Here is a 283,860-nt window from a genome sequence, read left to right on the forward strand (position 1 = left end):
AGATGAAGAAATATAAAAGAATCATTAAAAAGATTAGTTTTGCATATTTAAATGTTATAGCTTGCCTTTAAAATGTGCCTAAACCATCATCAGGTATTTGCTCTGCATTTGTTCCCTCTTTTCTAATTATTTTAACAGTAATTCCTCCAGTGCGTCATATCATCCAGCAGCCACATTAATTATCAGCCTTCATCTTGTGACTTTTATAAAAATGGTAGTATAATCGGACTTTAGTGAGCTAATGTTACTTTTATTTAGGGTTCCTTATTATGGAGCAGTCTTACATCTTTAATGGATTATTTTTTGAAATGTATTTTTGATATTTGAAAGTTTGCTTGTGATGTGCTATTATTTAAAAAAAAAAGCAGGCCTCTTTTCCTATTCAGAACATAGGTACCTTCTTAAGAAGATAGAAATTACAAAATAGAGCATATACGCAGAAGGGTATAAAAAATTATAGCTGTGTATGTTTTAATTAGCAAGTGGACATGTACCAACTGCCATCCTGATTTAAGAAATCAGGCCTTGGAATGTCCTCTGTTTTAAAACCACATCCCTCTTCTGGCCATGGAGAGTTTACAGCTGTGTAGTTACCCTTAAATGACAGCATTTCATTTTGCAAGTGTTAGGTGTGTGTCACACTCTACTTGTTTGTTTTCATCAATGACATCATCTCGGGATTTAACCACGTTGCCGCCTGTACCTGTGGTTCATTCGTTGTCATTGGTCAGGGTTGTGTCCTGCTGATGGACATCTGAACTGTTTCCAGCCTTTGACTCTTACCACAAAGGCTGTCAAGGACATTCATATATATATATATATACACCCTACTTATTGTTGTTTAGTCCCTGACTTGTGTCCAACTCTTTGTGACCCAATGGACTGTAGCCTGCCAGGCTCCTCTGTCCTTGGGATATTGGAGTGGGTTGCCATTTCCTAGTACAGTTGTGCAAAAGTTTTTCTGGGATGCATGTGGTGTGGGCGGTGGATTTGTTGGGTTTCAGGGTATTTGTGTTTTTAATTGTATTTAAATGTATTTGATATTTTTTAACTTCACTGTAATTCTAACCTGTGTTCCCAAGTGTTTGGTTCAGTTTGTTCTCCTTCTCACAGTGAATGGGGCTCTTACTGCGCCACACACTCCCCAGAAACCAAGTTCTGATACCAAGTTGTCAGACTTCGTCATGTCTGCCAGTCTGGCAAATATGAAACGGTGCATTATTCTGGTTTTGTTTTCCCCTGATTCATAATAAGGCTTATATTGGCCATTTTGATACCCTTTTCCTTAAGTATTTTCCCATTTTTCTATGGGCTGTCTTTTTCTTCCTAATCTGTAGACTTCCTTTATATTTTCTGTTTAGTATATAGACTTTCTTTATATATTCTATTCACATAGAATGAGTCTGTATTCGATTATAGGTGTTGCAAATAACTTCTCCTGCTTTGACTTGTCTTTTTACTTCCTCCTTTGGCTGCTCACAAACTCTTAATTAAAAAAAGAAATGATTTGTTTTGGGTTGCTCTGGGTCTTCGTTGTTGCAGGGACTGCCCTCCAGTTGCGATGCGCAGGCTTTTCATTGTGGCGGCTTCTCTTTTGCACACGGGCTTAGTCACTCCGCGGCATGTGGGCCCTTCCCAGACCAGGGATCAAACCTGTGTCTCCTGCATTCACAGGCAGGTTCTTTACCACTGAGCCACCAAGGAAGCCCACAAACTCTTACTTTCAGTATTATTTGATTTCTCCCTCTTTTCCCTTATGATCAATACTTTTGTATCTTGTTTAAAAAATTCTTCCCTATCCCAGGTTTATGAAGCTATTCTCCTGTATTCTTTAGAGTTATGCCTTTTCCATGTGATTCTGTTGTAATTTAATCATCTGCGAGTCTGCACGTGAGTTTTGTGAACACGCCATTTTTTGTCTTACGGGATCTCTGGCTGTGCCGTTGCGGTTCGTGTGTCTGTGTGTGCACATAGCCAGGGACAGCGCCCGCCACTGCTCTCAGCCTCATGTCCGCTCCATCCACAGGTCTGTTGTCGCCCCCGCTTAGGAATCACAGCCTCCCACTGAGTCCTGGTGCCTGGAAGGCCATGGGCTCCCATGAAGCATGTCTTGGTGTTCGTGGCTTTTTGCCCTTCCATATAAATTTTAGAAACAGAACAGGTTCCCTCGCAGAATCTGGTGGAGTTATTATTAGGACTGCACTGAATCTGTGGGCCTGACATGTTTACAATAGCGAGTCCACCACATCAAAAGGCGGCCTGTAGTCTTTAAAGAAGGGTGCCCAAAATAACAGAAAATAAAAATAAATCAAGAATGACATTCAGCTTCCTGGGTTCAGACCCTGACCCCACTTTTCACTGGCCCCAAGGCCCTGAAGAACTTAGTTTCCTTATTTGTAAATTAGGGACCCTAACAGTACCTGCCTACAGGGTGATCGAGAGGACTGAATGATTAAATGTGTTGCATATAATATGTGGAAGGTGCTTAGAATACTGTCTGGCATGTAGTAAGTACATGTTACATAAGTACGTGAGCACTGATTTCCAAACATGCTTATTTATATCATTTTCAATGTCTCAAGAAAGTTTTAGAATATTCTGTATAAAACCATATATAGGACTTCCCTGGTAGTCCAGTGGTTTAAACTCTGCTCTTCCAATGCAGGAGGCATAGGTTACATCCCTGGTTAAGAAACTAAGAATCCACATGTCAAGTGGTGTGGCCAAAAAACCAAACAAAAAAGTATATAAAACACACACAATACAAATGCAGAAGGTGTGGGTTCCATCCCTAGTTAAGAAACTAAGAATCCACATGTCAAGTGGTGTGGCCAAAAAACCAAAAAAAATAGTATATAAAACACACACAATACAAATGCAGAAGGTGTGGGTTCCATCCCTAGTTAAGAAACTAAGAATCCACATGTCAAGTGGTGTCACAAAAAAAAACAGTATAAAAAAACATAAAATATGTTACTTACACACATGATGTGTAGAAATATGTGTAATAATATTCCTAGGAAACTTAAGCATTTTGATGCTGTTGTAAATGGCATTTTAAAAGTGTTTTCTGGGGTGTACAATATTGTTGTGTTTTTTAGTGTGTTTGTGAGCTGATTATGGTTATCTCTGATGAAGAATTATGAAGTGCTCACGCTGCATAAGATACTGCTTGGAGCAGAGAGGAAATGTGGACTCTTCTGTCTGGGTGACTGCCCATCACCCTTGTTTTCATAGGACTGAACATTTTCCCATTTTGCATAATTTTAAAGCATTGTATCCCACTGACATCTGTTTTTGAAACCTCTGTGAAAATTCTGGAAATCTGGTTCATTCTGTTTTACACGTCAGGCTGCTTTCAGTTTTGTTACTTCTTTTCAGTTTTTGAAATCATTCTAGTTCCATCTTGATCATGTGCCTGAGACCCTTGTGGGTTTTATTTCCAGTGCTCTTCCTTTCCCCTAATTTCTGTCCTAAAGATGCCACACCCTTTGGGATTGGAGTCACAGCTTCACAACTCAACTCACATCCTGCAAAGGACCAGTTCTCTGGATGAAAACTCGCGTTGTTCTCTTGCCGTTTGTCACGTGTCACACACGCCTCCGAGGAGTTGTAATTTTTTTAAAAGAGAAAGAAAAGAGAAAATATATATACATCCATATGTATATTTACTCAGTGGTAAAGGATCTGCCTGCCAATACAGAAGACGTGGGTTCCATCCTTGGGTGGGGAAGATCCCTGGAGAAGGGAATGGCAGCCCACTCCAGCATCCTTGCCTGGGGAGTCCCATGGACGGAGGAGCCTGGCGGGCTATGGTCCAGGGGGCCACACAGAGTCAGATGCTACTTAGTGACTAAACAACAGCAAAACATATATATGCGTGTGTATGCGTGTGTGCATGTGTCTACATACGTATGTATGTAAATGTGTTTATGTATATTCACACAGGTTCCCTTCAACTTGCCGCCTCTGGTTTCAGTTCTCAGCCTGCTGGTCACGTGGCAGATCTGCCCCACGTGGGAGGTGAAGCCCCAAACTCTGTATGATTTCACTTTGCGTCACAGGAGGCAGAAACTCAAAGTGAAACCAGTGAGAAAACCAGTGTGTTCTTAATGGTTTTTACCCAAACCATAAATCCGTCTCTTGGAGGGAGAGGGGAATCACCCAACATCTGATCCGGTTTCTCTAGCGTGTTCCAGGCAGTGTCTGCTGGCTCAGTGATTGTCTTCTGGGACTCACTCACTCGGGGTGTTTACTGAAGATGCAGATTCCTGTGCCTGACCTACACCAAAGGAGCAAGATAACGGGGAGGAGGAGGAGGCAGGGATTTGCATATTTTAAATGACTCTCTGGTGGTGCTAACGGGCAGATGGTACGGGGCCTGGTAATAGCGCTGATGGCGTGGTGGCTGCAGATTTTCATTGATCACCTACTGTTTAATGGACAGTTTCAGAAAGACTTAATATAGAGTAGTAAAACCTCTTAGGTTCCATGTGTCAGGCACTTGATGTTTAAGCCTATGAGTAAATTACTATTATTAGCCCCATTTTACAGAAGAGGAAATGGAGGCGTGGAGAGGTTAAATAAATTGCTCAAACATCTGAAGTGTTTCCCAAGTGGCACAGTGGTTAAAGAATCTACCAGCCAATGCAGGTAGATGCAAGAGACATGAGTTCGATCCCTGGTTCAGGAAGATCCCCTGGAGAAGGAAACGGCAACCCACCTCAGTATTCTTGCCTGGGAAATTCCACGGACAGAGGAGCCTGGCAGGCTACAGTCCATGGGGTCGCAAAGAGTCAGACACGACTAAGCATAGCACACAGCAAATGTCTGATGGGGAATTGTCACTGTGGACCCTCAAAGTAAAACCCTGCCCTTTCTTTATTATAAAATAAGCTGGACTCTAACAGAAATGGTTGGATCAGAATTGTGCCTTTGTATTGTGTCCTGTGCCTTATGAATTATTCATTTGATTAGCAAGCGCTTGCAGAGCACTTAGAGTCGCAGCAGCTTGAGGAAGGGACTGGGAAAAGGAAGGCACATGCTGGGAAGTACAGCGTGTCGGATGGACTCGTGACTTCTTAGCAGATGCCCGAGGACAGAGGAGAGGGTGGTGCGGTGGAATAGAGGGGCCTCTGTCCATTAAGCTGTTACCTGTGCTAAGTGTTTACAGGTAACTTTTCACGTATCCCTTAGAAGAATCCTCTTCATCGGCTTCAGTTGATCACTGATTGAGCAGGCTTAGAGACGTAAAGAAACTCACCCGTGGTCACACAGCTCCTAGGCTGTGATAGGAAGACAGTGCCTATGCCTCTCCAGAACCCAGCCTTGAGTCACTGTGTGCTCTGCTTTTGACTCTACCCTCAAACAGGATTTTCTGTTTTCTAGAGGACGATTACTATCCATCTGATAGTGACCCACTCAGCCCAGTCACTAAGATCACTCTGAGTTTGAGAGAGATCTTCTCAATGGCTTAGAATGTCATTCATCGTTCCCCTGGCCTCCCCACTGTGTCCCCTGGTTCTGTTGTCCCTGCCTGGCCCTTGGGCCAGGTAAGAATCCTTCAGAGCTCATATGATGATGGCCAGGTTTGTAACAAGACTGAAGGATGTCTAGGGGCTGGAGGAGGCCCGGAACTGGTTTTGTTTTGTTGGATATTTTTTATTTATGTATTGGCTGCATCGGGTCTTAGTTGCGACTTGTGGGATCGTTTGTTGCAGTGCATGAACTCTCTAGCTGTGGTGTGCAGGCTCAGTGGCTCCGAAGTAGGTGGGATCTTAGTTCCCGGACCAGGGACTGAACTCACGTTCCCTGCATTACAAGGCAGATTCTTAACCACTGGACCACCAGGGAAGTCCCCCAGAACTGGTCTTTGAATGATCAGCCTAGCTTTGCCCACAAGTACACCATGTGTTCACCACTGTGCAGAGATGGGGCGGCTGTGTGTGTCCTGAGAGGGCTCCTTAATTTTCCTGAGGGATGTTCAGTGTCTGGTACTGTGCCGTATGTGCGTGGGAGCTCAGTATGATTATTTTTGAACCTCTTTAGGATCGTAGAGCATTTGGTCATGAAAACATCCAGCTCGATTTCTCCCTCTTGCTGAAAAGGGAAGGAAAAACCTTATGCATTGGGAGACTCGCTCCAGGTAACTCGCTGGTGGCAAATCTAGAACCTGGTTCCCTGCACCCGGCACAGTACCTTCCTTCTGCCTCTTTGATCCCATTTTATGCCAGCACTGCTCTCATCAAGCTGAATCATGTTATGAATAAGCCCTAAGAATGTCAGCTTCAAAATGATTCATATGGCAGGGCTTTCTTTTGAAAGGCAGGCTTACCTTCCTTATTATGTATTATCTAGGCTACCGATAAAAGTATTTTGTTTCTAATCATATGATGGCTTTCCTGGGTGGCTCAGCGATAGTCTGCCTGCAATGCCGGAGATTCGGGTTCAATCCCTGAGTTGGGAACATCCCCTGGAGAAGGAAATGGCAACCCACTCCAGTCTTCTTGCCTGGAGAATCCCATGGACAGAGAAGGCTAGTGGGTGGATGATGGGAGAGACTCTTCTGAAATATCACCAGGTCTGCTGAAGAGGTCCACACCCAGCAAAGTGGAAAATCTCCTTATGGATATTCCATTTGCTTATACAGGTTTTCAGTGGAAAAGAAGAAAAGCTAACAAAAAGATACTATAGCGTTGTGAACGTCTTTAGTACTTTTTAAACTTCTAGGCCCCTGACCTTATGATCGAGGCCTCAGACATACAAGTGTGGGCTGTAACTTACGCCTCCCTCTGACCCGGTGTCCTTGGAGAACGGGCCTGTGAGTGGGGGAGACCTAAGAAAGAACCCGTTCATTAAGTTCACTGTTTCATTCATTAAAAATGACCCCACCAGTGGGGACCAGTGAAGGCTGTAACATCAGGCCCAGGCCTGTGACTCCAGGCTTTGTGCTCTGCTCCACTCCATGCAAATTCTGCCGCATTGTCGTCGTCACCCTGACTTCACACTGAGATAGAGGAGAGCCCAGGGCCTTTGTCTTTACTCTTCAACATTTCTTTTTCTTTACTCCTTCAGCATCTTGTTGAAGAGTAACATGCCCACAGAATGGTGCACACAGATAAGCAAGGTCCTGCTGCATAGCCCAGGGAACTATATTCAATATCCGTTGATAAACCATAAAGGAAAAGAACATGAAAAAGAACAGATATATGTGTAACTGACTCACTTTACTATACAGCAGAAATTAACACATTATAAATCAACTATACTTCAAGGAACTTTTTAAAATAAAAAACATTTCTAAAAATAAAATTTTCTTTAAAAAAGGCGAGTAAACGCAGCATCAAGGGACAGCTCCCTGGATTTTCACCGGATGAACCTACCCCCAAGAGCCTTTGGGTACCACAGGCCTGGCTTCTGAATCTGGTGTCATCTTTACCCTCTCTGTCATCTTGGACAAATTATGGGACCTTTTTGCACCTTAGTTTTCTCACCTGGCAGTAGCTTTTCATAGGTGTTTGTGGGGAGTAAAGATAACATGTTGCTCACCCAGAGTTCTTCCTTTATTCTAATCCCAGGAGAGCCTCTGCAAACCAGCACCCTCAAAGTGGGTAGCTGGAAGCATGTAATGTTATGTAACTGCTCGCATGTGTTTGGAAATGTAGTAGACAACATAGACCATTGACAGCAAATGACTGCGGCTGATTTTGGCTCAGTGTCTTCAAGGAGAAACTTGGTTTGAAGTAGGTTAAAGTTCCACCCAGTTTATCGGTACTTATTCATATATGTTGGAGAAGACTCTTGAGAGTCCCTTGCACTGCAAGTAGGTCAAGCCAGTCAGTCCTAAAAGAAATAAAGTCCCTTGGACTGCAAATAGATCAAGCCAGTCAGTCCTAAAAGAAAGAAATCCTGAATATTCATTGGAAGGGTTGATGCTGAAACTGAAGCTCTAATACTTTGGCCACCTGATGCAAAGAGCTGACTCATTAGAAAAGACCCTGATGCCAGGAAAGATTGAAGGCAGGAGAAGGGGATGACAGAGGACGAGATGGTTGGATGGCATCACTGACTCAATGGACATGAGTTTGAGCAAGCTCTGGGAGATGGTGAAGGACAAGGAAGCCTGGAGTGCTGCCGTCCATGGGGTCGCAAAGAGTCGGACACAACTGAGTAACTGAACAAGAGCAAACTCATATATACTTTGCTTCATTCCAAGAAAGCTCAGTCACTGAGCTGTGTCTCACTCTTTGCAACCCCGTGGACTGTAGCCCTCCAGGCTCCTCTGTCCATGGGACGCTCCAGGCAAGAATACTGGAGTGGGTAGCCGTTCTCTTCTCCAGGGGATCTTCCCAAGCCAGGGATCAAACCCGGGTCTCCAGCATTGCAGGCAGATTCTTTACCATCTGAGCCACCAGGGAAGCCCTTCATTCTGAAAAGGGAGTCATGACAATATGCGTAGTGCAACAGTGTTTAAAAATCAGGAAGGCGATAAAAATAAAGAAGGAAGGAAAAAATTAAAACATATTTTAAAGAAAAGAATATAAGAAAACTACGGAGGTGAACTGGGGTTCAAGGAGAGATGTGAACTGAAGCTTGGGATGAGGTCGATTCCCAAGATGATGTCGTGAAATCCAGGCCATTTGCTAGATGTGGGCCCCAGAGCTGGCTTTGGGCTTCTGAGCCCTCAAAGCTGATTGGTGACATGATTGACAGTAAGACTCAGAGGGTCCTTGTGATGCGAAAGCAACCCAGTTGTGCAGGAGAAACTCGATTTTTCCGTGGGTACCAAGACCTTCCTTCTGTGGGTCTTCACAAGGAGAATGTGATGTAACATGGTGCGATGCCCTGTAACTGATCAGAAGATCTGCTCTATAATGCTATCTTAGCCTCTGCCTCTCCGTACACATGTGGCCCAAAGCCAGCATCTAATTTAGTAAAAGCAGTTTTATAAATGACCGTAAACTAATGAAATTCTATTCTCCAGTTTATTGCGATGATGCGATGAAAATCATACAGGCTGGTTATGCATAACAGCTCAGTTCACTTGTGAAGTTTCCAAAGCTGCCAAGCAGCAGCCTGGTACATGGGAATTCGATGTTTGTGCTGGACAGGGCAAGAAGAATTTTTGATCTCTCTTCTAAAGAAGACTCTGAAGAATCTTTAGGATGTTCCCGGGAAGAGAGGGTTAGGAGAAACTGAAGTGAAATGGGCTTTCTTGGTGTGAGCTGTAATCTGAGAGACCGTCAGGCTGGGCCTGTGGGACTCGACTTTGGGGGGAGATGAAATGTGCTTCACAGGAAAAGTTGTAGTTCCTCACCACCGAGGAGCAGGCTTGGGGGTCAATCCAAGAGATCAGTTTGGGATAGGTTGAGTTTGCATTTCCCCCCATTGGGAAATTACATTTTCCACACACATACACACACTGTAAATACGAACCCTTGTCATTACATTACACAGAGTATCTGACAGATTCTGTCAGCCAAGTGAGGGCATATACACAGAGGCAAATGATGAGAACTGGGTTTTAGTTTCGAAATTTGAAATTCAGATGTTTTTCGAATAAAACCAGCCTTAATAGTAGCGGCAAATACGGTGTTTCCTCGTCATCACTAGTAAAGCGGTGGGTCTCGCAGTCTTTTCTTTGTAATAATTTTGCTTGCTTATTTAGGCTGTGCTGAGTCTCCATTGCTGCTGGGCTTTTCTCTAGTTGCAGTGAGCAGGGGCCACTCTCCAGTTGCCGTGCGCAGGCTTCTCATGGCGGTGGCGTCTCTCGTTGCAGCGCAGACTCTAGAGCACGCGGGCTTCAGTAGTTGCAGCCGGTGGGCTCAGTACTTGTGCGTCCCGGGCTCTCGAGCACGGGCTCAGCAGCCGTGGTGCATGGGCTTAGTTGCCCTGCAGCACGTGGGATCTTCCTGAACCAGGGATCAAACTCATGTCTTCTGCATTGGCAGGAGGATTCTTTCACCCTGAATCACCAGGGAAGCCCAGGCCTCGCAGTCTTATATGTTGCATGTCATCGTATGTCTTTATAAGTTCAGACAGTGAAACTCAGAGGGTTTAGATCCTTTGCCTACACTGTCAGTTGATAAGAGATAGAAGCAGAGTTTGTGCCTTTTTGTAGCACCTTCGCTTTAGGTAGTCTTTCTCTTTTAAGGAAAGAGTGTCTCTTACCTTTCTCTCTGCCCCCATCCACACTGGAGGTAGGGCCTGGCCTTGCTGCTCCCTTGCAGGGCATCTGTGGACCATGTTCTCATACGGATGCAGACGGCAATGGTGAGGAAGGCTTCACATCCAGGCTGGGAATCTTCTACTGCAGAGGCAGCCAGGCGCAGGGGACTGACATCATCTACAGTGGGAGTTTGGACAGTGTGGAACCTGGTCAACCAGCTGAGCCCACCCAGAGGGTACTGGACACCACTGAAATAACCATGGCAAGGCCACTTTCCTTGTACCATCTTTCTGCACAGCCAGTTACAATTTCAAATCACTTCTCTCTTTGCGGGCACAGATTTTAGCTGGAGGGGACCTCCTGGGACCTGTAAATGGCTTGACTGGGACCCTGAGAGGTGTGCTGAGCCTAATCTAGGGGCCCGGCACACTTTCGGATTCACAGCCATTTCGGTTTTCATGGCAGGTGCCATGTAGGTCCCGGAGACCCTGAGTTATGTGATGTATCCCCTCACCTCCCCCAGAGAACTCTCTCCACCAACAGCCAGGAAGCCTTGTGACCTGTGGTCAGAGCCCAGTGTTGGGACTGCCTCGTGTATCAACCCCTCCAGCACGCTTAGTCGCTCGGTCGTGTCCGACTCTCTGCAGCCACATGGACTATAGCCCGCCAGGCTTCTCAGTCCATGGGATTTCCCAGAACACTGGAGCAGGTTGCCATTTCCACAGTCTAAAAACCTGTGCCCGATTCTGGACTCTCTCAGAGGCCTTGGGAGCTGGAAATACGTCTCTTCTAAAAGGGGAGCACCTTGGCATCCCCACCCACAAAGAGTCTTCAATTCCGAATGGAATCGGGGCCCTGGCTGGCCAGATTTTTGAGTTGCATTTTCACCACGTTCACATCGCCCTGTTGTTTGAAACAGCCACTATCTGCGCAGCCCACGAAGCCTGCAGGGGTGGCCGGCCACAGTAGGCCGTGCGTGGGGAACACGCTGATCACCTGTCTAAAGTCAAAGCGTGCATCTCGACCCGTTTCCTGGGTGGTTTCCTCTCTTGGAAAATGACTTGCTTCCCTCAGCTGGCTGGCGGAGCCCCCTTGCTGTGCAAGTGATGTCTGGACCTCTCCCGTTCCTCTCCCTTCCTGGGGCTGCTCCTCCTGGCTTTGCAGATTCGTAGCCTCTCAGCCTCCACCTCTGGCTCAGCTTATCAGCCGTCCTTAACCTTTGTCCTGTTATCTTGGCGGAGCTCCACGCACTCATGGTGCAGCAGGAAAAGAGGACCTGTGTGTTCAGAGCAGCGGTCCTCCAGCCTGCTGGTAACTCTTTCCACCCTGTTGGTTTTTTTTTTTTCCCTTTTGGCCGCGCCATGCACCATGTGGGATCTTCCTCTGCTCTGGGAGCAGAGAGGCCACCGGACACCCCAGGGAGGGCCCTCCACCGTGGTCTACATCAGGGAGGGCCTTCCCCAGCTTTCCTGATGTCTTGGTTTGCCTTTGGGGAAAGCAGGGAGAGCCATTCCAGTAGGGTCTTTACAGCTGCGGGTGTTTTCAGCCGGCTTCTCCCTGGCAACACCTGGCATTTCGTGGTCCTCTCACTTCCCATCCTTACGGCAAGGCACGCGGGCAGGGCAGGCCTTCAGCAGACCAGGGCAGCTCAGAGGTGTCTGAACAAAGCAGACGAAGTTCAGTTTGTCGGTCGGCTTTAACTTCAGCCTCTTTGAAGAGAGTCTGAATCCGTCTTTCAAGTAGAGGCCAGACCAGTCAGAGGGACCCCACTGGGATGATTTTGGGAAAGTGTTATGTCCGACTCTTTGTGACCTCCATGCTAGGCTCCTCTGTTCATGGAATTCTCCAGGGAAGAACACTGGGGTGGGTTGCCATTCCCTTCTCCAGGGGATCTTCCTGACCCAGGGGTTGAACCTGGGTCTCTAGCTTTTCAGGCAGATTCTTTACCGTCTGAGCCGCCTTCAGGAACAGGTGATAAAGCAGGACTTTGGAGCCAGACAGGCTCACTCTGATCCTGGGAGGTCCAATCCCACTAACCCTCCCTTCTGTAAGATGGGGGCAGATATTTGCCTCGGGGAGTGTGGCGAAGGTTAAGTGCGATCCTGTAGGCAGACCACACGGCTCAAGATGGAGTCAGCGCTCAGGACACGGTAATTTCCTTTCGTATCCAGCTTCACAATCCAGACCTGTTTCCAGGGCAAGCTGCTGTGGCTCGGGACAGCTCACTACAGTCAGCCTTGCAGCCGCCAAGCTGAGGCGAGCCTGTCTGGGGGCTTATCGTCAGCAGCTGGGCAAATGGAAGACAGCAGGGGCAACGCTCAGGGAGGCTCGAGGCAGGGGGCACCAGGAGGAGCGTCTGTGGGTGTCTGCACCCCAGCCTGCAGGCCGCTGAGCTGCCTTCTCCTCTCTGCCTGACCTTCCCCTGCCTCTGCCCTCAGACCCCCGGGGAATCTGCATCCGGGCCCCACCTCCTGGTGACGCACGGCTGCTGGGGGCGCTGCATGGCCATGTGGGCCTGTCTAGTGCCTTCCGGAGGCTCTGAGTCCCCGGGAGGGCTTTCAGATTTCAAGAAGTGAGAACACTCAGCCCTGGGAGCTGGGGTGGGCGGCCTGAAGGCAAGCCCCAGCTTCCTGTAGCTTTGGACCTCCAGCCAGTCGCTCTCTGACCCAGTCTCCTCCTGTGTGCACGGGGGCTGTGAGTGCTGGGCGTACATGTGTGAACCAGAGCTGCCAGGCCCCTGGTCCTCCCCACGGGGCTGAATGTGTCTGAAACCAGCTCTCCAGGCCGCCTCCTCCTCCTGCACCCCCCCGCCAAGCGGTACCACCTGCCAGGATGAGCACCGGGCGGAGGGGGAAACGGTCTCCAACGACCAGCACCTCCCCAGCTCCGATGTGGCTTTGAGAAGTTGTCATTTGGGGACTCTGTTCTGCACAACTGTGACCACGCTGGCTGAAACAGCTCAGCAGTTCCCAGCACAGCCTGGCGACCCCACTGCTTCCCACGCGGCCCAGCCTTTCTCAGCCTCCACCGTGAACCTCCTTCTCCTCTGCGACACGGTCTGAGAGCTAGAAACTCATGAATGAATCTTTCACTTTCGGTGTGTTCTTCCTGAATGAGTCGTCACTTCGATTTTTTTTTTTCTCCTAACTCTGCTCTCTGATCTCAAGGACCACATCTGACAGAATCCTCCTGTTTAAAAAACGAAGTGGGGGTGGGGAGGGTGTTTTTTTTCAACATCTCTTTATTAATCAAGATGACCTTGGGTTACGCTAAACGTCTTATGCAGGACTCATTTAGAAGACTAAAGCTGTTTGTGAGAAAGTGAAAGTAGCTGATAATCGTGTTTTATATGTGTAAAAACTGACAAACCATTTAAACCTCCTTCCTCCTGGTAACTTAGGGAAAAAAAAGCAGCCAAGGGACTTGACTTTTTGTCACTTTTCTTTTCGCCTCCTGGTGCCCAGGATAAAGATGTCACAAGAGCTCTCAGGTGCCACACTCCTGCTCAACTCTTGAGGTAGGAGGAATAATTGGCTTTTTCCTTGAGAGGAGGGCATAGGGCTGTGTCTGAGCTATTCTCTTGCAAATCCCCCTGGGTACTTGATGGTGAAGTCTCACCAGCCTCTAGTCTGCATCTCTTCTTGCTTTCCTTTGAACAAGGGCAACGAGCTGCTCTTTTTCTGCCCAGCCCTCGTGCTGAAAAAATCCAGTAGGTGGCCAGAGAGTCTTTAGAAGACTGAAGACAGCCTCAGAGAGCCACTGGACTGGGTTTTAGAAAGAAAAATGTGCTTAGATCTTTGTCCAGCCAACAATGCAGGAGGAGCTGAATGGGACCCCGGCTTGGGGACAGGTGACTTAAATTAGGCAAGTTACAAATTGCCCTGTTTGACTCTGGCTAAATGAAATTCTCAAAATATTCCCTGAACCTGGGCAGTTGAAGCAAGTCCCCAGACCAGACCTCTTGACCGGCCTCATTTCAGCCCCTCATGTATGGTGCGGTGGCATCGTCTGCTGCCCCACTCAGGGGCCCTCCTCCTCCCAGCCTCCAGAAAGCTCTGCGGGACATGGAAGGACTCTGCCAGCAGCGGGGGAGCCCAGCCCTGGGAGTTCCGTGGGCTGAGAACTTTGGCCCTTGGTAAATGACTTTAGTGAAAAGCATTCTGAGTCGCGGAGATGGCGATGGGGAAACTGCTCTGCAGTTTTATGGTGCGGTGCCCTGCTTCCCGTGCTGTCCCCTCGTGGGGCCTCAGACGCGAGTGTGAGCCTGCCCTCGGTCACCTGGCCTGCCCGCGTCTGTCTCGTGTCCACAGGTGTGTGCTGTTTCACGGGGCTGTCCCCAGGAGCCATCTGCATCTTCGAGTAAAAGATCCGCTGTATGGACTGGTGCCTTTAGCATTCATGCGGCAGTGGCCTGTTATAGATAAAACAGACGTTACATACAATTTACTACTTTAGCATTTTTTAAGTGTGCGGTTTACTGGAATTAATTATTTTCACACTGTTGTGCAACCATCATCACCATCCATTTCCAGAACTTTCTCGTCTCCCCCACTTTAAAGTCTGTCTCCATCAAACACTCACTCCTCATCTGTCTCCATCACCCCCTGGTAGCCCCCATTCTTCTTTCCGTCTCTGTAGATTTGACACTCCAGGGATGTACTTCGAATCGAATCATTCAGGATTTGTCCTTTTGCGTCTGACTTATTTCACTCAGCATAATATTCTCAAGATTCATCCAAGCTGTAGCCTGTGTCAGTTCTTCATTCCTTTTTAAGACTGAGTGACATTCCGCTGTGTAGACCCCACTCGGTTTCTCCATTCATCATCTGCGAACACTTTTTTAGCTGTTGTGAATAATGGGTCCAGATATGTTTGAGATTCTGCTTTCAATTCTTTGGGGTGTAGATGCAGAAGTGGAATTGCTGGATCATAGGGTACTTCTATTTTTAATGTTTTGAGGAACTGCCATGCTGTTTTCCATAGAGGTGGTTCTATTTTACATGCCCACCAGCAGTGCACAAGGGTTTCATTTTCTCCACGTGCTTACTGACTGTTGTTGTCTTCTGGTGTTTGGGTCCCAGGCCTCCTGATGGGAGTGGGCTGGTGTCTCATGGTAGTTTGGGAGAATGGTAGGTAATGTGGGTGTTTGATGGTGTGCAGGGCTGCACCCCGCTTCTGTGTTTCTGTGTGATGGAACAGGCAGGAGAAGGCTCCTTACCCTTCCATTGCCTGGGGTAAAGCTCTGAGCCCCCACTCCCCTCCACTCTAGCTAAGCCCTGTGTCTCTTTGGGCAACTGCCCGTGAGAGGCCTGTGAAGAGGGCTGCTGTTAGCTCCGTCCCAGAGGAGGCAGCTTGGAGTGGGCTGGGATTCCTTGAAGATCTTTCTTCCAAGCCTGTGGGCAGGAGCAGAGGCACTTTCTTTGATCAGTTTGCTAGGGGGTGTGCTTTCATCAGAAGGCTAACTCACTGCTGACACAGTTTTGAGTTTTACAAAGATATCCCGCTCCTCCTGCTGCTTTTTATTATTTTTATTATTGTTGTTGCTTTTTATTTGGCTTTGCCGGGTCTTAGTTGTGGGATGCGGGATTTTAGTTGCGGCATGTGGGATCTAGTTCCCGGACCAGGAATCAAACCCAGGCCCCCTGCTTGGGGAGAGTGGAGTCTTTGCCGATGGACCACCAGGGAAGTCCTTGCTTTTGAAAAAGATGCTCACCTACCACAAAAGCACTAGTTTTCTAGGGTAAACGGGGAAAACGCAAGACCTGTCTATGGCCAAGTTTATATTTTAAATGGAATGATTGTTTTTTGATTATTTTGAAAATCGTGGCTTCAACACCAGATTTCTGTTGTTATAAAATTCTTTGAGATTCTGTAATATAAAGAGATAATACGTAAAGTTCAGATGGGTAAGAATAAGTCTAATTAAATTAGTAAACTAATGAAGTAATGCAATTGCATAAAATTTGGGAAACAGAAAAAAATATAACACATTCCCATCACTCTGACACTATTTCTGTATCATTTTGGTACATTTCTGTTTTGTTTTGCTTACTTAAAAAAGATGTTTGTAATAATATGTACATAGAGTGTGTCAATAAAGCTTTCCAAAAGGTTTTATCCATTTACAATGCCAGTAGCAGTTCAATATGTGAAAGCTTCCACTTACTTCATTTCATCCTAGTGGACGCTGAGAATTTCTTTTCCTAATTTAATAGATAAAATTTTTTTAACTATTTGGCTTAATTTATATTTCTTCTGTAAAAAAAAATTATGTTTTCCCTTTTGATTTAATTTTTATTTTTAATGGGTTTTTATTTCTATGATTTATTTATTTGGCTGCGCATGTTGTGGCGTGTGGGATCTAGTTCCCTGACCAGAGATTGAACCCAGGGCCTCCTGCATTGATGGCAGAGAGCCTTAGCTCTTGGACCACCAGAGAAATCCCTTTGCTTTTTAATTTTGACATAGAGACGGTTCATATTTCTATATGGTCAAGTTTTCTATGGTCTTTTTTAAATGTCCCTTTTATTTCTAATTTTATATTTGTCTATTCTATTCTTTGTCTATTCTTTATTTCCAAGTTTTAAAACTTCCCCATCCAGAGATATGATACAGTTTTTTGGTCTCTGGAAGTATGACAAATTTTGTTTTTAATCTTCTTTTTCAGTTTTAAAAATACATCCCTATTTAACTAGTTAATCCACAAGGAATTTATTTGGTTGTATGGTTTGAGGTAAGAACTTAGCTTGACACTTTCCCTCATATTGCTAACCAAATATTCTAACAATGATTAGTTACTGAATAATTCTGTCCTTCTCTGATGGTTGCCGGTGCATCCTAGATCATATACTGACTTCTAGTAAGTGTAACAGACGGATCTCTTCCTAGTTTATTATTCTGTTCTGCTATTAAGTTTTTTCCCGCACAGTCCCCATGCCCTTTTAATTATAAACTTAAGGACTTCCCTGGTGGCCCAGTGGGTAAGAACCCACCCACCAATGCAGGGGACACGGGTTTGACCCCTGGTCCGGGAAGATCCCACGTGTCGCCGGGCAGCTGAGCCGGTGCGCCACAAATACCGCGCTCATGGGCTGCAACGACTGCAGCCCATACACCTCGAGCCCGTGCTCTGCAACCAGAGAAGCAGCGCCAGGAGACGTCCGTGCCCCCCAGTGAAGAGGAGCCCCTGCTCGCCACACCTAGAGAAAAGCCCACACAAGGCAATGAAGAGCCAGCACAGCCAAAAATAAATAAATCCTAAAAAAAAAAAGAAAGAAAACCTAACTCTTCGGCTTGTAAGACCCAGTGGGGCAAGGATCCTTGTGCTTTATGTGTTGTATTCAGAGCCTGGAACACTGTCAGTGCACCCAACTGCTGGTTGAATGAATGAGTAACGAATGTCAAGTTTCTTTAGTAACTCGAAGAAGTAACATCAAGTCAGTCCATAGACTCTAAAATACCTTATTTTTTGAGTGCGGATTCCACTACTTAGCTGAGGTGTGCATATGAAAACGTATACCTGAAATGGGTAAGTGTATTGCCTCCTAAGAATCAGAGGCACTGCGTAGGGTCATTCCCACGCCCTGTTCACTGTGGAATGATACCTGTGTACTAGACATGACTTTATTTCTTCCTGAGGGAAAGAGTTTTCGTCCATTAGGATAGACATGTTGTTTTCAGTGTTTCTGATCATCAGCATCTCTTGTGCTATTTAGTTGTGTAATTTACTGCAGCTTCTGGAGCACTTTCAAAAAATTTTTTTTGGTTTTGGTTTTGACATTTATTTTTGGCTGCATCGGGTCTTAGTTGCGGCACGCAGGATCTACGTTGGAGAACGTGGGCTCTGTAGTTTGCCATCTGCGGGCTTAGTTGCCCAGTAACATGTGGGCTCTTAGTTCCCCAGCCAAGGATGGAGCCCAAGTTTCAGGCTTTGGAAGGCAGATCCTTAACCACTGGACCACCAGAGAAGTCCATTCCTGAGCGCTTTTGACAGTTAAAAACTGTCTTTACAGTTAGAAGCTCCTTTGGCCTGGGCCCACCGGGACCTGACCTGTGAGCAGGAGGACCAGTGGCTAGAGTTATTAGAGGTACTGGTGCACTGTCCGTGGGCCCCGCTGACAAGTACCATGTGGGGGCAACTTAACTGAAACTGCAGAAATTTTACTTTGCTTCTGCCCACCCTCAACTGAACCCACAAAGGTATACATACTTACTACTTATTGAAGGAGTATTTATTTCACTTATTTGTACTCTGGTTTGTGATGAAAGAGTGCTATCTGACAGCAAAATAAATGTTGAACTTGGAGTACATCTTTTAGGGGAAGAATCTGCATCTAGTGAAAATAGAGCCGGTTTTTTTTTTTTTTTCCTTCTAATATCTGTTAGGTTGTCTGAAAGCAGAAGGAGAGATGACTGGCCCTTGCTGTGGAGGGGTGAAATTCAATCATTTAAAAATTCCGTAAGCAATAAACTTACATCTCGGAGGAAGCTAAGTCTAACTTATGACTTAGAAGAGTTATTTGACCTTCCCTGCTATTCTGATATCTCGGAAAAAACTTTAATGGTTTAGAAGTATGCTAGCAATGCATCAGCCTAAAACCCAGCTGAGAATCAGGACGTCAGCAGCTTTTGGCTTCTGGGCAGCAAAAGGAGATGCTGTCCTTATGCTTACTTCTCACACATTTCAAGCAATCTTGGTTATCCAGTTTCCTAACCATGTAGAGAGTGAGTGAGTGAAAGTTGCTCAGTCATGTCTGACTCTTTGTGACCCCATGGGCTGTTGCCCACCAGGCTCCTCTGTCCATGGAGATTCTCCAGGTAAGAATGAATACTGGAGTGTGTAGCTGTTCCCTTCTCCAGGGGATCTTCCCAACCCAGGATCAAACCCAGGTCCCACATTGCAGGTGGATTCTTTACCATCTAAGTCACAGGGAAGCTCAAGAATACTGGAGTGGGTAACCTATCCCTCCTCCAGGGGATCTTCCCGACCCAGGGATTGAACCCATGTCTCCTGCATTACAGGCAGACTCTTTACCATCTGAACTACCAGGGAAGCCTAATCACGTGGATAAGAAACGATCAATTAGAAGGGGAAGAGGAGGTTGCTGTTGGCAGGCACACTCAGTTCAGAAAGAAGTGACAGGACACAGCCGGATAGTGAGGCAGGACAAATAACTATAAGCAGACAAAAACACCCTCAAACTGGGATTTACTGTGAAGGCCTTGGGGATGCTAGCAAATAGCTAGGAACTACCTATTTAGATGAGTGGCTTCTTGAAGATGCAAGTCTTGTGGCCTAGTATGTCTTGTTTATAAACAGTTATCTTTATTTGACAATCCAATAAAATATTTGAAGTTTATGATAGTATCAGTTTGTGCAGATATTAACTTTCTGAGTTTTCAGAAAAGGGAGAAAAAGAGAGGCAGTGCATAATACATTTTAGGAAAACTTTTGGCTCCAAATGGTTAACCTTTAAAGGGAAAACTGTCAAACCAGAAATAATGCATCCCTCAAGGTATCTGGGTAGCTGAAGTAATAACGCTTTGAGTATGACAGAAGTTGTAAAGGTGGCCCATTCCCAGGACGCTACTCAGCTTATCTTGGAGGATTTCATCGACTGCTGTACTAAAGGGGATTTGGACATTTGAAATGACATCTCACCACTGCCTCTTGGCTTTCTGTTCTATTTGCCAATCCCAAGAAGACCTTCCTCCCGCAATTTCCTGTGTTCCCCACCGTTTCCAGCCCATCCCCACCATTCCTTCATATCTGTCCCACCTCTTCATATTTTGCAAATCATGTTCATTAAGAACCTGCATGGTGAGACTGCCCTAGTGGTCCAGTGGTTAAGACTCCATGCTACCAAAGCAGGGGGTTCAATCCCTGATGGGGGAACTAGGATCCCTCAAGCCGCATGGCACGGCCTGAAAAAAAAAAAAGGAAGCTGCACTGTGCCAGCCCTCCGCTGAGTGTAAAGGGGGCATTAGCCATGATAGACCCCGACTTCAAGCCTCCCCGGCCCCACTGAGGCTATGCACCCCGTCCTGAGAATTCCTGGGCTTCTCCACACACTTGCCCTACTTCTACACCCTGATGGAAACTTCATTTGTCCTTAGAGCTGTCACTTCCTGCAAAAGCCTTTCCTCAATAAGACAGGTTCTCCCGGTTCACGGGGAGGCCGTGGAGCTGATGGCGTCTTTCCCACTCTCCTTCTTCGCCAGGCCCCTGTTGTCCTTGGGTCCCTCCTCCCTGCATCTGTCACTTGGGCTGCCGAAAGGAAGCACATCAGGCTGGGGACCGACACAGCAGAAACGTGCTTTCTCCCCGTTCAGGAGCCTGGGACTCCAGATCCAGTGCCGGCTGGTTCCTTTGGAGGCCTCTCTCCTTGGCTGGCAGACGCCACCTTCTCCTGTGGCCTCACACGGCTGTCCTGTGTGTCTGATCTCTTCTCTTTTTAAAATTATTATTTATTTTGGCCTCGCCTCATGGCATGTGCTGGAGAAGGGCATGGCCACCCACTCCAGTATTCTTGCCTGGAGAACTCCATGGACAGGGGAGTCTGATGGGCTACAGTCCATGGGGTCACAGAGAGTCGGACACGACTGAAGTCACACACACACACAGACACACACACACACAGACACACACGCAGACAGACAGACACACACACACACAGACACACACAGAGACACACACACACAGACACACACACACAGAGACACACAGACACACAAATACATACACACACACACACAGACAGACACACACACACAGAGACACACACACACACAGACACACACACAGAGACACACACAGACACACACACACACAGACACACACACACACACAGACACACACAGAGACACAGACACACATAGACACACACACACACAGACACACACACACAGACACACACACAGACACACATAGACACAACACACACAGACAGACAGACAGACAGACAGACACACACACACACACACACACACACACACACACACACGGCACGTGGGCTCTTAGTTCCCCAGCCAGTGATGGAACCCGCGCCCTCTGAGCTGGAAGCGCAGGCTCTGAACACTTGGACCACGACTCCCTGATCCCCTCTTCTGGTGAGGACACCAGTCCTACTGGATTAGGGGCCGCCCCGATGACCTCGTTTCACGGGAGGACGGCTGGGAAGGCCGCACCCCGACACCGCCACACGCGGGGCCGTGGCGGCCGGGACTTGAGCCGATGACTCTGGGGCGCCCGGGTTAGCCTCTGCGTTCTCCTGAATCGTGGGGCTCACCCGTCCGCGCGCCGCCATCCGCAGACGCTCCGGCACGAGGGCCTAAGAGACCAGCCTCACGTTTCTCCTCTCAGCCTGCTCCCCGTCCTCCCCCCCCTCAGCGACAAGGCCTCGTCCCGCCTCCACTGTCCCCCGTCTCCTGAAGCCCACCGTCAGGATTCCTCTCACAGGAGTCATCCGCTTCCCGCTTCCCGTCTGTCTCCCCCGGAGGGCCGCCCGCCGCGCCGCCCGCCCTCAGGCCGCGGTCTGCCCCTCACCCAGCGCCTCACCCTCACCGCGCGGGTCGCCGCAGCTGCTTGCCCGGTGTCCGCTCGCCTCTGATGGATCTGACTGCTGTCCGCTTCCCTCCCGTATGTCAGGGATCCCTCCCACATGTCTGGTCCCCTCCGTGGCTCCGAGGCGTCGAAGCTGAAGGCGATTCCGGACCTCTTCTCACCCCGGGCCTCGGCCCCCGCCGTCCGACCGCCTTCTGTAGTCAAAGCCGTGGGGCGCCAACGCCCACGACCTAACCCGGGACTTAGGCTTCTAGCATCTTTCCCCCTTCCCACCTGCCGTGGAGTGTGAATTACCCCTCTTTTTCCCCCACGGCTGATCTGTCTGCCGTTTCTTCTCTGCCATAGACAGACAGACAGACACCTTCCCAAGCTGTGTTCTGTAATATATCTCTTCTGTCTCTCTCTGGATCTACATTCCTTTCCTGTTGACATAAATGTCTATGGAGAACAGAAAGGAGTTTGTACCTGAGGTTTTTGCGAAGGAGGGGTGGTTATAAACCAAATGAGCAACACTGAAGGCTGGCCATTCCCTTCTTTTCCCAATTAAATCCTTGTTAAGCGACAGCACAGACAATAGGGGCCCTTCTGCCAGACTCCGGTCAAGGGCATTCTAGCCAGATTAGTCAAGACACTCAGGTAGGCATTTCTTATTAGCAAACGATTTAATTCTCGATTGACTAACAACAACAGGGGTGATGACAGCAAGAGGAGAGTGGGTCCTGGGGGTCCAGCTCAGCTCTGCCAGGTCCCGGCCGGGCCAGCCCAGGAACCTCAGGATTCCACTTGGCTTCCTTCAGCCGTAGGACGTGGGTGGCGACTGCACCTGCCAGGTTGGAGTATGGAGCGGACTCAGCAAGATGATCCACACAGGGCCCCTAGAGCAGCGCCTGGCGCATAGTAGGGGATCAGTCCCTATTAACTGCTATTCTGTTGCTATGGTTACATGGCAACTACTCAGAGCTTCAGGCCTTCACTTCCTTTTTTTTCCAGTGACTCCTTAACCCCATGCTTTCTGGCCTCTGCCTTACCCTCTCAAGTCAATTTACTGTCTCAAATCTCACCCCCTTTTCAGCTACTTGCCTTGATGTGTCTGTGACTTAACACCACTGACCACTTTTTATTGGCAGCATGCCTCCTCCCCCACCCCGCCCCCCAACCCCTAGCACCCCAACCACCACCACCAGCCTCTGCTCCTTCAGTTTCCCTGGGATTGGTCAGCCTCTAGCCTTTTCCTGCCCATCCTCTCTGCCCCTCAGATGTCTCTCCAGGCCTTTTTCCTGGGCCCAGTCTCCTCTCGTCTTCCACACACCATCCCCGCAGATGTGTGGACCCACCACCCATCCAGGGTCCCAAACTGAGACCAGGGAGGCAACTTCCTCAAGACTATTCACTCTCCACAGCCACTTGAGACCAAGCCCAGTGGATTCAATTTTCTTTACCATCTCCCACCTCTAGTCTCCCCTGCTCCCCCCACCCCACCCCTGGCCCTTTTATAAAAAATCACACTGACAAGTGCCGATGTGTTATTAAGAAAGCCCACAAGGGGCTGAAATAGAGCATGGTGTGTTTGGGAGAAGAGACTATTTCTTTACATTTTATTTTTTTTTAACAAAGGTAAACAAATTATGTTTATCTATTTACTTTTGTTTACTTTTGTTTTTGGCTGTTTCTGGCCAAACGTTTCTGGCTGGGTTTCTGTTGCTGCACAGGCTTTCTCTAGTTGTGGTGGGCAGGAAGCTACTCCTGAGTTGTGCGCGGCTTCTCATTACAGTGGCTTCTCTTGCGGATCTCAGGCTCTTGGGTGCTCAGACTTCAGCAGTTGTGATGCGTGGGCTTAGCTGACCCATAACATGTGGAATCTTTCGAGACCAGGGATTGAACTTGTGTCGCCTGCATTGACAGGCTGATTCTTTTATCACTGGGCCACCAGCGAAATACCCCTCCTGCTTTTTTTTTTATTATTTATTTATTGGGCCGCAGCAGGTTGCAGCCCATGGGATCTTCGAACTTCATTGTGGCATGCAGGATCTTTAGTTTTGAGAAGTGCAATCTAGTTCCCCGACCAGGGATCGAACCCAGGTCCCCTGCATTGGGAACATGGAGTCGTAGCCACTGGCGCACCAGGAAGCCCCTGTCCCCCTCTTTTCACCTTAACCCCATGCTGTCATGTGTTACTCCACAGATGCTTGAGTGGTCTCCCTTCATTTGATGTCCCGCCCCATGGTCAGTGCTGCAGGGGGACTTTTTTCTTCTCTCCCATATCAGACTGGACAGATTCTATTGCATCTGTGTCCTAATTATGTTTCAAACCAATCTATTCTTCTCTACCTATACAGCCAGCGACTGATGGAGTCCCTATTATTTCTTAGGTGGGCTCTTCTATTAATTCCCAGCTAGTCTTCCCATCCCAAGTGTTCCAGACCTTTCTCCACGGTCCCACGAGGGAGGCTCTGTCTACCTCCTCAAGCTCTTTCAGGGCCTCAACTCGGGACAGAGTGCAGGTCCACCACAAGGGGTACACGGAGCTCTCGGTCATCCAGCGCATAAGCGATTTCTCCAGCTCCATCTCTGGCCGCCTCGCCCCCGTCCACTCTGCTCCAGCCAGGGTCAGGGGTTTGCAGTTCAGGAAACTGACTTCGTTTTAGGCCTTTGTGCCCTTGTGCAGGGGCTTCCCAGGTGGCGCTAGTGGTAAAGAACCCACCGGCTCATTCAGGAGACCTAAGAGATGCAGGTTTGACCCCTGGGTGGGGAAGATCCCTTGGAGGAGGGCATGGCAACCCACTCCGGTATTCTTGCCTGGAGAGTCCCATGGACAGAGGAGCCTGGCAGACTACAGTCCATGGGGTTGCAAAGAGTCAGACACGACCCAGCAACTTAGGACACACACACGCCGTTGTGCCTGCTGCTCACCGCTCCCTCTGCCTGGAGCACCTGCATGCTCCTTTCTCTTGGCAGTAGGGACACCTCCATGTCTCCTGAGATTCAGTGGATTGCATCACCTCATTCCAGGGGCCTTCTCCAATGTCCACATCCTTTTCCTCCTTGGTTTTCTTCCATGGCATAGCTCTGTGGGTTCCATTATTTCCACTTCCAGCTCATTGTCAGTTGCTCTGTCACCGTCCATCTCCAGTGAGCTTCCACTTCTGACCTTCTCATCAGACATTCATTCTCTCCATTGCCCGGCTGGGACCCAGGCATCCTCTCAGTCCTCACTTCTTCACCCCTGATTCCCACACCAGCTGCTTCTTTGTCGGTCCTTCCTCTGAAGTGACTCCTAACCATCTGTTCTCCATTCCTTCCCCCACTTCCTGCCCTAGTTCAGGCCCACATCCCTGAGGTTTGCTGTGGATAGTGTTCAAAGCTCTTTGTGGGCTAGCCTCGGCCTGTTGACTTTATAAATATATATATATTTATTTATTTGACTGCCCCAGGTCTTAGTTGTGGCACTTGGACTCTTAGTTGTGGCACTTGGACTCTTAGTTGTGGCAGATGGGATCTAGTTCCCCAACCAAGGATCAAACCTGGACCTGCTGCACTGGGAGTGTGGACTGGAGTTAGCCACTGGACTACCAGGGAAGTCCCCTAGCCTCAGCCCATTGACTTTTGCTCTCATCACCTGCTGCTTCTTAAGTGTTATGATCCAGCCACACTGGAATCCTTCCTGGTCTCTGAAGAGGGCCCATAAATTGCTGCCACCACACCTTTCATCTGCTGTTTCTAATCCCCCTCTCCATCTATGAAATTTCTAACCATTCTCCATGGCCCAACCTCCATTACTTTCTTTTCTGTGACGCCTTCACCGATGATTTATTTGACCTGATCTCTTTTCTCAGAACCTCTGAATTTTGTACCTGTTTAATGGTTCTTATTATATGTTGGCTTGCATTTCATCATTATTTCTTATGGATGCCGAGATTAGCTTGTAAACTATTCTAAGCCATGGCTTATAAATTATCCATTTTTGTATCACGTCACTACAGAATATAGTGCAATTTCATGTATGTGTGTGTATATCTACATATCTACAAATAGATATATATCAGCTTTGTTGAGGTATAACTTACATAGTATGCAATTCACCCATTTAAAGTGTACAGTTCAGTGCTTTTACTGTATTCAGAGTTGGTCAACCATCACTGCAATCAATGTTAGAACATTTTTATCACCCCAAAAATAAATGCTGTACACATTACAGTCAGTTCCTATTCCCTCCAAACCCTCAGCCCTAGGAACTGTTAATCTACTTTCTGTCTCCCTAGATTTGCTTATTCTGGATATACCATATAAACAGAATTAGAACAGTGTTTGTCCTTTTGGGTCTGCCTCATTTCATTGTTGGGCTTCCCTGGTTGCTCAGCTGGTAAAGAATCCACCTGCAATGTGGGAGACCTGGTTCGATCCCTGGGTTGGAAAGATACCCTGGAGAAGGGAATGACTACCCACTTCAGTATTCTGGCCTGGAGAATTCCATGGACTGTATAGTCTATGGGATCGCAAAGAGTCAGACACGACTGAGCGACTTTCCCTTTCTTATTTCATTTAGTGTGTTTTCAAAATTGATCCCTGTTGTAGTGTGTACTTCATTCCCTTTCATGGCTGAATAATATTCCACACAACACATTTTGTTTATCCACTCATCAGTTGGTGGGTATTTGGGTTGTTTCTATTTTTTAGCTGCTGTGGATAATGCTGCCATGAACAAGTTCTTGTGTGGATGTATATGTTCATTTCTTACGTTATGTACCTAGGAGTGGAGTGGGTGAGTCAGATGTAACTCTATGCTTAACGTTTTGAGGAACCATCAAGTTGTTTGTTCGCTTTATTTATTTTAAAACAATGTATTTTTATTTGGCTGCATCAGATCTTAGTGGCAGCACACAGGACCTTGGCTGCATCTTGGGGGATCCTTTGTTGGGGTGCACCCTAACATGTGGCACCCAGGCTACAGAGCGTGTGGAGTCGGTAGTTGGGGCCTTTCAGGCCTAGTTGTTCCTTGGCATCCAACCCGGGATCAAACCTGTATTCCTGGCATCACAAGGTGGATTCCTAACCACTGGACCACCAGGGGAACTCCCCATTAAAAAGCTGCTTTTCAAAGTGACTATAGCATTTTACATTTCCACCAGCAATGTGTAAGGAGAGTTCTATCTTCCCACTGGCAGCACTTGTTATTATCTGCCTTATTTATTACAGCCATCCTAGTGGTTGTGAAGTGGCGTCTCATCATGGGTTTTTTAAAAAAATTTATTTATTTTTTATTGGAAGGATGATGGCTTTATAGAATTTTGTTGTTTTCTGTCAAACATCAGCATGAATCAGCCATAGGTATACATTATGTCCCCTCCCGCCCATCTGCCTCCCCATCCCAGCCCTCTGGGTTGATAAGAGTCCCTGTTTGAGTTCCCTGAGGCATACCACAAATTCTCATTGGCTGTCTATTTTACATGTGATAATGCAAGTTTCCACTGTTCCTCCCTCCATAAATCTCACCCTCTCCTCTCCTCTCTCGAGGCCATAAGGCTGTTCTCTATGTCTGTTTCTCCACTTCTGCATTGCAAATAAATTCATTAGTGCCATCTTTCTAGATTCCATACATATGCAATATTTATCTTTCTCTTTCTGACTTTCTTCACTCTGTTTAATAGGCTCTAGGTTCATCCATCTCATCAGAACTGACTCAAATTCGTTCCTTTTTATGGCTGAGTAACATTCCATTGTGTATGTGTCCCACAACTTCTTTATCCATTCATCTGTCAATGGACATCTAGGTTGCTTCCATACTCTAGCTATTGTAAATAGAGCTGCAAAAACATTGGGGTACATGTGTCTTTTTCAGTTTTGGTTTCCTCAGGGTCATCGTGGTTTCGATAGCATGACTCTTTCTCCCTATTAGATGTTCAAAAAATATGTGTTGGATCAAGGATATTTATATGTAATATGAACAAACAGACCTTTGGACAGCTCATTTGACTTCCAAGTTTATGAATTAGCTAGAAAAGATGAATGCAGAGCTCAGTATCATTTCTGAAAACTTTTAGGCTGTTTTCTCAACTTAATAGGTTGCCAGTATTACCTTGGTGATGCTATCAAGGTGATTTGTCCTAAAAATTCATGTAGCTTTGCAGGTATGAATGTATTTTACAGAATAAGGAAAATTCCAATTTTGATATGATTCCTACTCAAAAATGTACCACTGAGTGGGGAGACCAGGAAAGGTGACTCCTAACTGGGGGCATGTGGTAGGGCTGGAGAGGAGGCTTAGAGAAATGCCATTTCTAAGTTTCTCTGGTTTGAGTTTTCCTCTGTCAACAGCAGACCCTGGGAAATGTAACAGGTTCTGAAAACTTAATTTTGATGACTCTGGACATCAGAGAAACAGCCAGCTGAATCAGTTCCCTCTTGGGCAGCTGATTATCTCAAGTCAGAGGTAATGGTCCAACTGCTTTTGCTTGGTTCGAGAGAGTTCTGTCTTGACCAGAACCCATCCATTTAATCCATCCCTGGGTCGACACTTCTGTCTGCTGTCCTGAAAACCAGAGATCCACTGAAGGCCACCAATTAAAGGCCTGGGACTGGGCTTACAGCTCCGGATGGTGTGCAAGTGTATTCAGAGGAACTGGCGTGGAACAGGGTCGAAGGCCATAGTAAGTAGATAGTAGCCAGCTTTCTGTCTGTATAACATCATCTTGCTTAACAAGCCTCACACAGGAGACGCTGCAGTAGCGTTCTCTGCGCCTAGTTGAGAAGCCCCTCATCATCTTTAGAATTTAGGGGGTGTGCAGTGGTTGTTTTCTACAACCACAATCACTCTTATCTGTCTGAAGATGTTTCCAAAGGCTGACAACAGGCCCCTTTCAGAAGCTCGGTAGGAAAAGTATTAACAGTTGGAAACATGTCAGCCGCTTTATGGAGGAAGCGCAGCCCAGGCCTGGTTCCTCTGGGCTTGGGTGATAACTTGGGCCGCCGCAGCCAGGGCAAAGCTGGTGGCTGGAGCCCTGGAGATGGCGAGCGCCTCAGAGGAGGGCCCCAGCTTTTCAGAGCTGAAACAGGAGCCCTCTGAGAGAAAGAGATATTGCATGTGGCTTCCCTGATGCCTAGGAGGGCGACGAGGATGACACAGCATCAGCCGTGCCATCGCGGGGTGGGGACGCAGGGGGCGGCCGCTTGGGGGCAAGGCAGCCCCCGCCGCCGAAGCATCAGTTGTGGAGCGCGGGGAAGGGAAGGTGACAGAGGTCGAGTCAGCTCTGAAAGAGTTGGATGGAGAACGCGCTGCCCGGGCGGCAGTCCCAGAGCAAGAAGTACTGGGCCCTGGGAGAGAAACGGCCCGGAGTTGGGGGCGGGGTGAAGCGCCAGTTCCTTCATCTCCCGCCCCGTAGTCTGCCTGTCCCACCTGGATGCACAGCGAGGACCGCGTGGGGAGGGAACCGCGCGTTTGGGGCTCGCCCCCCCCATCTGCCTCTGAGACCAAGAGGGGCGGCGTCGGGTCAGGGGACCCCCCCTCCCGGCCTCCGCAGTGCCCCTGTCGCGCCTCCCAGGCGTCTTTGCCTCGTCCCCTCCTCCGTTAAAATAGTGAAACAAACCTCCGAGTGAAGTGATGGAGAGCCAGGGGCGGGGAGTCGGTCGCAGTGAGGGGCTGGAGTGGGGAGCGGGGGGCGCGCGGTGGTCCATGAAGGTGGCCGGCCGGCAAAGAGCGCCGCGCAGGTCGCATCGCGCTCGGCCACCGCCGCCGAGACCCTTCCCCCGGGGACTGGGGGGGGGGGGGGGGGGTAGTGGGGGCGGCCTAAGCCCCCCTCCCGCTGAGACCCCGGGGGCGCCTGCGGAGGGCGTGGGGGCCAACCTGAGGCTGGGGTGGGGGATTGCAGTGTCCTGCCACCCTGGGATGGAGACTGCAGTCAGCCCGCAAATATCGGGGCGAGGGGCTGCGGCGGGGCCCGCGGTTCCCCCTGCCCCCGGCCCGAGCGCGGCCGCCGCCGCCGAGCCCCTTCCCCAGGGTGGGGGGGAGGGCGACCCAAGCCCTCCTACCCCTGGGCCCCCGGTGGCGCCCGCGGAGGGTGTGGGGGCCAATCTGGGGCTGCGGTGGGGGTGGGGTAGGGGACTGAAGCGTCCCTCCATCCCTGGGATGGAGGCTGCAGTCACCCCTCTAAGATCGGGGCGGGGGGCTGCGGCGGGGCCCGCGGTCCCCCCCACCCCGGCCCCCCCGCCCCGGCCCGAGCGCTGCCGCCGCCGCCGCCGCCGCTCAGTAACACGTCCCCAGGAGACGCGCAGGAGCAACACGTGATGTGTCTACTTATCAGGGTGAGAGGGGGAGAGCGGGGCTCCGAGCGTGCGGGCGGGCAAGCGGGGCGGGGGGCCGGGGCGGGGGCCGGGACGGCGGCCGGGGCGCCGGGGTCGCCAGCTCCTCGCCCACCTCCCTCCCCGCGGGGCGAAGCGGAGGTTGGGGGGGGGGAAGCGACTGCGGAGTTGATGAACTTTGCACATCCAGAAACGCCATTTTGATTCCTTTTCCGGAACAAGTTTGCATCTCTGCTCGATCCCTCCCTACAGCCCACCGGTCCCCTCGGCGTCCTCGCCCGGGAGCCCCCAGCGCCCTGGCCCGGCCGTGAGTACGCGCCCCTTGGCGTTCCGGCTCGCGGTCCCTCGGGCGGCCGCGAGATGTCCGGGACTGAGCCGGGAGCGGCGACCTTTCCGAAGAACTTTTGGGGATGTGGGGAGGGTGAGGTCTGCGCAGGGCGCGCCGTACTTTTCGAACTCCGCGTCTCCCCCGGGAGCCGCGAGGACCCGGGAGCCACCCCCCACCGCACCCCAGGGCCGTGGCGCTGCGTGCGCTCGGGGGGCCGGCGTGGGATGAGCCGGGCAGCCCTCGCCCCTCGGGCTGCTGCGCGCCGGGCCGCTCCTCCTCCCCGCGTCCTCCCCCCTCCTCCCTCCTCCTCCTCCCTCCTCCTCCCCTTCCTCCGCTCCCTTTCCCCTTCCCGAGCCGCCGGCTCTGCCAACCAGCTCCCAGCGCGAGCCGCCGGCCGCAGCGCCCCGCCGCCGGGGACCTGATGCGCATCCATATTAGCCGTCCGAGCGCAGGAATCCGGCCCGACCCGCGCCGCCGCTCCCGCCGCCGCATTTATTTTTAACCGAGCCCCGCCGGGGGGACTCGGAGGGTGCGCGCCCGGCCGGCCAGAGACATCTTCCCAGCGCACAGTTCTCCATCTTCCGCCCTCTCTCTCTCTCTCTCCCCCGACATCCCTCCTCCCCCCCCCCCCCCCCATGTGGGAGGGGAAACTCTTCTCCTACATACTTTCGAGTCCCTCTCGGGCCGAGAGGAGCGCGGAGATGACGGCGCCCGCCCGCCCGCCGCCGCCGCCAGGTATCCGGGGGTGCCACGCTCGGGGGGTGCCACGACCGGGGGTAGGGGGGTGCTCGCCGGGGGTGGGGGGGTACCGCGCGGTGGGAAGCATCCGCCGCGCCCTGCACTGCGGACTTTGATCGTCTCCGGCGGACGGCGCCGGCCCCGAAGGGGGCCCTGCGCCTTCGCCGCTCCCGGCTCGTGGCTGCTGGTCACGCCGACCATCGCGCCCCCCCCCAACCACCGCGCCCCGGGTGACCGCACGAGGGGCGGGGGGGCGCGTCCGCGCGTATTGTTCTCTGGCCTTTCCGCTGGCGGTGTACGTGTTTTCGTGGGAGCCATCGGTGTGGAGCGGAGCCTGCATCGCGGGGGGGGGGGGGGGGGGTTTGGGGGGGGAGACCTCGGCGCCCGGCGCCGTCACGAGCACAGGAAGGAGGCCGGGAGCATCCGAGGCGGGGCCGGCCGCCGGGGCCCGCTTCGCCGCCCAGCTGTGGAGCGCGCTCGGAAACTTTTGTCCGCCGCCCGCTGGACCAATTTTTTTTTTTTTTGCCGAGTTGTGGGGCTTCCTTGCCTCCTCCCATCCCAGCCCCGCAGCGTCCAGCAAGGCCGGGATGGCGGGGAGGGGGGCGGGGGTAGGGCTGGCGTCCAGGGGCTGGGGGACCCAGTGCGCCCCCCGCGCGCCCCCCTCCTCCTCGGCCCTGCTCCCCGCGCCCACCAGCCCCCCACCTCCCCGCTCGCGGTCTCTTAGGAAACTGCGACCTTAATGGTTGCTAAGGAGCAGGGGAGGTCCTTCCCGTCGCCGGCCCCCTCCCTGGGAGCGGCGCGTTCTCTGGACCGGGCCGAGGGTCGCGTCGAGGATGGGAGGGCTCGCTCCCCGCCGCCCGCCGGGCCCGGGGAGGCGCGTGAGTGCGGGGCGCGCCGCTCCAGCCCACTCCTCGGCGGGGCCACTTTGCTTTTCGGGCGGGCCGGGGGTCGGGGGGGGGGCGATGTGTGGGTGGGGGGCGGCAGAGGACCCCCTCCCCGGGCGCGGGGATTGGCCGGCGGGCGAGCCGGTTGACAGGCGCCTCGTGTAACTCGCGTCCCGCGTCCGCGGTGTATCCGTGATGGGTTATAAAAGAGGAGAAAAGTATTTCTCCTTGCTCAGCACATTTGCCCTGCCTGGCTCCTTACTGGTTAGAAGATAGAACGTGAGCCCAGATCCGGACGAGCAGTTCACATTCCATTACGAAATTCTACACGGCTTCAGAGCCAGCAGCAGCACACATTCGGGCCACTTTGGAGATTTTTCGGCTTCTTTTTTGGGGATGGTGGTGGTGGAGAGAGATGGAAAGGCGAATAAAAAAAAACACATCTTTGGGGTATGCTGAAAAACCTGTCTGAGGATTTTCAGCAGCAGAAACATTCACCCCGAGCTTGTTTTAGAGTTTAGATTTAAAAGCCAGTGGAAATGAAGTTTGCCTGTTGGGTAGAGATGCTGGAAATAGCGAGGTGTTTCTGTCTTGAAGACGAGACTGGAGGTGATTTCTGCAAAGGCTGCCGAGTCGTTAATGTGCATCCCATGTTTTCCAGATAGTTTTCTTCTAGATATGCAGTGCTGTGTGCGTGCGCGCAAGTGTATTCGAATTTAATTGATGTGGAAAGCGGAGAAAAGGGAACTGCAAAGAAAAGGATGGTTTTTGTTTTGTTTTTCCCCAGGGCCCTTAAAAGCATCCTCTAGGGCTGTTGTCTTCTCCAGCAGGCAGGTATGGCTCTAAGTCCTAACCTAACCCGGAAGTCTTGTTAGAGGCTGAAGCCTTGGCTGAAACTTCTTTTTTTTCTCTCGCTTTCTTTTTTTAAACGTGTAGTTCTTTTCTTCCTTCAAGAGTCACACAATCACACAAATTATTCTTCAAGTAATTTATGCAAAGGTGAGTCACTAATTTTAGTTGTTATTTTTTTCCCCCTCTATCTTTTACCTTTGCCCTTTGGAGGAAACTTCTGGGTATCCTCTCATGGATCTTGCTTTGATGTGTTTTGGGCTTTGGTTACACTGATGAATTAAACATTTGAATGGCTTTTATCAAGTTTTAAATGTGTGAAAAAACACCTTCCTTCCCACCCCAGCCCCCTTTACAAAAGAAAGGGAGAGCCCTTTGATTTGTTGTTTGTTTACCTTGAGCTTCATTTTAGGTAGTTAATGAACTTGCACTGTTTTATTATTAAAAATACTGCCAAACAGGTTGCATTTTAGGATGTTTTGTTTTTAAAGAGGATTTGCTGGTTACACGATACTCTTAAGAAAATGCTGCTGACCTTTTCTGTTATATGGCATATCATTCTCTGGGTTTTCCTGGATATCATTTTGTTTCTCATCAGAAATTCAGAGCCGGGGCCCTTATGGCAGACAAGCGTTTCTTTTGTGATGGGAAGATGGGTCTGACTCAGCTGGCACAGGTGGGGCATCCATTCCTAACTGCTTGCATCATCTTACAAATGACCTTTTGATGGAAGGGTCTTTTATTTTAGACTTCTTCAGGCAGGCTCCTGAGGTCTCACTTGTAGGACACATTCTGTATCCAACATAGGTGCAGAATGTTGAAGGAGGGAAGTAAGCCTACTGAGCCAGTCTGCATCACCCCGTCAGCAGTTGTTGATGGATTCCTTGCTGTGTGCCCGGCCCTATGCAGTTGCCATTATGTGGTTTGCATTTTTACCCAATTTTGAACTGCTGTGCTAGTCCACTTCCTAAAATCAGTTTGGAAATCTTTGCTGGTTGTGTTATGCTCAGTTGTTGCCATCATTTATTACCTTCAGTGAAGGACATTTCCTGGTTAATGAAATTAAGAAAAAAGCCTAGCTTTTGGGGGGGTTTGTATGGCATAATTAATATAAATTTAACTCCTGCAGAAAATTGATTAAAAGTGCTCACTCGAAGTAGTCAGAAGTGAATCCTTTTGATGTTTCTATTCATTATCCTTCTGAAAAGTAGGTGGTGCTTAAAAGGTCATAGGATAAGGGTTGCTAAGCAGCTAAACAGAAGGATGCTAAAATTAACCGAAGCATTTTTGAAAGGGAGTCCTCCCCTGTTTTACATTATTTAACTAGATTTAATTAATTTCTGAATCCTTCATGTCCTTTGGCCTAGGAAAGTAGGATGTTGAGTTTGTTTTGTTTTTGTTATCATCTTTAAATAATCTCTCTCTTGTAAGTGTCTTTTTATTGAAGTTCATGCTCTGACCAGACCTGGTGTCAGATGGCAGCTTCTCTGGGTGAGCGTCTTGTCTGTTAACCTGTGTGTTCAGATTAAATCCTCGCTTCCCTGGGAAAGGTGTGTGTAACATCACCTTATTTCATTTATTAATAACAGATGGCTTAGTTTGGAAAACCTACCTAATCCGTGAAGTGATGTCTTAGTTTGCTCTTTACTAAACAGGTTTGTGTTTGGAAGCTAGAAATGCAGTAGACGATCAGCAGGATGAAGGCAGTCGGGCCTCTCCTGATCCCAGGACAGTGGTCTTGGTCCCCCTTTCTGCTATTAGATCAAGTTGTGATACAGCACCTCCTTTTCACTCCACATCCCCATCTCAGTTTATTTCAGCCCCCTTTTGCAAATAATTCCATTAGATGTAGAGTATCTTTGGGACCAAGTGTTCAAAAGCAACACTTGAAGGATTTTGGAGTTTTTCAGTGAGAAAAAAAAAAGGGTTGCAGTCTAACTGAAGCCATGGTTGGTAGCCATCTCTTGGCTGAAAAGCATGCTCACTGCAGCTCAGAAATTTCCCAGTCTCAAGGTTACTTGTATGCATCTGACCTGCCAAACAGGCAAAGTTGAGTAATGTTTTTTATACCCAAATACAGTGAAGAAATTAGATGGGTTTTCTTGGGAGGGGCAAGGTTAGTGAGTTTTCTTTCTCTCTTTTAGCCTTCGAAAGTGGATGCTGAGTAGAAATAGCCATGTCTGTCTTCAAAAAGCAGGGGTCAGCCTGTGATCTCTACACCCTGGGGGGCCTACCTATAAACCAGAGGGAAAAGGTGTACCATCTGAAACAAGAGGGAGGCATGCACTGTGCCTTCTGAAATGCATCACTTATTTTTAATTTCCCCCACACCCAAAGGGAGGCAGAATACAGAGAGGAAAACCATCTGCAAGGTTGTCTCGATGACCGAAGTGGAAGAGTGAGGAGGATGGGGCGGGAGGGTGATGGGTTTCTTACTTTTCTGTTAGCTGTCCTCTGAGATGGGGCCACCTGCTGTGCTGGTCTCTGTTTCCCTCGTCACCTTCCCTGGGTGTTGTAGGAAGGGCAGCTGAGAGTAGCTGGCAATGGTTGGTGGAGACTGGGGGCGGGGTGGGGAGGGGAGGGCCACCCCAGAGGAGGGCGCAGGGAGCTGTCCCTGCAGCGACTGGTGCATCTTGTTTCGGATGGTACCCTGGGTACAGGTGAGCCAGTCTGCCCATCAGTAAAGGTGGCTGCCAGTGAATAGGTGCTTAGACAAAAGAAGTGGGAGAGGGTGGAGACTGTTTGTTCAGTGTGATTCAAGCAAGCAGTGCTAATAGAATTTGAAAGCCTCTGTGAAGTCCCAAGTCTGGGTAGGGAGGTCCAGGGAGATCCACCTGAGGCCTTTCAGACTCGCGAGGGCGGGTGGTCCCGATGGGGGTGAGAAAGCCCAGGCAAAAGCCCCACATTCTTTGCCGGCCGGCCAGACGGGCAGAGAAAAAGGCTCAGTGGGGGTAATTAGATAAAGCTTTTAAATGGCTCTGTTTGTTTTTTCCCCTGGCTGGCTTGGTATCTCTTCTCCCCGCCTCTTTCAGAAGCTGCGGGGTAAGACGGTTCTAAGACTGTTGGAGGCTCTTAGTGGTTTCATTACCTGGGACATTTCATTTTTCGTTAGGGCGGACCCTGGACAAAGTGAACTTCACCCTGCTTTTGTGGAGGCCTTGAACAAAGATTTGAATTTTATCCTCAGAGCGGGAGCGGCACAGTGAGGGCTGGGTGGGTGTATTAACCCATTTTCCAGCTGTGCCAACCTCCACCCTGTGGCTGGTAATAAATCAAGCCCAGGACCCAGAACTCCCAGCTCCAGCCTCACTCCAAACAACACCTGCTTTTTCAAGTCAGCTTGGCCTCAGAAGACAGAGCATCAAATATACAGGGCCTGTTTATCTGTGTGTGTGTGCTTTTAAAATGAGACCAGATCCTTTGACAACAATTCTGTGGTTGAAGGCAAAGATGTAAGGCAATTAAAAAAGAAACTTTTTTAGCCTTTGGCAGCGTTTTTCTTGATGAACATGATTATAGACTTTTTTTTCAGTAGGTTTTCTACCTCCTGAGATCATTGTAAGGATAAAATAAATGTTTCAGAAAGTCAGAACCTATATATGGAAGAAAGTGGTGTATTTTGAGCGCAGGAAGCTTTGTGGGTATCCACTCTGGATTTCCTTTCCAGAATTGTGCACAACTCCAGGACTCAGGCAGAGTTTATGTTTGCTTCGAGTGCCCAGAGACAAACAGGCCAGCACATTATTCTTCGCGAAGTTTACTTGTATGCTTAGTCGCTCAGTCGTGTCTGACTCTTTGTGACCCCATGGACTGTAGCCCGCCAGGTTCCTCTGTCCATGGGCTCTTCCAGGCAAGAATATTGGAGTGGTTGCCGTTTGCTTCTTTCGGGCATCTTCCTGACCCGGGAATCGAACCCATGTCTGCTGCAGTGCAGGTGGCTTCTGTACCTGCTGAGCCGTCGCTTAGGGACGAATTTTAAGGGACAGGCAGCTGGTAAGCTTTGGGTGCACTCTTGAGAGCAGTGGCTCTCAGCTTGGTGGTTCCCCCCCCAGGGGGTGCCTGGCAGCGTCTGGAGACTCTGATTGCCTCGCTGGGGGAGGGAATGCACCGGCCTTCAGTGGGTCCAGGCCAAGGATACTGCTGCTCTTCCCACAATGCACTGGGAAGCCCCTCAACAAAGGCTCATCCAGCCCCAGACGTCAGTAGGTGGAGGGTGAGAAAGCCTGCTTTAGAGGTCCAGGCCCGCGTCACGTGTGCAGACCCCCTGGTGGTCTCGCTGTGCTGCGCGTGGCATATTTGGGGATCTGGAATTTCATGGAGTGAGTAAGGTCTCCTTCCAGGACTATAAGGTGCTGTGTTGGCAGGTCCAAGATGTCACAGGAGACTGGGGGGTGGGCAGAACATTTCAGTGGCGTTCCGTGTGTTTAAAAACCCCTGTAGTCAATAAAAGTTCCAGAACTTTTCTGCTTCTAAAACAAACCAGATTCATGGGTGCTGGGAAGCTGCTCTGGTAGGTGGTACTTCTTTGCTTATTTAGGAAACTGACTCCGGTGTTATCATCCGCCCCTTCTCCCTCATGTTCTAAGTTATGTGGAGGGTACCACACCGCGCCCCACTTCCACCACTGTTTTTTCCCTCAGTGTTTGAACAAGCCCCTACTTGCTTGACAGTTCATGTTTTCGCCCTTGTAGGCTTGCTTATTTAAGTTTTCTTAAGTTTTCACAAAATTCTTACATAACTTTCCACCCTTGTTAAAGGGCGGTGTTGGGGGGAACCTGGGCTCTGTCCACACGTCTCCCCTCGAGCAGACACCTGGCTGACCCCAGGGAGGGCAGGGGACAGATCGAGGGGGAAGAGACGGTGGTGAGTTTTATGTTTTGGGGACTCCCGGACCTCAAAGACCCCAAGAGGAGGTTGATTTGAAGGAAGAGGAAATGTGGTACACAAACATTAAACTGCGTTTTCCCAGACCAGACATGACCAAGGAGCGTGGCAGGAGCCATCTTTAGCCACAGGTGCCACTTACCTGACCTGTGTCCTGGTCCACCCCCCACCTCCCAGCTCACAGGCAGGGGGGCGGGAGTGAGGGGGAAGCTTTGGAACAAGAAGGCAGGAATAGAGGGGGGGACGACTCCCAAAAGGGTGGGGTGGCCTGTGGTGGGAAGTGACAGTTGCCCCCAGAACCATCTGGGTGCGCACTTAGCTAAGAGACGCGTTGCACACTCTGCAGGCAGCTTTCTTTATGTCCTTGTCCTGCTGACGGACTGTCGGGGTCCCTCAGTTCACGTCCCTCTGGGCTGATGGTGGCCGTGACCTGCCCGGAAGCCACCTTTTCCACGCGGCTCCTGGGGTGGCAAGAGCCTTGCGTCTGGTGCCCCGCCGCCCCCTCCCGCACCCTATAAACTGGCTGCTGCTGCTCCTGTCTCCACTGACAGCTTTTGCCAGACTGAGGGTCGCCTGCAGGTGCATCAGAGGGAACTTGCAGAGAGAAGTCCCTCCCCCAACTTCTGGAAGGTGAACTGAAACTCACCATCCGCCCAGCCTTCCAGGCCAGTCCCTGACTCCGCTCTCTCCCACCCGAGCCAGACCTCCCTGGACACCCCTGTGCCGTCCGACTCCGGGGTCAGCTGCCCCGCTGTCCTGACCAAAGCTCTCCTCGGGTCGCAGACACCTCCCAAGTCAATTTCCTGGCACCTTTGTCCACCCTCCGCTCGATGGACACTAGCCACGCGTGGGGTTTGCCGGCCGAAAAATATGTCTTGGCTCCCTGCTGTCTGCAGGAAGAAATCCAAACTCGTCGACTTGGCACACGAGGACCTCGTCGGCGGTTTCCAGACGGTCTTCCTAGCTCCAGCTCTTCCCACTCCCACTCTGCGCGGCGGCCACGGTGCAGGAGCTTCTGCTTCTGCGTGGATTGCTCACTGGGCTCTGTCCCCACCCCCAGTCTCCTTGCAAACAACATTTCTTCACTCTTCTTTCAAGACCCATCTTAAACACCACCTTTTGCACGGAGAATCAGGTCCTCCATCAGAATAACCCTTACCCCATCTGGCCGGCCTGTCTGTTGTAATTTACCTGTTGGCATGTTTTCCCCATCTGGAGAATAGGGAGTGACTTCAAACCATATTTTTCCATCTTCTGTACCTGGCTCAGGGGTTGCATTTGTTGTCATTTAGTTACTCAGTCGTCCCCGACTCTTTTTCAACCCCATGAACTGTAGCCCACCAGGGCTCCTCTGTCCATGGGATTTCCCAGGCAAGAAGACTGGAGTAGGTTGCCGTTTCCTTTTCCAGGGGACCTTGCCGACCCAGGGATCGAACCCGCATCTCCTGCACTGGCAGGCCGATTCTTTACCACTGAGCCACCTGGGAAGCCTCAAGGGTTGCGTAGTTGATGCTTATTCAGTAATTACTGTTGAATCCATTTTCAAATACAAAAAACACAGTTTTCTGAAGAGGTGCAGGTTATTTTTGGAAAAGAGCACTGTAATTTGAGAAGCTAAGTCCTAAATATCGGTACAAATTAAGAGAAGGAAACAGAAGTAAACTAACGTTTTTCAGCAAAACCCGTCTCCCAGAAATTGAGTGCTAAGTGCACACTGGTGGGAAAGTGTTTTGAATTACAGAAATTTTAAAATAAAAGTTTGCTCAGCTTAATTTACTCAGAATTAAAGAGGAAAAAAAAAACGTTGTTAATGCCTGATTGCTCTAAAAGCTGTCACACTGGGGCCCTTACTAATTATAACCACTTTTCATGGCTCTTGGTTTGAAGTTTATATTAAATAGGAGAGATGGGCACACAGATCAAAGACCAGAATCATTTCAGAGCTCCAATGTGTGGGCCCATTTTCTCTGCTTAGTTAGATTTTTGTTTCATTAGTGGTATGAGTTAATAGGAGTGTTGGTCTGTGTATAATTTAACTTTTCTTTTTTGCCATTACTGCTTGGATTTAAAACGAAATGCCAAACCAGAAACCTACAGGGTGCAGATCTCGCTTTATTTGTGTCTTTGTGCACACAATATACATGCATACTTATGTGGCAGAAGTTGATTATAGATCATATTTATAGAAAGAATCATTTTCACTGTTCTGTGGGAAATTCCTTTATGCTGAGACTTTATTGTTTAAAAAAAAAAACAAATACTGCAAATACACAAAATCATCTCAAAATCTTTTCTTAACTTTCTTCTAAAAGAGGTACATATGTCTTCAGAAATAGGGGAATATGGAAGACACTGTAAAGATGGGGTGAGAAAGGCATTTTATGGATCCTTTTATACCTTTATGTTTGTAACTATGTGGATAGGTTTCCTTTTCAAATAAGGAATTAAGTTTTGTTTTGTTTTTTACATTAGAAGATCTTAGTATCCTTTATACAAGATAAAAGCCTAGTCGATTAAAAGTACATTATTGCTACCCTTAAATATTCCTTAACGTCCTCACCTGATAACTAGAGTTATTTAGGCTCAGATCTGGCACATACATTCAGATATATTAGTCCAACTTCATCTTATTTCTAAGAAGACTTGTATATTTTCCTCTCTGATGTGAAAAAAGGTTTTTTTGTGTGTTTTTTTAAAAGCCATTTTCTCTTCCACTTTAGGGCTTTTAATTGTTTGGAGGGGTAATTACATAAAACTGGCTAGTGAGCATCTCAAACAGGTTTTCACAACTTGGTCAGTTAAAACTACATTGGATCAAAGTGTTCTACTTAAAATTTTGAACCAAGTATGATTTAAAGGAGGCTCAACTCCCATACCTTAGTCTAAGTTAAACTTGTTTTTAAAATCATGAAAATAAAATTTCTGAAAACCATTTGTTGTTTGAGAGCTTACCTCTGTCCATGGAATTCCCCAGGCAAGAGGACTGGAGTGAGTAGCCGTTCCCTTCTTTAGGGGGTCTTCCTGACCCTGGTTCTCCTGCATTGCTTAGTGAGAGTTGCTCACTTATGTCTGACTCTTCCCGACCCCATGGACTGTACAGTCCATGGAACCCTCCAGGCAAGAATACTGGAGTGGGTAGCTGTTCCCTTCTCCAGGGGAATCTTCTCAACTCAGGGATCAAATCCAGGTCCCCTGCATTGCAGGTGGATTCTTTAACCGACTGAACCACCAGGGAAGCCCAAGAATGCTGGAGTGGGTAGCCGTTCCCTTCTCCAGCGGATCTTCCCAATCCAGGAATCGAACCGGGGTCTCCTCATTGCAGGCAGATTCTTTATCAACTGAGCTCTCAGGCAGGCGAAGTCTTTCACCATTGGAGCCACCAGGGAAGCCCCTAGTGAAGCTTTACAACCCCACTTTCCTGAAATACTGCATCGAGCTGGATTCAGTATCCCATTCAGCCTCCTTTTGGAAAACAGGCACTTTGTACCCCCTGATTTGCAAACCTCCTAGGGCTACTTTTTTTTTTTAACTCATAGATCTTTATTTATGCAGCAAATTTGAACTTCAGCGATGCGACAACTGTGATAAGCACCAAAGGTATTACTAGTGTGAGAAAGAGGCAGTGGCTAGCTTCGTAGACATGAAAAGACGCTGGACCACTGAGTGATCTGCGTCTGGGCGGCGTGTTCGGTGCGGCAGGAGCGTGCGATGTGCTGGCGGGGCGGAGGATGCCAGGAGGAAAGGGCGCAGGGCACGGCCGGTGGTGCTGCCGCCCCGAGGTTGGCGAGGAGGCCAGAGTGCCCAGAGGAGCCCACCAGGCCTGAGGACCGCGTGGTGCGGTGGGCGGGGCCGGAGCCGCAGCGCCTCCCTCGCAGGTATTTGGAGTTTATCCTGAAGAACTCTGGGAATCCTTGCAGGATGTCAGGCCAAGGACTGGCATGATGAGATTTGCATTTTTAAAGACCACTCCTGGCCAGAGTGGAAGATAATCTAGAGCAGAAGACAGCAGCTCTGTCGCCGTCTATTTGCGAGACCGTCGAGAAGGTTAGTGGTTCACGGCTTTGAGAAGCAGCGGCGGAGCCGACTGGCTGGTGAGGTGGAGCCTGGGTGGCTTCGGTGGAGCTGGAGGCCGGCGGAAGGGCCGGAGGCTGGGCGGGATGATTTCCAGGCCTCTGGCTTCCCTGGCGGGCAGCTGGTGCTGCTGCCTGTCTCTGGGATCAGGTTGCGGGATAAAGCCAGGTTTATGAACCAGGTACCTTCCCTGCCCTTTAAAGAAGTGATGTGTTTGAACTTTATCACCATTTTCTCTACTTGGACTGTTTCCATGGGTTAAAACGTTAATGTACCTGGCGTGGATGACGCCCGGAAAGGACGTCTATAAAAATGAGAGACAGAAGTGAGGTTCTTACCTATGGCTTCCTCCTCTCCTCCCCTCCCTCTTCCTCTTTCCTTTTTCTCCTTTTTAATTTCCTGAGGCCAAAAGGAAGCTGGAAGAGTTCTTGCCTGTAGCCCAAGCTTCCAAATGGTTTTCAGATGAGACATAGGACTAAAATCTTAGCACATTTAAGTTTCTCTTTGCTTTAGTGATGCTTTATCTCTGACTTGGGAGCCTGGGGCTCGAGGCAGAGGCTCAAGTTAAGAACCGAGGCAGGACTCTCAAAATTGCCCCAGTTTTCCACTGAAGAGGGTCAGAACTCTTCTGCTGACCTGACTGTCCCACTTTCTTAAGTTTTTCAGTCCCTGCTGATGCTCTGAGTGTCTTAGAACGACATCAGTATTTTGCTTGACCAGTAATGTGTGTGGAAACAAAGTCACGTCAGGAAACCAAACCTGCCGCGTGTCTCCCAAGTGTGCCAAAGGAAGACAGTCCATCCTTGCCCCGGGCTGGGCCCCACCGAGCCGCGGTCCAGCCTGTGTCCGAACATCTCTGGTGATGGCACATTTGCTGTCTGCTTTGAGGCAGACCGTGGGGTTTTACTGTGTTAGCTAGCTTTTTTTACATTCTTCTGAAGGCAAACAGAATCTTTTTGGAATGGAGCTAGAACGTGGTATGTTTTCTGCTGAGCTGGTGAAAGCTAGGAGCTGGAGGACAGGCCGCTGGCTTGTGCAATCTGACCCCCAGAGAGCCCCTGGGGGCTGACTGCCACCCTCCTACTTCCTCCTGCACTGGGATTCCTGCTTCATGGCGGGTGGGAGGGGGGCCTGCCTCACTTGGCCTGCACGGCCATCCTCTTGGGTGTGAGCTAGGACACCTTCCTTCAACCAGACCCCAAGAAAGCATGAACAGTGCCGCTGCTGGATTTGAGTAGAGCTTCTCTCCGAAGTCATGGAAATGACTCATCCAAACCACCCATGAGCCCCAGTCTGCTGCCGCCCCCCGCTACTTCTCTTTTCTATGGGATCCATCCTGACCCAGGTCACCCCACTGCTGGTCCCCAGAGAGCACTGCCCCGCTCGGGGAGAACATGACTGTTCATCTTTTGCTTAAAGAGCACAGATGTTCCCGCATCAGCAGCCTCACTCTCAATTGTACGGATGGCACTTTATTCCCGCCGCACATTTGATAAGATGAGCAGATGAGGGGAAACGCTCCACAGGGACCTTGCCCCTCCCACTCTTTCCAGCGGAAACAGCTTGGTGAGGGCGTGCTGGGCAGGGAACTTGAGAAACTGAGTTTATGGCATCTTTTGGAAAAGTTAAATCTTAAGGTCCAGTTGCACGCAGCTCAGCCCCCCACCTCATCATGACCCAAGCTGAAGCGTGGGTTTGGAGGTCTAATACGTCTGTCACAAAAATAGCTAACGGGGATTGCCTTGTAATGTGTCCAGAATTGGGGTGGGTGGGACATCCAGTAGCAGTTCATGGTGACGAAGGTATAAGCTCGCTTGCAGATAACCCACCCACAACTGCTGGATAACGGTGACAACTCTTGCTATCTGCTGGGCGGTTTCTTTCTTTACATGGCTGTGTTTAATCCCTGGTGTTGGTTCTTGAAGGGCTTGGGATGGTCAAATTATTTTTCACTTAGAGATCGTAACCAAAATGGCTCAGCGGGTTTATATCACTGCCGCCTTTATAGTGGATGGAATCTGGGGAGGTTCCTTTGGCTGGCTGGGGAGTCTAGTGATTGCTCCTGCTGTGTTCTATATCTGTAGACAGCAGAAGCCATAGAAATCCAGCAGAAACTGTGACCTGGTTATTCATATTATAAACAAATCACTGAGAGTGCATTTAAATACAGTCAGCAGGCCGCCCTTGGTGAAAAGCATCAGTAGTCAAAGCCCACCTGTATTTGCTTTAAATCAGATAAACCAGATGTTGTAGTTTAGGCTGTCTCCTGCCTGTGCTAGACTTAATCCATATATGACTCCAATCTTAAGTCAAAAATCTCAAGTTCCCACACTTTTTCACCACTCTATGGTTGTTGAGTTGGAGGAAGCGGTCGTGTGAACTAAGGTTTCAGGCACACACCAGTTATGTCGTTGTCCTGAACTCTTGACGTGGGTCATCCCATTCCACCTTCACACCCCCTCATGGCCCCCGTGATGTAGGTGTGATCATGATCCCCTTTATTTAGAGGGCGAAACAGACCCAGTGAGACGGCCAGCTCAGTGTTGTCGAACAGCCTGAGCCCAGAGCCCGTGCTGGTAGCCAGCGCTCCACGTCTCCCACAACGCCGTGACGTGGTCCCCAAGTGAATATGCCCCAAAGCCTGCTGGCTCTTGGAAATAGCAGCTTAAAACCCAGCCCGTGAAACGAGTCCTTCTATCTGGTTTTTAGACAAAGTGAGTTAGGCCATCGCTTCTGTAGACGATCAAGGGGGAGGGGAGGGTTGCTAGAGAGAGGCCTGCAAAGGTGCTTTGTTGTTGTTGAATTGCTAAGTCTGGCTCTTTTGCGGCCCCATGGACTGCAGCCCACCAGGCTCCTCTGTCCATGGAATTCTCTAGGCAAGAACCCTGGAGTGGGTTGCTGTTTCCATGTCCAGGGGATCTTCCCGATCCAGGGATCGAACCCGGGTCTTCCTGCATTGCAGGCGGGTTCTTTACCACTGAGCACCAGGTATGGGTTGCAGAGATGCTGCTGGTTGACAAATCAGCTGGTGGGGAGTGGCTGTCCCAGAGCACTTGGAGCCCGGGAGACCCTGTGGAGAGTGGGGAGAGACCCTGATCATCCTGCTGGAGGCCTCACTGTCCCCAACCCGTCAGACGCTCCAGGGGGTGGGGAGGGTGGGCCTGCACTCGGGGCTTCTGCTGGTCCTGTGTGAGGTGGGGAGCGGGGTACATGCCTGCCCCTCAGCTTCTTTCTTGTGGACACCCACGTTTAACCTCACTGAAAGTGCTTGATCACCGATTCCAAGTAAGCATGGTGTGTCGGCCACTTTGGGAGAGCCAGGACACTGTTGGCTCTGTGAGTGTCTGGGGACGAGGGTTCCTAGAGAGCCCGGTTCCTCCAAACAGGTCCCTTGTTGTTTGCTGTCATAACAGGGCATTGCCGTTTCATTTAATTTATAAAATCAACATTTTGCTTCAGAGTCGGTACTGGGGGTCAGGATCAGTGATCTAAGGGCCACTGGGCTGTGGTTCCAGGGAGGTCGGCGCAGTTGATCTGAGTACTGACCTGGGGCTAACCTGGTGGCCCAGTGGTAAAGAAGCCACCTGCAGTGCAGGAGACATGGCTTCGATCCCCGGGTCCGGAGGATCCCCTGGAGAAGGAAATGGCAACCCACTCCAGGATTCTTGCCTGGAGAGTCCCACGGACAGAGGGGCCTGGTGTGCTGCAGTCCATGGGGACGCAAAGAGCCAGATAAGACTGAGCGACTCAACGATTGCTAACCTGATGTTTTGAATTTGTCCTTATTTAAGGGAGATAGCCTCAAGGAGGGCTTCCCACCCTTGCTTCTTAAGCAGTAGGAGCTACAGGGACTGTAGGACAGCAATGGAGGACACCTTGTCTCCCTTTGGATGTTACTGGGGTGGGGAGTGTCCTACCCTTTTATGGGGGCCCACTCAAGCAAGTTGTGGAACCAGCAAGTCTTAAATTGCGATGAGGGCTTCATGGCCTGTTTCCTGTTTCCGGTGGGTCTGTTGGAGAAGGGTTGTTTTGAAATTTAGTAACAAATAGAGAATTTCAGCCTCCTGTGCTGCCAGCTTGACTATAACCGACCTAGCTTCCCCTTACTCCCACCATGATTCTTACCGTTGCTATTTTGCTGGTGGCAGTTTGACAGTTCCCGTGAAAGAGCAGGGCAAGAAGTCTGGGTTGAAGATCAGCAAGCATCCCATGCTGTCTCTTCCTTGGGGTTGGAATCAGCGTCCTGCATCGGAATGCTGCTCAACACGTCCCCCGGGCAGTAGGCTCCTGGGAGGCGAAGATGCGTAAGACGTGGTCCAGCCCTGAAACACAGCAGTGGGTCACAGCCGGCAGAGATACCAGAACAGGCAGTGGGGAGCGGTCGGGAAAAGAGGAAGTGATGGCGTCCTCAGAGGTGAATGGCTGGCCACGTGGGGAAGCACGTAGGGAAAGGAAGACGAACGTCTAGGCTGAGAGGAGTGTGAGTGGAAGCCCTGGGGAACGACAGCACAGGGCTTCCTGGGGGGTGGGATGGACAGGCGCTGGGACGAGACCAGAGAGCAGGGTCGGGGTGCTGTGTCGAGACTGGGTGGAAGGGGTGTCGAGAGGTGTCTCTGGCAGAATAGACGGCCGGTTGTGGAAGCAGTCGTGTTCCAGGGAGTGCTTTGAAGCCGGGTTGTGATGTGAGAAGTTCTGTCCTGGACAGAAACTCTGCTAACCCTTTAGAAAAACCAGGGTGCAGAGGAGGCATGTCTGGCAGAACGAACTTGACATTGGTGCTGTACTGAACAGAATTATTCTTTCTCCTTTTTTTCAAAGAGATTTTTTTCAGTCCAGGATGTGGGGGCTGCCATCTGAGGTGGTATTAAACGATCATTCAAAGGTGAGAGCTTGACTTTCAGCAAATAGAATTCAGTTCACCAAGGTTTAAACTTCCCAGACTGTGTTTACTGCTTGGTACTTAAGCTCATCAGGGAGAGCAATAGACTCATCCAGGCAATTAGACTCATTTCTGTTCCCTCGAGAATCCTCAGGCTGGATGCTGGGAGTCCCGGGGAGCTACTTACTCGTTAGGATCACTGGTTTGTCAGCTGGGAGTGAAGGTGGGCTTGGAGGGCGAGCTGATGAGCCTGTGGATGAAGATTTCTGGAAGTTGCCGTGGATGTAGGATCTGCTCACAAAGACGAAGCTGCCTTGAGCAGGGGTGTCTCACCTGGGTAGCCTCTGGCCTTGCCCTGTGGCCCCCCCCCCCCCCCCACGGTGTTACCGGTCTTCTGCAGAGATTTCACCTCCTCCCACCGGTGAGGTCGGCCAGGAAAGACCCACAGGGATGCAGGGCATGAAGGCAGCTAGCGGGCCCCAGAGACGCTAGTGGTTGATTAATTACGGTGGAGGCACTCTCTGCCTTTCCCTCTGGGGAGAACAGGTCCCCTTTTTACTATGCGTGACTTCGTAGGTTTCAAGGCCTGAACTCAGGGACCGAGGGACCTGGCTGAGAGGGCTGTGGAAAATGTGGGGAGGCCCCTGCAGTTTGGACGGGATGCATACCTTAAGGTTAATAATTTCATCACCTAAAACTGATTTTTATATGGTAAGGTTTTATGAACTGCTGGCGGCCTCTCTCATTCTGTTTTGTTCCTTAACCGTGCTCTCTCGCTGGTGCTGGGATTGTGCGGAAGGAGGTGGGATGCTGTGAGCTGGGGTGGGCTCTGGGGGGCCAGGCGGGGAGCTGCGGCAGAGATGGGGGGCTCTGAGTGCTGAGTGGATTCCCCTTTCCCGTGACCAGCCAGGGCAGGTCACTGAGGAAGGAGAACCCCACTCGGGGCCAGGACCCAGGGGTGCTTGCCGATGTGACCCCATGGGCAGGGCGGAGGTGTCGTCCTCCTCTTCTTAAAGACGGGAAACTGAGGCTTAGGGGAGTTACCTTTTTCTGAGATCACACAGGCAGTGTCAGGCCGCCGGAAAGCATTAGGCCACAGCCGCAGACTGAAAGATGTTCTCCAGTCCCATGGGCCCTTGGGACAGCTGGGTGCCTGGAGAGAGTTCCCAGCCCAGCAACTGCGAACCTTGATGTGGACTCTTTAATAGTTCGCTGGAATTGGAGCTCAACACATTTGAGTGCCTCTACGTGTAGGACACCGGGTTGAGACGTGATGAAGCCCCGTAGTTCTTGACTTGGGGGAGTTCCTATCATGAAAAGGTGCAGGGCAGGGTCGCCCCCGAGCCTTGCTCCCATGGGCAGGGGCAGGCTGGGTGTCATTTGGGGTGGAGGACCATGGCCTGGAAGGTGGTGGAGTTGGAGGGCTCCTTGGGGTGGGGGGTGCGGCAGAATTGGAGCTTTCCTTCTGTCCGTGGGACGCAGTCCTAAGGTTTTGAACAGAGGAGTGACCGGTCACCTGATAAGGCTTGGGAGACATCCTCAAAGAGGGAGTTAGTGGCCACGGCTGTCCCTGGGGCGGCTGCTGGGGGCCCCGTCACTGCTGATTGCTGGCCTGAGGCAGAGAGCCCAGCCCTGTCAGCTGGTTCGGAACAAGCCCAGCAGCAGGCAGATCTCTGCATTGCTCCGCCAGACTGATGTCCATGAACGGGGGGCTTGCTTTCTTCACAGCCGCAGACTTGTTTCAAAGCTGACTCACACACTCTGGCTTAATAATTTGACTTCTTGGTTAACCAGCTCCAGAGGAGCCACCGTGAGAGGATGAAGGACCCAGGGCAGCAGGAGACCTGGTCCCAGTTTAGGCCCCGATGGAGACGGTTCTGGTTCATATCTCTGTTCTGGTTTGCCTCTTTGCGGGACTTGTCTGCTGAAATGCCGGATCACGTTTATAGTGTTGGCATGTTGGTGTAGAGGTTAACCCTGGTTTACTGAAACCAGGGCAGAGAGCCTTTCCTGATGGGTCCTGAGACTTCTAGGAGGATCTGCCCCAGCCCAGGTGTCGCAGCCCGGGTGGGGCCTGAGCCCAGGCTCCTGATCCTTCCCCCGCATCCAGTTTCCAAGTTTTTTACTTCCCTGGTGGCTCAGATGGTAAGGAATCTGCCTGCAATGCAGGAGACCCGGCTTTGATCCCTGGGTCTGGAAGATTCCCCTGGAGAAGGGCATGGCAACCCACTCCAGTACTCTTGCCTGGATGGAGAATCCCATGAACAGAGGAGCCTGGCGGACTACAGTCCATGGAGTCGCAGAGTCAGACGCAACTGAGTGACTCACACTTCTGCGTTATCTGTTGTTCAGTCGCTAAGTTGTGCCTTAGTGGTCTTAGTTTTCTTAGTTGTGTCTCAGCTGCTGGCGACCCCCGTGGACTGCAGCACACCAGGCTCCTCTGTCCTCCACTGACTCCCGTTTGCTCAGGCTCCTGTCCATTGAGTCTGTGATGCCATCCAACCATCTCGTCCTCTGGCGCCTCTTTCTCCTCTGGTATCTGCCGCCGTCCCAAAGGTGCCCTCCCCACCTGTGCTCGAAGCAAAGTGCTCTTACGAGGCTCTTAAGGCCCCTGGTGTGACCTCCCCAGCTTTTTGTCCTGAGCTCTGTCCTGGGGGTGCGATGGTGGGCAGCTCCCCATTCATCAGTGTCACTGGCATTTTGAAGAAGCAGACACGGACGTCGCATGCAGTCCTATAAGTGGTTTCTATGCTTTATTTCCATGCTGCTTACAACAAGCCCGCCAGGCTGGTGGTGGTAGCCAGGTGCTGCTGGCACCCAGTCGTGCATTACCCTGAAGGTCCAGGGGGCACTGGGCCCTCCCCCACTCCCTTTCTCTGTTTTGTCTGATTTAACCTCTGCTTCCACTTCTGAGGTCACTGCTATCTCCATCCTACAGGTGAGGAAGCTGAGGCTTAGGGAGTTTAAAGAACTTGCCCGAGGCCACTCCAGGGTAAATGACATTGAGGCCGAGCTGCGGTACTCCTTAATCTTTGCTCTTCTGTATTTGTTTATGAAATAAAACTTGCTGGCTTAGAGCTGATAGCTTCTCCTGGATTTGTTTTCCAAGGCTTTTCCCTTTCCCGGAGGAGGAGGGAGAGCTGTTTGTCAAGCACCCACTCCCGTGTTCAGTTTAGTTCGGTCACTCAGTCGTGTCTGACTCTTGGCGACCCCATGGACTGCAGCACGCCAGGCCTCCCTGTCCGTCACTGAGTCCCGGAGTGCGCCCCACTCCGTTCTAGGCTTGGTTATCTGTTTTCCTTGTACCAGAGTGTAAGCTCCCCGAGAGCTTCTTGCTGCATTTTCCCTGTTAGTTCACCCATGACCACAGGCACCCACCCTAGTGCCTGGCACAGCCTGGGTGCTCAGACAGCACTGAATGAATGAATGAGGTCGTTTTAAACCCCTGTCCGAGGCAGAGGCATTCAGACAGAGCAGTTTGGTGCCTTGCCTACAGGCACAAATAACTCTTGCTGGTCACACCTCAGATCTCTTGTTTTCTCAGCAGACCTTTTTAACACATGTAAAATTTCGGGAGTAATCGGATCTATGTCATGGGATTGGAGGGCATGATATAAAACACTATAAATACTTAGAGTGCCTGGCACCTCGCCAGCCATCGAAGAGTGGCGTTGGGAGGGTTTGTCTCCGTTCCCTTGTCTGTGTTTGTCTTCCTTTGGGGCAGGGTTGCCGTACTGATTAGCCAGGCTCAAATGTTCCTGCCACCGAGCTTCTAAAAAGTGCTTTTCATTCATCTGAAAAAGTACTTTTTATTCATCTAAGGTTGCTGTCTTGGCTGTACTATCTAGCAAGTGATGAAAGTGGTAACACTGATGGAATTCGTTTAAAGCTACCCTGGGCCAGTGGTCACCACTCGCAAGGTGTTGGTTAGGCTGATTTTCACCTTTTTGGTTTGCAGTCAGAATATTGTTCTGGGAGGGGCCTCCAGGATCCTGGTCCAGATTGTCTCCTTCCACCCCCGCTAGTTCACAGGTGAGGAGCATCAGGCCTGGAGAGCTGCAGGGGCAGGGCTGGGGGTACCATGTAAGATGGTCCATTCTCTTCAACGGCAGCAGCACTGCCAAGTCCAGATGCTTGGAGTTTTATATTCGTGGCAGGAGGCTGTCTGAACATTTGTGTGGTGGAACCACCATTATTCTCATCAGGGATGTTAGTGAGCAGATTATATCCATAAACCTAAGTATTAAGTAGGGTTTTTCCCATTAGGTTTTTTATTTTTTGCACACTTACCTCCTAGTCACCATAGAAAAGTTCTAAATAAACAAACAAAATTGAGTAAAGCATCTAAGAAAGTAACATTACTTTCATGACTCACAAGTCTCCTTCTTGTATATCTCCTTCCTCTTAATACATACTTACTACAAAAATGGGATTTATTACAGTTGTGAACAATAAAAAGCCCATTTTTGTATATGCCTTTAAATTATACCATATCTACTAAAAACTTAATGTGATAAGTATTTTCTGATGTATCCAAATGTTCTTTGCCAGGAAAATCACTTTATTTTGATGTGGCACAATTTGAGGAGGGGAGAGTCGTAGGTTAATATTTTGATTATTTTGCACTTCTGGCACTCACTGGTCCTAGGCTAGTTTTGGGGTTTTCTTTATTCAGTTTTTTTTTTTCCCTTGCATTGTGTGGCATGTGGGATCTTAGTTCCCTGAACAGGGATTGAATTTGTGTCCCCTGAAGTGAAAGTGCAGAGTCTTAACCATTGTTCCTAGGTTAAATAAAGCCAATTTAGGGTTAAAATTTTGAAAATTTTGAATAGGTAAATTATGAATAGGTAAGTGGAAATTGATTTATTCTAAAGAGGAAAATGCTGAACTGACAAAATGCATTTATTTATTTTTTGATTAGCCTGTGATGTGTCATCCTATTGCTCCAAACAAACACCAGTGAAAAGCAAATCGAGCAGTTCAAAAAGTCCCTCCAAAGGGTCAAGTTCTCTTGATAAGGAGGTGTTTTCCATCTTATTAGATCACAGGGGTGAGTGTCAGGGCTGATGGTATGTTATGTTACTTTGGTTGTATTTTTAATCAGATGTTTTGCTTTAATCAATGTCATTTGACATTTTAGTGCAGCTGTTCCCAGTCTTTTCTAACATAAGGACTTCTCTTAATGTATTAATAAAAAAATCTTTCCAGGATAAGCATAATTTTAGTTGTATTTTTAGGCTCTGTTGAGAAGCTCTGACAAATGTTTTTTGAAAAATAATACTTTTAGTGAAACTTCTCTTTACTAAATTACAACATCATCTTCATACATCTTGCCTAACGATAGCACATACCTGTGTACAGTTTGCAGGGTCCGTAGATGCTTGATGGGCCTATGAGGACGTTTACCCTCTGAAATAGCTCCTAGGAGGCCCTTGCCCTCGAGGAAGATGGAGCCTGAATGTGAATCACTCTGAGGCCTGATGTTAGGTAGATAATAATCAGATCCGTTCTGAAGGGCAAGTGGAATTCTCTAACTCCAAGAACTACCTGGGGGCCACTAAATGACAAGTCAGGAAGATGCATTTTGTTCCCACCTGCTCACTGCTGAAGTTTCCAGAGGAGCCCAGCCCACCTGGCTCTCCCCATCATTTCAGAGGAAGGAATGATGTTGGAGAAGGGAATTGAATCAGGAAAACTTGAACAAACCTGATGAACTATCTCCCTTGGCCCTTTTCACACATTTTGCATGATCTGCTAGAGGGAGGGCTGGATTTGTCAGCTCAGAGACTAAGGTCCTAAACCCAAACAAACATGTCACTCAGTCGTGTCCAACTCTTTGCAACCCCATGCCTATGAGGCTCCTCCGTCCATGGGATTTTCCAGGCAAGAGTACTGGAGTGGGTTGCCATTTCCTTCTCCAGGGGATCTTCCCTACCCAGGGATCAGACCCTGGTCTCCTGCATTGCAAGCAGACACTTTACCCTCTAAGCCACCAGGGACCCAAGCCCAACCCTAATTACAGTTAATGGAAAGATGTTACACCTTCAGTTCAGTTCAATCGCTGAGTCGTATCCAACTCTTTGCGACCCCAAGGACTGCAGCATGCCAGGCTTCCCTGTCCATCACCAACTCCCAGAGTTTTCTCAAACTCATGTCCATTGAGTCAATGATGCCATCCAACCATCTGATCCTCTGTCCCCTTCTCCTGCCGTCAGTCTTCCCCAGCATCAGGATCTTTTCCAATGAGTCAGTTACACCTTGGGGCTCAGTTTTTCCATCTGTAAAATGCGCAGAATCTTTCTTTCATCGTGTTCTTAGGAGGTGACACCCTGATGCCCCCAGCAGCGTTTTTCTCCCTTTTTAATCAGTGAAAACAAACAAGAAAATCCTTTGTGAGGCTAGATGCTATTGTCCCAGGAAAAGTACCATAACATTAGAGACTTCTAAGCATCTCAGAAACTTATTTAGGGCAGGGCAACAGAGCAAGGCCTGAGACCCTCCTCACAAATCTTATCTCCATTCTCCTAGAGTTCTGTTTTTCTCTTAGTGATTGTTACAGTGCTGCCTCATATGGCACTAGTCTTGAGCTCTGAGAACAAAGTTCTTGCACTGTTTAGCCCCGCCAGGTTTCTGGTGGAAGAAGCTGCCTCATTTGTGGTGTCTCTGTATCATCAGATGAAGAAGAATCATCCCAGCGTTCCCATTTTTAGGAGTCAGGGCTGGGAGCATGTATTATGCTTAAATTTTATGTGATGTCTGTGTATTTTCAAAAAATGTTGACCATCATCTTTCTTGGAAGCTTCTATAGCCTTTCCAAGTTGCTCTGGAAAATCTTCGAGTTTCTTGGCAAAACAAGGTACACAGTAAGCCCATATCAGCTAGGCCCAATGTGGAAGAATTACTTTCATGAAGTGGGCCTGGTGAGCTGACCTCAGTTACAGAGCTGTGGCCATCTGTACAGGGGGGCAGCACTCACCATGATGGGGCAGTGGTCACTTTTGGATGGATGATGACCTCACAAAGGTTTCCAAGGGCAAAACCCCTCCAGGCATCATCTCCAGAATTCCAAAGCAGTTTCACAATTCTGATTCTAAGAAAGGTTTGATTTCTGACAGGGAACTCCATCTGTGCCCTCTCATGCCTTTGTGTTGTAGATGTTAGTAATTGTCTTTTTGAAAAAAATAGAAGCTATAAATTCTATCTGAAGAATTTGTTGTTGTTTAGTTGTTTAGTCGTGTCCGACTCTTTGCGACCCCATGGACTGTAGCCCGCCAGGCTCCTCTGTCCACGGGATTCTCCAGGCAGGAATACTGGAGTGGGTTGCCATTTTCTTCTCCAATCTGAAGAATTTAGCCTAGTTTATTTTGAAGAATTTTTAATCAGTTGGAGTTTTTTACCCACTTCAAGGGTAGCTGGTTTCACGTCCCAATGCTTAGGCAATATGGAGTAATAGTAAATAACCAAGCTTTTTGTAAGCGATGTTATTTGAAGAGGGGGGTTAATAGACAATAAACTTAGGGATACATAAGTAAGGTTTTCTCTGAACTTACCTTCCTTTCTGAACAGGAGAAAAGATGAGTTTTAGGTGTAAGGGTGCACGAAGTAATGGGTAGCACCCTCTAAAGACATTTAAATCTATTAAAGCATATATATCTTTATTCAAAAATAGGTTGAGTTCTGATGCTTTCCAGACTGCTTTATGATCTGGTGGCTTGTAAGAGCATGCTGTTAATCAGACCTGTTGGTTTCCCACAGAATTTCACTAAAAGATGCGCATCACTTTACATAGTCCTTAGGAGAGGGGACAGTGAAACAGAAACTTAAACTTACTGTAACAGAAATACTGAGGGGACAGGAGAGGATCAAGCTGCCCTGGTACCTGGGCCTCCTTTTCCTTTCTTTCCCAGCTCTGCCTTTTTGAGATGTTCTTTGGGAAGATGAGCAAGCTGGGGTCATGGCCCTGGGTGTCCCTGTGTCTCTGGCTCAGCACTGGGAGTCCTTCCCTAAAGTCCAATGCTGGTTCTTCCTGTCCCCAGCTTTCCAGAGAAGGCCTGGGAGGCGGCAGGGCCCGCGGGGAAGCTGAGGTTGTGCCTCCTGGGCCCCCGGGGAAGGAGCTGCCTTCTGGAATGGGGCACGGGTGGGGTGGATAGGCAGATGGCACTCACTGCCATTGATTGGGTACAGACCAGGCTGTGGTTTGGAAGGTGGCATTTGTGCAATCCGTTTATGGTTTGCTAACCTGAGTGTGACACGCATGTGCATTGCTGGAGTTTGAACAGAACCATCTAAATACTCAGATGGTGGTTTTCCTGATAAATTGAAGCTGGCCTAAACTGTAGGACTCATTTGCCCCAGCTGCTCTAGGTAGTCATTTTTGTTCGGTCTACTAAAAAAAAAAAAAAAAAAAAAAAATTAAAAAACCATTCCTGGGAAAAGTGCAGGGTCAGAGAAGGGAGAGCAGCTCTGCCTTCTGTGATGCTGGAAGGAAGGATTGGGGAGACGCCTCCTCTTCCTCTCGCGGCCCTGGAACCACAGCTTCAGTTTCTAGAGGATCAGCCTGCTGCTACGCCCAGCGCTGGTATTTTAAAGTATTTCTCAGTCGTTTTTTTAGGATTATCGGTCATCGCTTGCAGGGTTCCTTTTCATTTTCAAGGGCATCCAGTCTAACCGTTTAGCTCCCTTTCAAAAGCCTCCCTCCCTCCCTTCCTCGGGCCCAGTCAGCAAGATTAATAATGTTAACTGATTTACTGTCGCTGCAAAAAAAGCATTAGTTAATTAGACTTTTACACCTCAGTCAGATGGCATTAGACCCTCTTTGTGCGCTTTAACTCAAGGATGTTAAAGACCTAAATCGTGGAGAAAAAAAGAAAAGAAAGGAAAAGGACAGGCACTTTTCCAGTTTAAGCTGCATGTTGGTCCATGTTAATTAGGCATTTGTCCCTCAAGTCTGGAGGTGATAGAAAATGCCAGTTACTGTGGTATTTAACTGACATCAAACTCCTGTCCAAATAATTCAGTTGGGCCCAGCCTTCTCTTTTAATTGGTGGGAAGGAAAGCTAGGCACACACCCAGAATAAGGAGGAAACTGTTGCATTTAACATTTAAAAATTTCGTTCTGAAGGATCTGAAGTACACTCGTGTGTGTGTTTTAATTAACTATCCAGTTGAGCTTTTTTAAAAGAGTAACAACAGAATCTCCTCTCACACTTGAGCTACCCCAAATGATTAGCCCTTGTAAGGCTTTAAGAAATGAAAGTTTAATACTTGTTGTTATCCAAGGTCAAAAAGTGGCATGTTACTATTTAGAGTCCTTACAGATTCATATATGTTTGGCACTGTCTAACACGGCTTAGGTGCCAAGCAATAGACACATTTTAGAAACCAATATTTAGTGGCATATTTTTTTTAAAATGCCATGATGGTTTTATAGAAGTAATTAGATAAAACATGCTTTAAAAAAAAATTTAAGCAATTTCTTACCAGTTGCCAGAGAAGGTAATTCTCAGTGACAAGAGTGTTGTTTACCTCATTCATGACATGTGTAAAAACAATTCCAAAAATAATGAAAGGATTTTCTTCTAACTAAGGGTAGCCTTGTCGGCCTCCCAGCCTTCCTGGCTTTGTCTGTGGTTTCTAGCCAAAGGCTCACACGTTTGTGAGCGCTTCATTTTCAGCACTGAACTACTTTTTGGTGCATTGAATGAATGCAATATGTTGAAACTCCTGTACGGCCCAGAATTGCTTGGCTGTCCCTTGGCCTGCCTGCTTGGTACTGGCTGAAAAGGTACCATTGTTTGTTCTGCAAACACTGGGTGATGTTTGTTTCCAAGGTGACTGGTTCTATTGCTGCCATTTAAGCAAGGGGGGGATGGGGAGAGAGAAAGTTGGCTTTAAACACCTGAGAGCATCCTGTTGAGGATACAGTCTGTGTGTGTGTATGTGTGTAAGTTGAATTATTATTTTAACTGAGGTAATGGGAGGAAGAGGGATAGTGTGGAAACGGGAGGAAGAAATAGATATCAGTAGGTTTAAAATATCACTAAGTTCTGATACACAATATACTTAGAAGGTAATGGTGTGAGAAATGATAGAATTAAATATCTGATTATCCTGCAGTTAACTGTTTTCACATTTGATAAACTAAAAAACTCAAGGGAAGAAAAATATTTTAGATGAAATCCACTGAAAGGTTATATTTATTTTTGCATGAAATATAGTTGTTTATCTGTGACTTGTAAGCAGCTATTCAAATGAATAAATCTTTGAGAATAGTATCATTAAAATTGGTTATGCATCAGGTCGCTGGACCTTCCAAAAAAAGTCAGAACAAGAGATACCAAGAGATTGGTTTAAGTCATAAAATCTATAAAGAAAAATTTGGAAAAATATGAAACAGTTGAAGTGTACTTGGGTTGAAAATATTCCAGAGATAACAAAAAAGATGAAAAGCATCTTTTGGTGATGAATAACTGACATATTCATCAGTGACAGATTTTAAGTTCAAATTAGAAAGAGAAAAATGTTTCCCTTCCTGGAATTGCACCCCCTCTTTTTTTTAATTTTTTATTGTGCATGGATGCTGTTAACAGAACTTTGCCTTTTCCCTCCTATCAGGTTTAGTACAGTTCATGCCCAGGTTTCAGTAAACATTAACTACTTTTATCAGGGCTTGCAGTGTGCTGAATGGCTAGCAAAGAGAGTGTACTGCAAGAGACAGATGAAAATGTAGAGTCCAAGGTCACATGGATGTTGAATTTTAAAAAATTATGGAGAATTTAGGGGGAAAGACATCAAGTTTCACGCTTTCAATATCCTCTCTTCAGTTATGTGGGCCTAAGACAGGGCCGCTTGGTCTGCCCTTTCTATGTCCTGGGGTTAAAACCATTTCTTCAGATGCTCCTTCTGAATGGCAAGAAAAGTGATTTTAAAATTAAGTTTTTCTTTTTCTTCATTTAAAAAAAAAAAAATTTGAAGACCCACCTTCTAGGATGAAAAGTTCTCCAGGTCCCAGCAAAGTACTATAACATATGTTGTGACAATTCTGACGATATCTGATTTTACAGGGATTTCCTTTTTTTTTTTTTCCTTTCTGAAAGATTAATTGGGATGGCCCTCTGAGCACTATAATTTCATTTCCGGAGTTAGCACAGTCAAGCCTGCTAGATGAAATATGGCCAGATAGAGAGTCAATGTGCTGGCCTCGGAAATCGTGTAATATTTAAAACTTTCGCCCATGTCTCTTTTCCGAAAATAGGAATGTGATTTGTGCTTCTTTTTTAGTGAAGAGTATCTGCACATTTTAAAAACTGCAGGGACAGTAGGAACTGCCCTCTTCCCGTCCTTCACCGCAGGCTGCCCCTGCGCACCGGTGGCCGACACGGAGGGTGAGGCTGCGAGCTGCGGCCCGAGGGTCGTGTCCCCTCCCCGGTGGCCCCGCATCGAGGCCGTCGGGATGGATTTCGGTCCTGGGGCTCCCGGCGGCCGGGCCTGGGAGGACGCGGAGGAAGGCAGCCAGGCAGCCGGCCCTCCTGGGGCCGCGGAGCCTTCGAGCACACGGGGGACCGTCTTTGAGAGAAGCGCGTTTGCACTGGAAAGCGCGCGGCGGCCGTCGTCCCGGGACTCGCCCGTGCCCATCTCGCCGCAGCGGCCGGCGGGAAGCGGGGCGGACGACAGCCTGGGCGGCGGGGTCGCGGGGCGCCGCTGGTCCAGCCCGGGCCTCGGCGCCGCCCGCCTACTTCGGCGCCCCGCGCGGGGCGTCCCGGTGAGCGGGCGGCGGGGCCGTCAGTCAGGGCGGCGGGCGCCAATTGGCCGAGAGGGCGGCGGGGGGCGGGGCTCGGCCGCCTTCCCGTGGGCCGCGCCGGCGTCGCCTCCACGAAGACCTTGAGGCGCTTTCTCCTCAGCCCGCCGTGGCCGGGGCGGCAATCCAGTGGACAGCCGGAGGCCTTCAAAGAGCCCGTCTAGTAATTGAGTTGGTTCTTTAGAAAGGGATTCCTCACAGGGAGAGTTTAGAAAATTGTGCGCCCTGAGAGAAGTCTTCCCACTTTTTTTTTTCTGGTGTGTGTTTGAGGCCATTTTTAGCCTGTGACCAGGTGAAGTTCCAGAAGTTTTGCATAGGCGTGAGCGCGCCCACTCGCACTTTGAATTACTGCCCAGAATGAGTACGCCTTAAAGGGCTTGGGCTTACCTGATGGCTGTTCTCGTGAGAACAGCGCGGGGCTGATAAAAGATGTCGCCGAGCCTTTTGGAGGCTGAGGACAGGGAAGGAACGGGACGAGGAAGGCAGCGTCTCTGCTGACCGACGGGAAGCCTGCGGCGTCGGGTCCTCTACCCTGAGTGTTGGGCGGCTGTTTGTCTCGTTTCCGATGTGACCTGCCTTCAGCACAGAACCGAACAAGCCCCCGTGGCCTCAGGTTTTAAATCCCCTCTCACAGGGAGGCAGACCACCCCCCCCACCCCAGGCACCTGTTCCCCAGGCCTCCTCCGGGGTCCACGTGGCCCTCGGAGTGACCAGCCCATTGAGCCGGGCGCCGGGCCCTTGTTCTGTGCTTGAGGCCCCACCGTCCAGAGGGGACAGCAGGGCCTGTGGGAGCGCTGGGGCTCGCTCCCCCCCGGGGCTCAAGGCCGTCCTGCCCGCAGGCGTCCTGCCAGTGTGCCCTGTGTCCCCGCGGGCCCTGCCCCCAGCGGGCACGGTGGGCGTTCACATCTGTGCGAGCATGAGGCGGGTTCACCCACCGAGGGCCCTGCTGCCTCCTGCACCCAGGAGCCCCGGCCCCCCTTCCGTGAGCAGCTTGGTACCCAGAGCACTTCCGGTGAGCCCCCCTCAGATCTGTGACTGACTTGTCTGGTGTTTGGTGTGCTTTCTTGGGTGGTCACGCCTCGCTGGGCTGCAGCATCCAGTGATTCTTAAGAGCAGGGGATTCAGATTCAGTAGATCTGTTTGTGAGGCTGGGGCTTGTCCACTTGAAAAAACTTCTGGGGGTGATTAGTGAACACCCCTAATAATCAGCTTTCAAAGAATGTGTTTATAAACAGGCTACTGCTTGTACATTTATGTCTGAGAGACCAATGAATACATTTCAGCCGCTGGGTTTTTTTTTTTTTCCAGAGTTAGGACATGATACATAGACCTTGTAATTCTCCTGTCTGATGCTTGCTTGTTGCAACCGTGAGTTTCCTGTTAAGCGAGGTATTGTGGTACCTGGGCTAGACCCCTGATAGGCTGTCTGCACTGGCAGGTGTAAATGCCACTAATTAATTTTTTAAGAAGTTGGCTGTCTGACAGAATTATCAGGGATGCTGAGTACCTGGTACTGGATGTTTCTTTTGTTAAGGCCGTAGAGAGGTAACATCACGTACAGGTCATAAAGTTGCGGACGTTTAATCCTTTCGTCTGAGGTTGTGGATTTAGGGGTGCTGCATGTTTTCTTAAAAAAAAAAAGGGGGGGTAGGGGAGGCTGTCCTGGTTTCCACTAGGCCTTCCCCGCCATCCCCCACAGCTCTTGCGGCATTATCTTCTGGTGAGGTGTTTACTCAATTATCATCAGGCCCAGCTCTTGTTAGAAGAGGATAAATGGTACTTGGGCCTCTTTATCTGGACCCTCTTGCTCACCATTTTGCCACAGCTGAAGAGACAGCCTGTGCCTCTAACTGAGTCCAGTCTTTTTTTCACTCCTTGACTGTGAAACAACAGGAAAGTCAGCCGCTCATCAGTTCGTGTGCAGATTCACAGCCTCTGCTCTCGCGGCTTATGAATGCACCATTTGTTGTTTGGCGCACAACTGTTAGATACAACTGGCCTTGCAGCCCACTCTGCCTGCGACCAGAGTACATCACTGTGGTCTTTTTTTTTCCTTTTCTTTCCTTTTTTTTTTTTTTTGCCTCTGCATAGACCAGATTTTTGCTTTAAATACCACCATTTTTTTCCACACTAGTTTCTTTGACCCAGCTTACATTTTTTAAATGTAAATTTCAGAAATAAGGCTTAAATTGCTCTCACTGTTAGTATAGGGGTTCTGAATCAGTGCAAGTATTTTACTTTATTAAAGGAGGAGATTACTTTGGTGGCTTGGTTTTTGCATATGTGCTTTCTCTTTTTTTTTTGCAATATCAAAGAAGCATGTGACTTTAAAATTTTATTTTAAACTGTGTTGAAGTCAGAAAGTTTGGTTTTTTCCCTAGATCATAGTCTCTCCTACACTTTACACAAAATCTCTTTGTCATCAAGTACGGTCTTCAGTTTAGACTTTAAGGAAAGCTGGTAAAAGTGCAATGTGGTTTTCCAGAGTAATTGAATATATCATTATAAATGACTGTTTATCATTGCTTTCTCTTGTTGAAACCAGGTTCCATCCCCAAATAATACCAGTAATGTTAAAATTTTCACTTCTGTTTTGTTTCTCTCTTTTTGCATACATTCTTTGCAATTATGTATGTGTTATATATGCATACATTGGTATTATTCCTCCTTTGCATTTTATTTAATTGTATTTTGGGTGAAAGAAGGTGTTAGTGTATTTTTCTGCTGTACTTTACATATTCAACAACTGAACCAGATTGTTAGTTCTCATTACTTTTAGGCCTTGCTCTGGCTAAGGAGACATGTTTCTGTTAAAATAGCAGTAAACATCCTACAGCAACCAACTTTACAAACCTTGGCATCCTGGAGCTTCCAAAAATGAAACAGCCATTTGCCGAAAACGCAGCAGCTTTCTGTGGTTGAATTTTACAGTAGATATTTAGGTTTCAAGGACTGTGTTCACTCATTGTCTTTCAAAGGGGATATGGATGCCCCGGGTTGCCCTTACCTTTTTGTTAAAATTGAGACATAAAGGTATGTATAAGGAAGAAAGTGTGATCGCTTGTAAGATTCATGCTTTCTCACCATTCAGTTGGGGGAAAATCTGTCATTTTGTAAAGATTATCCCACTGCCTGAAGAATCCTTAAGGCTGCCAAAAGACTAAGCAACAAGTTAGGAGGACAGTGAGCCCAGGTTCCAGGGCTTCCGGGAGCAGTTCTCACCTGGGAGTCTGCTCTTAGCTTCCAGAACACCTTTCCTTGCCTAGCCCAGCGTTTTTATGCTTGGTTCATGCTTGGTTTTGATCTGCCTGTTTAAGCTGGGTAACTTCTCTGTGGGCTTTTTTCCCTACACCGTCCGTGCTTTCTTGACTGCCCTTCTCGTGTGATTAATATGTGTGTTGCTCAAAATGGCAACTGAAACATCATCAGGTATTTTCACCAGGTAGAAACTGCTTTTCCTGTGTCAAAACAACCAGTGTGGCTTAGTTGATGCTTCTGTTGCTAAGCAGGTAAATTTCTGGTCTGCAGGCTGTCTGTTAACCCCGTAAGTGCCTAATGTCAGGCAGAAAACAAGAAGAAAAAACCAACTTTTGCTTCTTCCTGACACAGTGCAGTGTTCCAGCTGGTGAAAGCCGGGCCTCGCTCAGCCTCACCTGTACTTAGCTGTATTCGAGGACCCAACCTCGAATTCCTCCCAACCTTGAATTCCTCGTTTCCAAGGGGAGGAGAGGAGTCAGGCGATGGAGAGGGCTGGGAAGCTGGTGGAGAAGACGCCGGGGAGCTGGCAGGGAAGGTCTCCCGCTGCAGGATGCAAATTACGGGCTTGAGTCCAGTCGGGAATGGGTTTAGCCTTTCTCTCTGGGACTTTTCTCTGCGAGTCTGCCTTCCATTGCAGCCCGGCTGTGGGGAGAGAAGGAGAAAGGGCTGCTCTGTCCATCCCTCTGCCAGAAAGGAGTTAACAGAGCACACCGCAGAACAGGTTGGGTGAGACTCTGAACCGGTGATGGAGCCTCCCCCTCTCTCCCTCTCCTTCCTCCTCTGCTCCCCGCTCCTCTCCCAGGACTTGGAGGCGTCTTCACCCCATGCCCTGGCCCCCCCCCCCCGCCCCCTCCCCACTGCACTGTCTGGCTTTCCCTCTCCCGGGCAGGACATTTGATGTGATGAAAATCCTCTGTGGCAACGAGGAGCCTGTGCGAGAGGCCTCGGCCTTGCCAGCTGTTTCTGGAGAAATCGCCGTCTGTGCTGGTCGTCATGTAACATAGGCCCCATTCACCAGAGACATTCTTGAGTGTGCATTTATGCCTCTGTGGGACCACGGGGTGCGCAGCCTGTGATGGGGGGGTGGGCGGAAGGCAGAGGTGGCAGCGAGGGTCGTCCCCGCGCCCCCATCAGTGCCCGTGGGTCAGGAGGTGTTGCTTCCTGAAGCTCCCGCAGCTCATCAGCCTCAGGGATGCCCTGTGGCCGTCAGCTCGGGGGAGCCGAGCTCTTGAGAAGGCAGCTCTGGTCTGACATGGGTTCTGAGTGGTGTTTGTGTCGAACCCCTCCGTAAACATACCATATATAGTCACGCGGAGCCACTGTAACACACGCTGCAGGGGAGCCTCTCCTGACGCACCGCCCGGCGCCCAGAAGCAGGCTTGGGCTATTTCTGGCTTGTCGCCGTTTTCCTTTTTCTCCTTTGGAGGGAGGAGGCAGGAGGCGTCTCTCTTCTTTCTGATCCTCACCCTGTTTGAAGCATGTTTTTGATGCTAGTGTGTCTGGCACGGTGAAAACTCAAGAAACTGTATCGCCACATGAGGAGAGACGGGATTCTCTTTGTACATCTGTTTTAGAACAAAACCCTTGTTTTTCTTGGTATCCCTCACACGACACACGGTTTATGTTTCATGGTCCCTGGTCCTCCAGTGCTTGTTTCTGGAGCATCCTTTAACGCTGTGAGGGTGTCTACCGCTCCCCCCCTGCCACCCCGAGCACGTTACTGTCGTGGCCGGAGGAGAAGTTGCTCTCGTGTTTCCTCTGCATCCTCGCTGGGCCGTCCCCACGCGTTTACAACACCTCACCTTCACTCGGCGAGGCCCGAGCATCAGCTCTCTGCCAAGCTGACTGTAATAAGAAAGAAATGCTGACGGTGGGAGGCTTTTGTGGTTCAGATCAGAGACTTCTTCCTCTTCCTTCTCTTCTTTTTTCTTCCTTCCTTCCCCCCTCCAAAGGCTGCTGCGTGTCTTCCCAGGCTGCGTGTATGGATATCCCTGGAAGAACAGGCGGTCTGCCACACGGGGACGTTTGGGTGTTCCGTAGAGACGAGACGGGTGCCCTCTGTGCCTTGTTTTCTTCCATGGGCCTCATCAGAGTGAACTGTATGTGACTGTGTGACAGTTAATTGTACCATCCTTCCCCTTTCTTAAGCTGATAAGCCCCTTTCTGTCTGCCTACATCAAGCCTCTTTGTTTGAGAACTTCCTAACATAGTAGAAGAACAAAGTGACAGTTTTCTTATTTACTGAAGTCTCTAAGGCACATTTATTATGCTCTTTATTGTATCTTTTTTTATAACCTCATTCCTTTAACTTATATAATTGAAGTGTTCCAAGTAGTACGAAGTTAAAGCTTCCCTAAAAAATATCAATGTGTCCAGGATAGAAAGAAAAAAAAAGAAATATTTTTTAGACTGTGTCTTTTCATGTCAAGCTCTTAACAGTGTTTGGTAGATAATGTTCAGAGTAAGACACTGGGTACTGCCAGAGTACCAATTACCAGTTATGGAAGCAGCAGTTGCTTAGCTAGTATTCGGTTGACTCAAAAGTAATATATCACTTATGTGCAGGTCACTTATTTGGCATTCTGAGGTCCAGAATCTTTAGCCTGTGCGGGGGGCGGGGTTGGGGGGGGATATGCAAAATAAAGCTTTGGAGAAGCCAGGCAGGTTTAGGAAGTTTTAGTACTAAGACTCCTCCCCTTGATTCCTGGTGGTCCTCTTAGACCCACACTTTATTTAGCACTGTCTATTCTCACTGTAGGTACAACCCTGACCACCTTGTCTCCCGTTTTTCCAGTCAACAAGAAATCAGAGGCCAAATTGGTGGTTGGGGGTGGAAAATACCCATCAGAAGGAGAGGTTCCTAGAGCCACGAGAGAAAGGCTCTCAGGAGATAAGATGGGCGCACTCACGCGGCACAGCTGGTCCCCACTGGGGGAGCTCAGGCAAAGTGAACAGAGGCACCTTCTGTGTTGTTTCTTACAGCTGCCTGTGTACCCACACACTCTCAGCAAGTTTCAGTCAAAAAGACAGAGCGCGTGGCCGACGGAGGCCCCGGATGGTGTAGGAGCAGGCCTGAAGGAGGAAGGCCGTGGCGTGGTTTCCACAGGCGCCTTGTAATGGTTGTTCATTGTAGTGATCCTGAGTCATCACCCAAAAAGGCTGGATTAATCATACATTGATTCACCGCGCTGTGCTTAAGGGGATGAGGAAGTTTGAAAGATACTTTAGAGAGATTTACACCCAGGACTTCTATGTGGAAAATGAACTTCTCGATACTTTTCCCCGCTTAACCTCCACAATTCTCCTCAGTGATACGCAGCTGCTTTATGAGCTAACGTGCAGTGTTCGAACCCAGTGGGTTCACGTATATACTAAAATATTACTTGTTTTGACCAAATTTGCAGGGAGAAAAAAAGTGATGCTTTAACAGATTCAAATGATGTTCAGATACTTTTATGAAGGTTGCTTTTCTGTATTCCTAATGTGAATTGTTCTTTCCGATTTTTAATTGAAATATTAATACACAGAATGTCATGGAGTTTTTAACGCAGGGACTAGAGAAGGCCCTCCATCTGCTGGCCAGCATAGATGTCATAGTTACCCTGGGAGGTGGAGTCTCTGTGGAGAAGGAGTTCCGAGTGTAAAGGAAGCCTCAGAAAACTTAAATAGTGTAAAAAAAAAAAAATTAAGTGTAAGTCATCAAAGGACAAACGGAAGGAAGGAGTGTTTTTCCCCCCTCATCCCAACTCTAGGCTCTTTCCAAGAACCATAGGACTTAAGAGTTGGAAGGTCACTTTAGAGGTCACTTGGCCTGTTTTTAGAAGTTTGCCTTTATTTCTCGCAGTATTCTTCCACAATTCACGTCTGTGCCCATGTCATTGGGGGTAGCGTCTGCGTGGTTTCTTCGGCGGGAGGACTAATTCTAACTTGAAAAATTAGATGTGCTCACTGGGCGGAAATGACTGTAATATTTTTTAGGTTTTTTGTTAATTTTATTCTCAGCAGCTCCATTTTACAGATGGAGACCCCTGTGGCACTCTGTGGTGATACACCAAAAATCTCTTGGCATCATTAAGTATTTGCAGATATTTTCATGGAAATCCCAGAGTAGAAAACTCCCCAAGGTAACTCATACCTCCTAGTAGTTCCTAGCATTTTGATTTTATCTGCTTAAGTATAGAGCATTGCTGAGCCTGAACTTTAATAATCATACTCATAGATGTATTTTAAATACATATTAGCTTCTAACAGTATTAAATTTATGTCTTTTGTGCACTTGGTTTTGCTTTTTTTTTTTTAAACCAAGAGAAATTGTTGCTTTTAGAAATGTGATTAGTTTTGAAATTTGGTCTGGGTATCCATGGGAACTGTACTTCCTGGTTGCCATGCCAAAGGTAGAAAGCATTCTCTTAGAGTTGGATGTTTGTGACTCTGTCAGGGAAGGAAAATGTATATGAATTGCATGTAAGAAATAAGAATTAGGTCTCTGGATGTTAGACACTCGCAGCAGATGGAAAAGCAGTAAAACCCAATACTTGTCCGGGAGCGAGGAGCGGCTCTCAGGCTGGCCTTTGGGGTGTAGACTGCGCAGAGAGGGCTGGGGGAGGCAGGGGCGTGGCGGGCGTGGGAGGGCTTGGTCTCCTTCTCTGCGGTGGCCTGTGCAGGCCTGCAGCTCCTCGCGCTGGCTCAGTTGAGATGGTGTCTGCACGGCATCCAGTGCAGGCAGGCAGCTCCGGGATACCTGTCGAGAGATTGGGATGATGGGGCTGGAGGAGCAGAGAGGCAGCATCCAGACGTGGGTTCGAGCAGCTGCTGGCTACCCGGAGCTCAGCCTGTGTGCGTCACAGAGGCCTCACCTGTGGGCCTGCAGGCTGCTGTGGGGTGGAAGAGCGCCATCCATTTATACTCTGATGTCCCCAGAGCACTCTAGAGACATGACAGAAATTGTGGGTCCGTTCTCAGCAGCTCAGTCCATCATGTTCAGTGTTTCCACGCTTCCCCTCTTCATGTAATCCTAATGTTTTATTGAAAGTGAGTGCTGTGGGTCTGCCTTAAAAACCACCTGAAATGGCTTTTCCTGGACATCACGTTGTTTATAAAGGGGTACTTGAGACCCAAAGAGAAGAGTTGGGTCAGTGGAGTTAAGGTTGTTGGAGGATTGAAGCGTTACTGATGGCTGGTCTTATCCAGGATTTTGAGATTTCAAGGAAAAGTGGACAATGCCTGCTTGTGTCCGAGGGATTCGGGCTGTCATATGATCTGCAGACCAGCCCCCAAGTCGCCTTGTGGGCAGCCGGGGCGTCCACGGAGACAGCAAGCTGTGGAGCGTGTGGGATGGGCTGGCTTGGGAGTCGCAGAGTCCAGAACTGGTTTTGGTCGTAGCCTCAGGTCTGCGTAAAAGTTGCACCTCACAGGGACGTGGTGTCTGTATGGCCTGAGATTTCCTACTCGGGCGCAAGTTGGAGGAGGCAGCTGCAGTGACCCTGAGGGCAGCAGCCCCAGCGGGGAGCACACCACTAGTCCAGCGCGGGGCTGCCAGGGGAGAGCCGTCCTGTGAAGGACCAGGACGTGTGGACAGTGGGGAGGAAGGACTAGGCCACGCAGATCTCTTCGGGTATAAGAAGTGGGAAGGGGCTTTGGGCTGTATACAGCTTCATGTTTATAAGCCCCTGGCCCTTGACTTACAGACTGGTTCTCAATAGGAATAGGATTATGGAAGAAATAAACTGAACAAATTAGACTGCAAAATCACATGAGATTGCTTTTCTCTGGCTTTCATTTTCTGAACGTGAATGTTCCTAGTATGCGTCTCTTGCAGTTGTACACACAGTGATTCTGACATGCAGATGCATCATGAACCAGCCACGATGCGCACTGTCAGCTCACTTGCTGAATAAGAGGAGCTTTCAGGGGCCTTGCGGGAGGGTCCTGGCAGGATGGATGCGCTGCTGAATGTCTTTAGTTCCGTGATTACTGATAGATCCACCGATTGTCTGATTGCACAGTATTCCTATTATCCTGTACCCTAAGAGAAGGATCCCCAGGGTTCTTAGCTCCTTGATGAAAAGCGGAGGAGTAAACCCTGTTTTCAGGGTCACATGAAGACTTTATTGTTCTGCCTGGTGTCTTCAAGGTAGATGTGAGATTTTTAAAGAAAAAAGAAATGTTTCCATTTCCAGATTTTCTTCTTTTTTTTATTTTTTCTTTTGTTTTTTTTTAAAGGTGACTTTTTCATGTCTCTTGTAAGAAGTGAAAAAAAAAAAATCTACTCACCAGTAAAATCCAGCAGTTGCTGAATAGCTGTAAAACATATTAGAGAAATTAGTGTTGGGCCTTCTTATTATTTTTAGCTCTGATTTTACAGCTGAGTTATAATAGGTGAGCAAATGCATTGTATAAGTGTTTACCTTTTTTTTTCCTTTTTGGCCACGTGGAAGTACCTCAAGAGGTGGAATGTGACACACCCAGAGCATGAGGCGCTCAAGGGCCTCGGGACTTGAAAAGGCCAGAGCAGCGGGTCTCTTCATCTCCGCTCAGCTCTGCTGGTGCTCGTGGGGGAGCATAGCCCCCCCCCCCGCCCCAGGAGCTGAGTTTTAAAATGTGTGTGTGTGTGTGTTCAAGGGGCTTGTTCTCCTGCTAGGGAGAATTCCAGCAAGAAAGCCCCCCACCTCCAAGGTACATCATAGATCCCACTCAGCTGAAGTCCTTCTCAGAGAGCCCTCCAGAGAAGTGCTATTTGCTTCACAGACCAGAAGGACCTGTATGTGGTTCTAGCACATATTTTAAAATTCTCTCTCCCCAATTTATTCAATTTTGTGTATTTCATAAATTTTCTAGTTTAAGTTGCTGAGTTGTTGTAGATTACATTTTGTTTTGGCCGTGCGGTTCTTGGAGGTGGGGGATTTATTGTTTTGTTCCACATAAAATGGAAGGTAGTATACTGTGGACAGCTCAACCTGGATGTCAAGTTGCAGATTTTTCTAGGTTAACTGGAAATTATTATTATTTTAAAGAGCAGTTTTGTGGCTCAATGGTGATGCTTTTACCTTAAAGAGATTACTTTTTCCTGTTTCGGCAAAATATGATATCAGTTTGCTCATGGTTTAATATATTAAAACCCTTTCCTTCTGGCCTGCCTTATAGAGTCCAGGGATTCTGGTTGGTGTGTGTGTGTATGCGCACACACGTGCACACTTACACACACCATTTCATGACCTGAGTCCTTCAGTGTATTTGTTTTTCACAATGTTTCTTAGTGTATTTAGATTGTTCTAAATTGTTGGTAACTGTTACATAATCATGCCGCAGCGAAGAAGTTTTATATCTGGTGAAAAAACAGACCCCAAAATGGGACGTTGGAAAAAAAAAAAAACAAAACTCATTTGATGAAGTGAATGACAGTAGAAATCCTAGCTAACCAGTTTATTTACAAGATACATCACATCTGTGTTTGATAGAATGGACTTAAGGCTGGTGTAAAGGTCCTTTTTATAACGGTGATAGGAATTGTTTCAGTGGGCTTAAGCTGAAGCTAGCAAACAAACTTTAAAATCTCAGTGGCTCAGTGCATAAGATGTCATTGCTTTTCATGTGAAGTCTGTTGCAGGCCAGCATCTCTCTCGAGTAGCTCCCTTCCAGGCAGTGACCCAGGGTCCTGCAGCCCCCACCCCCCGCCTCTGTGTGTGCTCCCAGGCCGCCACTAAGGAGAGAGCCAGCAGGCCACGCAGGTGCTTTTAAAAGCTTCAGCCTGGAAGTGATGTGTATCATCTTTGCTCGCAGCCCGTTGGCCAGAACTTGTCATCTGCCGCATGTGAAGGTGCAGAGGTGCTGGGCAGTGTGGAAGAACCTTTGGGCCTTCTCCACACAGTAAACCGCTTTGCCACTCTCCTTAACGTTATCTCATCCAGGCTCACTGCGCAGATAAATAAACCAGGTTAAGGCTTAGGCCTCAAGCATAAAACACAGGGAGTCAAGTGGTCCACAGAGCCATGGTCCTCAAAGTGTGAAGCTCAGAGCGGCAGCATCACCTGGGAGCTTGTTGGATACACACACAGATTGTTAGGCCCCACCCCAGACCTTCCAGTGAGAAACTGTAGGTGGGGCCCAGATCTGTTCCAGTGTGTACTCTGGAAGCATGTTAAAGTTTGTGAAGCACGGCCCTGGGTGAACGGAATGTCTTTGGGGCCTGTTGGACTGCTACTTAGCAAATCAGCGCTGAAGTCCTGGTGCTCACGTGGGAATTGGTGCTCTCCTCCCCAGATTGTGTGTGTGTGTGTGTTGTTTTTTTTTTTTGGCCACACCGTGCAGCATGCAGGATCTTAGTTCCATGACCAGGGATTGAACCCATGCCCCCATGCATTGGGAGCACAGAGTCTTTTAACCACTGAACCACTAGGGAAGACTTCAGACTCTGTTTAAGCATTTTCCCGCGGTAACTCCTCTGTCTCATAGCCGCACGAAATAGGTGTTACCATCGTCTTGAGAAAACGGAGGCTGATCGAGGTTCTGCAGTTGAGGGTGGTTCCGCCACAGCAGGCAAGTGGAAGAGGCCGGATTTGAACAAGGGCAGTGTGGTTCCCAAGTCCGCTCCTTAGCCAGCACCCGTGCCATTCTGCTTGCTGGCCACCCTGCGGTCGTTCTGTCACTGTCTCTTGAATGGAGACGGGCTGGTGGCACGAGCAGGAAATGTGGTGTGTTGGTGACAGTTCACACTGCTCCAAGCCCCTCGCCCCAGCTTCATTCGTTGGTGGTTTGTGTTGCCGACAGGCTGGCCGGGGCTGGGGGTGCACAGCCAGGAGCAGCGGCCCCTGGACATTTAAGTCTGGATGGCCTGCAGCCTGGGGCTCTTAGGGGCAGAGCCAAGTGGCTGGGGGAAGACGTTTGCCCAAACTGAGGCAGCGCCATCTCACCAGGGAACGCGCTCTTCAGTCCGCCTGTGTGTCAGCTCCGGGCTGGGGTGAAGCCCTGTCCCCAGCGCCTTCCGTCCTCATTGGGCTCATTTTCCATCATCATCTTGCCCTCTCTGAGATGCTCACCTAGGGCCTGACTCGATGAGGTGGTCTGAAGACGCTGTCTGAGTTTACATAGGGAAGTGTGTTTTTTTTCTTCCAAGAAAATGGATAAAAGGGTTCTCTTTCCACTTGGAAAATTCAGGTCAAGTTAGATGCAATCCAGTCTTTTGAATTTTGACCCAATCGAAACAGATTTTCCAAATGGCGTTTAGAAACAGCTTTTCAGGCGGTTCCGTTTCCTTGCATCCTTTTCAAATTTTTAATGATTAACTGCATTTTCTTTCTTCCTGGTGGGTCTGTTGTGTGTTGTTGCTGAGGTGTGCCCTGCCAGCCCCTGCTTTCCTTTCCCTTCTTGTCTCTGGGGCTCAGCAGCCTAAAACTGAGCTGACTCCTGCCCGGGATGGGATCAGCTTTGGCCGTAGGTAGAGGATAAAGATAGCATCACCCCTTTCGGTTTCCATGTTGGCTGAGAACAGCTGCAGCGCTTCGTATAGCTCTGAACTTAACATCTCATTCCAGAGTCACTGAAGTTTTTAGTTTTCTGCAAGCCAGGGCTTAACCACGGGGTTTTCACATTCAGACTCAGAGTCTCGAGTTTTCCTGTGAGAAACAGTTGCTTGTTTAGTTGAGTAATTTAAGAGAACAGAGATGATGGCGGGGTAAGGAGGAGACCATTTGTGTGTTTCTCCAGAGACCCAGGTCCTTCCTCTCCTTCTTTACTTTCAGCAGTTTTAATTTGTTGAGGTGCTCTAGCAGAGGTGTAGATAATTGAAGTTAATCTTGAGTCAGGTCTAAACAAAAGGAGAGAGAACTGACCTGAAAAGGAGCAACTGAAGTCACTGATTGAGTCACCGGGCCCTGCATGCAGATCTGCTGGGACCGGCTGACCTCGGGATGCTGTGCCCATGCTCAGGCTGGGCCGCGTTCCTCTCTGAATGGCTGACTCCTGGGTCCCCAGTGGTTCCTGGCTGCATTTCACACCGAGGTGCATCTGGGTGAGAGTTGCAGAGTTCAGCCCTGGTGAAAAAAAAAATCGTGACACCCATTTGGAGTGGGCTGGGCATCTGGGGGTTTTTCTCTCCCCTCACAGACCTGGTGCCCTTGTTGTTTGTAGATAGCATACACTTGTTTACTGGTGAGGGGAGCAGCTACTTGTGCGAATTGGGCACCTGCTGGAAGAAACGTAACAGGCTTGATGCAAATAGCAGGAATAAAAGATGCAGCCACTTGAAATTTTCTCTCTTCCCCTTAGCCAGCTATCCAGAGTCGGAAACAGAATGCTGGACTCACCCTGAGTAGGAGGAGCGGGCTCCAGAGGGCACCCAGCCCCTCTCCTGGGCCCATTCTTGTGGTCACGTGGTTGTAAAGACCTAAGCTAAGCACCCCCAGCCTCCCCAGCCCCGTTCAGCCACTGTACTCCCTCTTGCCACCTCTCTGGGGTCCTTGCTCCTAAAGCTACCAGTTCCCCTTTTCTCTTCCTCCTCCTTGCAAGCATATGGCCTGCTGCCTGTTTTCTTGAGGTTACTAATCCGCAGAGTGTCTGAATGCCGCTTCGTGCTCAAGGTTAGGACCCTTCACCTCTGTGCCTCCTTCAGCTCCCCTGATCTCTCTCCCCAGTGGGGGCAGGGTGGGGGGCAGGGGGGATTCCACGCCCTGTGGTTGCCGACTCTTCCACACTCGTTCTCCCTCCTGGGGACTTCATTCCTCCCAACCCTGGTTCTGTTCCGTGTCTGTAGCTCAGAATGGCTGTTCTTCATGCCCCATCCTGTACCTTCTCGTCCCTGAATCTCAGCTCAGCCGGCTCAGGCCTCCCTCCTCTGTGGAGGGGAGATCACACCTGCACTCCAGAGCCCTGATTTCTCACCCTGGTACCAAGACCCTCCCTTCTCACCAACTCCATTTCTTCACTTGCCAAGTGTCTAAAAAATAGTTGAGCCCAACCCCCTTAACAGTTGAGAACTTCTTCCAGGAAGTTTGAGCCTGTGGCCAGACTGACTTCCTGCTCAGCTCCCTCTGCGGGCAGCCTGATCCAGGCGGCCTCCAGGTCTCTGCAGTTCTTTGAAAGGCATTCAGGTTTATCTTTCCCTCTCTGTTCCCTTTGTTCCCATTTCCAGTCTGGTCTCCCTCCCCTGCGGTCCCATACCGTGTTCAAACAGGTTTCTTTAAAACTCTGAGCTCATCATCTCGTGCACGCCCGCGCCCCGAGCCCACACCCGCCCCGGCCTGGCGCCCCCAGCCCCCTGTGCAGGCGGGACCCGGCTCGCCGCCTCCTCGTGGTCCTTTCTGGGTATCAGCTCCCCCATCTCTCTGCCACCTTGGACACTCCTCCGCTTAGACGAGCCAGTGGTTTTTCTGGACTTAGAATGAGTGTTGCACAGGAGGCAGCTCTGGGTTCTCTTACCTTCTCAGAGCCCCTTCTTTGTTCTGCTCATCCAGGTGCTAAGCTCCGGAGCGCCTCTTCTCCCCTCCCCCTGCTGTCCCCCCACCTGCCCTCCCCAGTCTCATAGCAGATGGATGGTTACTAATTGAGGGAACAATCATCAGGAAATATTTATGGGCCTTAGGTGGAGTATTTTTTCCCCACCACCTTTTGAAGGGAGATTGCAGGTCTCATTTGTTTATTTTTACAGACAGGTTTTTTTTTTTAACCTATGACAGCTTGAAGGTCAGGAAAAAATTGGTTAGTTTTCACCTTCAGAGGAGACATAAGAAAACAAGGACCAAGCCAACACCGCCCCCCCCCCCCCCCCTTCTAATCACACTCACCATGGTCACTTTCCCCTGGCTGTGACTCTCAAAGTTTACAGTGGATATAATCCTCCCTTTTATAGCCAATTTATTTTACTTATGCATTGCAATTGACGCAAGGACTACATAGAGGGAATCAGTTTTAATTCTTGGTTCCTATTTAAAAGGCTCACTAACGCCCCCATTACCTTTTGTTAATTGCAAAACAAACATCCTCCAGAAGACCATTCTCTATTCTGGGACTCAACTTTTGAGATTCCCAGGAATTGTTAGTACTTGGGTCACACTTACACCTATACATGGATCTTAGAATAAACCTCCTCAGTGCCTTCGATGGCCTAGAGTTGGTGATAATAGGCACTGTTTTAACCTAATGGCATCAGGAAACTAACTTGGTTCCATCGGTTATTTCTGGAATTGCAGAAACAGAACAAAAGCATGTAAACACAGTGATACAGACAGGGCTCATAAAGACCTCTCTCCCGCCTAAAATTTAACTGTTCATAGCAACCATTAGGAGCATGTTGGGGGAATTGATGTCACTAACTTTTACTGAGTTGTTGTCATGTATCAGACACTATTTGAAATGAATTGCATGGTTAATCTCATCTTCAGAGGAAAAAGGAAGGTTTGAAAATCTGGTCAAATTTATGGACTCTTCCCCGTGCTGGCCCCAAATGATACCACATCAGTTTTACATAGTTTCAAGGGTATGAGTCTTGCACTTGCCTGTAGAGCGCGGCTCATCCACCTGAGCACATCACCCCTACTAGGTGGCCCATAATAGGCCTAGATTTTGAGGATGAACTAAACAAAAGCCTACTGTGTGCTGGGCCCTGGGCTTCAACTAAAGGTATGTCGGAAGGGAGAAAGAGAGAGAACAGTTTCACATCTTAAAAAGAATGCAGTTGGATTTTTTTCTTTCTTGTATCTTAAAAAAACAACTTTATAAAAATCAAATTTACTGTGACATTAAATTATACTTTTATTTATTTTACTTTTATTTTTAAAGAATCACTCTAGTCCCATGATACCGTCTCATTTCAGGTTGCCTCTTCCAGGCTTTATCTGTGAATGTAACATAGAATGCCTGAATGTCCTAGGTTGCTTTTTAACCTTGCTCTAACTTAGAAACATTTCCCCGTGTTTTCACACGTTGACCTTCACATGTGAGGTGGGACCAGGCCTGAGCAGGTTTTGGGTAGATGGGGCAGGGAGCTGGTGACTCACCTAGAAGAAGTCCGCCTGGCTTAGGAGATGTCCTCTTGTTGGTTTCATGGGTTATTTCCCTTAGTACATTGAAGCTCTGATAAACCCTGGGGAGAATGAAGAATCATAGTAAAAAAAGTTACTTCTGGGGTCAGCTCACTGCCGTTCCGTCGTGCCTGACAGTTAAAACCATACATGATGGTCTTTATTCTATTTTAGGGCTTGAGAGGGCTTCCCTCGTGGCTCAGATGGTAAGGAATCCACCTGTGATCCAATGCAAGAGACCCAGGAAGATCCCCTGGAGAAGGGAATGGCAACCCACTCCACTGTTGCCTGGAGAATCCCATGGACAGAGGAACCTGGCAGGCTATAGTCCATGGGGTTGCAAAGAGTCAGACATGACTGAGTGATTTCACTTAGGGCTTGAAAACTCTGAGAAGCAGATGAATTAAGGACTCCAATCTAGTAGCTCAAGCTTACTGGAGAAAAAGAGTACCATAGATCTACACTGTCCAGTACAACAGCCCTCCAACCACACGTGGCCCTTTAAATTTAACTGAAGTGAAAATTTACAGTTTAGCCCCTTAGTCACATTAGCCTCATGTCATGTGCTCATGGGCCTTGCATGGCTCAAGGCTATGAGACTAGACAGCAAAAAAGGTTCTTTTCTTCTTGGGACAGCACTGCTCTAGACCATATCGATTCAATAGAATGTTCTACCCAGCACCTAATCTTACAGGCTTGGCTCTTGGAAAGAGAAAGAAGGATGGGTCTTGTTGGTTTCTTGTTTTATATTTGGTAGAGTTTTGTGTAGACTTGTAATGTGTAAGGCAAGGCTTTTGAGGCGCTCCTTCCCACACCAGAGGCCGATTTGACAATGAATGCCTCATGTGTATAGCTGCATATGTTAACGTATTCCACTCCCCACAAGTGTTTCATCTTCCTGTGCCCGGCAGCGCCCCCTTCCTCCCTGCCTCCCCTCCTTGCTCACCTCCTCCAGAACCTTCTCCTTTTTTCCGTCTGCTCCTTTCTGGCTAGGGACAGTCTTGGTTTTCTTTTAAACAGAGTCTCTTGCTTAATCCTGCTACCCAGTAACCGGTCCCTTCCTGCTGTATTCTCTTTGTTCTCTCCTGCGCTAGGAATTTCTCCTGCGTGAAGTTAACTGCCGCGTGGCTCCCTGACCTTCACCCTCACTCCCCACAGCCAGGTTGGTCCCTTGGGGATGGTTTCCTGGCACGCACCACCCCCAACCACCCCCATTCCTCAGGTCTGTCCCTAGACTGCATTGCAGTAGCTTCCTGACTGGGTTATATGCTCTGATCATCAATTTTTAAAACTGCTGGCACGAGTTTTTGAAAATATGGTTATGATTATTTCATCCCACAGGTTTCTCTTTGGGTTTTTTAAGAAGAAGGGTGGGGTCTTCAGTGGGTTCCCACAGCCACAGGGCAAAGTTCATCGCTGTGAGCTGGAGCCGTGACCCCAGCATGGTTGTGCTCGCCCTCCGTGCTTCCTCTTTTGCACAGTGGGCTGGTGCAGCCCCAGGACTCCCAAGGGTTTTGTTTGCCGGGGCAGAGACTGAAGGCAGAGCTTTGGCAGTTACACAGGGGATTGCCATTTTTTTCTTATGCCAAGTAAGGGCATTAAAAAAAATGTCTGAACCATCTACTGTCTTTATCATTTCCTCTTAAACGAGGGCATTTTAACCTTAAAAAAAAAAAAAGGAATACATTCAAGCATTGTGAGAATCTCAGTGAATTGTCTGACTTTCCTCATTTCGCTGGGGAAGCGTGAAAATGTAGGCCTGTAAGGGCTGGTGCCCTTCAAGTTCCTCTAGGGTCTCCATGCTCTTCCCTCGTGCGTGTCCTTCTGACTGGGACGCCCTGTCTTCTGGAGCTGCTCAGGGCTGCTTTTGCTCCACTTCCCTCACGCTTGATGACCTACCCCTGGAGAGTCCTGCAGCCTTTACAGCCTTCAGCTCATCATCCATTTTCCCTGGGATGCAAATAGGTCTCTCTGTCTTGTCTCTCCTGTCTCCCAGCTCTCAGGGCTTCTCACACCTGGAACCTGAGTAGAATAATGTGAGACTAATGTGTGAGAGCGCGCTTCCTTCCATGTCAGGGTTTCACAATGAGACCCAGTCTTGCCCTACATCTCGGGCACAAAAATAGTATAGCGCATCTAACTCATTTTAACTCCCGCAAGGACACGCATTTTCTGTGCACTTGGCCAGGCCTCTCTTTTTTTTTTTAAAAAAAATGAAAACTGTTTGGTGACTGAGGACATAGAAATGATAAGTGCGAGAGTTTTAAGGCCTGGCAACTCTGATGGATTTTTGTTTTCTCTTTCTTCAAGCTTTAGAAAAGTTAAAACAACATTTGCCTGATGTTGTCAGTGAGAATGATATTTGACTGTACATGTGGGTTGTACGGGATGTGTGACTAGCACCAATTGCACGGTACTTTGAAAATCTTGGTGTAAGGTCGGCGGGACTAGAATTACCTTGCATATCTGTCTTCCAAACTCTGGGCCCATTACAGGGTTCTTGGCTGATAGAGTGAAAAAAGCCGTCGCCACAATTAGTAGGTGCTTGTGGGTGAAACCTTTGAAAGGGTTACACTCTGGCTGCAGCACAGCATTAGGGGTTAACTGCAAAGAATAATGAGACACTGAGGTCTCCCCCACACACCCCCCCAACCTCCCCATCTTTCCTGTGGACAGCGTTTTCCCTGCAGCCAGGTACCAATTGTATAGGCTATTAGGCCTTCCCCCCCCCCCCCTTAGGAAAATTCTGTTTCCAGATTGGAAACCTGCCAGGATGTCCCTGGCCTCTCATATAGTTTTGGAAAACTGTCAGTTACAATTCCGATCTGTTAAGTAACCAGGGGGCCACTCTCTTGAGTTACATTTGACTTCTGCGTTTTCCTTGTGGGGCTGGCAGAGCATGAAATCGGGTTTGTGTGAACATGTGCGTGCCTGGGTGCAGTGGACTGCGTTTTCCTTCCAGAACTGTAATGAAGCATCTCCACAGAGCTTTGAAAAAGTTTCCTCGGGCATATTCAGGGAGCACGATAGATGCCGTTGTTTCGCAAGTTTTCTGTTTTCTTTGTCTGTACAGGTTGTTCCTCACTTCACGGCTGGGAGGAAATTGAGGATGTGGAGCGTTTGCTGTTTGGCCGGTGGGGCTGGCTCCTATCCTCAGTCGGGCCAACGACCTGGCCCAGTCCTCTGGCGACAGGAGAGGGGCCCCCTGGGTCTCCGGTCTCCGCAGACATTTTTACTCTTGGTATCTAGCCTCAAAAAAAAGAGATCCTGAAAGTGCTGGCTCCCTTGTGGAGCATGGGCGCAGGAGCTGGTGTTGGGATTTAATGCGTGACTGCGCCTCTGTTGCTCATTTGCCACCGCCTTCCCCACGGCCTTGCCTGTGTCACCACTCCTTGGCCTCTCCCACCCAGCCCTCTCACCTCCAAGACCGGGAGGGGCTGGGGGTGTTTGCTTACTAGGCCAGGAAGTTTTTCCTTTTGTTCTTAATTGGCTCTGGAAGGATTCCTCACATCCCAGAAAGGAACTCTGGGGGACCGGTTCAAACATCTGATCTTATCGTCCCCAGAACCTGTTAACTTCACACATGCTGGTGTGATGCCAAGAAAGTGGAAGTCCTGGCCTTGAACTCAGGGAGCCGGGGCCCTCTGTGCTCTGGAGGGTGCACGCCCTCTGGTCGTCCCAGCCTGGAAGTGGCACACAGCCCCACGTCCACCTTCACTCTTAAGAGGTGGAGTTTGGGCCCGGATAAATCACGGGCACTCTCGAGCATGAGGCAGGTGGAAGTCTTAGGAGACCAGGCCTGGGAACACCCAGGCGTCCTGGCAGACTTGAGTCTCCCAGGCGCGTCAGGCCTGGGAAGGCCGTCAGAGGTCACGGCCTGTCCTCGCTGTGCAGAGAGGTCTGGGTGTCCCAGGCTGCTTGCTTATTAACGCAGGGAAGCACGTGGTGTGCTGCCTGCATTCCAGTGATTAAAGAGTGTTATTAAATGCTCCTGAATTATTTTAATAATAGCAGTGTAAATGCAGACATTAACTGGAGCTACTGTAGCTAACTTCTGGGCTTTCTGGACGTGGATGAAGAGAGGCCCTTAGTTTAGCTGTGGACAGAAAGCACATGTGTGTGTGAGCCTGGGAAGTGAGTCCTCCTTGGAAGCGGCCACCTCTTCCACTCGCAGGCCCAGGGAGGGCTAGGCCCACGCGCTCGGAGGCTTTTAAAGCTGGAACTGAAATGGATGTTGGGTGGGTGTTGCTCGGCGCCGTTCCAGGGTTTCGGAGGCCAGTCATACTTTGAACGAGTCAAACAGCCCCTCTCAGCGAGCTGCAGGAAACCCAGTGCTGGCTTCGTGCAACAGCACGGGCAGGTCAGCGGGAGATAAAAGGCCGGGACTGTTGAGGCGAGTCCCCGCCTTTCGCCGGCTGGCAGACTGTGGAGGGAAGATAAAAGCGGGGAGCAGGGATGTTCTTTCTGAGGAGCACGAGGGGGCCTTTATCACAGGCACGCAAGTCGAGCCAGGGGTGCGCGGGAGACCCTTAGCTGTACACTCGCACGTGTGTTGGAGAGCTCTCCAGGAGAAGCCCGAGAGGGCTTCCCGAACACACTGAGGTCAGGTGTGTGTCACGGGAACAAGGGCAGCGGCCGGGCTTCTTCAGCCACAGCCGTCCTACGTCTGTAGTGTTGGTAGCTTAAGTGGGCATTAGCCAGGGCTTCCAACTGCTGGTGGAGGTGTGGGACCCACAGGAGGGCCTGAGCAGACGGCAGACCCCAAGGGAGTGCCCAAGGCCACAGCGTGCCCTTGACTTCTTCTCTGCTGGTCTCTGGGCGGGCCGGGTTCTCAGCCAGGTCCCAGGGCCGAAGGGAGGAGACCTGTCCGACGGGCGTTGATCTCCCCTTTGAGGTGTCCCTTCCTGTCCCTTGTCACTTTGGGGAGGGCTCGGGGCTTGCAGAGGGGGAGTGGCTTTCTCAGGGTGGGGCTTGTGAAATGTGACCCCCGCCTTGAAGAGCCGGGGCCTGGGCAGCGCGAGCTCAGGCCGCTGCAGAGGAGGTCGAGCTGTCAGCCCGTCGTGACTGGCTGAGCCGCGGGGCCAGGGGCTCAGCCCTCTGTGTCGGTTCAGTCACACACCCCAGGAAGTGCAGTTGTCATGAGCTGGTCACCCTCCTGGCTGCGGGGGAAAGCACCGCCGGACTGCCCAGGCGCCTCTGCCCAGCAGCTCTTTAAAGCTGGGGGCTGGAAGAGGGGGACCGCACCCCAGGGGCCTCTCTCCTACCCGGAGCCGCTTTGGGGTTTGCTCATTTTACGTGAAGAAACACCATTTGCTTGCTAGTGTTTTTGGTTGGTTGGCCTGTGATAAACACATATGAGCTTCATGTATCTCAAGAGTGTTTGTTTTTCTTCGTAGACAGAGTAGTGAATAATTTCCTTAGAGCCAAAGTAGAAGGGAGAATGGCCGCCCATGAGGAGGCCCTGCGGGCAGCCCTCCGAGCCTCTGGGTGCCCCACTCCATGGGTCGGAGTCATTCTCAGCTTGTAACGTCCCTCACCCACTATGGGACGGGGACCCCAGCTGACGGCCGGGCCGCTGGCGGGCGGGAGAGGGAGGAGATGTGACCTCCGCTGCCCCTGGGCGTTTCCAGCCGCACTTGTCTCTTCCACAAAGTCACTGGGGTCTTCTAAGGGACATTGTGCTGAGCCCCTCTCTTCCCCCCTCCCCGACCCCGAATTCTGGGAATGTGTAGTCAGACCCAGGGTTAACCACCTGCCTTGGGCTGCTCAGCTCGCCTCCAGCTCCTTCCCCCTCCAGGTAGAAGTGGAGAATCCTGTTTCTGAAGCTTGACCCTTTACCGAGCCTGTAGGAGAGGAGTGCCCAGCTTGGGGCCTATGAAAGAGTTGCAGGATATTGCCTAAAACTCCCTGCAAACTGCTGCTGAACTTTACCCCAGCTTCCTCCCTGGGCTGTAAATGCGACCGAAGGCTCAGAGCCCCAGAGGAGTGTCCAAAACAGCCCAGGCGCTCCCGCCCAGCTGCTGAGAGGCAGGCGGGCGGCAGGCTGGGTGTCAGCTGCCCCGAGGCCGGGCGCTCCAGCTGCGTGGGGAGAGGCAGCACAGGGTGGGCAGAGTCGGGCGCAGACTTCCCCGATTAAGCATATGTGAGGCCAGCCAGGATTTGTTTCAGCAGCGACCTGAAGCCGGAGGCGTTTTCTTTCCTGCTGGCCACACAGCCCCTCAAGCTGGCAGCAGCTGTTCTGCTCCTAATTGTGGATGGGGTTGCATTTGTGATAAGCTAAATTGTATTTATATTTCATTGTTAAACGTAGGGGCTGGAGCAGAAATTTCTTTTTTTTTTTAAGATCAGCAAACTGGGCCTTGCCCGCCAAGCGTTAGCAATCCAAGAGGGCACCGCCGCCATAGGTGGTGGAGGGGCTGGGGGGGTCAGCCCCGGGCTCAGCTAACCTGGACTGTCGGGGCTGCTGTCAGCAGCTCATAGGAAGTGCCGTGCTGTTTGTAAAGTGTTCTAGTTAATACTCCTCTGACTGACTTCTGTAAAGTATGGAGGGCTCGTATTACTAGCTCCGTCTTCCAGATGAGAGAACTGTGGCTCAGGGAGCTGAAGTTGCTCCACTGGTGGCACCCGTGCCCAGTGCAAGGCTGGGAGCTGCCCAGCGTGTGCTGTTTGGGCTGTTACGCATCCTTCTGTGCCTCACAGTGGGGTGAAGAGGGGGCTGTCCTCTTGGAAGCACTGTATCTGGAAGTGAGAGGGCTCATCTGACATGTCTCCCGCCCCCCTGCAGGACTGGGTTGTGGTTATCCACCCTCTGCTTGATTACTTCCAGAGACTGCAAGCTCATGACTTTACGGGGCCTCTTTCCATCTGTGGGCAGCTCTGGTTGTTCAAAGCCCTGGTATAAGGAATGATGGAATTCCAACCAGTTCTTCTGTGCCTCCCACCCAGACCAAGTTCCTGTCGTGGTGGACACAGGGGTAGAGTGTGTGCCTCTCCTATGTGCTAGGCCTTCAGGTGTCTTCAGTTCCTTCAGCCATTTTCCCCCTTCACTTGGTTTCCCAGTACTCTAGTTTGCTAATCACCTTCTCCAGATGATTTTTCCATGATGCTTTTTCTGGCATTGGAAAGTGCAAGAATTTCAAAGTCAGACAACTGGTCTAGAATCCTGGCCCCGTCCCTGCAGAGCATTCATTACCTGATACAGCTTGGGGAAGGATTAAATGTATGCAAAGTACCTACCACGGTTTCTGGCTGGCCCAGAGTTTATGCCCCAGTAGATAATGTTGTTCTTGTTGTTTAGTTGCAATGTCACTAAGACCCTTTGTGACGCCATGGATTGCCCCACGCCAGACTTTCCTGTCCTTCACTGTCTCCCAGAGTTTGCTCAAATTCATGTCCATTGAGTCCCTGATAACTATCTAACCGTCTCATACTCTGCTGCCCTCTTCTTTTACCTTCAATCTTTCCCAGCATCAGAGTCTTTCCCAATGAGTCAGCTCTTCATATCAGGTGGCCAAAGTATTGAAGCTTCAGATGCAGCGTCAGTCCTTCCAATGAATATTCAGGGTTGATTTCCTTTAGGATGGACTGGTTTGATCTCCTTGCTGTCCAAGGGACTCTTCCAGCACCACAATTCAAAAGCATCAAGTCTTTGGCACTCAGCCTTCTTTATGGTCCAACTATCACATCTGTGCATGACTACTGGAAAAACCACAGCTTAGACTGTATGGACCTTTGTCGGGAACATGACGTCTTTGCTTCTCAATATGCTGTCTAGGTTTGCCATAGCTTTCCTTTCAAGCAGTGTGTGTGTATACTCAGTTGTGTCTGAGGTTGTTCATATTTCTCCTGGCAATCTGGATTCCAGCTTGTGATTCATCCATCCAGCATTTCTCATGATGTACTCTGCATATAAGTTAAATAAATAGGGTGACTGTATACAGTCTTGTCTTATTCCTTTCCTGATTTTGAACCAGTCAGTTGTTCCATATAAGGTTCAAACTGTTGCTTCTTGATCTGCATACAGATCTCTCAGGAGGCGGGTCAGGTTGTCTGGTATTCCCACCTCTTTAAGAATTTTCCACAGTTTGTTGTGATCCATGGAGTCAAAGTTTTTCTCATAGTCCAGTGAAGCAGAAGATGTTTTTCTGGAATTCCCTTGTTTTCTCTTATGATCCAACAGATGCTGACAGTCTGATCCTCTGCCTTTTCTAAATCCAGCTTGAACATCTGGAAGTTCTCAGCTCCTGCACTACTGAAGCCTGGCTTGAAGGCTTTTGACCATAACCTTACTAGCTGTGAAATGAGCGTAGTTGTTTGGTAGTTTGAGCGTTCTTTGGCATTGTTTTTCTTTGGGATTAGAATGCAAACTGATGTTTTCCAGTCCTGTGGCCACTGCTCAGTTTTCCAAATTTGCTGACATACTGAGTGCGGCACTTTAACAGCATCATCTTTTAGGATTTGAAATAGCTCAGCTGGAATTACATCACCTCTGCTAGCTTTGTTTGTAGTAATGCTTCGTAAGGCCCGCTTGATTTCACACTCCAGGATGTCTGGTTCTAGGTGAGTGACCACACCATCATGGTTATCTGGGCCATTAAGACCTTTTTTGTATGGTTATTCTGTATTTTCTTGCTGCTTGTTCTTAATCTTTTCTACTTCTATTAGGTCCTTACCAAAAAGCTTCCCTTTTGCCTCAGACGTGAAGAATCTGCCTGATGCAGGAGACCTGGGTATGATCCCTGGGTTGGAAAGATCCCTTGGAGAAGGAAATGGCAACCCACTCGAGTATTCTTGCCTGGAGATTCCCGTGGACAGAGGAGCCTTGTGGGCACATTCCATGGGGATGAAAAGAGTCAGACAGTAGATAACACCCCATCATTATTAAGAGAAGGGACCCTGTGAAACACAGGTCACTGGGTAAACACTAGGCTTGTGACATACTCCGACTAAAATCCTATTTTCTCTTTTAGCAATAGCTTTCTTTTCTGTCTTATAAATTCCTCAGCCAAGGTAACTTGTGGAGGCCTCTCCCCACCCTTTCTGATAAGCCATCAGAGCAGATATGAGAGTGGGTGGGTGGGGTGGAGGCTCCTAGACCTTATCCCCTGCAGGTACTCTTGTGAGCTGTCTCCTGCCTTAGGGAAGACCCTGCCTTGCCCTGCCCCAAGGGTAGGTGAGCATGCTCTGGGTCCTCTGTCCTTCTGCTCAGCCTGAGGGCTCCCCCACCTCCCATCTCAGCAGCTTCCTTGTGGAGCAGAGAGCCATACAGGTTTCTGCCAAGTTGGGCAAGAATGTGATGAAATACTAGATCCTGGAGGCCAGGAAAAGACTGGCTCACCTGGAGAGAGGGACAGAGCTGTGCCCGTGGGCCGCCAGGCCCCTCCCCATAGAGAGGCCCCTGGAAGCGAGTGGCTGCCAGGCCATGGCGACGCCCCTCTGGGCTCTGGCAGCGGTGAGAGTATCCTGCGTGTGGGGGGCGGAGTGGGGGGACCGGAGAGGAGCCCACTCCTCACAGGAAAGTCCCCACGGAGGGATGCGGGAAGGCACGTGGGTCCCACAGGATGGTTCCTCCCAGCGTGGACCAGGACATCTCCCTGCCTTCCCCGTGGCTCATATGTGCAGTAGTGAATTCACTCGGGCTCACTTAGATAGGTTTGGTGAGCAGAACCCAGTCTCCCCAGCCAACACACCTGCTTGCTGACAGTGTGTGTAATGTCGCAATTAAAACATTCAAGTGGTTTTTATTTTTAAAAGAGAGACTGCCCCTGTCCCTGACGGCATTCCTTCCTCCCACGTTTTCTTGGGCGTTACAGTGTCTCTTGACATGAAGACAGCAGATGTTCCTTTTGAAAGGCAGCATCAGCAGTCTGTGTTAGTCCTGGGCTCCACTGGGGCCCCTGATACCTGGGCAGGAAGGGGCAGGCACTCCAGGCTCTGGGGACAATGTCCATTCCACTTTCCTCCCTCCACTCTGGGGTTCCATTAAGAGAGAACCCGCTGGAGATGTGAGCTTGTTCTGAGGCTGGGAGAGCTGTGAGGTTGCCCCCCGCCCCCACCCCTGCCAGGAGCCTCAGAGAAGGGAGGGACCTGGGGGGACCTCAGAGGTGTCCAGGCCGAAAATGGAGACCGGCTCCCAGCTCCCTGGAAGGAGGCTTTCTGGGGGGCACACAGGTTGGTGAAGGCTGTGGATGCAGAGGGGCTTTGAGGATCCAGAGCTGCCTTGGTGCCAGGCCGAGCGGTTCTGCTTTCTGTGCACTGCAGGCTGCCCTGCCCTGCCTGAAACTCACATCCCACTCATCCCCTGCTCCTGCGGAAGCTAAAATAGGCCCTGCATACATTGATCTCTGATCCCTGTCCTCTCGCCCTTATTTTTTTTTTTTTAAACAGAGTCGTATCTGACTCTTTGTGACCCTGTGGACTGTTGCCTGCCATGCCTCTCTGTCTGTGGGATTCTTCAGGAGATTCCCTTCTCCAAGGAATCTTCTCAACCCAGAGATCGAACCCAGGTCTCCTGCGTTGCAGGCAGATTCTTTACCCTCTGAGCCACCAGGGAAGCCCCCAGATTATTTCTTTGTGGTAAATAAAGCTAAAGTTAGGACTGGGGTGTGAGTCTCTGCTCCAGAGCCTGGAGTTTTGCTCCCAGGAGTATGATAAACCAGGGCCTTCCTCCAGGTTGTCATAGAAAGAACGTTTTTCAGGGAGATCCTTCACCTTCCTTCTAGAATCTGTGTGAAGCACTGGTTCTCAAAGCTGGATTGAACCCCCTGGGAGCCAGTACACAGGCTCCAGGGCAGTGGCCAGGCCTGAACCTGCCTGCCTTCTTTCTCTCAGTTTAATTGAGATGCAGTTGACACACAGCACTGTGTGGATTTAAGGTGGACAGGGTCCTGACCGACTCCCGTGAATTGAGCATCTGCATTTCCAAGCAAGGTCTGTGATGCTGCTGGACAGGGGGCCTCCGGGGTGGCTGTGCTGGAGGGAGGGTCAGGAGCGGGAGCTCAGCCACTGCAGGGGACTGCGGTCTCCTTCCCGGGGTGCTGGTGCTGGTATGATCTGTGCGGTTCTCACTCTGCTGTCTGCGCTCACTGTCTCCTGCCCCCAGCACTGCCTCCATGTGTAAGGACTCAGGTCACTATTCAGCCTGAGCTCTTGGTGTTTGGGTCAGTGAGACCCAGCCTCCCGGACAGGGTTGGGCTGTTGGGATTTCAGGAGCCTGGTGGCGTCCTTCCAGTTGCCTGTTTGGAGAAGCAGGGTGCAGAATGTGGACCCCTGTCTCTGCACAGCAGGGGCCGTGCATGGACACAGACTGGGATGCGGGTCCAGTCCTGCTCCTGCCAAGGATGAAGGTGGAAGCCCAGAGTGCCTTTTTCTTGCCTAGAAACGGGCCGAAGTGGGAGGTGGGCGCTGAGCCGCCTGGAGGGGCAGGGATGACTCAGAGACAGTTGTTAGAAGCCGGAGGACGTGACTGCAGGAGCGCATCTGGGCTCAGGCCTGCGCCAGGCGACGGGAGTGTGGCCAACAGACACTGAGCAGGGCCCAGAGTCTGGGTTCGCTCTGCTCTCCCACCATGGTCTTGGGCTCTCCATGGGACTCAGCCTCACGGGGCTGCTGTTAAGAGGGTTAAATGAGATGATGCACTCAGCCTGTGGCGAGCAGTGTTGAGAGTGTTCGCGTGTCAGAGGGTGTTCGCCGCTCTTATCATTAGTCCCCGTTCTGGTCTCTTAGTGTTGTGGGGGTCGAGTTTGGAGCCGAGAATCTTCCATTGCTGGGGATCAGGGAGGCTTGTGGTGACAGCGGCCCCTGGAGGATGGGGTTGAGGGAGGAAACAGCAGAGTGGGGCCCAGTGGGCAGGAAGACCCGGAGGGAAGCGGGGCAGGTTCCAGCCCTCCATTAGAAGGAGACGTGTTGTGGGGGCAGAGCCCAGGAGACAGCTGGGGGGGAGGGGAGAGGCGCAGAGCGGAGGCCGCGTTCCCTCAACTCCAGCTCTGCTCTCTGGATCGTGGCCTGTGCCAAGGGGTGCTTCTGCTCCCCTCCTGCATGAGCGCTCCCCCCCCCACCTCCCCGGGAGGATGCAGGACTGGCTGGCACGGCTGGCGATGCCCTTCCGCACCAGGCGTGCGCCGGTCCTCTCTGAGGCTGTACGTGACGCTCCGCGGCTCCGTTTGCTCCATTTGACCCAAGCCCAGGCCGGCGAGGGGGAGGGGCCGTGCACGGGTTGCCGCCCTACCCAAGGCACACACCGAACCCTCAGCCAAGAAACACATCAACTTCCTGGAACTCCGAGCAGCCATCGCAGCTGTCAGCCTTCAGAGCACACGCGAAGCTGTCCCGGTTAGAGGAGACGGTTTTGCCCCGAGCTCTGCAGGCACGGCCTTGGTGCGCAGCCTGCCTGGTTGGGTTTCATCCCAGCCTAGCCAAGACTTCCTGCGTCAGCTCATCCTGAGAGAGATGTGGTTGCTGCTAGTTAAGCCCCATCATAGCCCAGAGCACTTTAGTTTCTGAACTCCTCTAAACTTACACTCATTTAGCCCATCCCGGGTCAGCCCGAACTGGCTGTTCCCACCAGAGGATCGGCCAGCTCTGGTATCTGGACAAGCGGCGTCCTGGCCACTGCCGTAAAGCTCCCCACCGTCTGGTCTCAGGCTTCCGCTGTCATCCTCGGCATTCAAGCCTCCCCAGTCTCTCCTGGGGGCCTCAGGACAGATTGTAGATCTCGCGTCAAGAACCCTGCGGGCTTGCGCAGGCTGGAAGCCTTGCTTCTGGACCATCTTGCCTTTCATCTCTCATCTTTCCTGTGCTATCTTTTTGGACCTGGAGACAGGGTCCTTAATCTCCTCTTTTTGGCTGAGCATAGCAGGGTCCCTTATCTCCACAGGGGCTGGGGCCGGCCCGCCCCTCCCCGCAGCCCCAGCGTGGACCTCTGCCGGCTCCACGCCACCCTGCCTCCCTGGGGTCTGATCTGGACAGAGCCTGTGTGGGGATGCGATCCGGAAATGCAGGCTCCTTCCCCAGAGCCGGGGACCCCCCTGCAGCTTCCTGGATTCCTGTCTCTAGGTATGGTCTCTCCTGGTGGGTCTTTTTTTTTTCCCCCTTTTTTTGAGGCGGTGGTGATAGTAAGAGGTACCTTGAATTTCCTTCCAAGGACTGTCCTGTACTTTTCTACTCTCTGAGTTGTGTGAGTCCCTTAGGCCTGGTGAAACCCAAAACAAACAGGGTTTGTGACTCTTGCTAGTCAGCTTAATCGTACGACATTCTTGATATTCAGATCATTTACATCCAAGATCAGAGGCAGGGACTTCCAGGGTCAAGTCTGTGAGGTTGGCCTTCTCCTCTCCTTGGTTCCCCCCTGTGGATGGAAGAGGTTACTTGGTGGACTTTTAAAGTATCATTTTTAAGTGAGGGGAGGGAGAGGGTCCACATTTTAATGAGAATCTTAGTTATATTCTGGACAGTTTGAACTCTAGAGACTTGTCTCTTTGACATACGTTTTTATTCATTATGTGAGAAACTATAGTTCAAACTACAGTTGGAAATCTTGGCAGTTTCTAGGGGAAAAAAACCACGGAGCTATTCTTCTCCAGATTTTCTTCCTGATAATATTTGCCATTAATAAAAATGAGTAACAATATAGGGAAACTTTGCTTGCTTTTTTTTTTAAACAGTTTGTAATTTCACCTTTAGGCATCTTTAAATTTAGATGGGTGGGGATGATCTGTTTTGTTCGTTTCTGAAACCTCATGGGAATTTTAATAAAATGGTCTTAATTCATATATATCAAGTAAAACCAAGATTCTTACCCTGCTTATTCAGGATGAGTCTCTGGGGTCCCTGATCCTTTTGATACTGAAGGAAAATGTTAGGTGTGGGGCATGTCCTTTTATGTGTAGAAGGGTCCATAATTTTCATCAGCTCCTCAAGGAGGGTCTTGCTCACAAGAAACACGGAGAGAATTACTGGGGTCGTAATAAGGATTCCTCCAAGTTTACCGGGGATGGGGGGAGGTCTCTGGTCTTTCAGGGGCTGTCCCTGGGAGTTATTCATTGCTTCTTTGACAATTTGTTCAAAATCCAAAGGCCTTTTCAAAAGAGAAAGGCACAAAGGAAAAGGATGGAGCCCTGAAGCAGTGAGGTGTGGAGAGAGACGCTGTTGTGGTGTCAGAAATCACTGAGCGTCTGCTTCTGACCGGAAGCACTGCTGGGTTTCCAACCAGCGGGCAGACCGGTCCAGCGGGAGCCTGCTCGCCTTAGGCGCTTAGTAACCGCGTGGACAATGAGAGTGAGATTCAGGGTGATAGCTGGGCGTGTGACGTGCCGGTCAGCTTTTCTGCAGGCGCTGCTCAGGGTTTGATAGAAGCGCATCGAGCAGACTTTTCTGCAGCACTTGTCCATGTGGCAGCCGCTTCCCTCCTTTGCTCTGCCCGGTTCTGTCCTCTTCAGAGGCTGTTTCAGAGACAGAACGTGCTGGCTGGGTGGCTCTGGGAAGGTTACGTTCCAGGTTTCTCTAACTTTCTGGAGGGCCAGACACAGCTTTCTCTTGGATCAGGGATCTGAGACCCCTGGTGGCACCCCCCTGAGCCGACTTTCTCAGACCCTCAAGGGGTGTGTGTAATTTGAGTTTTCTGTGTCTCCCTTACAGAAAAGGAAAGATACACTTTAGGACACTTTCTCTATCCCGCAGGAAAAGGTGTAATCGTGACTCTTTTACGTTAAGGTGCTGTTTAGTTCCACATGTTTTCCTTTCAGTTCTCTTCTCTTCTCCTGTTTCTGACAGCACTGAGTGCTTGCTGTCTTTTCTTCTCCACCTTGAAACTGGCTGTCCATCCTCACCTTCTGCCAGCGTGCCAGTAAGGTGCCCAGAGCTCCCCTGGGAGCCATTCCCATGTGGTGTTGCCCGCAACATTGTTAGAGTGTGCTTTCGGGGCTCCTTTTCTCCAGGTCACACTTGATTCCAGTCGCTCTTGCTCATGTGGAGTTGACCTCATTTCTGGAAGCTTGCTTAGAAACACGGGGAGAGGAGGGGGATGCCTTGTTCCTTAGCTGGTGGCTCCCAGTGGTGCAAGTGCAGAACATGATGCAGGGCCAGGACCCTCTCTGGCGTGGACCCCCTCTTCATGCCCCTGCTTCTTGTTTCTGTAGGTTGCTGCACTCTGCTCCAGAGGCGGTGGCTTTGAGGCGTGACCCTGCCCACCCTCCGCCTTGCCAGCACCAGCTCCTCAGCAAGGAGGGCCCACTTGAGAAGACGAAGAAGACAGGTCAGTCTAACTTGATTGACTTTCCTTGAGTCACAGTAACTTGGAGTGTTGTCTTCCTTCACGACCCCACGTCCCCTTGGAGTGGTCCACCCTCTGCTTGGGGTCCTCCTGAGGCTTTGATGGAAAACCACAGAGAAACTCTCACTGTGGACTGCGGGTTTTCCCCGGGCTAGTGGCCTGGGGCGTGGGATGAGAAGTCTTGGGAAGGGTGCTGGGACCCTGGCTCACGGGAAGCCACGCTGCAGGCACCCCTGTTCCCTGTTTCTCCTTTGCCACCCCCAGATTTGGACTCTGCGTTCAAAGCTAGAACGCCAGTCCAGTCCACTTGGCCATGTCATAGAGATTTCCTTTCATGTCTGTGACTTGGGAATCTCATATGGGTTTCCAGTCCTCTCTGGTCCCAGATAAAGGAGATGATACTGGAATGGGGCCAGTGGTTTTTATTTTTTTTATTATGGCTATTATTATTATTTTTATTTGCAGTAATAGAGCAGATGTATAGATTGGTGTCAGGAGCAGAGAATGAAAATATTAGGACTGTAAATATTTATAAAGAAAAATGTGCTTTGTAAATGGACCTTAAACTGTTAATCCTGCCTTTCATCCCCTGAGACTGAGAATCAGAAGGTGTAGGTTGGTCAGTTGGGTCATTGCTCTAGTGTGGTCCAGGGTCAGGCGTGGGCAGGGAGGACTGAGTAGTTTTGGCTGCTGGCTTCTGGTTTAATGAGTGGTAAATGCACCTTAATATTAAGGTGGATTTGTTTTTTCTAGCTGGGAACAATGAGCTACATTGTTTTACACCAGGTCCCTTCCATTCTTCCTGTTCCATCCTCCCCAAAGGAGAAGTCACACTTAAGACACAAGCGCACACCTGGAGGAAAATCTTAGAAAAGATTTTCTATGCAGGCTGGCTTGGGTGCTTCTGAAAGAGCTGCCAAGGATGAGTTCACTGACCGTTTTCTTTTCGAACAGTGTGACTTGGAGTTTCATTTTGTTAATTGCACTTTCCGATCAGAGATGAGAAGAGTCTCTACTTTTTAAAAAAATATTACCATTTACTTACACTTGAACTAGGAAAAGGAAGTAAATGTCGGTGATCTCAGCGTCATCACTGGGCAGTGTCACACTTCACACTTTATCCCAAAGGAGGAAATAAATTTAGCAAATGTCTTCCTGTCCAGACAAAGTGGGAAACAGCAAATTTGCCTGACTTTTCTCATTTTCCAGTTGGGATGTAAGCGCTTGCAACTTTCAGTCCGTAGGTTGGTGAGCAGTTGTAACTGTTGCTGGGTTTTCTATACTTAGGGCATTTACGTAGTTTTCAGGGAAGGTTTCTTTGACATCTTAGTGATTGTGACAGAAATTCTTACCAGCACTTTAACTCTTCTTGGTGAATATATTTTCATTAATTTTCTTGTTGACTGTTTCCCTTCTGTCCTGTTTTTTTTCCCTACTCAGTGAAAGATTTAGACCATGTTGTTTGTAACTTCTAATTTTATGTTATCTAAAAGGTGCTTGCTTAAATCTATTCCTGGTCTGAAAAACTGTACATTTTTCTTCTCTAAGTGCCATAATAGGACAAAAGCAAGATCTATCTTGAAACTATCCCACTATAAATGGTAGAAAGGTTGAGATAATTTTTACTGACATAATATAATTACAGTAAAGATTTCTAGTCATTTATGATGTGATGTATATTAAAACTATGGTGGGGGCCGGGGGGACTTCCCTGGTGGTCCAGTGGCTGAGACTTCGCACTTACAATGTGAGGAACCTGAGTTCAATCCCGGGTCCGGGAATTAGATCCCACGTGCTGCAGCTCAGCACAGCCAAATAAATAAGTATTTTAAAAAACAAAGCTCTGGGCGATATATATTTAAAAGAGCGAGAGGGTTTTGGTATAGAAGGTGCACCTTACATGATTCAAGGAAATAATTGTACACTGACTAGATTACAATTCTAGGGAACTGATGATACTTTCGTTAGAAATCCTTTAAGAAAGAAAATGAGGTATGTGCGTGTATACTTCCCTGTGTGTACATGTGTTGAATGTTTTTTCCTAGAGAGGAATTTCCCAAGTGAACTTTCAAAGACAGTCAAAATGGGAAGTTTTGAAGCACAGTTTTTAATAAGTTTAAATGGTCTTCCGTATGGGAGAAGCTTCATGGAAAGACAACAGCTTTGGGGTTGAGGGGCTTGTTTTGTTTTTTTGTTTGTTTTAATTTTGGACTGAGGTTTCCTTTCCCTCATTTAATGTGGAAGATATAAGGGTGAGGCTGGATCAGTGGTCTTAACAGTTGTGTTTTTGGCAGTTAGTCCTTTTACTTAGCATTTGGAAAACCATTAGGTTCATATCTTCAAGATGTCTGGGGCTTCCCAGGTGGCGCTGGTGGTAAAGAACCCGCCTGCCAATGCAGGAGACACAAGAGGTGTGGGTTCCATTCCTGGGTCAGGAAGCTCCCCTGGATTAGGGCACAACAGCCCACTCCAGTGTTCCTGCCTGGAGGGTCCCAGGGACAGAGGAGCCTAGGGCGCCATAGTCCACGGGGTCAGAAAGAGTCGGCACAACTGAAGCAACTTAGCACGTACACACGCATGCTCTTCAAAGTGTCTACTAACAAGGAAGGCAGATTTTGTCTCTTGACAAGGAGCATGCTGTTGCTGAGGCTCTCTTTGGCTCTTGGGTAAGGTTTTCGCTTGGGGCTTCTCACCTGATGGTCCATCAGTCGTGTGAAGCCATCAGATGGCGTCGCCAGTCGTGTCCCCAGCCTCTCCTGCTCTGTTGCCGGACACGTTTGCGGCTGCTCCAGGAGCTCCCATTTGTCACATCCTACCTGGGCCACTTCTCATAGAAGCGGAAGGGGAACCACAGGAAATCATGCTCTCTCCAGGGCTGCTCCTGAGTACTCACTTTGCTCCTGAGATAATGAGCTTGATCCCTGAGGCGGCTGTGGACTTGCGGGATGTAATGCACGCTGGAGGATAGCAGGGTGCGTGGGCAGAGAGAGCCCTCCCAGATGGAAGAGGGAAACGGGTTACCTGGAGACTTAACGTCCTATAGCCAGTAATACTTGTGTGAGAGAAGCATGGCTAGAAGAGGCCTGGAGAGGTGAAGCTGGGTGCGTCCGGGGGCTGTAGTGTTCCCTGCAGTCATCCTGCCATATTACCAGGTTTTTTTAAGGTCTGACCTGTTCCCTCCTAGACACTGAGTCTTTAGCGGATTCCTTCACTGCCTTATCTTTGGTCAGTTTTAGGAGGAGGCGGGACATGGGTCAAGTAGGAGTCTGAGACTCCTTGAGTCTGAGACAAGGGTAGAGTGTGAAATAAAGTTCGCTGTTTGTGGACAAATGTGAGCTTAGAAAATAAAATACCACAGAATCGTTTTGGCTGTTGGGAGAGAGGGCGACGACGCTGTAGGGAACATCAGTTAAGGGTGAAAAACAACCGCAGAATGTGGTTTTGGAAGAAAAAGAAGACTCAGCCATCTCCTCCTATACGGTCCCCTGGAGTCCGGTGAGTGCAGTAATCTGAGATTACAGCACACATGGTTTCTGTTTTTCCTTCTGAGCCTTTCTGCCTTTGCTTCCCTTCCAGTGTCAACGAGGGACACGGAGAGAAGAGAAAAAGGAGCCCCCCAGCCTCGCTGCCTCCTCCGCGTGCGCAACCCCTGCAGCAGATGACGTGCTCATAGTGCATCAGCTAGGGCAGATGATGGAGGTAGCTGGCAGTGCGGGCTGGGTTTTCTTCCTTCCATTTTCTGGGGGGAGGTATATTACATCCTCATATGTTTTAAGCAGCAGCCATTTATGCTGATTGAAATTTGGTTGTAACGTTGGGTGGTAGTGTGGCTTCTCAGTTGTCTTATACAATTTGGACTCCCCCATTAAAATCAGGTACCGCAGCCTGGGGTTAGGTGAAAGCCAAGGTTTCTCATCTTCCGTTGTAGGGTCTAGAACGTGCGCATAGTAGTGAGTAGGCTGTTAAGAGGCCGCCGGCCAGATGGGCCCTCCCGGCCTTCCTCGCTGTTGGAGCCTCTCCCACTCTGCCTGGGGAAAGGTTAGCAGAGGAAGAGGGTCTGCTTGGGGTCACCCTGTCAGTGGCCCATGCTCAGAAAGGAAGTGAGGCAAGCAGTTTAGTGAGACAGCACTTGGCTGAGATGAAAGCTTCGATCATGTGGGCACGCGCATCAGCTAGAACTGAAGGGGAGTTTTAACCTGGCTGCAGTGGGGGTAGCCATGGCCCCTGCCACCTGCCTGACAGACACCTCAGCTGCCCAGTGATCACATCAGCAGTTTCTCACTTTCAGTTCTGTGGCCGAGGCTTTCTAGAAGCTTAAACCCTTGTCCCAATGACGTCAAGCTCGCCCATTGGCCTGGAGGGTTCAGACTTGTCTTCCATCAACACCATGATGTCAGCAGTCATGAGTGTGGGGAAGGTCGCCGAGAATGGTGGGAGCCCCCAGAGCATCAAGTCCCCCACAAAGCCTCCGGGACCAAATCGGATCGGCCGAAGGAACCAGGTAAGCGTCTGTGCGCCTGCGGTGGCTTCCATGAGAGCACTGGGGGCGGGATGTCCCCTTGCACCCCAGCTCCCTGAGCCAGAACCATGGACCTGGTCTGAACAGCACAGACACACCCAGAGGCGGTGATCCCTTTTCAGGTGCTAATTGCTTGTAGCTTAGGTTGGTTTCCATTCGCAAAGAAGGTTTTCTGTGCTGAGGTCTCAGTGTTGGTGAGAGCACCCCTACCTGACCCCCCCTCCCCTGCATGCTGTGGCCTTGTGACTTGATTTGAACCCAAGCTTTCTTGACTTAGATGGTAAAGAATCTGCCTGCAATGCAGGACACCCGGGTTTGATCCCTGGGTCGGGAAGATCCCCTGGAGAAGGGAATAGCAACCCACTCCAGTATTGTTGCCTGGGAAATCCCACAAACAGAGGAACTTAGTGAGCTACAGTCCATAGTTGGACATGACTGAGCCACATACACACGCTTTCTTCATGGTACGGGCGGAGCAGAGAGCTCAGCTTACTCCTCTCCTGTGACATGGTTCCTTCTTCACTCACACAGCTGGTTAATTGGTTTTACGATGCCGCCTCCTTGAGTTTTTAAGTGTCGGCAGCACAGGTAGCCAGTGAGTCCTCACTCTGCTGGACTGCTCCCCAGCTCCCCAGCCTTGACAAGGCACGAAACTGGGTGCCTGAGGATCCCCTCGGGACGCCTTGTGTTTCTCGAGGGTTTTCAGAGATCAGGGTGGTGCGCAGGGGCATAGGACGCCAGGGATGTTATGAAAGGCCGTGTCTCCTCCGCTGGGAAATAAGATGAGTCTTAATGTCCACACGGCGCGCTTGAGCAGGTGTCGCTGTCCTGCAGCAGCGTCCCCGACGGCGCCGGAGCAGTGAGGTGGCCGGCCCCTCTCTGCTCTGCGTCCACATGGTGTCAGCGTTCAATGCGTGGCTCCCCTGACTCGGTGGGGTCCCATCACACCCGTGGGAGAAGGCAGCCTTCTGACTTTGTCTGGAGACCGGAGATGGGCAGGAAGGTAAACCTGTTGGACTTTTGTGAGTTAGTTTTCTTTTCTATTAATGATCCCAAAGTGACTGACCTTATGCAGAATTGTCTGTGCACAGTTCTTCCAGCCCAGCATGATGGATTCATGTGAATTTGTAGAAGTCCAGCATGAGTTAGGGCCCTGATACAAGGTGCCCTCCAGAAAAAGTTGTCCCAGCCTTACATCCCTCCAGCAACCGAGGAGGGTCTGTTTCTCCGCCTCTTCCTCAAGGCTGAAGACTCGGAGTTAAATGATGCTGTCGGGTGGGGGCATTGATACTTTTTCTCTCTTTTTTTCCTTTTGTCCGTGTGCTTCTCTTCCTGTGGGTACCTGAGAAAATTCTCAGCCTGTTTGACTGTGGCCTGAGCCAAGAAGGAGCACTGGCTCTGGGAGGAAAAGGTTTATTTCCACTCTCACGTGACTGTCTGTCCATCCGTCTATCCATCCATCCCCCCATTTCACAGTGTTCCCCCACGTCGTCCTTCCAGCCAGGTACTGTGTGCCAGGTGCCGAGCTCCTTCTGAGAGAGCCCAGCACGGCCCAGCAGAGGCAGAGCTGGCCCCAGTCCAGGCTCGGGTCCCATCCCGGGGTTCAGAGAGTAGGCAGAGCCGTGGAGGGACCCATGGCCTTCCGTCTGCACGTGGGACGTCAAGGGGCCTCCACAAGGCTGCCTGGGCCATTGGTCACCCGCCTCCTGTGTCCCCGGGGGTTCCTCAGGGCACCGGCTTAGGCTTTTGAAAGGAGGTCTGGGTGAGAGGCAGGATGGGGAGGATAGCGCGTTAGAAAATCCCGGCGTCGTCCCTACCAGGACGGACGGGAGGGCTGGAGGGTGCCCTGAGGAGCAGAGTTCCAGGGCAGATTAGCCACTGCCGGAAGCCAGCAAGGGTGCCAGATTGTTTCATTATGGAATGGTTAGTTATCACATTAGCTGCTAATTTTATCTGTCAGCTCAGGAAGCAAGCTCCCTCTACCAGCACAGCCGCGGTCACTGGATTTGGGCCTTCCTCTTCTGTTTGCTTTGTTTTCAAAATTGAGTCTGAGTTTGGAGACTCCTTCTCCCAGACCATCATGGATGTCACGATTCCGTGCTGAGGTCTGCAGCGTACCGCTGCCCGCCTCCGAGAGGGGTCGGGCTACAGTTCACAGTAGACCCCGGAGTCACTCCCTTTAGTCCCGGGGGCCACTCAGCGCCTCTGGTGTCTGCCTTGAGGGGCTCACAGGGTGAATTTTTTTTTTTTTTCTTAAGGAATTTTCATCCTCAGGAGGCTGGCTTCCTGGAGGCCTGGCTTTTTACATTTATATCCATCGTCTTCCAATGAATCTCTTTAAAAAAAAATTCTTTTTGACCTGCAGGGGGCACGGGTCCCACCCCTGGTGAGGTTCTGCATGCCATGCAGGGCAACCAAAAAAAAAAAAAAAACCCACACTTAAAAATACATGTATTTGTTTATTTGGCCGTGCTGGATCTTAGTGGTGGCACGAGAGACCTTTTATCTTTGTTGTAGTACGTGGGATCTAGTTCCCGGACCAAGGATGGCACCCAGGCCCCTGTGCTGGGAGTGTGGAGTCAGACCACCAGGGAAGCCCCCAGAACTGCTTTTTAACACACATTATCGCTAATCTAATGATTTAATAAGAACACCCCAGAGGCCAAGTCTGGGCCCGCCCCGAGGCATCCCTCAGTGACAGGCAGGTGCCCTTGCTGTGTTGTTCGGCTTTCTGTCTGGAGAACACACCTGCCTCTGGAGCGGGGTGGAGGTGGATGGTGGCTGAGTGAGGCTGCAGGGTTGGGTTTGTTTGTGTGTTTGTTTTTTAACTATCTCTGGGTTAATATACTTCCTTAAAATTCATATCTATGGGTTTTTTTTTTTTTAATATGAGAGTGAAAAAATGTGTAGCATACTTATTTCTCAGACCCAAGGAGAGAAGGTGTGTGTCACTTACCGTGGGGCTTGTTCACCTCTGAGGAGTGAGGGGGCCTCCCGTAGGAGCCGAGGACTAGATAGATCCCTTTGTGTGTTCACTCCACCCCGCACGGTGCCCGGTGCCATTTGTCTCTATGGTTTTCAGGGTGGCTTTTATTTTATTTTCATCATCTCTCATGAACCAGCCACAAGGGTGTTTGCTCTATGTGCGTTGGGGTCGATCCTTTCTGGGTCAGACTTGTGTAGCCTAGTGGTTAGGGCATGGGCTGTGAGCAGCTGGCCTGAGTGTTAATCCTGGCTCTGGTTTGGGGTGGGTTACTTGCCTCTCTGGTACCCCAGTTTCCTCATCCCTAAAATGGGATCTATAACTGGCCATCTCTTAATGGTTGTGTGAAAAAAAAAAACACCATTTCACGTGTGCAGAGTCTAGCACATAGTAACTGTTTAATACTTGGGATTATTCACAGGGAACAGAGAGTCAGTCGAATGAACAACTAAAAAGAGGGTGGTTGAAAATGCCTGAGGGTCCAGCCCCACAGCTGGCTCCCTCCCTTCCTCACGCTTAGTCACCATTTATGAGCAGTGGTGGGCAGGTGCTCCAGTCAGTAAGGGGTCCCACTGATGGCCCCTGGGCACCCAGGGGGGCACTGGGGCCTTGCACCCTCAGGAGGGTGGGTTTTTGTCGTGAGAACTCTACCCCCTTTCGTGTATCTTAGGGGCTCAAGACCAGGCAGAAATAGGTGGCTGGAGCCTGAGTCAGACCTGGGCAGGAGTACAGCCCTTCTCTGGCGCGGCTGTGACTTGATCTTAATTTTTCACCGTCCCCGATGACTCACTAAGTGGTGCCTAACGAGAACACTGCTGTTTATCGGGCACTTAGTCCTGGGCCGAGCACTGTTCTCATGCCTTCTGTGTGCTGTTCGATTTACTCCCCGTCGCAGCGTGATGCTGTGGTTTTCCCCATTTTATAAACGAGGAAACCGAGGCAGACAGGCTCACACCCAGCCAGGCTCCAGAGCCCATGCTCTCAGCCGCTCTGTTGCCGCCGCTTGTGAGACACAGGTGTGTGTAACACATGTGTGTTACACGTGAGAGGCACCAGTTCACTGTGGGTTGAAGTGGATGCTTTTATCCTCTCTTTTCAGGAGACGAAAGAGGAGAAGTCTTCCTACAACTGCCCCCTGTGCGAGAAGGTCTGCACTACCCAGCACCAGTTAACCATGCACATTCGCCAGGTCTGCCGCTGCTTTTGTTTCAGATAGCTCTTCGTTAAGAGGGGAGGTGACTTTATCTTAACAGATGAATTGTGCCTGTTTAATTTAGATGTAATATTCTAAGAATTTTGAGGAGCGGTTATGAAACAGTTTTCGTGTGTCCATGTTAACTGTCACAGAGTCCCAGGTCACACAGAATACCTTTTCAGAATTTAGCAAATATCTAGTTAACCAATCACAAATAACAGACTTTTCATCATACATGAACCAAATCTCCTCACAGCATGGTGAGATTGTAGATGTAGACCCCGATTCTTTGCGCTGCTGTAAACTTTCATCATGCAGCAGGGAATTCCCTTGATTTGGGATCTCTTTTGGCTTTTCTTCTTTATTAGGAGATTTATCCTTCTCCCTTGCCTGCTGTGGATGGTTCATGAGATAGTATTGAATCTAGAAGGACTGACAATAGTCAAATCATAACATGCTGCTGAATAATAGCATCATTTAGTAACTTGGGTTTGGACAGAAATCTTCCTTCTTAACATATTTCAGAGGCCAGAACTCAACCAGGCAGGTTGCAGTTCTCTTTCTCTGATAGCTAGACTGAGTCATCAAACTGGAACTCATGTGAGGTCCGTCCTTCATGTTTGCCTCATAGTTGAGTCTTTCTGCCCATGTTAGTTTTTGTGGTCTGTTCATCTATTATATGTGTCTGAGAAAGACCTGCAGAGACCCCACCTTTGTTTTGAGCCTTGTGGAGGAAGAACTCGTCAATACTGGGACACGGAAAGAGAAGAGCGAACAAAATATTTGTTTGTCTGGGGTCCCGACAGATTTTGACATTTAGGAAGGCATTTAAAATGAAACAAACAAAAAAAAATAGCGGAGAAACATTGCTGACTTTTTAATGCATATATATATGTATGTGTGTTTATATATGCGTGTATGTATAAAGCCCTGAATTTACACCTCCCGGTCGCCAAGTTTGGACCTGCCCTCCTCAGTGATGCTGTGATTCTTGCTCTCCGCAGCACAACACGGACACTGGCGGGGCCGACCACTCGTGCAGCATCTGCGGGAAGTCCCTGAGCTCGGCCAGCTCCCTGGACCGCCACATGCTGGTGCACTCCGGGGAGAGGCCCTACAAGTGCACCGTGTGCGGACAGTCTTTCACCACCAACGGGAACATGCACAGGTAGGTGCGGGCGGCTTTCACCTGCTGCCTCGAGGTGAGGTTGACCAAAAGCAGAGTGGCCTCCCAGGCATCTTCTCAAAGGCTGGAGGAGGTCTGTTCCTGTGCGGAAGAGCCAGAGCCGATTTCGTCTGCCTGCCGCGTACGGTCTCCAATGTGTCAGAGGTGTCTGCTCACGGAGCCAGCAGGACCTGGGGCTTGGTCTCTGGCTGATTGGGGAATCCTCAGGGTGACCCTTGGCCAGTTGGGAGTTTCTTTACTGAGATACCGGAGGTGGGCAGCTTATCAGATGCAGAGAAACCCTAGAGGATTAGCATAGTAACCCGTGCCTTTTTAAAACTATTTGCATATGCCTACAGATTCCCTGCAGGGCGAAACATTTCTGGAGCATCAAATAAATAGTTAAGTGGGCTGGAGAGCTTCAGGATAAGATAGGATAAAATGAAGGGAAAAATCTGATAAATGTCAGGAATTTACTTCCTGAGGGAGAAGGAGGCTGGCTCAGAAGTGGGAGAAAGCTCAGTGGTGGGCATATTAAAAATGTTGTGGGAGGAACCAATGGAAAATATACTTAATAGAAAGAGTACTTACGATTTAGGGGTCAGAACAAACTTGTCTTTTTTTTTTACACAAATATTTTAGGAACATTGGAAATCTAGGAAAACATTTTAAAGGGACCCACATTTCACCTTCTCAAAAAATCAGGCTGTTTTACTTTTCCTTATTCCATTTTAAGCATTATGTTGATTTCTTTTAAAAAGTTGGCTAACATTTTTTTACATATTTATTTCAAAAGAAAAGTTTACGTAGTTGTGACATTGGTATTTTATCATATATAAATACTCAAATGAGATGATCCCATTTATTCTACCTAAAATTATGATCCACTGATGGTGTACTTGAGACACATTGTTATAGTGGTCAATTTATGGATTTTTGGAATTAGGTCCTGATTTCAAATCTCACCTCTGCCACTTATAAGTTTTCCGTCCTTGAGCAAGTTGCATAACCTTTGTACCTGACTTTGCTCCTCTTTAAATTGAGATTTTTGATAGTATTCACTTTGCTGGACTAGGGTGGGCATTAGGAGATAATGAGTTTAGCACATGGTTGGCAGGCAACCAATGTTACTTATTATTGTTATTTGCATTTCTCAGTAATGCTGCAATAATTTGAATCCTATGGATGTCTCAGTCTGAACTCCTCGAAGCAGGATAGAATATGATGCTGTGAAATGTATCAGTATATTAAAGGATTTTGATGAAGGGTGTTACCTTTATATATATTATACATATATATATATAATTTCCTATTCTTTTTGCTCCTCGTCTCCTAGTTATGTTTATTTTATTTTGTTTATTTTAATTTTTTAGCTCCTGGGCTTCCCAAGTGGCTCAGTGGTAAAGAATCTGCCTGCCAGGCAGGAGACACAGGGTCGATCCCTAGGTCAGGAAGATCCCCTAGAGAAGGAAATAGCAATCCACTCCAATATTCTTGCCCGGGAAATCCCATGGACAGAGGAGCCTGGCGGGCTACAGTCAGTCCATGGGGTCACAAAGAAGTCAGACATGACTTAGAGGTTAAACAACAATAATTCTTAGCTTTAGCTTTTTGCTTCCACATCGGCCTGTTAATATCGTTTTGCCTTCTGTGTGCCATTTGTTTTGTTTTGCTTGCTCCCTTTTATTCCTCCTGCTTAAAAAAAAAAAAAAATTCTTTGTTCTTCTGTATTTGAGCCCTCAAAATCTAATCCTGGAAGTATTACCTTCTTGGGTGGTTTCCTCGCTTTCTCCTACCCCATTTTAGGGCATTTTCATTGTCCCAGAAGGAAACCCTCACCCATTTGCAGTTGCTTCTCCTTACTTCCCACCCTCGAGCCCTGGGAAGACTCTCATCTACTCTTCCCCTGTGCATTCGCCTTCTGTGGACTTATGGAATGTGCGGGCTTTCGTGCTTTTCTAACCAACTTCTTTCACTTAGCTTTAATGCTTTCAACATTCATCAACGTTGTAGCATCTTTTTTCTTGTCATGTACCAATCCATTGTAGGGATGTACCACATTTTATTCACCTCTTCATCAGTCAGCAGACATTTGAGTTGTTCTGTTTTTTGGCCCTTACGAGTAATGCTGCTGTGAACATTCTTGTACAGGTTTTATGTGAACCTGTGTTTCCATTTCCCCTGGGTAGCCACTGAGGAGGGGGATTGCTGGGCCATGTTTAACGTTTTGAGAAGTAGCCACGCTGTTTCCCAGAGGAGCTGCATCATTTCACACTCCCACCAGCAGTGTGAGAGGACTGCAGCCTTACACACTCTCGCCCACACTTGTTACTGTCAGTCTTCTTCATGACAGCCACCCCACCAGGGATGAAGTGCAATCCCATGAGTCCATAATTTTAATGTTGTCACATTTAAGTCTACACTTCATTTTAAGTTGGCATTTGTGTATAGTGTAGGGAAGGAATCCAGGTTCAGTCTTTTGTACTGTTTAAAAACTTTTCTTTATCCATTGAATTGTCTTAGCACCTTTATCAATATTCAATGGCCTGTAAACATAAGGATTTATCTCTGTGCTGTCAGTTCTCTTCCATTGATCTGTGTATCTGTCCCAAGGCCTAACATGGTATTGATTACTGTAGCTTTGGGTAAGTTTTGAAATTGGGAGATGTGAATCTTTGAACTTAGTTCTTTCCCTAGATTGTTTTGGATATTCCAGGTTGCTTGCATTTCTTTGAGGTAATTACAAGCCACATAGAGTGAGTTGTGAAATATTCCATCCTCCTCTCTGTTTTAGCAGAGTTTGTGAAGGGTTGATATTAATTCCTTTCGTTTAAATATGTGGTAGAACTCATCAGCAAAGCCATCTGGGCTTTTCTTTCTGAGAAGTTTTTAAAGGATTAACTCAGTTTCTTTACTTGTGATAGGTCTGTTCACATTTTCTGTTTGTTCTTGGAGTCAGTTTCAGTAGTTCCGTCTTTTGTAGGAATTTAGCCATCTCATCGAAGTTATCTGATTGGTTGGCATACAGCTGTTCTTAGTGTCCCCTTGCAATCCTCTTTATTCTGTAAGATCAGTAATGTCTCCTCTTTCCTTCCTGATGTTAGTCATTTGAGTCTTCTCAGTTTTTTCCCTTAATCAAATCTAGCTGAACATTTAACAATTTTACTGGTCATCTCTTCTTTAGTAGACCAAAATTTTCTGTCACTGAAGTGTTCTGAAGTATATACCGTGATGTTTAAAAGAAACACTTGTTAAAGCAAGTTTTCATCTTCTGGGATATACTTTTTAAAACTTCCATCCCCTGTAGTTATGACTGCATGTGCCAGGTCTCTAGAAGTTAGTGCGTTAAGCTGAACCAACTTGATTGGAGTCGCTGTCCATACATAGGGCTTGTTTTCCAAAGAAAAATATTGTTTAGAGTAGCAAACTTATAAGCCTGCTCAGGCATGTTGTAAAGCCGCTGGAAAAGTAACTTGGAGCAAGTTTTGTGAATGGAAATGTAGTGCTCAAGTCACATTCTGCTTTAAAAAGTTGTAACAAATACAGATGACTTAAAAAATAAATAAATTAATTAATTAAAAAAAAAAAAACAAAACAAAGAAACAGGGGCTTCCCAGGTGGCGCTAGTGGTAAAGAATCCGACTGCCAACACAGCAGACATAAGTGACCCGGGTTCGATCACTGGGTCGGGAAGATCCCCTGGAGAAGGAAATGGCAATCCAGTCCAGTATTCTTGCCTGGAGAATCCCATGGACCGAGGAGCCTGGCGGGCTACAGTCCATGGGTTGCAAAGAGTCGGACGCTAGTGAAGCAGCTTAGCATTCAAAGAAGTAACTTTTCAGCTTGTTGATTTATTCTCCTCTGTTGCTTTTCTGTTCTCTATTTTTTTAATTTTCCGCTCTAAACATGACTGTTTCCCTCCTGTTTGCTTTAAGTTTAGCTTGCTCATCTCTTTCTAGTGTTTCAGGTAGAAGATTAGACTATTTATTTGAGAATGTTTTTATGACAGGCGTTTACAGCTGTAAATATTTCTTTAAACATAGCTTTCATAACATTTCATAAATTTCTGTATGTTGTATTTTCCTTTTCATTCATCTCAAAGTATTTTCTAATTTTTCTGTGATTTTTCCATTGGTTATTTAGGAGTATGTTTGATTTCACATATTTACAACTTCTCAAATGCCTATTACTAATTTTGAATTTCATTGCCTGTTAATTGAAGAGAGCTTTCCATGATTTCAGGTTTTTTTCCTTCAATTTATTGAGGCTGGGTTTATGGCCGAGCATATAGTCTATCCTGGAGAACGTCTCGTGTTGTTGAGAAGAGAGTGTATTCTTGCTGTTGTTGGGTGGAATGTTTTCTAGAGGTATTGTCAGTTCCACCTGGTTTATACATTGTCCTGTTTCCTCATAGATCTTTGTTTATCTTCATGTGCTCTACCTGTAAGGTTTGTACAGTTATCATCCCATTTTGCAGGTGAGGAAGCTTGCTTAGGATCAGAGTCAGGGCCAAGGTCTGAGCATAGGCTTGTCAGGCTTAGAGGCCATGAGAAATAATTGATACAGCTTTTGTGTCACTTTATATATTAGAAAAAAGCACTCTTTCAAGCTTTACCCTCTTTCAAAATAATTTCATGTTGTAAAACATTATTTTCAATGTTAAACTATTTGAGCCATCCAACTAGCATAGCCCACTCTCTTTGGTGAGCCTGGAATCACTTTTTATTGATTTTTATAAGGTGGAGCTAGTGGTAAAGAACCCATCTGGCAATACAGGAGACATAAGAGACGCGAGTTTGATCCCAGGGTCAGGAAGGTCCCCTGGAGGAGGGCGAGGCACCCCACTCCAGTGTTCCTGCCTGGAGAATCCCATGGACGGAGGAGCCTGCAGGCTGCAGTCCAGGGGGTTGCAAAGCCTGACACGACTGAAGCAACTTAGCATGCATGTGTTATTAGAAATTATACTGTTTTTTATAGACCAACTATTGATATTACCCTGACATTCTCATTTATGTAAATTACTGTTTATAAGTTGTTTTTTTTTAAAGCAGACCTTAGGGATGTTTGTGCTAATTTCTGATTTTGTGCTGATTTTAGTGTGAGTCATCTTGATTTACAGGAGAGGACTAATTGCTGGGGACTGAATTCTAGTTTTAATTCTACAGAACTTTTCAGAAATCTCTTTGATTTTTCTATACTTCACCAAAGTGGCATAGAAAAACCTCACTTAAACTTGCACTCAAATGCAGTGTTTGTGAAAGCATTGTGAAGGCTTGCAGTGACCTGGGGAATGTCCTGGCTGAAGGCTGTTTCTGAGTTTGTGTTTTCAGAGCTGACGGCATCCTGTGATAATCTCTGAGAGGTTTGCACTCCTCACTCTGTGACCCTGGCAGGTTAATTGACCTCTCTGTATCTTGCTTACTTCATCTGTAGAAGGCAGTGATGTCTGTACCAATAGGAACATTGTGGGATTCAGTGGGAATTGAATGTGGGAATTAACACATGCAGTGCACATAGGATAATGTTAGTTAATTAGTACTTCACTAATATTGTATGTGCCACTGAAGAAAAACACAGCAACTGACTGACTATTTGTAAAATGCCAGAAAATAAATGAAGAGGTTCTTCTTTTGACTTGCTATCCTAAACCTATAATTTAAATTTAAAAGAATTTACTTAGAATATTTGAGCTTATTACACTCCTTTTATTTTTGTCTTCTCTGCAGAAAATTGCAAACCATGGGTTAAAAAGAACATTTGGTGTTTGGTAATCAGTCACAATCATCACCACCTTCGTTTGTTAGTGAAACTGTACTTTTGGCAGGGGGGGGGGTTATAAAAATGTGAAAACACTTACAAAAATGTGCCAGAGAGAGCAGGGTTAGATTCATCTGCCCAGTAGATCTGTTCCAGGATCTGATACCGGGGTGGTGAGCTGTATCTCCTGGGCACGTACCTGTGTTACATTCGTCAGGGGCCAGAGCTGCTCTGGGGTTGGAGAGGCAGTGCACACCCCAGTTCTGATGAGCCGTATCCTTGCTTGACTTTCAGAGCCTGGAAGGAAGTCGGTGGGCTGTGTGCCTGGTTCTCTGCACCAAAGCTTTGTTTCTCATTTTCCTTTGGCGGCTGCCCTGCCGCTCCCCAAGGTCTGCTGCGGCATCTGGGCCGGGAGATCCAGGGGCTGTGCAGCCGGGACACCCACCCCCGTCCCTCTTCTGCCTTGTTTCTTCTAGCCTGTCCCGGGCCCCCTTTCCTGTGACACAGCTCGGTGCTCTGATCTTCAGTCCCTCCCCTCGGGGGTGCAGGTTCAGTAAGAACCCTGCTGTAACACGAGGACCTGTGGTGTGGATCTCTAGATCCAGTTTGCCAAGACCCAACTCCCCGAGGCTAGTCTGGGAACTCTAGAGCCCCTTCCCTCAGCCTCCTGCTCACCCCGTTCCTAAGGTCGTCCACATGCACACGCGTGCTGCACCAGCCTCCATGTGCACTTTCTCCTGGATAAGCCCCACCTTCCCCGGATTTAGGGCTGAGCAACAGCGTAGGAGGCAGATGTGGGCTCCACCGCTGACCTTGGCTGCTTCAGCACCCAGAGGGGCTCATACATCTCACAGCATGGACCCCTAGAACTCCATCCTTTTCAGTTCGGTTACTTCTAGCTGATTTTAACGAGGTACCCTTTGCAGCCACCCTCTGTATAAAAGCAAGCCACTCTGTCTCCTTCGGCCACTAGTCATTGTATGAGAATGTGTTTGTTATCTTCATTTATTAGGTTAACCGACCTTTTTGTAGTTTCTTTTACCTTAGTTTTATGAGAGGACCATCAACTTGTAGTCAACCCAGTAGAATTATCACGTTAATAAAAAGAAAAATAAACTTCGCAGAATCAGAAAGCAGATTAAATTATGTCATTGTGTTGATAGGTGCACTGTAGCTCAGGTACAGCCCATAACTTAGTATCATTTCATTCCAGGAAATACATTTAAATTATTTTTAAAAGTAATTGTATATCTGGTCAACAGGGAGTCTGGAGTGATACAGATTCCAGCTTATTTTAAAGAAGTTTCGGGGGAGACCATCTCAATTTATTACCATATCTGGGACAGTTTTTCAAGTTACCACTTCCCTGTCTGCGGATTCTCATGTTTTTGAGGTTTGAATTTGAAAATCCTTTATCCCAAACCTTTCGAACCACAGCTTAGTTCCTAAGCAGACTAATAGGTTGCCATCACAATGCAAAACAGGTATCACGGAAACATTGCTACAGCTCCAGCTTTTAACTTCCCAGAACTCTTTATCAGTTGCTCCCATGTTGAAATTTTGGATTGAGCGGTGCTTGTCTTCCAAAACAAACTTGGGAAACTGAGCCAGAGCACACCCTCTTGGAGAGCTCAGTGTAGGAAAAAGGGCACTGAGCTTTGCAATCTGCAAAAACTTTCCAGAAAGTGCTGGACAGCAGAGCTATGAAGAAGCGATGATGCTTGAAAGAGAGAATGGCAGCAAATCTCCTCTGGAAAGAATCAGAGCTCTGAAACAGGGATTTTCTTTTTGCAGACTATAATGGCCTCGGAACATAGGAAATTAATTTCTCCTTTGCGCCTCACCTTACACGCTGTAGACAGTGTCTGCGAGTCCTTGTCATGTTAGGGACACACAGGAGAGAGGCCCTGGCAGGAGCAAGCTTTCCTGACTTCTCCTTTGTTCAGAGGAGGGCACAGAAAGAGCAGGGGTGTGTCCTCATCTCAGCCTTGTGTTCAGAAGGTGAAGGTGAGGCGGGGACACCCTGCAGTGTCATCTGGTTGCCTTGCTCTCCTCCTGCTGTGGACATCGCTGCATCCATCCCCCAGCACAGGAGACGGGCCCCGGGGATGCCCCCACATCATGGGCAGTCTTCAGGAACAGAGGCTTATGTGTTCCTATTATGCTGGAGGAAAACATTGGCCGCACAGAAATGTGACCTGCTCCATGACAGATGAGAGCGCAGAGGCTCTGAATTTAGCATGGCACTCTCAGCCATTTGGCCTTAGCCAGGCCCGGCCTCTGCCGCTGTGCTGGGGGTCGGCACAGGTGGCGGGCCCTGAAGGCAGGAGGAGTGGAGACGGGGCCGCGTGTCGGGAGGGTTGCTTCTGGACCCTCTGGGTCCAGCAAGAGGAAGCGCCCTGTGAAACGTAGCCATGGTGATGGTCAAGTACCTGCGGGCGCCTTCTCACTGGTCTTGTCCCTGTGCTTCTCAGGAGTGGAGGTGCACACGCAGAGCTTGGCCCGTCCCACCGAGAAACGAGTCTTAGTCACAGATGCACTGCTCCCTGGTCCCTGTGAGGAAGAGGGAGGTATCAGGAGGATATCACTTTAGGATAAGAGTCTGGGGGTCACCCCACCCAGGACTACGTGAGCATTTTGTTTCCTTGAGGATATTCCTATTAAAAAGCAGGGGGAAAATGCCAACACAGTTCTTATCTGTAACTGAGTGGCCCCTTCCCTAGAAGGAAAGATGGATGAGCAGAAAATGCCTTTCGAGGGTGCTCAGAGGTCTTTCCGCTTTCAGGTGCACTTGGGAGATGATATACTTGGCAGCCCTCTGAAGACGGAGGGATTTGTGTGAATTGAGATTTTAACCTCGTCTATACTCGGCACAACTGTGTGAACTGTGTTGGACACGTGACCCTCAGCTCTGGTGGCTGTACTGTGAATATTTGGTCGTTTCATGATAGTACTTGGTTACAAGGCGGTTTCAGTATGTTCAGTACTCTCTACTGGAATAGGCATATTTCGAATACAGTTTATTTTTTTGTTTGTTTAAAAAGCGTTTTCTATTATGAAAGTGGAAAACTTTTTTCTCCTTAACCAGGAAAAAAAAGTCATTGAAGTGTAATACCCCATTTCCTGATCATTCCACTTAATATGCTTTTACCTCTCTTGGAAGTCTGCATTATTAAGAAGCCCAGAACTTCCCCCTGAGAGTGAACATTTGTAAGTTCGTTTATCACAGCAGAATGTCTTAAGTTACCACTTTCCCCCAATAGCTTTCACCAAATCTTTCACCAAATGGTTTATTGTTTGATTGTATTTAAACGTTTTTAGCCTTTCTTTACATCTCGTTGGCTGGAATTGAAATTTGTACGCTTTTATTTCAACTTCAGTCGTTGTTGAAATGAAGGCGGCCTCTCTCTGGGCCCCCGAGAGCTCTTCCTTCCTCTCTGGCTGCAGCTGGTAGAGGATGCTCCTCAGAACAGGGCCGAGGGCTCCGTCCCCTCGTCTGTAACGTGGGTGGCGCTTTGCTAGGAGTTGTTGTTACTAGGATTAAATGCTATAACACATACCCACGCCTCTGGTTCACATAAAATATTCAACAGATTGTAATTTGCTTCCTTTCTCTTCTCCCTGAGGAAAGTTTAACCCACTAGTCCCTCCTCTGTGACGGTGAGCATGAGTATTTACAAAACCAAGAGAACAGACCCTGTGCCCTTTGACCTTGAGGATTTCAGGCTGCGTCCTAAGAATGTGACAGTGTGAGAGCAGGATTTTGTGTTCCTCTATCTTCTCTGAATTGTGCACACCCTCATCATTATTTGAAGACTTCCAGTTTGTTGTTCTTTTTTTGAATTGCTTATTCTGTGGTGTTTTTATGTGGATTTGCACTTGTTGGATGATAGTCTGTAGTCATTTTCAGAATTCTTACTTTACATTTGAGAAGTCTGCACATGGTAGAAAGCTACCACTCTTCTCTGAGAAAAAGAACAGGTGGCAGGAATTTGTCATAGGACTTTATTCCTCATGTAAGACACTAAGTATAAGGAAATAGCTGAGCTACCCCTTCAGCCCCTCCAGCAGAGCTTATTTTATTTTTGAAAGGATATTTGAACATGTCTCTCAGTTTGATTCTGCGTATGCTTCTGCAGGACCAGTTTCAGTCCACCCAATACTGGAGAGCCTGTTCATAGGACCACCCCAGCGTGGGCGGGGGTGAGCACCGGCCAGGCGTTTTCCTTGTATCTTCACTGTTCCTCCCGCTTATGATCTGCTTCCTCATTGAACTGTCTCTTACCATTTGGCCGACTGGATGTGGAGGTTTACAGCTTAGCTGGTCTTCTGTTTTGGCAGAGGTGGTGTTTGTCTCTTAGTTTGTGTTGGAGACTAAGCAGACGCAAAAGAAGTGTTGGGTGCAGGTAGTATGGTGTTTTTGGCCTATGTTGTCTAAATGTTTCAAAAGCTTGGTTGTACCAGGTAAAAGTGGTGAATGGCACCAAAGTCTGGAGCGTCCTTGCTTGCCCACGCTTGAGCGGCCTGGCCGCTGTGCCCCGTGGAAGTCAGGTCACGGGTGGCCAGGCCCTGGAACAGGATGCAGCGTGGGGAGCCGGCCTCTGCTCCCCTCTCTCACACACGCCCCCCTCACCTGACCGCCAGGAACTTTGAGCCAATCCCGAGTCTGTGTCCCGTTCAGTGTGATAACGTGAAAGCAGCAAAGCGAAGAGGACAGAGGAAGAGAGGGAGCCAGCGTTGGATCACAAACTTAAACCTGCAGGGTGCTGGCTGTAGGCCACTCGGCACGTCCTGCTTTATACCTCGCATTTTTCCACCTTTGTTTAAATATTCAACTTGTCCAACCTGTTTGGGCTGAACAAGCTGGTACTAGCAAACATCGAAACTGTCAACGTTTTTTCTGATTTGTTAAGGAAGGTGATTTGTTAAGGAAGCAGCAAATTTTACACCACCACCCCCAGAAAAAAGAAGAGTGAATGAGCAACACAAAAATCTTAGCACGTGTGTTTCCCACACAAGATCCCACTCGTGGGGTATGTGTGCATGCGTACCTTCCTCCTCTGTGGCCTTTCTCCTGCTTCCTGCAGGGCTCCGAGTTGATGGCGAGCTCGTTGGCCTTCAGCGGGGAGAGAGTGTGTTTCCTTAAACCAGACATGCGGTTGCATAATGGGTCACTGGGACGCACCAACTGCTCTCTAGCCTCACTCTCGGCTTATATAACCCAGTGCCCTTGGGAGGCCTGCCCATTTTGCAGGCGGGAAGACTGAGGTCTGCAACGGCTCAGGGTTCAGCCGAGGGCACAGGCACACCTGGACCCTCCTTCCCCCACAGCACATCCTGTGGTCCTGTGTGTCGCCCCCGGCGAGCCTTCATTTTGCGGAGATTTGGGGCTGTAAGCCATGCTTAGAGGCAGGACTGTGTGGTCTAGTTGGTGTTCCCAGGTGAGGCTCATCTGCGGACCCCAGTCATTTTCTCTGTCTCTCGCTGGCCCCCAGGTTGTGCCGGATGGTGTCCCCGCGGTGGTGGTGACCTCCTGCACCCACAGCAGCCTTCCCCCTGCAGCATGGCAGGCTGTCTCAAATGGCCCAGCCCAGGCACTTCTTGTTCCTATTTTTAAAAGGCTGGGGAGCAGCCCAGAGCCCCTGGGCACCCCTTTACTCCCCAGAGAGGCATCTCTTCCTCCTCCTCTATGAAAAAGGATGAGAACAGCTGGGTTCTGCCATCCAGGTAGAAGGGGAAGGTGAGCTCCCCTTGGGGCTGAAGTGAGGAAAGATCTGGGTGCCATGTGTGCCTTCATTCCGCCGTGAAGTGTTGCTTCTTAGCTCTTTGCCACGGAAGGGCCTTCTCTGGGGGGGGATCGGCAGCAGATGCTGCCCTCAGAGGGGATGGCTCCCAGCTGAAGGCCTCTCTTGGCCAAGACCCCAGATCCAGGCCCTGCTGGGCCACAGCTGGCCCTGGGCGTACGGGGAGGCTGAAGACATGGAGGCATTCAGCCTGGGGGTGAAAAGAGTCCACGCACCAGGCGGCTGCCCTGAATTCGCCAGGGGCTGTTGGAGAGGAGAGCGGTCACTCGGATTCTCTGCGTTAACACAGGATGGACCAGGAGAGCAGTCAGCTCTCGAAGCCTCTGGGGTCTTCCCTTTGTTCTTTTCAGAATCCATAGTTTTACATGGAAATAGGTACTGGGTGTCTTCATGAGTATTCTAAACAAGGGAGCCAAATAACTCACGGAGAGTATTACAGTAAGTGAAAGATTACTTTAGCAAAACAAGGGCAGGCACGGGGGGAACATACAGGAGGGTTCAAGGAACTTGGATTCAAAGGCAGGGCTGTAAGGAGCAGGTCTAGAATAGGGGTTTTACGAGCTGGTATTTACTGACGGGGCCGACCGCCAAGCTCCCGGCGCTGGATTTGAAAGTCAGGAGGGGAGGACTTAAGAATAGCAGTACGGGCTCTGTCATCTGAATAGACGGCTGGAGGCTTATCCTGAGATCCTGTTCTGAAGGCAGCGGCTTCCAGTGTCAGCGAAGAACACGGCCTGCGGAAGGGGGGCAGGAGTGGAGATGCTCCTCAGGCGTCATGACCCCGCCCCAGCTCATCAGTGCAAAAGTGTCTGTCCCAGGGCCTCCCATGAGACTGAGACGGAGCAGGATCCCAGAGACGGGAGCGGCGCCCGGAGCGGGGCTGGGGAGAGGGCAGAGGCAGGTGCGAGTTTACGAGGTCCATGGCCCTGGGCTCCAGCTGTGCCTGCCCTGAGCCGAGATCCCCTAACTTCCCACGTGGCTGAGTTGTCCTGGCACAGCAGCACCAGAGGACCAGGCTGTGGTCGGCACAAGGAGAGCAAGCGGGCCCCTGGTGTCAGGATGCGTTTCCCTCGAGTGTCGGGGACCAGGAGGAAGCCTGTGGTCGCAGCCTCCACGGCCGCGTGGCGCATGGCAGAGGCCTGGCCCGCTGGGGGTGTGCAGTGTCCGACCATTTCACCTGGAGTGCCCTGCTGCCAGCTCCCCACAGAGGATGCCGCCATGGGCCTGCAGACTGCGGGGGCACGTCTCTGGGGCCTGCACCTCATGCTCGGCTGCCTTCTAGACCCTTCCGAAGACTCTGTCCTTTCAGCCTGCAAGGCGGCCCACACCTCCTTCCCCACACCCTGCCGCAGCTGGCGGGCCTGCTTCTGGGTGAGTGTGACCTAGCCTGACAACACCCGCTCACCAGAAGGTGCCTGTGGGCCCGCGTCCGCCTGTCTTCACTCCCAGCCCGGGCGTTGCCCAGGGCCTGATTGACTTATACTCGGCTCAGCACCCTGGAACTCCTCCTCCAACTTCTGATGGGAAAACACACAAATCCTTCTGGAGATTTAACTTTTCTTCAGCCCAGAAAGTAGGCTGTAGGGCTGCAGTGCCTCTTAATCTCATCCGTTCCCTCTCTGGTTATCACAAGGCTTTGTTGTAAAAGCACAGCCATCCCGGGGTAGGGATGGGGAGTCATCTGTAATGAGGCTGTAAAAACCTGTGCGAACCTGTTGACTGCAATCTGGCGGGGCCCCGAGCGGTGCTGGGTGCTGGTTTAGTGTATGGTTTGCGTCCTATTGACTGAAAAGGGTGACCTTCCTCATGATGCCATTCTCTCAGAGGGTCAAGTCTTTCAGACCCCCAGATCAGTGAAACCTGTGCAGAAATTCAGGCTGAGAAGCGAGCTAAGCCTGGTGGTGTCTAGATCCTGCCTAAGCTTTGACCTTCACTCGTAAACCAGATGCAGGCAGGCTTGGAGGAGGCTTGCGACCTGCCGTGGGCACACCTTTCACAAGGTGCTCCTTTAAACTTGCTGCAGGTTTTTCAAGGACTCTTACCCCGAGATAAGAAGGTTTCATTTCCCAGTTCTGTGGGGTGTTTGTCTCCTGGGTGGACCTGTGCAGGGTTGCTGGTACACTGAAGAATGAGCCTGGGAGAGGTTTAACGCTTAACGTCCAAGAAGTGCCAGCCTCCCGCTCTAAGAGCAGCGCCAAGGGGTGAAGAACGTGACTGGGGTCCAGTGACTGTTATGCGTGAGCAGGCGTGGGGAGTGCTGGGGTGAAAGTGCTCAGGACCAGGGCAGGGACCCACAGGGGAGGCCCCAGAAGTAGGCAGGTCCAAGAGCAGACCTCCAGAGGCGTTGACGAGGGGGAGCGCGGGCCTGAATCCGTGCTTTAGAAGCTCACCTGGCCCAGTACGGAGGAGTGACAAGAGGGACAGCAGGGCTGTCAGCATCAAGACCAGTCAGTCAGGAGTCCTGTGGCTGGTAGCATTTGTTGCATTTCCATCTGAGTTAGTCTTTTCGCACAGGTTTTTGAACTTTTTTCCAGTTATTAGCTTCCAAGACAAGTTTCCGGGAGTGGAATTATTGGAATAAAGGGCATGTGGATTAAAACTCGGATCCCTGTCACTCAGCTGCTTTGCGGAAAAGTTGCTACCAGTGTTCAGCCCCATCCATAGCACGTGAGAGCCAGCTTTCTACACCATAGCAGCCTTCATGCTCTGTAGCTTCCTGTTCCACAGAAACCGTCGACCTTTCTCATTCCGATGAGCGAAGAGCTAGCTGTTCACTGCCCAGGTGTGGGATGGAGCACACGGGGCTCGACGGCAGTTTGATGGGAGGACTCGCAGGGATCTGAGCGGGAGCCGAGGGGGTCACGTCACTGTTACACCCACGCCTGGAACCCCAGCTCAGCCTGCACAACCTCAGGACATGTTGTCCCAGCCCTGTGTGTGCCCCACACTCAGACCACATCCAGACGCGTGTTTACTTCTGATCCGTCACTTCATGAAGGGTGTTCACAAACGGGAGAGGATTCCAAGATGAGCACGACCAGTTCTACCTGCAGACTGGAGGGCAGAACTGGGAGGCGCTGGCTGCAGGAGCCTGAGCTATTCGGTTTCAGGTAGAGGAACTTTGGAGAGACGCAGACCTCGCCTTGAACTATCTGAGGGGCTGCCCTGCAGCAGAGAAGGTAGACTGTCGATGGTTTTAAAACTTGGCCTCGTTGAAATGGAGAGTCCTTGTTGCTGGCAGTATTCAGTCAGAACTGAGTGGCGGCGCAGGGCTGAGAGACTTCTGTGCCACATGGCCGGTTGGACAGCATCTCACACCACTTCCAGTCCTGAGGCTTGTGTGATTTGCTGGTTCGTAGGATACATGGAAATTAGATGAATTAGCCCTTTAAATGAAACCTGGAGGAACAACAGAGGCAGGTCTTCTAAAGGAGAGAAACGGGGTCGTCTCCTCCTTGCCCACCCTCCTCTGTTCCAGTCTCCCCCTCTTCCTCTGCTGCCTGAAAACCACTTCTGTCCTAAATCCCAGGAGCTAGATAATAAAGCATCAATCTCATGACCGTTGGTGTCACATGGAAGAAATGGGGCAGCTTGAAATGAGCTCGTGAACTGCTTGCAGTCGTCAGCTCTGATTCCCAGTGTTCTCACGGTGATCGTGGCCTCGTGTTAATCGCACTAGTCACCTATCGGCTATAGAAAGGGTATTCATTTTTGAAGTTAAATTTTGAGTGATCTCTTGAAATGATGGGTATGGTACTTATTTACATCCCTTAGTATTATCACACTTCCTCAATTCTTAGATGCCTTAAAAAAAATTTTTCTTTTACACTTCTGAGATTGGAATGTGCCATATGATAAATGTTGAAAGAAACTTGCTAGCCATTTTTTTTTCTCCAAACACTGATACTAAGTGATGGTCTCCGTAACTCTCAGCACCTTGAAATAGAGGGGGTGCTTAGAACAAAGCTGTTTGTCTCCCATTAACTCTCTCATGGCTTTAAGGGGCCAAGGAGAATAATAAAGTGTCATAACCTGATAACCTGAGCAAAGAATTGTGTGGACGTGGGCATGACGGTTGTCTGTGGTTCTTTTCCATTTTCTCCCACTAGATCTTTCTGACCCACCACACTGAGTCCCCCTAAGAAAGCAGAGGGTTGGCCTGAGCTGCCTTCCCTGAACCCACTCCTCAAAGGTGAGGCCACATCTCACCTGTTGGTGGATGACTGGGCTGGTGCTCTTTGGACAGGGGTTAGTGTGGTCAGGGGCTGGCCCAGGGACTCATCCACCCTCAAGAATATGTCTGCAGGGTCAGAACCAGGGAAGCCCTAGCTCTCACCTCCACACACTCACAGGAGGAGGACTTGGGCATCCCTGGAGGCAGAGGTGAAGAATCTAGCCTTCTGGTTGAATCATTGGCCTGACAGCATGAACTGTTGCTCCTCATGGTTCATGAGCTTCTCAGCCCTTTCCTCCCAAGCCTGTCTCCGGTAAAGAAAGTGCAGCAAAGAGTGAGCATGAGCTGAACAGAACTTCTTTTTAGAAGTGTGACAGGATCATTTATGAAAACCTTGCTGTTTTTTCCCATTCTGAGAACGTCTCCAGTACGATAATTCCATCAGAGAGTTATTTATAAAGCACCGTGGCTACATTCCCACATCTGGCATAGTTTAACCCTTTTCAGAGATGGTGATGCCAGTGACAACTGTCATTAGGAAAAGTCAACCTCTCATGTCACAGATCGAGGAAATTGAGACTGACTATCTTTTTGTAACGGCATTCTTTCTTTCCTATAGCTCTTGGGACCTGGTTCCTAGAATGTTTGTTTTAGAACTTGATAACGTAAGGTCACTTAGGTCAGGTCACCCATAACACTCTCTCTTTGGAACAGGCATGTGCATACTAATGTAATCCTTCCTTGTATGTATATTCCTGGTCCTGTAGATGTCAGGGTTGGAACAGGTAACTTAACCATTGTCCCAGCCACTCTCATGATCTGTGAGTTCACATAAGACCTGGGCGAGCAAGGGCAGGCTTTCAGGTCGGAAGCACTTCAGACATGTGCTCGGTCAGCACTTCTCACATTTGACCCCAGCATGCTTCCAAAGGCAGAAGAGAGGGCGCATTCTCCTGTTAGACAGTGGGTGGGCTCCGGGGCCACCGAGGGAACTGGTGGTAGTACCTGGGACTCCTTTTGCCTATAGAATTATGTGTCCCAAAATAGTACAGCTTGTCTGGATAAGTGGAGCAGATCATCAGACGGTTTGTTTTCCTCTCTTTGGTGCCAGCGAAGTTCATGAACATCTTCCAACAGAGAGCAAGGCGCTGAGCCACTTTTTTGGCCAGCTCTTCATTGTGAGAGCTTTAAGAGGGGTTCAAGGAGATTATAAGGTTTTTAAAACCAAGTAACTATATAAATTACACCCCTGTATCTTTTTTTTTTTTTTTTTTTTTTTATTTATTTTTTATTTTTTTTTATTTGTTGGAGGCTAATTATTTACAACATTGCAGTGGTTTTTGTCATACATTGAAATGAATTAGCCATGGATTTACATGTATTCCCCATCCCGGTCCCCCCTCCCACCTCCCTCTCCACCCCATCCCTCTGGGTCTTCCCAGTGCACCAGGCCTGAGCACTTGTCCCATGCATCCAACCTGGGCTGGTGATCTGTTTCACCCTAGATATACATGTTTTGATGCTGTTCTCTTGAAACATCCCACCCTCGCCTTCTCCCACAGAGTCCACAAGTCTGTTCTATACATCTGAGTCTCTTTTTTCTTTTTTTTTGCATATAAGGTTATCGTTACCATCTTTCTAGATTCCATATATATGTGTTAGTATACTGTAATGGTCTTTATCTTTCTGGCTTACTTCGCTCTGTATAATGGGTTCCAGTTTCACCCATCTCATTAGAACTGATTCAAATGAATTCTTTTTGATGGCTGAGTAATATTCCATTACACCCCTGTATCTTAACTAAGGGAAACTTTTTTAAGTACCAGTGCCCAAATAGAAGACATTTTAAATAAACCAACCCAGTTTTCTTTCCTAGATCACATTGTCTGTGTGTATGTGTGTGTTCCTTGCAGACACATGAAGATCCATGAGAAGGACCCCAACAGCTCTCCAGCCGCAGCGCCCCCGTCCCCACTGAAGCGCAGGCGGCTGTCCTCCAAGAGGAAACTGAGTCACGATGCAGAGTCAGAGAAGGAAGACCCGGCGCCCGCCAAAAAGGTCCTCCCCGCCCCACCCCGCACAAATGTGCGTGCAGCCCCGGGGCTCCGGGCCGAAATTGCCCCAAGCCTTCAGTTCCTCAGTCTGGGGACTTGACAGACCCCCCACTCCCAGGCTGTTAAGCTGTGTTTCCTCGCGTTGTTCCATAAGGTACCCGGAGAAAGCGCGCCCGTCTGTTCTGGCTTTGTGGAGTCCCCGGCCAAGCCACTGATGATGCAGAGAGCTTGTTCTGTTGTTCCGGGCTGTTTTCGTCTCTCCAGCTAGAACAGGGGCTTCCCCAGTGCTGGGGCCTCTCCTGTCATCCCTGCTTTATTCCCAGCGCCTGGCAGATACTAGGCACTCCATGGGCATCAGCCGAATGAAGGGGCTGAGCAGGAAGGGGCGGGTGGGGGGCGTGTTTGGTCACCTGGTCAGAAGTGTCCCTGAGGCCTGCGAGGGAGACGATGTCCTCCTCTCAGGCTCTGGGTTTACCGTCCGCCTCTCTGAAACAGAGCACGCAGGAGGCCCCCTCGTGACTCCATGTTTCTCCTTTCCCCTCAGATGGTGGAGGACGGGCAGTTGGGGGACGCGGAGAGGAAGGCTGAGGAAGTATTTCACTGCCCACTGTGTTTCAAGGAGTTCGTGTGCAAGTACGGGCTGGAGACTCACATGGAGACGCACTCGGATAACCCGCTGAGGTAGGAGCGGGGCGGCGTGGAGACGTGCTCAGATACTGGCTGAGGTAGGAGCGGGCCAGGCAGGCCGTGCTGTGTGTGGGGTATGATGCACCTCACTCCTGTCCCTCCAGCCTGTGGCTGAGCCCGTCACAGACTGGGGGCACCGACAAGGCCAGGAGGGCAGCGGCGGCCGCAGAGGCCTCCCCAGGACCCCGAGCTTCCTGCGCTTCGAGCAGGGCCCCGGCCCCCCCACCCCCCCGGTCCCTGCACATGGCATCCGCCTGGCGCCGGACCCTGGGCAGCAGACAGGCTTTCTGCATGGAAGGTGTTGCGGCCCCAGTGCTTGTTAGGTGCACCCTCGTGGGTGGTAAGGGCAGGAGGGCAGGGCAGGTGCTCGTGGGCGTGTGAACTGGGCTGGTGGCACAGGAGCCCAGGAAAGCGTTTGGGGGCAAGGCTGAGTTCCGTCCTGCAGGACACAGCACCTGAATGGAGCCTGTTGCATCTGCAGTGACGGGGGTGGTTTTTCTGATCCTCAGTGATCCCAGGCAGGACGATCGGGTAGTGATGAAGCCTCTGGCAGAATTTGGGGCTGGGCTGGGGGCCTCAGCTCTCCTTCCCCTCCTTCATCCCTGTGTTGTCATCAGGCAGGGAGCCCAGCGATCCTGCTGGGCAGGCCCCTCTTCCGCCAGAAGGGCTACCCTGGGGAGCCCCAGGCCTTGTGAGACTTGAAAGTAGCACGTCCTGAGAGGCCCAGCTGAGGGTTCCCAGTGCAGAGGCCAGGGCGTACATGGCTGCAGCTTTGGGTTTCAGAAGGCAGCTTGGGAGTGCAGAAATGTGAACATCTGTTTGTCTGACTCACCGATCCATGGACCAGATTTCCTTCCTGGGGGCACGTGTTCGGTTGTGTCCAAGGAGTGAAAAGGTCCGAGGCAGCTAAAGACATTTGTGTTCGAGGGAAAAGCCTAATTACCCAGCAGCTTAAAGCCGTGTCAGATTCCATTATCCTTCATCACATTAGCTTGACATTTTTCCATTAGAGAGAAAAAAGAATTTATGGGGAGATTAAAGTCTGAGCAGTTGAAGTGCTAGAAAATGTCTCCAAGTGACTGCCCTGTCCAAGGGAATCGACGAGTGTGACACGTGGGCAAAGCTGGGCGGTCACGTCCCGCCGCTGCTCTCGCAGGCCTGGACCAGCGGCTTTGGAGCCGGAAAGGAGGGCTGGGCCAGCTTTCAGGCTGGATCCTCGGACTCTGAAACCTGCCTCTTCACAGGTGACGTTCTGTCTACCAAGAAGAGCCCTGAGCTCTTCCTTTCGTAGGCCCTGTCATTCCAGGAGAGTCAGGAGCTTGACTTCCTGGTTTCCTAAGCGCCCGCAGCGCCGCAGGTGTGGGCTGGCGGGGGTAGTGACTGCTGACAGTGTCCTCTGGAACCAAGACGCACGTGTGTGGAGCCCACGTTACCAGACTAGCCTCATGTGCTGCGTCGTGGGCAGAGGCAGGCATCACCTCGGCGACCCCAGCCCCTGCTGGTGCCCCTGACCCAGCTCCGCAGGGCGCCTGGTTCACTCACCATGTGTGTCTGCTCCTCCCCGGGTTTTCTTTCACTCCGGGCTTTATTCTGTGATGAGCTCCACCTCAGGAGCTACCCCGTTACTGTCTTCTAGGTGATTCTCTCCAACGGGAGACACCCTGGCTCTCGGGAGAGCTTTCTGGGCAGCTGGAGCCTCACCGCACAGTGGGTGGCCGTGATACAGGGAGATGAGGTGTCCCCCCGTCCGTGCTGGCTGGCCCAGGGCATGGGTGCTCCTGGAGCGGGGCCTCCCGGACGGCCACCTAATCCGGGGCCAGGCCGGGCCTGCTGCTCAGAAAGGATGGGGACGGGAACTGCCCCGGACACTGGTTCAGTGCTCCACGTGATTTGGGACATAGCTCACCCACTGGGACTCCACGGCTGTGACGTTAAACCTCCAGTCCCACCCGTTTCCCTCGCCCACTTGGTGCTGGCCCCATTTGTTTGGGGGGAGGAACCGCAGGAGGCCTGTGGCCGGCGGGCCCCCCCTACAGAACTGTGAGAAGAGGCTGCCCCGTGTCCACCATGGGCCCGCCAGCCGGCCCGGTCTAGTGGGTGGGGCTTGTGTCTGGAAACCAGAGGAGTTAATTACAGAACAGAGTTAATCTCCCTTCTTCCCTCTCTGCTCTGCCCTCCACGCAAGCGCCTGCTCTCAGGATGCCGTGGAGGCAGGCCTGAGCCATCAGGGCCCAGCCGGGCAGTGAACTGTGACAGTAGCTGGTGGGAGAGACTGCTTGTTAACCCAGAGCTAAAATAGGCACCCACTCCATTTGCAAACCCCAAAGGCAGCAGAACCACAGTGGGATGCTACCAGCTTAGACAGAAGTTTATAACTCGAAACAGCTGTTGGCTTTTCTCTCGCGCTCTCCTGCCCTTACCCCCCACCCCCAAAGCTGGCAAGGTGCCCATTGTTCCTTAATAAAAAGCACTAGAAATCCAAACTCATGTAAACACCAAAGCCGTTCTCCCACAGTCCCCTGTGTTTCACAGTAACGAAGTGGGCGCTGGAGCAGAAGGAGGACACGTAGCTGCTGTGGTCTCTGAGTGCTAGGTTCGCTTTTGCCCTGGTGTGACCAGCAGTGACTTGGCCCTGTGTCCAGCCCCCCAGACGAGGAGCAGAGGCTCCTGAAAGCTGGCCCCATGGACTGGAGGTGATAGACAGAGTGTTGAAGGAGCAGGTGGATGCAGCAGGGACATCCCTGTGCGAGGCTGTGCTGGTGTTGGATATCGGGCCTGGTTACAAGAATAGAACAGAGTAGCAGGCTGTCCGCCACCCCGAGGAGAGTCAGAGGGAGGGAAGTCTGGGTCAGCAGCGGCCAGCACGAGCACGAGGGGAGCCGCGAGGGCCACGTTCAGTTTTCTAGGAGCCATGTCCTAAAAAGGAAGAGGAAGTCGTGAAGTGGGTCACGCTTTGCTGATGTATCAATATGTCCAAAATACAGCGTCATACAAAAGCTGTCAGTGATGTGTATTACATTCTCGCTTTCATACAGTCTTCGCCAGTACAGGGGGCATGATTGCAGCCCATCTCGTTGGAACACACACTTTCCAAGCCCCCTGCGCAGTCTACACGCAGGCGCGGGCCTGGGACAGGCCCACCTGCAGCTGGGAGAGCTATTTTTTAATTCCGTTAAAATGTATCCAGCAAATGAAAGAGTGCTTGTTGTGTGCCAGGCCCTCGACCAGACTTAAGAGGAGAGTAGCTACCGTAGAGACAGTGAAAGGGGTTGTGACAGTGCAGCAGGTCATGTGTGGGCGGACGGGGCGGCCGCCCGGGGTGGGCCCCCGCAGTGCGTGTGAGTGTGGATGCTGGTCGTGAGGAAGACGTGACGTCATGCCCTTGGATTCAGGGTTGGAAGGTGGGGCCCCGAGGGGGCTCTGCAGGCGCGCAGCTGCACCAGGGGAGGCGTGGCTGTGGAAGGCGGGGGCGGGGCTGCAGGGGTGGGCGGGGCCAGGACCTGCTGCTGCTGGGCTCTCAGGTGTCCCTGGAGTGGCCGCCACCCTTCACTGCGCCTCTTCTCCCCACACACTCCGTCACCTGCACGGGGACCCTGAGACCGATTCACATGGCGCTGGTCCCACACTTGCTAAATGTCATCCTAAATATAGGAAAAGGGTATCACAGAATACTCTTCAGCATCTCGTATTCAAGATCCCAGGGGGCCAAGGTCCAGCCAGAGGGAGGCAGGTTTGAAACACGCCGGGGGCCGAGGGGAAAGACCCCTCCCCTGACTGGACGGAAGCTGGAGCGCTTGTCAGGGCTTCCCCCGCACTCCGCCCAGGGGCTCCTGTGTGACTCAGGCCCGCGGGGCGATGTGGCCACCATCTGGGGCTCACCCAGATGTTGAGCCGGTCCTTGGACCTGCCCAGCTTCACCCAGCGTTACTTGGGTCGAACAGACCTGCAGGGCGTCAGGACGCCTTATGCAGCCCTGCGGATTCCTGGGTGTGGGGAGGGCAGGCTGCCGCAGGCCAGGGCCCTGTCACAGGGCCCTCACTGTTGCTCCCAGCAACTGGGAGAGATTAGTGCAGCTGTCAGATGTCAGTTCTCTGGCTGGGACTCGAGGGAGGGCAGGGAGGGTGGGCAGGAGGGGAGAGGAATGTCTGAGGCGGGTGGGGCCCCGAGGAGAGGTTGTTTGCACTCAACCCCTTCTCACCTCTGAAGACTGAACAGGAAAAACGAAACATGAAATCCTTTTAAAAGAGGAATGTCAGTCCCTCGATTAAAACACTATAATGAGCAAGATATTCAGTATCTCAAGGAAATGAGCAGGGTGCTTTCGCAGCAAGGCGTTTCACAGGTTCTGATGACGGGGTGTGGGGAGGACTCCCAGTGCAGCCACTGTGCAGGGCGCCAGGCTCTGAGGATGTGACTCAGGGTGTAGAAAGCCCAGGGGCACCTGCAGGCTCCGTGCTCCCAATGCTGGGCCCTGCAGCAGGGGAGCAGCAAGACAGCCAGCTGCAGTCTGACCTGTGGCCCGCATCTCAGTGACCCTGGGCTCAGCCTCCCCGTCTGGAAGATGGACTTGGGGACCATTTTGAGGATGAAGGGGCAGCCACAGTGCTCAAACTGTAATACTCAGTAAATGTTTACTTCTGATACTACTGTTCAGAACACGTGTTGTTTTTAATATTTTAAACCTCACAACACTTACAGTTATGGGTTCCCATTGCTCCCTGGGAATCCCATTCCAGTGACAGAGAGAAGGCAGCAAATTCCAGGGCTTCTCCAAGATGTTGATGTTTACTTGACCAAGAACAGGAGAGCAACTTGGCCTTTAGTCTTTATCTAATAAAGAGCCACCTGTATCTCCTTTCATTTTTGTAAAGATTAGGTAACTGAATTGCTATCTAGATTTTGTTTTGAGTCCTGCCTCCCAAATGATGTGATCCAACTGTGCGCAACCGCGGGCGGTCAGAAGCTTGAATGAACTTGATGCCTTCAAACTACCACGCATCGCCTCCCTTAGATAGTTGGGGAAACCTGAGATTCTAAAGAAATGTGTTTCCTGATGTTTGAAATTTGCTAAAGCAGTCCTTCGAAAATATGCTTAGTGGAGTGAAAAAAAAATTTTAACCCTTTCTTGGAGCAATGGGGGTCAGCTGTCTGTCCCTTAACTGGGAAATGTGATGGAACAGCGTGGGAGTAAGGGTCACCACATAAACCTGAGATGGGTAAGACCCAGATCTGTTTAGCCAGGGGCTTAAAACATGTTTTTTAAAGCTTTTTCATGGCCTTGTTTTCCACTTCAGATCCCTCTGCTGGCGATCTTGCCTGCAGATTTATCTTGACTTGAGTCTGTCTTCTGTGAATGTGTGAGCTCCCCTTCCACTGTGGATCCTTCAGGAAAGTTACTCAGGAAACCCTCACCAATAGTGGTTGCCGGTTCCCTGCCTCATGAAGCCTTTTGAGTCAGTCCTGCTGACTCCTTGTCAGCCCTGCTGTGAGGCAGCTCCTTCCTATCCCCCTCGCCCTGCACAGAGCCCACACCATCCCAACACGTGCCCACCCCAGCCCAGGATTCTGCAGTTTTCATCTGAAAAATAGCTAAGGAGGAAGGAAGGGCATGTAAAGAACGGCCTCCACGGCGTTCTGCCCCACTGGTTGCACTGTCCTCCACCCAGCGCCTTTAAGATCCTGGCTCTTGCTTTGTTGAGACTAGTTGTGGATCTGGGCCTGAACGTCATTGATTTGCATTAGAGTCCTGTGACAACTGAAAGGGCAATCCCAGCCACCAGAGGCGAGCTCTCCCCACCTGGAGCTGCGGCCCCGCCCCAACCTTACTGTCCTGCCTGCTGCCGGGCCAAAGCGGAGCTGGGACTGGTGGGGGGACTCAGGATCAATGCGGCCTGCTGCTCCTGTGGGAGTCAACCTTCTCTGACCATGTCCACAGCGGGCTGTTTGCAGCGCAGGCAGTGTCGGGGCAGAGTCCCAGTGCCCAGGGACTGTGAGTCTGTGTGGTCTCTGGAGGAGAAGGGACGGGGCGGGCCCGTGGTGCGGGCGCCTGGGATTCGCTGCCTCCCTCCGGCCCAGTGCCGGCAGCCCCCAGTCCTGCCATCTGTTCCTTTGAATCCCGGGGGCCACAGTGGAAACTTGGCTCACTCCGCTGCGTGCCGCCCCCAAGGCATTTCTCTGCCCTGGGGCCCCCCAGCCCAGCCCCTCCTGTCTCCACCTCACCCCTCCCCACACCCCTCGGTGACGCCGCAGGTACTGCCGCGGCAGGTGAGTTGGACAAGCCTCAGACAGTGGCCTCTCCCCTCTGCTTCCAGAAGCTCCAGCTCTGCAGGCCCCCAAACCTCAGCCCCCCACCCCCACCCCAGTAAACCGCTGCCCCTGCCCCAGGAAAAGAGCAGCTCCGTGGGAGGAAGGAGCCCACAGTTCGAGGCGTAGGCTGCCCTCCCAGCGCTCTGGACCAAACGGGCTGCTTTTCTCCTCGAAGTGCTGGCCAGCATGTGCTGGCATTCAGGTGTTCTGGGTACAGCGGGCTCTGGTGAGCTGCCTGGGGCAGAGAAACACCGCTCCTGTGAGCAGAAGGATCTGGCACGCATGTGGGTGGTCGTCCTTCCGTCAGGTGGGGCAGGCAGGATGTCCATGGTGGTTCCCATCTCTGAGGTTCCTTATGTGATCTCACCTTTATGTACATTTGTCTGCTTTGTGGCACTCTGTTCCAGTGTGTGGCTTAAAAGAAGGGTTTGTTCCTAAAGAGTGGACGGAATTTTATTACCTTCTTTAAGCCCTACAGCTAGATACACTTTTCCCCATTAAATGCATTTATCTTACTGACAGCGACGTTAGTTTCCATTTGGAAAAGTTACCCTCAGTTTCCAACTTCGGGCCATCTCCATTGCCAGAAAATCCACAGCAGCCTCTCAAATCTGCACTGTCTCCCTCTGGCACATCGTCAGATCACTTGCAAAATGAAATTGTCCTCCAGCACCCCCTCTGCTGTGTCTCCAAGTACAGTTCCACTCCACCTAAATATTTTATAGCTTGCTGTTCACGAGTTCTTGGCAGGGTTGAAAGAGCCCCCCCACACCAAACCGGGGGGTGAGGGGAGAGTTTTGGGGACCACCCGACCAGTGGCTGTGGCCCTCACCACTGTGCCAGGCCCACGTGAGGTTAGCAACCAGCCCCGGGTTAGTGTCTACAGCCAGCAGCGCTGCCCACAGATTTGCAGTGACCCCCACTGGACCTCCGGAGAAACCGAGTGTCTGGCTGACAAAGGCAGCCTGGCCATCTCTGGGTGACGTTCTTCTGCTGTGGTTTCATTTAAAGTCTGTCCACAGACAGATCCAAGTGACAGAGGAGGCAGCGTTTTTCCCCCAGGAGGGTTCTTTCCTTCCGTTCAGCCAGCCTCTCGAGGTGCTTCAGATTTCAAAGCAGGGTATTTTTGTTTTTTTCCCTCTGCCACTGTTTGAGATGCTTGTTTGTGAGATGACAGTTTGTGTCATATCAGCAGTGAAACAGGAGCACCTTGGTTGAACTCCTGTGGAAACAGGTGTGACGTGGTGGACAGAGGGCTCGTTGCACATCCTGAGGAGGCTCTGAGTTGGGGCTGTGGCTCCAGAGTGAAGTGTGGCAGAGGGCTGGTGAGGAAGGAGGCAGAAGGCACGGGGCGGGGACTGGAAAGGACACCCATTTCCCCCAGGGCATCCCCAGGTGCACCAGTGGCGGGGAGACCCTCTGCTGTTCTGTGAGTTTCTCAAGAGCACAACAGGACAGGGCATCCCTTTGAAACTAAAATTCCATGTTTTCTTTATTTTTGTGTTTTCTGGTAGTTCCCAGGAAATAGGTTATGGTTTTTTGTTCCTAGCATGGTAAAGTAATGGTGAGGTTTGGTCTAATACCTCGCAGTTCTCCAAGCATTGTGTTATCTTTGTTAACAGTTACAGTAACTCTGAAGGTCCCCACGTACAGATGGGAAAGAACCCAGCTCTGCGGCAAGGGAGAGAGCTCTCCCAGCCTGCAGCCAAAGTTGCTCAGAGATTCCAGACCTCTTGCTTACTTCTCGCTGTCACTTATTTCCCAGCTTGTCTGACATGAGTGTGCTGGCCCACCTGCGGATTCCCGGGCCCCTCCACAGGCTCTGATGCCAGCCCGTCCGCCGTGGCCCTGGGGACCTGGGTCCCCAGGGACTCTTATCTCAGCCGTGTCTGGGAAGCTTTTACACGGCAGGCAGCCGGGGCACAGATGAGACAAGGTGTCCAAGGCCACCCACTCCAGCTCCCCAGTCCCAGCGTCTGGGTCTCACGCCTGTCCCCCACCGTCCCACACCCACCTTCCTCGAGGACATGGCCTACGGCTGGCACTGCGTATTTCTGCCACGTGTGTGCTGAGCACCTACCATGTGTGGAACTTGGTCCTACGTGCCAAAAACAGGAGGGGATTGAAGGTCAGCAAGAGAATGGAGGAGGAAACAGATATTCCTAGGTAAATCCACGGCTGCGAGAGGGGGCAGCAAATCCGCATCACCACCTTCCAAGGTACCCTCATCCCCTGGGTGACCCATGCAAGACCCCTCACACAGAATACCAGTATACCCCACACTGAGGCCGTGGTCTCAAAAGAGGAGAGTGCTCAAAAAGATCTCTGGGGCACAAGAGCAAAGTAATAGGATTTTTTTTTTTGGCTCATCCTCTAAAATTTTCTATTTTTATATTTTATAATATTCCTTGGAAGAAAAGCTATGACCAACCTAGACCTATTAAAAAGCGGAGGCATTACTTTGCCAACAATGGTCCTTCTAGTCAAAGCTGTGGTTTTTCCAGTAGTCATGTACGGATGTGAGAGTTGGACTATAAAGACAGTTGAGCACTGAAGAACTGATGCTTTTGAACTGTGGTGTTGAAGAAGACTCTTGAGAGTCCCTTGGACTGCAAGGAGATCCAACCAGTCCATCCTAAAGGAAATCAGTCCTGAATATTCATTGGAAGAACTGATGTTGAAGCTGAAACTCCAATACTTTGGCCACTTGATGCAAAGAACTGACTCATTGGAAAAGACCCTGATGCTAGGAAAAATTGAGGGCAGGAGGAGAAGGGGACAACAGAGGATGAGATGGCTGGATGGCATCACCAACTCAACGGACATGAGTTTGAGTAAACTCTGGGAGTTGGTGATGGACAGGGAGGCCTGGCATGCTGCGGTTCATGGGGTCAGACAGAGTTGGACACGACTGAGCAACTGAACTGAACTGAATATGCCTGGTACATGTGCATGCAAATACATGTGTGTATATAAATACAAAAAGATTCATAACACACACACATATTTCTCAGACAGCAAGCTGATAATGAGACATATGCTTAAAAACTTTTCAACTCTAAGGTTGAAAGTCCAACAAGAGTGCAGCCCTCTGCCCACGCACACCTGCTCACCTGCAGTTGACATGCTGGCTGCTCAGAGTCAGGATTCTCTCTCCCCAACCGGTTTGTGCCAGTAATGCTTGTAATTATTTGCTGTAGTTTACATTTTCTACAAACCAGTGATTTTTTTTTAAAGAATAGTCTCTATGAAAAAGAAGTTGGGCAGACTTGCACATAATTCAGATTGGGTAGGTTTTGTTGTTTGTTTTTCTGTCAACTGTAGGATGGACGGGACCCCTGTGAACAGGAGAGAGGAATGATCATGAGAAGTAGGTGCGGGTTGAGTTTGGTTTGCAGAAATCTAAGTTCTTGCTCTACCTTAAATCATCTAAAGCCAGAAAGCAAAGATGTCATATCACAGTGCCTCACAGTGAGAAGGACATGGATCTTCACTCAGTGGAACTAGATCTTGGCCCCCAGAAAAGACAGGTGAGGGAACAAGCCGTGGGCTCTCTCTTTACAGGACATGCAGTAGGTATGTTCTGTAAAGGTTCCAGGAACGCAAAGTTAGCAAACACTGAACTGTCGTTCCTGGAGGAAACATGGGGTTTGTTTCCTGCAAGCCTCTGCTCATGTTTTCATGTAGTAATCAATACATAAACTTGTTTCATTAAGTGTATTTCTGTTAATATATACCATTAACACATCACCATTGAACTCAAACAGCTGACAGCACTGTAGCTCATCTCACATGTGTTTTTCTCTGCAAAGCCCGTCATGGGCTTCTAGCTCCTGGGGACACTGAGTGGTGCTGCCCGTGGTGACCATTTTAAACAAAGTCATCAGGAAGAAGCGCTGAAACGCTAGCAAAGTGGCAGGAAAGAAACAGCGACAAGGACACTTGCTCACAGTCGGAGCTGAAACGAGCGAGCGGAGCATCTCCTTGACCAAGCCCAGCAGGGAACGTGTATGTCTGTTGAGCGGCTGATTCCTCCCGCCCTGTCCCAGAACATGCCACAACTGCTGATGTGGGTTTGCAGATTTTAGCAAGGAGGCAAATTCACAAACACAGAATCTGCCAGATAGTAAGGGTCAACTGAATGGTTTAGGTTGAGTAAAATATTTAATGTGCATGATTTTTTTAAATTGGAGTTCCCACCCCACCCCCTTACCTGACTTTGATCAAGGAGCCTGCCTCCGGCAGATGGAGTACACCCTGCTGTCTTCCCTTGGTGAGTGGGGACGGGGCCTTGACCTCCGGTGTAGTGGGGTGATCACATACTGGCTGGGTTGCTAGGGTGCCATGAGCTTAGATGTTTGTTGTGAGGTCCTGGTGCTGGTAAAGATTAATTGTAAACACTGCAAATATTCGACACAAAATATATGTCATCAGTGCTAATGGTTAACTAGGAAGAGGGATCCAACATAGACCTCTGGTGAGATGCCCAAGGGCCCGCTACGGACAGCTCCCTGTCTTCCTTACCTCTCAACCTCACCTATCAGAAAAGGCACAGACCAGCTTCCAGACCGTTCCTTGAACTTCACCTGCTCTGGGCCCAGACAGGACAGGGGAAGGTTGACGAGGTGGGGCGGGGCTGGTGGTGGGGAGCAGGAGGATCTGAACAGTGGCAGGAATCAGGGCCCAGAGACATGGGCCCGGAAGCTACATAGTACCGGCCACAGCTGTGAGATCTTTCCACACCTAAAGGTGTTGGGCTCCCTGCGGCCGTCACTGCCCCCAAGCCTTTATCACCGTTGGTGAGCTTAAGCAGTGGCCCCTCAAGCCGGGCTTGTGTTTCGAATGGCTCATGGGAATCCAGTGTGCTAAATTTAACGGAATGATAACACTGACTCTCAACAGAGAGAGGGTGGGGGGTGGGGACACAGGACCACAATAGCTGGGCCATCCCGGCCCGACACAAGAATGGAGCTGCACAGACTTGGTGCTGGCCTCAGTGCCACCTGTGAAGCTCAGCCACCTCACAGGTGAGGTGTCATCTTTGGCTTGCAGAGAAGAATTTCAAAGGCAAAAGAGTTTCCCTTCGGGTGTATGCAGTGTCAGCTCGGGCAGGTTGCTGTACCCCTCTGTGCCCCAGGTTCCTTCTCGAAAGGCTGGAAAAGGACCTGCCTGGAATTTCTGTGGGAGCACATGCGGATGTGTACATGGTTGGAAAGATGTGCTGTCCAGGGGGCACTTCCTGTGATCTACACTGCCTGATGCAGCTGAGCCTGTGAGATGGACCCCCTGTGACTGGGGATGTTTCAGTTCCGTTTAAATGAGGTTCTCGTGGCATCTGTATGCAGTGCAGGTCCGGAGGGTGTGGGTGATGTCCTCATGGTGGTTGGGCTCAAGTGAAGACTGAGGAGACTGATCTGAAATGTGGAGGAAATGGAGACACCATTATATTATGAAGTGGTATTTGTGATGCATCCATGTGGCCCAGGCCAGGTCAGGTGTGTGGGTCGTCTCTGAGGTGGAGCGTGACAGTCTTTCCTCTTTTGGTGGACCATGTTTGTAAGAGCCCTTTCGGGACAGGGAGACAGCTTGGTGGCAGGGGAGGGTGGGCACGTGAACAGGGCTAGCACTCGGCTTTGCTACTTCCTGGCTGTGTGGTCTCCCTCGTGTTGCCGGCGGTTTTCGAGCCTCCGTGTTTTCCCCTGGAAGATGAAGGTTAGGTGGTGTGCCGCCCCTGTGGGGTGCCCTCAGGAGCCTCAGAACTGGGCTACATGGTCACTGTCATGCTCCCAGTTCCACTGGAGAATTTGACCACATTTACCCCAGTGACACATCAGGGATGTAGTGTGACTGCTCCAGCTGCTGTGGAAATGTGTGTTTTCTGGCTTCCGAGTATCTCTGATAATCAGAGTCCATGGAGCTGGGGGCGAGACAGGTTCCCAGCCCTGTTCACACCTCTGCCGTCTGCACAGGCTGGGGGGCCGGTAGGATCCCTTATTTTTTTTTTAAGGAGTTTAGTGTCCCTCACCAGGTGCTGGTTGGCTTCTTGACGTCATAGCCTCTTTATTTTGCTTGCTTGAAATGAAGCAGGAGGAAGCCTCACGCGGTGAGCGGGCGGAAGCTCCGCCGCCTCACGGCCTGTGCCCTCTCCTGGCAGGTGCGATGTCTGCTGCGTCACCTTCCGCACGCACCGTGGCCTGCTGCGCCACAACGCGCTGGTCCACAAGCAGCTCCCCAGGGACGCGGTGGGACGGCCTTTCATCCAGAACAACCCCGCCATCCCCGCCGGCTTCCACGACCTGGGTTTCACCGACTTCTCCTGTCGGAAGTTTCCCCGCATCTCTCAGGTACACCGTCAGCCGCGGCGGGACCCAGCTTCCCCACCCGAGGCAGGCTGTCCTCAAAACACTGCCCTTTGGGCTCGGTCTACCCCTCGCAACCCTAGCTGAATTGAATCTGTATTGTTAACAGTGGTTCTTTAACATCCACATCACAGCTAAATATCTCTGGCATTGTAGTTTCTATTCAAATGTTCTGGGTCACTGTTAGCCTGAGCTGCATTTGTTCTCTGCTTGTAAAACACCTGCCAAAGCTACTTTGGCAGTCATTTCTTTCAAATTTTTAAGAATTGAGGTAAAAGATACCAACAGTGAAATTCTTCAGAAGCCCCAGGCTCAGTGTCTTATTCTGTATATATATGCTCGTGTGCATACGTCCGTTTGCACACACCCACATGTACACACATGCGTACATTTGCGTGTGTACCCACGTCTCTGCGCTCCTGTAGCCCCAGCCACCACCCCCCACCCCATTCTCCCTTGAGGCCCTTCCCAGGCAGTGCCCGCAGCCCACAGTCAGAGGAAGCCCACTCTCCACTGATGGCAGGGAGTTACCGTCAGTTAGGTTTGTAGGGACCACGTTTTTAAAGAGAGCACCCAGCCTCTGTGGCGGCGGTACTTTCACGGTACTTTCCTGCCGCTCTGCCCAGAGGCCCTGGGGACTGCCTCCCTCATCAGGAAGCTGCGGTTCCTAAGGTGCTTATCCGCTGGTGCTCCTTTCTCAGGCTGGGGGTGTTAGCGCAGGGGAGGGTGGGCTCCCATGTGCCGGGATAAGGGCCCGGCCAGGCCTGCTATGCAGCCGGGAGTGGTTTCTGACTCTCTGCCTGGCTTCCCCGCAGGCCTGGTGTGAAACGAACCTACGCAGGTGCATCAGTGAGCAGCACCGCTTCATCTGCGACACGTGTGACAAGGCCTTCCCCATGCTCTCCTCGCTCACCCTGCACAAGCAGACGCACGTGGCTGCCGACCAGGGCCCAGACCGGCTGCAGGCTAGGGCCCTGCCAGGCGATGACCCAGACCAGAAGGTCTTCCTGGCAGTGCTGGGCCTGCAGCACGTGGAGGATGTGCGGCCCACACCGGCTGAGGAGCCGCCACCGGATGACAACCAGGCGATCCAGCTCCAGGCACTGCGGTGCCAGCTACCTCAGGAGCCTGGCTGCGCCGGCCTGCTCAGCCTGGCCCCCTTTGACGCCGCTGCCCTGGGCGGGGCACTCGCCGTCCTGCCAGCCGCCGCGGACAGCATGAAGCACCTGGCCCTACAGCCCTTCCAGAAGGGCTTCATCATCCAGCCCGACAGCAGCATCGTGGTAAAGCCCATCTCTGGGGAGCCAGCCATTGAGCTGGCGGACATCCAGCAGATCCTGAAAATGGCAGCAGCCGCACCACCACAGGTCGGCCTCCCGCCGCTGGCCAAGGCGCCTGCCGCGCCGCTGCAGGCCGTCTTCAAGCACATGCCCCCTCTGAAACCAAAGCCCCTGGCCGCTCCGCGCACGGTGGTGGCCACGTCCACGCCCCCGCCCCTGGTCAACACCCAGCAGGCCTCCCCGGGCTGCGTCAGCCCCAGCCTGCCCCCGCCACCACTGAAGCTCCTCAAGGGCACGGTGGAGGCGGCCCCCGGCACCCACCTGCTGCCGCCCAAGTCGGGGGCACAGCTCTTCCTACAGCCACCACGCCTCGAGCTGCCTGGCCAGGCCGAGGTGAAGACGCAGCTGGAGCAGGACAGCCTCCTGGAGGCGCTGCTGCCGCTGAGCGTGGAGGCCAAGATCAAGCAGGAGATCACAGAGGGGGACCTCAAGGCTATCATGACGGGCCCTGGTGGCAAGAAGGCGCCGGCCATGCGCAAGGTGCTCTACCCCTGCCGCTTCTGCAACCAGGTCTTCGCCTTCTCCGGGGTGCTGCGCGCACACGTGCGCTCCCACCTGGGCATCTCGCCCTACCAGTGCAACATCTGCGACTACATCGCTGCCGACAAGGCCGCGCTCATCCGCCACCTGCGCACGCACAGCGGTGAGCGGCCCTACATCTGCAAGATCTGCCACTACCCCTTCACGGTCAAGGCGAACTGCGAGCGGCACCTGCGCAAGAAGCACCTCAAGGCCACGCGCAAGGACATCGAGAAGAACATCGAGTACGTGACGAGCAGCGCGGCCGAGCTGGTGGACGCCTTCTGCTCCCCGGACACCGTGTGCCGGCTGTGCGGCGAGGACCTGAAGCACTACCGCGCGCTCCGCATCCACATGCGCGCGCACTGCGGCCGCGGCCTGGGCGGCTGCCCCAAGACCCGCAAGCCCTTTGAGTGCAAGGAGTGCAGCGCCGCCTTCTCAGCCAAGCGCAACTGCATCCACCACGTGCTCAAGCAGCACCTGCACGTGCCCGAGCGCGACATCGAGAGCTACGTCCTGGCGGCCGACGGCCTGGGCCCCGCCGACACGCCCGCCGAGGCCCCGGGCCGCGGCGACGAGGGCGAGCACAAGCCCCTGGCCGCCTTCCTGGAGCCCCAGAATGGCTTTCTTCCCGCGGGCCCCGCACAGCCTCTGCCCCCTCACGTTGCCGTCAAAGTGGAGCCAGCCAGCAACTTTGCCGCTGAATTCAACGAGCCCCTGGACTTCTCCCAGAAGGGCCTGGCCCTGATCCAGGTGAAGCAGGAGAACGCGGCTGCCTTCCTGAGCCCCTCTGCCCCCTATGACTGCTCCATGGAGCCCATCGACCTGTCCATCCCCAAGAACTTCCGGAGAGGAGACAAGGACGCAGCTGCTCCTGGGGAGGCCAAGAAGCTTGAGCAGGAACCCGGGAGCAGCGAGCAGGCCTCCCCTGGCCCACCGGCCTGCCCCGCGCTGCCGTCGACTTTGGGCGCCAGCGGGCCCCTGGAGAAGCCAGGGGTCCCGGCCGCAGCATCCTCGGCAGCCAGCCCTCTGGAGGCCGCGGCGCTGCCCCTGCAGGGCCCCGTTCAACTCGCCGTGCCCCTCTACTCCTCAGCCCTGGTCAACAGCTCTCCACTCTTGGGCACCTCCACCCTCGGCAGCCCAGCCTTGCTGCGGCCACTGCGCCCCAAGCCCCCCCTGCTCTTGCCAAAGCCCCCCGTGACGGACGAACTGCCCCCGCTGGCCTCCATTGCCCAGATCATCTCATCCGTGTCCTCGGCCCCCACCTTGCTGAAGACCAAGGTGGCCGACGCAGGGCCGACGGGAACCGGCAGTACTGCCGCGGCCTCAGACAGTGTCGGGGATGCCCTCCCCAAAGCCACCACCGACGTCACCAGCCCAAAAGAATCCAGTGACTCATCCCCCTCCACCAACAGCCCAGAGGCAGCCTCGCCGACTGAGCAGGGACCAGCCGGCTTGTCGAAGAAGAGGGGCCGGAAGAGGGGGACACGGAGCCGGGCACGCAGCAGCGGCGGGGTGGACCTAGACTCCAGCGGGGAGTTTGCCAGCATCGAGAAGATGCTGGCCACCACGGACACCAACAAGTTCAGCCCGTTTCTGCAGAGTGCGGAGGATGATGCCCAGGACGAGGTGGCCGCAGCCCCCACAGATCACAACGGGCCCAGCGACGAGGAGCAGGGCAGCCCGCCCGAGGACAGGCTGCTGAGGGCGAAGCGCAACTCGTACGCCAACTGCCTGCAGAAGATCAACTGCCCGCACTGCTCGCGGGTCTTCCCCTGGGCCAGCTCCCTGCAGAGGCACATGCTCACGCACACTGGTAAGAGGGCTGGCGGAGAGGGGGGGGGGGCGCCCTGGCAGCCCTCCTCCCCACCCCAATTCCCAGCTTGTCCTCCTCTTCAGACCCAGGGGTTGGGGGGGCTTGTCTGATGGCCCAAGATTCTGTAACCAGAATGGCCTGTCTCAGTTGTCTGGTCCTCCAAGGGCGGCTGGCAAAGGGAGGTGTTGGGGTGTTTTCAGGTGCGGTGGTCCTGGGCCATCTTGTCCCTCAGTTGGGAGGAGGCAGCTAGGGGCATGGGGACTTTGACAGAAGAATTTGCATCCTCAAGGCAACTTTTAAAACTGCAAACATAAAAAAAAAAAACCTGCAAACATTCTGTGACGTTCTTTTGATTGTTGTGTATTCTAAAGGAAAATATTGCAGATTGTGCAGCCACTTTTCAGTTCACTGAGGCGATCACACCTTCTGACTATCGTGATCATCAGTGACAGACTAGTTTTAGAATTTAAAAAACTTTTTATTTGTACTAAAGTAGATTGTTCCAGAGAAATATGCGAATATATTCTTCTAAGTAACAGGTTTAAGTTGTCAAATAGATAGCCCCAGAGTATTTTTCAAATGTTTTCATATATTGGTTTTTAAAGAGAAGTTTAAGATAAGAAATACACTTTAAATAATTTGACATCAGGTGGTTAGTGGTCAGGTGACCATGCAACTCCCATCTTAATTCTGAGTCACTGAGGATTCAAACAGGATTTATATCTTTGAACTAAGGACAGTTTGGGTGAGATTCTTAACCTTTTGGAGATGACCACACAAATATTAATTGATTGGACCTGAAACACAAAAGAGTTGTATGGTACAGAACTGCCTGATAAAATACAGGATACCAGTTAAGTCTTGGAGTTCAAATAAGCAACAAATAATTTTTAGTGTATGCGTCTCCCATGCACTGTTTGCGGTAGGCTGAAGGGGGACACAGGGAGTGGGTGGCAGAGCCGTTGTGGGTGACGAGGGCCCCGGGGGGCTTCAGGAGGAAAGCGTTTCTTAGAGGGCACCCCCACGGCAGTCTCTCCTGCCGCCCTGTTAGGGTAATGCCCGCCTGTCACCTGCACGGTCTCTGAGAAGTGAACACTCTTCCAACTTCTCAGCAGCCAGCTGGTCGGGTCTGATGAGCTGGCACTGCCTGCCCACCATTCCTCCCCCGGGCGCCCCGGGCCCGGCGGGTCCCCCCGACTGTTGGATGTTCTGTTCTCTTCCCGGCAAGCCCACGGTCTCCCTGAGAGGACCACGTGGCCGGCACTTCCTCTCCAGACTTGTGCCAAGTTTCTGCAGGCGTCTGGTAGGAGTTTCCTTCGAGCGCCCAGGCGTCCTCTTGGTTTAAAATTTGGAGGTGTGGGCACGGAGTGGGGAATAGGGAAGCGGGAGACGGGGCGGGTGGGGGCAGGCGTGACCTTGTTTTCCCTGCTCAGTCACTGCGCTCCCCGGGAGTCTGTCCCCATCTGTCTTCCCTGTGTTCTTGCCGTGGGCATCGCGGGCAAGAGCTGGTCTTGGTGATGGGCCATGAGGGCCATGCTTTCCCCATCTTGCCCCAAGGAGAGCGAGGCTCAGGGCAGGTTGAGTGATTTGCCCGCAGGTGTTCAGTGGTGGTCCTGGGTTGGGAGCCTGGCCAGGTCCCGTGCCGCCGCCCGGCCCTGCCTGAGGATGTGGGGTGCGTGTGTGTCCTGACCTTTTCCAACATGCAGGATGGGGAGGTGGCTTGAGACAAGGTGCGGCACGGCTGTGGACCCCGAGCTGCTGACAGGCTGGTGTTAGCCACACACTTCGGCCCGGGTGGAGGCTGGCGCCCCGCGGGCTCACTTACCCTCCTCTGCTGTTGCACGGCCTCGGCTTCCAGAGGCAGTCTCTGCATCAAGCTGCTTAGTGATTTTAGAGAGTGCTCAGCAGCAGGAACAGGGGATTCCAGCATCTCTACAGGGTCTCCCAGACATGTTCCCAGGGCATCCCGCCACCTAAACAGGCAGCATTAAGCAGCCCAGAGAGTGAGTGTCCAGCGGGGGACTCGCTGTTGCTCAGGCAAGGGGCCTGTGGTCTCAGCCCTTTCTCTGCGTGACTCAGGCTCTAGGAACCGAGTCTCGGGAGGAAGCTGGCGTGGCTAGCGCACTTCATGTCCTAGCACGGTCTCCACTCCCAGCTCCTTCCTCCTTCCGCTCCTCTGCTGGCCCAAGGTGTCTAGGTGGGGGGGGGCACCCTGGTTCCTTCCTCCTCAGCCTGATCAGTGCCGCCTCTTCAGAAGATGGCTCACTGGTTTCCGCCTTTCCTCCTCGTGAGCATCCCATGTGTTTTCAGGCTACAGGTAGAAGAGACAGTGCCAGAAAATGGTTCATTTCAGCCCCACCCGACTTCCTCCTGGTGAAATGGAGCATCAGGACCCTGTGAGGGCTGAGGTGCCTCCAGCTCTGCCGGTCCTAGTCCCTGGCCTTACCCACTTTCTTGTGGTTGGTCTCACTGATCTTTCTTGCCAGCCTGGATCCAACCTACCTCTCCCACCCTCTGTTCACCAGCACCCACGTGGGGGCTGGAGTCTGTGGGATGCATACCTCAGTGTGGAGAGCGCTCCCAGTGGGATGCACACCTCAGTGTGGAGAGCGCTCCCAGTGGGATAAAACGCCTCAGTGTGGAGAGCGCTCCCAGTGGGATGCACACCTCAGTGTGGAGAGCGCTCCCAGTGGGATGCACACCTCAGTGTGGAGAGCGCTCCCAGTGGGATGACACATCTCTGTGTGGAGAGCGCTCCCAGTGGGATGACACACCTCAGTGTGGAGAGCGCTCCCAGTGGGATGACACACCTCTGTGTGGAGAGCGCTCCCAGTGGGATGACACACCTCAGTGTGGAGAGCGCTCCCAGTGGGATGACACACCTCTGTGTGGAGAACGCTCCCAGTGGGATGACACACCTCAGTGTGGAGAGCGCTCCCAGTGGGATGACACACCTCTGTGTGGAGAACGCTCCCAGTGGGATGACACACTTCTGTGTGGAGAGCGCTCCCAGTGGGATGACACACCTCTGTGTGGAGAGCGCTCCCAGTGGGATGACACACCTCTGTGTGGAGAGCGCTCCCAGTGGGATGACACACCTCTGTGTGGAGAGTGCTCCCAGTGGGATGACACACCTCAGTGTGGAGAGTGCTCCCAGTGGGATGACACACCTCAGTGTGGAGAGTGCTCCCAGTGGGATGACACACCTCTGTGTGGAGAGCGCTCCCAGTGGGATAAAACGCCTCAGTGTGGAGAGCGCTCCCAGTGGGATCCACACCTCAGTGTAGAGAGCACTCCCAGTGAGATGACACACCTCAGTGTGGAGAGTGCTCCCAGTGGGATGACACACCTCTGTGTGGAGAGCGCTCCCAGTGGGATAAAACGCCTCAGTGTGGAGAGCACTCCCAGTGGGATGCACACCTCAGTGTGGAGAGCGCTCCCAGTGGGATCCACACCTCAGTGTGGAGAGCGCTCCCAGTGGGATGACACACCTCAGTGTGGAGAGCGCTCCCAGTGGGATAAAACGCCTCAGTGTGGAGAGCGCTCCCAGTGGGATAAAATGCCTCAGTGTGGAGAGCGCTCCCAGTGGGATGCACACCTCAGTGTGGAGAGCACTCCCAGTGGGATAAAACGCCTCAGTGTGGAGAGCGCTCCCAGTGAGATGACACACCTCAGTGTGGAGAGCGCTCCCAGTGGGATAAAACGCCTCAGTGTGGAGAGCGCTCCCAGTGGGATGACACACCTCAGTGTGGAGAGCGCTCCCAGTGGGATCCACACCTCAGTGTGGAGAGTACTCCCAGTGAGATGACACACCTCAGTGTGGAGAGCGCTCCCAGTGGGATAAAATGCCTCAGTGTGGAGAGCGCTCCCAGTGGGATGCACACCTCTGTGTGGAGAGTGCTCCCAGTGGGATGCACACCTCTGTGGACAGTGCTCCCAACCTCGCTGGGATTTGACTGCTTTTCACTTTCTTAGGCGGCAGCTCTGAGAGCGCCTTCCTGGCCAGCCCTGCGTCATCTCGGCCCGATCCTAAAAGAAAGAGACCTGGGGGGCAGGAGAGCAATGGTGAGCTGGCTGAGGGGGCGAAGCCAGGTCATCACACTTACTCTGGGCATTCACCCTTCATTCCCTCCTGCCCTGCCTGCCAGACAGCGCCATGGGCCTCTTGTAAAATTTCTTTCTTCATTTCTTGACTGTTTCGACACCACGGGTGTGGGTTGAAGGATGTCATAGGTCTTTGGTGCAAAGGTACCTGCGAAGGTAGTTACAGGTGCATTTAGAAATACCCCTGCTAATGCAGTCTCCTGTGGCTGTTACCAAATGGGTAAAATCATTGGATACTTTCCATACGGATCACCAGTCAGCAAGGCTTTTCTGAAGACTGTGACGATAGAATACTAGAAGGGTTCTTGTTTTCCTCTGTCCATGCAGTCTGGAGGGCACGCTGCTATTTAAAATGTGTGACTTATGCAGTGAAAGGGGGACTTTTAAAGACTCCTGTTGGTTGTCACTTTGGGAATCTTCCTGATTGGATATGATACTTCCAGGTCATTGAGTTGGTTTCTAAACCTAACCTTAGCATGAATCTTCCTCATCATGAGACATCCACCTGGCTCTTGAAACCGGCTCTAAAAGTGAAGTGTTTCCCAGTGTGGAGGTTGTAGAGTACCTCATATAGCAGGGAGAAGCAAGAAGCCAGCCGCTCTGTTTGAAATCAAGAACCAGATCACAGTTCACAGCTTCTGACTTGTTTTCTTCTCGGGCCTGGTTCTCTTGTTTTCACACTGGCCTGACTCAGACAGACTGTGATTGTTGCCTCTGGAGAATGAAATGTTAAAGGGAAAATATTTTCTTCTTCCTTACAACAGAACCTGAATAATAATTAAACATTAGGTTCGACATTTAGTGAAAAGAAATAATTTGAAGGGTATACACACACACACAGAAAACGTTAAAATGCTTTACAACTTGTCTTCACACAAAAAGCATGACTTTTTTTTTTTTTTTAACATGGGCATTTTTATAAATTTAGCAGAAAACACCTGCGAGGTATGTGAAGCATGGGTTCTCCTGTTCACCCTCTGGGGCCCACGTGGAGCTCCTTAGAGTGAATTTTTTTTTTTAGTTTTCGGCTGTGCTGGGTCTTCATTGCTGTGCACGAGCTTTCCTCCAGTCGCAGCGAGTGGGGCTGCTCTCTGGTTGCCATGCACTGGCTTCTTACTGTGCTGGCTTCTCTCGTTGCAGAGCGCAGGATCGAGGCGTGTGGGCCCGGTAGGGGTGGCTCCTGGACTCCAGAGCACAGGCCCAGTGGTTGTGGCCCTCGGGCCTCGTTGCTCAGCAGTGTGTGGGACCTTCCCGGACCGGGGATCAAACCCCGGTCTCCTGCACTGGCAGGCGGATTCTTTACTGCCAGACTCCCAGGGATGCCCCGCACACGACTGGTTTCTGATTCCACTTACCCGTCCTTCTAACTGCATTGTCTCTGATGGTTCTAGACATCTGTGTTTAAAAACCTCTATCAGCTGTCTGGAACCATCTCTCAGAAGGGAGTGGACGTCCCTTTCTTTGGTTACAGCTGATGCTCAAACTTGGGGTGTGTGGATTCGGGTGGTACGAGTCCTTCCCGTCCTGGGAATCCCGGGCTCCAGGCCCATGTTGTCCATTCCCCTGGGGCCTGGTGATGCGCCTTGGAATCTAAATGGAAGGCCAGCCCCCATCGACGGGTCACGGGAGCAGTGCTGCCTGCCTGCCTGCTTGCTGTGTCTTGCAGGTGTGTGTGTGTGTGTGTGTGTGTGTGTGTATCTATCTTTCTGTTTGTCTGACCGGGGTGTGTGTGTGTGTGCATCTATCTTTCTGTTTGTCTGACCAGGGTGTGTGCATGTGTGTGTGTGTGTGTGTGTGTGTGTGTATCTATCTTTCTGTTTGTCTGACCGGGGTGTGTGTGTGTGTGTGTGTGTGTGTGTGTGTGTCTATCTGTTTGTCTGACCAGGGCAGCCCTGGGGTCATGAGACAGCAGTGAGTCCTGTTTGTTGCTACACAAAGCCTTTTCCCAGTGACCTCAGAAGCTGAGATCTTGGAACATGGCAGCTGGGGAAAGCAGAGGACACCATTGAGGCAGTAGACGGTAGCACAGTCCCGTGCCCTGAAGCCCACCCCCTCCCTTCCCCGGCCCCCGTCCTCTTTCCTTCTCTTTGTCTTCACGCTCTGCCCTGTCTCTGCCGCGCGTCTATCCTTGCAGGCGCAGGATCAGGTGCCATGGAGCCTGCAGAAGGGCTCCTAATGGAAGGAGGGGGTGCTGGTCACAGCAGATAGCAGCCATGACAGGCAGGTTGGGGGGCGCTCGGTGACCCAGCTTCTTCACAGTCGGGGTACTGGGTGGAGCACATGGTCTCTGGGGAGACTCGGCCCTGCTGGCCCCTCATCTCCCACTGGCACAAGTGTAAAGCGAGGGGGCAGAACCTCCCCCATCTCGCTGGCTAGAGCCACAGGAGCCTTGAGCAGAGGTCGGACAGGAGGCACCCTGGGAATTCGAGGACTCAGCTCTTCCTGTCCAGGTGGGCGGTCAGACCCCCGGAGACCCCCCGGGGTTCAAGATGGCTCTCCATTCCGTTGGGTCCCCGCATCTGCAGTGCTGCCAGGCTGGGGATGCCACATGGGCATCCTCGTTGTTCTGGGCACAAGCGGTGTCCTGCACACGTCCCTCCTCTCACCTCTGTTCTTGTTATCTTGTAAGATTTTTTTTTTTAATTATGAGACTTATTTTAAAGATATGTGCCTTGCTTTCATTGTTAACTTTCAGTATTTTAAAGACAAATAACTTATCCCACTCAGGATGAGGGAAGATGATCGTTTGCGTTATTGATGTTCTCCCTGTGTACTTCTTAATGTGTTTTATTTTCTTGAAAGGGGTGGGGGGTGGGAAACAATGCCAGTGATCCCCGGAGAAGGAAGCGGAAGCAGACTTTCCTTTTTCGCCGCAGTAGAAAGCCAGGTAAATATGTATTTTTTTTCCCCTGATTCAGGTCAGAAACCCTTCCCTTGTCAAAAATGCGGTGCCTTCTTTTCCACCAAATCTAACTGTGAACGACACCAGTTGCGCAAACACGGAGTTACTGCCTGTTCCCTGAGAAGAAACGGGCTTATTCCCCAGTCAAAAGAGAGTGATGGAGCCCGTGATAGCACAGGTAGTGCCTCCAGGCGGTGGAGAGGGGCGCCCTTAGCCGCCCGGCCTCCCTTTCTCTTCTGGGGCCCTCGTGTCCCAGCTGCTGGGGAAGGCCTGACCTTCCCTGCCCTCCCCCCAGACGCCGGTGCGCGCCCTTTGGCCCCTGGAGCTGGGCGGTGCGGGAGGGTACACAGTCCCGCTCTTTGTAGGAACGCGTCTGAGAGGGTTGTGAAAGCGCTGGGCTGGTGGTGTTTTAGGAAACCCCAGCGGGGCCGCCTCCTACCTGGCGGAGATGGGCCCGCTGGGAAGGTCCTGCCGGAATCCGCGATGCCCCGCCCCCCATGGGGAGGGGCCGGCCAGGCGTGGTGTTTTCTTTTCAATAACTCTCTTCCCAGTAAAAACCTTGGTCTTGTTTGAGAAAGCACTGTGCATGTCCTTTCTTTAATCCCATCTCCGCTTGCTCCGAATCCGGGTATTATTCTCGTGTGCTGATACGCGCTTCCTTCCTCCAGCCTTCCAGAGCAATTAACGGCTGCCCGTGCGTCTCCCGCCACCTTTTCCCTTTCAGCTTCTGTATTTACTCCTGTTCTCTGTTCAGCGCCTTCCGTTATCTCCAGCCGCTGGGGGTTTGTGCCCGTCGCCCCCGAAACAGAACCAAGCGCCGGCTGCCTGTGGGTGGCTCAGACGCGGGGCTGCTGGGCTGCTGCTGAGTAAGTGGTTGCAGCTGTGGGTTCAGTTTGACAGATCGCGAAAGCTTGACTTTTCCCCATTTTTTGAAGCCGAGGAGATTCCCGCCCCAAGTGTGTTTTCCTAGTGTTTCCTAGTGTTTCACTGTGTCCCATGCTTCCTGCAGACTGACTGGGGCGCGGGTCCCCCTCTCCTGTGAGTGAGCATGGACTGGAGGGCCGGCTCTAGCCCCCGCCCCCAGCCGCCTCGTCTGTGTTGTCAGAGACAGGGAGGGGCGCAGAGAAGGGGGGTTCCGTACGGAACCTCCTCTAGGGCCACGCCTCCCCCCCCAGCCCGTGAGACTGGCCCGAGCTGCCCTGGCCACGCCCTTGGCCGTGGTCTGACTCTCTCGTGGGGGAGGGTACACCCCTTCCAGCTTCCAGTCCCATGTGAGTGGCAGGGATCTTTGAGTGGAGAGGGGTCCGGGCGCCCACGGAGTCTTGCTGTGACTGTTGCCCTCAGGCCCATGGTGCTGGGTGACCTGCTGTTCACCCCGCGAAGCTGGCCCCTGGGCTGGCAGGGCGCAGCTTGGCTGGGACGGCCCTCCCAGTGTCTGAGTTTCAGCTGCCACATCAGGTTCTGCCTGGCCCCACTCTCACAGCCCATCAAGGTCCCCAGGGGGCTGCGGGGCGCCCTTGGCCCCCACGCTGGCAGACGAATCTTAAAGTGTAACAGCCACGATGCACACTTTGGGTTCAGCATCTTGAGCTGTGTGATCAGGAAGCACCCAAACCAGGGCTCCTGCAGACGCGAAGCTCGTGTGGCCTGGGGCCAGCTCCATGTCTTCCTGGTGGGGGTACTTGTTTTACAAACTGCAGTTCTGAGTTTGGTTTTTCAAGTCTCACAGCAACCTCCTCACCCCCACCCTGCCAGGAGAATGCACAGGTTCCCTTTAAGGGACAAAGCCTCTGGAAAAAGAAAATTCAGTGAGAGTTGTAAGGAGAAACCAGCGTAGAGAAAATAGAGGTTTGGTGTAATTGTGGTCACGGTCCGCAGTGAGAAAGAGGGCTGAGATAAGACGGAGAGGAGGGTCAGGGAGTGGGAGTTTGGTGCTTTCGAGAGCTTTTCAAACCAGGTGAGGGCAATGGAGGGTGCAGGTTTCTCTCAGGCTCCTTCCCATGAAGTTAAAAGTCAGGCTTTGGAGAAAAACCATAAAAACACAAAGGCAGGAAACGACCCAGGCCGCTCTTGAGGGGATTTCTAGGTTTATATGCCTAGGTTGCGTTTTCTGAAAATCCCAGAACATGTTTTGCAACGTAGGTCTGACTTTCAATCACAGAAGGTCTCTCACAGCAGTGTGCCGTAGATTTTCCCCAGAGGAACGCGGACAGTGCTGGGATGGGGCAATGTTAGCTGAAAGGGACGTGTTCATCATTCAGAGCCAGGCTGAGACTGAGGTGCACTTTGTCCCCGCAGAGGATGCTCCTGGGTCTTCCTCAGGTGATGCTTGTCGCAGCCTCCCTGTTTGTGGGCACCTGTGGGTGATTTTTGAAATCAATGTGAGCGTGAAGTTTTTTGGATTTTTTGGCTGTGCTGTGTGGCCTTTGGAATCTTAACTTTCCTGACCAGGGATTGAACCAGTGCCCACTGCAATCAAAGCCAGGGAGCTCCCCAGCATGGATATTTTGACACTGTCGCCTCCTTTGCTGCCCTGAAGCACCCCCTGGGACCCGCACGGGCCAGGCCCCTTCCTCCCCGCCGCACGTGCCCCTGCCCAGGCAGATGGATATTTAGGTCGTAGGTTGTCAGCTCAGTAGGAGAGCATGAGATTCCTCAGAAGCAGTAGACGTGCACTTGTTGGCCTGACTCGAAGGCCTCCGCTCTCACACGGGAGGAGCTTTGGGGTTCTTATCTACAAGTGCCTTCAGAGTCTGTCTGCTTCCTCTAGCAGTTTTCTTAGATTCCTGTCACAAACAAGGGCCTAGCTGGCAGGAACAGAAAATGTTTAAAGCCGCATGGCTTACAAAAGTCACCAGCTCAGCCGCCTGCATTTGGGGAGGGCGAGGTCAGCGTAGGGCCTGGCCTCGCACATTGCACATCCACAGGACCCAAGAGGTTAAGTCCGTTGCACCCGAGGATTGCCAAGAAAACTCTTGGAGTGGCTTGCAACTGTAAGGGCCCGGCTGCCCTACTGAAAACGCCCCCTGGTGGACGTCGGGCAGAAGGCGGCCAAGCTCCCCAGAGGAAGCGAGCTGGCCTCCGCTGCCTTCAGAGAGCTCCATCTCCCCCCTGAGGAAGGCCCCGCGGTCAGAACGCTGATCTGAGTATACTGACTTGGGTTTGGTTTCAGAATTAACTTAGTTTATCATCTTAAATATATTCTACTGCAGTCGAAATCTTAAAAAACCCATGTTCTTTTGGTGAAAAAGAAAAATAGTGATTAGGGGAACAGACTAGAATGTACTGGGACAGATATAAATAACCAGACACACACATACACCCCTTGGCCTCCCCCCCACCCCTTTTTATGTATGGTTTTAATGTAACTGCTCACTGAGCCAATAAATAAGAAACCAAGCATTCTGTACTTTTTTATTTTTAAGTTTACACCAAAATCCATTTAAAAGGTGCTCTCCAAGCAATTAAAGAAAATGAGCATCTGATTTTTCCTTGGAAAATGGCCTAGATGTTGATGTGGAGGTGTGTATGTGTGTGTGTGTGTGTGTGTGTGTGTGTGTGTGTGTATATATATATATATATATATATATACGTATCGGGAGTCTTTAATCTTTTGGGTAATTGCCAAAAGCCATTTATTGTCAGAAATTTTATACTCACCCCACAATTACTTGCTTCCTTCTGAAAGCTTCTGAGATAGTTGCACAGTGGCTGCCAAAAACGTAGTCAGAGTGAAACCAACAGAGAGAAGGAAGCGGGAGAGCCGTGTAGCGGGCCTTGGTGGGGCCGATGCCTCTGCTTCCCCGCAGGCCTAGGGCTGCCCCGATGGGAGATCACAGAGCCTGTGCCTCAGGCCGGCGTGGTGCCAGTCTGCACATGGCAGGGGAGGGGCCAGGTTTGGTGTGTGAACCCGGGCTTGAGAACGGGCCTTGTGAGGGCGGCGTGAGCCGTGTCTGTGCCACAGAAGAGTGGGTTCCGTCAGCCTGCTGCCTCAGTGGTACCCCGGCCATTGCACCTGTAGTTAAAAGTTGGGCTCAGCAAGCTTTAGCTTCACTGTCAGAGCTCATGATGGAAAAGGGGCTAAGACCTTGTTCGACCAGAGTGGCGAGGAGATGGTGCTTTTGATCAATACCGTCATCTCTTGGGTGTCGACAGTGTTCCCAGGGGGCCAGCCCTTAAGAAGGCCGGCAGAAACCAGCGGACTGTCCACATCTGGTTTTGCTGTGGAGAGTGGACAGGTAGGAACCAGCCGAGAGACAGGAGACGTCTCCGCTCCCTACCCGGGTCCCGACAGCGGCCAGGGGGCCCGCAGCTGTGCAGACAGGTGTGCATGTGTCTCCTGTTGCCCGCGAGCTCTCCCGGAGACCAGCCGGCAGGGGGGAGCGTGCGGCCGCAGACACGGAGCACTTGCTCTGGGCCCCGTCCTGTGAGCCCCTCCCAAGGCCCCGGGGTGGGGGTCCTCTGTATGCTGCATGTGTGTACGGCTCTCTGCTCTGGAAAATAACTCCTCCCGCCCGGCTTCCTCAACCTCGCTCGCGCTGCGAGTCTCTGGAATGCGCCCGCTGTCCTCTCGCGGTCCTTTCTGTCTGGCTGCCCTGAGCCACGCGCCCGCCCCTGGGGACCCGGAGCATCCCTGTGTGTTCCAGTGGGTGGAGGGGAGGGCAGGGGTCGCGGGCACAGGCAGCCTGGTACCCCAGCCTGTGTGTGCGCCCCCGTGGAGGCTCCGTTTTAAAATTAACCTCAGATCCGCCCAGGGGATGTAAGGGGTGACGAGGATTCGGGTGAGAGAAACCCTTGCTCGGGTTTGGGAGACAGACCCCGAGGGGTGGGTCACAGGCGAGCCCTCGGAAGGGGTATGTTTGTGGACCTAGGTCTCAGCCTGCCCCGTGCTTGCTTCGCAGACAGCCAGTCGGACGCAGAGGCCTCAGCAGCAGGTAGCGAAGTGCTCGACCTCACCGCCCGGGAGCCGTCCGTGCCGACCCCGGACGGCTCGTCGGAGCCCAGCCCGGCCGCAGCCCCGGCCAGAGAGGACCCCCCGGGGGGCGCGCAGAAGGCGGCGGAGCAGGTGGCGGCGGAGGAGGACGTGCAGCCAGAGGAGGAGGACGCGCAACCCGCGGAGGAGGAGGAAGGAGAGGAGGAGTGCGCGGAGGAGGAGCCGGCCGAGGTCGCCAACGGCCCCGAGGAGGACACGGTCAGCAACAAGAGCCTGGACCTCAACCTCGCCAACACGCTTATGGGCTTCAAGCTGGCCGAGGGTGAGGCGGGCGCTCAGGACCACAAGCACGCCTGCCACGTGTGCGGCAAGAGCTTCAAGTTCCTCGGGACCCTCAGCCGCCACCGCAAGGCCCACGACCGCGAGGAGCCCAGCGACGAGAGCGCGCCCCATCGGGAGCACGAGGGGCCGCCTCCGGCTGTTCCTGAGCCCCCCACCCCCGATCCCCTTGCCGAGGCGGAGGCCACGCCCGAGGCCCCGGTGGAGAAGCAGAGCGAGGCGGCTGAGGGCCCCTCGGACGGGGACGGGGACGGGGAGGTCCCCAACGAGAAGAGACCCCTGGAGAAGAGTGACGATGACAAGAAGCCAAAGATAGACGCGCCCAGGAGCGCAGCCAGCAAGGCGGATAAGAGGAAGAAGGTGTGCAGCGTGTGTAGCAAGAGGTTCTGGTCCCTGCAGGACCTGACCCGGCACATGAGGTCGCACACAGGTGAGGGCCGGGGCAGACTCGGGGGGACAGGGGGGCGGGGAGCAGGGACGGAGCTGGCAGCTGTGGCCCCGGGCACACAGGGCGCGCAGGAGGCTCGTCCTCTTAGCACCCACGGGCTGCAGCAGTAGCGTTTTCTAGAGCCTTCTGCTCAACCTTTTTGCCCTCTGCACCTCAGTCTCCCTGTCTCCAGAAAGGGGGTGGTGGCTATCCTTGTCTTCTAGAAGCTTCTAGAAGAATACAGGTGCCAGGAAGGGCTGCAGGGTGGCCCAGGAAGCTGCAGTGAGGCAGGCGCTCGTTGCCCAGGCTTGTGCGGGGCGCTCCTGGGTGTTCCGGTCAGCCAGCTCTAGTTGCCCAGGTATCTGCAGGGAGGCACCGAGGTGTACCCATCAGTCAGCAGGTGCTGGGTTGGCCATGCAGCCGCCAGGCTGATGGGGCGCCTGCTTACTGCCCGGGCACAGTCTCTCGCTCCTCCTGGAAGCCACCACCTCTGGGCTTGAGGCTGCAAACTCCCCCCGCAGGGGCGACTGCTTGAGTAGAAAGGAGGCCTAGACGTGCTCAGGACACCTCGCCCCACCGAGCAGGAAGACACCCCGGCGTCTTGGTCTGCACTTCCCTCCCCTCCCCGTGGCCCTGCACTGGGCTCCCAGCAGAGGTGTTCGTGGGCTCTGGGCAGGTGGTTCCCTCAGCTGCTCCGAGTCCAGGAGCAGGGCGTCTGTAGCTCTGACTCCGTGTGGGGCCAGCCCTGGGGCCCACCGCTACGCCCTTCCTCGGGGCCCTGTCCGGCATCTGTGTGCCCAAGGGTCCCGGATCGGGGGTGAGAAAGCAGTCTGGACCACGGCTGAGGAGACGCTCTGTGCGGCCCTGCTCCCCATCCTGTGCTGTGGTTGGGACAGAGGAGGCTCCTGTGAGCGGGTGGGGGGCTCGACCGGCCCACCATGCCACCCCTCAGGTCTTTGCTGCGCTTGGGCGGAGCTGGCAGTGTGCACCGGCGGCCAGCCTCATAGCCCTGAATCCCTCTCGGTTCCGCAGGAGAGAGGCCCTACAAGTGCCAGACCTGCGAGCGGACCTTCACCTTGAAGCACAGCCTGGTGCGCCACCAGCGGGTCCACCAGAAGGCCCGGCACGCCAAGCACCACGGCAAGGACAGTGATCGGGAGGAGCGCGCTGAGGAGGACAGCGAAAGCGAATCTGCCCACAGCGGCGCCCACCCTGCATCGGAGGGTGAGGCGGACGCGGGCCTGCACGCCGGCGCCCACATGGCGCTCACACGGAGCCGGAGGGAGAGCCTCGCCGCCAAGGACGCCGGCCGCCGGGAGGAGCGGACGGCAGGGGCCAGCCAGGCCGCGGCCAGCAGGAGCATGCCCAGGGCTGCTGCCGCCGGCAGCCCCCGGGAGCCGGCGCCCCAGGGCGACCCCGGCCAGGAGAGCCCCTCAGGCCTCCTGCAGGACCTGCTAGAGCTGCCAGGCCGCAGGCCCGCACACCCCCTCCTGCCCACTGCCGACAGTGCCTCGCTCCTGGGCCTGGAATGACGACCCGGCCCGCCCCCCAGCATGCAGACGAGAGCCAGCAGAGCAAAGCGCCCTGAATCTGCTTCCTGAGGTGCCCTCAGTGTCCCTCGGCTGTTGGGGGGCTGGAGAGAGAGGGGGTGGCTGCCCCCCAGGTGCCATCGTCTTACAGACCGCGGGGGAAGGGCCGCACCAGCGATTCGAGTGCCTTAACTACTTACAGCCCCTGGTGTTGTCCTGGGTGTTGTTTCCAAAATGACTTTTTGAAAAACAAAGCAAATATTTTAATGAATTATTTGGAGAGGACCTTTTCATTTAAGCATTAACATTACCTTCTGTCTTGGTGTGTGTGAGCTTGTTTTTGCGAATCTGTGATAGTCACATTTGTTCTGTGAGCTGGAAACAGAAGAAAAACAAACAAACAAACATGCCCTTGGATACCTATGGCCAATAACTGGAAGAAAGTGATGTGAATTTCATGTAAATTCCCAGAGGAAATGTGGATAAGATGTTCATTTCTCAAATAGACTTTTTTTTTTTTTCTGTTTGCTACATGGTGGAGCTGTAATTTGGTCCTCGGTGTACTGCAGGATGTGGTTGATGAAGGTTTCCAATTTGGTTCAAGCCAAAACCAGGAAAGATTCTAGCTTCGACCTGGTACACGTTCCCACTCTCTCAGCGTTAGACATGCCATTACTGCTACAGTTTCCAGACAGAGGAGAGTCCCCCTGGCAACTGAACCGGCGGAAAACATGCATAGATGTCATATATCTGATTCCTCCCCCCCCACCCTTTTTGGTATATGTATTAATAATATTATTATTATTATTATTATTTGTAGTTCATCAGTTTGCTGGTCTCTGCAGTCAGCAGAAACAAATGGGCAATATTTGTCCTGGGAGACCTGGGCCGCCCCCGCCCGGGCCCCCCGTGTGAGCGTCCGCCCGCAGCCTCTGCCAGGCCCCGTGGGGCGGCAGCTCTTCTACTGTACTTAGACACGCCTCTCTTCTGTGACTGCAGCACCCAGCAGGGGCCCCGCAGTTCTCCACCCGCCCCAGGGGGGCCGGGGGGCAGCGGGGATGGGAGAGGAGGTGCGGTGGGCACCGGGGCCTCCAGGGAAGCCGGGCGGCAGGACCTGTCGCTTGCCAGGTCTTCCTGCCAAACCCAGCCCAGGCCTCGCCCGCCTGCGCCCCCCATCCTTTGCAGAGCGAGGGAATTCTACTACTGGTAACAAAACTGCACATGCGAGATGGAAGAGGAAGAATAGGTATATGTTTACCTTCCTGTAATCTGGGGTTGGTGCTTGAAGATAAACACGTCTCTAGTTTCTGAGGCGCCCGAGCCCCTGGGCGCGCAGAGGTGGATTTTCTTTCCGTGAGCATCGTATGCAGGCAATAGACCCCCTCACTGTAGCTGCCAGCAGCGACTGGAAACTGACCCTACTGTAGCTGGGCAGTGCTCAGCGGCCGGCCCTCTAGCCAGGACCCCCCGGGACCCCCCAGCCTCAGTGCCTCAGGCCCCCCGGGACCCAGGGCTCCTCTGTCCTCAGACCTGTGCCCACCACAGGGAACCCCCCACCCCCCCTCCATTTCCTCACCCACTCCTGGTGGCCAAAATCCAACTGCCCAGGCTTCAAAGGAAGCTGCGTGTTCTTGACATGATGAAAAAGCGGTATCTTTGCATGTGAAAGGAGAAAGGTTGAGGTATATTAAGATTTTTAACTGTATTAGGGATGTGTGAACCAGTTTCAAAATGAGCTTTTACTTTAGGTGAAGACGAATCGGAACCAATGACCCCCCCCAACCCCGACCCCATGTCAACTCCACACCAAGTGTGGTGTGCTTACCTAAAACCAGTGCATTCACCCGTTAATTCTTTATGACGATTGTTGTTATTTTCGTTGTTATTATTATTATTTGGGTGTTTTGTTTTCCTTTGCAGCTCTCCACACTAAAACTTGGAACGTTGTGGGGAGAAGCCACGAGTTAACTCTGCGCTGGGGTGAGATGTAGCCGGAACCAGCCCGGCACCGCGGCCAAGGCTGCCGCTCGCAATAATCACTATTGATTTAAAGCTTTATTTAGCCTTCATCTGTACCCTCGTAGTCGATAAGGTCTTGCCACATTTTATTAGTGAGGTTGAGAGGTGTATCATTTGTTTGTTGTTCTGTCCCCTCCCCCAATATTAAACTGTGAAATTTGTGATTTGTTTAAACTCTGGGTGAATCATAGGTTAGTTTGCATGTCCAGCTAATTTGTTCCTATACATTTTGTTTGATTCTTTTTCTCCTTCTCTCAGGGCTTTTACAAAAAAAAAAGAAATATATATATATGGATCTTCTGAAAAGTTTTTTGAGGTGCAAGTTTCTCTCTTTTGTTTTTTCTCTTTGATTTATGAACACGATGCTGAGATTCAATCACTACATGAAACTCCCGGCTGTGAAAACAAAAGCCCGAGGCTGTTTCCCCCCCGCCCCCAGCCCCCCGGGGAAGCCGGGGGGAAGCCGTGTGGCAGTCGGATGCCTGTTTGTTTCAGAAAGTTTCACCGTTCTTTCCACGCTCTGTTCCTCTCTTTCCTCCAGAAGGAAGTTGATCCTGGTGATTTCAGCCCATGCATTAAACAGGAAACAATAATAAATGTGTAGAATTCATATGTTTCTAAAGGGAACTTAAAAAACTGCTGCTACATGTTACGTACAAAACTGGTTTATGCCACATGAACAGAGAATCACAAGTTCGGTTTTGGTACTTCTCGTTCCTCTTTGTATCCAGTTGTATAGTACTTCCAAATTCAAAATGAGAAGAAACGCTGTTCTGTATCAAACCATCTAAAAGCAATAAATGTTATATTTTAAAAACGGCAGGTTGCCGGTCCCGTGACCGTCCTCTGATTGGCTGTGGTCCCGTCGGCTCGTCCCCCACCCACACTGCTGCCTGTGGGAGGTTGGCCTGGGCGTCCTGGAGGGGAGTGGGGGAACCTCAGGCCTGCTTGATGCCCGCTGGGCACCTGGAGTTCCCACGAGAGCCCTCACCCAGGCAGTGGCTCTCAGCCTCGGGCCCGCGTCCCTGCTCGCCCGCCCGGGGGGTCTCTTCAGGGTCCTGAGCGGTTGGCGGCGGCAGCTTGGGAGTCTCACAGCAGCTGAAGCCGGGGGCTGTGTCTCTGGGCCGTGCCCCCCCGGACGCACCGTGCTGGTCCTCCCCCTCCAGTCGGGCTGTGTGGGGTTGAGTTGTCCCCTCAGCAGAGAGCTCCCATGACTCAGACCTGCAGCTGTGGACAGGGCAGGGGCCTGGACGGCTCGGGGGACGGGGCAGGTCAGAAGCCTCACTTGCAGGATCTGCAGTCACAAAGCCGCTGAAGAGCCAAGGCCCAGACCCTGTAAGCCCAGAGTGGGTCTCAAAGCAGCTTGGACAGAAGCGGGGCTCAGGGCAGCTGGTTGCCGATGTTTCCAGCAAGGTGACCATGTCACAGTTCCGAGCGCTGAGTGCTCGGGCCCTTCAGGCCTCCAGGGCCTGCTGTCAGGGACCCCCCACCCCCGCTGCTGCACCGCCCATGTTACACACACCAGCCTCAGGAGACTGACTGGGGAGATCCAGTGAGGGGTCCTGAGTCGTAATACAGCAAGCAGCTCACAGGAAGCAAGCCCTCCAACCTGTCCAGTCGTGGGGGTCACTGAGCCACACTGACAGCCACCCCACTGCCCGGTGGATGGGGTCGTTCCTGGCTGGTCAGTGTGAAGGGCACAGGCTCAGCCCCTCTGGAATGGGATGTCCGGGACAGGGTGCAGTCCCCAGGAAATGCCCATGTGTGTGGGTGTCTGTGTGTGGGTGTCTCTCTGTGTCTCTGTGTGTCTGTGTGTGTATGTGTGTGTGTGTACGTGTGTGTGTGTGTGTGTCTGTGTGGGTGTCTGTGTGTGTGTGTCTGTGTACGTGTGTCTGTATGTGTGTGTGTGTCTGTGTGGGTGTCTGTGTGTATGTCTGTGGGTGTGTGTCTGTCTGTGGGTGTGTACGTGTGTCTGTGTGTATGTGTGTGTGTCTGTGTGTGTGTCTCTGTCTGTGTGTGTGTCTCTGTGTGTCTGTATGTGTGTGTGTGTCTGTGTGTGTGTGTGTGTGTCTCTGTGTGTGTGTGTCTGTGTGTCTCTGTGTGTCTGTATGTGTGTGTGTCTGTGTGTCTGTGTCTGTGTGTGTGTGTCTGTGTCTGTGTGTGTTTCTGTATGTGTGTCTGTGTATCTGTATGTGTGTGTCTGTGTGTGTCTGTGTATGTGTGTCTGTTTGTGTGTGTGTCTCTGTGTGTCTGCGTGTGTGTGTGTGTCTGTGTGTGTCTGTATGTGTGTCTGTGTCTGTGTGTGTGTCTGTCTGTGTGTGTCTGTGTGTATGTCTGTGTATGTCTGTGTATTTCTGTGTGTGTCTGTGTGTCTGTATGTGTGTCTGTGTGTGTGTCTGTGTGTGTGTGTGTCTGTGTCTGTCTGTGTGTCTGTCTGTGTGTGTGTATGTCTGTGTGTGTCTGTGTGTATATCTGTGTGTGTATGTGTGTCTGTGTGTGTGTCTGTGTGTATGTGTCTTTATGTGTGTGTGTGTGTGTCTGTGTGTGTGTGTCTGTGTGTGTGTGTCTGTGTGTGTGTGTGTGTCTGTGTGTCTGTGTGTGTCTGTGTCTGTGTCTGTGTGTCTGTCTGTCTGTCGGGCGCAGCCCCAGGCGGTGCTGAAAGAAGCTTACTGAAGGCGAGAGATGGGACCTCTCAGAAGAGCAAGCCCGTTCCTTAGGAAGGGGAGATGAAGTTCATCTGCCCCGTCCCCTCCCCTGCTCGGGGTTGTGAGCTGACCCCCATCCCCGTCCCTCCAGGGAGCGAGCTGCGGGCCCCTCCTCCAGGCGCCCACCTCCGCTGTGGGCTGAGCCTCCTGCTGACCCCAGGCAGGAGGGGAGGACTCGTCCTGCAGGCGGGAGCCGGCAGGCCCTGCACAGCAGGCGTTCCCGGCAGAGTGTGTACTTGGGCTCTCAGGGTGATCTCTGTCGTGAGCCTCTGCATTCCGGGTGACATGTAAACACGTGGGTTCGGGTTTCCCACTGTCCCTGCAGAGAAGCCCGGTCAAGGGCAGGGGGCCCCAGATAAGCAAAGGCCGACTTCAGCGAGCCCCACTTCCCTTTCGGCCTCCTCACATTAGAGACCCCCTCCTCCGGTCCACCTTCCATCTGAGAGCTGGGGAAGCGAGAGATGTTCAGGTGTAAAGATCAGTTTTGCTTCTGCACCTGTCAAGACAAGGCCGAGGCCTTGAACCGCATGGAGCTTCAGGGGCGGTTTCTGCTCGTTTTTCTCCAGGGTCAGGTTAGCCAGGTGCAGGCTCCGCCGTGTGCCCGGCGCTGCCCTGGGCCCCGGCGGGCATAACGGGGAGCCAGGCAGGACAGGCCTCTCCCTGCGGAAGGTGGGTTTTCACGGTGAGACACAGGAAACAGAAGAGACGGGGAAGATGCGGAGGCAGGCCAAGTCCAAGGGCAGAGTAGCCTCGAGGCAGTGGGCTGCCAGCCCCAAGGAAGTCACCCCAAGGGCCAGGCCTAGGGACGCCCCCGCGGGAAAGGTGCTGGGAGCATCCTGGCCCCGCAGAAGCCGCTGCGGCAGGAGTGGACGGGGAGAGGCCGGGTCCTAGCGGGGCGGGGGCCTTAGTGCACTGGGGAGGGGGTCCAGGAGGAGGGCGGGCGGGGGGCTGCACGGAGACCCCAGGAGGCGGCCTGGAGCCGGCGGGGGGCAGGTGTTGACAAGGGGCCATCTAGGCTGTGTTCTCAAATAGCCAACAGGAGGGGAGGGCAAGTCAGAACCCAGACCGGCAAGAGGTCAAAGTTCAGAGGTCAGCCCTGCCCCCCGGTGCTCAGAATGAACTCACACGAGGAGGTTTCACTTGTTTTTTTAAAGTAAGCTTTTTTGTTTCTTTTTTTTCTTATGCACGGTAGAGGGTACCTTGCCAAGAGAAGAGAAAGGAAACGAGTCCTTGGTCCTCCCTGCCCTGTTCCCAGGAAGTGGCTGGTGCCAGGGCCACGTGAGTCTGTCTGGGGTGGGTCCTAAGGGCCAGCAGCGTCCTCCCCACTGTGACCCCCGCCCCCCACCACCCTGACCCCCAGCCTTCATCCTCCTCAGGTGTCTGTCCTGCCTGCCCCGTCCTCCCCTGAGACGCGAGTGAGGACCCAGGGCAGCACAGGGAGCTGGAGCCCCGGGTGCCATGTCCACACAGGACTGTCCCCGTGCCGGGGAGGCCTCGGGGTGTCTGGCTCCCGATGCAGCCCGGCCACTTTTCCTGGACAGGATTGGCTTTGATGGGCCGAGTGGACACTAACCCTGGTGGCCCCGGCCTTGATTTCTGATCACGTCCCTGGACAGGGGTCAGGGACTCAAACATGTCCCTCACTGTCTGCCGATCACCACCCCACTCCTCCCGCCCCCGACCTTATCACTGGAGCCAAGGCCTGGAAATGGTGGGCTGGGCTTGACCTTGCCTCACCCGACTCCAAGGTCCGTGTTCCTGACCTACCAGGAGACCCGCCAGCCCCTCCGTGCCTTTCAGTGTAGCTCCCAGCAGCGCAGATCCGATGTGGCCTGTTTCACTGTCCTCCCATCCCCAGAAGCAGCACTAAGGGCTGCCTCCTCTTGCTGCTGCTTCTCACACACCATGTGTTGTTTTGGGTGTGGTAGAATAACTCCAGAGTTTGCCAGCTTGGCCTTTTCCCGAGAGCTTAAGCCTGTGGCATTAAATGCATTCAGGTGGTGCAGCCATCACCCACATCCTCCGCAGAAGTCTTCCTCTCCCCAGACTGAACCTCGGTCCCCATGAGACACTCATCCCTGCACCCTCCCCTAGCCCCAGCCCCCACCACCTACCTTCTGTCTCGGGGACTTTGGCTGCTCTGGGTTCCTGTGTAAGCAAAAAGAACATCACGTGTTTGAAAGACAATTTACTCAACACCCTGTTACTGAGGGTCTGATAGGCAGGGTGGTGGGTGATTTAGTCACCAAGTTGTGTCCAACTCTTTGCAACCCCATGGACTGTAGGCCACCCAGGCTCCTCTCTCCATGGGGTTTTCTAGGCAAGAACACTAGAGTGGGCTGCCATCTCCTCCTCCAGGGGATCTTCCCTACCCAGGGGTCAAACCCGGGTCTCCTGCACTGCAGGCGGATTCTTTACTGACTGAGACACCAGGGCGGCCCAGGGGAGTGTCGGTGAAGTCTTCCTGCCAATGCAGGAGATCCGGGAGACAAAGGTTCGATCCCTGGGCGGGGAAGATCCCTTGGAGGAGGAGGTGGCAGCCCACTCCAGCACTCTTGCTGCAGAATCCCATGGACAGAGGCGCCGGGCGGGCTTCAGTTCACAGGGTCGCAAGGAGCCGGACACGACTGAGCAACGGAGCCCCTGAGAGGCAGGAGCTCAGACGCGGGGGTGTCTGTCTGGAACTCATGCGGGGCAGGCGGAAGGCAGCACGCCTGGGCTGGGGGTCCCCCTGCCTGAAGACGCAGCAGCAGCCCGCCCCTGTGCTGGGGTGCAGGGGGATGCAGGAAGGGCTGAGAGCCGGGTCTGGCCGGGAGGCTGCCTCCTGCCTGCTCCCTCACCCCTGAGGAGGGGGTGACGGTGCCCACCTTCTGGGATAGCCATGCAGGCCCCACGGCTAATGCACGGGGTTCTCAGCCCGGGACCTGCTGGCAGACACGCAGGCAGGGGAGGGGCTCAGGTCTTGTTACCTCTGAGGACGCCTCCTCCCTGCAGCGTGTCTCCCCGTCAGAGGCCGTGAACCATGGGTCTCTGCCCTCCACGGCGGCCTCAGGGAGGGAGGAGGACGGGCCTTCCCTAGCTCCCCCAAACCAGGCCCCCACGTCCTACCGCCCGGGGACGGGGAAGCACAGGCGCTCAACCCCAGCCAGCCGCTCCCTGCAGACAAGGGTCCCGGAGTGCAGGCCTCCCCTGCTCCGTGGTCCAGAGCCGCCAGCTCAAGGCCGGCCCGCGGTGGCCTTGGAGCTTTGGTGAGATCGGGAGGGGGCCCCGTGAGCTCCCTGGCTTCCCTCAGAGCCCCCCCCGACACACAGCCCAGGGGGGCCCCCGGCCCAGCCTCTTGTCACAACCTCCTTCGAGGCAGAGCCAGGTTCTCTCTACTTGGTGTGCAGGTGGGCACCCAGAGAGGGTGGGCCCTGCGGCACCCCCCCCGGAGCTCAAGGACCAGCTGAATGGCTGGGCCACGTGAGCCCAGCCCCCATCCGAGGGACTGAGGACTGGGTGGACCCTGGCCCCTCTGGGGGCTCCTCCCCACCCCCCACCCTGTGCCGGCTGCAGCCTGAACGCAAGCCACCCAAGACTGCCGCTGCCCGCCCCGCAGACCCCGAAGGCCCCTTGCGGGGACCGAGGAGCGAGCAGGACCCTGGGGCATGCCACCCCGCCGCCGCCCCGCCCCGGGTGCCAGGCCGCCCAGGGCCCTTCCCTCCCCCAGGTCCCGGAGCGGCCAGGAGCAGCCGGAGGACCAGGTTAATTTTAAACTTGAAATTGAAGGTTACTCTCTAACAACAGTAAAACCGGCCCCTCCGATTCTTGGCTGCCAAGGCGGTGTCCTAAATAAGAAACCAGCGGGCGCTCCTTGCCCAGTTCGCTTGGCAGGAAGCCACAGGCCGAGGGCAGGAGGAGTGCCCGCTGCCCGCCTGCCCGCCCCGCATTGACCTCCGCCATGCCCCCCGCCGGCTGTTAGCGCAGCGCCCCGGGCCCGCCAGGCCGCAGCGGATCTGCAGGCCTTCGTGCCAGAACCTCAGCTCTGTGAGACAGAAGTGATGCCTACCCAGTTTGGAGATTCTGGAAGCTGCAGGCAAATTTGAGGAGTGAAGTGAAGTCGCTCAGTCGTGTCCGACTCTTTGTGACCCCATGCCCTATATAGCCCATCAGGATCCTCCATCCATGGAATTTTCCAGGCAAGAGTACAGGAGTGGGTTGCCATTTCCTTCTCCAGGAGATCTTCCTGACCCAGGAATCGAACCCGGGTCTCCTGCATTGCAGGCAGAAACTTTACCATCTGGGCCACCAGGGAACCCGTAAATATGTAAGGAGTGGAGGGATTAAAACAGTCATCTTGCTTCTCAGCATTGTTTTTATTGATTGGATATTGCTGTTTCAGTCAAGCCCAATGTCCCTTCCTCCCTCACCCTCGGATGTGTTTATACAACGCTTTGCACATGGCAGCTTGTTTTCCCATGAATTTTGTCTCTTGTCTTCACCAGTGAACTGGGAAGGAAAAAAAATCCTTGTCACCTTGGAGCAGAGATGAGGGTGAAATGAACTGCCCAGGTTGGCCAGCTAATGGGAAGCCTTGTTAGGATGAAATTGCCCACCAAGAAGCAACAAAGGATCTCAGGAGGGAAAATTCCCAGAGGATTCTCAAGCCCAGGAAAGTTTGAAAATCACTGTCCCAGAGATTGGGCTTCCCTGATAGCTTGGCTGGTAAAGAATCCGCTCACAACACGGGAGACCCCGGTTCGATTCCTGGGTCAGGAAGATCCCCTGGAGAAGGGATAGGCTACCCACTCCAGTATTTTTGGGCTTCTCTTGTGGCTCAGCTGATAAAGAACCCACCTGCAATGCAGGAGACCCAGGTTCTATCCCTGGGTTGGGAAGATGCCCTGGAGAAGGGAATGGCTACCCACTCCAGTATTCTGGCCTGGAGAACCCCATGGGGTCACAGAGGTCAGCCTATCCCAGGCTCCTGCCCACCAGCCTCCCCCCCACCCCCCAGGAACCTCAAGGCCAATTGTCCAGGCTGCAGTAAATCTCAGATCTAGGAAACGCCCCAGGACCTTCCTTCAAGCACCCTGCCTGACCTCTTCAGTGGGGCTGCTCACCCACCTGCATCAGCACAGAGAGCCCACGGGACCCTGGGGCCAGGCCACACTCAGGAAGAGAAGCTCCAAGAAGCTGCAGCCTGACCTGGGCCCGAGGTCAGGGAGCAGGTGCCTCCACCCGACCTGCCGTCCTGAAATTTGTGTTGTTTTCATGCCTCGTAACAACGATTGTGGAGCCCGTGGATCAAGCCGTCATTTCAACGTTCAAGTCTCACTGTTTAAGAAATGCATTGCTTAAGGCTAAAGCTGCCATAAATAATGGTTTTTCTGATGGATCTGGGCAAAGTAAACTGAAAATCTTCTGGAGAGGGTTCGTCATTTTAGATGCCATTAAATGCTGTGGTCACCAGACTGACTGAGTGTCTTGGGCAGCTGCCCCCCAACTTCAGTTCAGCCGCTCAGTCGTGTCCTGCTCTTTGTGACCCCATGGACTGCAGCACACCAGGCCCCCCTGCCCATCACCAACCCCTGGAGTCCACCCAAACCCATGTCCATCAAGTCGGTGACGCCATCCAATCATCTCATCCTCTGTCCCCTTCTCCTCCTGCCCTCAATCTTTCCCAGCATCAGGGTCTTTTCCAATGAGTCAGCTCTTCGCATCAGGTAGCCAAAGTATTGGAGTTTCAGCTTCAGCATCAGTCCTTCCATTTGAATATTCAGGACTGATTTCCTTTAGGATGGACTGGTTGGATCTCCTTGCAGTGCAAGGGATTCTCCAGTCTTCTCCAACACCACGGTTCAAAACCATCAGTTCTTTGGTGCTCAGCTTTCTTTATAGTTCAACTCTCACATCCATACATGACTACTGGAAAAACTATAGCTTTGATTAGATGGACCTTTGTTGGCAAAGTTATGTCTCTGCTTTTTAATAAGCTGTCTAGGTTGGCCACAACTTTTCTTCCAATCTCAAGCCCCAGCATATTTATCCCGGGGTCTGCATAGTCACAGCGGCTGGGGGCTGGCTTCTTCGGTCAGGAGCAGGGAGTCTGGGTCTGCCGTGTCCTCCATGGCCCTGGCCAGCCCAGGCCATGGTGACAGCTGGCTCTGCCCTGGACGGCCTGTGCCCCATGGCCTGTGCACCGTCCCCTGGGTCCCATGGGCCTCGGGACTATACCAGCCAGCAGAACACTGGCCTGCCTGGCCTGCATCCTTCCAGAACCTTCCAGATCATTCCCAGCTGTCTTCTCGCTCATCAGCACCGGGGCCCAGTCCCCCCATCCCAGCTCCCCCCACCCCCCAACCCAAGTTAAGCACTGATTCTCCAGGGTTTGGATCCTGCCGAGGAAGGTGGGGCTGAAAGGTGCTCATGTTGTGACCCTGAGCAAAGGGTCAGAGGACCCGCCAGCCGCAGAGGAGAAGCGAGCAGTGGGGTGGGGGCCAGGGGGGCGGGGTGAGGGGTGAACATGAAAGGGGGAAGCACCTCCTCACTTTTATTGACACCGAGCTGCAGCAGGCCGGGGCTCAGGCCCCAACCCCACACTGTTCCTTCTCCGGTAGACCCAGAAGTGACTCAAGAAGTCGCTCAGAGGAGGACTCGGGGCCGGGGGGGTTTGTCACCAGGAGGAGGGGAGTCTGCAGGCGTCCTGGTGGGGATGTGCCTGCAGCTCGGGACAGTGACGCCTGCAGCTGCACTTGAGTCCTGGGGAGCTAAAGCTCTGGGGGTGAGAGGGAGGCGCTGTGATTTTATCCTCCACCGCCCTCATCCTCACGCCCCACCGCGGGAGGGACCCCGCGCGTGCCTGTCACCCAGACCGCGTTTACATGAGGGCTCCCTCTCTGACGGCCGAGGGCTGGGCAGACGTCCACGCATCCAGCAGCACACCTCCCCCCAGTATCCAGTGCTCCACCTAGTCGCCCCACCTGCAGTGTGTGTGTGTGTGCGCGCATGTGTGACTGTGTGCAAGTTTTTGTTTAACTGGGGGAGCAAGAAAAGCGTGGAGACTGGCTTCTTGGAGGGGAGTTTCACAAGGATTCCACAATGATCTCAAAGAGGCGGGGAGCTTGAACGAGCATCACCTGGAGGGGGCGGGCCCGGAGGCACGTGATGGACTCGGTGACCACCACCGGGCGCCCGGGAGGCAAGGGGAGAAGGCCGTGGCCAGTGGCCCTCGGAGGGGCCGCGAGAGGAGCACGTCGGCCGGGATTAGTGTTGAGGGTCCAGAACGCGGCCCTGGCAGCAGGTGGGGTCAAAGAAGGCGGTTGTTGGAGCAGAGCTGGTTCTGGAAACGTCCCGCGGCGGAGTGCAGGGCAGAGCAGAGCCGGAGGCCCTAGGAGGAAAGGGCTGAAGTCGTGAAGTCGTCCAGGCCCAGGTGAGGGGATGGGGAGGGGTCCCGGGTGCAGAAAGGCGCAGGGTGGGGGGTGGTGGGGGGTCTCTCACGGCGGGGAAGCCGCCAGGAGCTGGCCGCTAGGCCCAGAGGCTGTGGGTCCTCTTGCTCGAGGAGCCTGTGACGGCAAGGGACAGAACCCGGCGTGGGCCAGCTCCCGCAGCAGGCGGCTCAGCGTCCAGGCCGCAGCACGGCTTCAGAGTCACCTTCTCTGGCTCTGCTCCCCGGCTCACCCCCAGCTGCTCCTTCTCCGGGTGCCCAGAAGTGACTGGGAAGGTCACTCAGAGGAGGGCGGGGCAGGGTGGCTGTCCCCAGGAGGAGGGAGTTTGCGGGCGTCTGGTGGGGTGTCTGCCGCTCAGGGGACCGTGAGCCCTGTGGCTGCATTTGAGTCCTGGGGGTGGGAAGCTCTGGGGGTGAATGAGATCGTGGAGGCCGGGGGTGGGGACCGAGATAGAAAAGAGTGGGGGGTTCCAAGCAGAGAACCCACATGCCCTCTGTCTGCACAGCGGCCGGTAGCGGCCGGAAACCCTCTCTACCCCGTGTGTGTGTTTCAGGCAGGGCTCACAGTCAGCCGGCTCTCAGTGGCCAACACCTGTCTCCTCCGCCCCCGTGCCCACGGTCACTCGGGCACACACAGCCCAGGGGGCTGCCCCGGGCCCTCCCTGCCCAACACCCCCAGCTGGGCTCTTGCTTGGCTCTTATCACATGTGTGCGCCTGCTCGGTCATGTCTGACTCTCTGTGACTGCGTGGACTGTAGCCCGCCCCAGGCTCCTCTGTCCGTGGGATTCTCCAGGCAAGAATACCGGAGGGGGTTGCCATGTCCTCCTCCAGGGGATCTTCCTGACCCAGGGATCGAACTCGAGTGTCCTGCATTGGCAGGCGGGTTCTCTACATTGTTGTTGTTCAGTCCCTAAGTCGCGTCTGACTCTGCGACCCCGTGGACTGCAGCACCCCAGGCTTCCCCGTCCTTCACTGTCTCCTGGAGCTTGCTCAAACTCCTGTCCATTGAGTTGGTGATGCCATCCAACCATCTCATCCTCTGTCGCCCTCTTCTCCTCCTGCCCTCGTCTTTCCCAGCATCAGCTGAACCACCTTCCGATCATTTAGTGGAATATATTTGGCCTCCCCTGCCCCGCTTTCTTTTTTTTTTATTTTAGCTGAGCTGTGCCTCCTGGGCTGGAGGACATGGGGGGCGGCCACTCAGTGCTGTGTCCCCTCCAGAACCTAGCCCAGTGTCCACAGGTTGCGGCCGCTCAGCGTGTGTGTTCACAGGCGGAGGCCAAGCCCCCGGGGGTGACCCTGTGGGCAGTGACCAGGACACAGCTCTGGGCCTCATCCCTCCAGCCAGTCGGCGCCGGCACTGGGGTTTCTGCCCAGGCCAGGTGGACACGCGCAGCGTCGGTGAACGGCTCCACCTGCGCTCGGGGTGAGGGCAGGCTGTGGCTCTGCCCTTCCCAGGTGCTGCCCCTGGCCGGGCTCCGTTACAGTCACCTGGGGACTGCTCAGGTCTGCTCAGGTCCTCTGAGGGGAAAGGGAAGGGAGAGAGTGCTTCCAGACTTATTCTACGTGGAAGTCGCTCAGTCGTGTCTGACTCTTTGTGACCCCATGGGCTATACAGTCCATGGCATTCTCCAGGCCAGAATACTGGAGTGGGGAGACTTTCCCTTCTCCAGAGGATCTTCCCAACCTAGGGATTGAACCCAGGTCTCCCACATTGCAGGCGGATTCTTTGCCAGCTGAGCCACAAGAGAAGCCCGGTGAGGGCCCCAGGCAGTTACAGTCTCTGGGGTGGAGCTGTGCATGTGCTGAAGGTGTGAGCGCTCCCTGGAGTTCCCCGCCATGTGGAAGGCTGGGCCCGTCCAGCCGCAGGTACCCTGCGGGTGACACGGGGCCGGGCAGCCTGGAGTTCAACTCCCACCCTTACCGTAGCCTGAGATTCCGCGCCTCTGGACTTGGCGTCTTTAATCTCCAAAGTGCATATAAAATACCTGTCTCCCAGGACAGCAGGTGGGTGTGGAGTTTCACATACATAGAAGCTGCTTCAAACAATAGTCCCCGCGTCTCCTGGAGAACTGAGGCCTTGACTGAGGAAGACCTTCAGCTTCTGTTCCAGGGATGTGTGGGGACAGGGAGGCCCTTTCAGAGGCGCCTGGGCCTGGGACAATGCTAGCCGTCATCCCAAGGCGCTGAGATAGAAAAGCCTGTTTTATTTCTGATTATAGTCTCCCTGACATGACTGAGCTAAGTGCTTTTACCTACTGTGCAAAATCATCATCTATTCATTTCAGAATATTTTTTAAAGTAGGTTTAGAACTCCGTAGTAGTGTGGTTTCTTTATTTATTTTGGCTGTGCTGGGTTTTTGCTGCTGCGGGTGGACTTTCTCTAGATGCGGTGCTTGGGGAATACCCTCTGGGTGTGGATGTGCGGGCTTTGCATTGCTGTGGAGCGGGGGCTCTAGAGCCCATGGGCTTCAGTAGTTGTGGACCATGGACTTACCTGCCCTGAGGCATGTGGGATCTTCCCAGACCAGGGACTCAACTCAGGTCCCCTGCATTGGCAGGCAGATTCTTAACTACTGTGCCGCCAGGGAAGCCTCTTTAAAAAAAAAAAAGAAAAAAGTACTCATTTCGCTGCACTGTGTCTTGGGCACAGCATGTGAGATCCATCTCCCCGACCAGGGATTGAACCCGGGTCCCCCGCGTTGGGAGTGCGGCGTCTCAGCCACTGGACCACCAGGGGAGTCCCCAGAATCTGTTGTTTTCTGGAAGGCAGTGGACCCTGGGTCAGGCAGGTGGCGTCGCAGTTGGAGATGTTGCTGTGACGTCTGTCTCTCTTGGCAGCCACCCCAGCAGTGGTCCTTACGGGAGCCGGGAGGGACCTGGGGTCCTCGATGGTCCACAGGTACTGACCATGGGAGGCGGGAAATTGGGATGCTCGGCGCGCGTGTGAGGAGTGTTGGCTGATGACGAGCCTGGGTCACTAACGTGTCCCAGGGTTGCTGGGTCACACACTGTCGCTGGGAAGTTCTGGGCCGCAGTTCAATTTTGTGTTGATACAAGAGATAGAGGCGCAGCAAGAAGCCGCTGAGAATCCTAAAAATGTCCACAGTTTGGAGGCTGCACGTGTCACATGTTTATCTAAAGATAAAATGAACTGGACGAAAGGGACAGAAGGGCAGCGTAAACTTGAGAGACAGCACTTAGATGATCAAAGTGCTTCTCCACGTGCTTGCTCAAGATTACAGCAAAGGAAACACCGCCTGTTGTGAGCTGAACTGTGGGAGCCCTCCCATTTATATGTTCAATTATGCCCTCATCAGTACCCCCAGCACCTCAGGTGTGGCTATGTATGGAGACAGGGTCTTTAACAGGGTGATTAGGTTAAAAAGAAGCCTGGGACTTCCCTGATAGCTCAGCTGGTAAAGAATCTGCCTGCAATCCAGGAGACCCTGGTTCCGTTCCTGGGTTGGGAATTCAGCCACTCAGTATTCTAGGGGCTCAGATGATAAAGAAACCGCCTGCAATGAGGGAGACCTGGGTTCGATCCCTGGGTAGAGAAGATCCCCTGGAGGAGGGCATGGCAACACACTCCAGTATTCTGGCCTGGAGAATTCCAAGGACAGTGGAGCCTGGTGGGCTACAGCCCATGGGGTCGAAAAGAGTCAGACACGACTGAGCGATTCCGCACAGCACAGGGCGGCCCTGATCCAATCTGACTGGTCTTTTACAAGAAGAGGAAATCTGGCCCCAGACACCGGGAATGTGTGTGCAGGAGACCGGGTGAAGACGCCCCCGGGGAGGAGGGCGGCCTCAGGAGGCACCGGCCTGCCGACGCCTCGACCCATGGGCAGTGTGGCTCAGGCGCCCGCCTCCAGATCCCAGCGTGCTGGGCATTTCTTGATTGTGTGAGGCATCCCACTTCTGGCCCTGGAATCCAGGATGGGTGTAGAGAGAAGGCAGGCATGCCTGGTCAGACCTGAGTGCTCCAAGTGTCGCAACCATCCCACTGCCATCAGGCGCTGGAAGCCGGTCAGCAGGGAGAACACCCGGCGTCCCTGGGGCGCAGGTAGTAGCCCCAGGGGGAGGCCCCCGTCAGCCGGGGAATTACCAACACCCCACGGTCCCACCACCCCTTCCCCTCAGTGAGTCTCAAACTTCGAATCCACTTGTAGAAGTTGTTTGAAAAGGCAGATTCTTGGGCCGGCTCCCTGAGACTGCTGTCGGCCTGGGGGACCTTCCAGGTGATTCCACATGTGGGATTCACAGGCCACGCCCGAGATGCTCTTGTCCGCACGAACCTGTCTGCATGCGTCTGCGTCCCCCGCTGGCCGGACCTGCTTCATTGCAGTCTGTGCTGCTCCGGCTCCGTCCCCTCCCGTCCGTGGTGTGCCCTCCTGTCCGGGGTGCCCCCTGTCTCCTCCGTCCCCTCCCGTCCGTGGTGTGCCCTCCCGTCCGGGGTGATCCTGTTCCTCTCCTGCCGCAGCAGCGCGGTTTCCGCCCGGCTGGTGCGGAGACGACGACGGTCCTGACCCCCGGACTTGGCCCTCAGTGAAACAGGTAGACACGTTGGTGGCCTTTCAATTCAATTTATTTCCACCCAGTTCGATTCAGCGCGGTTCAGGTCAGTCACCTCGGCATAATCAGAGCACGTGGTGAGGCCCGCACGGGGCAGCCTCGCCGGGGGAAGCCCCCGCTCCCACAGGCACCACGGGGCGGCCCCAAGCCCTCCCTGCGCTGATCCCCCTGAAGGGCCGCCAGGCGCGGCTGGGGGGTCTGCGGCCCACACTCCCGGGCACAGTCCTCGTGGCGGGGACGCGCAGGCGGACGGGGCACCGCGCGGGGGTCCCCGCGCTCCCGAGTCCTCACCGTCGGACCGAGGCCCGTCCTCCGAGGCGGAGGGGAGCCGGTCACCCAGACCCCTCACAGCGGCGGTCCAGGCACCTCCGAGCCCGGCAGACGGCCAGCGCCGCGGGGCTGCTCCACGGAGCCCGGCGAGGGTCCCGTCTCGGAGCGAACCGGCGCGGCCGGGCCAGGCCTCCGGGAGCGGGTCTTCCTGCAGCGCCGTGCGGCGGCCTCCGGACCTCAGTGCGTCTCCCTCCGCCTGCGTCTGCAACGACAGAGCCAGTCAGTCAGCGCGGGAGGCCCGCCCCACCGGGGGGACGCCTCCGAGGGCTCCTCTTTGGGGTCCAGGTCTCACGACCAAAGACCAGGAGAAACCCCTTTCCTCCCACTCCGCCTCCCACAAGGAGTCAAGTGGAAAAATCCTGAAAACGGGCTCAGCTACTAGAATTAGTCTACTCTGTGGGTTCCGGACGGAACCTTTGCTGGGACTGAGGCTTCCTAGCTCTCAGTGAGAAGCGGGCATAACAAGAACCCCGCAAGCATAGCCATGCTCCGTGCATAAAGCGGAAGCCGCCCAGGCACGCCTGGGCCATGAGGAGGGTTTGCTCTGGGCGGGATCAGCTCCAGAACAGTCTCACTCATTCTTTCACTCACTCAGCAAACACTGATCAAGCCCCTGCTCTTCTGGAGGCCCGGCCCCGGAGCCTGTGGTGGGCAGACAGCTGGGGTCCCATTGCGTCTGTGCCCAGGACTTGATGGGGACTGCCCCCCGACCTGGCCCTGGGTGCCCGGGGGCCGGGGTCCCAAGAAAGCTTCCTTTGAGAAGACCAACACTCCCTATCACTCCACCACTGCCATGCAGGCCGTGTCCACATAAGAACACAGTGGGACCTCTGGGCCGAACGGGGCCCAGGGCCTTTGTGGCTCCAGACCCGAATCCAGTCACAGGATGAGCCCCAACTGGGACAGATAGAGCCTCCAGCCTGCACTCCCTTGAAGTGCCAGTGTCCCCCCAAGGCTCAGGAAGCATCTAGATCCATGTCCCCCAAAGGCCCAGGAAGCGTCCAGATCCAGTGTCCCCCAAAGGCCCAGGAAGCATCCAGATTGTGTCCCCCTCCAAAAGCCCAGGAAGCATCCAGATCCAGTGTCCCCCAAAGGCCCAGGAAGTGTCCAGATCCAAGGCAATTATGGCCCCACGATGAGTGGCTGGACCGGGCAAACCTGGACTTGCCCCTCAAGCAGGAAGACAAGCCTGCAGGGGAGGTGCTTGGCCAGGTGGCGACCACGACTCAGTCGCCTAGAGCGTGTACTCCCTGCAGATGAACACTGCTGCTCTCAGGGCGTGAGGTCTGAGTGGTCAGGGGAGGCTGTGTGTGGATCACGCGTGTCCGTCTGGCAGGACATTAGCAATTAGTGATCTGGGTGAAGATGGGGGGGTTAGGGAATTTCTTTGCAGAATTTCTCAACTCTTAGCTCCCAATGATGTCAAAATTGAAGGCTGCTCCCAGGCTGGGTGCTGGACCAGCAGGTATCAGGCGGGCAAGGCCTGAGGGGCAGGGGGGGCCAGGTGGGAGCTGGGCCAGTGCAGACTCAGGTTCGAGGGTCATGGCAGTCGACAGGAGAGCTTTGGGTCTGGGTCCTGCAGGCCGTGGGGGGTCAGGCTGTCTCCTCCTGGGGATCCTGGCAGCAGCTCATGGCGGGGGCATGGGGTGGACCAGTGGTGGCATCACAGGCATGGCCACCATGTGGGTGCCACGTTTGTCCCCTGCTCACTGATCTCAGGGAGCCCACCCGCTTGGGACAAGGGTCCAGGGGTCAGAGGACGGCTGGGTTTCGGGACCCTTAGGAGGTGACGGGGACCATCCGAAGGAGCTTCCTGCGGAGGGGACAGCGCCACTGAGACAGGACATCCCGAAGGAGGGGGTGGCTCGGGGAGCAGGGGGGTGACCTGCGGGACATCGGGGCTCTGGCGGGCTGGTCTCACGCCCCCAGGTCAGGGAGAGAGCCAGGGCTGTGGCCCAGCAGTGGGGGTTCCTGGAGTCAGGCCGCCTGTGTCAGCGCCCCACCCCACCTCTCATTAGTTGGGTGACCCCAGAAACCGCCTCCGTGGATCCGCACCCCTCAGCTCTAACCACTGACGTCGGAGCCTCCTCCGACGGGGCTGGGGCCCCGAGCAGCCGGAGTCAACGGTGGAAATGCTGAGAGGAGCCCCAGGGACAGAGGAAGCCCTCCTGGGGGTCAGTTACGGCCCGGCCACCTCCTCCTCCAGCCTCTGGGGCCTCCAGCACACAAAGGGGTTGCGCAGGGAGCAAGGGGCCCCGTCCAGGCCGAGCCCACCGCTGCGGTGCCCGAGCCAGCCTACCGCCTACGGCTGCAGGGCTTCCCGGGGGTGGGAGGGGTGGCCTGGCTCACTGCAGTGCGGCCAGCAGGACCGTTGGGCGGGACCCAGACGCTCCTGGGGAAGGTTTGGCGGTGCGGCGGAAGGAGCACCGGTGGTGCTCGTTAGAATGTGGTTTCCTGGGCCCCGGCCCGCAGTGCGACTCAGCAGCTCTGGGGACGGCACCCTGAACAGACCCCACTGCAGCCACCGCCCCCATCTTACGGGCTGTGAAGCTGGCAAACGCTGCCTACGACAAGAACTCGTTGAAGTGATGTGTTTTTAGAGGGAGAACTAATGGCAGCTGTTTTCATTCTTTATCTCCATCACTTTGGACCCTTTAATATTAGCCAGAAAAACATGCAAAGATTTAAGTGAGCAGACAAATTCCAATTATCTTAGTAAAGGCTTCCCAGGTGGCTCAGTGGTAAAGAATCCACCTGCCAATGCAGGAGAAGCAAGAGATGCAGGTTCCATCCCTGGGTCGGGAAGATCCCCTGGAGGAGGAAATGGCAACCTGCTCCAGCATCTTGCCTGGAGAATCCCATGGACAGAGGCGCCTGGAGGGCTGCAGTCCGCCGGGTCGCAAAGAGTCAGACACGACTGAGCAGGCGCACAAGCAGGCAAAGATAAAGGCACTATTTCCTTTGGGAAGAAATTAGATGGAGGTAGTTATTATTACTTTGTATCTGAGCCTGGGTAAAAGATGATTTCTGACAAAGGCAGGGGAGAGATGTTCACATATACAAAAAGGATTGCTATAAGGGAGAGAATGCAGGTTCTTTCCTAAGATGGTCTGCAGGGCAGGACTAGGATACAGACCACAAGGAATTGGGTTTGGGTTCAAGAAAGGAGTGTCTACTAGCTGAGCTATCCAAATATGGGATGGGCCAGGTGGGCAGGAAGCTGGACTGATGATTCTCCAGGTTCTTCCCAGCTCTAATAGTATATGAGGCTCTTTTTTTAAGTACAAGAGGAAAAAAGAAATCACACCTTTTAAACAGAATCTCACAATTCTAAGGGAAAATAAGTTGCTGATGATGGTTTTTCAGTTGGCTGACAGGTAAATGTTGCTTATGCAATGAGGAAAAGACACCTTCCTAGTAGTAAAAATGAGGTTATATCCTTGGTCAGCACTGGAATCAGCTTCTTTGTATGTGCAAAATCTTTAAAAAAAAAATTCAACACTCGGCATATAGCGAGGGCTTTATAAATTCTCACTGAACATTAACAACTAATAACTGTAGTTAAGATGATCCCCATTTTAGGGAAGAAACAGGTTGAGAGCCGTTAAGTGACTTCTATAAGATTATTCAGCCACTAAGTGGGTGAGTCTTGAGTCAGATAAGGGCTGTTGACCATCATACTCATGTCACAGTCTTCAGTGAGTTCATCAGAAGTCAACACACGTGTGTGGACGTGATGGAGGAGCAGCAGTGGGCAGTGGCTTTGTCCTGGGAACCCAGACGCCTCCGGGAGACCAGATGCCTCCAGGAGACCAGACGCCTCCGGGAGACCCTGTACCACCCTGTCTGGTCAGCTCCTCAGATGACCACGTCCTTCTGCTGATGTGATCACTCAACTCAATCCAAATAACCTCAGCGTCTTCGCATCAGCAGTCTGATGTCTGGGGGGTGAGCCGTCCTGGTTGGAGTCTGTGGTTTGCTTTTGTTGTTGTTCAGTCCCTCGTGGACTGTAACCCATCAGACTGCGCTGTCCACGGGATTTCCCAGGCAGGAATACTGGGGCGGGTTGCCATGCCCTCCTCCAGGGGAGCTTCCCGACCCAGGGATCGGACCCACGTCTCCTGCACTGGCAGGCAGATTACCGCCGAGTCGCCAGAGAGGCATTCAGTCGCTCAGTCAAGTCCGACTCTTTGTGACCCCGTGAACCGCAGCACGCCAGGCCTCCCTGTCCATCACAAACTCCCGGAGTTTACTCAAACTCATGCCCATCGAGTCGGTGATACCATCCAGCCATCTCATCCTCTGTTGTCCCCTTCTCATCCTGCCCCCAATCCCTCCCAGCATCAGGGTCTTTTCCAATGAGTCAACTCTTCACATGAGGTGGCCAAAGTACTAGAGTTTCAGCATCAGTCCTTCCAATGAACACCCAGGACTGATCTCCTTTAGGATGGACTGGTTGGATCTGCTTGCAGTCCGAGGGACTCTCAAGAGTCTTCTCCAACACCATGGTTCAAAAGCATCAGCTTTCTTCACAGTCCAACTCTCACATCCATACATGACCACTGGAAAAACCATAGCCTTGACCAGACGGACATTTTTTGGCAAAGTAATGTCTCTGCTTTTTAACATGCTATCTAGGTTGGTCATAACTTTCCTTCCAAGGAGTAAGCGTCTTTTAATTTCATGGCTGCAGTCACCATCCGCTTGATTTTGGAGCCCAAAAAATAAAGTCTGACACTGTTTCCACTGTCTCCCCATCTATTTCCCATGAAGTGATGGGACTGGATGCCATGATCTTAGTTTTCTGAATGTTGAGCTTTAAGCCAACTTTTTCACTCTCCTCTTTCACTTTCATCAAAAGGCTTTTTAGTTCCTCTTCACTCTCTGCCACAAGGGTGGTGTCATCTGCATATCTGAGGTTACTGATATTTCTCCCAGCAATCTTGATTCCAGCTTGTGCTTCTTCCAGCCCAGGGTTTCACATGATGTATGCTGCAAAATTCAGTACTACAATAGGATACTGAACGAGGAACTCCCCAGGTCAGTAGGTGCCCAATATGCTACTGGAGATCAATGGAGAAATAACTCCAGAAAGAATGGAAGGATGGAGCCGAAGCAAAAACAATACCCAGTTGTGGACGGGACTGGTGATAGAAGCAAGGTCCGATGTTGTAAAGAGCAATATTGCATAGAAACCTGGAATGATAGGTCGATGAATCAAAGCAAATTGGAAGTGGTCAAACAGGAGATGGCAAGAGTTCTGCAGTACTAGAGGGAGGCTTTAGGCGCGGATGATCCCCGTCTCGCCGGGAACGCCCGGGGCAGCAGCCGTGGGAACGAACCTGGAGGCTACACCACCCGTGAGCAGCAGGGGGCAGCAGAACCGCCCCGCGCAGCCGCGTCCCCAGGGGCCTGGGGGCAAGTCTGGCTTCAAAGTGCCTCCGGTTCACTGGGAGGATTCTGGCAGAGGAGGAATACTGCTGCTGATGAAACCAAGAAGACCGGCGCAGGCAAGGAATTCCTCCCTTTTTAAAAAGCCTTCATGACACAGCCGGGCTCCTGACCTCAGACACTGCTTGAAGGTGGCTTGGGCTGCTGCGGAGCTTTCTTTGCTCTCTGTCCTCGTGGTGGTCTTGCCACGGGGGGTAGGGGAGGACAGCTTGTCACCTCTGATGGCTTCACGGTCTCAACCTGGCGTACGTTGCTAAGCTTAGATTATACATTTAACCAAAACAAACAAAAGTTTAAGGTTTACAGTCCACTCACGCTTTGGGACGGGACCCGGGTTTGACGCCCTCACGGTCCCCTGCCGCCGCCGACCTGACCTACGGGATTTCCCACGAGCCGCTCCCGGCTCTCTCGCCGTTTCAGGGGCTCTGTTGGTGGGGACCTGTAGCCCCGTCTCCCCTAGCACCCTCACCCCACAGCTGTCCGTCCGTCCGTCCCCTTGAGGCTGGAGGGCCCGGGTGGACGCGCAGACGCGCCGGGACATGGGCCTGTGTGAACCCAGGGTTGGCAGGGCAACCTGCTTCCTCCTGGGTTTTCGGGGGCTGGGGGCTGGGAGACAGCACTTCTGTGAAGGCTCTGGACAGACGTGCTTGCGTCCGTCTCAGCTTTTTAAAAATATTTTTCTATCTTTGGCCGTGCTGGGTCTCCGCGGCCGCCCGCAGGCTTTCTCGCGTTGCAGCGACGGGGCTCCGGAGCACAGGCTCAGCAGGCGCGGCTCACAGGCTTGGTTTCTCCGCGGCGCGTGGGAACTCCCCGGACCGGGGATTGAACTCACGTCCTCTGCATCGACGGGAGGATTCTTACCCACTGGCCCCCAGGGAAGTCCCCCAGTCTCAACGCTGCCGCTTTATGGTGGCCAATGTTTAGTACAGTATTTAACTGGTACCCTCACTTTCCTCCTCTGCAAGGTGGGGGTGTTCTTACTTCCCTGTAGGGCTGGGATGTTAACTCCTATTTATAAACACCTACCATAGGCCAGGTACCGTTTTCAAGACTCAGTGACGTGGTTAAGTGGAAATTCTTGCCGTCATTCATGAAGCTTACAATGCCAAAGGGGTGGCGGTCGGTGGAAGGACCGGGCAGCTTCAGACCCAAGTGGGGACGAAGGCGACCCAAAGGGGACTGTGAGGCAGGGTGGGGGTGGGGGGCATCTCGGATGCGGCGAGTTGTCCCGGAGGGGAGGGTCAGGACAGGGGACCCCTGGCGTGGGGGCGAGCCCTGGGCAAACGCGGTCACTGCCGGGACTGCAGGGAAGCAGGGCGTGGGGGGGAGCAGGTGAGGACCACATCACCTGTGGGTGCCGGCCGCCTCCCTGTCCCCCCGCTGGTCTGCCTGCGGGCACTGGAGGGTCTGGCACAGTGCCTGGCACGCGCCCAGACGGCCATGCAGGTGGTTTATTAACAGCTGAGAAGCAGGCCTGGGTTCCTCCCAAGGAAAGATGCTTTTATGGATTTTCTACCCATCTACCTTAATTTTCTCTGAATGTGTAAAAACAACAAAAACATCTAAGTTTTAAATGGGCTAACTTTCTTTACGGGCTATAGCAAAGCTGCCCACAGCCACTGGGACTTTTACCCTCATCATAGGAGGCTCATGTAAATTTAACACATATATTTATTTTTTTCCATTATAAAATATAAGCACGTTACAAACACTTTGAAAAGGAAAAAATCACCACCACCCTGTCACAGAAACTGCTTTCGCCATTTTGCATATTTCTTTTCAGACTTTGGAGTAACCTGACATTTATTTAATACTGAGTATTTCAACTGCTGTAGAGGAAAAATTAAAATGCTGGTTCTTACTGCCCTAATATTTTTTTTTCATTTATTTTTATTAGTTGGAGGCTAATTACAATGTTGTAGTGGTTTTTGCCATACATTGACATGAATCAGCCATGGATTTGCCCTAATATTTTTTAATTCATTTCCTTTTAGCAGACAAGACTGAAAATATTACATAGTTAAAAAGACTAAATCCCCTAAATATGCACAGCTTCTAATCCAAGGTTATTTTTTCTATGAAGAATACCATTAATTCAACAAAATCCTGAAGGAAGTCAATACTGACTCTGGTGACTTGGTGAAACCAGAGATGTATCTCGGCTTGCTTAAAAACATTTAAACAGTCAGGGTAAGCAGTCTCTAATCCAGGAACCAAAACTTAATACACATACATGTGTATGTGTGTGTATGTATGTGTGTGTGGCTGGGGGAGGTGTCTTATGGCCTTATTTGAAAAGTCATGCAACACATGTAAAGCTCATCTTCAATCTCAAGTAAGACTTTGTAACTTGAAATGTCTAAGTTTTGTAAGTTGAAAATATATGAAGCTTTTTACAAATTCCAGAGGGAAGTGAAGATCAAGATCCTAGTTTTCCTTTTGCTCAATATTTTAGATGCACTTTGTGTTTCTCAAAGATCCTGAAGGCCCAGCAGTAAAACTCACTGGCACTTTATGAATCCTTTTGTTTTGCGTGAAAATCCTTTCAAAATCAGCTTGAATTAGGGATATGCAATAATAAAAGGATGTGTTTTGACAGCCTATAAGACCAGTGCAGGGGGAGACTGGACTAAGGGAAATAACCAAGGAAAAATGGTGTTCTTGGGTTTATCAAGCTAGGAAAACTTTGATTTCCAGATGCTCAAGGAGCAGGAACTAACTCAAACATTTCATGAACTAGTCAGTTCTGAAAGGTGGTCGGGTAACATTCTCGGACACAGTCACCAATGAAATGCACACTGCAGAAGAACACTGTCATAAACAGCCTGACTAACGTCCAGGGCTGCTGGAATTAAAACAGCGAACACCCAAGTCCTCTTGCAACGAAGTAGGAAACGGAAAAAGAAGCATTCTGAACCAGACATTCCGCCTGTACCGAGTAGATTCAGATTTCTTGTAAAAGCCCTTAAATCCTTACAATTTTGAAATGGAGAGAACTGAGATTAATTCATGTGTGCTGAGTACTGTCCAACTCTTGTGACCCCATGGACTGTAGCCCACCAGGCTCCTCTGTCCCTGGGATTCTCCAGATGGAGAGGGTTGCCATGCCTTCCACCAGGGGATCTTCCCGACCCAGGGATGGAACTGCTGTCTTCTGTCTCCTGCACTGGCAGGCGGATTTGTTACCCGGCGCCACCAGGCAAGCCCAGTTTAATTCACAGCAGAGGTAGAATGAGTAAGAATGTGTTAGGCACTTAAAGGCAAATCACGGACCTCGGGCCTGAGAGCTGAGGATAAACAGGAGTCATGTTACTGAAGGGGACAAGTCAGGTCGGGAGACTGATGGAGGGGTATGGGGTGAGGACAAAACATTTCCGCGAAGGTGAGTCACAGGCGGTTAGAAGCGCAGGGGACCTGAGGGCCAGGGCGCGGACCCGCACAATGAGATCCCAGGAGAGGTCTCTGGGGCGGAAGCCGAGCTGACCGCCCAGCGAAGAAGGGGACGCCTCAGGAGAGCACTGAGCTGAGGCGCCCTGGGCGTCCTGGGGGGCAGACGCCGGGGACGGGGCCACACCCGGGGAGACAGCGATCGCCCGCCTGGGCTCCACAGCTACGCCCACCCTGCAGGCCGCCGGCCCGACCACAGCTCACCGGGCTCTCCTGGGCACCTGTCCCAAGAGCGCCCCACCCCGCCGGCCGGGCCGCCTCCCGCCACGGCGCTCCCCAGGGCGGAGGGACTGCAGGCCTCGGCCTCGTCAGGTCGCGAGCGCGGGGACGCAGCCAGCGCTGGGGAGGGGCGCGCTCAAATCACAGCAGCGGGAGCCCAGCCACGCGGTGTCTCCATCGAGAGCAGGGCGCGCCGCTCAGGGCTCCGAGCCCGCTGGGCGGCGCGGGGCGCGGGCCCGCCCTCCGGGCCCCGAGGACCGCGGGCGCTGGCAGCGTGTCCCCCGGGGTCACAGCCGGCGTCCCGGGCACCCTGACTCCCGGCCACAGGAGCGCCAGGGCCGGAGGGAGGTCAGGGAGCGCGTGCGGGGGCGCGAGGCGGGCCTCAGACGCCCGCCGGAGCCAGGCGCCCTGCTGCCGCTCACACTGTCTGGAAGGGGCCCTCAGACCGGAGCGCCCGTCCCGACACACGGGCTGCGGCGGGCGCCCCGGGCCGCAGGACGTCCTGAGGGGGTTTCAGAAGCGTTTGGGGGCGGCGAGGGTACTCAGAGCGCTCGTGCTCAGCAGGGCACACGGGTGCGGGCCGACGCGGGGCGACCCCAGAGCTCCCGGGGGGCCCTTCACGATTAAACCCAGAGCGGGCCGCCCAAGGCGTCCACCGGAAGGAGGTCCCGCCCCCATTAAAACATACTGTTGAACTTTCCCCCCAGACCTGAGCCGTCAGGCCACCCCGAAGCCCCGGAGCCCCGCCGCTGCTCGGCCTCGTGTCCCCGCGACGCGGCTGCACCCGGTCACTTGCCGGGGGGGTCTCAGTACAACCCTGGGGGACGGGACAGGCTCCCCAAGCCGGAGCCAGGGCCCCCAACCAAGAGGGCGATGGGATTTGAGCCCAAGCAGACCGAAGGGGTCCTATTTAACTACTTTGAAAGAGAAAAAACCCACTGAACATTGTATGGACACAGGCCCGCGTCCGTCTAGGAAACGGGAAACGCTGGGACTCTAGGCAAGCTGCCGTCTCGCGCTCACCGCTGGCTCTGTCCCGACCCCCAGCTGGCCCACCGCAGCGACCCCACCCCTCCGAACCACCTCGCGGCACTGCCAAGTGGCCTATCCTTAGGACGGCGTCTGACCAGTCCTCTCTGGAAGACGGCCAGGGAACACCGGCCCACGCTGCCTTGTCTTCTTCAAACCCCCGTTAGGTTTCCACGCAACTGTGAACTAGAAGCCGGGGACAGCAGGGCAGCGGAGGGGCGGGCACCCCACGAGGTGACCAGCCGTCATCACGGGGACCAGAACGGACAGCAGAGAGGGCCTGGTCGTCTTTCGCTGGGACCTATGAACCGGGAGGCTCGTCCTTTATGTGACTCTAGCTGATGCTCCATTTTCCTGGGAACCCCTATCTGCACCGGGAGACGGGAAACTCGCCCGTCTCCCTGCTCCCGCCCTGGGCAGTGAGCACGGGAATCTTCACCCTCACCTCTTAACACGAAGAGGAGCCTGTCGATCCCTGAAGATGAACGTCTACCCTGAAGGAAGTGTTTTTAACCATGACTTTGAAATAAATACCCGTGAGGACTTCTGAACTTGCTAGTTGCCAGCGTCACCGTGGCGCAGGGGAAAGGATGTGGGAGCTGCAGTCAGAGGGGCCAACCCCAGAGGGAGTCTGTAACCTCGTGTGAGCTTCTTCAGCTCCGGAGGTTCGGGTTTTTTCCTGGTGCATAAAAGGAACAGCAATCACCTTTCTGTGGGCTGCCGTGCCAGTTTACGATATAAACGGAAAGGCCCAACAGAACACAGTACATGGTTGATGTTTAGTAAATTCTTTCCGTAATGCCTTAATGGAACCTAAACCCCAGTCGTAGTCCTGTGTGGAAGTTTAAGTCGCTCAGTCATGTCTGACTCTTTGGGACCCCAGGAACTACACAGTTCATGGAATTCTCCAGGCCACAACACTGGAGTGGGGAGCCTTTCCCTCCTCCAGGGGATCTTCCCAACCCAGGGGTGGAACCCAGGTCTCCCGCATTGCAGGCGGATTCTTTACCAGCTGAGCCACCAGGGAAGTCATATTCCTACATGATTCCAAAGTCTAAAACTTCAGATTACATAATTAACTACTGTTAAAAGTCCAGTCTTTTGTGTAAAAAGATAAAATCACAGGAATCCTGAAGAAATTATTCAGATGCTGGCAAGTCAGTCTCCAAGTTTTGTCCCTTCTGCCTGCTCTCTTGTAAGGATGACGATCTTACTGATACAGATCAGCTTGACAACAGAGCCTAGAACACTCCTTAGACAACCAGGGTGTCTCATTTATGTGTCAGGCTGCCCTTCACTAAACTGGAGATGCTAGTTCAAAGAAAAGTGGGGTTTTACTTATCAACATTAGAATGAATTTACTGGCTTCACAGTTATAAATGACACCGTCCAAAACTGACTACTTCACATCTAGAAATGTCCTTAAATGGAAGGGTGTAATTTAGCAAAATCCTGTAGAAATGATGTGTACTGCCAAGTTTATTGGTTAAGGAAAATCACATTACTTAAATGCACTAGCCAAATAAGTCTTCCCTCACAACGAGGGAAGGGGGATCACTGATCCACACGAGACGCGTGCTGAGCGAGAGCCGCACGTGTTCCGCTTACCCACGCCTGCGCCTGCGCCTGCAGAACACCGCCAGCCCTTAAGGAAGGGCGCTGGGGTCACCCCACTCCTCAGCTCCTTCCCCACAGGGCCAAAACGCAGCTCCAGGCTGGCAAACGCAAGCACGCCATTAGGGCAGGGGCTTTTTAACTTTTTAAGATCTAAATTTGCCTTTTTCTCCTATTGAAGTGACTATTTTCTGATGCTTATTTAAAATTAAAAACTAAAGTGAATGATCCTTCCCTTCCGATTTCTCCTTTCCCCAGGCGTCTACCTCGGGGTTCATGGGAGAGGAAGTCTCTAAAAGTCCCTCTAGTCAGACCGTGAAATAAGTGATGCAGCTGCACACGCGGGGTGAGATCCGTGCTTTATCAACATGTTGCTCCCACAAGTCCCAGTGACAGGCTCGATACACAAGACTCAGTTCATTTTACAGACTCTGGAACCAAGGCGTTCAAAAGGTGAATTCTGAAACCATGGTTGGTGCAGCAAATTAATATATCAAAACAAACAAAAGCTTCATCCAAATATTTACATTTAAAAAAGACATTTAAAAAAACAGGCTACTTATTAAGTGTGCTTGAACAAACCATGTGTGGAATTGAATTCCATTCATAATGGAGTTAGTTTCTGCTAAACACTGACACTACAGAGACCCCTGGCATCTGAGGATTTAAGAATTTTCAAGTGTTCTCAATCTATGCTAAGAAAATAAAACATGACTGATGATTTCCGTGTGCTGATTTGGACCTCAGAAGTGGAGGGGCTGGTACATAAGGCAGGTTACTCAGGAGTCAGAGGCCCAGCACCCGGAACAGGGCCTGGCTTTGCTAAGTATCACCAGGAATTCAATAAAACGCTCCGTAGAGGTCATTAAATTTTGTATTACACCTCACTTCATTATATCCCTGTAATTTCACAAACCTGGGACATTCACAAAAATATTTTGAAATATATTCCATCCGAAGGTGGAGGGTCTCCTATGTTACATCAAAGTAAAAACCATGCAGTTTCTTAGAGCTCACAGAGCTCTTCCAAAGGAAAGCATTGATCGTACAGCCCAATTAAAAACCCAAACACTGTTTCACAGGCGCAGAAAAGTCACAGCTCAGCACAGCCAGCGCAGCTAACCCGACAGCTCAGCCCCGCTCGCAGAGCGGCTCACAGCTATACAGTCACTCGCTTCCTTGACGTCGGCTTTGGCTCAGATGTTTAAATACTTAACCGACTTGGAAAGATTTTTCATTTCTGTTCCGTTTTGTTATTTTCTTGTGTGAGCATGGGTGTAGGGGGAATTATAATAAACAAGGGTTAAGTTCATTATAATGAAGACAGATCAGGAATAAAACAGCTACTAAAACTTCATTTACCATTTCCTTACAAAATATATATGGAAGAATATGGCTTAAAGACAGAGAGGAAAAGCCTCTTATTTGTTCATACTATTTTACTCTACTACTTATTCAGTCTGACAACGTCAAACTTAAGTTACTGCCAAGGGCAAGGGAAAATAAGAGGAATTTTATGAAGTCCAATTCATTTTGGTTCTGAGATTTTAAGTCCTTAAGATTTTGGAGTTCTTCAGATTAACTTTTTTAAAAAACCAATAACCAAAACACCCTGAAGGTTAGATAGAAAACAACTGGTTAACCATTAAAAATTATCCAACTCTTTTTAGAATCTTGCTTAGTCTGTAGACCAAGGCAACATTTCTTAAGATGCTTCCGTTGAGAAAAATGATCTCTTAGAAAGAAAAAAAAAAAACCAGAGGGGCCTCAAGTCATCCCACAGCTATCTCTTGGGTCAGAAATAGAACAATGGACAACAACTCAGTTTCCACAAATGTACCATTTTCTTTTCTTTCTTTTTTTTTTTTAAAGACAGTGACGTTGGTTTTATGAATCAAAACCAGACTTTTCATGTTTCACAATTTTGGTGCTAGAGACCCCCCAATTCCCTGAACTCACTGGGGAGGTTTCTGAAGGTGTGCATTATAGTAAACAGCAGCAAAACACCCAACAATGTTCCGCTAAAAGCAGCTGCTCCTGCTTGCGCCTTTAGAATACTAGCCGTAAAACAGCAAAAACACGCACATCTGTGCCATCAGTCGGGATGTGAGCTCTTCTAAACAAGAAACAACTGTTAGCAGTCCAAGGCAGGACCTCTACAATCATACTGGGCAAGTGTTGAATTTTGGGGGGAAAATGTCAGCACATGTCCAAAAGGAGGAGACAGTGCATACGTTTAGTATTCTAAAGGCTGCTTCAGGCAGTCCAACAATGATTCTGGTAAGACCAACTGCTCACATACACACACACGCACACACATAGATTTTAATGGTTTTAAAAAAAACCAAATTTGTTACTTTAGAAAAATAAATGCAGTGCATTTTCAGCAATAGGATCGCCACAGACTCTGATTGTTCAGTCCACACATAAGTAGTAGCCGCCTTCTATGGTGATATGGCTTCTCTGCACTAATTCCCATCAGGCCGAAAAACATTAGGGCAGGTTAAAAGACTGAACTGTTGCAGAAAGGAACATTTACTCATCAGATCCCACTGATCTCTTCTGTGCCCGCTTCCTGGGCAACCTTCTCGGTGAAGCTTTATCTGGAAGAAAAGAGGAAGTTTTAACTTGCCTGACTATATAAATGTGTTAAATTCAATAGCATTTTTCTTCAATTTTACCATTTAGCTCAAAAAACAACACACATGCAAGAGGACCATCAACAATAAATGTCTCTCATCCAGCACAGATTTTTAAACTCAACTTTCAAATAATCCTTCAAGAGGGTTAACTCAAAATGAAAGTCTACATATTTGTAAGTTGCTAAGTAAACCTTACAGGTCATCATCACCCACACAAACTTTTTTTTGGTAACTTTGTATAGTGACAGATGATAACTAGGCTTACCGCAGTGACCATTTTCCAGTGTGTTTATCTATCATTAGTTGTATACCTGAAACTGATACGACATCATGTCTGTCCATTAAAACTTTTTGCAACCAGGCCAGGAAAAGACCTAATCTTGGTCATTGTGATATTGAAGCTACCATGCAAAATCTTCCTAAAGTCTACAGCTGAGCATGTTTATACCTGCGTAAGGAAAATCTTTACAATCCACATAAACAATTGATACTGGTTACAAATTAAAGACAGTATTTACAAACACAGCACCATGCACTTGGCAGAATTTTCAGCAATTTCACAGATTTACCTGAAATGAGTGGCAGGTTAGAGGAAATTATACAGTATAATATAAAAACCATCCTACACGCAAAGCAGTATTTTGTTTTTTCTCTTATGTTAGTCTTAGTGTGGTCTATTAGACCAAAAATAACCTGGTGGTGTTCCTTTCAGTTTCATCCAATAAGAGGAGTCATCTTGAAGCTTATTTAAAAAGTAAAAGCCTGTCTTCTCTCTGACCACTCTCCTATTTTCTAGGAGCACCCAACCTATTAGGAATATAAGTTCTTTATGGAATAAGTTGCAAATTATAATTATCTTTCCAGTATAAAAAACACATAGTAAATGTTTACAAAGAATATTTACAAGCTAAACATTTTTTTAAAGACTGTCCTTAAGAATTAAAGGACTGAAGTATCACATGAGAGCTGGCCTCTCCTTCAGCCAGTAGGTTGGTAATGAGGTGTTTCGGGGACTCAGTATCTAACTGAGCACAGAAGCACTCTTCTGATGAAAAAAGCCTACACCTTTCAGCAGGTTTTCAAAAAGGTTAGACTATGAATTAATTGCTTTTTCTACCTCTAAATGTTTTTTTAAATAATAACTAATTAATGTTCACCAACCCCACCCCCAACAACAACAAAGAAGTTTCAGAATCAGCCATTTACATGGACACAGCTGTTACTATAGATATGAAATGGTCATTAGTGACTTCCAGTGTCAACCCCTGCAGCAGAGTTTTAAATACAGAAGTACATGATAGAGAGTCTCTAAGAACCTGCAAGGCCTATTTGTTCAACAAGTGAATTTCACTCCATCGCAGAACAGCCCGATCCCGCTGACCTTTAACAGTGAGTCTAAAACCTTGCCCGCCCACCCGTCTGCCCACTGGTTAAGCAGCAGACCAATGAATGACAGAGGGAGGGCCTGGAGTCACCCAGCTTTGGGGACAGTGGCTCCAAACGCCACAAAAGCCTAGAGAGTGGCGCTTCATTTCAGCAAAGAAAACTGATGCACATAATGATGCTTCTCAGTCTCCAAAGGAAAACCACTGCCTCACCCGACCCCCTCCCGCAAAACCCGAACTACTAAGTGCCCAATAATGATGCCTAAAGCCAAACCTCATTCTTAACTGTAAATGAAAAATGAGGTACCATTTCGTGGCATACTGGTAGATTAACACATGTGATAACACATGTGATAACACTCGAGAAGGATTAGTAAGAGGGGAAGAGAAACAGAAAATATACACTGTTGAGAACACTACCTTTGGGGAGGGAACTGGGACACTTTCCACAAAGACATACATATGCTTAGACTTAGCTATTCTACTTTTAGGAAATTGTCCCGAGTAGGAGAAGTGGGCAAAATAGGAGCCTGGGGTCAAATGGTACAAACTTCCAGTTGTAAGTCACAAGGATCTGATACACGAAAGGCAATCACAGTTAAACGATACTGGGCTGCCACCTGAACACAGCTAAGAGAACAGACCTTAAAAGGGTCTCATCTCATCACAAGAAAACACCTGTGTGGGACGGTGCTGACTAGGTGCTATGATCACTTCATAAACGTCAAATCATTATGGTGTACATGCAAAACTAATGTGACGTGTCAACTACATCTCAATTTCGAAAATTATCCCATCATCTTATATATAAGAATATTCATCGGAGGATTTATTTTAAGAACAAAAAAAAAAACTGGAAACAGAAACTGTTCTATCCTTCAACACAGAACAAGCTTAATCAATCCTAACACATTTATACGGTCATTAAAAATGAACGAAGTATGTAAGTCATCACCACAGAGACTCCCGAGGCCGGAGCACGCAGGCTGTGGGAGTGTGTGCCACACGACACCATCTGTGAGCACAGACAGACACAGCAGACGTGCACGCCGACGCACGCGCAGAAACCACTCAGAGTGACACGTGAACACCAGTCACTCATGGCAAGTGGGACTGGTGGAGCCAGCAGGTGGTGTGAAGTTTTTCACCTTAAAAAAACGAGGTCACACTGCTCTTATAATGTTTTTTAAAAGTCTGCTTACCATTGGAGGAGAAAAAACTATTTTCTCCTATAAAGATTAGTATTTCACCAACTACATATATAATAAAACTGAAATTATATTAGATAAACTATGAGGCAGCACGGTAGGTTTATTCTGTCAATACAGTGGGTAGTTGGCAGTTCGTTTTCTAATCAACAGTGACAGAAAACTGTCATTAAACTTACTATAAGGTATTCACATGCTGTACAAGAGCTCTCAATTCTACATCAAATACCATTAAAAAAATTAATTGCCTCACCTCTTCTACTCTGCACTGAAGCAACAGGAAAGAAAAAAGAAACAGGGAAAGGTTAGGAATATAGAGAACCCACACATCTGTACACAAACTGCAGATGTGGAAGTATTTCTAAATTAAAGTATAAATACAGTACACAGAGAAAAACGTAAAGCATTCATTAATCATATTAGACTCTAGAAGTAATGAAAAGGTAAGTGTTAAGTAGCATCAACCAGACATTTTTTTGCTAAATCTAAGACACTTACTTCCATTTAAGAGAAAAATTTCCAGCCAAGTTTGAGTACTTACTGATCTGATTCAGAGTTTCCTGAGGAATCCAGCTCATGTCGACATCGTTTTGACTCGATGTTCCCATCTCTACCTTCTGAATGGGCCTCTTACGCTAAAAGAACATAAAAACTTCATGTTATAGGTGCTCCATTATAGTGTTTTAGTGTAATTTTTAAAAGATCTCTATCAAGCCTACCTGCTTAAATATCTTAATAGATAAACACAGTCTCTTCTAGTGCTAAAATGTATTGCTCAATTATTTTTTTAATTAGGAGGAAACCATGTCTATAGCAATTATAAAGAATAAGGAATAAATCTTCACAATTATTTATTTCCAGGCTTTAACAACCTTTTCCTCTGCTCTAAAGCTTCATATGTTAATACAACTGGTAGACCAAGTAAGAACTACTATTTATACAATGACTTTTTTCATTTTGGGAATCAAATCTTAACAAATTTATTTTCACATTCAACAAAATGTGGGATAATTACTGAAATGTTGCATGCAGATTCCTGCATTGTGTCTAAATATACTTAAATAGCTGGTATAAATAAAACAAAAACATACAATCTCAGTTAAGCTAACAGCCTCAAACTTTGTTCCTTGAGTATTTGCAGCAAAACTGCAAGAAAGAAGAGAGATGGAACTCTACACTTCAGTCCTGTTCTTTAAAAAATAATAAAAGCCCATCTGATTATTAATTACAGTCTGAAAACTAGATCTGAATACACAGAAAGACAATTGAAAAAAATGGCTTATCCCTAATACATAAATTTATAGCAAAAATGCTATTATGAAAATAAGGTAATGAAAGTGATAGAAATTAACATTTAAGCACTATTTCTCTTTAAAAGAATAATGACTTAATTAACATGTACTACCAATATCATAGAGATTTAACTGCCTGACTTATTGCTTAATAAATAATGATTAACCAAAATATCTAGCAATTGTTTGGAGCTAGTGGCTATCAATATATCTGACACAAACCATGTCACATACGGAAAGGAAGAGCATGGATTATCTCGTTTGGGGGCTTTTGTTTGGCGGGTGGGGGCGGGGAGGGCAATGAGGACACAGGGGAAGAATTAACCACCCTGTTCAAAGCCAGGAGACCATGACCACACCAGGGGCTTCGATGCCAACACTTCTCTACTCTAACGAGAGCAGAATTTGGCCAATTTCACTCTCTTTTTCAAACCAAAACTCATTTAATTGCTAATTAGAAATCAGCCCAATGGTCAACAATAAACTGCATGGCTAATAAGTAAAATAACATATCCATTAACTGCACGTGGCAGAAAATTCTAAACAAACCCAAACACACCACCAAGGTCTCATCTTCAAGCTTCATTTTTAAAAGGTTCTAACCTGTCAATCTATAAACCCACAGTGAGAGCAACAAGCCACAAATAACGAGATTGTGCTTGGCTCTGTAACAACGTCTGAAGTTTCGCAACAGGAGTTATGTCCACGTGTATTTACATTTACCTTTCTAGATTCCAGGAGCTGATGAAGGCCAACGACAACCAACAGCCCAAGACCAGCAAGGAACATGTACATAAATATGCTGATATCAAAGGAGAAGACAGAAACTTGCTTCAGTTCGTTAAGAAACACCATAGCTCATTAAAACTATTCCTGCGCTTTAACTCAGAAGACTTACGAGATAATTGCAATGATGATTCTAACAAAACATAAGTTTTCCAAACAATTTGTGGGGAAAAAGAGTAAAATATTTTAAATTCAACTAAGATCCAGGTAATAGTTTCATGAATTTACCTTTAACATTAATGAGTCTACCCCCTACTCTGCCAAAAGACATATGATCTACAGTGAATTACTTCATAATTTGTTATATTCTAAGCTCAGTTAAAATAACTGCATTAGGTTTTGTTGCTCAAAGATTAGATTTTGCATGATTTTATTTAAAGGCTACTCTTTGAATCACAAGTAAGTATACACTGAAAAATGATTCACTATTCACAAAGAATACATTTTTCAAGATAAAAATCTCCTAACATATTTTCAGTAGCAATTTTGGAGGCATGCAACTTCCATTAGGCTGATGACTATAAAACAATTTAAAGACAGGAAAAACAAAAAGTGAACTATCTTTCTAAAACAATTCTTGTTAGTTTTAACTACCTTTCCTAACATGCTGTTATTAATCATAGTTGTAAGAATCATCTAAAGTGTGGAGTTAAGTGGTCAAGGTTTCACCCCATCCACAGCAGGCTCCATTTTCACCATGAAACACCAGGATGACAGACGCAAGCCTCCCAGTCCCGCCTTCTGAGACCAAGATCTACATCCCAGAAACCTCACTTACGTTTCTCCGTCTAACCCATCTTCTCTCTCGATAATTGTAACTGTTTGATTGAAGACAGCATCTTGGAAAACATTGCCCTGTTAAGAAAAAATAAATCACAAAAAATCTGAAATGCATTGGAAGAATGAAAGCCTGCAAGATTTCCTCAAACTTTCATCCTAACATACACTACAGCTCTCTCGTCACTTAGGATATCCTAAGACTCAAGAGAGTCGTACATAAGTGTACGAATTCAGTGTCAGGGACTCACCATTATGATGTTACTCTGTACTACAAAACAAAGAATGCCTCCAACTTTGCTAAAATTGTCCCCACTTTATTTGAGGGGGGTGCGACGATGTGTGAAAAACCAGAGAAGTGAATACAGTAAAATGTACAGAAGGAAGCAGAGACCACAGAACACTCCTCAGCCACAAGCCCTGGCTTCTGCTCTATGTAACCCTTCAAACAAGAAAGCATGAACATGGGCCTTCTGCAGTAGAACCTGTTTTTTTAAGAACTGGACTGGAACAAAAGTCAAGTCCATACTGACAATGGATTGGAAATCAATTTACATTAAATGGTCAGTGACATTCACAGTACCAAAAACTTTTTCTTTGGTTGTCTTGAAGTAATTCAGCTCAACACAATTTCCGTTTTCAAATACATGAGACTCACTGGGACAACACAGAGTTATGTTCAGCGTTCTGTATGAAGCACTGAGGTAATACTTTTCCAAACTGTCACTATTTACTTTTAAACTGTAATGGTTTAAGTCTTATTCCAAGACCTTTCAACTAGCATACCAAGATGAAACAAACATTCAAAGAGAACTGAAACTACATGCATGCTTTTGGATTAAGTTTAATTCTATTTAAAAAGAAGATGAAATAGATAATCCTTCAAGCTACTAAACTATAAAGTTGAGGAAATTTAGTACATGTTTTGAAAATAAGGAAGGGGAATTCCTGGCAGAACAATGGTTACAACGCGGTGCTCTCAATGCACCAGGTTCAATCCCGGTCAGGGAACTGAGATCACGCAAGCCCATGACGTGCAGCCAAAAAAAAAAAAAAAGGATGGAAAAATCTTTCCCGCATTCTACTAAGTAGTTTTAAAAACACAAAAACGGAAAACAATGGCAGCATCAGAAATTTAACGCAGGCATAAGATAAATACACTGACACTAGGTGATGGAAAGGTTGAATAAGCTTTCCAGAAAGGATGAAACTTCCTTTTCTGAAAGCTTTTTAGATGCACTCCCATCTGAAGGAGGACGTAATAGTTGGCATCTAGGGGTCAAGTCCCAGCAGCAAAACCCCAGTGGGCTTCTGGCGTTCACTCACTGGCCACACCTATGCTGGGAGTGACACACCAGAAAGGCTGTCTGGGTCTCACAAACCATGAGGCTTTCTAATATCCTAAAAAGATTTAGTTATACTTTACAAGTGTATAAAATGACAAAAACAGTCACAGAAAGTCCTTAAAAGTTACACAGCAGTAAAATGGGCAAAACGCGAGCAACAAAAAGCACAAAGATCACGTAACATGCATCAACACCTGAAGAGGCAGTGGGTCCCCCTTTCTTTTCTAGAACTTGCCCGGCACCGGTCTCCAGGACGCAGCACGTGTCATACCATGACGTGTTTACCCCTCTACCCAACTGCATCACAGACTCGAAGAAGACAGATGTGTGTTATCTATGCCTGCCAGCTGCCCATCAATTTCAACCACCAAACAGGCACTTGAATGGACACAATGGCACTTAAGACAATGTCAACTGTTCTCAAGCGCCCCTAACTTAAGGAGGGCCTTACGTTCAAATCCTTGTAGTTCAGGTTGATGACCAGACCGAAGGGCCGGCCCCCCATGGGCTCTGCGGGGATGAAGGAGTACTCAAAGGTTGCCTGTCTCTGGGGCGGCACGACCGTGTTCAGGGGAAGAGCGGTGAAGTTCTGGATATAAAACTGGTAGTCCTGAGGGTACCGGAATGAGGCATCGAGAGACTCGACAATAAAATCTTCTGTACCCTTGTTTGTAAAGCCTACCAGGAACTTCACAATGTTATTTGCTGGAAAATCTAAGAAACAAAAAAAGAGACGGGAAGGTTAGAAAACATTTAAAGGGTGCAAAGACACAAACATTACAAATGGATTCTGACGTCCTTTCCTGCTGTGTATGGACTTGGTTTCAGAACCTGTTTCAGGAGAACACTTCAGCAGCTGCCTGGAGGCTGTGTGTAAGCTGAAACCCTTGTCGACAGGCCAGGGCTCCAACTGAGGAGCTCAACGGAGCACCTGGACTGGAGCCCAGTCTCGGCCAAGTCGCCAGTGAACACGGGCGTGTGTGCCGGCCGCAGTCAGGGCCCCTGCGGCGGAGGCGTCACCAGCACCCCGTTCAGGCTCACCGTCTGTGCCGACAGTGGGGAGCAGCGGCAGGGAGGGACGCCCGAGAGTCACCTGCAAACTGGAACGTCTGTCAGACGTTTAAAAAGCCCTTACCTACTTTAGGCAGTTACTCAGAATGCAGATCTGAAGGTTAAGACCCAAGGAGGCAGCTATAAAAATAAAACTGTGAAAACAAAAACCTCTCAATCCAATCACACTTTCTGTAGACACAGAGCTGGAATGTACATGGGAATAAAACAGAGAGCTTGAGAAGGCCTGCCAAATGATTATCTCCAATAATAAGTATTCAATAATCATCTACAGAGCTACTCATCCACTGAAGCACAGGTTCTGGGGCCAGACGGACCTGAGTCTAAACCGTCTTCACAGCCTGTTTACTCAGAGAGTGACCCTGAGCAAACAGTGACCTCTCTCGATCTGTTCAACAACTCTTCTCTCGGGGTTCCTGTTAGGATTCAGTAACACACACAAAATACTCAGAACATGGGCTTTCAATAAATGTAAGCCATTTTTCTTCTTCTAACGTAACACCAGCTTTAATAAAAAATATTTAGTATTTCACTAATATTTACACTCAAAATATGAATGTTAATTTCACTGTGGCAGTTTGGATAAAGTTTAAAGACAGTATCTTTCAAGGGGACATTTAATTTCTAGTTAAAATGGATAGTATTTATTTGCCCCCTTAGTTTCAAAGCCGGAAACGATACTTTACAGATACGGGTATTCATACATATATAAGCAGGTTTTATCCCCCAAAATGTGTCTGCACTATACTTGCAAAAATAAAGATCTTTATCATTATTAACGCTTCCCCAAACAGTGAGCCTGTCATTTTAAAAATCCCTGCGTCTGAATTACAACCACACTCCCTGCTCACCTTCTCCTTTCACAAACAGGATGGTTGTATCTGCACTGGGTGAAGCTTCAGGTTCACCTGATACATCTTCTTCCTCTTTATCTTCAGCCTAAGAGAAATGCTGAAAACAGATTACTATGGGAAAAAGCACAGCATCATTTAAGAAGAGTGACTTCACTGGATCTGGGACAATATATTAGTACACTGCATCTCCAAGGCTGTGCTTGGATCCGTAGTGGGATGAACAGCTACGTGCACACAGATCCCCCGGGGACTCTGTAACTGTGACAGAGAGTGACACCTGACGTCCTGTATTTCTAACAAGGACCCAGCAAATGCCCATGAAGCTGGTGCTCAGGTTACACTCTCAACTGCAAGGTTCTAGAGCCCAGGTGGGTAAGTTTTCTGTAAAGCCTGAAACTTGGAAAACTATATTTTTCAAAAAGACATGTAACTTCTAGTTAAAATGGACAGTATTAATTCTTCCCCTTAAATGCCAGAAATACTACTGTCCAAGAAAAGTAGTCGTCTCAAACACAGTCTTCATGCCACCCCCCTCCCCCAAAAAGGGGAAGGTAGGAGCTGGTCTGAGGACTCAGATATCAAATCCTTTCAGCTTTTGGAGCCACGAGGTTTCCCCCGCGAGTATGCATCTGCAGGTGCAGGAGGTGAGCAGCCAGAGCCGGTACGGAGAAGGCGGCACGGCCGGTGCGGGCCACGGGCTCGTCTGCTGCCCCTGCTCCAGGCCTGGTTATGAGTCATTCCGTCCCAATTTACAGAACAACTTCCCTGCGAGAAGTCGGCAAACCACTCAGAAGAAATAGTCTTTAAAAAAATGTGACCAGGGCAATAATGAAATGGAGATGCCCTGAAATTCAATTAAATTTGCATGACTCGGAACATTTACTACTAATCACGGAATTGTATGCTTAAAATGTGAAAGTATCATGATGTGTAATTATATTTCAATACCATTGTTTTAAAAAGGTCAACAGAGCAAAGACTATCTTACATTTTAAAATTTCTCCACACCCACCTCATACGCTTAAGCGGAGGCACTCAAAACACTTGTTCAATGACTGTACAACCATTACATTTTAAGTATTTTTTAATGATCCTTTCATTTAATACGAGTTAGTGAATTTCCATTTTGGGGGAAAAAAGACAAGTAGGAAGAGACAAGAAACAGGAAAGTAGGGGCCATAAACTGTCAAATACAGGGAAAAGGAGACACTTGAGAAACAAGAGAAATCCCCCACGACCTGAGCACAGGCGTCACCGGCGTTAAGGAGTGAGAAGGGAGAGGCGGTGGGATGGAGAGATCCCAGAAGGGCCACGAGGCCGCGAGGAGGCGCGCAGGCCAGGGCCCGGCCACAGGCCACTGGTGCCGCCGCCGCCGCAGGAAGGGCTGACGAGGCTCGTGGGCGCTGACCGACCCTGTGAGAGAACGAATGGGAATCCAGCAGAAGAGACAGCTGTACAAAGCACTCTTCCAAGAACTGTGCTGTGAAAAGAAAGCCTGCAGCAACTTAAGGTGGAGGAACACCAGTGGAGGGCTGTGGGCACGTGTGTGGCTGAACAGAAATAAGTCACTGAGAAAGCTCAATGCTTGAAGCCACAGGAAGAAAGAGGATAAGAAGCAAGACCCCACAGGGCCACACGGGGAGGTGGGAGGGCCCACCCTAGAGGAGAGGAAAAACAACTCTCCGAAAGGAAAGTCGCAGACAAGATGGTGAGTAATATATTCAGAAGAATGCAGAACACTTGACAGAGTTCGCACTGATGGTCTTCACGTTCTGACATCAAAGACCACATTGTTGAGAAGACTTCAAAGAGAAACTGATTTGGAGTTTGAAAGTGGTTAAAAGATTCTACTTAGATAAATTACAGTAGTCCGAGAGAAAAAATAAGCTAGAAAGTAAAGTGAAAGTGTGAGTTCCTGAGTCATGCCTGACTCTGTGACCCCAGGGACTGTAGCCCACCAGGTTTTAGCTACAAGCATGCCACAATGATCCTACTTGTAGCCCAATATGTCTGCTGTCATACTATAATTTTATAGTAAGAGCTTCAGTCAGACAACTTCTAGATCTTTTCCAAGCCCTCTCTCTATGATGAATCTTCAGGAACATAGTTTACATATTGTTTTTTTGTCTGCTCCTCACCCCCTGGGAGCAAAATGCATACACACTGTCCAAGAACATAAAGACCACGAGATCAGAGAGGCTATCTGACTTGTTAACCCAGGGAATCCAGAACAGCGCCTGACACATTGTAGGAACTCACAGATACACTGCTTATTGAGGGAAGCAAGGAGAGAAGAGGAAGTAAGACCCAGCGAGGTAAGCTGCCCAAGGTCGGAAAGTTAAGCACGATGCGTCCAAACTCAGCAACTGGGCTGGTGGTCCTGCTCTGATCCCTTAAAGATTCCTGTCCATATCATCTTGGAACTGTTCTGTTTCACATCTCCTTCCCTGTGCCAAAAAATACTAAGGAATTACCCTCAATGACTGGCCCCATTCTCCCAACTTCAATCTACTCTGATCCCAGTTAACAAACCTCTAAAGGCAAACAGTTTAACACCATATTTGTCTATATAAGGGATAAATTCTAAATGCATCATATACATGTAATGAATCGAACACGGCGCTAACCAAATCTGTCGGTTCATCTTCTTCCACTTCTGCTTCATCATCTTCATCTTCAATTATAGAATCTTCCACTGTTTCTTCATCCTCTGTAAGATCCTGAGCCACTGCCAGAGAGCCTAACAATAAAACACCAAACAAGCAGTTAACCTTTATCCTGGAATACCAACTTTTCCTTTTCTAAGGACAACAAAAACTTTCCCTTAGAATAACTCAATCTACCAGTTCACTCAAGTGATGCCAAATTACAATGCATCTAAGAACATTCAGATGATCTTATCTTACTGCTAGTCTTACCAACTGCACATTAATTTTAGTGGGAAATGCTGTTTAACTTTAAAAAACAGCTGGAAAAATGAACTGCTAAAACTACAGATGCCTTAAAGCTCAAGTAAATAAACTCAAGCAATTTTGTTAAACATATTAAAAGTAACAAAGTAAGTTTGTTTTAAAACTAAAAAGCTCTACAATTTAATCCATCATTAACCATATAAAATAAACAAAAAAAATCCAGGTCTAAAGGAAAATAGCAATCTAAATATCTAGGCAAGAAATTGTTTATTAAAGTTCACAACAGCTCAAAACTCTTAGCATTTCATAGCATATAACTCCAAGGAACAAACATCTGTATGACATCCATGGTAGAAACTAGCTCTAATAAAACACATGTGATTTAGTAAAAACTATATTGGTAATTTCAGAGTTGAGAGCTGGGAAAGCATGCATTTATTTCTGCATACAGCTTCAAACATATTTTTAAGATACTTCTTATAATCCCTACACTTAAAGTCATAGTGAAAGTTAAGCGTAACTATAATGCCCAAAAATTATAAATCCTAATTTTATAGGCAAAAATACATGTCACATTAAATCTATTTCAGGCAAGGCCCTCAGAAGAAATTTCAAAGTTCCAGAGACTCTTCCAACACTTCTCAGAAAGGATGATGATGTGGCAATTCAGTATGGGGGGTGGGGAATGAGAACGGAAGCGTGTGCACACGCGGTAAAACCAAGAAGAAACAGTAAATACTCTCTACTTCAAGCCTTCTCCACCTCCCTGAGTTCTTACTGCAGTTAAGATTTAAGTCAAGTGTTAACACTGAACTACACTTCATGAACTGAAAGCCAGCTTCTACCGCCTGTTGAAATGAAACAGTGCATTCGTAATTTATAACAAAACTAGCAAGAAGACTACCTACATCTGACACAACAAAGTTGTACTTAAATTTCAAGACTTCTCAATAAATACAATGGCTTTCACCCAACATTTATTAAACGTTTTTATGCTAACCAGTAACAATTTTGTGTCTTAAAAAAAAATCTAACACTTTTCTATTGGAAAAAATAAGAGAAGACATCTTTTGAAAGACAGACCCTAAGGCACAAAAAAAAAAACAAACAACCACACACACAAAGATACCCAGTTAGATACTGATGTTTCTTAAAAAAATGTTCTAAAGCCAAAAAATATATAGTCCAGATTCTAGACAAATGCGATCACCAAATTTTCCTACAGAAAATGAAAACAAGGAAAGCAACTCCTAAAGGAAAAGCATTTCTATTTAAATCTGCAAATGAATTAACAGTTGTGGTTAGTTCTCCCACTTGGTTTTCTACCCATTAAACAGAAATCAGTCGGTTCACTTTTCTTTGCAAAAAGAACACGTGGAGAGCTGTCACCATCATTCATTTTGCCACACAGCTTGATTAAACTTACAGAATAAAAGGAATTCTAGCAATCATACTGTCAGACTAAATTCCACGAAGAAAACTGCAGTTCAAGACAGAATCAGGGCAAGAAGCCAAGTCTCCACATTTTTATCGTCCTGTTATTCACTGTCACACCAGATAAACTGTCGGAATACACCTAAACAACGAAGTAGACTACATTTTTTTTCAGGACTACGCGATGGATCCACGAAACAAAAAAAGTTACCAAAGAAAGGAGAGCAAAATGAGGGCTGCAGTAATGGACATGCCCAGGGATTCCGCAGCCCGCCTGGACGCAGGGCTGCATTAGCAGACGAGGACCGGGAGTTTAGGTGAAATCAAGACACCCGGGGACGCAGAGGGCTGAGCTGATACACGGGGGTAGGACCGGAGGCCCAGCTGCGCGCCTGGGCCCGCAAACACCCGGGTTTCTGCAAATGAATGGAAGACGCGGGGCCTGGAAGCCAGGGACACGTCAGCTCAGCGCCAAAGGGAGGGCAGGGCAGGGGGCGGAGCTGCGGCCGCGGGCGGTCAGCGGCCCCCGAGCGCTCGGCCTACCGCCCTCGTCCCCCACCCCGGCTCTGCCCGGCCAAGGCTCCGGTCGCGCCCGAGCCTCCCGAACCCCCCGTGCCGGGACCAGGTCCCGACGGGGCCGCACTGCACGCCGGGGGCGGGGATGGGGCCCAGGGGCCGCCGAGAGAGGTCGGCGGGGGGACCCCAGCCGCTGGGGGACTCCGGCCGCGGGGTGACTCCGGTCGCGGGGTGGCCCCGGCCCCGGGGAGCGCCGCGGCCGCCTCCGGCCCCACGCCTGCCTGGTCCCACGGCGGCTCCCGCCCACCAGGCCGAGCCGCTCCACCCACGGCCCCGGCCTCACCTCCCGGGCCGCCTCGGAGCAGAAGGGTGGCGGGGAACACCAGCAGGAGAAGCAGCAGCAGGCGGCGGAGGGACCTCATTGCGCGGTCGCTCCGGCGTCCAGACCCCGACCGAGAGAGCTCTCGGCGGCTCCGGCGCGAATGGCGTTACTCTTCATCCGAGCTCCGGAGGAGGGGCGGGGCACGCACCACGCACGGCCTTCGCCACGCCCCTTCCCGACGTGGCTGCTCGGTCCGAGCGGTGGGGGAGCGCGGGCCGCCCCGGGAGTCACGTGACAGTTTGCTCTGTCCTCCGAGATTCCCGCGAGACCTCCGAGAATCTCGCGAGAGTCCGCCTCCCAACACGGCCGGGGGCTGGCAACCACCTATGATTTGCCGCTCTCCCCCCCCCCCTCCATCTCTCCCTCCGTTAGGGGTTCCTTTATTTGAGTGACGATCAGCCTGGTTCCCGGTGCGATAAAGTCTTTGTGCAATTAAAGAGTAATGCCGCTTAGTATAAGGAACATGAGCTGCCTGTTTTATTGACTATGCCAAAGCCTTTGACTGTGTGGATCACAATAAACTGGAAAATTCTGAAAGAGATGGGAATACCAGACCACCTGACCTGCTTCTTGAGAAACCTGTATGCAGGTCAGGAAGCAACAGCTGGAACTGGACATGGAACAACAGACTGGTTCCAAATAGGAAAAGGAGTACATCAAGGCTGTATATTGTCACCCTGCTTATTTAACTTAAATGCAGAGTACATCAGGAGAAACGCTGGGCTGGAAGAAGCAGGAACTGGAATCAAGAATGACAGGAGAAATATCAATAACCTCAGATATGCAGATGACACCACCCTTATGGCAGAAAGTGAAGAACTAAAGAGCCTCTTGATGAAAGTGAAAGAGGAGAGTGAAAAAGTTGGCTTAAAGCTCAACATTCAGAAAACTAAGATCATGGCATCTGGTCCCATCACTTCATGGCAAATAGATGGGAAAACAGTGAAAACAGTGGCTGACTATTTTGGGGGGCTCCAAAATCACTGCAGATGGTGATTGCAGCTATGAAATTAAAAGACACTTAGTCCTGGGAAGGAAAGTTATGACCAACCTGGACAGCATATTAAAAAGCAGAGACATTACTTTGTCAACAGAGGTCCGTCTAGTCAAGGCTATGGTTTTTCCAATAGTCATGTATGGAGGTGGACTACGAAGAGAGCTAAGAGTCAAAGAATTGATGGTTTTGAACTGTGGTGTTGGAGAAGACTCTTGAGAGTCCCTTGGACTGCAAGGAGATCAAACCAGTCAATTCTAAAGGAAATCAGTCCTGAATATTCATTGGAAGGACTGATGCTGAAGCTGAAACTCCAATACTTTGGCCACCTGATGCGAAGAGCTGACTCATTGGAAAAGACCCTGATGCTAAGAAAGATTGAAGGCAGGAGGAGAAGGGAACGACAGAGGATGAGATGGTTAGATGGCATCACCGACTTGATGGACATGAGTTTGAGTAAGCTGCAGGAGTTGGTGATGGACAGGGAAACCTGTCATGCTGCAGTCTATGGGGTCACAAAGAGTTGGACAAGACTGAACAATTGAACTGAACTGAGTCTGATTCCAGACTTCAGGCTTCACTGGCCTAAGACGTCTGCTGTTTGTTCCTGCACTGGCTCTGCTCAAACTCTTTGTCTCTATATGTCATCCTGCTGGGTATTTAGAATCACCTATTCTGACCCTGGACCAGGGCTGTCTCCTAGACTCTCTTTCCTCAGAGAGCTGGTTTCTGGCAGAGGACTCTCATTCCTGATGTTAAAGAGATCCCTAGTAAGGTCTGTGGCTCCGGTTCTCAGGATGTGTTTCTCCAGAGGCTGAACATACGAGGATAATGCAGTTTAGGCTTAAACTGGGACTTTGACTCTGGACTCTGGATAAATGGTTACTAATAGATATTTATTTGGGACTGGAATTTTAGACAGTTGGCCACTAAAGGTGCAACAGGGACAAAGTGTGCCTTCTTGGGATGAGATTTGAGTGAAAATCAGATCATACAAGCAGAAAACAGAGAGAGCTGTGTGACTAACTGGTACAAAAATAAAAAGCAGTAGCCTGTGACTCTGGAGGAGGAAATGGCAACCCGCTCCAGTGTTCTTGCCTGGAGAATCCCAGGGATGGGGGAGCCTGGTGGGCTGCCGTCTATGGGGTCACACAGGGTCGGACACGACTGAAGTGACTTAGCAGCAGCAGCAGCAGCAGCCTATGACTCACTGAAGTAAAATCCTTGCCCTGATCTGGGTGTCCACAAATTCTGCACTATTGCCATTTCCCTTCTCCCCGTAATGAGCAGCGTTCCCTGGGTACCGACCCAGAGCCCTCCCTCTCGCTCTATATTTTCTCTTTTCTCTCTCTTGCTTCCGCATCTACCTCCTTGAAGGTCTGTGTTTTCCAGAAATATACCGCATCCTGGTTATTCCCATTCTTACAGCTCAGGCAAACTCACAGTGGATTCTTCACTTCTCTTATTTTACTTCCTCGGAATTTTTAAGTTCAGAGCTTTCTTTTTCTTTGATTTCTTAAGATTTCCCTCAGCATCATTAGATGCTGTCTGTTAAACCCTTGTTTTTGTTCTGGGTGTTCCCCCAGGTAGCAAAGTAACTAAAGAACTTCCTCCTGGCCTTAAACCTTAGCTCAAGGACCACGTCCTCAGTGAGGCTCATCCTCACTCCCAGTTTAAACTTACACCCCCTAGCCCTTCCCTTGCACTCTCAATTTCTTGTCTCTGTTCTCTTTCTTTTTAACAGCTCCTTTTGTCTTCTAACACAATATACAGTTTACTACATCGCCTGTCTGTCACATGTTGGGGCCAGGGATTTTTGTACCTTTATTCATGGGGTCGCAAAGAGTCGGAGACGACTGAGCGACTGAACTGAACTGAACTGAGTCAATGATACAGAGCAGCGCCTGACATCGGTGGTAACTCAGAAAATGTCTGTTGCATTTGTTGCATTATTACAAGTAACATCTTCCCTTCACAAATTTGCAACCTAAGTTCAACTGTAGACCTAGTAAGAAATGAAAAACTAACAAGCAAAAAAAAAAGTTACATTTATTATATGCAAGCAAAGACTTCTGTGTTCTTTCACCCAGCAAGGACGTCCTAACCCCCTCCCTGTTTCACTCTCAGAGCCAATGATCACCTATCGTTTTCATTTGTCTTTGAAATCACTTTGCATGCATAACTTCCCCTTTGTTTCCTCTGTCACGATTTTTGTTTCTGGCCTCCATTTTTTTGGAGCATCTTATCTGGTAGTTTTGATTCTAGCATCACCCACCATCACTACACTTCACTTCATACATCACTATTCAAAATGCATAATTTTTTTTTTTTTTTGGCCATGCTGCTTGGCTTGCGGGTCTTAGTTCCCTGACCAGGGATGGAACCCAGGCCACTGGCAGTGACAACGTGCAGTCCTAACCACTGGATCACCAGGGAAGTCCCTCAAAATGCATAATCGACCACATGACTCCTCCACGTAAAATTGCTCAGAGCTTCTCACAAGGACAAGGTTCACACTTCTTCATGTGGCACGGAAGATTATTGATGATCACGGTCATCTCCTGCCGTATGAAGAAGGCAAGTTTTAGAATTTACCTGTGGTTCAGAGAGTATCACGGGGTACCTCGTGCCCCTGTGCTGTGTGAGAGGAGCTTCCTCCTCTGTCTACCTGGGGAACATCTAGTCAGTGAGAAGGATCGGGCTCAGGCGTCATCACTTATGTAAAACCTGCCCTGAGGTTTTCTCATCATCTAGTGCAGAGCCAACTCATCTATGCTTCCAGAGCATCCCAGATGCTCGGACCCAGGTCCCAATCCAGGAAAGAATCAGTTATCCATCTCCCCCCATGCATCATGTGGTCCTTGGCCATCTCTGCCTGGCTTTTCATGGTACCTTTGGCATCTCTCAGTTGGTAAAGAATCTGCCTGCAATGCCAAAGAGACCTTAGTTCACTTCCTGGGTTGGGAAGATCCCCTGGAGAAGGGAAAGGCTACCCACTCCAGTATTCTGGCCTGGAGAATTCCATGGACAGTCCACGGGGTCACAAAGAGTTGGCCATGACTGAGCGACTTTCCCTTTCACTTTGGCATCTAATACAGAGACTGTTCACGTGGTGTGCTGAAAGTCACTAGATGTTTATAGGGAGAAGCCCTGGCTTAGATGCTGCCTCCCTGAGCTGTGTGCCAACGAAGGTACGTTCGCCGTGAGGCAGCCTGGCGGTAAAGGCCGTGAACGTCTAGTAGCAGATGTGGGAGTGCAGCCCTGCGGCACGCAGCCCTGCTCATGGACAGTCTGTGTTAACCTGTCTCTTCCAAAGATCTCGCCGTGTGTGTGCAGACTCCGGGTGCTGTGTTAGCCATCACAGTATTTGTCTTTCTCGTAGCGCACCGTAACTTTCCCTAGAGAACGCCACGGGACTAATAGTAACGTCTCTTTTTAAAGCTTGATCACTTCCGAAGCTTTTAGGGCTTACATTTTTCAGATGAAGCATGATTATAGCTGCAGCTGCCTGTGCATTTCTCAGGGTTGGTCTTACAGTGTATTGCAACTTCTTAAATTTGAGAAACTAACTGTTTCAACATTCATGTAAGATGTCTTATAGAATTCCTCAACAAAAATAATAACAATAATAATACTTTTTTTTTAATTCATCACTTCCTTTGGGGCCAGATATAGATTCTCCATATATTTCCCCCTTGTACTTACCTGCCTAATTTAAGTGCAAAGCTAATTTCAGTGAGAGAAAATCATTTCTTCCCCTCCATTCAAGGTATATCTTCATTCAATAATTATACCTCCACCCTGGCTCTGGGATTTATCAAAAAGATGATATATTTGTTATGTACATTCATTTTTCCAATACATATTACAAAATCAGCTTCTCTGATTCATTGTTTTAAAATTGGAGCTAATCCCTCAAAATATTTTAAGGTGGAGGTTACAAGGGTGAAATCTCCTATCACCTGGGTTTTAATTCCAAACGATTTCAGCGTTAAGTCTTTTTAAATTTGATTGATAGTAGGGAGAGCCTGCCTGCCCAGAGAGGAAAAAAAAGTTGGGGTGAGATAAGAGAACAATTTTCAGAACATTATTAAAGGTCTGGCAACACGGGAGTGGCTTTCCTGGTGGCTCAGCGGTAAAGAATCCACCTGTCTGCACAGGAGACGTGGGTTCGATCCCGGGGTCAGGAAGGTCCCCTGGAGAAGGAAATGGCAAGCCACTCCAGTGTTCTTGCCCGGAGAGTCCCACGGACAGGGGAGCCTGGCAGGCTACAGTCCATGCAGTTGCAAAGAGTCAGACGTGACTTAACGTCTAAACAACAATAACACAAGACTGGCGTGCTGTAAGAATGAAAATTGGCAGGCATTCAGAAAAGAAGCCACTGTAGTCACTTGTTTATGTTACATCAGAATATGTTTGATTGTTCACAGGAAGAAACGAGAAGAAAAATAATCACATTTTTTGGATTGTAAGGCTTCACTGCTTACACAGATTTTAATGTATCATTTGTGTGGGTGGATCTGGGTACAAGCACTGAGTAATGACTGCTCCTGGAGAGGCTGACAAAAATGGTTAACTGTTAATCTTCAGTTCTGTTTAATCGAAAGCATTTCTATTTCCTTCTAAAATAACTGGCATCTAAAAACAAAAGGAAAACAATGTTTCTTAAGTTTGCAGGAGAGACATTTGCGAACAGAACAGCTGACTCTTGATTACATGTGGAATTCCTGATCACATACAGAACTCCTATTCCATAAACAGCATGTTCTTGATTACATATGAAAAATGGGTGCAAGGAAAATCTACAGATAAACTCCACAGATAACACTAATACTATATTTTAATCAACATTTTTGTTTCAAAACGTTGGGACATCGAGGGGACTAATACAATTAAGGGAGGGGCTTCCATTTGCAGGACCAACTATTTGCTGGGCCTCACAGCCCAGAGGCCCTTATCTGGGGCAGAGGGGTAAGCTGTGCTGAAGATTACTGAAATATAACTTTAGGAACTCATATTTAATCTTGTGTAATTTGACAATGACATGGAAATATCACATTGTTTATAATGATCATCAATCAGTATGACCTACCGCGGTCAGGAGCTTTAGCTGACTTCTCGGTCTGCAGGAAACCGAAAGAGAATAATGTCAAACAAAAGAAAAACAAGTGGGGGTGGTGAGAAAGATTAAAATAGAGAACTGGTAACTGTTTAATTAGCATCTTAGGAGCTGGACAAGAGAGTTCTGTGTTAACATCCTCTGCTGGTCCTCATCAACCCCTCAGGGTTTGTGCATACAGGCTGGAGCAGAGAATACTGAGAGTTGAGAGTCCTCTGTTAATAAAACAACAGATTATAAGATTCCATACCAGTGGAAGAAAATCTGGTCATAAGATCTGGCCTGTTGTATATTTATATCAGAGTAAGCTGTTTTATTGTAAACTAAATCTTAGTTCTTAATCTGTATAGTATTTTTCTTAGAAATGATCATAAGTTCCCTGGGGGCAGTGAACTTTGCTTTGCAATTCAGGTCCTACAAAAAAAACATGAAGCAACTATTTCATGCTAGGCAAAATACCAAGCACTTTTACATAATTTATCCTGTTTGTCTTAAATTAAGACAAGGAAAAAGGTGTTGTTTTTTTTTTTAATGTCTAACATCATTATGCATATATTCTAAAGTTAAAGACATTACCATTTAGAAAGAGAAACAACTTACCCTGGTTTTCTGACTCTCTCTCTGGACCTTCTAATTAAATCTTCCAACTGTTTATTTCTCTCTTCTAAACTGAAAGAAGAAACAACTGAAGTTTATGGTTAAAATGGGCTTTTCTAAGCTAACGTCACTGGAGGATTTCAGTAGGTAAATTTGATGATGGTCTAGCTTTCTGTACAGCATCTAGCCATCTTTATCTGCTCAGTCATTCAGTCGTGTCCAGCTCTTTGGGACCCCATGGACTGCAGCCTGCCAGACTCCTCTGTCCATGGGATTTTACAGGCAAGAATACTGGAGGAGGTTGCCATTCTCTCCTCCACATTTTCCCAACCCAGGGATCAAAACTGTATCTCCTGCCTCTCCTGTTTGGCTGGCGGATTCTTTACCACTGAGCCACCTGAGAAGACAGCTATATGGGAACTTGGAATTCTTTCCTAGCAACTCAAATTATTTAATTAATTTCTCCCTTTAAAGGTTCCGGTGGTGAAGAAGGAGAGTGACCCCTCTTTCCCAGCCCTCTTTGTCCCCACATCCTGGACGACCACTCATCTGCTTTCTCACAGTATAGTTTTGCACCATGTAGAATTTTGTGTAATGAACTCTTACACTCAGCCTAATTATTTTGCAACTCACCCATATGTTGCACCTATCCGAGGTCGCTCGTTTTTTATTGCTGTATAGAATTCCACTGGGTGGCCATGTGACAGTTTGTCCGTCATCCCACAGTTTGAGGGACATTAGGTCGTCCCTAGGTTGGGGCTATTACAAATAAAGCTATCTTCAAATTCTCTTTTGTGTTAACACACACGTTCTTTCTTCTTGGATCAATACACAGGAGTGGGTTGGCTGAAATATACCTTGGGTATGTTTACCTTTTAAAGAAGGCACCAAATTGTTTTTTGAGAGGTTGTTACATTTTACATTTCCACCAGGAGGCTATGAGCATCTCAGTTGCTCCATGTCCTTGCAGATACCTGGTATGGTCAGTTTTTTAGGCATTCTAATAGGTGTGTAGTGGCCTTCACTGGGGTTTAATTTGCCTATTAATGATGTTGACTATCATTTAATGTGCTTACTTGTCATCCACATATCGATCTTCTTGGTGAGGTGTCTGTTCAAATCTTTGCCCATTTTTATGGGGTTGCTTTCTTATTCTCTGGTTTTGAGAGTCTGTTACGTATTCTGGTTACAAGTTCTTTATCAGATATATGACTTGTAAATATTCTTTCATGTTAGTCTTTTCATTCTCTTAATGATGTCCATGGAAGAGCCAAAGTTTTTAATTTTGATGAAGTACGATTATCAAAATTTTCTTTTATGAATCATGTTTTTAGTATCATTTTAAATCACTGCCTAACCCAACATCAACCCATCAGAAATTTTTTCCTATATTTTGAGAATTTTTTATACTTTAGCTCTTTCATTTAGGTCTAGTATCCATTTTGAGTTACTTTTGCATGTGATACAAGGTATAAATCAAAGCATTTTTGTTTTCTTGTTTGTTTGCAAATGGATGGCCAATGATTTCAGCATCCTTTGCGAAAAATGTGTGTGTCTGAATCACAACAAACTGAATCACTTTGTTGCCCAGCAGAAATTAACAGAACACTGTAAACCAACTGTATTTCAATAAAACATATTTAAAAGATAAAAATAAAATCTAGATCAGCCTGGGGAGAAATAAGTCTTAACAATATTGAATCTTAAGATCTAAGAAACAAGTAGACCTTCTTAGATATTTGTCTTTATTTTATCTTTATAATATTGAATGTACTATTTTATATTTATATTGTCTTCTTTATTTTTTTACACCATATCAAAGATAATTGTTTTATTTAAAAGCAAATATTTATGTGTTTGTATGTGTTGCAGCCCTTGTGGAAAAAAAAATTTTTTTAAGTCCTTTGATTTGAAATTCAATGTAAACAAGTATACAATCTTAAACCATAAATTCTAATTTTTTTCCTTTGTGTTTAAGTGATGTGAAAGCTTTTGTTCTGTTCAAAGGGATCTGTGTATTTGAATTACAGTAACTTCTTCACTGGTTTTGTTTGTTGTTTAGTCACTAAGCCATGTCCAACTCTTTGGCGACCCCATGGACTGTAGCCTGCCAGGTTCCTCCGTCCATGGGATTTCCCAGGCAAGAATACTGGAGAGGGCTGCCATTTCCTTCTCCGTTCTTTATATTTTAGTGAGGTAAAATTGGCATATATTATTACATAAATCTCAGGTGTATGGCGTTATAATTTGACCTCTCTGTGCATGACTAGTGTTACCACCGGAAGTCCAGTCACCATCCATCGCCACACAGCCCGTCCCCCTCACCCATCTCGCTGGCTCACCACTCCCTTCCCCTCGGGTAACCACCAACAGGTTCTCTGCATTGATGAGTTTGCTTTGGTTTTGTGTGTGTGTTTTATCCACACTTTCTTTCATTTATCTTGCGGTGAGTTAGCACTATACGAAGCTCCTGTTTTAGGGGGTGTAAGATTAGACCTTTTGCTTAAGCTCTAATGGCAGCAAGCACTGTACAAATGAAACTGGGAGAAGGGTGGAGGAAAGAGCATGTAAGAAATAAAGAGAAGAAATAAGTGGAAAGACTTTACAGAGTTTAAAACACTAATTTTGGAATATTCCACACTGAATCTCAATAAATGAGAAAGTTGACTTGGTACTTGATATGTTTCATTTGGGGTGCATTCAAAACCTTATGTGGATAAATTCTAAGCATAGCAAGATTATTTTACTTGAACACTGTGGTGATATCCTCTAAAGTTCTTGGATGTTTCTCACTAATTCCTCAACCTCACTCCCCACCCACCCCCACATCAAAGGGAGTTCTGAGAAGGAAGACGAAACTCTGGGTGTTCGAGTAATCCAGACATTAAACAGAATAAACACATTACTGAAGAATGGTCTTCTTGACTTACAAAATGGCACATTCTCCTCTTTGTAGGAGTCTGAAAGATGAACTCAGCAAGTCAGAAAGTGACACACCAGCAAATGTTTACAAAATTAAAAATGAAGTTTTTTCAACTTACCGTGCAATCCGGGAGTGGGATATCACAAGTCTTTGGTCAGCACATTTGATAATCTCCTCATAAGATGTAACCTTTGGAAACATTAGCTAAAACAATTATTCTGTGATCAATTCTAGGATATTTACTTCATTTTGTTCATATTTTTGCTTTTTAAGAATCTGCACAAGTTGAAGTTCATTTACATGACTTCTGTGAATGAAGGATTCAAGCAAGGTTTTATATCTTCCTTGTATTTTGAAACCAGGAATATGGATACAAGTAGAACTGAAATGTGCCTGTTCACCATGCAGAAAAAGTATCAAAACATGGACAACTGTAGTGAATCAACTGTGATCCACACAAGTAGTGTATGTGTCAACCCAGGCTCAGAGTCCACAATGCAGTTTTAAAAAGTAAACTAGAACACTATGTTGGCAAGATTTAGAAGGACCCTCCAAATGAAGCAGTGATGCTAAGACTAAGAGACTGCTGACAACAGAAGGCTATATGAACACATACAGTTCTTTGCTAACTTTTAGCTAAAAGGATAATGACACAAAGTCATTATGAAGTGAAATGTGTTACGTCATCCCTCATATCTTAAAGAAGATCAGTCCTGGGTGTTCATTGGAAGGAATGATGCTGAAGCTGAAACTCCAATAATTTGGCCAACTCATGCGAAGAGTTGACTCATTGGAAAAGACCCTGATGCTGGGAGGGATTGGGGGCAGGAGGAGAAGGGGAAGACAGAGGATGAGATGGCTGGATGGCATCACCGACTCGATGGACATGAGTTTGAGTAAACTCTGGGAGTTAGTGATGGACAGGGAGGCCTGGCGTGCTGTGATTCATGGGGTCACAAAGAGTCGGACACGACTGAGCGACTGAACTGAACTGATTCCTCATATCCCTTTTTCGCACCCAAATTCTAATGTTTTAATATTTGACATAGTGTTAAATATATATTTGTGTAAGAAAGTCTGTACCTTATTTATTAAGTTGCCTAAATGTCTTTGATACTTGTCATTTTCTTCAGTGAGTCTGTTGCAGTGGTCTTCTCTTGTCTCTAGAAGATTTTCCAATTTTGCAATCTATGGAGTAACATCAGCAAAAATGCTAACTTGGAAACTGCCATAAAAACCACATATGGATGCTAAGAACAATGAGAACAGTGAGCTATACTTTATTTCAATATTCTCTTACAATGATTTGTACCATAGGTGAATTGAGAGAGGCTGTTAGTTAGACTGCAATTAGAACATATGAACAGAAATTTTAATGGTGTTTCAGCTTTTCTACAATTTAATACAATGAAATTGCTTTGCAAGTAGCTAGACATCTGCTAGTAAATACAAGTACTTATTAGACTCAAGTCTTTTCTTTCCGTACATAACCAATGTATAGACTACCTTCTTTCTGTATACAACCAATGGATATTTGATTCTGTCTGAAGCACTGATGTGCTGCTTGATGATAAATTTTCAGGTTTCATCAATATTCTCACATGTATAAATGAGTTTTTAAGAGGTTCAGCTCAATGTGCATCACATTCTGACTTACAGTCCAATTTTTTTTCTTTGTTTTTTGTTTTGTTTTTTAATTTTTTAATTTTTTTAGCCCAACTTTTATTTGCAAAAAATTAACATTAACAACTTAAACATTGTATTTTTACATTAATAACTTAAAATTTGTATTTCTAAAAATGATATCTAGGATAAATTATCAAGAAAGGGTATTTACAAGTTCCCCAGCAGTTACCTTAATTTTCAAAGCAATTATAGAAGAAAAAGGACAGAAATGTTCCCTTTAAATAACAGTGTTAAGAGTGGCCATTGATTTTCTAATATTTAAACATATTTATTTATATATGTTTACACATCTGTGGTTAGATGCCCTACAGGAAACAATGGCAGAACTAATTTTCTGCAGACACAGCGGCTTTCTTGCTCTTTCTCTTTACACAGATATATTAATGGGGACAATATCAAATCGGGGTCCCATTCCTATGACTGCACATGTTATTTAAGGTGGGGAGTACAGATATTACCTCAGTTTAACAGATAGACCCAAGGTGAAGAGAATTTAAAATGCTTTTTAAACGACATGGCTGGAAGTAGAAAGAGAGAAGAGGGCGGCAGAGGCTGAGATCGTTAGCACCACTGACTCAGCGGACACGAATCTGAGCAGACTCCGGGAGACACTGGAAGACAGGGAAGCCTGGCGCGCTGCCGTCCACGGGGCTGCAGAGAGTGGGACACGACGGAGCGACTGAGCACCACCACTTGAACCTCTGTGTCTAAAGCAGCTCTTCCTTTCCTCTCCCTCCCTTTCCGTGTGCCAAGTGTTATGCATTAGAATTTCTCACATTTGGAATTTTTATCACGGTCAGCTTAACGTGCTTCTTTATCCTCTCAGGAGCGGCGTGGTCTGGAAGCTTGCTTTCAGATGAGACACCACGGACAGTGCCCGTCCCATGCCTCATGCCGTCAACGGCACACCTCACCTTTTGTGCAGCTAAGCTGGACAGCAGGGCTCTGGTGTGGGCCATTAAAAGCTTCCTGTGAGTCTTGAACTTACAGGTTTTAGCAGCCATTCTCATAAAAAAGATTCCTTATTTTATTCAGGGATGCAAGATGTAATTTTCTATAGGTGTGTCTTCTGCTTTTTTTTAAGATTTTTTTTGATGTGGACCATTTTTAAAGTCTCAGTTGAATTTGTTACAACGCTGCTTCTGTTTTCTGTTTTGATTTTTTGCCCGCGAGGCATGTGGGATCTTAGCCCCAACCAGGGATCCATCTGGCAGCGCCTTCATTGGAAGGCGGGGTCTTAAGCCCTGCGCCGTCAGGGAAGTCCCTCTCCTGCTTTTAACAGCTTACATTCCTCAGCGAAGGATTCTCCCTCATCAGTTATCCGGTCCCCCTGAGATACGGTTTGTACAAGAGCGTCTGCAGCACATATTAGAGGCAACACAGTGTGACTGAGATGCTGCCCTTTGTGAGCGTTTTCTCACCTCAGCTTCCCACCCAGGGGAGACTGAGGCCCAATCCAAGCCTCCTTTGTGCCTGAAGCTCAGAAGCTGCAGACAGAGCCTGCACCCTTTCATCTGCCCCCTGCCAGCCCGTGGGCTCTCCTCTGCGCCTCTCCCACCTGGATGTCACGGGCTCCTCCTCTGAGCTCCAGCTGGTCAACAACCGTCTCCTTTGTCGGATATGTATCTTAGCTCTTTCTAAAAAGCTTCCCTCTAGTCCTTCCAAATAGCTATCTGTATATCGCACCTTCTTTTCTAGATTCCTTGGAGGCAGGGAACTGCCTCCGTTTGATGTACCTTTCCATCAATATCTCCATACTGACTAGCCTTGCTTACCCTTTCAGGGAAGTCAATAATTATCTATATAAGGAAGAAAACTGATGCAGTAGAAAGGAAGAAAACCGTAAGCCCTCCGAGCATCAGGCCTTTTCCTCTCTCATGCAATGAATTTAGTACAGAATGCTGCCTTTAACAAGTTAGAAATAGGACAGACTTCTCTAACGATGAAGACATAAATTCTGGGGGCTTCCCTAGTGGCGCAGTGCTAAGAATCCACCTGCCAAGGCAGGACACACAGGTTCCACCCCCAGTCCAGGAAGATCCCACGCGCTGCGAAGCAGCTAAGCCCACGAGTCGCGGCTACTGAAGCCCGCGTGCTCTGCGGCAAGAGAAGCCGGTGCACTGCGACCGGAGAGGAGCCCCTGCTCGCCGCGGCTAGAGAAGAGCCTGTGCAGCAATGAAGACCCAGCACAGCCAGAAATAAATAAACGTTACAAAAACCAACTAAGTTAATTAACCTCTTTCTCATTAGATAGTGGGATCCAAATGGATTGTAACTTCCTAGGTACCAAGATATTTTCATCTTCTTCCCACAGATTTTTCCTGTTTTATCTGCTTTAACCCTTTTTCCCAGCTTTACTGATGTATAACTGATGCAACCGTTGTGTAAGTTTCAGGTGTACAGCCTGCTGATCTGATACACTGACATACTGCAGAATGATTACTGCCATTAGCTCCACCCCTCCCACAATCACCACTCCCCTGTGAAGGCTTTGGGTGCCATCCAAAGAACTAATGCCCTTTCCCCCTCACCCCCTTAGTCACGATTTCTGTAAACACCTACTGCTCTAAGAATGGTGGTTGTATGTGCCACAATATAAATGTGCTTCATTCACTACGAAAAACTTGCACATACTTGAAAATTTCTGCATTTTGAAAGAAAAAAAATCTGATTACACAGAAATCAGGTGGGACAATATTTAAAATTCCAAAACCTGAGAGTGCAGACTTCAGTTCTATATTTGTGGGGGTAAATAATGCTGCTACTATGCCAGTGTGCGACCATTTCAAGGAGTAAAGTTTTTGAAGGTAGATGATTTCCACAACTTGTTATTAAGACAGTGTTGTAAATAAAAAGGCTAGCAAAGCAACGAAAGGTATTTCTTACCAAAAAATCAAGCTCCTTGTTTAGGTTGTGGTACTGGTTCAGTTTGGCTCCCAGTACCACAGGCACGTCTCTGACATTCTTGGCTTCCTTGGAGTCAAATTCTGTAACCTGCGATGAAACATATTTGTGCTCACTTCCGATATGTTCACTCCCTTGGACCATAGGACGGTGAATACGCTATCAGTTAAACCACCAGAGAGATCGCTAGTGGCTTCAATAACAGAATGCTCTCAATGTAAGATCTAAAATCGCATTTTTGTATGTTAGAGACAGTGAATGTTTAACTCACCTGAGGAACCTGATGTTGAAATGATTTTTCATTAGCAAGTAACTCTCTGAAAGCTGCAATTTTGTCTTTATGTTTCAGTAGCTAAGGAAAAAGGCATTTTCTATTTCAGAGACAGAGAGGAAATAAGACTACATTCAGTAACATTTCTAATAAAACCACCAAACCACGCACAGCCCAATCCCTGTCTCAAAGCTGTCGTGTATTTTGAGCTCTTGTGTAGCAGAGTTCAAACAGGCCGAGGCTGATGTCCCCAGAAAGGCCTGCCCACCAAGCTGCGCCCTGATTGGCTTCTAGGAACCTGGATCGTGGGAGGGTCTCCATCATTTCCTGATATGAAGACTCACTGTGTCTAACCTGTTTGCACGGAAGATGTGGTTTATGCTGAACGCCTCCTTCCACTGGGAGAGTCTGGGATTTGGGTACGTGGCAGGCAGAGGGTGCCTGCCTATGCGACCAGCCTCTGATAGAAACCCTGACGCTCAGTCTCCAGCGAGCTTCCCTGGGAACACTTCACACGGGCTGCACAGCTCACTGCCAGGGAGGGGAAGGGCACCTGGTTTCCTCTGGACTTTGCCCCACGCGCTTTTCCCTTTGGCTGGTTTTGCTCTGAATCTCCTTGCAGTAATAATACCTCATAACTGGGAGGACGGCTGGGTGCTGAGTCCCGGGAGTCCTGCGAGTCGCCAAACCTGAGGGAGGGCACGGGAGCTCCACAGAGGTCATCCTAACACTCAGTGGCTTTCACAGCCAGGCTATTAGGACTCTGCTTTACAGAGGAAAATCAGCCAACTTTTTCTAGACACAATTTAGTATCATTTCTTGTTTGTTCCATATAATAATGATAGATCTTTAATATTCAGTATTCTAACTCCTCCAAATATCAGTGATAAAATATGCTGTACAGAATTTTTTTTTTACTATGAACAATTTAAAAAAAAAAAACAGAAGAAACTCTAATGACCCCCCATATAACTATTTGGAGAAGGCACTGGCACCCCACTCCAGTACTCTTGCCTGGAGAATCCCATGGATGGAGGAGCCTGGTGGGCTGCAGTCCATGGGGCTGCCAAGAGTCGGACACAACTGAGCGACTGCACTTTCACTTTTCACTTTCATGCATGGGAGAAGGAAACGGTAATCCACTCCAGGGTTCTTGCCTGGAGAATCCCAGGGACGGGCGAGCCTGGTGGGCTGCAGTCCACGGGGTCACACAGACTCAGACACAACAGAGCAGCTAAGCACGATACCCCTTTTGAGCCCTCAACGAGGCTTCTTTCTGAAGGCTGGTTTAAGAAGTGGAGACCAGCTTTGCACACTGGCAGTATCATAGCCAGTGAGGTTTATCCGAGGTGCAATTATTGCTAACTGAAGAAAAAAAAAAGAAGCGGAGACCAGTAGTTTTCCTGCATGTCTGTTTATTCCTTGGTCCTTTTCTCTATAGGTCAGCCGGAAGATAGGTTCCCCAGCGCACTTGCAACAAATTTCCTATCCACCGCACAGTTCAGAGAAGTCATTTCCTGCTGGTACAATATTAAAATTGAATCCCAGATTTACTATTCAGCCAGGTCAACTGGTCACTTCTGTCTTCCTCTCAGGTTAAAAATGGCTCCTGCTCGAGTCCTGTTAGCATTTTCCCTACTGAGAGTCACAGCGTGCTGGCAAAAGTCCTTTTGAAGGAGGTCACCGTTACCCCTACCACGGTTTGGCCTCAGGCCAAACTACAGTGAAGGAACACAGCCCCACCCATCAGCAGAAAATTGGATTAAAGATTTACTGAGCGTGGCCCCGCCCACCAGAGCAAGACCCAGTGTCCTACAGCCAGTCCCTCCCACTGGGAAGCTCACAAGCCTCTTATCCTCATCCATCAGAGGGCAGACAGGATGAAAACCACAATCATGGAAAACTAACCAAACTGATCACATGAATCACAGCCTCATCTAACTCAATGAAACTCTGAGCCATGCCGTGTGGGGCCACCCAAGACAGACAGGTCATGGTGGAGAGTCCTGACGAAATGTGGTCCCCTGGAGAAGGGCATGGCAAACCACTTCAGCATTCTTGCCTTGAGAACCCCGTGAACAATATGAAAAGACAAAAAGATGTGACCCTGAAAGATGAACTTCCCAGGTCAGTAAGTGCCCGATACGCTACGGGAGAAGAGCAGAGAAACAGCCCCAGAAGGAATGGAGAAGCTGGGTCAGAGGGGAAGCAACGTCCAGCTGTGGATGTGTCTGCTGGTGAAAGCAAAGTCCGATGCTGTGAAGGACAGTATTGCACAGGAACCTGGAATGTTAGGACCATGAATCAAGGCAAACTGGAGGTGGTCAAACAGGAGATGGCAAGAGTGAACATCGGCATTTTAGAAATCAGTGAACTAAAATGGACCGGAATGGGTGAATTTAATTCAGATGACCATTATATCTACTACTGTGGGCAAGACTCCCTTAGAAAAAATGGAATAGGCCTCCTAGTCAACAAAAGAGTCCAAAATGCAGTACGTGGGTGCAATCTCAAAAATGACTATGATCTCTGTTTGTTTCCAAGGCAAACTATTCAGTATCACAGTGATCTAGGTCTATGCCCCAACCACTAATGTCAAAGAAACTGGTTGAACAGTTCTATGAAGATCTACATGATCTTCTCGATCTACATGATCTTTTAGAACATCAAAAAAAGATGTCCTTTTCATTACAGGGGACTGGAATGCAAAAGTAGGAAGTCAAAAGATACCTGGAATAATAGGCAAGTTTGGCCTTGGAATACAAAATGAAGCAGGTCAAAGGCTATCAGAGTTTTGCCAAGAGAACGTACTGGTCACAGCAAACACCCTCTTCCAACAACACATGAGAAGACTCTACACATGGACATCACCACATGGTCAATACCAAAATCAGATTGATTATATTCTTTGCAGCCAAGATGGAGAAGCTCTATTTGGTCAGCAAAAACAAGACCTGGAGCTGACTATGGCTCAGATCATGAACTCCTTATTGCCAAATTCAGACTTAAATTGAAGAAAGTAGGGAAAACCACTAGACCATTCAGGTATGACCTAAATCAAATCCCTTATGATTATACAGTAGAAGTGACAAATAATTTCAAGGGATTAGATCTGATAGCCAGAGTGCCTGAAGAACTATGGACAGAGGTTCATTTAGAAAAGGCAGAGGAACCAGAAATCAAATTGCCAACATTCATTGGATCATAGAAAAAGCAATAGAATTTCAAAAAAAATATCTACTTCTGCTGCACTGACTATGCTAAAGCCTTTGACTGTATGGATCACGACAAGCTACGGAAAATTCTTAAAGAAAGCAGATTACCAGAGCACCTTATCTGTCTCCTGCAAAACCTGTATGCAGGTTAAAAAGCAACAGTTAGAACCAGACATGGAACAATGGACTGGTTTCAAATCGGGAAAGGAGTACATCAAGGCTGTAAATATTTAACTTATATACAGAGTACATCAAGAGAAATGCTGGGCTGGATGAAGCACAAGCTAGAATCAAGATTGCCAGGAGAAATATCAAAAACCTCAGATATGTAGGTGACACCACCCTTATGGCAGAAAGCAAAGAGGAACTAAAGAGCCTTTTTTTTTAAAATTTTTTATTAGTTGGAGGCTAACTACTTTACAATATTGTAGTAGTCTTTGTCATACATTAACATGAATCAGCCATGGATATACATGCATTCCCCATCCCGATCCCCCCTCCCACCTCCCTCTCCACCCGATCCCTCTGGGTCTTCCCAGTGCACCAGGTCCGGGCACTTGTCTCATGCATCCAACCTGGGCTGGTGATCTGTTTCACCCTAGATAATATACATGTTTCGATGCTGTTCTCTTGAAACATCACACCCTCACCTTCTCCCACAGAGTCCAAAAGTCTGTTCTATACATCTGTGTCTCTTTTTCTGTTTTGCATATAGGGTTATTGTTACCATCTTTCTAAATTCCATATATATGTGTTAGTATACTGTAATGGTCTTTATCTTTCTGGCTTACTTCACTCTGTATAATGGGCTCCAGTTTCATCCATCTCATTAGAACTGATTCAAATGAATTCTTTTTAACAGCTGAGTAATATTCCATGGTGTATATGTACCACAGCTTCCTTATCCATTCATCTGCTGATGGGCATCTAGGTTGCTTCCATGTCCTGGCTATGATAAACAGTGCTGCGATGAACATTGGGGTGCACGTGACTCTTTCAGATCTGGTTTCCTCGGTGTGTATGCCCAGAAGTGGGATTGCTGGGTCATATGGCAGTTCTATTTCCAGTTTTTTAAGAAATCTCTGCACTGTTTTCCATAGCGGCTGTACTAGTTTGCATTCCCACCAACAGTGTAAGAGGGTTCCCTTTTCTCCATACCCTCTCCAGCATTTATTGCTTGTAGACTTTTGGATAGCAGCCATCCTGACTGGCATGTAATGGTACCTCATTGTGGTTTTGATTTGCATTTCTCTGATAATGAGTGATGTTGAGCATCTTTTCATGTGTTTGTTAGCCATCTGTATGTCTTCCTTGGAGAAATGACTGTTTAGTTCTTTGGCCCATTTTTTGATTGGGTCATTTATTTTTCTGGAGTTGAGCTGGAGGAGTTGCTTGTATATTTTTGAGATTAATCCTTTGTCTGTTGCTTCGTTTGCTATTATTTTCTCCCAATCTGAGGGCTGTCTTTTCACCTTGCTTATAGTTTCCTTTGTTGTGCAAAAGCTTTTAAGTTTCATTAGGTCCCATTTGTTTATTCTTGCTTTTGTTTCTAATATTCTGGGATGTGGGTCATAGAGGATCCTGCTGTGATTTATGTCGGAGAGTGTTTTGCCTATGTTCTCCTCTAGGAGTTTTATAGTTTCTGGTCTTACATTTAGATCTTTAATCCATTTTGAGTTTATTTTTGTGTATGATGTTAGAAAGTGTTCTAGTTTCATTCTTTTACAAGTGGTTGACCAGTTTTCCCAGCACCACTTGTTAAAGAGGTTGTCTTTTTTCCATTGTACATCCTTGCCTCCTTTTTCAAAGATAAGGTGACCATAGATTCATGGATTTATCTCTGGGCTTTCTATTCTGTTCCATTGATCTATATTTCTGTCTTTGTGCCAATACCATACTGTCTTGATGACTGTGGCTTTGTAGTATAGTCTGAAGTCAGGCAGGTTGATTCCTCCAGTTCCATTCTTCTTTCTCAAGATTACTTTGGCTATTCGAGGTTTTTTGTATTTCCATACAAATTGTGAAATTATTTGTTCTAGTTCTGTGAAAAATACCATTGGTAGCCTGATAGGGATTGCACTGAATCTATAGATTGCTTTGGGTAGTATAGCCATTTTGACAATATTTATTCTTCCAATCCATGAACACAGTATATTTCTCTATCTGTTTGTGTCCTCTTTGATTTCTTTCATCAGTGATTTATAGTTTTCTATGTATAAGTCTTTTGTTTCTTTAGGTAGATATACTCCTAAGTATTTTATTCTTTTTGTTGCAATGGTGAATGGTATTGTTTCCTTAATTTCTCTTTCTGTTTTCTCATTGTTAGTGTATAGGAATGCAAGGAATTTCTGTGTGTTAATTTTATATCCTGCAACTTTACTATAATCGTTGATTAGCTCTAGTAATTTTCTGGTAGAGTCTTTAGGGTTTTCTATGTAGAGGATCATGTCATCTGCAAACAGCGAGAGTTTCACTTCTTCTTTTCCTATCTGGATTCCTTTTACTTCTTTTTCTGCCCTGACTGCTGTGGCCAACACTTCCAAAACTATGTTGAATAGGAGTGGTGAGAGTGGGCACCCTTGTCTTGTTCCTGATTTCAGGGGAAATGCTTTCAATTTTTCACCATTGAGGGTAATGCTTGCTGTGGGTTTGTCATATATAGCTTTTATTATGTTGAGGTATGTTCCTTCTATTCCTGCTTTCTGGAGAGTTTTAATCATAAATGGATGTTGGATTTTGTCAAAGGCTTTTTCTGCGTCTATTGAGATAATCATATGGTTTTTATCTTTCAATTTGTTAATGTGGTGTATCACATTGATTGATTTGCAGATATTAAAGAATCATTGCATTCCTGGGATAAAGCCCACTTGGTCATGGTGTATGATTTTTTTAATATGTTGTTGGATTCTGTTTGCTAGAATTTTGTTAAGGATTTTTGCATCTATGTTCATCAGTGATATTGGCCTGTAGTTTTCTTTTTTTGTGGCATCTTTGTCTGGTTTTGGAATTAGGGTGATGGTGGCCTCATAGAATGAGTTTGGAAGTTTACCTTCTTCTGCAGTTTTCTGGAAGAGTTTGAGTAAGATAGGTGTTAGCTCTTCTCTAAATTTTTGGTAGAATTCAGCTGTGAAGCCATCTGGTCCTGGGCTTTTGTTTGCTGGAAGATTTCTGATTACAGTTTCGATTTCCTTGCTTGTGATGGGTTTGTTAAGATCTTCTATTTCTTCCTGGTTCAGTTTTGGAAAGCTATACTTCTCTAAGAACTTTTCCATTTCTTCCAAGTTGTCCATTTTATTGGCATAGAGCTGCTGGTAGTAGTCTCTTATGATCCTTTGTATTTCAGTGTTGTCTATTGTGATTTCTCCATTTCCGTTTCTAATTTTGTTAATTTGGTTCTTCTCCCTTTGTTTCTTAATGAGTCTTGCTAATGGTTTGTCAATTTTGTTTATTTTTTCAAAAAACCAGCTTTTAGCTTTGTTGGTTTTTGCTATGGTCTCTTTAGTTTCTTTTGCATTTATTTCTGCCCTAATTTTTAAGATTTCTTTCCTTCTACTAACCCTGGGGTTCTTCATTTCTTCCTTCTCTAGTTGCTTTAGGTGTAGAGTTAGGTTATTTATTTGACTTTTTTCTAAAGAGCCTTTTGATGAAGGTGAAAGAGGAGAGTGAGAAAGCTGGCTTAAAACTCAACATTCAAAAAACAAAGATCATGGCATCAGGCCCCATCACTTCATGACAAATAGATGGGGAAACAATGGAAACAGTGACAGACTTTATTTTCTTGGATTCCAAAAACACTGCAGATTGTGACTGCAGCCATGAAATTGAAAGACATTTGCTCCTTGGAAGAAAAGCTATGACCAACCTAGATAGCATATTAAAAAGCAGAGACATTATTTTGCCAACAAATGTTCATCTAGTCAAAGCTATGGTTTTTCTATTATTCATGTATGGATGTGAAAGCTGGACCATAAAGAAGGCTGGAAGTGTTAGGTCGCTCAGTTGTGCCCGACTCTTTGAGATCCCATGGATTGCAACCCACCAGGCTCCTCTGTCCATGGGATTTTCCAGGCAAGGATTTTGGAGTGGGTTGCCATTTCCTTCTCCAGGGGATCTTCCCAACCCATGGATCGAACCCCAGTCTCCTGCACTGCAGGCAGATCCTTTACTGACTGAGATACGAGGGAAGCCATAAAGAAGGCTGAGTGCCAAAGAATTGATGTTGTTGAACTATGGTGCTGGAAAAGACTCTTGGGAGTCCCTTGGACTGCAAAGAGATCAAACCAGTGGAAATCAATCCCGAATATTCACTGGAAGAACTGATGCTGAAGCTGAAGCTCCAATACTTTGGCCACCTGCTGCAAAGAACTGACTCACTAAAAAACACCCTGATGCTGGGAAAGACTGAAGGCGGGAAGAGAAGAGGATGACAGAGGATGAGATGGCTAGATGGCATCACTCACTCGATGGACATGACTTTGAGCAAGCTGCAGGATGGTGATGAACAGGGAAGCCTGGCGTGCTGGAGTCCATGGGGTCGCAAAGAGTCGGACACGACTGTGCAGCTGAACAACAGCACTTAACTGGTTCTGCTGATCCTCTCTCCACCTCTCACCACTAACCAGGAACAGACTGATTGAAGAGGTTCCAAGGGCCTCTCCATTACTTGTCTCACTTGAGAAATAAAATCTGTTTCCAACGTATCCACTATTCCAAGTGATAAAGTTTGTAATAACCATGTGCTGTGTTTAGTCACTCAGTAGGGTGAGTGACTCTGCGACCCCCAGGCTCCTCTGTCCACGGGATTCTCTAGACAAGAATACTCAAGTGGGTTGCAGTGTCCTCCTCAAGGGGATCTTCCCAACCCAGGGATTGAACCCAAGTCTCCCGCATTGCAGGTGGATTCTTTACTGTCTGAGCCCAGGGAAGCCCATGAAAACTGGAATAGGTAGCCTGTCTCTTCTCCAGGGAATCTTCTGACCCAGGAATGGAACAGGGGTCTCCTGCACAGCAGGCGAATTCTCTACCAGCTGAGCTATCAAGGAAGCCCTATAGGAATGTCAAAATATACTTATCTTCAGGAATCAGTGGTACCATACAAAAGTGAAAAGATACTCATACCAGTTTTTGGGTAAATGAATGGGATTTTCTAATACATACTTAGGTTATAAAACAAGTCAAGTGTTGAACAAAAGGCCTCCTTAGAGTCAAAGTAAAGCTAATCTTGTCCCCTGAAATAATTATTTTAAAAAATCCAAAGTTTTAGGAGCCTCTTTATACTTTTACACTAGCTTTTTTTAACTTCTTTTTTCACTAAAAATGATATAATTTTTAGAATGAAGAATACATACCTCTTTATCTAAAATTTTCTTTTTAAGATGAAAATTCTTCAATTTATGTGGCATATCATCACTAACTTTCTCATTCTCTTTGAAATGTTCAGCATCAGGATTGATGATGTCCTAAGCGTAACATTTTGAGAAGCTCTATTAAAAAGTTTTCAGTAAAATTAAAAGGATGAAGGAAAGAATACAAATTAAATGTCCCGTGCAAAAGAGGAGGCCAAACCAAAGAAGGAAGAAAAATATTGAACTCAATTCTTCAGTTACTCATCATAAGACATCTAGTAACAGGTTAATGTGGAAATAATTCATCTAGATTCACATTTGCATATAAATTTTAAGTGGGACAAATTAGGATAATTGCTGGAAGTTAATACAGATTGATAATAACTATACATGACTACACACTCATAGATACATCTCCTCTTAGCTTAGTCAGTTTACAAATCCAAATTTTAGACTAATTGTTATATCTGACACTCAGACATCTTTAATAATATTGAGACTCTAGCTATTTCAGTGGCCCCCAGAATGAAGATACCTATACACTGTACCTGCACAATGAAGACCCTTGTAACCTAAGGGTCAAAGGTCAGACTACCTGGCTTTGGATCTGAGTTCTGCCACTTAGAGCTTCCCTGGTGGCTCAGTGGTAAAGAATCTGCTTGCCAATGCAGGAGATATGGGTTCAGTCCTTGTGCTGGGGAGATCCCCTAGAGAAAGCGATTGTGACCCACTCCAGTGTTCTTGCCTGGGAAATCCCATGGGCAGAGGAGCCTGGTGGGCTGCAGTCCATGGGGTCACAGAGTCAGACACGACTGATCGACTGAGCACAGCAGAAAGCATCTGTTGCAGCTCTGAAATGGAATGGAAATTCATTCTGCCACTTAACTTACGTGAGACTTTGAACAAGAAACTCAACTGTTCTAAGCCTGTTTGTTTTGCCACGTTAAAAAAATAGAAGTCTGATAATATATTTTTTTTAATGGTGTAAGAGTTGAATGAGATAACCCATGAAAAGCAGGGTCAATTTAAATGCCTCCAAGGACAGGGTGGGCAGCCAGCAAATATTTGTCCAGTGCCTATTAGAGGCTTACCCTGTATTAGCAGAGGGCATATCACATATCGAGTCTCTGAGCTTAAAGCCTTGAGCAAACAGGTATTTGTTTGGCCTGTGCTGATGGCTCACTCCGTCACTGAGGGGTCTGGGAGAGAAGGAGCAGCCAGCAAATCAGACTGAGAAAGAACAGCAGCAGCCACTGAGACAGGAGGAAACCAAGCAAGTATGGGGAGAAAGATGTCTGAGGGCCAGGGGTGATGGAAAAGGTTGCAGCAAGAAGCGTTGGTGACACATGCAAATTCAAACATTTTAAAGACAGAGCTTCAGGTGGATACAGTCTATGGGCCGTCAATTTGTGATCTCCACTAAAATTACTTAGCTTGGTTTCCAGCCTTCAATAAATGCTAGCATTCAACAAATTTTAACTGAAAGAAAATAGGAATAAAGGTTGTGTCAGATCAGGAACACAGCAAACCCACGTTGCCAAATTTTGGCTCAGAGGAGTGCACTTAAGCTCAAAGAAATGTACAATAACCAGAGGGAAGAGGAAGAAAGAGAGTTCAATAATTTGAGAAGCTGTTCCTAGCGTCATGCCCTTCAAATGTGCTCTCATTAAGACATAGGGTTTGTCACTTCCCAGGGCAGCAGCGAATACCACTTCAGCTAAGGCTGAGAAAGGAAAATTTCCTTGGCCAGGTCACACAGCCAAGAGATGGAGACGCCTTGTCTGAAACTCACTGGACACTAACTTCATTTTCATTCTTCCCATGTACACAGCTCCACACTGCCCACCCTGCCCCAAAGATGCACTTTCCTAACACATGGAAAGTACTGAGGGACGGGTTTTGCATGAAGTTCTTATATTTTTTTAGTCCTACTATGTTATCTTACTATTGATTTATGGGAATTAGATGATGAAAAAAAGACAGAACGAAGCAGTGGGAAGAAGGAAGGGCTGACTGATTGGTTTAAGTATCTGTATCAGTCAGTTCAGTCGCTCAGTCGTGTCCGACTCTTTGCAACCCCATGGACTGTAGCACGCCGCGCTTCTCTGTCCATCCGTATCATTCCTTCCATTATTTTTCTTTCATAACTTGATTGTCCAATCTTGATATTTTTTGGTAAAAAATATGATTTTTGTATAATTACCTGTTGTGGGAGAAGTTCTACCATCAGATCCAGAAGACTGAGACTTCTGGACGTCGGCTGTGAAGTTCTTTTCATGTCTGGGGGGTTTGCGCTCCCTTCTTCACAAGGTGAGTGATTCGGGGACAAATTAGAATGTGTCATCTTTGCATCCTACATATACACAATTCAGACTTGTCACAATAAAGAATCTGGATTACTTTTTAGGTAAAATGCTGAATAAAATACCACTCTTAAAAACTCAAAGCAGTGGTTCTCAAACTTTTTGATTTTTAGGATGCTCTCATACTCTTAAAATTATTTGGGGATTCCCCAAAGCTTTTGTTTGCTAGGCTGTATCTGTCAATATTTATTGCATTAGAAATCACAGCTGTGAACATCAAAAATATTGATTTACAAATTCATTTAAATAACAATATTTATGGTATTAGAAATACAATATCTATATTTATAAATATTTATTGTGTTATAATCTATTTTATATCATCAATATTCATTGTATTAGAAATTACAACTGAGAACATTCAAAAATATTTATTTACTAATTCCTTTAAACAATAAATCTATTATGTCAGTATAAGTGACAATTTAATACAAAATTACCACATTTGTCAAAATGAAAAATCAGTGAAAAGTGGGAATGTTTATACTTTCTGCAAATATTTTTAATGTTGGCTTAAGAGAAGACAGCTAGACTCTCCACAGTCCATCAACCATGAAAGCAATTACACCATCACACGCCACATGGTTTCACTGGAAAACTGCACTGTACACGTGGGAAAGAATGAGAGTGAAAAAGGCAATGATGTCTTCATAGTGCCATGAAAATGCTTTGACATCAAAGATGCTCCCAGAACACACATCAAGAAAAATGGACCTAAAGATTAACGAAAAGCAAAACTAGAAGTAAAAAAAAACAAATGCATTAGTCAAGGCAGAGCAGAAGCTGCCTCTAAAAAAGAGAGTTCAAGGAGAAAACTGTGCCGTGGGTAAACTGCGGCAGTCACACTAGTTTACTCAGTGTTTACCGACTCAAACTTTGTCATGGTTTGGTTAACAGCCAAACTGAAGGTCATCTCTGCTTAGGCTGAAAGTGAAAACGAAAGTGTTAGTCACTCAGCCATGTTCCGACTCTTTGTGACCCCCTGGATTGTAGCCCGCCAGGCTCCTCTGTCCATGGGAGTTTTCTGACAAGAATACTGGACTGGGTTGCCGGTCCCTTCTCCAAGGGATCTTCCTGACCTGCTTAGGTCAGTAGTTCTCAAAGCGTAACCCTGGGGCCAGAAGCATCAGGGAGACCCCAAGATCTCCCTGGAGACACACATGCCCAGGCCCCACCTCACACCTGCTGAATCAGAGATTCTGGGGTGGCCCCTGCAATCTGCTTTTTCACAGCTGAGGCTGACTAACGCTAAAGTCTGAGAACTACACTGGCTTAGATAATCCTTCCTTCTTTCTGGAGAAAAGATAACAGAATTTTTAGTCCTATGAAAACAGTATTTCTCTAAGAGCCATTAAAAATAATAGAATCCTTGCCTTGCAAACAATACTTAATACTGATTAGAGATTCACAAAAGAAAGTCTTCTAAGGACATCTTTGAGCAACAGATCAACTCAGTTTAAGTTATTATGACAAATATAAAAGTAAACGTATACATTTTTCTGACTCAGATTAGCCTACTAATAGAGTTAATACGGAGAAGGCAATGGCACCCCACCCCAGTACTCTTGCCTGGAAAATCCCATGGATGGAGGAGCCTGGTAGGCTGCGGTGCATGGGGTCACTAAGAGTTGGACACGACTGAGCGACTTCACTTTCACACATTGGAGAAGGAAATGGCAACCCACTCCAGTGTTTTTGCCTGGAGAATCCCAGGGACGGGGGAGCCTGGTGGGCTGCCATCTATGGAGTCGCAGAGAGTCGGACACAACTGAAGTGACTTAGCAGCAGCAGTAGCAGAGTTAATAAGATTGCGCTACAGATATTTTAAGGCAGGCCTACAAAACTGAAATAGAGCAGATGTGCTCTGGCCTGTGAAGATTATCCCTATCTGGCTTCCAGTTGTCTACCAAAAAAGCCATCTAAACTGCAAATACAAAATTACAGGTTCTCCAAACACATTGATATGAGGCTCTCATATTGTTCTTAACCAATGTTAAGTAGATATATTTGATGATCATTTTGCAATATATACAAATATTGAAGCTTTATGCTGTATACCTAAAACTAATATAGTATGCCATCTCAGTAAAAATGTTTATAACTTTACAAAATTACTGTGTGATACAATGTAGGTTTTGCCTTGTAAACCAAATATGCAGCTGTATTATTTAGTTTTACTGTTGAATAGGCAGACATGGCATGAAAAGACTGGGATTCCCACTCAGAAATTCTTTTCTCAGGGGAAGCTGTGGATGATTGCTCATGCACGCGTGTCTGTGTGTGCTAAGTCGCTTTAGTCGTGTCCGACTTTTTTTGCGACACTATGGACAGCAGCTGACCAGACTCCTAGGTACCCACGAAATTCCCACATTCATTTGCAACTCTACCAATATAATCGCAAGAGGCCAGGAATGGCTGTTCTTTAATGTGAGTATCTGAGACCCAAAGAAACTCCTCCAAACCTATGGTGCCTTCTCCATTGTCTCTCTCTTTTTGGTTGTTAATTCTCTCCACCAACAAATTAGGGTATGGGCCATGCCCAAATACGCCTCAGCAGACTATTAGAAGCTCCTGAAATTCTGCCTTAGAGATTCTGAATTTGTGATAATACCTTGGCCACATCTGACTCTATTACATCCTCTAAGTTATCCTTGAGTCCAGCTATCTCACATTTAGGGACACAATTTTGCTCCTCATTCCTTGCAACCTGCTGCTGAAGTTTTGTGTTTTCATTTTTTACTGTGTTGATCTGCTGCTGGAGTTCTGCATTCTTAGCCTTTTCACCGTTGGATAGGAATTGTACATTCTGAACCTGAGCGACCAATTTCTCAAGTTTAGATTTCAATTTCTCTCTTTCATCCAGGTGTTCCCTTTCACATTTCTGAAATTCCTCTCGTAAAGACAGAAACTCTTGCTCTCTGGTCTCCCTCTCCCTTTTCAGCAAGTCCAGAGCGGCAATGGTGGCCTTTTCCAGTTCTCCTCTGAGTTGCTGCAGTCTCTCTATCTCTTCTTCTTTCTTGCTCAAGGCACTGTCCATCTCCATGCACTGAGTCATGTACCTTTCCTGTAGACTCACATAATTGCCCTTGAGTTTCTTAAACTCTAACTGTAAGGTTTCCTTTTCACTCTGGTATTCCTGAAGGTGGTTTTGGGTGGTAACTAAAATCTCATGCACACCCTGGAGTGTCTTCTCTGTATCACTCTTCTCTAGCTTTATTCTGTACTTTTCTTCAATTAACTCTTCGATCTTCTCCTTTAGCTTATTAATGATGTCCACAAACACGTGCTGTTTAGTTGTAGTCATCTGTAGTTCTTCAACCTTCTTCTCTAAATACGAGTTACAACGCTCTAGGTCTTGGATCCGAGTTTCCTGTTCTTTGTTGGTACGTTTTAATTTCTGTAGGACTTCATTTAAAGCCATGTCCTCTTCCAGAGGTTGTAAGCTTTCCAAGCTCTGCTCTGCATCAGGTGTCATGCAGGCCTCCTGAGACGCTCCACCACTCCAACAAACGCCTGCAGGAGCCCAAGTTGAGACCATCTGTGGACTCCACCTGTCTTTTTCTGGGACTTCCTTTTGGTGCCTGACTGACATCTCAGGAATATCCATAGAATTCTGTACTCCTTTGGAAGAACCTGCAATCTGTAAATTACAGTAAATAAAATAAGTCTGAAAGAGTAGAAAGATCATGAGCTTTGAGGTCAGAGAGAGCTGCCCTTGAACCCTGGATCCCTAAATTCGGTTTTCTCAGCTCTGAAATAACAGGGGTGACGTGTACATACAACACTAATATATAATTAACAAAAATACTTAAGTATTAGTTGCAGAATGTATGTCCTGCACTTAGCAGTACAGCAGGTATGGTATATGTTTTATACTTCTATAAAAAAAAGTAAACATTGACACTCTCATCATCATCTATGACACAAACTTTTCTGAATACATACAAGATATTTCCTTTGACTTCAAATGAATTAAAACAAAGTTATTCATTACCCTAAATCTGCAAAGACATTTTAAAAAATTATTTTTGAGATAATGTTGGTTTTTAACATTATGTAAACCTCATTGTGTATATTACATTTCTACTTCTGTTTACACTACAGCATACTCACCACCAAACATTTAGTTTCCATTTATCACCACACAGTTGATCCATTTTACTCATTTCACTTATTTTGTTCATTTATTTTTTGGTTTTTATTTGTTTGGGTTTTATTGTACTCCATATATGAATGAAATCATATTTGTTTTTCCCCATCTGACTTATTTTACTTAGCATAATACCCTCACGATCCACCCATCCATGTTGCCACAAATGGCGAAATTTCATCTTATTTATGACTGAGTAGTATTCTATTGGAAATATATGAAATATCTTCTTTATCCATTTATCCATTGATAGCCACTTAGGTTGTTTCCATGTCTTGGTTATTGTAAATAATGCTATGATGAACACAGGGGTGCATATACTTTTTTAAAATTAGTGTTTTTGTATTTTGGGGATAAATACCTGGAAGTGGAATAGCTGGATCATATGTGTTCTTTATTTTTTGAGGACTCTCCATGCTGTTCTCCACAGTAGGTGCACCAATTTACATTCCCACCAACAGTATAGGAGCATTCCCTTTTCTCCACACCCTCTCCAACATTCATTATTTGTAGACTTTTTGATGAGAGCCATTCTGACCAGTATGAGGTGATAAACTCATTGTGGTTTTGATTTACCTTTCTCTAACAATTAGCAATGTTGAACATCTTTTCATGTGCCTGTTGGCCACCTGTATGTCTTCTTTGGAAAAATGTCTATTCAGTTCCTTTGCCAATTTTTTAATTAGATAATTTTTTGTTGTTATTGAATTGTATGAATTCTGTATATATTTTGGATACTAACCCCTTATTGGTTATGTGGTTTGCAAACATCTTTTCCCAGTTGGCAGGTTGTATTTTGTAGATAGTTTCCTCCACTGTGCAAAAACTTCTTAGTTTGATGAGGTCCCATTTATTTTTGCTTTTGTTTTCCTTGCCTGACGACACATACCCAAAGATATTGCTAAGGTCAATTCACTAATTATACTGCCTATGATTAGTTCTAAAACTTTTATGGTTTCAGGTCTAACATTCAAGTCTTGAATCCATTTTGCATTAACTTCTGTGTATGGTGTGAAATACTGATCTAGTTTCCTGTTTTTTTTTGTTTTTTTTTTTTTTTTGGCATGTGGCTGTCCAGCTCCCCCATCACCATTTATTGAAGAAACTACCGTTTTTCTACTGTATGTTCTTTGCTCCTTTGTTGTAAATTAAATTTATTGTTTTTATATGGCCATCTTTGTCTCTTATTACCTTTTTTGATTTGGAGTTTGGAGTCTATTTTGTCAGATATGAATCTAGCTACATTCAATTTCCCTTAGCTACCATTTGCTTTGGACATCATCTTCCATCCTTTCATTTTGAGTCTACGTTTATCTTTAAAAGCTGAAGTGAGTTTCCTGGAGGGAGTAGACAGTTGGATCTTGTTTTTAATATATCTCTTTCGGAGTGCAGGGAGGTCTTGCTTTTTAATCCATCCAACCGCTCTTTTCTCTTTTTTTTTAAGATTTAATTATTTATTTTTGACTGTGCTGAGTCTTATTTGCTGCATGCAAGCTTTCTCTAGTTTTGGAGAGCAGGGACTACTCTTTGTTGAGTTATGAGGTATGAGGGCTTCCCTCATAGCTCAGTTAGTAAAGAACCTGCCTGCAATGCAGGAGACCCTGGTCGAATCCAGAGTGGGGAAGATCCGCTGGAGAAGGGAGAGGCTACCCACTCCAGTATTTTTGGGCTTCCCTGGAGGCTCAGCTGGTAAAGAATCCACCTGCAATGCAGGAGACCTGGGTTCGATCCTTGGGCTGGGAAGATCCCCTGGAGAAAGGAAAGGCTACCCACTCCTGTATTCTGGCCTGGAGATTTCCATGGACTGTATAGTCCATGGGGTCACAAAGAGTTGGACACTACTGAGCGACTTTCACTCACACTTATTTACTTTTGACTGTGCTGAGTCTTATTTGCTGCTCAAGTTTTCTCTAGTTTTGGAGAGCAGGGGCCACTCTTCGTTGAGGTGTGCTTCTCGTTGCAGGGGCTTCTCTCTCTGAGGTTCATGGGCTCTGGAGCTGCCTGCTCCATAGCTGTGGTCCATGGGCTTAGCTGCTCTGAGGCATGTGGGTTCTTCCTGGAACAGGGATTGAACCCATGTCCACTGCATCGGGAGGTGAATTTTCAACCAGTGCACCACCAGGGAAGCCCCAACCAATCTGCCTTTTGATGAATTAAATCCATGTACATTTAGGATGATTCTTGACAGATGAGAACTTGGTTTTGATTTTCTGATTGCTCTGTATCTCCACTGTTTCTTTTTCTTGTGTTTCTGTCTGCTGTTCTGGTTTGGTGGTTTTCTATGATGTTTCTCTTTTTTATGTTTCACATCTTTGCTCTAGATCTTTACTTTGTGGTTATCATGAGGTTTGTCTAAAACATCTTATAGATAAAACAGTCCTTTTTCTCTGCTGACAGCATCTGATCTTCATATGCCTATACAGGTTCTGTCCTTTTCCTCTTCCTCTTTTGTTTTTGCTGTCTCAAATTATCCCTTTTAATGTTGTAAATTTATTACCAATTTAAAGTATTTATAGTAACTTTTTCTGCTTTTTTCCCCCTTGACTTCTATGGCATAATACAGTGTAAATAATCTATTCTGACATAAAGTTGCAATTTTCTGACTCTATTTATCACCTTACTCAAAGTTTTGTGCATTCTACATTTTTATTTTGGGCATAAGAGCTCATTTCAACATCTCTTGTAAGCAAGGTCTAGTGTAATGAACTCCTTCAGCTTTTGTCTGTCTGCTGCTGCTGCTGCTGCAAGTCTCTTCAGTCTGAGAAAGTCTTTATTTCTCCTTCATATATGAATGATAACTTTTCTGGATAAAGTAGTTTTGACTGACAGTTTTTATCTTTCACTATTTTGAGAATTTTATTCCATTCCCTCCTGGCCTATAGTTACAGCTGAAAAATCTGCCGATCCCTAATGGGGATTCCTTTATAGATAACCATCCTTTTTTCCCTTTTTAAATGTTTTTATCTTTAATAAAATTTTTATTCTGGAATAATTTTAGATTTACGAAAAAGTTATAAGCACTAAGAGTTCTCTATACCTCTCACCCAGGGTCCCTTAATGTTAATGTCTTGTATACCATGGCACACTTGTTAAAACAATACAAATGCACTGCTATTAACTAAACTCCGGATTTTACTAGTTTTCACATTAAGGTCCTTTTTCTTTTCCAATATCCAGTCCAGAGTATCACATTGTATTTAACACCTCTTTGTCGTTGATTTTTGACAGTGTTAATATCACATGTCTTAGAGAAGATCTACTAGCAATGATTTCTTAGCTTCATAGATTTGTACGTACAGTTCTTTTCTCAGGTTTGCTATTTTTTTAGGTTAGCTATTTTTTTTAAAAAAACACCTTAATCTTTTTACATCACTGATATGCTCTTGGTTTTAGTAATCCTTATTTATATTTATTTTTTGGCCATCCCTTGTGACATATGGGATCATAATACCCTGCCCAGGGATGGAACCTATGCCCCCTGCACTGGAAGGGTGAAATCTTAACCACTGGACCACCAGGGAAGTCCCTCAGCTATTATTTCTTTAAGTAAATTCTCTACTCCTTTCCCCTTGCCTCTCCCTCTGGGATTTCCCATTACCCTACCATTGTCCTTCCTAAAAGAGTTGCGCAGCTCTCACAGAATTTCCTCACTTTTAAAGATGCTCTTTCCTCTTCTACCTGTTTCATTTCTATTAGATTTCTATCCCTAAGCTTGTTAATCCTCTCTTCCAAATGGTCTGCTCTGTTTCCAAGGCTTTCTAATCCCTTCTTCATCTTGTTAATTGTTGAGTTCTTCAGGTCCAGAATTTGTTTGGTTCTTTTTTTGGAGTTTCAACACTTTGGCAAAATGTTCCTTCTGTCAATACACTTGATTCCTTAGCTCATTGAATTGCCTTTCTGAGCTTTCTCAGAGCTCCTTGAATTTCTTTATGATGGCTATTTTGAATGTACTGTCAGCTAGATCTCAGTATTCCATGGAGGTTAAGTCTAGTTTATGGAGAACTGCCATTTTCTTTTTGTGGTATTGTTACTGTGGCTCACCCTCGGTGCCTTAGTTGTTCCTCGGCACACTGCATCTGAAGTAGCAAAAGGGCTTCCTTCTTTAGGTGAAGATGCTTTGTTTTAATTTTTCTTAGTTCTAATGACTCAATGGGTTAGAAATTAGAGGACTTTCTTTTGTTTTCCAGGAGATGGCATCTATAGCTTGAGTCTTTGGTCTCTCTTTCCTGCGCTAGCTCTGGTTACCTTTGGGAGTTGGCACTGCCTACCCTCTCCGGCTCTGACAGGCACCCTTGGTGTCACTGCCTGTACTTCTAGGGTGGCTGTACCTTGCTGCTGTTGATGTCACTGCCTGGGGCTCTGGGGCACTTTGGCCCGGTCCAAAATCTCCTGAGTCACAGGTTCCACTGCATGCAGGGAGGGGGAGAGCTGGGAGGAGTGGGGTGTCGTCAGATTCCTGGGTGCTGCCACTGTGGGCTGCATTGACAGGGGCAGTTATGGGTGCCTCTGCAGCTGGAGAGATGGTCTCAGGCCCCACTTCCACTGCTGCTGGTCACCCACGGTTGGCTAGTGGCCAGAAGGTCGTGGGTTTCACCTCTCCTCCTGCTGCTGGGTTCTTTGAGGCTGTGGGCTCAGCTGCCACCCCAGGGGGACCAGGATCACAGGCAAACCTCCACAGTCTCCCAGTGCAGCCTCCTCTGTGTGCTCCAGTCCATCTCTCTTTAGATGTATGGATGTGTGGAATTCTCCAGTATCCTGGTGTGTTGGGGAGAGCCACATCTGTTGAGCTGTGGATGTTATACTAATTGTAGATTGAAGACCAGAGACCGAGAGAGTATCTCAATGTACCATGATGCTGACGACCCTCTCTTGTGAGCCCTCTTTTTTTCCCCTCTCTAAAGCCTTTATTTTTCAAAAAAATGTATTTGTTTTAATTGGAGGCTAATTACAATATTGTAGTGGTTTTTGCCAAACATCGACATGAATCAACCATGGGTGCACATGTGTTCCCCACCCAGAATCCCCCTCCCACCTCCCTCCCCATCCCACCCCCCAGAGTCATCTCAGTGCACCAGGCCTGAGCACCCTGTCTCATGCATTGAACCTGGACCAGCGATCTGCTTCACATATAATATACACGTTTCAACACTACCCTCTCAAATCATCCCACCCTTGCCTTCTCCCACAGAATCCAAAAGACTGTTCTTTACATCTTTGTCTCTTTCACTGTCTCACATATAGGGTCATTATTACCATCTTTCTAAATTCCATATATATATGCGTTAATATATTGTGTTGGTGTTTTTCTTTCTGACTTACTTCACTCTGTATAATAGGCTCCAGTTTTATCCATCTTATTAGAATTGATTCAAATGCATTCTTTTAAATAGATGAGTAATATTCCATTGTGTATATGTACCACACCTTTCTTATCCACTCGTCTGCCAACAGACATCTAGGTTGCTTCCATGTCCTTGTTATTGTAAACAGTGCTGTGATAAACATTGGGGTACATGTGTCTCTTTCAACTCTGGTTTCCTCAGTGTGTATGCCCAGCAATGGGATTGCTGGGTCATATGGCAGTTCTATTTCCAGTTTTTCAAGGAATCTCCACACTGTTCTCCATAGTGGCTGTACTAGTTTGCATTCCCACCAACAGTGTAAAAGAGTTCCTTTTTCTTCACACCCTCTCCAGCATTTATTGTTTATAGACTTTTTGGTAGCAGTCATTCTGACTGGCGTGAGATGGTACCTCATTGTGGTTCTGATTTGCATTTCTCTGATAATGAGCGATGTTGAGCATCTTTTCATGTGTTTGTTAGCCATCTGTATGTCTTCTTTGGAGAAATGTCTGTTTAGTTCTTTGGCCCATTTTTCGATTGGGTCATTTATTTTTCTGGAATTGAGCTGCAGGAGCTGCTTATATATTTTTGAGATTATGTTAGTTGCTTCATTTGTTATTACTTTTTCCCATTCTGAAGGCTGTTGTTTCACCTTGCTTATAGTTTCCTTCACTGTGCAAAAGCTTTAAAGTTTAATTAGGCCCCATTTATTTTTGCTTTTATTTCCATTACTCTGGGAGATGGGTCATAGCAGATCCTGCTGTGATTTATGTCAGAGTGTTTTGCCTATATTTTCCTCTAGGAATTTTATAGTTTCTGGTCTTATGTTTAGATCTTTAATCCATTTTGAATTTATTTTTGTGTATGGTGTTAGAAAGTGTTCTAGTTTCATTCTTTTACAAGTGGTTGACTAGTTTTCCCAACACTTGCTAAAGAGATTGTCATTTCTCCATTTTATATTCTTGCTTCCTTCGTCAAAGATAAGGTGCCCATAAGTTCAGTTCAGTTCAGTCACTCAGTCGTGTCTGACTCTTTGCGACCCCATGAATCACAGCACGCCAGGCCTCCCTGTCCATCACCAACTCCCGGAGTCCACCCAAACCCATGTCCATCAAGTCGGTGATGCCATCCAACCATCTCATCCTCTGTCGTCCCCTTCTCCTCCTGCCCCCAATCCCTCCCAGCATCAGGGTCTTCTCCAATGAGTCAACTCGTCGCATGAGGTGGCCAAAGTACTGGAGTTTCAGCTTCAGCATCAGTCCTTCCAATGAATGCCCAGGACTGATCTCCTTTAGGATGGACTGGTTGGATATCCTTGCAGTCCAAGGGACTCCCAAGAATCTTCTCCAACACCATAGTTCAAAACCAGCAACTTTTCAGTGCTCAGCTTTCTTCACAGTCCAACTGTCACATCCATACATGACCACTGGAAAAACCATAGCTTTGACTAGATGGACCTTTGTTGGCAAAGTAATGTCTCTGCTTTTTAATATGCTATCTAGGTTGGTCATAACTTTCCTTCCAAGGAGTAAGCGTCTTTTAATTTCATGGCTGCAGTCACCATCTGCGGTGATTTTGGAGCCCCCAAAATTAAAGTCTGACACTGTTTCCACTGTCTCCCCATCTATTTCCCATGAAATGATGGGACCAGATGCCATAATCTTAGTTTTCTGAATGTTAAGCTTCAAGTCAACTTTTTCACTCTCCTCTTTAACTTTCATCAAGAGGCTTTTTAGTTCCTCTTCACTTTCTGCTATAAGGGTGGTGTCATCTGCATAGCTGAGGTTATTGATATTTCTCCTGGCAATCTTGATTCCAGCTCCTGCTTCTTCCAGCCCAGCATTTCTCATGATGTACTCTGAATAAAGTTAAATAAGCAGGGTGACAATATACAGCCTTGACATACTCCTTTTCCTATTTGGAACAAGTCTGTTGTTCCATGTCCAGTTCTAACTGTTGCTTCCTGACCTGCATACAGGTTTCTCAAGAGGCAGGTCAGGTGGTCTGGTATTCCCATCTCTTTCAGAATTTTCCACAGTTTATTGTGATCCACACAGTTGAAGGCTTAGGCATAGTCAATAAAGCAGAAATAGATGTTTTTCTGGAACGCTCTGCTTTTTTGATGATCCAGCAGATGTTGGCAATTTGATCTCTGGTTCCTCTGCCTTTTCTAAAACCAGCTTGAACATCTGGAAGTTTACGGTTCACGTATTGCTGAAGACTGGCTTGGAGAATTTTGAGCATTACTTTACTAGCATGTGAGATGAGTGCAATTGTATGGTAGTTTGAGCATTCTTTGGGATTGCCTTTCTTAGGGATTGGAATGAAACCGACCTTTTCTGGTCCTGTGGCCACTGCTGAGTTTTCCAAACTTGAAAGGTGCCCATAGGTGTGTGGATTTATCTCTGGGCTTTCTATTTTGTTCCATTGATCCATATTTCTGTCTTTGTGCCAGTACCATACTATCTTGATGTCTGTAACTTTGTAGTATCGTATAAATTCAAGAAAGTTGATTCCTCCAGTTCCAATCTTCTTTCTCAAGATTGCTTTGGCTATTCAAGGTTTTTTGTATTTCCATATAAATTGTGAAATTATTTGTTTTAGTTCTCTGAAAAATCCCATTCGTAGCTTGATAGGGATTGCATTGAATCTATAGATTGCCTTGGATAGTATACTCATTTTTATGGATTCTTCAGATCCATGACATGGTATATTTCTCCATCTATTTGTGTCATCTTTGATTTCTTTCATCAGTGTTTTACAGTTTTTTATATATAGGTCTTTTGTTTCTTTAGGTAGATTTATTCCTAAGTATTTTATTCTTTTTGTTGCTAAGGAGAATGGAATTGTTTCCTTAATTTCTGTTTTATCATTGTTAGTGTACAGGAATACAAGGGATTTGTGTGTTAATTTTATATCCTGCAACTTTACTATATTCATTGATTAGCTCTAGTAATTTTCTGGTGCAGTCTTTAGGGTTTTCTATGTAGAGGATCATGTCATCTGCAAACAGTGAGAGTTTTACTTCTTCTTTTCCAATCTGGATTCATTTCTTTCTCTTCTCTAATCGCTGTAGCTAAAACTTCCAAAACTATGCTGAATAGTAGTGGTAAGAGTGGGCACCTTTGTCTTGTTCCTGACTTTAGGGGAAATGCTTTCAATTTTTCACCATTGAGGATAATGTTTGCTATGGGTTTATCATATACGGTGAGCCCTCTTTTGAATAATGACCTTTTGATTCCTCATCAAACCATCACCTCACAATGCTATGACTTCTAATGGGAACATTAGCAAGTCAGATGAACATATCTTGTGAATGACTTTCTGCTCACAATACAGATTTGGGAGAAGGGGGGGGGGTTAAAAAAAACAACAACAGTAAGTTGTAGGAAAGTGAAGGTAAAGTCACTCAGTCGTGTCCAACTCTTTGAGACTCTATGGACTGTAGCCTACCAGGCTCCTCTGTCCATGGAATTTTCCAGGCAAGTATAATGGAGTAAGTTGCCATTTCCTTCTCCAGGGGTTCTTCCCGACCCAGGCATCGAACCTGGGTCTCCTGCATGGCAGGCAGACACTTTACCATCTGAGCCACCTGGAAAGCCCTGGGAAGTTGTAGTAAACACTAAAACAAACATGACAGAATAAGCCAGTAAAAGATCTCTAAAGGGATGGACTGAATAACTTTCCAAATAGAATTTAGGGATATTGGACCCTTATATTATAGGGTTTTTTCATCATACTGGGATAAAGACAACTATCCTTACTGAAGCCTGTAAGGTCTTGATATTGATCTTGATATCTAACCCATGCTACCTTTCCATCCTCTACAACATCCCTCCAACCCAGCAACACTAAGCTGCCTTCAGATCCACAAAGGAAGGGACCATGCTCCCTGAAGCCACAAGGTTTTCACGCTAGTTGCTCTCAATACTTCTGTGTGGAATGCTCTCCCATGCCCACCACCTAACTACCCCCACTCATCCTGCGGAAATGAGCTCTGTCACCACTACACTTCGGGGAAGTCTTACCCAAATTCCCTGACTAGGGACAGTAAGACCCCCATCTTTATTTATAGCATTTACCACAGCTGCCAATTTATATGTAATTTTATAACATAAAACTTTATACTGAACTTTTATTTGCAGCACTTTTCATAGTCGAAAATTCATATTTACTTGTGTGATTATTTGATTAATGTCTGTCTCCTCTGTGAGAGTGTTCTTGTCATGAGGACAGTGCCCACATCTTTTTGTTTCTGGTTTTGTCAACCATTCTATAACCAACACATAGCACAAGGCCTCAGACATAATAGATGCCTCAAAGTATTTACTGACTGACTGAAGGGCTAGATGCAATGGATATAGTTACAATCTTGGGAGATCCTAATTCAGCAGCTTTTTAAATGTTATTTTCCAGAACTCAAGACAGGTAAATAGACTCATCTTTTAAATGTTGCTTCCAAATAAAATGAACAAAAAATCCTGATTTTACTTGTAAGTGAAATATAACAGCCATAGCTTTTCTCACCAAACTCACAATGAAAAGGTATTGTTTATGCTATCTTTGGGATTGTTATTTGCCCACACCAATTCTTATTATTTATTTTTTTAATTGACAGACTATATAGACTTTATACTGTTGGCATCTTCAGTGCTCTTATGACACTACATACCCAGAATTAACAATTCAAAGACAAATTCATGTTTTCACTTTGGGAGAATAATGTTGTTTTTTGGCTGATCAGTAGAAATTCCACATAATAGCAAAATCATGAGCTTTTCTTGTCAAATAATTTAATTAATACCTCTGCATTTCTTCCTCTTTTCAACCTTTTCCTTAAACTTCTGAGTTCTAATCAATATGATTCACTAAGTATAAAAACTTGAAAAGGAATGTGTTAGTCCCTCAGTTGTGTCCAGCTCTTTGCTACCTCACAGACTGTAGCCCACCAGGCTCCTCTGTTCATGGGATTCTCCAGACAAGAATACTGGAGTTGGTAGCCATTCCCTGCTCCAGGGAATCTTCCCAACCTAGGGATTGAACCTGGGTCTCCTGCATTGCAGGCAGATTCTTTATTGTCTGAGCCACCAGGGAAGGCCATAAAAGCTCAGTATTGATATACTCAAGGCATCATGTAGATGTGGGGTGCATAAAGGGATGAGTAAGATAGCATCCTGACCCTCAAAGAAATTATCATGTGGTAGAGCTAATCTCCAAGTGTGGATCTGATTTTATTAGAAAGGACTGTTTCTAAATTGAGGAAGATCTCAGAAGGCAGTTTCCCCAGAGAAGCAATGTCCCTCACACTGATGATTTAGGACTACTTCCAAAAGCCTCAGATTATAAGCAGTAATTTTCTTTTTTAAAAACACATCCTTTAATACTCTGTGGTCTGTACTAATCATTAAAAGTCTTACCTCCTCTGTTTCATAATTAGCTCTCAGATTTTCTTTATACAATGGTTGTTCAACATCACTGTGTACTTCTTCCTCACACAAGAAGTCTTGAGACTGACTAGAATTGAGGGCAGATTCTGTGGCAGTACTATTAGCAAGTGGCATTTCCATGAATTTCAGTGTCTCTTCACTGCAGTGGATTAGAGGTGGGCTTCTAGAAGGCTGTCTGACACACTCAAGAGCAAATTGATCTGTATGTGTGAAAGTGCTAGTTCCCATCGGGTTTTCTTCCTTAAATGGGTCTTCCTGTATATTGGTGTCTTCTGCATAATCACATACATAATGCTGCAATGCTGGCTCCTCTGTATAAGATAAGCTTTCCGTCAGATCTTGAACTGCTATTTCATTATTAAATGATTCTGTCTGATGAAACTGGCAAAGGGGTTCAAATTTTCTCAAGGAAGAAATGCTGGTGTCAATTGGCTGAGTGAGTACATTCTGTGAGTAATTTCCAATGTTGACATCTCATTAGAAAAAGAAAGATGGAAATAAGAATTAGCTGACCTTAAATTTCTGTGTTAACAGTTACATTCACATTTACGAAATAAATTGTTGGAGTCTTTTAAGCATTATAAGTTCAACCTTTTTCATTAAGTTTATTTGTGCTAGCAGCTGCAGCAAAACTTTTTTACATGGAGGAAAAAGTCATCAAGTGACTACCACAAAAAAGCTTCTTACAGTTCATTCTTGTCAAATACCATTGCAACAAATTCTAAGACATCTTCAAAATTCTCTTGCGGTACTCTAATTTTAAAATGCTTCAAAAGAATAAAAACAGCGTATAGTATAATAGCAAACACACATAAACATGTTTAAGCTCACAACAATCTCATGAGCTAGGTACTGTTATTACCTGTTTTTACAGATAAGGAAACTGAAACATAAGAGATGTTAAGTCAGTTGCCGCGACACAGCTGGCAAGCAGTGCAGCTGGGATTCTAGAATACTATTTATGATTCTGAATATGACAAGTTATTCAGGTTTAATATGTAAAAAAATTAGAAGTAAAGACAACATGCAAAGAAGTATTTCAAATAAATAACCCTTCCTTTCCATCTAAATTCCTTCCTCTTCCCCACCCAGAGAGAACTACTAGACTGAAGCTGCTGTGGGTGCTCCTTGGTCTGTCAGTCATGTCCAACTCTTTGTGACCCCATGGACTGTAGCCCACCAGGCTCCTCTGTCCATGGGATTTTCCTGGCAAGAATACTGGACTGCGTTGCTATGCCCAACCCAGGGATCGAACCCACATCTCCTGTGTCTCCTGCACTGCAGGCAGATTCTTTACCACTGAGCTATCAGGGAAGACCCATACTGAAGTTGGTGGCCCTGTGTTTGGGTTGTTGTTGGTTTTTTTTTTTTTTTTTGGTGTGAGGGGGGAATATCTAAAATGTCATTCATGAAAGTTATTGGAAACATAAAAAACTAGTCTGAGTATGGAAAAGTCACAGTAACTTTGTATGGTTGTTGTTTAGTCACTCAGCTGTGTCCAACTCTTTGCAACCCCATGGACTGCAGCACTCTAGATGTCTCTGTCGTTCACCATCTCCCAAAGCCTGCTCAAACTCGTGTCTATCAAGTCAGTCATGTCATCCAAAAATCTCACCCTCTGTCATCCCCTTCTCCTCCCACCTTCAATCTTGCCCAGCAACAGGGTCCTTTCCAATGAGTCAGCTCTTCGCATCAGGTGGCCAGAGTATTGGAGCTTCAGCTTCAGCAACAGTCCTTCCAATGAATATTCAAGACTGATTTCCTTTAGGGTTGACTGGTTTGATATCCTTGCAGTCCAACGGACTCTCAAGAGTTTTCTCCAACACCACAATTCAAAAGCATCAATTCTTCAATGCTCAGCCGTCTTTATGGTCCAAGTCTCAAACCCATGCATGATTACTGGAAATACTATAGCTTTGATTAGATGGACCTTTGTCGGGAAAGTAATATCTCTGCTTTTTAATATGCCGTCTAGAATTGTCATAGCTTTTCTTCCAAGAAGCATCTTTCGATATCATGGCTGGCAGTCACCATCTGCAGTGATTTTGGAGTCCAAGAAAATTAAGTCTATCATTATTGTTTCCCCGTCTATTTGTCATGAAGTGATGGGACCGGATGCCATGATCTTAGTTTTCTGAATGTTGAGTTTTAAGCCAACTTTTTCATTCTCCTCTTTCACTTTCATCAAGAGACTTTAGTTCATCTTCACTTTCTGCCACAAGGGTGGTGTCATCTGTGTATTTGAGGTTATTGATACTTCTCCCGGCAATCTTGACTCTAGCTTGTGCTTTATCCATCCTGGCATTTCGCACGATGTACTCTGCATATAAGTTAAATAAGCAGGGTGACAACATACAGCCTTGACGTACTCCTTTCCTAGTTTGGAATCAGTCCATTGATCCATGTCTGGTTCTGACTGTTGCTTTCTGACCTGCACACAGGTTTCTCAGAAGGCAGGTCAGGGGGTCTGGTATTCCCATCTCTTTAAGAATTTTCCACAGCTTGTTGTGATCCACACAGTTAAAGGTTTTAGCATAGTCAATGAAGCAGATTTTTTTTTGGAATTCTCTTGCTTTTTCTATGACCCAACCAATGTTGGCAATTTGATCTTTGGTTCCTCTAACCTTTTCTAAATCCAGCTTGAACATCTGAACGTTCTCAGTTTACTGGAACCTAGCTTGGAAAATTATGAGCATTACTTTGCTAGCATGTGAGATGAGTATGATTGTGCAGTAGTTTTCACATTCTTTGGCACTGCCTTTCTTTGGAACTGGAATGAAAACTGACCTTTTCCAGTCCTGTGGCCACTACTGAGTTTTCCAAATTTGCTGGCATATTCACTGTAGCACTTTCACAGTGTCATCTTTTACAATTTTAGATAGCTCAGCTGGAATTCCATCACCTCCAGTAGCTTTGTTTGTAGTGATGCTTCCTAAAGCCCACTTGACTTCACATTCCAGGATGTCTGGCTCTAGGTGAGTGGTCACACCATGGTGGTTATCTGGGTCCTTAAGATCTTTTTGGTATATTTCTTCTGTGTATTCTTGCCACCTCTTCTATTTTCTGCTTCTGTTAGGTTCATACCATTTCTGTACTTTGTGTCCATCTTCGCGTGAAATGTTCCCTTGGTATCCCTAATTTTCTTGAAGAGATCTCTAGTCTTTCCCATTCTATTGTTTTCTTTATTTCTTTGCATTGATCACTTAAGAAGTCTTTCTCCTCTCTCCTTGCTCTTCTTTGGAACTTGGCATATCTTTTTTTTTTTCAGATGGGTATATCTTTCCCTTTCTCCTTTGCCTTTACTATCTTTGTATGGAAATAAATACTGATTTGCACAAAAAGAAGTGTTGGGACCCAGAAGGTGAAAGGATCTCTCACTTAATCAAAAGATACTTACTCACTATTATCAGAGCACTGTTAGCATCTGTAAAACACTGTTTCTATGTACTTGATACTTTCTTTCACCTCATTACCAAGTGAAATCCAACACTACACATCAGTTTTCCCTCCCTTCCCTGCACCACACTTATCCTCTAAGGCACTTGGGCTTGAAAACCAGACGTCTTTGGCATCCTTCTACCTAATCACCCATCAACTACTCAATTTCCAGGTCCTCTCCTTTTCTCCTTTAAAAATGTTTTTCATAACCCATGCTTTGTTTCCCTCAACGTGGCATCATCCTAATCCACATTCTCATGACCTCCTCAGGTCTGTCAGAGGATGGGAGTAGAAAACTTGTCCAATCACATTACACTGAATCCAATTCTTCTGTTTGACTTTCAGCCCTTACGCAGCCTGGACCCACATTACCCACCCAGTCCTCTGCTCGAGTCAGATCAGGCTTACTTTCCTGCAAACAGATCATGAGCCTTACGACTTCAATAGTCTGTTCTGGCAGGTGCTTCTCTTCCTAAAACTTTCCTATTTACCATTCATCTAGTTTTAAAATTCCTACAATGTCTAAATGTCTATCTCAAAATTCAGCACATTATTTGTTTGCTATTTTAGTCTTCACCATTGTTTCAAGGGTGTTAGTGTGGGAACTCACATATTATACAGACCTCAAGAGGAGTCCTGGAAAAGGAAATGGCAACCCACTCCAGTATTCTTGCCTGGAGAATCCCATGGATGGAGGAGCCTGGTGGGCTACAGTCCACGGGGTCGCAAAGAGTCGGATATGACTGAGCGACTTAACTTTCACTTCCCTATACTGTCTTCCAAATACATAGATGCCGTTTGGGCCTTGGTGGAGGAGGACTAAAGCATCCTTTTGTTCTCCAAGAATAAAAAACTACTAGGCCCTTATTTCTTCAAAATTCTGTCTGTGAACCCAGAACTTCCAATTAGAACTTTTACAACTCTGTTCCTATGGCATGATGTGCCAATTCACCTTTTTCTTTTTTTTTTTTACTTAGGCTTACTTTTTTCCTCTTTCATTCTGTCCTCACATAACTTCTCCCACACATAAGAAAAAAACTTATTCAAGTGATTGGATAGATATTCCAGAGATACTTCTAATTTGTTTTAGGACAGGAATGAAAAGAGTGTCACTGGGGTTACTGGCAAATATCCTCAAGTTTAATTTTCAGTCAAAGTTTAACTTCTGAAAAGCACTCATCTTACTTCCACCTCACAATATCGTAACAAACTTTTTAGGTCGCAAAAGTATGCTCACTTCCAGGGTCCATAGAGGCTCGGATCTGAAATAAGGATTTCGGGCTTCCTCCCTGCGTACTGGGCTCTACCGTGGGGAGAACGCTTTCAACCTTTTTCTTCAACGCCGGGCTGCCGGTGCGGACACGCTGGAACGCCCCTGTGTGACGTCCACCCAGCCGCGGCCGCCGAGTTCCGGCCCCCGGACCATCCGACGTCCCCTCAGACGTGCCCGCGGGCCCGGCGAGGGGCGCCTTCAGGTCTCCATTCACACAGTTAGGGGCTTACACAGCGTGAGCCCCCACGGCCAGCAGCACCGGCCGAGCTTACACACGTGCCTCCACGGGAGGAGACAAAACGGCAAGCCGACGCGGAGAGCTCCGGGAAGGAAGGCCAGCCCAGGACCCGCGGGGACCGACCACAGCAAGATCGCCACACACCCGACAGCTTCCGCGGAAGGTCAATATCCAGGGCTCAGCCCCCGCGCAGGCGGAACTTCCTGCGGGAACACAGCTTCCGTTCGGGGGCGGGACTTCCCGTCGGGGGGTGGGGGTGGGGACGTAGGTCCGGGCGTTCGGCGTGTGATGCCCGCACGTGGAGCGCGCGTAGGGCGCGGCGGCCACTGAACCGTTCTGAGGCGGGCGTCCGCGCAGTGGCCGTTGGGCCGGTTGGCGGAACCGTCCCTGTGCTGCTCCCGCAATGGACTATCGGCGGTTGCTGATGAGTCGGGTGGTCCCCGGGCAGTTTGACGACGCGGACTCCTCGGACAGGTGGGCAGCCGCGCCTGCGCCGCCGCCACCGCGGTCCCCTGGGGGCGTTGACGCTTGTTTGTGGTTGAGAGGGAGACCGGTCTTATGTATCTCTCCTTGGGCCTCTTTTCACAGCCTTTTGGGGCTTTTCCATCTCAGCTGGGTTTTTTGATCCAGGTGAGGGCAGTTAGTCCGCGGCTCCCGGGTTGTCAGCATCCCTGAGGGGTTAGAGTTGGGGAGAGAAACAGGGAAGCAGGTGTTTGAGCTTTTAACTACCATTTAGCGTTCCAGAAATGTTTGAGCACCTACTGTGTGCCTGTTCTGTCCTCGGCGCTGAAGACGGTGATGAACAAGACAAACTAAGCCCCTTCTACTTGGGAAGGAGGCGGAGACAGATAAGTACATGGAATTTTTTTTTTTTAAAGCATGACATATACTATGCAAACAGTTAAAATCAGTTGATAGAACTAAGTAGTGACTTAACAGTCAGGGAACGTTAAGTCCAGATCGGAAGGACAAGAAGGAGCCAACCTGTGGAAGCAGAGAGGGGAGAGGGGACAGCAGGTGTGGTCCCTCCTGGCTGTGGAAGGAAGATCTAGAGGTCATTGTGCCCAGAGCACAGTGGAGGTAAATGAAGAGATCGGCTGGTGCAGAAGTGAGGAGCCAGAGCCTAAGAGAGTGACAAGGAATGGTAAGGATTTGAGATATTCTTGGTGCTGTAGAAAGCCACACTTTCAGCAGGGCAGGGACATCACCTGGCGTGTGATTGAAAGGAATCATTCTGCTATGGAGGAGATGGTTTTGGAGGCCAGGAGTGGACATGTTTAAAAGGACTAAGGGAATTCAGTTCATAGATCATGGGCGCTAGACGGGGATGTTCTGGAAGTAGGAGGACAGATTTCTAACCATAAAATAGATGTGAAGTGGGAGTCAAAAGGAATTGGGGATAACTCCTACTTTGAAAGCAAAATGAAACGTAGTGTTCATTTTGGAATTCTGAGGAAAGGGTTTTTATTTTGTATCGTGCAGACGATATTGCTTTATTTTTCAGTAAATACAGGTCGATCGCTTTCTGTGTGACAGGTCTCATGTCAGTCGATCTTGATACGTTGGTAAATGCTCCCCCGGGTGACAGAGCTTGCATTCTAGCAAGGGCAAAGTATTGAATAACTGGACAAATTATTTGTATGAGATTTGGGTAAGTAGTAGAAAGGAGAAGAACCGCGCAGCCTTCCCTGAGCAAAGTTAATTACTGAAAGGGTAGGTAGGATTTAGCCAGAGGAATGAGGAAGGCATTGCAGGTCAGTGTTTTCTGGTGAGCGTGCAGCAGTCTGTAGGGACTAAGTCACGTGGGAGGAAGAAACAGCCCGTGTGCCTGGTGAGTAGTACCGGTCCGGAGTGTGCACTGGACATTGTGAAGATGTAAACCAGTGGTTTTGCTGACTCCAGGAGCTTAGGAGACGTTGTCACAGCTGGGCGTGGTTTGCGCTTACCGAATCTGAAAAGTTCGGGCCAGAAATACTGCTGCACAGGACCACCGCCCACAGCAAGGGATTGCCCAGCTGAGGTGGGAAAGCCGTGGTGCAAGTGACAGTATAGCTTACATGCCGCTTGAGGTGGTTGGCAGTTTGCAGGATCAATTTATGGATTATGGTTATGAAATTCTAGTGAACAGCAGGGGGTTGATGATGACTTGTTCTCTTCTCAGCCATGTCCGTGGAGGTTTGGAGCCCTCTAAGCCGTGGCTAATTAACGAGTTGGGACTGGTCATCTGAGTTTACCTGAACTCCTCAGTGTGCTGAAATGCATGTCATTGTGTGTCTTACGTGGTTTCTGACTTGCTGTCCGTCTGATGGCTCACACCTGGCAGCACTCACCGCCTCTTGGGATCTGACCTGCAGACATGTGTTTGGTGTGCACAGCGGTCTGTTAAAATTGGACGCACCAATTAAGTGGGAGGTTTTCCATCAAAGTGCAGAGTTCTGGCTTCTCTTGAAAAACTGAGAAGATTCAGTGACGCTGGTCTGAATTTTCACGTGGCAAAAACAGACCCTGTTAGTTGTGATCCCTTCCTCTGGGCCGGTTCTCTGGATTTGACAATCCCCGCTTCTCCCATTTAGTTATACCCGGCCCTCTTCTCTCATTTGTGCTGCTGCTCGTCACCATCCTTCCTTTCAGGAGCAAGGCTGATTTGAAGTTCTCTGTGGAACACAAGTCTTGCTAAAGCTTTTTTCATTGTAGAGTGATACTTGAGTTCAAGGTAAGGCTTGAAATAAAGCTTTAGACTTGTTCCCACATTTTGTCAGAAAGCCGCCCCTGTCTGCTCTCAGAGCAGCTTTGTGAGTGGTTTTCCTGGAGTTCAGGTCTGCTGTGCTGGCCAGAGCTGGTTCATTCAGCTGAGAAAATAACAAAGGCAGGAGCGGATTTAACAACCTGATGAATACTACTACTTTATTCGGACCTGGACAGTCACCCATCGGCTGAAATAGAACTCAGAAACAGGACAACTTGGTATTAAGTTTGAATTTATTGGGAGATACATGTTATAATTGAACCTTTTTGATGTATCTGTATAGATTTGTCTACTCTCTCTTAAATACATATGTAAGTCCAATTAAGAATGTGTAAACAGGCTAAAATGTTGGAATTTCTAGTGAAAACATTGACTTGAAGACCGTCAAAGAGGAAGATGATGTTGTATTTGAAGACCTTCAGAGTAACGCCGATGAGAAGATGGGTGAAAGTGAGCCGGAAGAGGAGGAAGACGGAGATTATGATGAAGACGATGACTGGGTCTGGGGCGATGGAGTCGGAAAGCTCACCCGGTGTTACGCTTCAGGTGGAGGGAGTAACCCTCAGGTATTTTGTACACAATCCTGTAGGTCTCTGTGTTGTTTGCTTATGTCTTCTTTAGTAGTTGTTGTTTTCTGTTGTGGTGAAAGTCACATGATATAAAGCATACTGTGTTTTCATCATAGTTAACTGTACAGTTCAGTGTTCAGTGGCCCTGCATACGTTCACATTGTGCAGCTCTCAACAGGATCCATCTCCCAAATTTTTCACTTTGCTAAACTGAACCTCTGTCCCCATTAGACACTGTCTCTTGTCAGTTCATAATTGAAAACAAAGCACCTCTACATACTTAATCTGCTTTTCTTTATTTACTCGTTAAGCTGCACTTTTCTCTGTTTTGTTACTGTTTGCAGTAAACTGCATATTTGTGTCTTTTCCCAGGCAATTTTTTTAAGGCTCTTATTCTTATGGTGATTTAAATAACTTTTTAAATTTACTGATTATGGAATGAATCCACATCATTATCAGAAATGTGGAAATGATGAAGAATGAAAGTCCGTGTAGGCTAGGACTTCAGGGCAACATAGCTTGGTGAAAATCTTTCGGTAAATTCCAGAGCCACAAAAAGTCCTTTTAAAAAAGAAGACGTCTCTGAATGTCTAGCATATTTCAAGTGACTTTTTAAAAACCTCTTGGGCAAATGTGATTGATCCTTCCCTTCCTTTAGGGTACTTCCCTAAGTATTGATGCTTTAATAGTTGACTATGAACCAAGGGAAGATGTGATGAATTTTAGGCTTGTATGTATATCTAGAGCTTTCATCTCTGGAACTCGTTTTTTTCCAGGCCAATAGACAGACTCCCAGTTTCAATGCAGCCAAAATGTCTACTCCAGCAGACAAAGTCTTACGGAAATTTGAGAATAAAATTAATCTAGGTGAGTTTTTAAGATACAGTTCCTCTCACTAGGCAATGAGAAAACTCTTCAAAGACAACAAAAAGTGTTATAAAATTTTATTAGATCAATCAGTGGATATATTCAGTGTTACAGGGTAAATAATAAAGCTTAGAGGAAATTAAAATTTAGTAATTAAAAACATGACTTAAAGAAAAGACTCTAGCTTACACTTTTTTAGTCCTGTGTTCTCTCCTGTTAAGGAAATACAAAGTTACAGATACTTATTCAAGTTATCATTGGTTTTGTATTAGATTTTTAGTAGGGTTATCTTGTAGTAGAATGGTGAAAATACCTGACTATTGAATATAATCACATTTTGTTTGACTTTTGGTGTGGAATTAAATCATTTCATGAGCCATCGAATGCAGGGAGTCACAGTGTGAATTTGAAGCCTCTTGGGAAACACGGGGTCATCTTTCTCTTGTAGACGAAGACTGTTAGGAGCCTGGTATGACAGCCCTCACATCTGATCATCCCTAGCACTGACCTGTAATTGGAAGTGAAACTGACATTTTTAGAATTATAATATTTATAATAGTTGTACAAAATATTAAATGTCTGAAAGAGCAGATAGAATATTTTTGAGGGATTTCTGAATCTAGATTTCTCTGGCTGAGAAATGACACCTGTCATGATGAAAGTGATCATCTTTGTTAGTAAGTAAGTGCTTGCCCTTAAAAACACAAAACACACTTTTCGTTACTAACATGCATTACTATGTGTAGTAAAATATTTAGAAAGTAGAGAAGGGAAAGGGGGAAAGTATCCTATTCAGAAACTTTGTCTTATGTTGCTTATGTTGTGGATTTTTTTTTTTAGATAAGCTAAATGTTACTGATTCTGTAATAAACAAAGTCACCGAAAAGTCTCGACAAAAGGAAGCAGATATGTAAGTAATATATCAAGTATATACAATAAAGTAAATAAAATGTGACTGATACAAACTAATTGTGGACAGATTAGTAGCGTCTCCTTCATAATTCTTTTGCAGAGGATGTTCCTTTTTATACCTAAACCAATTCTTAAGTTTAAGTGAGGATATCCTATGACTTTGTAAGTTGAAAATATTAGATGAGTTTTCTTAAGAAATCTGTGCTAAAACTATAATTGTGTAAAATTCATGAAAGTGCTCTCAGGGTAACAGTGCTTGTAGATTTCAATTTAAAGTGTTAGAGTATAAAAAATGTCCCCTTTTTAGAGCTTATTAAAGATTGCTCCCTTCCATGAAATATTTTTTTAAAATGGAAAGTGAAAGTGAAAGTTAATCGCTCAGTCATGTCTGACTCTTTGCAATGCCATGGACTGGACATGCCCAGCTCCTCTATCCATGGGATTCTCCAGGCAAGAAGACTGGAGTGGGTTGCCATTTCCTCCTCCAGGGGATCTTCCCAACCCAGGGATCAAACCCGGGTCTCTTGCATTGCAGGCAGATTCTTTACCACCTGAGCCACTGGGGGAGCCTTAAAAATGTAAGAGCAGGTTTAAAACTAAATAGTTTAACTGAAAACAGTTTCCATTTCCATTTCTGTTCTCAAAACCAAATGTTTAAGATTTGGCTCACTTCCTATTGCTAATAATTCTAAAGCATTAACAATATGTTACAGAAAACGACACTAAGATCTTAAAAATAGCAGTGTTAGAACTGAACTTAAAACCCAGTTTTCTTCTGGTTTATTATTACATGTAAGGGATACCAGCTTTTTGAGAAACAGCACATTTTATTTCACTAAACTGCCTGTTTGGATCTTTTATTAGTTTAGGTTAGTCTGTGAATTGAGTCACCTAGCATGTGAGCCAAAGTAATCAGAGTCTGTGTTTTCATGCAGTAGCTGTCTTGAAGTGATAAAAGCTTGTTTCTTTGTAGAAAAGGACTCTGAAGAGAAAGCCTTATAAATTACTTTAATTCTGTACTAAAAAAATCGTTAACGGTCTAAGAAATAGTACTTACAGACTTGTTCTCTTTTTCCTGCGTAGTTTGTTTTACCTCACTGCTCTTATTTAATCCTTCTGAAATGTGGACGGATGTTTTTTTTTCTTACTGCAGATACTCTCCCTTTGCCCTAGGGAACTGAATGGCTTGTTAAAGGCAGTGAAGTTTCACATGATGGTGAAACTACAACGAGGTTATGAAATGTGTTATTAAAGAACTGCCTGCTTAGGAATATCATGGAATCATGTACATTTAGAATCTTTCGGTTTTGGCTTCTCTGAATTTTGAATGTCACCTTTAATTTTTTGGTTTTGTCTTAGGTATCGCATCAAAGATAAGGCAGACAGAGCAACTGTAGAACAGGTATGGTGTAAATGAATGTGTTGCATGCTCTTTAAAGTAGTAATTCTGTCTTTGAATTGTAATTTGCTTTCATACTCCTTGCTTCGTGCTAATGTCACCTAGAATTGCTTCTGTATAAAATTGCTCCTCCTTATAGTTTTGAGTTTAGAGATCTACATTTTGCTATTTCTAACAGCACTTTAAATAGATAAATTAGAATCATGCCCTGCTTCTGTGGCCCATGAAGCCACCCAGCAATGCTTTCATCTTCTTGGGGGAAGCAGAACTGCCTGTAGTCCAGGAATCTTTTCTTTTGTCTTAAACAAGGTCTGCGGGAATTTTGTGAGCCTTCCCAGGAGGTGAGTCAGGTATCTGCCACAAAGTGTGTGTGTGTGTGTGTGTGTGTGTGTGTGTGTGTGTAGGTGTGTAGAAAAAAGAGACACAGATAATGCCTTCAGATATTCATTTAGAATCCCTTACTTGGTTTAGAAGTTAGACTTGTTTTATTCTTTATGCAGGAATGAGGGGGGAGACCCGACTTCACCCACCACGTATCGAGGGTTGTGATTGGGTATTGGAATTGGCCCAGGTTTCGGAAGGGAAGAGAGTGGTGAAACAAGTCAGACCATCACTTCTGCCCCCTGCCAGCCTCCCCACCCGTCCCATACACGTAGCACAGACCCAGTTTGGAACAGTGGTATTCCGGAGCATTCCAAGTGTCGGGTTGAAGCACTGTTGATGTACAGTGCCATGTTAGTTTGGGTGTACAGCAGTGACTCAGTCAGACATGAATCTTCAGATTCTCTTCTGAGTTACTGAACAGGCACAACAGCCTTTAAATTCATTGCCTTCTATTTGTTAAAGCGAATCTGAGGTTGCTTTTTACTTGAGACTGACTGCTCTAACCTTGAAGGAGATAACACCTTTCCCAGATTTACCCACCTCTAGAAGGGGTTGGCCAGCTCTTTACAGAGCTAAATGATGAACACTTCTGGCATTGTGGGTCACAGTTCTCTTTTTTATTTGACTGCACCATGCTGCTTGAGGGATCTTAGTGCCCTGACCAGAGATTGAACCCAGGCCCTCTGTAGTGGAGAGTCCTAACTGCTGGACTTCCAGAGAATTCCCAATTTTTAAAGTATTTCAATATGTAGAAACCATTTTCGGCTTGCAGGCTGTAGAGGAAGCAGGCTGGCCGATCTGACTCGGGAACTGCAGAGTGCTGGTGGTTGCCGTGGAGCTTCGTGTCCAGGGCCGCGGCCAGGCTGGCTGCTCGTGTGCCGGGATTGCACAGGCACACCAGGCTTTGAAGCCTGTGTGAGAAGCAGGATGTTAAACCTCTCTCTGATAACTTCTTACTTTGCCCACTTATTGAAATGATAGTGGTTTAGATGTACCGGGTTAAATAAAATAGAGATTAATTTCACCTGTTTTTATGATGGCTGAAAAATACAAAGTTACCTCTGGGTTGATTGTATTTCTTGTAGCTCTCATGGGTCCGGAGTCAGTTTCTGCTTCCCTTGGACCCATTGGCCTTTGATTTCCCCGACTGGGTGAACTTCCTGGTCTCTTGCCTCTCAGGTTCATTTGGGTCTCATCTTGCATTTTATTCACTGCAGTGAGTGGCTAGAACCCTGCCATAGTCACTCTGTCAGCCCAGCAGGATCGCACAGTGCACTAGGTTCCAGTTTCTTGTCTCATGCTTCCGTGAGAAATATTGGTACACTCTGCCTGAACGTTCTACTTTTTTGCATTTCTTTTTAGGTGTTGGACCCCAGAACACGAATGATCCTGTTCAAGATGCTGACAAGGGGAGTCATAGCAGAGATCAACGGCTGCATCAGCACCGGAAAAGAAGTGAGCCAGTCTTCGGATGTCTGAATGTTTCCGTGTTCGTTTTCTTATTTCAGATACCAAAGTGAAACTAAAGTCAAAGTGGCAGTCGCTCAGTTGTATCCTAGTCTTTGAAACCCCATGGATGTAGCTCACCAGGCTCCTCCGTCCATGGGATTCTCCAGGCAACAATACTGGAGTGGGTTGCCATTCCCTCCTCCAGGGATCTTCCCGAGCCAGGAATCAAACCCTGGTCTCCTGCATTACGGGCAGATTCTTTGCCATGTGAGCCACCAGGGAAGCCCCCCCGAAGTGAAACTAAGGCACTTAGTAAGTAAACTGTGCCAAATGAGGATGGTTCAATCAGTGCCGTTTCTTAAACATGGCTGTGTCACTGTCCTGGCCGGGAGGAGTTGTGTGCAGAGCGTGCCTCCCCAGCGCCGTTAGCCCATCCAGGTGTGCCCAGCACTGGTCCAGATGGTCGGACAGTTATGGGGGCAGGGGTGGGGGTCTGGTCTCTTGAGTCAGCACATGTCTTTCTCAGTGTTTCCTTTATGTATGGGAGAAAGACAGGCATGTTGCTTTTCAATTAGCAACTTACTCCATGGGAAGCAGTTCTCAGTGAAACTCACTTTACAAATCACGAGATATAAGAATGTCTTCAGATATTTTCCACATACTTGAAATATAAAAATGTTTCAAAGTACTCACATGTGTATATGTATATATGTAGGTATTTAATTTGAAGACCTGTTTTTTAAATTACTTTTTATTGAAGTATAGTTGATTTGCCATGTTGTGTTAGTATCAGGTATACATCTGAGTTATTCAGATCTTGTGAGCCCTTGTTGGTTGTCCATTTTATACATAGCAGTGTGTATCTGTTAACCCCAGCCTCCTCATTAGTCCCTCCCCTAACCTTTCCTCTTTGGTAACCATAAGTTTGTTTTCTTTGTCTATCTAACATAATTTAAATTGTTGTTTACTATATATGTAAGTAGGAGGTATAGTTACTATACCTTTTAGTATTATGTTGTATATTTTAATTCACATATTCAAAAGAGGATGGCATTCCTTATGCATATTATTCCAGTTTATTGGACTTCTACTTTTGAGGATAGAATCAAATAGATTTCAAGAGCAAAATATTATTTATATTTATTTAATACAGACTTAATTTCTTTTGTTTTTGACTTAAAATAGGCTAATGTATATCATGCTCGCACAGCAAATGGAGAGAGCAGAGCAATCAAAATTTACAAGACTTCGATTCTGGTGTTCAAAGACCGGGATAAGTATGTCAGTGGGGAATTCAGGTAAGCTCAGATTTTTTTTTTCCCCAAGTGGCTTAATTTCCATATCCTAAAAAGTAAAAACTAAAATAATGGAATGATTGAAATAACAAGTATTTTTCTCATTCAAGATTTCGCCATGGCTACTGTAAAGGCAACCCCAGAAAAATGGTGAAGACGTGGGCAGAGAAGGAAATGAGGAACCTAATCAGGTGACTGTCTGGGGTGTGTGTGTCTGTGTCTGTGTGTGCTGTGTCTGCCTGTCAGCCCCAGCACTTGGCTCCCAGCAGATCTCCTGTGATTCTGTCAAGGCCAGGGACTCTGAGGGCACTTCCAGTCCCTGAGACGTGCAGAGGTAAACAGAGGAGATGTTGCTGGGCAAGTAGAAACCACCTTCTCTCCCTGTCATACAAACCCGCTGCGGAAGAATTTTGCCACGGCTGGGTCACATGAAAAGCCTTGGGAGCCTCGTGAGAAGGTTTTGAGTTTACCGTGAGGGTGATAAAGAGCCTGCAGGATTTGAAGCAGGGAAGCGACACAATCAGGTTGGGAGAGTGATGTGTCGTTTTGTGCAGGTGTTGGAGTTTTAGACCGTTTTGTTAGGCCCTGAACTCTCTTTCGTAGTTTCCTCTTCTTCGGTCCAACTCTGAACACATTTATATATTCTTTGCCTTGGCACCTTTGTATCAAGTAAAGGCATCTTCAAGCTTCCTCATTTGAAGTTTTAAATATGCTTTAAATAATGAAGGTTTTCTTTCTGTCTTTCAAATGTCTTTTAACATTTTATATGCTATATCTAGGTGTCATACACTGGGTATTTTCATATTATTAAGTAAAGTCAGGGAGATAGTGAAGGACAAGGAAGCCTGGCATGTTGCAGTCCATGATGTCTCAAAGAGTCAGGACTTAGCAACTGAACAACAACCAAGTCTACTTGCTTGAAAGTCCTTTTGAAATGTTATGCTCAATTAGCCATGAGTCCACTATTTTTATTAATAGTTGTTCACACTGATCAACTCGAAGAATCGCAAACATACCTTCTGTGTTCTGTCAGTTCTCAGGGGCCTGTGTCTTCCTAGTTTTAACACATCTGGCTTTGAGCTGGGTGTTAGAGGCTGTGGGACCTAGTTCAGTCACCATTCTCTGTGACGTGTAACGGTGCCACTTAAAGTCCCAGGCGTCAGAGTTTATGAAATGAAGTAATAAATCGAGAGGCTTGGATGCTGTTTGCTCAAAGCCCTGGCCGTCTTGTAAGCTGCAAGCAAGTGCACTGTCAGGTGTTTCAGAGTAGATGCTTTAGATCGTTTGTTTCAGCCTCTCATTTGTCCTTTTCACCTGCTTTCATACCACAGGCTAAACACAGCAGAGATTCCATGCCCAGAACCCATCCTGCTGCGAAGTCATGTTCTCGTCATGGGTTTCATCGGCAAAGACGACATGTGAGTGCACAGGAGGGCTAGTAATTACACGCCCAGCATTGTATTTTTAAGTGCTTTGAATCTTCCAATATATGAATATTTCCCGTTTAAATAGTTCCTTTTGCCTTGGGATATTTTTTAACAAGCCTTTCCCACTCTGTTAGTACATGGGTTTTTTATTTGTTTAACCTTTTTAAGTCTCAAAATGCTTCAGAGCAACAGAGCTCACCTTGTTTTTGAGGAATGTCTTATCTGGCAGAGCACCTGTTTGTGGACAGCTTTTTAGAACTGTATCTCTGGAGTGAACTAAACTGGTCAGTGTGAGCCATAGAAGAAAAGAATGTGTGTCAGTGTAGCAGAAAGCAAGAAAAACTTGAGTCTGTTTATCTGAGTTGTTCACTTTATTTTTGTTCAAGGCCAGCGCCGCTCTTGAAAAACGTCCAGTTATCAGAGTCCAAGGCTCGGGAGTTGTACATGCAAGTGATCGAGTACATGAGGAGAATGTACCAGGACGCCAGGCTGGTGCATGCGGACCTCAGTGAATTCAACATGCTGTGAGTGGGTAGCCCATGAGAGCCTCCACAAGTCCCCTCGGATCCTTTAGGCACATGAACTAAATCCCAATCCCAGAAGTCTTCTGAATTCTCAGTTTTCAAGTTGTCTTCCACAGGGTCACAGGGTAGGACGTGTTTGGTGGCCTCAGTCACAGGATTGACTGATCACTGGTAGAGTTAAAAGGACTTTGGATATTTTCTCAGTATCCATCTCGTGTTAGTCACAGTGGCTCTTTTCCTTATCCACTTCGTTCACTTTGTTAGTGTCTTCTGTTGCTCTTAAAATAGCAAGTTAGATACAGGCAAGCAGCAGTGTCCCCTAGGCCCCGTGCCCGGCCCCTGCGGCAGTATGGTGGCAGCCTGGCTCAGCCCCTGGACCCTGGCCCACGCAGGTACCACGGCGGAGGTGTGTACATCATCGACGTTTCTCAGTCCGTGGAGCACGACCACCCGCACGCCTTGGAATTCTTAAGAAAGGACTGCGCCAATGTCAATGGTGAGTGGGAACCACTCTTCTCCCTGACTTGTTTGCACCTGTGGCTCTGTACCCTGCTAAACTGTCGATAGAGAACCGTGGCACTGAACCGTTTGACTCAGTGATGCTGACACCCTTGGCTCAGCGATGGTGAATTTTATCTGTTTGTCTGTGAAGAGGTTGGAATAGCAACCTTTTCCCTCGCAGAGCTCTCACAAGCATCTTCTCTGGCAGATTTCTTTCTGAAGCATGGCGTTGCCGTGATGACTGTGCGGGAGCTCTTTGAATTTGTCACGGATCCGTCAGTTACACCGGAAAACATGGATGCGTATCTCTCAAAGGTGAGGCGGGGCCGAGACAGGGAGGAACAGGAAATAGCGGTAGTGGTGGCATTTCTGTGTCACTTCTGAGGACTTGGGGTTTAGCATCATTTTGTTCATCATGACAGCTTCCGGAGACCTTTTCCTTCTGATTTCACAAGTGAGGGATCAAACTGTAGTAAAAAGCCAGTGGTAAAGCCAGGTTTCTGGGTAATGGATATATGTTCTGTGGGTTGAATATGAAGGAAGGTGATTTTTGTTTTCTTTCCAAGGCCATGGAAATAGCATCTCAAAGGACCAAGGAGGAAAGGTCCAGCCAAGATCATGTGGATGAGGAGGTAAGATTGGTCATCTGTTAGAGCCTTGGAAACACTTGTTCCCAGGGTCTTTTTTTTAAAATATATTGCTGGGACATGATCTTGATTTTATTGGATATGCAGTATTTTAAATGATGATAATGTTTTCTTGAGATAACATGTTACATGATTAAATTGACCCAAATTGTGTAGCTTTCATCCCATTATGTCCTTCCATTCTTGCTTGTTTGCCCCTAGTCCTGCATGGAGAACATTTTTACAGAGTCGACTGGAGGATGTGATTCAAGAAGGAAAAGCTGATTTTAGTTTGCTAATGTGAATTTTTTTTTTTACTTTGTATTGGGGCATGGTCAATTAACAAACAACGCTGTGATAGTTTCAGGTGCACGGCGAAGGGACTCAGCCACGCACACACATGTATCCGTGCTCCCCCAGACTCTCCTCCCATGCAGGCTGCCACACTGTGCCGTACAGTAGGTCCTGGTTGATGACCCCGTTTTAAATACAGCAGTGTGTGCGTGTCCATCCCAAACTCCCTTGTTATCCCTTCCCCCCATCATTGCCCCCAGCGACCATAAGTGTGTTCTCAGACTATATGTCTGCAAGTCTGTTTCTGTTGTTAATGTGAATTTTTAAGCGATCTAAGTGTTGATTCCAGTAACATTGTAGATTTTATATATTTACGTTTGGTAAAAAGGAAGATTTTTTTAAGATGTTGGGAGTCAGTATGTTTTTTGTGAAAGTGATCAATAGGAGGCTTTTTAAAAAAAAATAATTCTCAGAGCTCTTGGTGTGATGGGTGAGTATAGGCACCCCATACTTCCCAGCTGTAGCACAGGGTAGATGCTGTTCCCCCGGAAGACCTCGTCCTCTGTCACTCGTAGCGAGGCAGTGCTTGCTCACAGCGGCTCCTTTCTGTCCCACTCAGAAATGTCACGTTCTGGAATACAGAGGAGGGGTGTTATTCCAAGGGAAACTGTGTATCATTCCGTGTTTCATTGTTAGTCACAAACTCCTGTGCCCAGCACACAGCACGGGCCGCGCCAAGTGTGCGGACAGCCTGGCTGAGACTCTGCGCCCAGCGTGACGACAGTGACGACCTGCTCCGTGACTGAGGGCGGGAGCAGGCTTGGTGCACGTGAGGAGCCGTGACTCAGTCTCCACGTCACTTTTCTTCTGCCTCTGTTAGGTGTTCAAGCGAGCTTACATTCCTAGAACCTTGAATGAAGTGAAAAACTATGAGAGGGACATGGATATAATGATGAAATTGAAGGAAGAGGACATGGCCATGAACGCCCAGCAGGACAATGTGAGTAGCTTGGTTTGTCCTCAGCGAGTTCACCAGGGAAGCCGCGGTCTTGAGTGTTGCCTTTGAACTAGTGAGACGGCTCATTCCTTACGCATGGCACGCCCTCTGTGTCTGTTGCTTGTGGAGGATATCAATCCACTGGCCTTTATGAAGGGAAATGAATGAGTCAAACAGGCTGTAATCGCAGGAAAGGAAGATGTGTATAGAAGTCCAGGCTATAAACGATTATTGTGCTAGATCTAGATCCATTGACACACGTCTCAAAGTTTGGGAAATTTTTTTCTGCTAATGGGCCAGATAGTAAATATTTAAGGCTTCGCGGGCCAAGAAACAAAATTGAGGCATTGTATGGGTCATTATATGAGAGAAAAAATTTCCCCCAATTTTTGACGACATTAAAGATGCTAATAATATTGACTACATACACCTTTTCATGATAATGAGAAAGGAATGGAGTGATTTGGGGGAGTAGGAAACATCGCACTTAGCTGAGACTCAGAGTTAGGACCGCCTGTCGCCGATCAGTTAGAGCTGTGTGCCCGCAAGAGCCCCCTGCCACCACCGGTGAGCAGAGGCCCGGCGGGGCGTGCAGACCTGCCGTGGTTGTGTGGCTGTGGAGGAGAGCCACACCCACGCTAGACTCTCTGTCCCCTGAGACACAGTTTGGACACCTTTTTATACTCACACAAGGTGTCATCTAGCCGGCAGCAGTACCCTTTCTTAATATTGCAGCGTATTTCAGTGTTCAGTTTTATGCTCATTCTTTTTTTTTTTTTTTTTTTTTTGTCTCTTTGGTTTTAAGATTCTATACCAAACTGTCACGGGACTGAAGAAAGATCTGTCGGGCGTTCAGAAGGTATGAAGAACGTGTGTTCATTTACATGAAAACTCAAAAGGGTATAAAATTGTGTGTCAAGTAGTATTAGCGTTGAAGTAACAATGGTGCGCTGTTACTGGTATAGATGCTTTCACAGTCTGTGGCCATTGTGTCCATTCCCTTTAACCATGAGCTTGAGCTGTGGGCACCTGAGGTTTGTTGTTTACTCTGCCCCTGAATCGGTCTGTTGTTGCTGAGGCGTCGATCCTTTGTGTATCCTGTCTTCGCTGGTGAAGCTGTTAACAGTACCCACATGCTTCTAGACATTTCTACAGCCAGCTTGAAACAGCCATGGGGGCTGGTCTCGCCCTGGCGCGAAGCTGCTGAAGGCTGGCTCTCGAGTCCTGCCGTCGCACGGCGCAGACTCCGGTAGTGCTTTTTCTTACAGCAGGTTCATTGTGCCTTAACATTTTCAGACAGCAGAGATTATTTCTAGTTCAAGCGGTAGTAAAGGTGGCTCTTACTTCTTTTGATGTTTTTAGTGGATGTTTTAACATGAAGGTTTGTGGTTTACATTTTGAAAATTGACTCTCTCGTGGAAAGAATCGGACTAGGAGAATTCTTGGATTCTGTGTTTCTGGTTTTTTTGTGGCAGGTGTGACGAGGATAGTTGTGCTTTGAATTCCAGAGCAGGAGGATTCTGTTACCACTGGCCAGGAAGCCTGTTTGTACCATCACCGTGTGAAGATCTGGTTTTTTTTTTTTTCTTATGAAAAGAAGGCCTCGTGCTTTAAAAAATGCTTCCTGCTACTTTAAAAACTGCTAACCTTCAGGAAAAAAAGTGAACATGTTTCTTGTTTAAAGATTGTCTTCCCTCTTGGATTAACAAATGTTCCACTTGAAATTTAATCTGCAGGCCAACAGCTGTGAAGTTATCCAGATAGGTTCACTTTTTTCTCCTATCTGTGTTCCAAATCCCGGCTCAGCCCGCCAGTTGTGCTGCAGGGGGTGGAACAGTCCTGTTGTTGATCTGGGTGGCTCCCCCTGTTGGGAGCGTCCTTGAGCCATCCTGGAATGGCTGCTTCAGGCTTCCTGCCAAGCGTGGATCCTGTTGTTTTGATGTTTCAGTACGGGATGTCATTTTTCAAAGTCTGTCTGTGAGGCTGAAATCTGAATTCTGTCATTAACACATTGAATGCCAGTAGGTAGCTGGCTTGTTGAGAATAACATGGTCCTGTGATGTTTTCAAGGTCCCTGCACTCCTGGAAAGCCAGGTTCAGGAAGAGACTGGTTCTGATTCAGAAGATGCAGGGAGCGTGGAGTGCTCTGACACAGACTCTGAGGAGCAGGGGGATCACGCCGGCTCCAGGAAGCCCCCTGCCGACCTTGAAGTTAACAGAAAGGTTAGCTGAGAGTGCACGTTCCCGCGTTTGTCAACATATCCACTCGGTCCCTTGAGACTGTGTACTCAGATGTCTGGATCAGAGTAGCTGAAGTTTCAGTTTTTAGTTCCTGAAGTGTGAACTTCACTTTGGTGGTAACATCATCTGGAGATTGGGCTTCTTCTAGGAGCCCTTGGGCACTGCCCAGGGAGAGGACACACTAGTTTCAATGCATTAGAAGTGGTTGTGATGCACTTGTACAAATGATGCTGGAGTGGGCCCCATGGTAAAATACCAAAGAACCATTCCAGGGGCATTTTTACAGCCCAGCTCCCCATTTTCAGAATCTCAGATATTTCTTACTCTCTTGTCTGTAGACATAAGAGACACAACTGATGCAATGATCCATGACGGCTGTTACTCTTTATTTTTTTTTTTTATTCCTCATTCTTAGTCTGATCCTTTAAACCCTGGAGAGTGTGGGTTCCAGGACTTCCAAGAGACATCCCCAGCTCTCTAGGACACGTTGTTTCTTTGTCTCCTGGAAATATGTATTTTGTCTTTCATTCCAACATTTATTTCTGTTAGAATATGAACCATATAAGGAAAAGTAGTGGCATACATTTAATAATGTCCCCATGGGCATCTGTGTTGACTGTCTTGAAATGTCTGAAGAAATTGTAAAGACAGTTTTCACCCCCAGTTCCACCACCAAGCCATAATCATTTCCAGTTTTTTTTCTGTGACACTCACCTTTTATCTTTTTACATATATTAAAAATTTAGTTGTAATAATAATGTGACTACTCAGAATGAATGAAATTTGCAGATTTTTTGCTTCTGATTTTTTCCAAACCTTTTTTTTTTTTTTTAAAAAAAAAACCACTAATTGATTTGTCAGTGTTGGGTCTTAATAGCGACACACATCCCATGGGCTGTCTCGCTGGGGTGTGCGTGGGACCTTCATTCCCAACCAGGAGGGGGACCCATGCCCCTGAGCCTTGCATGGCAGATATTTAGCCACTGGACCGCCAGGAAATCCTCATACTTTTTATTTTTGTTTTACAGGAAAGAAAAAAGATGGTCAAGGAAGCCCAGAGAGAGAAAAGAAAAAACAAAATTCCTAAACACGTGAAAAAAAGAAAGGAGAAGGCAGCCAAGATAAAAAGGGGCAAATAGAACCAGAACTGTTATCATGTATAGTAATTTTCCATCAGTTAGGTTTTGCGCCTGTGCACTGTACTGAGCTGCCTCTGGAGGATGGGTTATTGATTTTAACCAAATGGTTTTTACTGCAGTGTCCCTGGGGACCGCCTTTCATGTTTTCATGTAATTATGTAAACAGCTCTGAGCTCTGTTGTCTAGGTCCATTCCCTAGCTCTGTGTGGTATTGATAGAGGATTTATTTAAGCCACTGTTTTAATGAACTTTATACAGTTTTATTTTTGTATATTTTTATCTTCTACAATGTTGCTTTTAAAGCATTGTAATTATTTAAACATATTGAGCATTCCCGCCTTTTGTGTAAGTGTAAAGGCACTTTGAACGAACTTGGGCAAGTTGTTTTTGCTTTGTTTGTACCAAAGACCCACCTGGAATCACTGGACTATAAGGCCATTGTTTCTACGGAAGGGAGATTCACCGATACAGAGAATTCAGTTGGCTGCTGATATGATCGTTTATCGCAGCTTCGTTCTATGTGTACTGGTAATTATTTAGTGTACTTACTTTTCATCTTTACTGTTTTTTTCTGAGCTAGTTCATAAGCTATTTCACATTCAAATATGTGGCCTATTCATTCATTCATTCATCAACATTAGGATATTTTAGGTCTGGGAGACACAGCAGTAAATCAAAGGCAAGTTCCATGGATAATCCTAGTTTTCCCTAAATTGAAGCTTGCACTGGCTTGGATCCATGGGTTACTGAGGGAGGAGCAGGGTCAGCTGCGTAAAACAGTCAAAAGCTACTTCCTTCAAGTAGTTTGCATTTTAATAGGAAGACAAGACATCAAGCTAAGGAAAACAGTGTATCAGCTTAGTAAATTCCTTGGAAGAAATAGCACTGCCTGGGGCAGTGAAGGTGTGCGTGTTTAGAAGAGGCCATATTTGGGCAAATACTTGAAGTCTGTGAGTCGTGTGCCTATCAGGAGAGAATAATGGTCCAGGTAAAGCAGACAGCAAGTGCAAAGGCCCTGAAGCAGAAGTGTGCCTGAAATGTTCCAGACCCCAGAAGCTAGAGCATCGTAACCACATGGAGGGGCGGGGTTGGGTCAAGGAGATGGAATGTAACGGCTTAGATTGGGTGGTGGTAGGCGCCTGGAAGGTTTTGAGCAGAGGAATGATGTGATCTGAATTGTTTTTAAAGAATTGCAATCACTCTGACTTCATGGAGAATTGACCAGGAGGCAAGGGCTAAGGACCGGCTGGGTATTTATTATGACCCGTGAGAGAGATGATGGTGGCTTGGCATAGGATGGTAGCAGTGGACGTGGAGAGAAGCCTTTGGATTCTAAGTATAGGAGCTACAGGGTGTGTCATGAAAAATGCTGATTTTTCTTCATAATAACCTCCTTTCCCGACTTGAAAAAAGTTCAAATATGAAATATAATTTCAGCGAAACACTGTTGTGTCCCCTCTGAAATACTATACAGTGAACACAACAGAGGACAAAACAGACAGGTGGCTGAGCAGTCCAGTGCCCTTTCGGGGGCGTCACCTTCAGGATGCTCTGGCTCTGGCCTGGGCCGGGGCCTCCTCCCCGGCCAGGTGAGCTTCATCCAGGTGGTCAGGCTCCTCAGTGCCATTTCTGCTGAATTCGAGTGCAGCCGCTGAGTTTGGAATCAGTTTCTCTGGGCAGAGCCAGCGTCGGTCGGCTGGCCAGTCCTCATCACAGGCTGCCAAGAGGAAGTGGGTTGTGATGCGCCTGGACGGGGGCCTGCAGGGGGATTCTGGCTCAAGGCGCCTTCTTTCTGACAATGTGTTGACGTGGCCCTTGCCCCGTCTGGATTCTGGGCTGTAGCTGTGGCTGAGTGGGAACCACCGTAGCCCTCTTGCCAGGCGGGTCTGATGCCACTTCCCTTGTTGGACTCTTGCCAGGAGATCTGGAAGAAGGAGCCCCGTCTCGGGTAAACGCCCAGAGCCCCTTTCTGGCTCGCGTTGCGATAGAATTTGCGCACCTGTTGTGTTTGGTGTCCCTGAATTACTGGTGGTGCAGTGACTTTTCCATTTGCAGGGTGAGCTTTTGGGGTCTCTTGGCCCAAAGGCCGGGACATCATTTTGTCCACTTTGGACATACCCGTTTTCTGTCCTATTTTGTCGATTTTCTAATCCCTTAACAAATGCAGGTGTTTCTTCTCTCAAAGTTGACTGTGAGGGATCTGGGTGGTTTCATGGAAGCGCGGAGTCACCACGATCTCCTCTGCACTGCAACCCGAGTCCTTATTTTTCCTTTGATGAAGCAATTCAGGGACAGGCCCTCTCCCCCGCCCGGGAGCACAGTGTTTGAGCCTGGGCTCGGGGTGAAGAGGTGGGCGCCGCGGCGGCCGGCTGCCTGGGGCTGATCAAACGCGAGTCCGCCTTTGGGGCTGACATCAAGTTTTCTTCAACTTTTGCTTCTCCTTGATGATGGTGGACTCAAGGTTGGAGAGTTTTGTAGTTTGGTACCAAGACTGGTTGGAGAATATCTGTTCTTTTAGTTAGTTTCTGTTGAATTCAGTGCAAGCAGCTTGCTGTTTCTTGGTACCGAGGGCCCATCCTATTTTGTGGCTATGATTTCTTTAACCTCTCAGCTCAGAAAGTGAAGAGCTGAGAAAGTTCTTCTAGAAGCTGGTAAAAAAAACTCAGTCGAAGGGCATCTTGAGTGTCATGGGCTCTGAAGGTTGATATTTCTAAAAGTCTAGCAGCTACAGCAGATCCTCACTGTATAATTTCCTGTGAAGATTTCCTGTGATTGCGTCAGATAAGGTTTTCAACCCCTGGTGGTCATAAAACAAGAGTGCTCCATGTTCTGTCTCTTGAATCGGACTAGGTTGTTACAGTCCCTGCATTTTGGTTGGAGTTTTTAACTTTCATATCCTTCAGCTTTGTGTTCCGTTGGACGTAAGGGCATTTATCAGCTTTCTGGGGGAGGTTATAATGTTGGGTCTGAAATGATTTAAGCTGGTTTCCAAAGGAAAAGATAGCTCTCCCGCACCCGTGTTCTCCGGAGATCTTAGTCGCAGCTGAAGCGCTGTGGAAACCTCTGGGCTTGAATTTGAAGAGTGAAGACTTGTGGACTTTGTGACTGTGGTTTCCAGCTTTCCTTCACTTTCTATATCACTCTACTTCGTGCTGTGACAGCTGGGAGCCTCGGCCGCCAGGAGGGGGCCCTCGTGCCGCCTGGAGGAGCCACACTAGTCTTTCTCCTTTTTTTCCAGAATAGCAAGGGTGTCATCTGGGTGAGCACAGCTGTCTCCAGCTCTCTGAGCGCTTTCTGCCTTCCTTATTACCTCATAGTAGTTTCAAGGCCGGACAGCCACAGCATCTCGGGGTAAAATTTGACCCTTTACACATCTGCCACATCGCTCTCTTGGGGTCGTGAACCTGTCGGTGACAGGGTGGCAGGGCCCTGGGCCCGGGTACCTCAGCTGGAGGGGGGCGGGCAGGGGCGAGCGGTTAAAGCTGTCCGGGCGCAGGTGCCCCTGTGGCTCGTGTCTGCGGTACAGCGGGGCTGTGAGTGGCTGCCTCGGGGAGCGGAGGGTATCGAAGGCTAGATGCTCACGGGACCGAGGCCGGCGTTTTGGAAGGGCCGTCCTGGATTAGGACAGGCCTGGTTCTAGACAGTCCATGAGAGCCTGAGTCTCCAGCGGGCTGGGATGCGGGCGGGCCACCCATGGGGGGTGTGGTGTCTGATGATGTCTGCCCTCCGGATGTCAGCGTTTAAATGGGGCAAGGAAAGGGGGTCCCCCAGAGGAGCGGTTGAGGACACGAGGCACTCTGCTGGCGTCAGATGCCGTGCTTGTCCCCCACGGCCCCGGGGGAGCGTCTCAGGGTGATGAAGGGGGGAGCCTGACCCCGTGAAGCAGGCAGATAGCACCAGTGCATGGAGCTCAGCACAGTGCCTGCTTCATGGGGTTCCTGTGGAGGACACTGAGGGGAGCTCGGGGGAGCTTGGCCGGGGCTGGATCAGGCCAGTGAAAGTGAACTCAGCCACTGACTTCCTCGGTGTTCCCGCAGTGGTGTGAAAAGAGGTTCACGGAATCCCCTAGACAGTACCTTGCCTCTCCCCAGAAAGGTTGAACCTCAACCTGCGAAGCCTCTTGCTGTGGGGCAGGTTACAGGAAACAGGAGCAGGATCCATGATCCTGGGAGGATGTGGTCAGTGGAATTCAGCAAAAGGGCAGCGGGGAGGGAAAGAGTCAGACGTCTAATAAACAGGAAAAGCTGTCGGGCTGTGTCCCAGTGCTGTGGGTTTCAGCTGGACCCTGGTTAGATGGAACCAGCTTTAAAAAGATGGGCTCTTTGGGGTTCCTTTTCAGACAAACAGGGAAAAGTAAGTGTGGAGATGTCAGGTGATAGTAAGGGATTGTTCCTTTACCAGATGTCGTAATGGTATTCATGCCTGACATGGTTCCCTCAGAGCCTGGACTGAAGTCTCACTGGGTGAAATGAATAGGATGCCTGTGACTCAAAATTCTCCATCCTTCCTGAGTCCCCAAAGGACAGCGGTGGATGAAGAAGAATAGCAGGTCAGCAGTTGCTGAGACAGAGTACTAATGGGTGTGTTGGGATTCATTACACTCTTTTCTCTCTCACAATTTCTGTAAGAAAGCTGGGGTTTTTTTTTAATCGAAGTTTCTATTAAGTACTTAAAACAGGGCCTGCCACATACTTGTAATGCCACATACTTGTACTGTGTTACACAAGCGTCTGTATTTTTGTTTGTTCTTTTTAAGTAACCTTTTTTTTTGGCCCAGTCTTTAATCATCTGGGCCAAAGAGGAAGGCCTCAGGAGGACTGTTAGTGCCTTCCGGTACCCTGACATGCCTTTTGGTTTCGAGATTCCGGTTCCCCTGGTGGAGGCAGTTCCAGAACGTGTGTGTGTTGAGCTTCCCTGAGTTTTGGCTCTGCCAAGCCTGACCGTCCCCTTCGCAGTGACCTGTCCTGACCACTCCCTGGCGTGCGGTCTGCCCCCTCAGCTGAGGCTCCTACAGTCCTGGTGACCTTTGCTCTGCGTTGCTTTTCTAAAGCTGCTCTAACAGGCTGCCTGGCAGGCTGTGCCCGCGTTACCGCACTTCGCAGATACCGAGTTCTTTGACCGGTTGAAGGTCTGGGGCAGCCCCATGTTGAGCGCGTCTGACTGCCGTTTCCCAGCACCCTGTCTCACTCATGCCCCTGTGTCACGAGGTAATTCTTGCCGTCTTTCAAACCCTCTGCCAGCAAAAAGGTTACACCTCGACAACTCGGGTGATGGTTAGCATTTGTTAGCAATAAAGGATTTTTGAATGAACTTTTTCAGGTATAATGTCTGCACACAGACTGCACTCAAGTGTGACCATCACTTTTATATGCACTGGGAAACCAAAAACTCCATGTAACTTGTTCTACCGCGATAGTCGCTTCATGTCGTGGTCTAGAGCCAAGCACACAGTGTCCGCGTTCTGCCTGTACGTACGTGTCTGAATTTTCTTAACACGTCATGTGTCTTTCCCTCACCTCCCAACCTCTTACTAGAATAAGCTCCATGGGACAAGGGCTTTTACCTTTGTTCGCTTTTGTGTCCCTGCACCTAGAATTGTGTCTAGAACATTGTAAATGCTCAATAAATACTTCAGTGAATGATATACTATGTTTCTTAAAGATGGGGCTGTGACATCAATTGCATCCCTCCCCCACTCCCCCCAGCCATGATGACTAGGAGTTGATGTGGGTTGACTCATGCCCTCCAGCCCTCTGTCCAGTGACCGGGTCTCACCCGCTTTAAGGTGACCAGCCTGAGCAACGTCGGGGGTATGGCCACCCCTGCAGCCTTCTGCTCCCCAGAACCTTGGCATCAGCACAGCTCTCCACCAGGGGAACGGGTGCATCTTAACCTGGACTGTTGCTTTGACTTTGCCCACATGAGACCGTTTGACAACAGTGTTAGCCAGAGTGCTTGGGCAACCATGATTATTATTATGCATTTCTGATGCATTATTCAGAAATCCAATTCACCGTAATATGGGAGAATGGAAGACCTGGTAGAAGCCAAGGCTCATATGTACATGTGTTGCATCTCTTCCCAAGTATAGACTGGAAGTTTGAAGACGTACTGATTACCAGAGGTGGGTCTGGTGGTGTCCTGTGAGAATCACTCCAGATACAGATGTATTTTTGTGGGGGGGGGGGGGCGGGTGTTAGCGCCACTTCCTGCTCCCCCGTCTTGACCTCCTCCTCAAGGAAAGGTCCTAAGCTTGAACACGACCTCCGCTTGTTTGAGAAGCTGATGACGTCCCACAGTAACACGCAGGGCGTACCCTAGCCCCAGGGGTGGGCATGAATGTCAGGAAGCGCTTGGTCTCGCCCAGCCTGGTTTCTTTCACTAAATGATGCCAACATCAGCAGTGACGTTGGGAGCCTGCCCCCTGCTGCCCAGCATGTGAGCGTGGTCCGGGCTTGCTGGGGTGGGGAGGGGATGCTGGAATGGATAACCCACTTTGCTTCATGGGAGCATTTCTCATCACACAAAATGGTCATCAAATTTCTTTACAATTCTGTTATTTTAAAAACCATAGCATGTGGATGACTCTTTAACGAAGGGAGGTGTGAAAAATGTATATTTAGGAAAAAAAGGGGGTCTCAGGAAGGCTTGAGGAAGAAGGTATGAAGCACAAAGAAAGTAACGTGTGCAGGCAAATAATTAACAGCCATCGATTGTTAAAATAACTCTTCCAGGCATCCTGGATGTTGCTAAGCCAAATGCTATCGTTTTATCAGGACGCCCAAACGCCTCTCGGATTTCATGCTCAAAGACATCTCATGTTTTTTCCATGGATACAGCACATTTTATACCATCTACTTGATTTCTGGCTTTATATAAAATTGATAAAGCAACTGACAAAGAAAAAAAAGTGCAGCAGATCAGTAAGTTAGAACAGGTCCTTCAGAGGCCACGGGGCCAGGTTACAATTCCATCTCTTAAGAGTGTTTATTAAAAAACGCAATAAATGGGTTTAAGGTGTCAGTTACCACACAGGCCAGCTTTGCTTTTCACTTGTTTCATAATCCCGTAAGGCAGGTTTCTGTATGTTTACCCTGCACCATTTTTTGTGACGGGGATTCTGTTCATTGTCCTGCAATAACTTTTGTTCCTCTGGAGGGAGGTGTGTGCCTACATTCTCAGCGTGAACATCCTGCGAACCGCAGGACCCTGCTGTGCGCTGCTGACTCTGTAGGAAGCAGAAGGCTGGTCAAGTTGACGTCTTTTCATTCCCCTGAAAGAAGGATTCAGAACTTTTCTCATAGCTCAGTTGGTAAAGAGTCTGACTGCAGTGCAGGAGACCTGGGTTCAATCCCTGGGCTGGGACAATCCCCTGGAGAAGGCAATGACAACCCACTCCAGTATCCTTGCCTGGAAAGCCCCAGGGACAGAAGAGTTGATGGGCTGCAGTCCACGGGGCCGCAAAGAGCTGGGCATGACTGAGGGACTGACACTAAAGAAGGATTAAACTAATGGCTCCTGATGAGGGTGCGTGCTTGATGGTTGATGTTTAAACTAGTCCTTTGCAAGAGCTGCTGAATGACATTTCCTGAAAGTCTTTTTAATCAGGAGTTGTTTGTTTTACTTTAAAATTAGACACATACTTATAGAAAAGAACACCAACTACACACACACACAAAGACTTCTCAAGAGTCTTAGACTCAAAATCAATAAATAAAGCAACTATAAAACTTACAGACTAAAAATTAATAGAAATAAAGCAACTCCAATAAAAATTAATTTTAAAAAATGATGACCCAAACATAGGCATGTAGTATTCAGTATTAAAATCACATTTTAAATGGAGAGACTTGGACTGGGAGTCTGACAGTTGTTAACTGTGAGGCTCACTTCGCCTTTCTGGGCCTCAGTTTCCTCATCTGTGAGATGCAGACCTTGAAGAGGTGAAGCCCCTGATGGTTCCCGTGCTTCACTTTCCTCGGGTGACCCCTGGGTCCTTGCCATGGTGCTAGTCTGGATCGCAAATGTAAAATACACACCAGATTGTGAACTTGGTATGGAAAGAAGAATATAGAGTAACTTAGTAATTTTTGACATTGATTACTTGTGAAATAATAATACTCTGCATATATTGGGTGAAATGCAGTAAATTGGAATTCATTTCACCTTTGTTAACTTTTTTGTGGGGTGGATCATTTTAAATGGCCTCTGTGACTATGTGGTGCGTGGGACAGAGCAAGGAATGAGTGAAGGAAGGAATGAGCAAAACTTTCCCCAGAATCTACCCCAGCCAATCTTCTGTAAGACAGTTCTGAAGCTTCATGTTCAAATGTGTGTATATATGTTATTTGTGGAAGTGAAATTGCCAGTCCAGCTGGCCTAAATACTGATCGTATACACAGTATATGAGGGGAAAGAGGGCTCTTAAAAAATGTAAACAGGTAAAGGCGACATTGAAGACTTGCTCCCGCCCCCCCAGCCCAGTGCTTTGTGGCCTTCTCGGTTTGCCCCTCAAACTTCTCCGCCGAAAGGGGTTCCGTGAGGGACCTCCCTGGTGGACCAGAGGTTAAGCCCTCACCTTCCAGTGTAGGGGGTGAAGGTTCAATCCCTGATGGAGGAGCTAACATCCCACATACCTCCAGGGGCCAAAAAGGTAAAAAAAAAAAAAAAAGCAATATTGTAACAAATTCAATAAAGACTTTTAAAATGGTCCACCTTAAGGAAAAAAAAGGATTAGCTGAGGCAAAGGAACACAGCCTGAAGCTGCCTTCCTCTCCACCTCCAGACAGGACGTGTTTTTCTGATCTCTTGTTTTAGGTTAAAAGAAAGAATCCATGTGAATTTCGCATTCATAATAAATTTCTGTAAAGAACTTTTGGGAAAAATCTTCAGTTACCGTCAAGTAACGTCAATGCTCCAGGAAGTGGCGCCCCTCATTTAGCCCGAGGTCCCTGAGGTCCATATCAGGACCATCATAATCGTATCTTAGGACGATTGCTAGGACGTCCCTGACAGTACAGTGGGTAAGAACCTGCCTGCAAGGGACACAAACTCGATCCCTGGTGTGGGAAGATCCCACCTGCCCCAGAGCAACTAAGCCCGTGTGGCCCAACTACTGAGTCCACGTGCCCTGGAGACTGTGCTCCACAAGAGATGCCACCGCAATAAGGAGCCCACGCACTACAACTAGAGAGGCTCCTGCTCCCTGCAACTAGAGAAAGCTCACGCAGCAGTGAAGACCCAGTGCAACCAAAAATAAATGATGCATTTTTAAAAATTCATTGCTAGTAAGGCTAGTGTAGGCGGACTGTTGCTTGTAGAGTAACAGTGTCCATCTTCTTGCAGTAAGAATTAAATGAGATTTAATGCAGACAAGTCATTTAGTGCACCGTACCTGTCTCTAAAAATTAAGTATTAGCTAGTTGCTAATAGGTGCTGTCATATAAAATGAAGGATAGAGGCTGAAGGATTTTTCTAAGAGGATTCTGACTCTACTGGGATGGCTCACAGCAAGTTATGACATTGTATCATCACTGCCATAGAACCGGCAGGATCACCCATTTCATTTGCAGTTTTTTTTATGTTTAGGCAGATGTTAGTAGAAGCCTACATGTTCTAACTGAAAAAGTCCCAGATCTGAATTAAGAAACTCTTAAATTTAATCTGGGATCCTCTACTCCTTTTTATTTATAATTTATACCCTCTGAAGAATTGTTAAATGGTCTTTAGTAAACAGCATGTTCAATATTATCAATAAAGAGAACAAAGCCATTTGGAGGAAGAGAGAAGTGAAATAACAAAAACCTATAGGCTGACATGGGCTTCCCAGGCGGCTCAGTGGTAAAGAGTCCACCTCTCAATGCGGAGCCACAGGAACGTGGGTTCGATCCCTGGGTCAAGAAGATCCTCTGGAGGAGGAAATGGCAACCCGCTCCAGTGTTCTTGGCTGGGAAGTCCCATGCACAGAGGGGCCTGGTGGGGGTCCATGGGGTCTCAAAGAGTGAGGCATGACAGAGCAACTGAGTGCGCATGCATAGGCTGACACACTTGCCGCCTGGCTGGATTTCCCCGTCTTGGGCCTGGAAAAGTCATTTGACATAAGTCCTTGTCTCCTCATCTCCTTAATAAGGGTGGTTGCTAAGGCCTCTTCCAGTTGCAAATGCTGAACTTGCAAGTCAGACATCTGATTTAAATTCCACCTCCCCTATTTGCTAGTTGAACTTGGGCAAACCAAACTGTCTGAACTTGCTCCTTCATCTGAAAGGAAGATGGTACTCAGTTAATAACTGGTTTCCTCTCAGAATTTGAGGAACTGCTAGGGCAAGTTCCCTGGCAGTGTCGGTATCTTGCTCTGTTTCCCTCTTCCAGAATGAATACGTTTTATTTCACAAACAGGATAATTGGGAACTTAAAAGATGAGGTCTCTGGAGCGAGTGGTCAAGTCCACAGACAGCCTTGGGAGCAGAGAGGAGAAAATGGCCTTCACCACCAACACGTTGCCTCCAGATGGGAGTCTTAAGAGCAGACGAGGGGTGGGACTTGCCTGGCAGCCCCGTGGTTAAGACTCAGCTGCTGCTGCTGCAGGGGACTCAGGTTTGATCCCTGGTGGGAGAAGTAAGATCCTGCCCGCCACGCAGCCGCCAGAGGGGGGACATCTAGCTATAAGCAATTTACTGGAAAAAGAGCTGATGAGGGGTTTTATTTCATCTGAAGATAAATTCACACCAAACTGTACGTAGTGAATTTCTGGGGAGTGAACCTCAACGAGGCGGAGGGCAGGGAGTGTCGGAGGGGTCGGGTGGGGAGCAAGGAGATGCTTACAAAGGGGAGGGTGGAGGAACCCAGTGGCCAAACTTCCTGACTTGGCAGTTCGGCTGGGCTGGTCCCACCCCTGCTTAAAACGGTGGGAGGAGTCGGCGTCATCCTTTTAGGAAACCGCTCCCCGCTTTGGGGCATGGGATCTCGGGGGCTCAGGCAGAGCTGGTTTGGGGAGCCGGCACCCACACCTAGCACCTGAGCCGTAGAGGCTGGCGTTCCCAGTCAGGTGAAGGGTTGAGTGCTCCCCCCAGGACGTGGGCCGGGGCGAGGCCGCCCCTCCCCCTGGGGGATCCAGACACCCCCAGGCAAGCTGGCCACGAGTCTTAGGGTTCTCCAGGAGATCTGTGGTTTGTTTGCAGAGTGGTTGCTTTCTGGTTTTGCTCTCTGGCTGACTTTTGTTGGGTTGATTGGTTCGTTTTCAGCATAAGGCTGCCTACGGAGCACCTGGTTACCCAGCTTGTTATTGTTATTGTTTAGTCCCTAAGTGGAGCCCAACTCTTTGCAACCCCGTGGCCTGCAGCCCGCCAGACTCCTCTGTCCATGGGACTTCCCAGGCGAGAATACTGGAGTGGGTTGCCATTTCCTTCCCCAGGGGATCTCCCCGATCAGGACATCTAACCCGAGTCTCCTGCACTGCAGGCAGATTCCTTACCACTGAGCCACCAGGGAAGCCCTAGTTACCCAGCTTGGTGGAAAGTAAAAAGCTGGGGCCCTTGCTTTTCCTGGGAAGCGCCCTCTGTTAGGACCTTCCCCACCCATCTTGCAGGAACTTCACTGCGTCTTCCCGGTTTCTGAACAAGTCTGCTATGTGTTTGCTGGGTTTTAGGCTGTGCCTGCCAGTCTAAAGAAAGCTGCCTCAACAGAAAAGCAGTGAGCAGCCCTGGCCCTTAGCTGGATCCACTCTCCCCTCTCCCGGCATCTCTGAATACCCTTGATCTTGGGGCGTGGCTTTGAGGCCCCAGGATGGTGCAGAGAGAGCTGGAGTCTGGGCCCCGGGGCACAGAGAGTGCGTTTTTCTGGGGGCACCTTGCCAGAATGAGGTACAGTCTCTCAAGGTGTCAGGAGGAGGAAATCTGGCTCTTTTGACTGGAACAGGCTTATCAGGAGTCTCGGGAAAAAAGAAAAAAAAAATCCTTAAAGATCTTAATGATAGGAAAACATTTCTGTGACAAAGAAAAGGGCAAGCCCCTACGAGAAGGCAAGTGTGGTAAAGATCCCTGAACCGTTGCACTTGGGGTTTGAAATTTCAGCTGTTTCTGTCTTTAAGCCCCAGGGAGGCCCCGCCCGGCCTCAGCAGGCGCCCGGTCCACCTGCTTCACGTTGGGCTCCTGCCAGCCAGTATCAGCCCCCTGGCAGGCGCAGGAATCTGTTTTCCGGACCGCGTGGATTGAGGGGAGAGCAATCCGAGGAGGCAAATTAGGGGTGGTTTGGATGCAGCTGTTGAAGGCTGGGTGTGGGGTGGGGGGAGGCTGCCCGAGCCTTAAGGCAGCGTGAGCCCCGCCTCCACGTGATGGAAGCCCAGGTGTCCCCAGAAAACAAAGGACAATGAAAGGAGGTCACCGAGGCTTCTCAGGTGATGCCAGTGGTAAAGAACCTGCCTGTCAATGCAGGAGATATAAAAGATGTGGGTTTGATCCCTGGGTCGGGAAGATCCCCTGGAGCAGAAAATGGCAACCCACTCCAGGATTCTTGCTTGGAGAATCCCATGGACAGAGGAGCCTGGTGGGCTACAGTCCATGGCGTCGCACGGAGTCAGACACAACTGGGTGACTGACTCACCTGAGATCCTGTTGCTGCCATGTCCCGCATCTTTTAAGGATCCTGGGCTAGAAGTCAAGCTGTGCTCGGCTTCCCTCACTGGTAACATTCAGCCCTTTCAGCTCAGCCAAGTTGCTTACCACTGGTCCATCTTTTCCAGCTTCCGAAGTTTTATTTTGTCTCCTCTCTCATTCTCCCTGGCCCTGCGCCAGTTTTGTTTCTTTGGTTTTTAGCATTTCAGGAGGAATGAAATGAGCTAGGTTTGCTCATCATGTGTCTTTATCCAGAACCGCATCTCAGACTCTAGCAGGACTGTCTGCTTAAGGAAGGATATACAAACACAGCAGAGGTGGCCTGGCCATCTCTAACTTCGCTAGTGTGAGCTCCTAACAGAAAACAAAGCAAAAATATTACATTTGGATGAATGGGTATTTCTTTTATTGCTAAGTTATTCTAAGAGTCTTTTCAAAGCCGGCCAAGGAAAGTGAAGGAGAGGTAGAAATAACAGCACGGACAGATTTCAGGTCTCTCTCTCTCTCTTATTGATAAAGCTTTAAAGATCATACATATCTTCACTTATGATAACAAAGACAAAAACACGAGAAGACAGGCTTGCGTGGTGGGCAGAGGACCGACAGAATTTTATTATTCACATTGTTTAGAATTGCCAGCATATGGTGAAAATAAAAAGCAGTTTTTGTTGCTGTTTGGTTGATCAGTCATGTCTGATTCTTTGCAGCCCCTTGGACTAGTAGCCTGCCAGGCTTCTCTGTCCATGGGATTTCCCAGGCAAGAATACTGGAATGGGTTGCCATTCCCATGACTGTAGCCTGCCAGGCTCCTCTATCCGTGGAATTCTCCAAGCAAGAATACTGGAGTGGGTTGCCATTTCCTTCTCCCAGGAATCTTTCCAACCCAGGGATTGAACCTGCGTCTTTTGCATCTCCTGCATTGACAGGAGGATTCTTTACCAGAGAAGCCCCAATAAAAAGCAGAGGGAGTTTTAGTTGGCTTACTACTGTCTTTAAAATCATTGCAGACAGAGCTATCCCTTACTATCTGCACCTGAGCTGATGTCTCCCTCTCCTAAGACAGCGCTGCTTGGAGGTTCTGGTTGAGGATCCTGGGGAAAGAAACCTGTTGTGATGATATGGAGATGTCAGACTTCAGGCAGAAAATGGCAAGTTTCTGGGCTTTCAGAAATTTTAAAATTTCAGAAACTGTAAAAATTATCGGTGGTTCTTCATATTATTTCATCTCTGTAAAATCCTGCAGGTGGAAAGAATGTGTTCACCTTCATTTAGCCCTGCATTTGATACTTATTTATTGAGACCTGATTGTGTGCCAGCTCTGTGCTGAGACTTGAGGGGGGCAAAGCTATTTAAGACTTGCCTCAGGGCCCAGCTGGAGAGAGGGGCATCTTTTTAAAAAATGCAGTAGAGGTACAATATGGTACGTGGAGGTTTTCTCCACTACAAGGTCTAGAAGAGACCCAGGGAAGAACGGCATTGATTTCGCCTGGGGGCGCAGGTCGCCTTCAGCTGGAGAGGGCATTGAGCGAACCAAGGGCTCCGGGCAGAGACCAGCTGTCCCTGTGGGAAATGAGATCATTCAGGACGGCTACTCAGGACAAGTGTCGGAGTCGAGGTGCGTCAAAAGAATTTAACGTAGATTTTTAAGGCGAGTGATTTTCAAAACCAGGCCCAGGGCGGGGGCCACCCTCTTACTACTCGCTGGAGATCCCGACACAGCCTTTCTTTGGTCCTCTGAATCTCCAATTTTTTTTTTTTTAAAAGCTCTCAGGTCCAATGACATACATACACTATCAGGTGTAAAATAGATGGTGAGTGGGGAGCTGTGGTAAGACACGGGGAGCGCAGCTCGGGGCTCTGGGACGACCTAGCAGGCTGGCGTAGGGAGGAGAGGAGATGTAATACACACACAGCCGATCACACTGTCACTCAGCAGAAACAGTTAACCTGCAAAGCAGCTATGCTCCAATTAAAAAATAAATAACATTTTAAAATGCTCTCAGCTCTGTTAACCAGGCTTAGAAACCACTGGTTTAGGCAGTACAGTCCCACCAAAGGAATTTACGCTGTCAGAGAACATAATCGGATTGTCATCTGAGAAATATCCCTTTGACCAACAGGTGGAATTCGGACTGGGCAAGAGACTGTAGGCAAAGGAGCCACTCTGGAAACGAAGGAGCCGCTTTGGAGGCTGACAAGGAAGTGGGACGTGCGGAGGCAGTGGGGCTCAGGATGCAGAGGGTCCCGCTTGACAGCACGTGGAGATGCAGTGGTAGAGACGGGGGCAGGGTGGAGCATCTCGCTGACTCCCAGGACCCCGGCCCTGGTGGCAGGTAGCAGGGGAGACAGCAGTTCAAGCCATCAAGATAGAAAAGGAAGGCGGGATCAGGCTGGGGGGAGAGAATGAGATGCTTTGGGGGATTGATGAGTTTGCAAGTGTGTGAAGGGATGTGAAGATCTGGGAGTTGCCACTTGGGGGTGGGGGCTGGAGGGGGGTTTGACAGTATAGGAAAAACTGGGGTTGCCTGACAGAGCGTGAGGAGTCAAGACCGGAAGAGAACACCGCCTTCCACCTGGAAGGCGGGTGGGACAGCTCTCAGGAACAGCAGCAGCAGTCTGCAGGACGGGAGGAAGACTCCAGCTGTGTCGCCCAAACAGATGGGCTGAGTGAGTGTTGGTGGTTCAGTCACGTCCGACCTTTTGCAACCCCATGGACTGTAACCCGCCAGATTCCTCCGAGCTTGGAATTCTCCAGGCAAGAATACTCGAGCCGTGCCCTTCTCCAGGGATCAAACCCTGGTCTCCTGCATTGCAGGCAAATCTTTACCAACTGAACCACCAGGGAAGTAAAGAGATGGAGGGCAGCCTGAAAGAAGGGGGTGGTCTCCCCAGGGCCGCCTCCCACTGCAGGCATCCCCGGAGCAGGGAGCCACAGGTGCCCAGAGGAGAAGGGTGGGGAGCAGAGCTTTGGGTCTCCCTCAATTACTTTTAATCTCTTTGTACATTCAGTTAGGACTCAGCAGCGTTTTCTCCCAGAGACAAAAGCTGGCGAGTGCTTGGGGCCTGGGTGGAGCGTCCCCAGCCCTTTGCTGAGTGAGTAGCTGCTCCAAGACTTCGGTGTCCTGGCTTTGAAGGAGCTGGGCTCTCCAGCCTCTGGGAAGAGGCCAGCCCTGAGCTAGGCAAGGCTGCGTACGTGTCTTGTGATTCTGGCAGCACCGCCCAGTGCTCAGAAATCACCGCATGCATGCATCCTCAGAAATCACTGTGCATGCGTGCAGGCAAAGTCGCCTCAGTCGTGTCCTACTCTGTGCGACCCCCATGGACGGTAGCCCACCAGGCTCCTCTGTCCATGGGATTCTCCATCAAGAATATTGCAGTGGGTTGCTATGCCCTCCTCCAGGGGATCTCCCCAACCCAGGGATCGAACCAGCATCTCTTATGTCTCCTGCATTGGCAGGTGGGTCCTTTACCACTTAGAGCCGCCTGGGAAGCCTCCGGAAATCACGCCCGACGCTGCAAAAGAGAGAAATGACATGTAAAAGGGGAACATGCATTTTACCCTTATCCTATGCTCTCCGCTTTGTGTGTTTTCAGTGTAAATGAGACTTTATGGTTATTAAGGGAGGGTAATCAAGGCCCCCTTTTATGAGACAAAATAAACTCTATTTTATGAAACTTTTTCCAACCACCAATATATGGTGGGTTTTATTCTTAATCATATATCAGGTTGGCCAAGGTGTTCATTTGGGTTTTTCTGTACGTATGTATGGAAAAACTCAAACAAACTCGTTGGTCAACCCAATATATGTATTTCTATTGAAGTATAGTTGCTCTGCAATATCATGTAAGTTACATGTGTACACTGTAGTGATTCACAATTTTTTTTAGTGATTCACAGTTTTAATAGGCCAATCTGTGGCTCAGATGGTAAAGAATCTGCTTGCAATGAGGGAGACCTGGGTTCGATCCCTGGGTCAGGAAGATCCCCAGGAGGAAGAAATAGCAACCCACTCCAGTATTCTTGGCTGGAGAATTCCATGGACAGAGGAGCCAGGCAGGCTGCAGTCCATGGGGTCACAAAGAGTCAGTCAGACACAACCGAACAACTAACACTTTCACTTTTTTTAACCTCATTTATAGTTATTATAAAATATTGGTTATGCGGCTTCCCTGGTGGCTCAGTGGTATAGAATCCACTTCCATTGCAGGAGATGTGAGTTTGATCCCTGATCCAGGAAGATCCCCTGGAGAAGGAAATGGCAGACCACTCCAGTATTCTTGCCTGGAAAACCCCATGGACAGTGGAGACTGGCAGGCTACAGTCCCTGGGGTCACAGAAGAGCTGGACACATAGCGACTAAACACAACATCTCCCTGTTGTGTGTGTGACACGTCCCTGTGGCTGGTTTTATGCACAGTAGTTTGTCCTCTCAATCCGCTAGCTTTGCGTTGCTCCTGCCCTTCCCTCTCCCTACTGGGAACCATAGCTTGTTCTCTAGGTCAGTGAGCCTGCTAAAGATTTAGCGGTTTTGATCAGAAGAATTCAGGCCTCATTAGGGACACAGATGAATGACTCTATTCAGCATTCCCTGTAAAACAGGGAAAAGCAATCCTCTGTGCTTTATGGAGCTATTTTTTGGATGGATTTTGGATAGATAAGCAGGAGCTAGGAGGACACGGGCTTCCCTGGTAGCTCAGCTGGTAAAGCATCCGCCTGCAATGAGAAGACCCCAGTTTGATTTCTGGGTCGGAAAGATCCCCTGGAGAAGGGATAGGCTGCCCAATCCAGTATTCATAGGTTTCCCTGGTGGCTCAACTGGTAAAGAATCCACCTGTAATGAGGGAGACCTGGGTTCGATCCCTGGGTCCAGAAGAGCCCCTGGAGGAGGGGATGGCAGCCCGCGCCAGTATCCTTGCCTGGGAAATCCCATGGACAGAGGAGCCTGGCGGGCTACAGTCCACAGGGCCGCATTCCCCGACGTGCATTCACTTACTCATTCAGCAGGTATTTACTGGCTGCCTACTCTGTACAAAACAGCGTGTATGGAACTCCACCCTGCCCACAGGGACATGGCGAGCTGGGGAGGCAAGATGAGACACGCACACCAAGTTTAAAAAAGCCGCCCAGAACAAGGCTTAAGCCGTGACTCCCCAGATGAAAGGCAGGAGGCAGGAGCTTCCGTCCTCAGGCCCGTCTGGTCTGGGGAGGCTGGGGGGGGAGGAGGCAGCCTCGCAGGGCGGTGGCCGGCCGCTCATGAGTTCGCCATGAACTCAGTGTCTGCCTCCTCTGCTCTAGGATGGCGGGGACCACATGTCCCTAACAGTTGCTGACGGCAAGCAGTTCGGTGTGCCTGGTTTTCTTCCCTGTCCCCTCCACCCCAGTGATTTCTGCCCCCCAAGAGCCCTGCTCCCGACACCCTCCGCGTGCTGCGTTTGAACGGGCTGTGTCTTTACACCGTCCGCACTGGCTGTGTTGCCCCACGAGGACGTGGTGGGGACTTTGTAAATATTTGTTGAACAGGGAAATAAAGAGCATCATGGTCAGAGAGTAGAGTGTGGTCTGAGCGGAGGCTGGGAAGAGCCTGGGATGCTCAGAGGAGAGGGAGTCAGCCCGCTCGGCTGGGGTGGAGGTGTGAGCGGAGAACATCGTACAGGTCTGTGCGTCAGGCTCAGGGTCGGGACGTTGTCCTGCTGGCCCCAGGAACACTCAAGAGCTGGGGGTGACTGACAGGGAGGGCAGAGATCAAGAGGGGTCTCCGTGCAGGGTGGACCGCCCCGGGCACCGGGAGCAGTGAGCACTGTGCTGGGAGACCTGGAGAGGCAGGGTGCTGGGAGACCTGGAGAGGCAGGGTGCTGGGAGACCTGGAGAGGCAGGGTGCTGGCCACTCCCGGCAGACGGGGATACAGAGGCCATGATACACAGTTGAAAGAGGTATGTTTCTGTGTTCCCATAAAGATCATGTTAGCCATGGAAAGGACAATGACATAATTTAAAAATCCGGCAGGTTTTATTCACGCCGTACCAGCATGACCTGAAAGCCTGACCTCTGGCCCCCAAGGACCCGTCTCCGGTCAACCAGGCCTGCCCTCCTCGGAAGTCTCTCCGGAGGCCGGGTGGACGCGATGGCATCAGACTTGGAAGCGCCTGAGCCCTTATCTTTCGTGTTTACTCTGACTCCCAGGGGAGACTCCAGGCACAGAGGTCACTCTGAAGGGAGCCTGTGGGGCGGTGTGTGTATGTGAGTGCGAGTGTGAGTGTGTGTGAGACAGAGCCTGCCCTCCTGCTTCTCCAGATCTTATCTGCAGCTGCACACGGTCTAGTTGCTGCTGATCCTAATCTCCATTAAGAGAGTCTCCGGAGCCCAGTGAACCTGGGCTGGAACAGACCACAGCTTCAGGCTCGTGGGAGCTGAGAGGCAGGCGGGTTTCAACAAACCTCTTTTCCTGCAGGTCAAGAGCGAATGGTAAATGGGACTATTCAAAGACAGCTCCCGGGTTCCAGCTTTTAATTTTCTTTTTTCCAGGATGAATTAGTTTGGAAATAATGATTATACATGTTGGCAAACAGAAGCAGAATGAAAAAATGCCCGGTAAAGGAAAAAATGATTAGGGACTCCCCTGGTGGTCCAGTGACTGAGACTCCGAGCTCCCGATGCAGGAGTCCCGGGTTTGGTCCCTGGTTAGGGAACTGGATCCCACATGCTGCGACTAAGACCTCGCATAGACAAATAAATAAGTAAATATTTGTTAATAGAGGAAGAAAATTTAGTTATTTTGTTGGGGATGGGGGAGATGGGGAGGGACTGGGATTTTGGAGAGAGAAAGCATGCAGAAGACATAGAAGGGAGGAAGGGATAGAAGAAACGCAGCAGGTGGGTGACAGTGCATGGGACAGAAAAGGAAAGATTTAACTTAAGTGAAATTTTGACCTTTTCACATTTGCACCAGAATTTATTTTAAATGTGTATTAAAATGTGTACAGAAAACATTCATTTTGTAGCTGAACATGCTGCCCAGGTTTGATATTGAGTGTTAGGAAATCTTGGACTCAGCGTGGGCCAGAATTTTGCATTTCTACAGTGTTATTCATGACACGAGATGGTTGGATGGCATCACCAACTCCATGGACATGAATCTGAGCAAACTCTGGGAGATGGTGAAGGCTGGTGTGCTGCAGTCCATGGGGTTGGCAAGGAGTCAGACACAACTGAGTGACTGAACAACATTCATGACATCCCCAAAGTGGAAAAACCCAGCTGTCCATCAGCAGGTAAACAAAGCAAGTATATCTGTAGCATGGAATTTTTTTCAGCGATAAAAGGAAATGGAATTCTGACACATGCTACCACGTGGGTGAACCTGGATATTTTGCTGAGTGAAAGAAGCCAATAAAAAAGAACCACATGTCGTATGATCCATTTGCACAAAATGTCCAGAGTTGACAGATCCATAGTGACAGAAAGCAGGTTAATGGTTCCCAAGGACTCAGGGCAAGGGACCCGGGAGTGACTGCTAACAGATAAGAGGTTTACCTTCGGATGAAAATATTCCAGAATCAGACAGTGGTGATGGTTGTACAACTCTCCATCTATACTAAACATCACTGAATTGTACACTTTAAAATGGTGAATTTTATGATATGTGAATTACACCTCAACTAAAAAGACAAAAGAATCTTGCAATTCTGCAACTTCACTTCTGTGTTTTGGCCCTACTCTTCTTGTTTTGTTGCTATGTAAATCTTTTCCCCCTGGAAACAGTATCAGTCACATGTTTCAAAATTCAAAAGACATAAAAGAATATCTTACTCCCCTTCAATCCACCCCCAGCTACTCAGTTCCCCTCTCCAAAAGTTAACTTAAAAAAAGCCTTTATTGCCAGGAATTCCCTGGTGGTCCAGCGGTCAGGACTCCATGCTTCCAATGCAGGGGCGTGAGTGTGATCCCTGGTCGAGGAATTAAGATCCTGCATGCCAAGGTGCAACCAAAAATTAATGAATAAATGAATAAAGTGGCAGCTTTTTTTTTTTTAAGGCAGGATTACCAGTTTCTTGTGTGACTTTCTCAGGTTTTGTGTACACAGGCAAACATGTATGTAAACCTTGCCCCTCCCCACTTTAAACAAATAATGATATCCTGTGGCTCTGCGCCTGGCTTTTTTCACTAGACAGCGAATCTGGTTGAACTCTTTCCCACCTCAGGGGGAAATAGCTGAGCTCCTTCTGAACTGCCAGAGGTGACTGGGCACCGTCAAGGGAGAACGGCAGTGGGAAGGAGCAGCAGGCCGGGCTCAAGCAGAGACAGGGAAATTAAACGTTACAAAACGCTGATGAGAGGGCTGGTCAGTAGAAATGCCATCAGGCCCGCTGTGTTCACTAGCTGGCATTTCTCAGCGAGGCTTCTCCCCTCCCCCAGACACTGGGGGTCGGTCGGAGGCCCTGTTCTTCTTGGTGATGACACTTAAAAGGAATGACTTTCAGGTCTTTGAGAAAAATCGTCCTGGGTTGTAACAGAAACACCTGCATCTCAGAAGGACAGGGGAAAGATTTACAATTGTAAGCTTTTCTGTTTTGTTTTGATGTTTTCAGTAAATTCCCCAAGAAAGAGAGATCATAAGCCTATCAATAGGGGTTGGCTGGGTAAATGGTAAATTTCTTTGGGCAGCTTTGAGCTTTCCTAGAGAACAGCACAAGGGTAGGTGGGGGCGGTAGGGTCTTTCCAGGGATGGGGCCTGAGACTGCCATAGCCGGCTAGAGTTTGGGCAGGTCTCTGAGAGGGAGTTGAATGAAGTCTTTGCAGTTCTCACGTCAGTGGCGTTAGGTACCTTCACACTGTTGTGCAACCATCACCGTCACCTCCAGAACTTTCTCATCTTCCCAAATGAACCTCTGTCCCCATCAAACACTAAATGCCCATTCCGTCCTCTCCACCGTCTCTGACAACCACCCTTCAGCTTTCTGTCTCTGTGAGTTGACCACTCTAGGCTCCTCATTTAGGTGGAATCATATAGTATTTGTCCTTTTGTAACAGTGTGTTTCACTCGGTATAATTGCCTCCAGATTCATCCATTTTGTAGAATATGGCAGATTTTCATTTCATTTTGTTTTTCGGTTTCTTTGGCTGTGCCGTGTGGCATGCTGGATCTTAGTTCCCTGACCAGGGATCAAACCTGAGCCCCTTGTACTGGAAGCATGGAAACCTAACCACCGGGCCTCCAGGAAGTCACAAGTTTTCCTCTCTTAAGGCCGACTAATTCCGCATTGTGCATATAGACTACATTCTGTTATCTATTCATCCATTGATGGACACTTGGGTTACTTCCACCTTCTGGCTTTTGTGAATACTGCTGCTGTGATCATAGGTTTGAGACCTTGATTTCAATTGGTTTGTTTGTTTATTTTGCATTTTCAGGGCTGGCCACCTGTTAGCTCCTCAATACACACTTGCTTAACATATTTTTTGAGGGAGTTCTCTGGCAGCCCAGTGGTTAGAGCTCTGCACTTCCACTGGAGGGCTCTGGGTTCGATCCCTGATCCCTGGTTGAGGAACTAAGATCCTGCAAGCCACACAGCTCAGCCAAAAAAAAAAACTCTTCCTGTTGGGATGGAATGATGCAGAGTGTGAGGGTTGTGAAAGTGCCCCTTCTGGCCTCCCGATTCTATTTTAGTTTGCTTTCCTTTTGTTGATTTAATTTTCACATAAAAAAGGCAGAAGGAATAATGGTCAGTTTCATTTCATGAAGAACGTAAGTACCTCTGATTCTAGTCTAAACGGCGCTGGGGAAGAAGCAGTGACCCTCCCCCAAGACTCAGGCCATCTAAGACCTCTCTGGCTTGCAAGAGGTTCCGAAAGATCCCTGGAGCAAGCCGCAGAGTAGGTTCAGGCAATCTGACGACGGGGGTGGGGGGGGTGCCAGGGCGGTATGGGGAGGGTGTCGGGAATCAGGCACAGATGCCACAAGGCCCCAGGCTCTGGGGCTGGGTTCAGGCACAAGGCTGTTCGTTAGAAGAACCAGTGAGAGTGGGCGAGACTCAGCTGAGAGGAGCCGGACTGAGGCTGGAGCTCTGAGTCGGGGCTTGGGTCCAAGGGGAGCAGACAGAAGAGCCTGGGTAGTGGGTCCAGGGGATCAGGTTTGAGTGAATCAGCCAGCGAGCCCTGACTGCTCGGGTTTGAGCAGGTTGGCTTAGAGCCAGAGTTAGGTGTGAACAGCCTCTACATTATGATTTTAGGACAACAGGAACCAGAGCTAGGCAGGTCACTGAAGCAAGTGTGATAAATTCAAAAAATCGTGTTTCATGGGATAAAAAACAAAAAAGCGCAGACCAGACAGGAAAGAGTAAAAAAAAAATGAATGAGTTAAAATTTAAAAAAAATAAAAAGAAGAAGGCACTTACCTGGCGGTCCAGCGGTTAAGACTGCACTTCCAATGAGGAGTTTGATCCCTGGTCAGGGAACTAAGATCCTAAATACCATGCAGTGAGACCAAAAAAATAAAAAAGCTAAAAGACAGCATAAACAAAGCAGAGACTCAAACAGATATCTGTGCACCATGTTCACAGAGGATTATTCACATTAGGCAGAAGCTGGGGACACCCCAAGTGTCCAGGGACAGATAAATGGGTAAAGAAAATGTGCTTTATGCACACAGTGAATACAATTGGATTCAGCCTTGAAAAGGGAGGAACGGAAAGTTACTGTTTAATGGATATTGAGAGCTTCAGTTCTGCAAAATGGGATGAGTTCTGGGATGGATGTATAATAGTTATACAACAATGCGAGTCTTACTTTCCTTACAGTGTACACTTACAAATGATTAGAATGGTAAATTCTCTATTATATGTATTTTACCACAATTTGAAAAACAGGAAGGAAGGAAATTTAGACATATGCCTCAGCACAGTCTTGAAGACCTTGTGCTGAATGAAATATGCCAGTCACAGAGGGACAAATGCTATTTGATTCCACTTATGTGAGGTCCCAGAGTAACCAAATTCGTGGAGACAGAAATAGATCAGGGACGGAGGGAGGGAGGAGGGGGACTTCGTGTTCAGCGGGTGCAGACCTTCAGTTTTGCAAGATGGAAAGCATCTAGGAATGGACAGTTTTGAGAGTTGATAGTTACATAACACTGAATATATTGATGCCATTAAAACCTACACTAAAAAATGGTTAAAGGGGTCAATTTTATGTATGTCTATTTACTACAATGAAAAAAGAAAGGATAACAAAAACAAAGGGAAAAGATAAGCTTCAGACCAGGAGAAGATATTGGTTAAGATTTTTTTTTTTTAGTTAAATATTTATTGTTTATTTATTTATCTTGGCTGGGCCAGGTCTCAGTTGTGGCACGTGGGATCTACTTCCCTGACCAGGGATGGAACCCAGGCCCCCTACGTTGGGAGCGCAGAGTCTTATTCACTGGACCAGCAGGGAAGTCCCTTGGTTAAGTTTTTATATCTGTTTTCGTTTAGTATCCTGACTGGAAGCATGAGGTTTCTGGATCAGAGAAGAGATCGATGATTTGCTGACATTGTCAGTCTTACTGCCAACTCCCAGCAGGCAACACGCCGAAGGCAGACGGGCCCGGGAGGGGCTGGTACCACAGGGAGGAGCTGGAGATCCAGGGCTCTCAGAGCTGTAGATGCCAATGGCTCACCCATCCCTCCTTCCCACTCTGGACACGGAGGGAGAGACCTTTGCTCTCTGACCTAAAGCATTCCACTCTGGGGAGAGGAGAGGATGCTCTCTGGGATTTTACAACCACTTGGAATGTAAACAAATGGCTCTGGGCTTATCACCTTTAGAAAATGAAGAGAAAATGAATCTGGGGAGAAGGGAGCCTTTTCTACCCTCATAACATGTTGCTCAGAAAGGTCCAGACACTGCAGGAAACCCTGAAAAATCCAGGGAGCATTGTCTTCCAACAATATCGGCAGTATATAGAGTCAAAGAAGATCCCTGTGCAGAATATGAAGGGCTTCCCCGGGGGCTCAGTGGTAAAGAACCCGCCTGTTAATGCAGGAGACGAGGGTTCCATCCCTGGTCTGGGACCATCCCCTGGAGAAGGAATGGCAACCCACCCCAGTATTCTTGCTTGGGGAATCCCGTGGACAGAGGAACCTGGTGGGCCACAGTCTATGGGGTCACAGAAGTGTCAGACACAACTCATCAACGGAGCACACACATACACACGGAATGTTGAAGTCAGTCCTGCAAATGAACAAGGAGAAGGGAAGCAATCCTATTTAAAAATGTATAAAACAATGTAAATATGCAGTTTCAAGAAGAAGAATCCCAAATAGCCAGTAAGCCTATGAAGGCGTTATCTGAATTACTAGCAATTAGGAAAATGCAAATTAAAATGGGCACCAACCACATGTTGATATCTTCCCCCAAATTAAAGAAAAACACTAAGCAAAACGTTGTGTGGTCAAGTTGTAGGAATCTGTGAAAAGAGTGAAAGTGTGGTCCCACTCGTATGAAAGGTCCAGACCAGGCAAATCTACAGGGAAGGAAAGCAGGTCAGTGGTTCCTAGGCCTGGGGAGAAGGGGAGGAAGGAGGTATGGGGGGACAGCTGAAAGGAGCCGATTTCTTTCTGGGGTAATAAAAATATTTCACAGGTTTTTTATTATTATTGTTATTGTTGTTTGGCTATGCTATAAGGCTTGTGGGATCTTAGTTCCCCGACCAGGGATGGAACCTGTGACCCCTGCAGTGGAAGCGCAGAGTCCTAACCACTTGACTGCCAGAAAAACCCTCCAAATATTTTACAATTGACTGTGATGATGGATGCACAGCTCTGTGAATAAACTCATTAAATAAAGCCACTAAATTGCACACGTTAAATGGATGATTTGTATGGTCTCTGAATATATATGCCGATGAGGCTGTTTTTAAAGAGGGAGGAAAATTCCATTTTCTTCCAACTAGATGGGCAGAAACTGTAAAGTCTGACTATTCAAAGTGTTGGTAAAGATGTGGAAAGATAGGAGGCCTCCCCTCTGCTGGTACAAGCATAAGCTGGTTCACTTTGGAAAGAAAGTTATGCCATTCTGTGTCCCAGAAACTCTGCTTCTAGGTAATGAATCTAGGACTTGCGCATGAGGGGACTTCACAAATATGTCCATGGCATCCTCATTTGCAAGAGTGAAAATTGTAATCGACTTCAATGCCCTTGGCCAGGAGAGTGGGTAAATAATTGTTTTAATTCATGCAATTGAATACTGTACAGCAGATTAAATGAATGAACCAGAGTTACACATTTCAACATGGATATATCTCATAAACATAATATTCGGTGAAATAAAGTTTTTTAAGAAACTGCATACAGTGGCATGCATTTATACAAAGCCAAGCAAAAGATAACATACTTGTATTATCATTAACAACTGAAGTCATAGGGCAAAATATGCAGGGGAATGACAACTAGCAAAGTCATGGTCATAGCTCTGGAAAAAAGAAGAGGAAAGGGATTGGTAGCGAATACTCAGGGAATACCAACTCTATCTGGACATTGGTTTCTTTTGAAAATATTTCATGTCAATATTTGATAAAGCTAGTATCTACATATTAGCAAAATCATCTGCACTTTTCAGTACATTTGAAATATCTCTCAATATTAAAGAAAAAGGTGAGTGAAGTTTTATGTTGGTGGGCTGTAGGCATCTGTGGACAGAGTGAACGTTTGCTGTCTAGGGAAAGTCAGTGCTGGGGAGTTTGCCCCCTAACCCTCCAAGCCAGCCCCTTCATCCAGCTGGGGAGGGGGCAGTGGAGTGTGTTGGGGGCAATATCAGCTCCATCTCCACCACCCTCCCCTCGCCAAGGCCGGGGGGTGGGGGGTAGGGAGAGGCAGGGGGTGCAGGGAGGGGCAGGAGGGTGGGGAGAGGGGTTGGTGGGCAGTAGATGTTAGCAGACCCATGTTTGTCCCTGTTCTTGCTTTCGGGCCAGTATAGCCCAGGCAGGGTTCCTCCTGCGGTAACTGTCTCCTGTTCCTGGAGGCTGGGGGTTGAAGTTTTAGGTTTGGGAAGGTCCTAGACTCAGCAGTACACCTAGTTACTAAGAAACTGTGCCCTAGAGCCTCAGCTGTCCTTAGTTTATAGCGTGACCGGCTGGAAGGCTTCAAACTGAGTCTGCTCCGATGGCTCCGGCATTCCATGAACATTGAGAAGTCACTGCTGGTTATCAGCGTTGCCTTGACAACCACTGGGCACATGAATAACTTGGCAGAGGTGAAGGGTCATGTCAGACACTGA

General features: G+C 48.8%; 4 protein-coding genes and 1 non-coding gene across 20 annotated transcripts; 3 read left to right on the forward strand and 2 right to left on the reverse strand.

Annotated features, from left to right (window-relative positions):
• Positions 1–30,125: 30,125 nt before the first annotated feature.
• Positions 30,126–151,745, forward strand: RREB1 (ras responsive element binding protein 1). 2 transcript variants are annotated; one of them, XM_070457002.1, is made up of 13 exons: positions 30,126–30,330; positions 89,859–89,974; positions 93,569–93,691; positions 94,281–94,493; positions 98,594–98,683; positions 99,694–99,857; positions 117,503–117,647; positions 118,188–118,324; positions 130,791–130,980; positions 131,811–134,670; positions 141,693–141,854; positions 146,578–147,378; positions 148,408–151,745. In XM_070457002.1, the coding sequence occupies exons 4-13, from the start codon at positions 94,323–94,325 to the stop codon at positions 148,905–148,907; spliced, it is 5,220 nt and encodes a 1,739-aa protein (XP_070313103.1). In that variant the 5' UTR covers positions 30,126–30,330; positions 89,859–89,974; positions 93,569–93,691; positions 94,281–94,322; the 3' UTR covers positions 148,908–151,745. The 2 variants fall into 2 exon arrangements, with proteins under 2 accessions (XP_070313103.1, XP_070313104.1); XM_070457003.1 differs by lacking the exon at positions 141,693–141,854.
• Positions 151,746–178,067: 26,322 nt separating this feature from the next.
• SSR1 (signal sequence receptor subunit 1) lies at positions 178,068–194,466 on the reverse strand. 2 transcript variants are annotated; one of them, XM_020869656.2, is made up of 8 exons: positions 194,287–194,465; positions 191,709–191,821; positions 189,079–189,166; positions 187,608–187,870; positions 185,812–185,888; positions 184,971–185,049; positions 183,497–183,590; positions 178,068–180,323 (listed from the first exon to the last, which is right to left on the reverse strand). In XM_020869656.2, the coding sequence occupies exons 1-8, from the start codon at positions 194,363–194,365 to the stop codon at positions 180,256–180,258; spliced, it is 861 nt and encodes a 286-aa protein (XP_020725315.2). In that variant the 5' UTR covers positions 194,366–194,465; the 3' UTR covers positions 178,068–180,255. The 2 variants fall into 2 exon arrangements, with proteins under 2 accessions (XP_020725315.2, XP_070313105.1); XM_070457004.1 differs by having other exon boundaries at positions 180,238–183,223; positions 194,287–194,466.
• Positions 194,467–199,794: 5,328 nt separating this feature from the next.
• On the reverse strand, positions 199,795–239,538 carry CAGE1 (cancer antigen 1). Of its 12 annotated transcripts, none has more exons than XR_002309144.2 (12): positions 239,357–239,538; positions 234,652–235,154; positions 222,354–223,382; positions 219,583–219,732; positions 217,383–217,493; positions 208,820–208,900; positions 208,531–208,638; positions 205,042–205,146; positions 204,077–204,162; positions 201,039–201,107; positions 200,412–200,653; positions 199,795–199,957 (listed from the first exon to the last, which is right to left on the reverse strand). XR_002309144.2 is itself a non-coding variant. In XM_020869633.2 (12 exons), exons 1-12 carry the CDS (start codon positions 239,367–239,369, stop codon positions 199,916–199,918), a joined length of 2,328 nt encoding a protein of 775 aa, XP_020725292.2. In that variant the 5' UTR covers positions 239,370–239,537; the 3' UTR covers positions 199,795–199,915. The 12 variants fall into 12 exon arrangements, 5 of the variants coding, with proteins under 5 accessions (XP_020725292.2, XP_020725293.2, XP_020725294.2 ...); XR_002309145.2 differs by having other exon boundaries at positions 201,039–201,123; positions 239,357–239,537; XR_002309147.2 differs by having other exon boundaries at positions 201,039–201,102; positions 239,357–239,536.
• On the forward strand, positions 210,124–210,260 carry LOC139031633 (U4 spliceosomal RNA). Its single transcript, XR_011484139.1, has one exon. It is a non-coding gene; the product is annotated as a U4 spliceosomal RNA (small nuclear RNA).
• Positions 239,539–239,711: 173 nt separating the features above from the next.
• RIOK1 (RIO kinase 1) lies at positions 239,712–262,660 on the forward strand. Of its 3 annotated transcripts, none has more exons than XM_070457005.1 (17): positions 239,712–239,793; positions 242,738–242,942; positions 243,722–243,812; positions 244,653–244,722; positions 246,084–246,126; positions 247,870–247,962; positions 249,142–249,254; positions 249,362–249,442; positions 250,583–250,669; positions 251,065–251,202; positions 251,595–251,698; positions 251,912–252,018; positions 252,270–252,335; positions 253,504–253,623; positions 254,426–254,479; positions 255,691–255,843; positions 256,890–262,660. In XM_070457005.1, the coding sequence occupies exons 2-17, from the start codon at positions 242,817–242,819 to the stop codon at positions 256,998–257,000; spliced, it is 1,557 nt and encodes a 518-aa protein (XP_070313106.1). In that variant the 5' UTR covers positions 239,712–239,793; positions 242,738–242,816; the 3' UTR covers positions 257,001–262,660. The 3 variants fall into 3 exon arrangements, with proteins under 3 accessions (XP_070313106.1, XP_070313107.1, XP_020725299.1); XM_020869640.2 differs by lacking the exon at positions 239,712–239,793 and adding an exon at positions 239,942–240,104; XM_070457006.1 differs by lacking the exons at positions 239,712–239,793; positions 255,691–255,843 and adding an exon at positions 239,928–240,104.
• The last annotated feature ends 21,200 nt before the right edge of the window (positions 262,661–283,860 follow it).

Source organism: Odocoileus virginianus, chromosome 27 (genome assembly GCF_023699985.2).
Source record: "Odocoileus virginianus isolate 20LAN1187 ecotype Illinois chromosome 27, Ovbor_1.2, whole genome shotgun sequence".
In the NCBI taxonomy this organism is placed as follows: Eukaryota; Metazoa; Chordata; class Mammalia; order Artiodactyla; family Cervidae; genus Odocoileus; species Odocoileus virginianus.

Coding starts and splice junctions, on each gene's coding strand:
- RREB1 (XM_070457002.1), top strand. CDS start 94,323: ATGACGTCAAGCTCGCCCATTGGCCTGGAGGGTTCAGACTTGTCTTCC. Junction 118,325..130,790: donor CACTCGGATAACCCGCTGAG/GTAGGAGCGGGG, acceptor CTCTCCTGGCAG/GTGCGATGTCTGCTGCGTCA. Junction 130,981..131,810: donor AGTTTCCCCGCATCTCTCAG/GTACACCGTCAG, acceptor GCTTCCCCGCAG/GCCTGGTGTGAAACGAACCT.
- SSR1 (XM_020869656.2), bottom strand. CDS start 194,365: ATGAGGTCCCTCCGCCGCCTGCTGCTGCTTCTCCTGCTGGTGTTCCCC. Junction 185,889..187,607: donor TGAACTACAAGGATTTGAAC/GTAAGGCCCTCC, acceptor TTTTCTTAACAG/GGCAATGTTTTCCAAGATGC. Junction 183,591..184,970: donor AGCTCCTGGAATCTAGAAAG/GTAAATGTAAAT, acceptor ATGTTCTTTTAG/CGTAAGAGGCCCATTCAGAA.
- CAGE1 (XM_020869633.2), bottom strand. Junction 223,383..234,651: donor CTAATTATGAAACAGAGGAG/GTAAGACTTTTA, acceptor TGTAATTTACAG/ATTGCAGGTTCTTCCAAAGG. Junction 201,108..204,076: donor TCCCACTCCCGGATTGCACG/GTAAGTTGAAAA, acceptor TTCTTCTTTCAG/TTTAGAAGAGAGAAATAAAC.
- RIOK1 (XM_020869640.2), top strand. CDS start 240,034: ATGGACTATCGGCGGTTGCTGATGAGTCGGGTGGTCCCCGGGCAGTTT. Junction 246,127..247,869: donor ACAGAGCAACTGTAGAACAG/GTATGGTGTAAA, acceptor ATTTCTTTTTAG/GTGTTGGACCCCAGAACACG. Junction 252,336..253,503: donor AAGATCATGTGGATGAGGAG/GTAAGATTGGTC, acceptor TGCCTCTGTTAG/GTGTTCAAGCGAGCTTACAT.